This window comes from Indicator indicator, chromosome 1 (genome assembly GCF_027791375.1).
Source record: "Indicator indicator isolate 239-I01 chromosome 1, UM_Iind_1.1, whole genome shotgun sequence".
Classification (NCBI taxonomy): Eukaryota; Metazoa; Chordata; class Aves; order Piciformes; family Indicatoridae; genus Indicator; species Indicator indicator.
Genome location: NC_072010.1, coordinates 37,821,610 through 38,109,967, shown reverse-complemented (window position 1 = coordinate 38,109,967; position 288,358 = coordinate 37,821,610). Strand labels below are relative to the sequence as shown.

At 37.4% G+C, this 288,358-nt stretch overlaps 1 protein-coding gene across 2 annotated transcripts; it reads left to right on the top strand.

Moving 5' to 3' along the window:
* The first annotated feature begins 62,851 nt into the window (after positions 1 to 62,851).
* DIAPH3 (diaphanous related formin 3) lies at positions 62,852 to 265,389 on the top strand. Of its 2 annotated transcripts, XM_054399218.1 has the most exons (26): positions 62,852 to 63,019; positions 67,323 to 67,427; positions 72,203 to 72,333; positions 75,742 to 75,816; positions 75,901 to 75,970; positions 76,349 to 76,485; positions 76,919 to 77,024; positions 90,621 to 90,731; positions 91,113 to 91,231; positions 91,333 to 91,449; positions 92,664 to 92,782; positions 92,909 to 92,973; positions 94,603 to 94,707; positions 96,518 to 96,853; positions 97,791 to 97,905; positions 136,162 to 136,257; positions 137,135 to 137,229; positions 143,104 to 143,205; positions 156,887 to 157,126; positions 161,492 to 161,621; positions 171,791 to 171,915; positions 181,003 to 181,167; positions 186,421 to 186,556; positions 202,828 to 202,923; positions 203,324 to 203,383; positions 265,133 to 265,389. In XM_054399218.1, exons 1-26 carry the CDS (start codon positions 62,909 to 62,911, stop codon positions 265,387 to 265,389), a joined length of 3,324 nt encoding a protein of 1,107 aa, XP_054255193.1. In that variant the 5' UTR covers positions 62,852 to 62,908. The 2 variants fall into 2 exon arrangements, with proteins under 2 accessions (XP_054255193.1, XP_054255201.1); XM_054399226.1 differs by lacking the exon at positions 67,323 to 67,427.
* The last annotated feature ends 22,969 nt before the right edge of the window (positions 265,390 to 288,358 follow it).

Sequence of the window (288,358 nt, the reverse complement as noted above, 5' to 3'; positions counted from 1 at the left end):
GTCAGGACAGGCTGAGGGATCTGGCGTTGTTCAGCCTGGAGAAGAGGAGCCTCTGGGAAGACCTAATAGTGGCCTTCCAGTACCTGAAGGGAACCTACAAGAAGAATGGAGAGAAATTGTTTACAAAGGCCTGTGGTGATAGAACAAGGGACAATGGCTTTGAACTAGAGAAGAGCAAATTTAGATTGGATGTTAGGAACAGGTTTTTTCCTATGAAGGTGGTGGAACACTGGAACAGGTTGCCCAGGGAGGTGGTTAGGGCCGCAGCCCTAGAGATATCTAAAGCAAGGGTTTGGGCTCTGGGCAGCCTGAAGATGCCCCTGCTGACTGCAGAGGGCGTTGGAGTAGATGACCTTTGGAGGTCACTTCCAACCCAGACCATTCTATGATTCTACAATTCTATGTTTTTCTTCTCTCCCTCAAATAGGAATATCATTTTTTATGTCATTTGATTCATGTTTGTGCTTTTCAAGTCCAGGCAGATGCCAAAACTCATAAAAAGTATGAATAACGAGTAAAATAGATGGTATATGAGTTTCTAAAAGCTAGGCCCCTTTCCTTCATAATAATTCTCTACTAATTATCTCATTTTGATATGCTATAATAGCTGAATAAACAAAACTATATTAAAATCTGATCATGTGGACACCACTAGATCACAAGTACATCCTACTGTGAAAGAACAACTCTTTTAAAGAAAAGTATGAAGATTTATTTGATACATACCCCTAACGTCCATACTAAGTAAATACTATCTCTAAATATAAGGTAAATATTTTTACAAAACAGCAAAGATACACATTTAATCACTGACATATAACTGCCTACCTAAGTCCTGGGTAAATCAATTACATTAGATTATTACTAATCTCTCAGTTCCCAAAGTTATTTCTGATATTCCAATTTCTAAGCGTTCTGATGCACTGAAATTCAGAGGATATGCAGATGGCACCTACACTTAGTTCTTATCATTGCATACTGGCATTTGAAGCCAGGCTTTTTTTTGTCACCAGAAGATGGAAAAGCCTATGGAGACCAAAGATTATGAGATAGTGCTAAGATGGAGCCTCTAGATAACTGAGTGAGGGAACAAAAGCAGTGTTAGGATTATGTTGATAATAGATCTCAACCAGATGTTCACTGACTTTTCTGTCTTTTCAAAGCAACGAAGCCTGCCTAAGTGAGACACTTTCAATAGTAGTATTGTACCTTGAGGATTCTAAATAAAACTGATGCTTGCAAATGTTGTGTACATAGTTTGGTTTTTTCTCTACAGAATGACAGATTTAGTAGTTACTTGTTTTTATTTCTAGCCTGCATTTCATGTTTGGTTAGGCTTCTTGTAACTACTTTACATCTAGTACAGCAATCTGCACTACAGATACAGCAAGCTCTCCCTGACCATGAGGCAAATGACATGACTCTTACCCTAGTGGGAGAGAAAATAATTCAGAGACACCATCATCACTTAGGCTTAAGAAGCAGGATCGTGTGAACCTCATGAGGTTCTATAGGGCCAAGGGAAAAGTCCTGCACCTGGATTGGGGAAATCTCTGGTATCAATACAGGCTGGAGAATGAAGTGATTGAAAGCAGCCTCATGGAGAAGGACTTGGGGATTCTGGTGGATGAAAAGATGGGCATGAGCTAACAATGCATGCTCACAGTCCAGAAGGCAAATTGTGCCCTACGCTGTATCAAATGAAGCATGGCCATTAGTTTAATGGAGGTGACTCTTCCTCTCTATTCCACTCTGCTGAGACCCCACTGATGTACTGTGTCCAGGTCTGGAGTCCTGAGCAGAGGAAAGACAGGTATCTGTTGGGAGCCCATCCAAAGGAGGGCCACAAAAATGATGAGAGGGAAGACATACCTTTTATGAAGACAGGCTGTGAGTGTTTGGGGTCTTCAGCCTGGAGAAGGGAAGGCTCTGGGAAGACCTTCTTGCAGCCCATCAGTACATCAAGGGGTCTTACAAGAATCACAGAATGTTAGGGGTTGGAAGGGACCTTTGGAAGAATTCATCTAGTCCAACAACCCTGCCAAAGCAGGATCACCTAAGGCAGGCTGCACAGGAAAGCATCCAGATGGGTTTTGAAAGTCTACAGAGAAGGAGACTCCACAACCTCTCTGGGCAGCTTATTTCAGTTTTCTGTCATCCTCACCATAAAGAAGTTTCTCCTCACATTGAGGTGGAACCTCCTGTGTTCCAGCTTGTATTCGTTATTCCTTGCCTATCACTGGGCACCATCAACAAGAGACTATCACCTTCGTCTTGACACCCACCCCTCAGATATTTATCATAGAATCACAGCATCATAGAATGGTCTGGGTTGGAAGGGACCTCCAAAGATCATCTAGTCCACCCCCTCTGCAGTAAGCAGGGGCATCCTCAACTAGACCAGGTTGCCCAGAGCCCTGTCGAGCCTCACTTTGAATATCTACAGGGATGGGGCCCAGACAACCTGTTCCAGTGTTCCACCACCTTCATAGGAAAGAACCTATTCCTAACATCCAATCTAAATTTGCTCTTCTCTAGTTCAAAGCCATTGTCCCTTGTCCTATCACCACAGGCCTTTGTAAACAATCTCTCTCCACCCTTCCTTCAGATACTGGCTTCCTTCAGATACTGGCAGATTGTTATTAGGTCTCTCCAGAGCTTTATCTTCTCGAGGCTGAACAACCCCAGCTCCATCAGCCTCTCTTTGTAGCAGAGGTGTTCCAACCCCCTGATCCTTTTCATGGCCCTACTCTGGACTCTCTCCATCAGGTCCATGTCTTTCCTGTATTGAGGGCTCAAGCTCTGGACACGGTACTCCAGGTGAGGTCCCACCAGTAAGGTGCCAGAATCACCTCTCTTGATCTGCTGGCCATACATCTTTTGATGCAGCCCAGGAAGTGATTGGCCTTCTAGGCTGCAAGCACACACTGTCTGCTCATGTCCAGCCTCTCATCCATCAGCATCCCCAAGTTCTTCTCCCCAGTGTCCACCTCATCCCCTAGTCTGTATTGATAGCAAGGATTATTCCGGCCCAGGTGCAGAACCCTGCACTTGCTCTTGTTGATCCTCATGAGGTTCACCTGGGCCCACTGTAAGATCCCCTCTCAGCTTTCTCCTCTCAAGACTAAACAGCCTCAGTTCTCTCAGTCTTTCTTCATAGGAGAGATGTTCAAGTCCAGCAATCATCCTTGTAGCTCTCCATTGGACTCTCTCCAGAAAATCCCTGTGTCCCTTGAACTGGGGAGCCCAAAACTGGACACAGCATTCCAGGCTTGGGTTCCCCAAGACAGAATAGAGAGGTGAAGAAAGCCTCATTAGACCTGCTGGACACACTTTTCTTGATGCACCCTAGGATGCCATTGGCTCTCTTGGCCACAAGCACATTGCTGTCCCATGGAGAACTTGCTATCCACTAGGATTTCAAGGTCTTTCTACATGGGGCTGCTTTCCAGAAGGACAATCCCTGGTCTGAAGAGGTGCCTGGTGTCATTCCTCCCCAGATGCAGGACTCTCTACTTGTTCTTATTGAACTTCGTGGGGTTCACCTGCACCCAGCTCTCCAGCCTGTCCAGATGTCATTGGATGGCAGCACAACCTGACGGGATGTCAGCCACCCCTCCCAGTTTTGTATCATCAGCAAATTTACTGAGGGTACACTGTCCTTGGGGACAGACTTTTTAGCAGGGCCTGGTGGGATAGCACTAGGGGTAATGGGTTTAAACTAAAAGAAAGAAGATTCAGGCTAGATAAGAGGAAGAAATGTTTTACACTGAGGGTGGTGAAACACTGAAACAGGTTGCTCAGAAAGGCAGTAGATACCCCATCCCTGAAAATATTCAAGGTCAGGTTGGATGGGGCTCTGAGGTCCAGAAGGTGATGTTAAACTCAGAGGGGTTTACAAGTATAGGCTAAAGTTTTATGAAATTCTATATTGTATACTTTTTAAAAACACAGAAGTGTGACTTAACACAAATATAACCTTTGTGGATATAGGTCTATTACAAATAAAATCATCTAAACTTACGGTAAGAAACCATTTACTATGTAGGTGTCATTATTTTTTGCCAGATATCCTAAATCCTTAAAAAAAAGGGGGGGGGGGTGCTATTAGCAAATAGAAGCAATTTATCTCTTTTGTAAGGGTAGGCAAGTAATCTGTTCAGAATTAACATGCAGCTTCTATCCCCAAGAATATTATATAGGAAACTATTTAAAAATAAGATTCAAATCTTTATAATTAAGAAGGGCAAATATATTAATAAGGATAAAAGGATACATTTCTAATCTCCAAGTTATGCAAATCACTCTGTGATTTTTTGTCATTTACTTCAGGAACAGCAGAACAATGGAGTTTTTTCACATGCATGACAGTCCTCATTTATGTGCTTGACACATTGCAACTCGGTATTTATTTCTACATGGCAAACTTTAATGCCATTGAGACTATAAGGGCATATCTTTTATTTAAATACACTTTTTAACCCACAATATTTATACATATTTTTCTTTACAAAAAAACCTTTATGCAGGTCTCAGATCTCAGCCTGTTGTCCATATTATTTGCTAGGTGCATAATTACAGGCGATTAAGGGGACAGTTTTGCTTCAGACATAATTTTGTGTTTCCTTTTTTGCCTTTTGTTGCCTTTTTTTTGTCCACATGCCAAATGCTGGACTAGCCCAATATCAAATAGGTTTGAACCCTACTGTTAACAGGCACATCAAATACATTTTATGCCTAGAAGAGAGCTATACAAATTCAAACAATTTGCTGTTGCTTCTCTTCCTTTTCACTCAGCTAAAATAACAAGTAAGATTCACTTGATAATACCAGGATTGGGCTAATCGTCACTATTGCACAATGTGTATACAGCACACTGAGTCTATCCCTGTGCTCATTTGAGGGATTAGACAGAGCATGCCTATGTAATACAGAGCAGCAGCACAGAAATTCCTGATGTAGCTCAAAACAAAATCATAGTACAGAATCATAGAATCATTTCAGTTAGAAGAGGCCTTTAAAATTATCGAGTCCAACCGTTATCTAACTCTACCAAGTCTGCTGCTAAATTATGTCGCTTAGCATCATATCTTTTAAACTACTCCAGGGATGGTGAGTCAACCACCTCCCTGGAGAACTTATTCCAGTGTTTAATAACCCTGATGCAAATGTTCAGGATAGACTAGCAAACTCTATAGGTCATCAGGACATGTATTTCTATGTACAGTACACTAAGATTGTATAGTTGAACTGATGACAAGGGCAGCATCTCTTTTGTGAAATAGAATTAATGCTGCATATTACAGAAAACTTAATATATAATATCATTGTCTTAATATTTTCTTTTGTGACATTCACCTGAAAGCCCGTCAGGGTGGAATCTGTGACTGTTTTGCTTGTGAACATAGATGAGATCACAAGGCCTCAGTTCTGCAAGAGGTTCACATAAATAATTGTAATGATGTGAATAAGGCATATGTTAGAGGAGGAACTGTAACGATGTGACTGAAATATATGGGTATTTTTCATGTGCGAAAAAAAACTTACAAGTAGATCTGATCTAGTGTGAGGTGTTCCTGCCCATGGCAGGGGGGTTGGAACTAGATGATCCTTGAGGTCCCTTCCAACCCTAACAATTCTATGATTCTGAGTACATAATCTATAAATAATGTGCCTATGTACTTATATCAAATGATGAGAAACATTTGACAAAGAGATCTGAAAGCTCAGCTTTCGTTTTCTTATGTTAGTTTTTTGAAGAACAGGGGAGTTATTTACTTAAAGTAAATCACTCTAGTTAACAATTTCCAATAAAATCAGGAAAACTATACTTTCAGGCATAACCACCCACCCAGCTTGCCATATTCATCAGACCTTGGCTAATTAGCTGACAAAACAGCTACTGAGATTTCTGGTTGGCTTGCTACTCTGCTCCCTTTTGCATATCTGTTTAGGCTGGTTTTGCATCTGTTGTGCAAAGTTACAGTGTGAGAACTGGAATCCCCCTCCCACGCTGACCATAACCAGGCTAGCTCAGTCTGGAAGCAAATGAAGCTGTATTTACAGGCAAAACTACAATCTATGATGAAATGCAATGAATATGTACAAATACACACTATTCACAACACTTACAAATACGTACAATCAACAAAAAAACCCACAACAAAGCCCCCTGACCCCCCTCGAGAGGCTGTGCTGCCTTTCCCCTCACCAGCCAGAAGGGCTCCCCCCAGATCCCTCTGGCAGAAGGCAGAGAGCCAAGAAGCAGAGAGGCTGTTAGACTTAGCTTGTCAAGGTCAGTATGCAGGTGTATGTTATCTTCAGCCAGAAGAGAGAAGATGCAGGCAGGCAGACTGAGAGAAAATGGACTGCGAGACTGCAAGACTGCCTGACTGCCCAACCTTGGATTGAGTACTGACTCTTAAACATTTCTCTCTCTCCAATGGAAGTGTTTAGAATAATTATTTTGCTTTCTTACACCCAATAGTGATTTGTTTACATTCTTTCACTTTTCTGCTCGAACTTTGTGAAGAAAAATTAAAGACACAGTCTTTAAAACCATCACATGCAGTTAACAAATTTCAAAATGCAAGCATTGCTGCTGAATAGTTTGCTACCACTTGAATCCAGAGGTTTTACTATGTATCTGAGAAAGACTTTGTAGTTGTTGAACAAGAGTTTACAGGAGACACAGAAACCCCAGCACCACTTGCAGAACCATAAAACTACTTGTACTACTCTACCAAGAAAGAGAAAGGGATAAGAAAGAAGGAGAGAGGGAAGGAGGGAAAGAAAAGAGAGAAAGAAAAGAGGGAAAGAAATGATGGAAAGGAAGAGGGAAAGGAAGAGGGAAAGGAAGAGGGAAAGGAAGAGGGAAAGGGGGAAGGAAAAGAAAAGAAAGAGGGAAAAGAAGAGGGAAAGAAAGAGGGAAAGAAAGGAAGGGAGAGAAAGAGTGAAAGAAAAAGAAAGAAAGAAAGAAAGAAAGAAAGAAAGAAAGAAAGAAAGAAAGAAAGAAAGAAAGAAAGAAAGAAAGAAAGAAAGAAAGAAAGAAAGAAAGAAAGAAAGAAAGAAAGAAAGAAAGAAAGAAAGAAAGAAAGAAAGAAAAGGAAAGAAAGAAAGAAAGAAAGAAAGAAAGAAAGAAAGAAAGAAAGAAAGAAAGAAAGAAAGAAAGAAAGAAAGAAAGAAAGAAAGAAAGAAAAGGAAAGAAAGAAAGAAAGAAAGAAAGAAAGAAAGAAAGAAAGAAAGAAAGAAAGAAAGAAAGAAAGAAAGAAAGAAAGAAAGAAAGAAAGAAAAGGAAAGAAAGAAAGAAAGAAAGAAAGAAAGAAAGAAAGAAAGAAAGAAAGAAAAGGAAAGAAAGAAAGAAAGAAAGAAAGAAAGAAAGAAAGAAAGAAAGAAAGAAAGAAAGAAAGAAAGAAAGAAAAGGAAAGAAAGAAAGAAAGAAAGAAAGAGAAAGAAAGAAAGAAAAAGAAAGAAAGAAAGAAAGAAAGAAAGAAAGAAAGAAAGAAAGAAAGAAAGAAAGAAAGAAAGAAAGAAAGAAAGAAAGAAAGAAAGAAAGAAATAAAGAAAGAAAGAAAAAGAAAGAAAGAAAGAAAGAAAGAAAGAAAGAAAGAAAGAAAGAAAGAAAGAAAGAAAGAAAGAAAGAAAGAAAGAAAGAAAGAAAAGGAAAGAAAGAAAGAAAGAAAGAAAGAAAAGAAAGAAAGAAAGAAAGAAAGAAAGAAAGAAAGAAAGAAAGAAAGAAAGAGAAAGAAAAGGAAAGAAAGAAAGAGAAAGAAAAGGAAAGAAAGAAAGAAAGAAAGATAGAGAGAGACAAGGAAAGAAAGAAAGAAAGAAAGAAAGAAAGAAAGAAAGAAAGAAAGAAAGAAAGAAAGAAAGAAAGAAAGGAAAGAAAGAAAGAAAGAAAGAAAGAAAGAAAGAAAGAAAGAAAGAAAGAAAAGGAAAGAAAGAAAGAAAGAAAGAAAGAAAGAAAGAAAGAGAAAGAAAGAAAGAAAAGAAAGAAAGAAAGAAAAGAAAGAAAGAAAGAAAGAAAGAAAGAAAGAAAGAAAGAAAGAAAGAAAGAAAGAAAGAAAGAAAGAAAGAAAGAAAGAAAAAGAAAGAAAGAAAGAAAGAAAGAAAGAAAGAAAGAAGAAAGAAAGAAAGAAAGAAAGAAAGAAAGAAAGAAAGAAAGAAAGAAAGAAAGAAAGAAAGAAAGAAAGAAAGAAAGAAAGAAAGAAAGAAAGAAAGAAAGAAAGAAAGAAAGAAAAGGAAAGAAAGAAAGAAAGAAAGAAAGAAAGAAAGAAAGAAAGAAAGAAAGAAAGAAAGAAAGAAAGAAAGAAAGAAAGAAAGAAAGAAAGAAAGAAAGAAAGAAAGAAAGAAAGAAAGAAAGAAAGAAAGAAAGAAAGAAAGAAAGAAAGAATTGTCCAGTTCTAACAAGAAGCAAATTTGTAAAGGTGAAGATATTTATGTCCCTCAGACATCAGTGTTTGTGGACTTACTTTACTCATATTCTCCAAATCTCCATTGATCTCATGTCATCATCTCAGAAAGTCAATAGGCCATTACTACCCAGAACAAATAGCAATTGCACCTAAATACAATTTATCTTGTGAGCGTCTTGAAGTGCCTTGGAAATAATAGTTAAGTTGATCATTAAAAAGGAAGTGGAATCATCAGAACTGTAACAGCATCATTAATTAGTATCAATATCCAGCATTAATTCTTATTAAGAAAAAAATACTGCTTTTAAGTGGCTAATAATTTTGTCAATATTCAAATAAAAACATTAACCAAGGGGCACATCTTGGCGCTTTTTTACTTGAGATATTTTCTTCCTGAAATTTCTGTTTGTGATAACACTGACTGTTTAACAAAATACATTCAACTCACTATTACACTCACTACAGACTATCTACTCACTGCATAGTTATGGAGTATAATGAAGAGTTATCACTTTACAGACAATAGGTAATGCTTGGTAACAACAACAAAAAAAAAGTATTGTTGTATCTTTTTCACTCAGAGGAAAAATCTACAGTGAGTGAGTCAGTGACAGAACTAGAGACCATGTATCAGAGGGCTGTGGCACGTCTCCTATGAGGACAGACTGAAAGAGTTGGGGCTGTTCAGTCCGGAGAAGAGAAGGCTCTGAGGTGACCTTCTTGTGGCCTTCCAGTATCTGAAGGGGGCCTACAAGAAAGCTGGGGAGGGACTTTTTAGGCTATCAGGTAGTGATAGGACTAGGGGGAATGGAACAAAGCTGGAAGTGGGGAGATTCAGACTGGATGTGAGGAAGAAGTTCTTCACCATGACAGTGGTGAGACCCTGTTCTGGGTTGTCCAGGGAGGTGGTTGAGGCCCCATCCCTGGAAGTATTTAAGGCCAGGCTGGATGAGGCTCTGGCCAGCCTGATGTAGTGTGAGTTGTCCCTGCCCATGGCAGGGGGTTTGGAACTAGATGATCCTTGTGGTCCCTTCCAACCCTGACTGATTCTATGATTCTATGTATAATTCTGTGTTGCAGATGTGGTGGGTTACCTGACACTAAGAACAAAACTAACAGCCACTCATTCACCCTCCTCCTCGGTGGGTTGGGGGGAAAAATATCATGGAAAAGCTCTCGGGTTGAGATAAGGGCAGGGAGATCACTCATATATTACCAACACAGGCAAAACAGACTCGACTTGAGGCAAATTCATTTTACTTGTTAACAATTAAAAAAGAGTAGGATGGTAAGAAAAAAAGACAAAATCTTAAAAAAATCTATCCTCCACTCAATGTTGCCTTTTTCCCAGACTCCACATCACTCCTTCATTCCCAACTCCAGTACCTCATCCCTCCTGAGAGCTGCAGTGACATGGGGAATGAGGGATTTGGGTCAATTCATAACAGACCTCTGCTGCTCCTTTCTCCTTACACCTTTGCCATGCCCCACCATTGTCTCCTCCAAGGGCTGCATGGGAATATCTGCTCCCGCTCATCTCACTTTGGTAACTTCAGGGCTTTTTCTCTCATATTTCCCCCCCAGTCCTCACTGCCTTTGCAATGTTTGCCCTTTCAAATGTTTGTTTTACCTGACATGCCACCACCTTGGTTACTGGTCTCAGCTGTGCCCTGTGGTGGGTCAGATGGATCCAGGTGGAACCATTCAAGTCCATCAGGGGAAAGCCCTGGCTTCTTCTCACAGATGCACTCCTGCAGCCCTTGAATGCCAACAGCTCATTATGGGCACTCAGTACAGAAGGACATCAACATTGGTAAGGAGCACCTATGCTCAAGTAGAAAGGAAAGAATCAGTCTCCCAACATTTCCTGCTACGATTCCTAGTATATAGTTGTACAGGTATGAGAAAAACAGAAGAGAGAGTGCAAATGCAAAGCTTATCCCAGATAGATTCAGAATCTGCTCCTCCAAATAACTTTCTCAGAGGGTCATCCTAGTTCCACCTCTCTTTTCTCAAGCAACCTTCTTGGGAAGGTTGAATTTATCTTTCCATTTCAAAACTTAAAGCTAAACTGAGAAACAAAAGTGCTGGTTCACACAGATTGAGGTGCAACAGCTGCTCTAAGCTGATCCCAGAGGTCTTAATGTGACAAGAGTAAATTTGGAAACATGCACAGACCAGACCGGCTCTATCCTTTGGAAAGCTGCACCACCTCGAATGCTTTCCAGCTGATGCAGATGCCCCTGTCTCCATTGAGAGCCAAGGTACAGGCCTAGACTTATCCCCATGTGGAATTCTCTTCAAACATGATGCATTACCAGGCCTGGTGCTAGCCTGTCTGCTACCATGCTTATTGCAGGAGAAAAATATGACTTGGAAAATTTTTCTTAGTTGCTATAAAATTCTGGCAGAGATGGACCCTAGTACCCCAAAGGTAAGAGCTCTTTCTGATGGAGACCACCTTGCCAAAATGCCCATCTTGTCACATTCCAGTACTGAACCTAAACCGCTTTTCTACTTGGGACTGCAGAAAATAGTCTTTTTCAATCTGTGTGGGTCAGGTCCTTATTCAGGTTCCCCCTCCTTCAAGTAATTCTCCACAATTAGAATTTCCCCATCACCATTCTGCCCCTCACCCCACAACTGATGCTCACCAACTGTTCTGTTTGGATTGCTGCAATTAATTTTACAGAAAGCAGTTCAGAATTAAAGATTTGCAACCACTAACTGTGCTTACTACCTATGGAAATTTAAATGCCCAAAGAAGATAAAATTCTCAGCATAATAATTTTTAAAAAGTGAGAGAATATAAATTTAAAATTCTAGTACTTAGTAACTAAACAATGCAACTGGGGGAATTGAAATTTACATGAAATAATTAGAGATACTAAGTATTCTTGAAACTTTCAAAATACATTTTAAGAGTGAAAAGTTCATGCCTCCCCATACAATATTATGAAAAATTGATTTCAATATTAAAATCCTATCACTGCAATGCATATGTCATTTTTTGTTGCGGTAATATAGGTTTTTACAATGATCAATTCTTAATTATTAGCCTGAAAAGCATCTCAACAGACAGAAATAGAGATGAATACCTCATTGCTATACAGCCAACATCAAGTGCTTTCATCATTTTTTCCTTTTTCTTTCAAAGGAGGAAATTAAACTTCTGCTTATAAGATTTAGTGGTCCTTCAAAAAACAGAGCCATTACAATGAGTGGCACATGATCAGAAAAAGTGTATTCTGAGTGTCTGAGCAGTTAATAAGCTGTTGGACTTCAAGATATTAAAACAATAAATTTAAGATACAAATTCGTGAACAAGAAAAGTTGTAAAGTCTGTAGGCAAGTGATCCATTTATTTGTTTTATGACACTGAGGTCCTGTATATTACAGTTCACATCAAAGAGAAAGAGGGTGGGGGAGCAGGACACTGCTTTAGAGGACAGGCTGGAAGAGGGGCAGATAAAGTGATGAAAAAGTGAAACATTAGAACTGGGGTGTCAGGCTTCACTTTGGTCATTTTGCTTGTATGTCTCACCTCATCTTACTGAACTGTATTAGCTATCAGGACAAGGATTAATCTTTGAGCTACACATAACATCCATCAATTATTCTTATCAGTTGTTCTTGCATGTAAAAAGCATACTTACAGAGCAGGATTAGTCAATGCTTACATTATAAAAATCAGCTACCTGGCACTATGTTTTTCTAACATTATTATTACAGAGAGTCACAGATTATCATGGTATCACACTGGGAAAGGCACTATAGAAAAACATTTAACCGAAAACATTCCTGAAGAAAATTCATCAAAAGCTTTACAAAGAGAGATAGGGGTGGATATGTGCAGTTTGTTACATTAAAACTTTGAAACTAATGAAACAATGTTTATCAACCAAACCAACGGGGTTCTAAAATACCAGCTGTACAACAATTTTCCAACACATGTAAACTTCACAATAAAAGAAATATCTCTGGAGGAATTAAGGAATCACAATAAGGTTAATTTGCAAGTGTTATTCAGAAGGTATGCCTAGATGAGATGACAGCGTGAGAGAAAACACAAAGGTTCTTCTTTGAAAGCTTTTCAAATAAATTAATACATCTACCATTAAAGATTAGAAGAAAACTCTCGGAGAGGATAACTAATGTGACAGAAAAGAAGGTTCAGTAACAAGTTAAATATAAGTTCTGGAAAACAAACAAACAAAAGCCCCCACACATTAAAAAAGACCTTCAAAAACAAACAAACAACCCACCCCAAAAATTCAACCAAAAATAAAAAAAATAAAAGAGTAGTCAAGTCCAAAATCTTATGCAACTACATCCTTCACTCCAGAAATCCTTCCAGCAACACAGTAAGGAGAAGGAGGCTCTGCAAAATTCATATTGACCACGTGAAGTTACTTCTGCTTTTCTGCTGAAGTTACTACTTACTACTTTTAAAAACTTGGGCTAAGAGGAAGACTTATTAATTGGTGACAAATATACCTCAGCAATAAAGATCATGGTATTCACTTGCATAGTACTGCTTCAGTAAAGGGCTTCAAATTTCCTTCTTCATCTACAGGAATAGAATTGCAGACTACTTACAGTCCTTACTCTCTAATCATAATAATAAGTAAAACATCAAACAGAACACAATGAAAAATAAATGGGTCGATTTCTGTGTGAGGGCGAAAAACCTGCTTTACCCTTTGACTTCAATAGTATTGCACTGGGTGCAAATTAGGACTTGGTATTTGAATAATTCTGTACCAGACAGTCAATTTGTATGATGAAAATAGAACTTGCCTACTCAATACTCTATTTACAATTGCAAATGAAGGACAAGATTGATAAATCATCCAATTTCTGCCAACTTCTACACAAAGAAGTTACCTATAGGCCAGAATTAATTTGTTGCAATGACATTGCAAGGTCAGGTGTTCTAAGGAAGCGTTGTGCTAACCCCTCCACAAAGGGATGATGCCAGTGTCATATATTTGTCCTCTTTGGGTTTAGAACTGATGTTTTTAGCAACTTTTTTTCCCTGAAAAGGTGATGGCAGGCCAGAGGAGGAGCTTCTAAACAGGCAGTTTTACAGTGATCTGCATAATGAATGGAGAAGAGCAGTAGTTGCATTCCCAGTATTACTGCTGGTTTGAAGATTCTGGAAATGGACTTCGGTGAACTAATTTGCATCCCCCACATAATCTCATATGCCAGGCTGTTGTGGGGGAATAGGTGAATATAAGATTCTTGTCTGTATTCTTCATATGTAATTTTAACATACACTTCTCACCTGGGAAGTCCAGCTTGTCTCATCTAGACTGGTCTGCCTTAAGGGTTTGATGAAGAAATATGAAAAACTACAAAATCTTTCTGCAAAATGAAAAAGTTAGAGGAAAGAAGTTTTCCCTTAGCTACTGCCAAGTATCAAATTAGTTTCTGTTCATTTGAAGACTTGCTTTGTATTAACTTTTCTTCCGACATTACAGAAAACAGAACTTGCCTGAGGCTTCATCCTTTAAAGACTATTTCTGAGATGTTTTGCCTGTAATTGTTAGTTGTCATGAGGTCACCTTGCTCTTGGATCAAAGTTTGTGAAGAGAGAAATCTGAGCAAACATATTATTTTTAAAACCATGATGATACACGATAGCAAAATGTTATTCATGTTCCGTTTCTGCATTGTGATCTTTTCTCTGCATCCATGCGATATATATAACTGCATGCTTAAAAGGAAAAATATGTATTTGAAAACAAAACAAAACAAACAACCCTCAACCTGTTTAACAGTGTAAAATGCAAAACAAAGCTTATTTACCCAAAAAAGAAACCCATGTAAATCCCAACAGTTCTGCTTGTCTCCAGATTGTGATGGAAAAAGAAGCCAAACCAAGACTTTTTTTAAAAGCCTGCCTGGAGCACTGAGACTGAAGGACACTAGAGTGGTAAGACTTAACAGTAAATCCTGATTCTGTCTCTTACTGGACACACAAGCAAGGAAGTGAGGATCTGTACACATGGCTCTTAACTGAATTTATGACCAGGTAATGAAACTGTTGACCCCAAATGCAGCTTCTTCTAAATACTGCTGAGGAGCCACTGCTAGTAGCCATGATAGTAATTTTAGAAAAACATTTTTCACACTGTGAAAAAAATCAGAGATGGAGATTTACTTTGCACTTGTCATAACTTTAAAATTAGAAGGACCCAATACTGAAGTAAGTGCTCAGGTTCCTTCTATATTCAATGGAGAGAAGTCTGGACTTCAAAACATCTCTAAAGGGAAATTTCTGGCACCTAATTTTGGAGTCTAGGATTATTTCCTTACTATGTGTGGATTACAGTATTATTGAAGGTAGGACCTTGTAACTCATTTTGCATGGTTTGAGAGCTGCAAGAAGAAAAAGGCTGGCTTGCTTTCATTCCTGCTTCTGCAGGAGGACATCCTAAGACAAACTGACTTATATGCAATTTACTGTCTTTCCAGAACATTTTCTCCAGAAACATATTCTCTGGTTGGCACCTATGAAACTGTATGAAAAAATATTAATATATATACACAATCAAATAGTTGTATTTGCAAATACAACCTGGAATGAAACCTTTATCTTCTTCTCACTGACAACCAACTAACCAACTGTGCAAGTACCAGATTAGCCATGTAATTCTCCCAGCTTCAAACCACAGCACACTCACAGCTGTGTGGTTGACTCTTTCTTCAGGCAACTAGAGAACAATACTCATTAGTTTCTAAGTAATGCCAGAGATTCCTCACTGAGAAGATGGTGTAATATTATGCTCCCTGACATAACTGATGAAATATTTAGTTATGGCTTTAGCTACCTTGCACAATTAAGACCAATAGCTGAAAGTAATTCCTTTACGAGAGCTGTTAGGCCAATGAAGATTTTAATTTGTTTCTAAGAAAACCAGACCTCTATGAGTGGAAAAATAGCTACAAGTGTTGTACTTTTTTATCTTAAGTAAGGAATCTGGGAAAGCACATTTGAGAATGCTAGGACTCGTGCAATATCATGTAACTTTTCAAATTACAAGTTATGAATTTATATTGCAAGGTTAAACGTTTTTTGTAGCTCCTCAGTCTGACAGTACAAAGTAGTAGTTATACATGACATAATGAAGTCATACAAGACAGAAATGAATTATTCATGAAACTGCTCATACTTATTCTGAAAAATTTTGCATGTATAATTTTTCACATATTATTCTACATAACTGGAAAGGAAAAAACAGGAACAAAATGGGTGGGAGATCTTCACAGACAAATAATCCAAACCACATGAACTTTTCTGACTGTCATCATTTCTCAGATTGGTGCTGCTCAATCTCACCCTGTTAAATTCAGGTCTAATAATTTGCTGCTCTTTGGGATGGGTACAATGACAAACTCATCTCTTAGCATGCTTGAGATGGATAGAACAGCAAAATAAACTATTAGCATGCTGCAAGAACTTGAAAAAAAAGGACACAATAGATCTTTTTTTTCTCAGAGCTATGGTATTACAGAATATAGAGTATCTACTGAATCTAACCTTCATGCTTTAATCTTGCCATGACACTCTTTTCTCTCTTTGTAATGATGCCTTAATTAGGTGTTCCTCTGTATTTAAATAATTGTAGAACAAAAATAACATGACATAAATTATTCCCAAATTACTTTGCTAGTGAAAGTTGGTGACTTTAAGGTGATCAAAAAATAATGTTATCTTTTTCATACAATGTCGTTTATTAAATCTTATTTCACTATTGAAAGGAAAATAATTTTTTCAGATAGAGGTGGCTCTTTTTGCTATGCACATATTCTTGCTCTGTTCCTGAAGAACATTCCATTTATGAGACAAAAATATAAAGAACTGTTTTATTAATTCAGTTATAACAATGGGGGAAAGAATGAGCAAGGCAGAGCGTTAGAGATGAAAAATTTCCTTGCAGTGGGCAAGGCACTACAAATACACCTAGTACACTTGAAAATATGTTTTTTGTTCTCTCTGATGAACAAAAATGCATAAGGCAGTTCAGTCCTTTAGAGGTCTGAATTTTGTCTGCTTTGATATGAACACTGAGACAACTGTTTGGAGTGCCGTTCCTGATAAGAAATAAAGTGAAGTAGGAGAATGCATTTGAGCAGTATGGGGATAGTCACACTTGTAATGATTAAACACAGTTTCATGCAGAGTAATTTCAAAAGCAAAATCATTACAAAGGGAGCAAAATGTACTTTTACAAGAGCTTTATCTGACATGACAACGGTACTCTAATGTTAGTAACATATGCTCACTTCAGAGTTTCTGTTTTGATTGTTTATACAATCTGCAATCTGTGCCACAGTCCTAGCAACTGCAGATCACATATTTCTGCATTCTTATGCTTTCCCAGTGTCCTCTATATCAGTAATTTTTAAATGTTTTGTCGTTACTATGGTTACTCTTAACTACCAAAGAAAAGAATTATGGATGAGTAGACAGCATGAATGGGAAGGTGGACCTTGGTAGACTGAGATGGAGGTATAGAAAGACAACAAACTTGAGATTTCCAAGGTCCCAAAAAGGCTAAGACACCACTAGGCAATACTTTCAACATGGGCTAGTGATCTGCAAGGTAAGAGGAAAAACTCATTGCAACAGTAGAGGCAGGGCTAGAAAAAAGCTTTGCTGAAAAGGACCAGAGAAGAAACTATCTTGATGGCCATAAGTTCAACATGAATCAGCAATGTGCCCTGTTGTGAAAAAGGTTAACCACATACTGGGCTGCATTAGCAAAAACTTGGTCAGCAGGTCAAAAAAGTCAATTATTTCTCTTTATTCAGCACTATGGAGGCTGCATTTGAAATACAGTCATCAGGTCAGGGCTTTCTAGGATGACAGATGTTGTCAAAACAAACTCTCATTGGACATAAGGAAAAAAATTACTGCCAAAGAGGGGCTAAGAATTGGAATAGGTTACCCACCACCAAAACTTTCAAAACTCAGCTGAGGCAAACCTTGAACAAGTTCATCTACTTTGAAGCAAGCCCTGTTCTGATCAGAAGTTGGGACTTGGTAACTTTCAGAGGTCTTTTCCAACCTAAATTATGCTGTGAACTATGAGGAAATCCATTTTTCTTCTTATCCACAAAGCAATTACAATTCTGCAGCCATTTTTATGCAGCATAGACCAGCTGAATAAAGAGAACCATTCCTATTCCCTTGCTCAGCCATTCATGCCCATCCTTATATTAACTCTCTACTTGTGCCAACAGAAAAGCTTGCGCTTCCAGGTGGTAAACTAGGCAGGGAAACTGATCCAAGTTAAAAATGGAATATTTATTTTGCTTGCCCCTCTGCTATCATCTCCCTTTGTTCAGCACAACTGTTTGTGTGAGCACAGCAGCAGGAAAATAATCTAGGGAAGGCTGAAATGCCTCTTTTGGCAGATTCGGGAGTTTAAAGTGATGGTTAAACTATGGCATAAATTTTGCTAGCTTATTCAAAGCCAATGCCCTTCAGCACTCTTGTAATAAACTGTTTCTGTGGGTATAATCTCTCCTTGTGATTTCTGCTCAGTTAGCTCACCTCAGCTGGTGAGCTGTGGCCTCTGTGGCATGTTACATCTGCTGTGTGATATTAACCATGTCACAAGCCAAGCTTTCAAAAATGTCAAACAATTTTTTATCCCTCATTTTTTTAGATTCCTAATTTACAGGGCACTAGGGGCCTCATGTGCCCTACAGGTGCTCCAGCTTTATCAACTACAACATTCTGAGAGGATTCAAACCCACTGAAAGTGATTTAAAGTGATTTAAGCTGGATATTTTCTTTCTTTCTTTTTTTTTTTTCTTTTTTTTTCTTTCTTTAAGTGGAGAAACCTAAAAGGACTAGTTACTGAAAATACTGCTCTTAATCACTCCATAAGCATAATAGCTTTGTAACTTTAATGGGGATCATATGAGAAGAAAAAATTGTTAGTTTGGGGAAGTACCCAGATAACAGGATGATACAAAAGCATAGTATTAAGAGCTGTTACAAGCAGCCACCACCTCTAGCAGCTCCTGGTGTGGGAGTCTTCCTTCATTGCCCCTGGAGCCTATTGCAATGCTCGAGGTTTCTTCCCAGGCTGAGGGATATGCTACCTGCTGTCTCATTTGCAGGTTCAACCAGCAGTAAAGCTGAGCATGAGACACATGGACACATACATACAGCCACAGACGTGGACACAGACAAAGAGGCCACAGTTATGGCTCGTGACGTGAAGAGCCACAGACAAGGCACTGCCCCCAGCAGCACCCACACCAGACAGAGTCACAAACAGCTCCTTCTCCTCTTGGGCTGGCAGAGGCAGAAGGTCACTAGTGCAGCATGCACACCACACTACAGGTTCAAAAGAATACACACATTTGCAGATTCGCCTAACACTGACAGTCTCTGCTTGGATCTCAGGCACCCCATTACATGCTCCACAGGTTCCCAGCTCACTAGTTGGTCTGACTGGGTGCTCAATGCCTACAGCACTCTCATACTCAACCCACAGGCTCCCCACGCTTACAGTTCTCACTAAACACCAGAATGGACTGTCTGTCCCTACTTGGTGGCTGGTCCAGCTTGGAGTTTGGAATAGGCACACACACAACAAGCACAAAACATATACACCCTGTGCACACCTAGTTTGTGGAAGGGACAGCATATATGAATGGAGTTTTTGCTCAGCTACAGATCCAGTGTGTGACTGCTGAGAAGTCATTAGAATTACTTTAGTTTTCAGTTCCTTTTCCTCTGAGAGTGGTGAGCCCACCCACTTCGCAGTGCTGTTCTAAAGATCAGTGCACTCGAGTTTTGAGGTGGTGAGACATTTGAGTCATAAGGCCTTAAAAATAAAAAAGAATACCTTGATGAAGATACTGAATAAAAGCTCCCTTCAAAGCAAAAGGAAGGAATAAGGAAGACTGAAAAAGGTACACCTCAACTAGGAGGTTCAAAGCACGAAAGAGAAGTGAATTCCTTTTACCCAGCTTCAGTCAGGTGCTCATATTAGCTGACTATCACAGAGGTAAAAGCGAAACAACTTACATAATGTCCAGAAAACAATATATGTTGTGTCATCAATTGTTAGAGGCACTTCTTTGGCCACATCTATGAAAGAAGCCTTCCCTGGTCCATGTATACACTAACTTTCAATTGGGGCTAGACAATGCAAATACCAACCTCACATCTACCACTGGGCAAGCACAGGAAAGGAATACACATTTGGGGAGGACAGCTACAGCACATTTTAATTGTTCCTTTAATTAAAATGAACCATACCAGCACAGCCTTCATGACTAGTTTTTACAGCCTGCACTTGCTTTTGCTGAGCAAAAAAAAGAATTTGGGTCCTAACCCCATTTAGGGCGATTGCTTCCCTCACACAACAGAAAACTTGGAAAGCAAAAAACTTCTAAGAACTTCTGTTCTTAGTCTAGATTGCCTTGGTCTGAAGATTATGATATACACTGTCACTCTCTTAACCCTTCTCTAGCTCCCTTCTCATAAGATTGCTGTTGGCTGTTTAGTCCAGTGTCTGTTTTTCAGTTTGTGAGTTATCTAGGATTTCTCTGCATCTTGAAAGAGATTTAAGGACTGCCTCACTGAGAGCACAGGGGGCCTTGATGATTAGCCTCCTAACTTAGGTAGCATGAATTTCCACGTAGAAAGACAACTGATAAGTTAAGATGTGTAACACTATAGGACTTCCTACTGTGGCTTCTCAGAAGCTTTTAATAAACTCAGAGAAAATTGTTTACAGTGGTTGGTTGCCCAGAAGGCAGTTTTATAAATAACTTCTTCAGACTTTGAACACCTGGGTGTTCATATAGCAGTCAGACATATGCTCATACTGCTTTAGCCTAATTTCCATTAAATCTAACCCTTTATTAAGAAAAAAAATAGAAAATTATTTTCTATCTCAAGAATAAAATAGACAGAAACTTCACATTGCCTTATCATGTAAAATAATTAAATCTTTGCTACTTTATTCTTTATTAAGATAGCTATGGTTAGACACATCCTCCCAGTAGATATCTCTATATAAAGATTTCCTACCTATGGCCAACATTTATCAGCTCTGCTTTTAAAATGTGTCACTTATCTGACATTGAAGGTTTTAAAGGAGAACATAACAACTCTAAGAAACACTCTGTTCTCAATCCTTTGGTAATGATAGGTGTAAAGAGAGATTTAAACTTTTTTTTTTAGGCTTTTAAAACTCTATCCCTAGTCTTCACTTGTTCTTTTATTGTTTTCAGCTAATTTTCTGCTGAACACTGAGAGTAAGCAGGTCTAATAAGAAGAAACATAAGAGAACTCATAAAAACATACGGACTACGTTTTTCAAAATGAGGCATAACATATTGTGTATTTCTAAATTACACATAGATAAACTAATAGCAGGCAACTGACTGTGTGCAACACCAATACCTGACTTGTACTGCACAGTGGGTATTGGATCCATGAATTAACTGCATATTTCATGTTGTATCTAGTTTTGACATTTGAGTCTATATATCCATTTCCTACAAGTAGTAGTAGTAAGTAAACCATTTTTACTCTTGTTGTCTGCTTAAATGGTGCTTACCAAGGAAAATGGACAGACATTTTTAAATGGCTGGTTTAGCCCATTTTGTTCCCATTTATGGCTGTGTATTCCATAAATGTAAGAACAGAGGCTACAAAAAACAGATAACATACTGGAATAAGAAATTTTCTCTGTAGGAAAAAAAACTCACAGACAGCTTGTTTATGACTAGAAGAGTGTAAACACACATCTACTTTATTTAACTCAGTAATCCTCTGACACAACTTGTGATGTGTTTGATCAGCAGGCTTCTTGTTCATCTTCCATCACAGAAGTATCTCAGCTTTCCTCAGGGGTATTGACAGCTGGCAGCAATCAAAGCCATCTAACTGCCAGTACCTCATTTAAAGGGAATGACATTCAGCTACAAAACTCCAAAATGCCTTTAATTCACTGTACTGTACTGTGCATCTCAATGAAAAAAAACACATCCTCACTTAGAAAATGAGACATTTAGATCCTTTTTTTTTTAGGAAGAATTTTGTTCATTTATCAGTACTTTAGAGGTGTGTAGCATGTGGCATCACTTGCTCTTGAGCAGACCTCAGGCATAAGGCAGCATTGTCTCATAATCCACTTTGGCTATGTTGTATTTGAGTTAAACAATATTAAACAATCTTGTTCAAAATTAATGTAATTGGATTTTCAGTGGCCTTTCAAACAGAAGAATCATAATTCAGAAATCACATTTTAAAAACAAATCACTTCACTTCCCTGGCCTTTTCAGCCTGGTCATAACAAGCCAAATGTACCTCACCCCATAATGTGCTGGTGCAGAATCTTGTGTAACATTCTTTCTTACTTCTATCTCATTTTCTAGGATTCTCAAAGAAGAAAGGTTAAACCAACAAGGGTTTTAATGACAGAGATAGAAGGTAGAAGAACTTCTGATGAAAACAGTAAACTGTATCAAACTTTGCCAGCATCTCATTCAGAAAATGTTGGCAGTTTAGTCTCCCAACTTGGCATACATTAAACACCCTGGAACTACAAAGTGGCTTTCCAGCAGTTCCCAGCCTGTCCCAGTGTCACATTTTGATATAGCACAACTCTCTGGAAAAGCGAAAAGGCCAGCCTGAATGCCTCATTACTCTAGAGATTTTTATATATTGCTGTACTGAGGGACTAACCAGGATCAGTGATGGGACTACCACAGTCCTCTTCTGTAACGTATGCACACTGTCATCACTTGCAATTTCTGCAGTGTGCTGGGGTCAGCCGGTTCTGTATCCAAATCTGAAACCATGTGTCTCTTTATCATACACCTATCATCTCTTCTGTCCTTAAGTCTGTGGTATCAGAGCACTGTTGACCCTCCTTTAAGCCTATTTTGCCCCTCCTGAATTCAGTTGCCAGGCAAAGACTAGCTACGTCATCCATTTATGTGCTAGTTCTGCATCTTCAGTTGTGTATTGCAGTTTCCAATTTCAATCTGGACTTTCACTGAATGTCCTTTCTTTCCTAGCATTATACATTTGGTTCTTGTATCACTCAAAGACTTTTATGTATTTTCACATTTTTTAAATGCATTTTTCATGCATTTCACACTTGTGTAGAAGGTCCCATTCTCAGTTAGGCTTCATAGTGTATTATCGTGAGGAAGTAATTTAACAATTAGCTTGAGTTAATTAAAAACTATGAAGCATAACAGGTGACACAGAATTGGTTATAGTCAGAAATAAGGGACCTTCTCATTGTCTTCCTTCTCATTCAGTGTTTAGATGGCAAATTTGTGCTCCTTAGTTTTTTATTTTCCTTTCACAATCCAGGAAAAAGTTCCAGTGATCTTTTATATGCCCTATTTTTCAACTCAGACTATTTCTTCTGCCATTTATTCATTGTACTTCTGTTTAGCAGTCACACTGCAGCAAAGCACTTAGATGAGTCTTTGTTTATTCAGTTACCAGTTGTAAATGATTCTGCATAATAGAATAGAAGCTATTGTAGTTCCTTCTTTGTCTCCATAATTCAAAATCAGCCACTTACAACAACAGCTCTTAATTCCATACATTTTTCTCTCTCTTTTAACACGACATATTTCCTGTAGTCTGAAGTGACTGATTAAAAAAACCAAAAAAACACGAAACCAAACCAAACCAACACCAAAACCTCCAAACAAAACAACAAATGAAACAAACAAACAAAAAAACCCCAACCTGAATTTATAAGTCAGTTCAAAAAGTTGAATATATCCTCTCATTCGTTCATTGCATAACCTACTGGTCAGAATCACCCAGGTGATGAACTGTAAAATTATGAGTCTTTTCTGCTAAAAGTCCACACTGAAAAAAAACACAAAAGACCGTGAAATACCTGAAGCAATAAGTTGTCCAATATCAAAATGGATGAAGGACCAATTGTGGGGACTGTGGTCAAGGGCTACAAAAGTCACACTGATTCAGGATTTTTTCCATGGAATATTCTATGAAAGCATTTATCCAACAAAACCTTGGAACAGGGGAGTGCTCGTACTGCTGTCTACTCAGTCCCAGAAAAAATAACACCATTGATCTAGAAAACTGACTACATTACTTGCAGTTGTAAAAATTAATCAAAATTTTATCTGTATGCTTTTGCAATACTCATTTTAAAACTGTGATTCCTCTGCTATTTTTTTCTTGTATCTGTATGGTTTTCCAAACCTATTTTGCAACTACAAACTTTGCACACGGGATTAGAAGATGGGCATAGAGCAGCTAATTTTTTTCCAGTTCCATTTCTGATCCCCTTGTGGATTTTTATACCTCAGTATTGTAGAAGTTCTATGCCTTTCCACAGTTATCCTAAGCTGACTATTGCATCAGTCAAAGCCTAGGTAAATCAAGAGCATAGAGATTAAAAAATGTCATTAGTGCAGCTGTTTATTATTTTTCCCTTGAGGTGACATCAGATATCCAACCCTTGTAGCTTAAAACTGAGCCAAGGTATATACTGCAGCAGATTGCCCATCTGGTGTGACTTTAGAATATTAAAAGCTCCTGCAGGCTATCAGTACAATGACTAGTCAAAAGATCTGCAATCATCCAGACATCTTATTTCACAGTACACAGAGTTGTGTGATCTCCAATTAAGATGTTACAAATCATCATTATTAGCTTGTGATGAATGTTGATCGTATCACCCAACCACAAAAAATTCTGCATTTCATCTGTAACTGTCCAGATAATATGTAGTTACTGAAACAAGGTTTTGCCTGTGATCCAAAATACTCCAGGAAATCAAGAACTGTCATTTACAAAGTGTAAAATCAAACAGCTTTCCAGACTCTGTTGAACATTGTCACTGTAGATTAATGTGATGCAACTCCTAAGTGATTGCAAAGACATAATTTACATAAGAATGAATCTGAATGCATATAACTTGTATAATCTCTCAATTTAAAAGAAATGGTTGTACAATGGTATACCAATTTTTTCTGTTTCCACCTAAAACACAAATGAATAATTATATCCATGCCCAACTTTTCTCACAAGCCATAAGAATGGACATGGGGATAAACCAGTCAGTTCTGAGACTGTGCAAAAGTCTGAAAGCTTTCTTGAACAATGTCAGTTATAAAACATGTATTATTTAGTATATATTTGGTGAATATCGAGAAATTACAACAGGTACTTAGTGATTTTTTATCCTCCTTGAAGAGCAGAACAGTAAGTTTGGAAAGCATGTATTCTTTTCCTGATACATGTATTCTGGTGAAATTTCCCATATAAATGCAGGGAGAACTCAAAGAGAAAAGTCTAGAAATCGAATAGAGTTCAGGCACCCTAGTTTTACATGTAATTCAAGGATCAAGATCTGTGTATCAATCAAGAGACAAAGTGCCTAGATCCTAGAACAGAAATGTTTTGAATGAAACAGGGCAATGACCCCAAACCTTGGCATCTCTTTGTAGGAGACAGGAGATAAGAGACCAAATCAGAGGCAGCACCTAACAGTGACAGAGGCTGTAATTAAAATCTACATTTCTGTGTCAAAAGGAGAATTCTAAAGAAAGATTTAAAAAAGAAATAATCAAGTTGCCCATGGATGTTTACAGATGACTTCTTCATAAAGTGAATGCTATCTGGGGAGAATGCACAAAGGTATGTGTTTAGAAATCTAACAAATCAATGATGGGACTTCTGTCATGCAGTGTAGCAAAGAGTTTATTTCTTCATATTCCAAAGATTTCCAAAGTTGAAGGGCAAGTTTTGCAAGTGAAAAACACCCCAATACATTGTAACAGAAAAGGCGATGGGAGTGAGGGGAAAGATGATACAAATGTAGTAAATTTTGTCAACAAACTCTGCTAGAACATTTAGGTTGTTAGCAGCATCAATCCTTTTAACCATTGACCAACTAAGTTTGTACAACAGGAGGGTTTGCCTGCAACTTAACACTTCCCACAGTTTTGGAAGTAGTTTAATATCCATAATTATAATAGACTGCAGCAAAAGGAGTAAGGGAAGTAGACATTAATCCTTTTAGGAAAAAATACCATCTTCAGTTTTCAGCCTATCAAAAACTGGTGTCAAAGATTATCTTGGAAGTATGATTGTTTAACATTTTATTCTCTGAAGATCACATGAGAATTTTCTTCTTAATTCCAATAAGTTATTAACACTGCTATTTAAATATTTCTACATTTTCTGAATTAATATTAATATGTCTAATAAAATCTAGTGAAAGGGAGTGAATTTATCGACTGCAAATTGCTAAAGTCCCCAGAATAGTTTGAGAAAATGAGATTTAACTCCCCTACCTTCAGCATATGAAAGGTACTCATCTAGTCTAAATCAGATATTGAAGTGTTTTCTGTAGATGGTGAAGAGAGAGAAGGATCTCCATGGGTTCTTCCTTCCACTTGTTTTAGATTCATATTTTAAGAGTGGTTGAACTGACTTTTATTGATGCTAGTTTCTCTTCACTAACTAAAGTAAGAGCTTCAGTTAAGTGTTAGGTCATTAGTCATAGAAAGAAGTTAGCTTAGTTTTTTACCTTTTGGATTTCCCAAAGCTGGAGAATATTCATAAATGACACAAACCCCTCCTATATTTTATTTGGTTTATGGAATTTGGAAATACTCTCTCTTTTCAGGTATACTGACACTCATGACCAATATCCTTACTGACTTGCCACATGTACGGCCACAAGGAAATGACATCAAATACACAGAACCAGCAGTAACCATTACAGTGACCAACAGTCTTACAGGGAATGACTGCAAGGGTGGAGGGTAGGTGAGTTAACTCATGATATGCATAAGAAGTGTAGCTTTATTTGGGATCAGTATCATTCAGTGCTCAGCTTTCAGTACCATTCCATACATCAGCCTGCCTGCTGCTGTTATTGCTGAGCTCCTTGCCCTGCACACTGCTTTTGCTCTGTGCATGCTGTTCTTCAGAGAATCATGCATCTTGGTGCTCTATTATTAATAACCAGCAAATATCTCCAGCATTCTAAAAAATCCACTGACCACGGGAGATCAATATCAGACCAAATCTCATCATCAAAGAAAGTAAAATTCCCTTTTAACGAGGCACTCACAAAATACTTATATAACCGCCCTGGCAAAGCCTTGAACCAGTCTCCCACTGGATACCACGCAATCCAGAATATGTGATAAGACACAAAACATACCAACCAACAATAAATTAACTTTGAAAAAGGCTGAAGCACTAGGGCCAAAAGTGTCCAGAATGCCCTTTCAATTTCCAATCATATATTTTCCAGTCCAAGAAACATTAATTTTGAATTTGCTCCATGTTGGGCACCAATTATTTTCTGTCCTGGTTTAGAGCCACGAGCTGCTCAGGCCAAAGGGAAAGAAAAGATATTTCACTCCGTTTTGGGGAGTAAAAATAAAAATACTACACACTGATTGGAAGTTTAAATGGGAGTTCTGTTTACAAGTATATATGAAGAAGGCATTCAGGTAGAATGAACACATTCACAAATAGGCTGAGCCTACTAGGCCAAAACCTTCCAGGAACCTCCACCTCACCCAGCCTCAACCAGCCCCAGAGCAGGCCAAACCTGCATATCCACCTCAGGCCTACCAGGCGTCACCAGGCCTTGTGGCATAGCTCAAATTCCCCTGCCAGCCAAAGCCATCTCCCCCCAACAAACCATGAGATAAGATGCGTGTGCTCTTTTTGAGGAGGAGAGAGAAGAGAAAGATATCAGCTAGACACCTTCCTTAAATAAGGAGATACTGGAAAATGGAACAGAATAACACATTACAATATCCTGGGATGACCTGTCCATTTCCATTAGACTTTCTATCTTTTGGAGGACTTTTTTCTTTGCGGTTATCTTAAAGGCACTTGAGCCTCAAAACCACCACACCAGTAAAGAATGCAAAATAGTTGATTAGTGTAGTACTCTTAATTGTGCATATTTTGAACCACTTTTGGGACAACATTCTTCATTTTTCCATGTTGTATTCCAAATAAAGAGAGTTGTTTTGTAAGTATGTATCATCCATTCAAATTATGCATCTGTATTTTCACATCTTGGCTGCCTTTATTAAGCCCCCAATATGGTCAAGCATTCTACAAACCTGTGCAGGTCTTCACAGTCCCTCTCTTTTAAAGGGATTAAAAAAGGTCTTTGTTGACACTTTCCTAGATGGAAAACATGCACCTATCTAATGTCCAGATTTGAAACTCACACAACAGTAAATACCAACTCTGAGCACTTAGTAGGGTACAGTGATTGACTTCCTGATGACTCCCTACTTAAGTGTTATTCTTGTCAAAGCTTATCTTAACTTCCTTGAGGAGATTTCCTCTTCATTGGTATCAGCATGGTTGTTCAAAACAAGGGGAAATGAACTCATGAATGAATGCAGTTTTGTAAGCAGATTGGGATAAGGAACTACATCAATTTTCAGAGACTGATCGACAGATAATCATGGATTTTTTTCTTTCTGATTAATGGTGCCTGTAGAAGTAACAAATGAAGATCTTGATCCTCCTGACACCACACAAGGGATACACAAACAGGATGGATTCTAGTGCATTTCATACCACATCACTGAAAAGAGGATGGACATTTCCTCTGGCAGATAGGAATACTGTTGATGCTGATCTCCAGTGTGACTTCCAAACTTCACCTATCTCATCACTGTGGACACATCTGTTCACCACTAGACTGTGTCTGACCCTCATTACCTTCACTGGACCTGTTCCTGACCTTTGGCCTGCCTTCCTGCTTGACCTCAGACGTACCCTATCATCACAAAGTTGCTTGATGTTCTGGACTATTGGATTGAACCTGACTACCATCCCTGGGCTGCTCTAGCTTGCCTCACTTGGGAGTGGTAGGATGGGCTCTGGAGAGCGAGACCCCTTGCCCTTCCAGCCACAGTATCTCCCTCAGCTCCCTATCCCTTAGGGGAAGCTGGCTCTCACCATGCCCTGACACTGACACATGGGCTGAGATTTTTCTCTCTCTAGATTTTTTTTTTTATAGGGTAACAGATACCATGTCAACTAGCCTGTGTTTTTCTTGGCAAATACATTTTGGTTTCAGAAATTTTCATTCTATCAGGTCATGAACAATGAACCAAAAACATCCCAAGAGGCTGTTGTCAACTACTGCTATCTGAGAGGCACTCCTGTAATGATTACAATATAATTCTCTCACCTGCATCTCACCCGAACAAATACCTGTTAGCCACATCTCTAAGTCATATGGGGTAACCTCTATATCATAATTCAACATAATCATCTCCCCTGTTTCTGCAGAAATATTTTGTAAAAATAAGTGAAAGCATTCATTTTCCTTAACCGTCAGCTTTGATGTATTATAACATAGGTGAATGAAAATGGAAAGTCATGAAGTCTATTCTGATTCATACCTGTCATAAAACTGCTGTTCAAGAAACTTGTCAGATGAAACTTAGCTTAGTAGCTATGCTGCACTGGAGGAGTACTCCTGATACAAAAGACAACCTCCAGTTCCACTCTTTGTCTTCCTATGACATGAGATGAAGCTTCTATATAGTGTAAAAAAGGTAGCACATTGTACTCTGTTTGTAGAAGCATGAGATTACCTGTGATAAAGAGCCATTAAAAATGAGAGTCTGAAACATGCCAAGGAACAGCAGATCAAAAAGTAATACACAGATTGTATAACCATTGTATCATTATACACATTATTATTGCAAGAGGAAAAACTAGAATGAGAAACTCAAAAGCTGGATTAGAATAAGAAAATCACAGAATCACAGACTATTAGGGGTTGGAAGGGACCTCCAGAGGTCATCTAGTCCAACCCCCAAAATTAGTCAGATATAAAAGCTATATAAACAAATTACAGTCAATTTTGAGACTTCCTCAACACATAACTAACTCATAATAATCATACATATATGTGTTTATCTTTCTCTCTCTCTCAGATATGATACATCTGCCAAAGGAAAATAAGGAATTTTTGAAAGCAGACAGTATCATGCCCTATTAGAAAATACTATAAATTATCACAAATGAAAACGAAAGACAGAATCTTAGAAGGAAAACTGGGAAGTGAATAACAAAAAAAGACTGAAGCATATTAAAAAGGAAAGCTATGAAGAATTCAGAGAGTTATCAAGAAGTAATGGAAGATAATTACATCCCAGTATTCTGATATAAGCCTTAAAAATTTTATAGTAAATGCCCTGAAAAAATGTCTATGCTTGATCACACTACTATGGACCCTTCATTACAATTTTTTCCTCTGGAAACATTTATTTTCTTTTAGGAAGAATTAACTATTTGCAATAACATTACTAGGAACATTTAATAGCATAATGGTAGAACAGACAAGGTTTCAGCAGCTCATTTAATTCTTTAGGCAACTCTGAAAGTCCCATACAAAGTATAAAATTATGTAACGCAGCCTTTACTGCATCCCATGACACCCAGACCACTTACAATTTATAATTTATATCAGCTGTCAGGCTTGGCCTAGTCACCGCGACTAAACTTAGAACTGAAGATAATTTGGTCCATAATTAAATTACAAACCTGAACTTTATAATAATGTGGTATGCAATGTATCCTAAATAGCACCACAAATCACCTCTCCAGTATCCTCATAAAGATCCATTTGATGAACGGTATAATAGACTTCCTCACTGATTTTTCCCCATCTAGGCAGTATCTTCAAGGAGGTATATTAAATTTCTTCAGTTGAATGAGAGGCTGGCCTAAAATATTTTGTGAGAAATTATTAGCAACATGTAATCCACAATAAATCGATGAAGCAAACTACTTTCCTACTTCTTAAATGCTCATCTTTAGCACAGTGACTTTGAAATCTTCATAAAGGAGAATGAGGCTCTTCAGACTGTAACTACTTCTGAAAATCCTTAATTTAAATTCTAGCTAGAAAAGAGAGAAAATAAATCCATTGCATGTAAAATGTTGTTTGGCATTTCAAAAAGCTGTGACTGATATAAAATCAGTAACAGGATTGTGACATATGCTGTCTTCAGGGATGCTCTTCTCATCTCTACATTCTTGAGTAAAGACAGCTATACAGCTATATCTTCAGAATCTGCTAAACCCATTTGCTTTGTTGTTTTCTTCAGTAATAATGCCCATACAGTAATAATGCCCATACTGTAATAAAAAAACGCATAAATCCATTTTAGAGACAAACCTCAGTGAAAGTTTCATTTCACTTGAGTCCTTTAATTACATTAATTCTGTTTTCCAACAAATATGGTTGCAACAAATATGACCATAATATTGCATTCTCTCTCCCTATTTTTTAAAATTTATTTTTAAATAAGAAAGGGAAGTAAACAACTGTTTTCAGAGATTTTTTGAGACAAATGTATGTGCCAAGAGATCTGAATAGTTCACCTTTACCAAGTCTGTGATCCAAATGGTTCAAAGCTGCTTTTCTCCACTGACAATTCAACAGCCAGTTACGACATCATTTTCTTTAATTGCCTGTCCTGTTGTAGGTCCCTGCTTCCACCTAAAACGTTCTGAAATATGACAAATACTAACTAGGGGACACACAGTTGTCTGCTAGGGTGCCAGTTAATGATGGTAAACAAGTGCTTCAGGCACTTGCAACTGTACATAGTGCACTAGGCAGCCAGATAGATGAGAGTTAAGAGGAGGATTTCAAAATTTGAAGCATTGTAAGACAAGCAGCACCATATATTCTTAAAGCATTGCATGAGTAAAACTGTCTTGTTAAAAAAACCCAAATCAAACACAAACAAACAAACCAACAAAAAAAACCCACAAAACCAAAAAAAACCCAAAGACTCTCAAAGAAAATTACTATTTTTAAAGTGTTAACCTAAACTCACTTTGCAAATTCCCTTTAAGCACATTCATAACAGAAGTCTTCTTGTTGACAAGTTTAAGCACAGGAACTCAATCCTTTATGAAAAGAGTATTAAATCTTTTGTTACATTTTAGCAGACAGAACTCTGTAACTGTCCATAACTAACTCCATAAATATAACTGTACATCAGAAAACATTTTGTAGCTTTTTTTCCTCGTAAGAACTTCAGGATAGTGCCACGTTAGGCTGCAAATTTCTAGTTGCTTTGTTTTTCTGAATGATAACCATGATCTTCCAGCACAGAGTTCCAGTTGTGGACTTTTATTTTTCCCAGTCTATGCTCCAGACAGGGGGCATGGCATATATTAGTATAGGGGCAGTGACACTCAACTATATGACAATCAAATGATGTCCAAAAAGGAACAAGAATTCTACGTGTTTGTTTCACAGGGAAAAAAAATCACATAGTAAATTTTCTTCAGTAAAACTTTATTTTTTCAACAAAGTATGGATTTTCTCATAATTGTAACATATACATGTTCATTTATTGGTATGATAAACTTGTTAAGAGCCAAGGCTCCTTGGGAGAGTTAATAGACTAGACCAGATGAGCAATTTGAGGTTTTATCTATCCATTATCTTAATAATGGAATGGTATGCTTCACAAGCCATCCAAACTCTGAAAATTAAGTAACATCTTATCCATAGGTTATGTTTAAGGATATTATATTGTAATATCTTTAATAATGATAGCTGTTAGAATATGAAAAAGCAGCTGTTAAAAGAGTTCTTTAGATAAATCAGTATTGGCTGCCTCTGTAAGACACGAAGATAGGCTATGTTTTTCCACCGTCGTTTTTATGGACATTGTAAGTTAACAATTGGTGTAACTACTTTATTAACTGTTCAAACAAGATGATAGGAAAGGTGCATATTCAATTGGTATGACTTACAAACACCTATGCCAATTTGAAGGATCGGGGTTAGAACGGCCTGCTTGGTGCTAATCATGAGAGAAAGGCGATACATCTATCTGCCATTTGCCTTGCCACAGGACCTGTGTCTGGAAGATTTTGCTTGTTAGAATACTTAAATAGTGTTAGCAATAAAGACGGTTAAACATTTATGCTTGCTGTATAAAAACAACAACAATACTGCTCACAAAATCGTTCATAACTTTTATGTGACAGTTTAAGAGGATGAACCTAATTAAAGAACTGTTAATTAACTGTTTTATCTTCTTATAGGAAAGAACTGGGCGTCTCCAAATGAAATGCGGAGAACTGCTTACAGTCAGTCAAAAGCCATCTTGCAAAACACTTTGCACAGGGATTTATTTGAAAAACTCTCACCCTGGAACAGTGAATATTCAGAGGATATTCTTTTTTATTGTTTGTTTTGGGGGGTTTTGTGTGTTTATGACCTGAGTCACAGTGTATAGATATATAAAAAAAAAAAAAAGGAGATGGAGAAAAATGAAAAGAGCCTAATTAAATGAATCTAAATGATCAGTTTTACAGATCTTAACTTCACACCATTACTTTGTTTCAGACTTCTGTAACTGAAAAACTCTCATTTCAGAACAAAAATAATGCAAAATTACTAAGCTACATACATGCTCCAGACAATATGCATACTAGGACTAAGAATAGCCTCTGCATAATTATAGTATTATTGATTATTTTTCCACATTTTTTTCTTCAGTCAGGATTAATCTTGGCCAACTAAGCTATTGGAAGACTGTATTTGTTCTGTGAAGCACCTAATAAGCACAAGAGGGTTAGTATAAAATAATTGATCAAAACTACTAACATTTACTTTTGGCTTAAAAACCTGTCTGATAAATTATTCCCTTCAGGGTTTCTCTGCTACTGCAGTACAGTACCTTGAAAGTGATATATTGGCACAAGCCATTGTGTTCTACCACAGTGCAATTAGGAGGTCCATTTAAACAGCTTCATCATATGCATACATAGACTGATTAATTTCCTAATCAAATGTTCCAGGAAATCATTAACCATGACATTAAAGTGTTGTGCTAATTATACTCTCCACAAAGAATTCCAATATAAATTCACAAAACATCGGTAGAAATGCACCGAAGGACAAACAGTTTACTGTATATAAATGGGTGCAGAATCTACTCTACACAGACCCACAGCTCCCTGGGTTAAATCCCAGTCCTACAAAGGTCCATTCTGGGGATGAATTCTGCTAGATTTCACCAGAGCTCCATGAGTGGCAGACATTACATTTTGTAGGTCAATGGCCATGGAAGTCATGCTGAAGGATTGCAATCTTTATACCTTTGATGTCATTGCACTGGAACAAAAACCCCTCAAATCATTTGGAACAAGTGAATGCAATTGTCAGAGGGCGTATTTTATTTTCACTGCATCCAAGACAACACAAAATGATTGAAACAATATGGAAACCTCAGCCTTTTTCTTACTCGATGACAGGGGATAAAAAAGGAAACCTGTTCTGGCTCAGAAAATACTCTAAAGATACTAATGCTGAATGGACTTTTGTTTTCCCTTCATGACACCTAACATTGAGATTTGGAAACAGATTTCCCCCTTGTGGAGTCTTCAGTTTGCATCATTATTCTAACTACTGCTAATTTAAGATAAAGATAAAGTTAAGGTATTAATTATTGTAATGAGCATTTAATCACTTTGTAAACCATATGCATTTTGCTAGTCTATAGCATAATGAAATCTCTCTGTATTTCCCCCAAAATTGCAGAGTATTGGAGGTCTTGCTGTGACAGAAAACAAATACAGAATGTAGGTACACCAGTACAGTTAACAGCACCACCACAAATGCTGTACTGGTCACAAACAGAAATCCTTGCCTGAAGAGGTTGATGGAAACACTGCCATGGTTTTGAACAGGGCCTGTGTTTTGCCAGTGTTAACTCTTCTCTCTTAATCCAGTATCAGCAAAATGACAAAAAATTATGGAACTATTAAAAATATAAAAAGAAAATGTGTATTTTCATATAAAAATCAGTATTCTAAATACATAGAAATCATGGAATGGTTTGGGCTGGAAAAGACCTTGAAGTTCATTTAGTTCCAACCCCCTGCCATGGGCTGGGGCACCTTCCACTGATCAGGTGGCTCAAAGCTCTGCCCAGCCTGGCCTTGAACACTTCCAGGGAGGGGGCACCCACAACTTCCCCAGGCAACCTGTTACGCAGAAATAGATGGGCCAGTTTTTGCCTGTCAAACAGTGGCTCTATTTATGAAACGGGAATTTTAAGAAAAGCCAGACCTTGGAAATCAGCATCCTAGGCCAAACAAGTGAAGGAACCATCCCTTCCTTCCAACACTAGGTGATCAGATCCTTTAGAAGGCAGTTGAGAAGCAATAAAATAAAACCCTCCTCACGGCGTGAAGGTGTGTCTTAACCTCTTAAGAGGGAAGCGGTTGGGCCTCAGAACACAGGGATTTGCCCAATCTTCTGCCGGTATTTTCAGAGAGCTGATAGGAAATGGGGTGGGTGGAGCACCTGGACTCTGCCAGGGGTAAATAATATGCCCAACACCTAAAAGACAGTAACTTGGCTGAGCACCCGCAGCTCGTTAAGGTAAAGCTTTTCCAAAACGGAGCGCCCCGAACCCTTAAGACAGCTCATGTGAGCTCATAGAGGCCACAGACACGCCTCGCCTCGCCTCACCCCGCCTCCGCCACAGTTCGTCCCTCTTCTCCCGCGCGGGACGACGGCGCTGCGCGAGCCGTGCCGCTCTCTGGGGCACGGAGTCCGACGGGAACCAGGGTTGAGGGTAGAACGCAAGTAAACAGATGCGGCCACGGAGCCTCCTTGACGGCCCTCTGAGGCGAATTCATCGGAGATTGGCAGTAGGCCAGCCAACTGGAAAACGACAGTTCCATCCTGCCGCCGCGGATTGGCTAGCGCAGGGAGCCCGGGGGCGGGACAGGCAGTGGCGGGATGATTCGTACGGCGGCACATTCCTGGGCTCTGACAGGTCCGGAGAACGGCCGTTAAGAGCGCGCGCTGCTGCCCTCTTCTTCGCCCCGTGCTCCGACGTGGCTGTATGGTTTTCGGGGGCAGCCGCTGCCGGGATTACGCTCCTCGGTAAATCCTTTGCTGCACTGAGGCGGCTGGCGGCTTTAGCTCTGAGCTTCCCTTCCACCCCCCGCGGTGTCCTGCCCGCCGAGCCCAGCTAAGCCGCGCTAATCGCAGGCGCCCAGCTCGGCCGGGGCCGCCGGGCCTGGGCCCGATCGCGGCCAGTGGTCTCTCTCCGTCTCCTCTCTCCAGGGTGCAGCCATGGAGCAGCGACGGGCGCGGCCGCGCTACTGCGCCCCGTCTTCGCCACCAGGTCGCAACGGGCGGGAGAATAAGGGGCTCCGTCGGAAAGGCCCGCTGGGGACCGGGAGCGCTGGCGGCTTTGAGGAGGCGGCGGCGGACGGCAGGAAGCCCAAATTCGTAAGTACGAGTCAGTCGCAAAAGCAGCAGTCCCCTCTGGGGCCGGCCGCAGCAGACTGCCTGAAGTGTGGGCCTGTCGGCGACTGACGCGATCCAGCAGGCCGCCTCCTTGCCGGGCCTATGCCAAAGGGCCCGACTCTGCAGCGGGCTTGTCCAACATCCCGCGGGGGGCGGTCAGTGATCTAGAGCCCAGTGAGAGAGCTTGGGGGACGGGTAGGAACATACGGGCTACGAAGCGGCGCCGTCGACTTCAACTGGGCTTCAAAGAATGAACCTGAATATCCCAGCACCCCATTTCCTTGCCGAAATGGAAGGACATGGCTTTATTTTCTGGTCTCTCCAGCTTTATTTTCACACTCGCTGTTTGACAGCTGTAGGCGTAAGTGAAACGCAACGGTTTTATAGCTGTTAAATGATGTTACTGTTAATAGAACTAGATTTTTTTAGAATTAATTTTTATTTTGGTGTAGACTGTATGATGAAAAATTGAGTCTTAAATGTCAAAGAACCAGAACAAAGTCTTCTCCCTAGCCCTGCGTTTACAGGCCTAGCACACCAAGAAACCGGAAAACTTGAAATGGCTAATAACTGTCCACAAGATAAATGTGTCTGTGAGGTGTGCTCAAACTGAAAAAAAACACCCCCAAATAGATGTTTTTTGATTTGACTTAATGAAATGAAAACCTATAGGTTTTGTACCTACCACATGCAGAGTAGCTGCACCCCATTTTTAGGTGATACACAGGTTAGTCTTCATCCATCTGCTCTAAGCTGCATTATGTGCTTATGAAATCGATAATATGATATATAATATGCAGTGGACTCTTGTTTCTAAGGCACCTCTGTGCAATATTCACTATTTGAGTGTTTGGCACTTGAACGGAAGTTCAAAGAAGTTTGCCATAAAGTGATAGCAAACAGACTGTCCAAATCAGTTTTTCAAGGTCACGACTTCCTCCTGGCATTCCTATTTCCTTGAATCCTTTTCATATTGTGGCTGCACAGACCGTTGTTTGAAGCAAAACCTTGTGCCTGGTTTTGCATGTTAGAATGGCCACATATGAAACTGACCAAGAGATATTTGCTTGTCTTTATAAATGGCTATGTATCTACTGGGGGTGCATGCATTTTAATTGTTCCGATGCCATGGCTTGATATACTTTGATATAGGATCTCTGAGTAAAAACCTATACAGTCTACTCAGTCTGAAAGCATGGCTAGTATTACTGGTGTATGACTTCAGGGTTGGGTTATTTCTATGGTGAATGGGAGACGGAGTTGTATGTGTTTGAGACCAACAAGAGCACTGAATCAAGAGGGTTTACTTTACAGCTAAGTTCTTACACAATAAGGATTTTGCAACAATTTTCACTTTTTCCCATGTGTGTTAAAACAGAAACAGGGTGTTGCCATCGTGTTCATCTTTTAATTCCCAGCCCTGTGTTAAAATAGAAATAATTTATAGGGAGTATAAGACAGCCAAATATGTGATACAAACCACTGAGTCTTTTTCTTAGATGATGTCTGATTGGCTTTTCAATGAAAGAAGGCCATCTTTTTGGTGCAGGTGAGCTTATTTGATGCATGTCTATGCTTTCCAGGCTAGGCAAGAGTGTTGATCTGCTTGACAGCAGAGAGGTTCTACAGCGGGATCTGGACAGGCTCAATCAATGGGCTTAGCCCAGTGGTAGGCTCAACAAGGCCAAGTGCCAGGCCAGTCACAGCAACCCCATGTCACACTAGAGGCTTGGGGAAGAAAGGCTAGAAGGCTGAGTGGTGGAAAAGGCTCTGTGGGTGTTGGTTGACAGCCAGCTGAACATGAGACAGCCCGCACTTGCTCAGGTGGCCAAGGACAAAGCTTATGTTGGTAATAGTGTGACCAGCAGGAGTAAGTAGGTAGGTGATTGTGCCCCTGTACTTGGCACTGGTGAAGCTGCACTTCAAACACCATGTTCAGTTTTGGGCCCTGTGCTATAGGAAGGACATTGAGTTGCTAGAATGTGTCCAAAGATGAGCACAAAGCTGGTAGAGGGTATAGAGAACAAGTCTTATGAGAGCAGCTGAGAAGACTGGGGTTGCTTAGCTGGAGGAAAAAAATAGGAGATTATAGCAAGATGAGTGTTGGTCTTTTCTCCCAAGTAACAAGTGACAGGATGATAGGAAATGGCCTCAAGTTTTTCCAGGGAAGGTTTAGATCAGATTTTAGGGAAATTCACCAGTTGTTGTCAAGCACTGGGACAGACTGCGTAGGGAAGTGGTTGAGCCATCATCCCTGAAGATGTTTAAAAGATGTGTAGACTTGGTGCTTAGGAACGTGGTTTAGTAGTGGAGTTGGCAGTGTTAACAATTGGACAGTGTTATCTGTATTATGTTTCTGATCTTTCGTACATTTGTCAAATGTGGATGAAATTGGTTGTTATATTCAGTGAATGCAAGTCATCCAGATTGTATTAGTCTAATTTGCCTCAGTGTTAAAGGCATGATAGTAGGTTTCAGGTTGGGCCCTTCCAATCAATGCAGCATATTGATCTATTACAGCAGATATGCTAATCTGAAGAACAATTTGATTACCTGACAATTCTTGAGGTGAAACTGGATTGCTGGTTGACAAACTTGACATCATTAGCATGTACTCATGTGCTACCTATTTTTTTTTTCTCTGTCCTTCCAAACAAAATTCATTTATCAGGAAGAAAACCTCTTTTTAAAACCCACTTCATTTGGAGGGGGAGTAAGAGTCTTTGGACTAAACAGTTACAGCAGTTGATTCCAATCAAATGTCATCTTTAAATACTGCCTGTCTGAATAAACTGGCTTCTCAGAAGTGAATGAGTGGTAAACCTCAGTTCTCTCTGTTCTTTAATAAATAATTTAAAACAATTGTTTTTTTAGGAAGTGATGGTTAATTTTGAAGCACACACCAGCTTGGCTTTGTTAGCAGGTCCAAGGATTTGGAAGAGGGAGACTCTTGAAAGGGCAAAAGATACTCTGATACGTCATCTTACTGAAAGCTCTTGCATTCACCTTTGAGGTGTAGATGCTTGGTAAAAACAGAAAATAAGCTGAAAATAAAATGGCGCATATTATACCCGTCTTCTATGTATACGTTGAGCAGGAAAGTTTTAAAATTTGCTGCAAGGTGGGTAAAAAACAATTGCTTGACACTTCTCTCCTTGATCTGCCTCCCCTTCCCTCCTCTCCTACCTCCCTTCCCCCCAAAAGTTAGGAAATCATAAAAGTACTAGATTACATGACTTCCAGTTGCACTTTGCTGGACCTACATCTTGTGCACAACAGCCTTCAAAAGGTCAACTTCCATTTCTGTCTTGAGTTAGAGGTGTTTCTATTAATTTCAGTATACCATGGACCTGTCTTCAGTAACTTTCAAGTTATGTTTTCAATAGGATTTTTTTATGAAATTTATGAGTCAAGACAGCTTTCTTGTTTGCACCTATCTGTTAAAAATAGAAAAATTAACATTTGCATTTAACGGTGTCTGTAAATCAAAGAAAGATGTAGTTAAGAGCAAAAGCATTCCATTTCTCTGGTACAGAGTAGAAAGGTGAGACCAATTTGTGTCAATATCTTTAATTATGAAGTGACTGAATTATTGCTGCAGTTATATTGCAATGTAAGACCTTGAATCTAAATTAGTCTTTTAAAGAAATGATTGCTCGACAGATGTTACCTAAACTACTTTACTGCAGCTTTGTAAAATTGTAAATTCCTCATGCTGTTATTTTTGTTGGCATGAATTAACACTGTGGGTTATGATATTAAATTTTAGTGCTGTGTTCTAGCACTTTATTATATAATCTTACCTGTAAGCACCAATTTTGAGTTTAACTCATCGATGTCTAAAGAATGTCACTGTGTAGAAACTGTCATGTTAAGATAATTTTGCCCTGATTGCTTTTCAAACTGCTTGCCAAGCAACAGAGAGAGTGTATGATAAAACCATTAAATAAATGCTGAACTAGTGTATTGGAAATTAAAAGTAAGAAATGCTGTGGGATTATACAGCAGTTTATAAATTCCCCTAGCAGACTGAGGTAGCAAAATTACTGAGGGAATACTGTGACAAAGGAGTAGTATTCACTGTAATCATGCAATTTACATCTCTCTGAATCTACTTTTCTGGTTGTGTTTCTCCTGAAAAATAGCCGTTGGGAAAAAGGCAGCTAATGTTGAATCTTTTTGGTGATAGAATTAATAGCAGTGTGTGATGAGTTCTTTCTCAGTTTCTAATTTAAAAAGGTACAGAGGGGATTATGTGATTACATGTACATCCTTAGTCTTCATTTATCTAGTTTCAGCATTCAGGCTTAATTTAACTTCTAAAACTCTTTGCATCTTGCTTAAACCCTCTCATTTTAAAATTTTCTTTATTTTTTTTCTTCATAATTATATGGAGGCTCTAATCTCTTAATGTATTGAAGAAGATATACATGTGTGGTGGTTTTAGAGGAGGTATAACATGTGTTTGTTTTCTTTTGCAAGGAAGGCAAAACTGAAGATCCGAAAAGAATTTGTTACTAAGTTGTGGGATTTTTAGTGTTTGGTTTTTTTTTTTTTTTTTTTTTAATTGAAGTACTGCAGTGTGGTGGAGGGCATATGTGTTAAAATTCTTGTTGCATGCCTGAAACTCCTCTTGCATTTTCAGTGGTGTATGGTTGGCTGCTTGTCTGTCTTCTAATTCTATTTATGATCAGCAAATCAGACTGTGTCTGCCTTTGTGGCATAGAAACAATGTCCATCTCTGCCAGGCATAATCTGAGTTCAAGTACCAAACATTCTGGTTTTATACATGATTTTTTAATTCAAGAAGTCAGATGGTCATTTAGATGGAATTTTGTTAGTAAATGTGTGTGCAAAGATGGAGAATTAAGTGTAATCACAGAATAGAACTGCTGATCCAATTAAATGGCATTGATAATTTCTTCACTGTCTTCAGCAGGGGTAATCCTGTGTCAGATTGCTTACTTTCTTCAGCAATGACACATCTATACACTTCTTAATTATGGTTTAGCTTTAACTAAACTGCTTGTACTCAACTGCCAAACAAAATGACCTCATACGTCATGTACCAGGCTAATGACTAAGTTACCTCGAGAAATGGGATTTCAAAATGGTAGTTGTATATAAATGTGTTTGTATAGCTGGAAACTAAGCAATGGTGATACTTCTTTTCTAACTGTAGGTACTACTGATAAATCTGGAATTTGGAAGTATCCTAACCAACTCCTTAATCTCTTTATGGTTTTGTAACCTCTGACTAGAAAACAGGATGAGGGAGCTGGGGGTGTTCAGCCTGGAGAAGAGAAAGCTCCAGGGACACCTTAGAGCAGCCTTCGAGTAACTGAAGGGAGCTACAGGAAGGAGGGAGAGAGACTGTTTGTGAAGGCCTGCAGTGACAGGATGAGAGGCAATGGCTCCACCACTGCCCTGGGCAGACCATTCCAGTGTTTAATAACCCTTTCAGTGAAGAATTATTTCCTAATATCCATCCTAAACTTCCCCTGGCACAGCTTGTAACCATTTTCTCTAGTCCTGTTGCTTGTCCTTGAGGAGAAGGGACAGGATCCCTCCTAGCTCCAGCCTCCCTTCAGGTAGTTGAGGGGAGACCTCATCAGTGTCTACAGCCTCCTCTTTGCTAGACTGAACCACCCCAGCTCCCTCAGGCACTCCTCACTGGTCATGTGCTCCAGGCCCTTCATGAGCCTTGTTGCCCTTCTCTGGCATGGTCCAGCACCTCAACATCCCTCCTACAGTGAGGGGCCCAGAACTGGACACAGTACTCAAGTTGTGGCCTCACCAGTGCTGAGTACAGGGGGATTTCATGCTGGCCACAGTATTTCTAATGCAAACCAGGATGCCATTGGCTCTTGGCCATCTGGGCACACTGCTGGCTTGTATTCAGTCAACTATCGACCAATACCCTCAGTTCCCTCTCTAAGTCGCAGCTTTGCAACCACACATCCTCAGGTCTTACCATGGGGTTGTTGCAACCCAAGTGCAGAACCTGGCACTTGGTCTTGTTGAACTTCATACAATTAGCTGTGGCCCATAAGTCTAACCTGTCCAGATCCCACTGTAAAGCTTCCCTACACTCTAGCAGATTGACACAGCCACCCAGCTTGGTGCCATCTGCAAACTTCCTGAGAGTGCACTCGAGACAGACTAGAAGGATGCTTACTACTTTTGAGAATGTAGGAGTTATGTATAATATTCTGGAGTAGTTCATGGAAGGCGCAGAATAGTATATTAGTATTTTCATCCATTCCAGAGCAGTATTCTCTAATCCTGTGTCTTGTTCTAGAGCAGTAACTGGATATTAGAGGAATATTACTTAAGCTATTACTTAAGCCAGATTTATTTACTTTCAGGCCTATATTTAACGCAACCTATTCACAAAAGCCGAACATGTCTAACTTCTGTGAACCAGTATGTCCAGGTCTGGAAATGAGTTCTTATCGTAGTAAAGCTCTACAATCTCTACCTAACTGTGCTCTAGTTTTTTCCCCTTATTAGGGATATAGTTGTGTTTGGCCTAGCAAGAATAAAAATGCATTCCTTTTCCTGAGTCACAACACTTCTTTAAATGTAATGCTATTAAAAGGTCAAATCTAGTAAGATTTGTACTTCTTTTTTTCTTTTTTTTTTTTCAAGATCACGTATAGTCTTCCACATTTCTGCATCCTTGAATGCTACAGATTACCAGGAAAATTGGCAACTCTTTTTACTTTGTACAGCTTTGCCAGAACAACTTGGTGAGGGAGAGAGGAGGACATCACCCCAGTTCTTGTATTTTAACTGCCCCTTCTGACTGAGAACTCTTGTAACAAAAAAATAACAGAATAAGTTTTTTGAGATATCTAACTTAGTCATTCAGCTTTTTAATGTCAGGATGCTAAAAGATCTGAAAATTAGGTTCTAGTTTTGCATGGTGTTTGTCCTCCTTTATAAAAAAAAATCTCCAAATACAGTGCCACCAGTGTTGACATGAGTGCTGGTTAACCAAGGTCACTTCATTGTGTTTGCTTATGAAACTGACCCCACAACATTGCCTGAAAAGGTCTTATGCAGGTATGTTTACACTCCTGTATTGCAGGTAGCCATTAAGACAGAGACATAGGCGTTCAAATCTCTTTCTTAAACCAAATTGATTTAATTGGTTGTGTGGTAGTCCTTTTTCACTTATTAGTCAAATAATCTGGGTGAGTGAGATGTTCTGATACACAAAATGAACTTTTTTACCCTTTACTGTGATAAATTCTGTTGCTGAATTTCATGGTTTATTGAAAGGTACAACACTGGCTTGAATTATCCATTAACTTTTGCCTTTTTCAAACAACAGAACCTGAATCTGGAAAATACTTTCTTGATTCCATAGTTGATGATGGTCTTTTGTACAGAGCAGTTGCACAATATCCAACATCTGTTCCTAAGTGGAAGTGAACTTGATGTTGTGCTTCCTGTGTCTGTTTAGTGGAATGTACATAAGTTGGACATGAATCTTGAATTTCCACCTCAAAACGTATAACGGAGAAGATTTTCATTCTAATATGACTCAATCTCCTGCCATGTTACAGGAGCTTCACAATGGAATATGTGCATTACTTAAGGCATAGTGATTTAAATTGTGTGTTTGAAAAAGGAGTAAATTTTAAATGTTCTTTCCTACCAAGCTGCTGTGTAATAACACATGTTAATGTTTTTTCTAGCAGTTTTGACCAGTTAAGGGTGGAAGTATTATACCAGCAACTTGTTAAATGTAAAGTTGTGAGCTCTTGCAAATGAAGAAAATAATGTTCGTGCTGTCTTTGTAGGTCTTTAGCAGACTGGAAAGAGCAAGTCATAAAACGGAGCTCTATTGCAGTCTCCTGACTGGACTGAAGTATTTTTATTTAGTTGTTTTCATTTTTTAGGAACCCTTATCTATTAGAACATGAAGTGGGGTTGTTTAAGTTCCATACTGACCTAGTTCCACTTTTTTTTTTTCTTCTGATGGCAGAACTTACACTATGTAACTGAGTACTGAGCGTGTCCTCAAAGTTCATTTGCTTTTTGCTTTTAACTTCATAGTCATTCATAAAATGCTTCTTTCTTGGTTTCTTGACAGTGTTCAGAGTTGAGCTATCATAGGGTAGTATTTGAGGGAAGAGCAAGGGATAAGTACTGATGCGTAAGTGTTGTTGACTTGGTGATGACAAAGCAACAAGTTCCAAATCTGAATAATTTGGATTTAACAATTGACAGTTGCTTAGCGAGGGCCAAGCTTCATACACTGGTCAGTGAGGAGTCTAAGAATAGGGTAAGAATTATCTCACAAAGTATGTGACTTCACATTCTTCCCATTTTCCTGCCAAGTCTGTTCTCAGCCTCTATGAAACTCTAAATGGGATTCCTGCAACACTGACTTATCAGTCACCAATGTTCTTCAGTGCTGCTCTTCGGTTTTGTGCAAGGGCTGTTGTTTCATCCAGCAGTGACTGATATATAGATTTTTGGATGTCACCACTAATTAATGCTTACGTTGGTTTTTACTCATAACTTTGTGCTCTGCTCACATAGGCATTGCTTGATAGTACTCATCAGTCTTACTTCTTTCAGTGTTGCAACTTGGCAGATAGTTTTGAACTGTTGAGGAACTGTATGTTCTTCTCTTGAGTTTAAAATGTGTGGTCTAATTCCTTGGTGGTGTCCCCAAAGCCATTCAGAGAAGACATAATTCTAGTAGCTGAATTACAAGAAAATATTCTACTATATCTAGCTATAAAATATAATAAAAGACAATGTGTTTCAAGATGTGCTTAGCTTATATTCTTCTGGTACTCATCTAAAGATCAGTTTACAGTTTGTTGCCTTTTTTTTTTAATCTACACTATTATTAATAATTTGCTCTGCACTGTAAGCCAACATTGTACAACTTCCCAAGAAATTACTACTTCAGCTGCCGTGATTCAGTATTATTTAACTTGCATCTTATTTTGAGTAACAGTAATGGAGACTTGCTGCTTTTTTTTTTTTTGGGGGGGGTTTTTTGCTGCTTTTTTTACTGCACAGTGGTAACACGAATGGTTTTCTGTTTGATTTACAGCACTTAAGTATCAAGACACTGACAGATGATGTGGTAAGAAAAGTTTTGCTTTGGCTGTGCTAAGCTAATAACCTTACTGTTAATATCCTTACTGATACAAGAAACTGCCTTATTTTAAGATTAGTTAATTGGCAAAGCCTCAGCAAACTGTTAATTGTAACCTATGCAGTGTGGGTAGCAAAAATCTATGGATGGCTTTGAAGCATGCTCTAATCATGGTTAAATGAGCTTGACACAGGTAATTATGCCAGTTTACGTGCAATATAGTTAAGATACGTGATTACATGCTTAATAATGAAGGCTGCATGGCTCGCTTAAAATACCATGTTTAACAAACTAATGGTTGCTTGCAGTACTCTTTAATGCTTGTTTTGAACACTTTAGGTGTATTCAGTATCATGCTAACACTGTTTCTCAAACTTTGTTGCCTCATCTCAGCAGGTGAGGTTCTGTATCACAACTCTGCTTTTTTTGTTTTTAATTATTTTTTTCCTATTTGAATTACCAGTTTCATTGTCTGCACTACTCTTTTGTAGGTAAGAGTAGTTTTTCTTTTAAGTGGATCATTTTACAAAGTCTTTGAATTTACCTGGAAAGTAATGTTCTGTAGGCATCTGAAGATCGGCTGTTACGACTTCAGTGCTATATAGACTTATTGCTAAAGAACTCCTGTGCATAACAGAGAGCTTAAGTGTAGAGAGTTGTATGTTGGACAATGTGCAACATGCTTCTGCTGAGAAACTGCCACTTCCTAGCTTAAACCACCCATAGTTACTACTTTAATGGGGTTTCATGTGCTGGATATGGTTATTAAGAACTTCTAGTCTGATGAGTTTATAATACAATTTGGATTTTATAAACTTGTGCTTTATCTGGGAGAGCTAAGAATCATTCCCAGTTTTGTCAAGCCAAAAGTATTTTTTGGTAACCAGAACTTAATTTTGGTAGCATCATGTAAAGTTTGGATGCACAAGGTTTTGTCTTGTGTGGTGGTTTTGGGTTGTTTCTTTCGTTGTGTGTGCTTTTCTTCTCCCAGACTCCTTAAATTTCTCAGAACATACCAAAGGTCCTTTCACAGGCTAAAGAAACATCACTTGCAAAATAGCACCATATATTTATTTAAGGGAAATCAGAGCTGTATAGTAAAAGGCTAACAGTGAAAAATACAAAAACAAACTCAGATGTTGCAGTGGCTTATGCTTTTGAGGGTGGGTATTTTGTTCATTTGCAACCTGTCTGATATTGGTGCCAGGGAAGGTCATGGAGCAGATCATCTTGAGTGCCATTGTGCAGCATACGCAACCAGGTGATCAGGGCCAGCATAGGTTCATGAAGGGCAGGTCCTGCTTGATGAGCCTGATCTTGTAAACAAGGTGACCTGTTTAGTGGGTGCGGGGAAGGCTGTGCATGTTGTTTACCTGGACTTTAGTAAAGCCTTTGATACTGTCTCCCACATCATCCTCCTGGAGAAAATGCCTGCTCATGGCTCAGATGGATGAATGCTTTACTGGGTTAAAAAGTGGCTGGATGGCAGGTCCTAAAGAGTGGAGGTGAATGGACTTAAATCCAGTTGGTGATTGGGCAGTAGTGGTGTTCCCCAGGGCTCAGTTTTGGGGGAGGTTCTCCTGAGATCACACCTGGAATACTGGGTCCAGTTTTGGGCTCCCCAAATGGGGAGAGAAAGGGATCTGCTGGAGAGAGTGTAACAGACGGCTATGAGGGCAATTGCACGACTTGAAGATTTCTCCTGTGACAAAAGACTGAGAGAATTGGGGTTGTTTAATCCAGAGAAGAGAAGGCTGAGAGCGGATCTTAACAATATCTATAAATAGCTGAGGGATGGGCGTCAAGATGAAGGTGATAGTCTCTTTTTGGTGGTGCCCAGTGACAGAATAAGGAATAACAGGTACAAGCTAGAACATGGGAGGTTTCACCTCAACCTGAGGAGACACTTCGTTATGGTGAGGGTGATAGAGACTGGAACAGGCTGCCCAGAAAGGTTGTGGAATCTCCTTCTCTGGAGACTTTAAAAACCCACCTGGATGCATTTCTGTGCAGCCTGTCCTAGGTGATCCTACTTTCACAGGGAGGTTGGACTCGATCTCTGGAGGTCCCTTCCAATCCCTAACATTCTGTGGATGATGGAATTGAGTGCACCCTCAGTAAGCTTGCAGATGTTGCTCTGCTCAAAGGTAGGAAAGCCCTACAGAGAGATCTGGACAGGCTGGATTTAGGGGCTGAGGTCAGTTGTATAAGGTTTAACAAGGCCAAGTGGCAGGTCTTTCACTTGGGTCACAGCAGCCCTATGTAATGTTACAAGCTTGGAGCAGAGTGACTGGAAAGCTGCCTTATGGAAAAGGACTGGTGCTGGTACTTAGGACTGGTGAGGCCATACTTCCCACTGGAGTAGGGAAGTGATTGTGCTTCCGTACTCAGCACTGGGGAGGCCACACCTCAAGCACTGTCTTCAGTTTTGGGCCCCTACAGGAAAGACAGAGTTGATGGAGCATGTCCAGATAATGGCAGCAAAGTCTGTGAAGGGTCTAGAGAACAAGTCTTATGAGGAGCTGCTGAGAGAACTGGGATATAATCTGGAGAAGAGGAGTCTGAAGGGAGACGTCATTACTCTCTACAGCTACCTGAAAGCTGTATCAATGATAGAAATCCCATGGGACAGGTACTAGAAGGTAAAGGGGCCCAAGATAATTGGTTATTAATTCAAGGACCACTTCTTCCAAGCTCAAGATACATCATTTGAATGAATGGGAAATCAAGAAAGGGAGCCAGGAGACCCACATGGTTAAGTAGGGAACTATTGAGCAAACTCAAGTGGAAGAAGAGAGTCTCAAGATCATGCAAGGAGGGCCCAGCCTCTTGGTAGGAGTATAAGACTGTTAGAAGGTGTACGGAGACAACTAGGAAAGCTAGGCCTCCTTGGAACTCAACCTTGCAAGGGAAGTCAAGGACAACAGAAAGGGTTTCTTCAAGAAACACTAGAGTCAATGTAGGCCTACTGAGTGAGGTGGGTGCCTTGGTAACAGAGAATACAAAGAAGGCACATTTACTAAATGCCTTCTTTTTCTCTGTCTGTATTGCTGGAGACTGTCGTTAGAAGCCCCAGACCCCTGAGGTCCCAGAGGAAGATGTGGCAAAGGAGGAGTTTTCCTTAGTTGATGAGGATTAGATTAGGGAACAGTGAAATAATCTGGATATCCGTAAATCCATGGGTCCTGATGGGATGCACCCAGGGGTGCTGAGGGAGCTGGCAGAGGTCATTGCCAGACCACTCTCCACCATCTCTGGTAAGTGCTGGCAGACAGGAGAGGTGCCTGGGGACTGGAGGAAGGCAAATGTCACTCCAATCTTCAAAAAGGGTAAGAAGGAGGACCCAGGTAACTATAGACCAGCCAGCCTCACTTCCATCCCTGGAAAGGTAATGGAACAACTTATCCTTGATGCTGTCCTTAGGCATATCAAGAACAAGAGGGTCATTAGGAGCAGTCAGCATGGTTTTACCAAAGGGAAGTCATATTTGACCAACCTGATAGCCTCTTATGAGGACATAACCAAATGGATAGATGCTGGTAGAGCAGTGGATGTGGTTTATCTTGATTTCAATAAAGCATTTGACACCATATCCCATCGCAACCTTGCAGCTAAACTGAGGCAGTGTGGTCTGGATGATTGGGTAGTGAGGTGGATTGTGAATTGTTTGAAGGAAAGAAGTCAGAAAGTTGTGGTCAATGGGATGGGGCCTAGTTGGAGGCCTGCACCTAGTGGAGTCCCTCAGGGATCAGTGCTGGGGCCAGTACTATTCAATGTATTCATCAATAACCTGGATGAAGCAACAGAGAGCACTGTCAGCAAGTTTGCTGATGATACCAAACTGGCTGGAGTGGCTGACACACCGGAAGGTTTTGCTGCCATTCAGCCAGACTTAGACAGGCTGGAGAATTGGGCAGGGAGAAATTTAATGAAATTTCACAAGGGCAAATGTAGCATCTTGCACCTGGGAAAGAACAACCCCATGTATCAATATAGGTTGGGGACTGACCTGTTGGCGAACAGTGAGGGGAACAGAGCCCTGGGGGTCCTAGTGGGTGGAAGGTTGATCATGAGCCAGCAATGTGCTCTGGTGGCCAAGAAGGCAAATGCGATTCTGGGATATCTTAGGAGGGGTGTGGTCAGTAGGTCGAGAGAGGTTCTCCTCCCCCTCTACTCTGCTCTGGTGAGGCTGCATCTCAAATATTGCGTCCAGTTGTGGGCTCTTCAGTTCAAGAACAGGGAACTGCTTGAAAGAGTCCATTGCAGAGCTTCAAAGATGATTAAGGGAGTGGAACATCTTCCTTACAAGGAGCGACTGAGTGAGCTGGGTCTCTTTAGCTTGGAGAAGAGGAGACTAAGGTGTGACCTCATTCGTGTTTATAAATACATAAAGGGTGAGTGCCAAGAGGATGGAGCCAGGCTCTTCTTGGTGATGCCCAATGACAGGACAAGGGGCAATGGGTGGAAGTTGAGGCATAGGAAGTTCCATGTAAACATGAGGAATAATTTTTTCACTGTGAGGGTGATGGAACACTGGAACAGGCTGCCCAGGGAGGTTGTGCAGTCTCCCTCTCTGGAGATACTCAAAATTTGCCTGGATGTGTTCCTGTGTGATCTGGTATAGGTGATCCTGCTGTGGCAGTGGGATTGGACTAGGTGATCTCTCGAAGTCCCTTTCAACCCCTAACATTTTGTAATTCTGTGAAATGGCCTCATGTTGCATCACAGCGGGGGTTTAGATTGGATACTAGGAAAAATCTCTTTCCTGAAAGAGTGGTCAAATATTGGAACAAGCTGCCCATGGAGGTGGTGGAGTCACTGTCCCTGTAGGTGTTTAAAAAAAACATGGTTTAATGGTGATGGTGTTAGGTTGACAGCTGGACTTATGATCTTCAAGTCTTTTCCAGCCAAAATGATTCTGATTCATTTTGGAGCAAGGATGTGCTTTCCAACTGACATTTTTTCCCCCTGTCTCTGAGTTTTCTCTGTGTTTATTCTTTTTGTGTTTGATTCTGGGAAACAGCTAATAATCTTAAATATCTGAGTCCTAGTGAGTTTAAATGTGGCTCAGGGCAGAGGAATTTGCATGTTTTGTATGAATCACAAGAAATGGCAAAGGTATTGTCTACAAATTCCTTTTGTGAAAAGGGGGAAAAGTTTAGTAAGAAGAGATTAAGAAACTGAAAATTTAAGATTACTTTGTTTTTAGCTTTCAATGAAAAAATGTTTTATTTCATCATTTGGATGTTAACTTGCTCTCTGTTATGTTAGGTTGTATAGAACATTTGTATTTTATTGCTCCCAGTCTATTTCTTACAAATACAGTATTGCATAATGCTTCTTTGTTTTAATGTTTAAGTAATTTAACAACATTTTGAGTCTAAAATGCAGACTACTTTTGAATATTGGAATTGTATAGGATTATTCCTGGGATGCTAATGAATTTTCTACTGTTAGTAACAAATCCCTATTATATTCAGAAATACCTTGCTTTTTATATAGTCTTTAAGATTGCCATCTTCATAGTTTGTAAACAATCTTCAACAGAGCAGGGACAAGTAGGTATCTAAGGAATTACTTACCTGCAAGATATTTGTGGAAGCAAGCTTGTTTTCTGTATTAGGTGTTCCACTTTCAATTAATAGTTTGTAAGGCTCAAAAAGATAAGAAACCCTGCATATTAATAGAACTTTGTTAAAGACATCTTATGCAGGCAAAAGTGAAATGTGTATTAAAATTCCTTATAATGTTAGGTGGACTACTTTTATAGCAATTGCTGTAAATATATAATTTTGGGTATATAAAGAAACAAGGTTCAGAGTGAAATGTTTTACACATAGCAAATTTGACTGTGTACACGCCTAAACTCTAACTTTTAATTTTCTAGCATTAGTGAAATGATTTGCTCTCAAAAAAAAAAAGGTGAAATCATCTTTAGAAGATTGAGTTTCTTAGAAATAAGAAGTCTAATCAAAGAGATTCTTCTCTATCCTGGTTTATTCAAGGCTTCCTCTTAACTAAAAACTCTATGCTACTGGTGGAATTTCTTATATGGTAAGAAGTTAATCTTATTGAGCAATTTGACTGTCAAAGAATAGATTTGTTTAATCTTTTGGAGATTCAAGGCGGAAAAAGATGTTAAGAGGTCTTTGACTCAGAATCAATGCAAGTAAGTTCTTTTGATCTTAAGTGAAGTGCTTTTTCTGGTAAGGGAAAACAGTGGTTTGTTTTTACTTCCAAAGATGCTGAAATAAGTTGCAAACTATGTTCTGTATCTTCTCCATTTTCTAAGAATAATCATTCAAAATAATTAAGACATAGGATTCTTTGTGTCACAGCGTACTTTCAAGACTGACCTGCTGTCTTCTGTGACTAAAATTACTGGTAGAATGTCTGGTAGATTGAGTTATGCTGTAGTACTTGAGCAAATTTTCCAGATTTGAAATTGTAAATGGCAGGCAGTCAAAAACATGTGAGTTTGAAAATTGGAAATGGCAGTACTTTTTGTCCTACAGCCCTACGAAAGAGTGAGGACATCTAGAGAAAGAGCAATACTCTTGTCTTTTATGCTGTCAGCCGAGAAATGAAGATTTTATACCTGTATATTTCACATCGTAACTCTCCTAACAAATTGTGCTTAGTGATTGCTGTTCTCGGTGTCTTGATAGTCCACATACATATGCGTGTGTGTTTCATCACTGAAGGGAAGGTGGGGAAGGAAAGAAAGAAAACTACTTGGTACTTCTAGTAATGCAGTTTAGGCTGATTCATAACAATTCTGTAATCCTGTGTTTTCATAACATAATATCAGAATTAGTGACACCTCATTTGTGGCAAACAACATATTTCACAATCAGGGCTTTTCTTTCATGCTGTGTTGCCTACTCTTACAATAAAAGTGCAGTGATGTTTGGGTTGAAGTTTTGCTGTTCCTTGTGAAGAAAGTGAAGTTCCAAGCCAATTATTCCTTTATAGTGTTTTGATCTGGATCCTTCAGGTTAATTTTTTTCTCTAGGAGCATCCCAGAGCTTTGCACAGGAATTTGGTGTGGAAATACAGGATAGTATTTTACCAGTTGGCTCAAAAAGTTGTTGTAGATTGATGTGCTTTGTATAGCTGGAGAGGGTATGATATGAATAGAAACAGTAGTGGATCTTGATTCAAGGGCATCAAAGCTGTTTGCCTTAACCCTAATGTGAGAGGATTTTGCATAACTTGATTGATATGCTTTACCTGCTCCGGGTATCACTGTTCTTTATGCTAAACCAGGAATCACAGAGCTAGTGCCAGAAATGTCAAATCCACATAGTATGGCAGCTGTTGATCTGATATATTAGTTTGCATCCAGGCTCATGTACTTCATGTCTAATCTGGTAAGCCCTGTCTCCAAGAGTGAGAAAGAAGGGACAAATCAAGGAAGAAAAGGCTGTGGTGGATGAAGAAACTTTAATTCTTTGCATCTTTTTCTGATATTGTCATGTGCATCTTCCATGGCAAAGCCACTTGTGAATTCTAAGATTTTTCTTATTGTTTTTTTCTAATTACTTCACATAACGTTTCAGCTATAAACTCTTCTTGCTGTTGGTCATGACAGACCAACTTTCATAACTTTCATATGCTGTATAGCCATAGCTATTTGTTCCATCTGTTACCTGATAATTTGGTACAGCTGCTAGTTTTTCTAAATGCTGATGTCCAATAACTGCAGTAAATACTATCTAAGACGTTTATAAAAAATAGAATTTATGCTCATGGTGTTTGTGTACATAACAAAATTTAAGTTGCTAAGCCAATGATGGAGATACTTGATTAAGCCCACTACTTAAGTTATGGTTAGAATCTGAAATAACTGTTCTGCCTTAATGAATTCACACCTTAAGTATTCTGTCCAGTTCTGGGCACCCCAGTTCAAGAGAAGCAGGGAACTACTGGAGAGAGTCCAATGAAGGGCCACAAAGAAGATTAGGGGGCTGGAGTATCTGTTATGAGCAGGGGCTGAGAGACCTCAAGCTATTTAGCCAGAAGACTGAGGAGAGATCTTATTAGTGCTTATAAATACCTGAAGGTTGAGTCAAGACAGTTGGGCCAGACTATTTTTCAGTGATGGCCAGTGATAGTGCAGAGGGCCATGGGCACAAACTGGAACACAGGAAGTTCCACTTTTAAAATAAGGAAAAAATGTCCTGTGAGGGTGATGGAGGACTGGGACAGGCTGCCCAGAGAGGTTGGGGAGTCTCCTTTTCTGGAGCAACTTGATCTAGGCAAATGTGCTTTAACAGTGGGGTTGGACTACACAGGTCTCTTTCATCTCCTACCATTTTGTGGTTCTGTGATCCCTTTTTAGAAAAAGATGATCCTTGGGGTCCCTTCCAAACTGGCATTCTATGATTCTGTGATATGATTTTATGATATGTGGACAGTGTGCCTAGTAACTTTTAACTCTGGAGACCTACATGCAGACTTTTTGCTACAGATATGGACAACAGGAAACATGTAAAGTCAAAAGTCAAGTTTTAGTTTCATTTGATGAAGCTAATCTGTATGTAATAAACAGCCATTGTTAGTCAAGTTGCATAGACACCAACATTCACTGTCCAAATTAGCTCAGTAAAAATCTCATTATACACCATAGGAAGTTGTTCTACAAAAGCCACCTGATATTTTCTGACATTGTACTTGTACTGTTTCATTGCCTGTTTGGTTCTGAGGGCTTCTGTCTGGACATGGAGAAGAAAAGTAAGACCTGGATGATGTAATATTCACTCCTCAGTGTAGGAGACCTGCTAAATAATTTTCCCTACTGACCTTCTGTAACTAAACAAGACCAACCATGCTAGTAGATTCAGTGTCACTTGTTTGTTCCCAGAACATGTACAAAGCATTCCTCAGAAAATATCTATTTTCTGTTGTGGTTTTCTAGGAGTTACCATCTTAAAATGATTAATCACTGTCCTGGTTCAGTTAGGATAGGATAATTTTCTTACAGGAAGTTAGGAGGAGCTTCACCTAGGATAGCCAGTTGAACTAGCTAGGGGGGTATTTGATACCATAAATATCATGCCTGCTATATGAGGGGAGGGCTGGCCTGGGCAGATGTGGTTTTGCATAGCATCAAGTGGGTTGCTTTTTATATCACTTGGTTTTTATATAACTTCATTAGTATTTTTGTTATTGCTGTTGGTTCTTTGCTCTTTATATTCTTCTATTAAGCTCTTATCTCAGTCCATGGTTGTATTTTATTCCTGATTTTTTCCTTCCCATCCCACTGGTGGCTCAGGAGGGGACCTTGTGAAGCAGCTGCATGGGGCTTGGCTGTTGACTAGGTGTAAACCATGACAGTCACCTTCAACCAAACTTTGTTTGGTTAACTAGAAACGGAGTATAAGTAAGCACCACCATTTTGAGAGTTACAATAATAACTTGAAGTAAAATATGATTGAGAATCTATTGTGATGTTTGTTTTTCACATTTAGTTCAAATTCAGCAATATAAAGCAATTTAAAATCTGCTTTTAAATAGGGCTTAAATGAAACTGAATTTATTGGCTGACAAGGCATCCTGCATATGTCAGTTTGTGTTAAACACGATCTCCAGTTGTTAACAGCCTCAGAGATGAATGGCCCTATGAGAATTCCCTTAGCAAGTCCTGTTCCCTCAGTAGTTGATGCCATGGGGTTTTTCCATGAATGTCTCCTTCTCATCTGACTGGCTGTCCTCACTTAGAGAAAGGCATTGAATGAAGGCAGGAGTGAAGCACAACTAGGAAATCCTTTTAGTGATCATGAATGTGGTTACTGCATGCATAGCAGCTCTGTTAGGAGGTGATGTCTTAATAAGCTGTCAAGCCAGCAATAACTAACCCATTGATTCCTGCATTATCAAGTGTGTAAGTTCAGTAGCACTGTTGTCTTTGAAAGAATGGTATAAGTCTCATTTTGTACTGAGTGAAGAACACAAACCCATGTGCTTTCTAGGGACCTGATCAGAAAGTAAGATGAGCCATAAGGTTTGTATTGTGAATCTTTGTATCTTTGATTTTTCAGGTCCATGTGTGCATAAAATCACTTTCTTATTTAATAGGCTCTCAGTAGAATAACAGCCTATGAGAGAAGAACCTAATAAAACTTCACTGTTCATCCTATGATGGTTACTTCATTGGGCTCTTATTGATTCAAAATCTGATAACAAATTTGTAGTTGATCTGAAATCAACTCTGAGGGTGAATGCTGGGTATGTACACTTGTCATTTTATCTCCTTAGTACTATGTATTGTGACTTTCTATATACCTTGAGAATGTCTAGAATACTGTAGTAGTTTCATACAGTCTGGAGATCATTGTGTAATGTTTGATGGAAAGTTTATGGGCTTTGAGCCCATTTGTGACTCTGTGATCTTAACTGTCTTTTCCAGCATGAATGATTCTAGTATTTTAAGTAGCAAAAGTTGTTTCTGTGCTAAGAATACTGGCAAGATGGCTATGAGTGTGTGAGCCCTTTTGGGTAAAATAAATCTTATTTTCTGTATAGGGAAAGAAAATGTAAGGCGGAAAAATGAATCCTGTTATCCAACACAGGCAAAGGCTATAGTAGCTCCATGCAGGTCCAATCAGTAGTGGAGTCTGAGTCTATTCCTGATAGGCACCCACAGAAACACATGCATGCAAAATGTATGTATATACATGGCAGGCCACACAGAGTCACAGCACAACAGGTGCCTTTCTGTTACCTTCTTTGGCTGATAAGGATGAAGATCCAGTAATGGGAATCATACAATGTGAATCTCTCCAGTAGGTGGGTTCACAAGCTCGCTACCTTGTTCCTGATTCCCAGATCCCAGGCTTTCCTGTGGTTGATACCTGGGTCACATGAAACCGTGGGGCTGCGGATTCACTCCAGTTCCTGATAAAGACTTCCTTAGTCATGGAGATACTTGTGTGTATGTGTACAGCTCTTTGGCAGCTGATAGGGCTTCCCTCTGTTAGGCAACTCCCCTTGTAGCCTTGTCATTGGAAACAGACATGCAAACACAGACAAAGATCTTTATCAGTTGTCCAGGATTACCCTCACCCTTGTGGAAGCAAAGTCCCTTGGTGGTCATCCCTTAAACTCTAGTGCACAGACATTTCCCAGTTTACACCTGCTCCACCCCTAAGCCTGTGCTCTCCTTGGCAGCTGTCCAGAACTTCTATATCCCTCCTTTAGACAGCTCTTCCCATGTTCTTGCCCTGACTAGATATCAAGTCCCCTGCTCCCAGGCCACTTCATCTTCTCACTGTCCAACCTGAAACTTGCTAGTGGTCATTCACTCACCACCCTCCCTCATGTGCTGGCACCATGTATGCAACTGAGGTCTAGCTCAAGTTGCTGGTACTTTGTTCACATTGTTCTCTCCAGTTCCTGGTCTGTGGTCCCTCAGACTCATGGTCTGATCCTCTTGCTGACAGGTGGCCCTGCATACACACATGTGCACACAAAATGGAGTGTCACAGAAAAATAGTGTGGGGAAAAAGATTTGATAAGGTAGGGCAGATTGTGCTGATTTGGTACAGGGCATGGCCAGTCGAGTGTACAAACAGGTGAACTGTTTGCATAGAATAGAATCATTAAGGTTGGAAGATACCTCTTAGGTCAAGAAGTCTAGCTGCCAACCCAACATTGCAGTGGCCACTGAACTGTGTCCTGAAGTGCCATGTCTACACGTTTTTGAACGCTCCCAGGGACAGTCACTCTACCACTTCTGTGGGCAGCCTCTTCCAATGCTTGACCATTCTTTCAGTAAATAGATTTTCCTGATACCTAATCTAAACCTCCCCTGGTGCTACTTGAAACTGTTTCCTCTCATTCTATTGCTAAATAATTGGGAAAAGAGACTGACCCCCCCCCCCCCCCCCCCCATCACTACAATCTCCTTTCAGGTAGTTGCATAGAGCAGTGAGGTGTCTCCACTCAACCTCCTCTCCTCCAGAAGAAACAATCCCAGTTCCCTCAGCTGCACCTTATAAGACTTTTCCTGTAGACCCTTCACCAGCTTTGTTGCCCTTCTTTGAACATGCTTGAGCACCATAACGTCTCACACACAACTGTCCTTATTTGTCCCCTTATGCTGTATTGTTTTTTTTTCCCCCATGCTTGTTCCTCTAATCTCTGAGATCCTTCCTTTTCTCAACCTTTTGCTCTTCCCTTAAACATTCCAAATTAAGTCTTACATAGTCCAAAACTCTTTTTTCCCATTATGTCTTACATTCTTAAGGTCTAACACTCTTCTGCCTGAAAGGTGCTCTAGAGAGCTGATTGTGTTGACTCATGGCATGAGTGTCAGACCTGAACTATAGGACAGAGACTTTGCTGGGGTAGCCTTTGGTAGGAGCCTAGATAACACCTTCCCTTTCTGTGAATCAATAATTTGGGTTTCTCACACCTATTGTACCTTTGTTTCATCTGGGCTGGTGGAGATAAGCCTTTGATTGGCTAATAGTTCCTGTGATGAGTCTGGGAGGAGACAGGTGAAACTATTATTAGGGTTTCACCACACTATTGTTTTCCTTTGCTCTTCTGTCTGTGTGCAGATGGTCTTCTCAGCACACAGCCTTTAAGAGACATCCCTTTCCTTTCCTCTCAATCCCACTGCGTGAATCTCCTTTCCTGTTAGCCTTCATACATACAACAGCCCTTGAAGAAAACTTTTGGTGTGCCCTACCTGTGTCACTTGCTTGCTTTCAAGTAATTTCAGTTGCTGTTGTTACTTAAAATATTCATAATAAATTAAATCTGTAGGGAGTTTGAGTATTGTTCTCATGATATCACCTTTGAAATAAGATGGCATTTTCTTGTACTATTAGCTAAAAAAAAAAAGGTGCAGCTTTGACCTTTTTGGCACTGCATGCACTATATTTTTCTACTTGAGGTCATATGAGAACTCCATCATTCTTTTATATTTCTTGTCTGCCTAATGATTATTGAGACAACTTTTTCCTATGTAGATGCTGTAGGCACTGTTGCTGTGTATATACAATAACTTGCTGTGCACCTCAGACCCTGTCAGTAGGGCTTGACTGCCATGCATTTGAAGCTGTAGTTTCACAGTGCTGTGAAACTGCTGTTTTTCATAGAGCTTTGTGATGGAGAAAAGCAGTGGAAGAAATACTACTGTAATTTTTAAACACTATTAGAGTATAAGGGGGCCATATAGAGGTTCTCAGGCTGCTAAGTGTAAAATGCTGATGAAAGCAGTCTTATGCTAACTCGTGTTTACATGTTGATCACGGTTTACTTTTCACTGTGTTCTAGTTCTAACCTTAAGATTTTTGTTTCAGTAGCCTTGCTGGTTTTATCTAGTGGAGAATGCAAAATGGCAGAATAAAGTACCTGGGTTTTTTTCCCTTCCAGAGTTAACCTTTCCATTTAGTTACATTATTGTGCAAATACTTTATATCAAGACCATGAAACAAATTGTTTATTCTTTGGTAAATTTTAATGTTGGCCTTAAAAAGGGAAATATTTGTGCCTTTCAGAAAATTATTGTCCTAAAGCTCTGTTCCTGTGTGGTTCTCTATGTATTTATTGGTAAAATAAATACAAAAAGAAGGCAGACACCTTCAGAAAAGGTCAAAACTGCCTTAAACTGTAGTGATACTTTGTATCAAAGCTAACCAGGTATTTCCCATTGGTTACTAGGATTAAAAATGTTTTTGATTTAACATGGAAGATTACTGAACTATATTTTGCCATTTCCTCCTCTATGCACTTGGATTACCAACAGCGTCAGTGGTGGTTTTCATTACAACCAAGCAATGAAATTTCTATTCTTTCTGTGTAGTGCTTCCTGTGGACCATGAAATTATTTGACTGTATGGAATATTGAGAGGTATTAACTTTTTTTAAGCACTATCAATGTATAATTCAAAAGAAGAATGCGTGTAAAATACCCACACTGTACTGCTGTGCAGGTCTTTTGAATTTCTTTTTTTAATGTATGGACGTATTTTTTTTTTTTTTTTTAGACTGTGTTGTTTTAAATTATTTGAAGTAATTTGTTTGACACATGTTTAAATGTGCTTATTGACCTGGTATCACACTTTATCTTGCATGTTGTGCCTGATCAAATATATTCCTTGAGCGTGCTTCTCTGCTCTGGGACAAATGGTATAGGATTTGATGAATATAAGGAATATGAATGTTATGGCCTAATCTGTAATGTTGCAAAACATCTACCATACAGTGTAACATTCAAGAGGATCTTAAAAACAAAGCATAAACTAAAAATATGGACAAGTGAAATAGCCCTTTTCATGGATGAATGGTGTCTTATCACTGAATTGGTGCTGCCTGTTTGTAGTGGAGCGAGAGTAGCTTCAGGACTGCATGGTGCATTTCACTACAGAGACTGGAGTGGTTTTGCCTGGCCAGAACTGCTGTCACAGCTGCCATGTGGAGCAGGGGAAAGTGAAGGGGGTGCTTTGGGAATATGGACTGTAAGGAAGAGACTGAGATCTTTAGGGAGAGATAGGATAAAGAAAGGAGCATAGAGCACACCTGTCTTAAACCTAATTCAGTAAATTCACTATTGACTGAACCATTGACTGAAATATGTTATTTCAGTTGAAGTGTTTTGTATCTCTTGCTTTAAGTCAGTGTGCAAAAAATCTTCGAATATAATCATAGAATTATAGAATAGTTTTGGTTAGAAAAGATCTCTTAAGATTATTGAGTCTGTCTGTTAACTGAAGAACACCATGGCCATGAAACCATGTCCTGGTGCACCATCTCTACACCTTTCTTGAACACCTACAGGGGTGATGCTCTACCTGGGCAACCTATTCCATGCCTGGCTACTCTTTCAGGAAAGAATTTTTTCCTAATATAAAATCTAAACCTCCCCTGGCACAATTTTTGATAATTTCCTCTCATTCTATAACCTGATACTAGGGAGAAGAAACTTACCCCCACCTCACTACAGCCTCCTTTCAGGTAGCTGTAAAGAGCAATAGACCCTTTACTGTGTTTGTTTCCCCTTTTCTGGACACACTTCAGCAACTCCATGCCTTTCTTGTAGTGAAGGGCCCAAAACTGAACACAGTATTTGAGGTGTGGCCTCATCAGTGCCAAGTACAGAGGCACAATCACTTCCCTACTCCTGCTCACCACACTGTTTCTGATACAGGCCAGAACGTTGTTGGCTTTCTTGAACATGCTGCTGGTTTGTGTTCAGCCAGCTGTCAATAAGCCCTCACAGGTCGCTCTCTGCCAGACAATCCTCCAGCCACTCTGCTGCAAGCCTATATCATTGCTTGGGATTGTGTCACCCAAGTGCAAGATCCGGCACTTGGCCTTGTGAAACCACACGCAATTGATCTTGGCCCTGCTTTGACATCCAATTGACCTGGTTTGCTTCTTGGGCTGCACACTCGATAGTGAGCAGTGGGGCACAGAAAAGCAACTGGTTAATTCATTCTTTGAGATGGTATGCTGCCTTTCATCAGTGCTCTGTGTAAGCCATCGTTTGGGAAGAAAAATCTTGTGTAATAAGATTTTTTTTTTTAAGATTCCAGCTTAGTCATTGCGTTTGCAATCTGCTTTCATCCCTCCCTTTCCCTGCCATGCTTACCATAGCCTTTTGATTAAAAGACAGGAAGGGAGACTGCTGTCTGTTAGAACGTTTTATTTTGCCAATGACTCAATACTTACACTTGTAATGATATTACTCCCTCTTTTGCTTTTGTTGCATTCACTTTGTGTCTTGCCTGTGCAATTATTCCTGTAGAGTGTGCTTTCCTCTTTGCCTGCTGGTGACACTGAAGGGCCCCATCATCCATGCTGAGCTCTTTTATGTTTATGCTGTATTAATTTTCTGCTTTTGCATGTTCTACAACCATCTGTGAGCAGCTTACAATCTACTTCTATGTTCCAAAAAGTGTTCCTTTTCAATTTTGAACAGGAAAAATTAAAGTCTTTTTGTTTTACATCTAAGCCGCTCTTTGTGAATATCTAATAGTCAATTCTTGCTCTGACTCTCTAGTTGTGGAACACTTGTATCCAGGTTTTGCTACTATTTTTCTTTGTTCTCTCTGATCTTAATTCTGCAGATGCTACAATAACTTTACTTGTTATTTAGTTTGGTAACTTTGATGTACAAATTATGTGATATCTCAAGATACTTATCTTCAAGATATATTGAAGCCTCAGAATATTTTTGCATAGCATTTCAAAGATGCAAGTCTATTGATATGGTTGAAATCTTGTCCAAAATCTTTCATGCATCCAGTGCTACCATGACGGTTTTCTGTGCTGACAAGTGTTAATGATTCTGTTCACATCTGTCCAAAACGATCCTACAAAGATAATAAAAATTTAGCATGTCTCATGAGTATGTCATCTGCTGTTGTGTTCTATCAGTCCTTGTGCATACACACAAAATCCAACAAATGAAAGGTCCTGCATCTGAGTCGGGGCAATCCCAAGCACCGATATAGGCTGTGCAGTGACTGGCTTGAGAGCAGCCCTGAAGAAAGGGACTTGGGGGTGCTGGTGGATGAGAAGCTCAATGTGAGGAACCAGTGTACACTTGCAGCTCAGAAAGCCAATCACATCCTGTGCTGCATCAAGAGGTCAAGGGAGGTGATTCTCCCCCTCTAGTCCGCTCTAGTGAGACCCAACTTGGAGTAATGCATCCAGTTCTGGAGCTCCTATTACAAGAAGGATCTAGACGTGCTGGAATGTGTCGAGAGAAGGGCCAGGAGGATGATCAGAGGGCTGGAGCACCTCTCCTATGAGGACTGACTGTGAGAGTTGGGGCTGTTCAGTCTGGAGAAGAGTGGGTTCTGAGGAGACTTTATTGTGACCTTCCAGTATCTTAAGGGGAGCTACAAGAAAGCTGATGAGGGACTTTTTAGGGTGTCAGGTAACGATAGGACTAAGGGGAATGGAACAAAACTAGAAACAGGTAGATTCAGATTGGATGTTAGGAAGAGATTTTTTGCCATGAGGGTGGTGAGACACTGGAACAGGTTGTCCAGGGAGGTGGTAGAAGCCCCATCCCTGGCAGTTTTTAAGGCCAGGCTGGATGTAGCTCTGAGCAACCTGATGTAGTGTGAGGCATCCCTGCTCATGGCAAGGGGGTTGGAACTAGATGATCCTTGAGATCCCTTCCAACCCTAACTATTCTATAGTTCTATAATTTTCATTGTTAGAGCTTTGTTTCATGTTTCACTTAGTATGTCTTTAATGAAAAGTTGATAATTATCTAACCAATGAAAATACCCCACCACCCAGAGTACTTTTCTAAAGAATTTTTTTGGCTCTTAAAAAGTTAAAGTCAGAGGAATTGTCTCAATTTGGTGCTAAGTCCTAAGTTTTACAATAAGTGTATCCTACTTAACTTTAATAAAGAGGGTGATAGTTTTTTGTGGTTCCCTCAAATGAATTTTTATATATTTGGAGCACAAAAAGGCACTAAATTTTGGGTAATGTAATGCAAATAAAAAATAAATACACAAATGTTTTAGTTATGCTAACTCATCTTCTATTAAAACGTAGTTTCTTTATGTATCTCTGTATTTTTATGATATCACAGCTGTTTCAGTGAGGGGGAAAAAGCTTTTAAAATGGTGTCTTTTGGAAAATATACCTGCTTTTTTTAATTTTCTGTGTGTAATGGTTGGAAAGAACTCTTTGGAAACTGGTTTTGTAGGTATCTTTTCCTTCAGACTTTCTGTAAAATTCTCATAGTCTGCATGAGTTCTGTGTAGTGTAATGGGACTTCGATCTGTTGACTCAAGTGCTAAGGCAACTGACCGTTATATGTATCTTTAGGAAAAACCTTTAACGTAAGACAGTAAAATATTAGGCAAGTTACCACAGAAAAACAAGGATGTTCAGGTTCTAAGAACACCCATCTTAATGAGGAATTGGACAGAATTGAAACAGTATATGAAATGTTATACCCTTTCTGTTTTCAGCTGGATAGATTTGCCAGTATAAGAATACCAGGAAGTAAAAAGGAAAGACCTCCTCTGCCACATATGAAGCACTCGCATTCTACAGACTGGTCATCTGCACCTGTGGATGCAGAGGATTTTGCTCCAAAACCTCTGTCGGAAAGAGAAATCATAGCATTGTTTGAAAAAATGATGGTAAGAGTCTTATGCTGATTTCTTTTACTTGAAAAATGACAACATGACTAATTGACAGGTGGAGCCTTCCTTTGTTCCTGTGTTCTGATCTTTACTTGAATTCTCAATATTACTGTTGTGATTTGTAGTTACAAGGGTTTTAAGGTGTTTCTCATGATACGAAGTCTTTGAATTATTTTGACAAGATTTTGCTTCAAATATATTTAAAGTGGAATCTAAACGTTTCTGATTATTAGAATTGACATTATGTAACAGGTTTTGAAGAACAATAAATGGGGAATGCTGCTTGCTTTTGAGATGACCTGAAACTTCTACAAAGGGATTTTATGCCTTCGAATGTCACAGCAGGGTTTGTTCTGAACACTTGCACAATGAAGACTTAACATTCTTGTCTCCAAAGCAGCATTTGTTTGCATATGCAGTCTCGAATTTGCTTCCTTCTTTAGCTGTTGTTATTACTGTGCTACAAAAGAGCAGCCACTTGCTGGAAAGATTGTGTGTCATTGGTAGCACCTCAACAAGTTGAGGATTTTTGTCATGATGATGATGACATTTTGGGCAACTGAAAACTAAACGTGAAATGACCTTGAGAGAAGAGAGTGACTGCCATCTGAAGAGCACAAGAGGGCATTAACAAGGAGCGCGATGCCGAGATTATTTCTTTTTCTGCCTAACAGCAAGTAATGAATAACTCTTGAAACACAAAGGGGCTACCAGTGTCTGAGATGTGGAATAAATTAAATGTACTATGAGTAAATATACCTTTATGGAATTTTTAATTCCTTGTACTCAGTGTTGGTTTAGTTTTGGAGATGCTTTTTTAGAACTGTTTGAGAGCTATGACTGAGAGATAGGATTCAAGATTTTCATAGTTAAGATTATGAAGGGGAAAATTAATTTACTATGTTACCAACTTTTGTATTTGTACTTGTTCTCAGGTACATGGCCTATTTTTCTCACTATACCTTGATGTTTAGCATATGTCTGTTAATACCTTTCACTATGAATGATAGTGAGTTTGTTTTGTTTTGCTTTTTAAGAAAAATTTGAAAGTATACCTCCCTGTCTACACACTCTGCTACATAAATGTAGGTTGCATTTCTCTACCATCCCACAGAGATTCTGATATAGGATAGTATGTGATGGTGAGACTACGTCATAAAAAATGGAAAGCTGTAATAAATGCTCAGAAATGTATTGCTGCATGTGTAAGTAAATAGAAATGTTTATATTCATGCATGCTGAAGAAATTGATTCTGATTTTACAACTATTTTGCAAAAGTATGTAGCAGTGATGATGACATCCTGGCTAATTTGGATGGTATCATAATTTTGTTTGATTACAAAGCACTTAAACTGTCTTTGATAAACTACTTTATCGTTGTTATTTTAGCTATAACATGTAATACAGAAAGGACTGGAATAAATCTAGTTTAGTCACAGTAGATTACATAGCTAATTGTATATTGTCGCCTCTAGTTTGCTGTTCTAATCAAATTAAGTGATTTGGGCTGATGGTGTGATAGACAATTTGAAGTTTGTAGACAGGCTTTTAGAGCTAGTTTTGCATGAAACAAAAACAGTTGATTGCTTAGTAGTAGTGAAGGGGGCAGTTTCTAAACTGAAGTCTCACTGAATGTGTTGTATGACACCTTGGGTTTCCTAGACACAGAGTGCTTCCTTTTCCCAGTCTTTTATGCAGTATTTTTTACTTCATCACAGACACAGTATTTCCTATAAATAAACCTGCCATTGCACCTAGGATTGTGGAATATAGTTTGTACTCATAGTTTTCTTTCCTGCTTAATTACTTTTTAAAAAAAAACCCTGTGATTAGAAGTTTGATATTTTCTGCAGGAAAAACAAACCCTTTTTCTGTGATATATTGCATGCAAGCTACTGAAGATGTGATAACTCCGAGAAGACACTGAGAAAGACCTAGATGTATGTTTTGTGAAACTGAAAATTGAATGTATTGTTTTCAGCATTCTTACATTTCTGTTTATGTATGTTTTAAATACCATTTAAGTATTAAATAAAATACTTGTATTAAATATACATGTATAGTCTATTTTCATTTGAAGTCTGCATCACTATACAATCCTAACTCTGTGGAAAGGAGTCCTGAGCAACAGTGTTCCAAAGATATTTATTGAAATTTGAAGAAAAAAAGAATAATTATGTACTAATGTCAAGCTGGACTTGATTTTAGTCATTTATCATATGGGTTGTTATGTGCATATCTCAATATAGGTATCGCTGGCAATAAGAACAGTCATAAATATGTTGTGTATTTAATAGATGGTAATTCAATTGAATTATTACATAAAATGAGAAATGCCTCTAACAAGGTAAGATAATGAATGAAAGTCTGGAGGGAATACTAATGCTGTAGTATTTTTGGCAATCTGACTTTATTTCAGTCCCCCCACGTTCTTAAGCTAAGGAAATGTGTGTGATAAAGCATAAAGATTTTTGAGGAGTAGTTGGGAATTTAAAGTTGTAGTGTTTTTGTATTCAAAAGAATTTGTAATTGAAAAAGTTATTTAAATTGAAAAAGAGCTTCCTTATCTGTTCTTATTTTAAATGCTTTTTAGTACTTCCCAAATCTTTATGTCCAAAATCATATATTAATGTTAGACTTCGTTGATGAATTGTAAAAGTCTTGGCTATTTATGTAATTGACTGCAGAATGTTTGGCTAGTAAATTATTTAGGTTGAATTGTTGTCTAACTGGTCTAAATTTTTAGATTTCCACCTGACCATTTATTAAGCTTGATTTTGTGATTTTTGGAATACTAAGGATACTTTAAAAATATTTTGATTTTTAAATCTTTGGGGTTTTTTTTTTCAATTTAGTATAGATATTTTAGTCCATGGAACTTTTTTTTTATTATACTAGGTTTCCCATCATTAAATAAATCTTAGTAGTTTTTGGTTTGCTTTCATACAAGAGAAGCTAGAAAATGCAGTAGGCCCTTTCAAGATAGCATTTCCAACATTTGATGTATGAGGCAAGTTCTAAAATATTCAGGAATACGTATGCCCTTATGTACTGCTAGAATTTTGGCTTGGGCATAAGCAAATAATTTCTTTATGATTTTTTTTGATCAAAGCAATGCAGTATTTTGAAGAACAGAACTATGAGAAAAGATTGAAGTATGTGGCCTCATTTCAGCTTGTTTAGACAAAGTAATTTTGCTTTTACCTTCAGATGTAGAAAGTGACACGGATGTGCTAGCTAGCTGCCAAAGACTATCTTGCTATTGCTTGAATGAAAGAACTTTTTTCAACATGCATCCTGTATTTATTTGATACTAAATATCAAATAATAGTGTATATATGCATAGTGTCAAATACACAAATCTGATGCTGTAAATACGCTATATAGTCTAAAATAAATAAAAATACCGATTTAATACTAATTCAACAGATAATAAGTAATAAATTAAATGCATCCTAAACTTTTCCTAGGGAAAGTGAACAGTAACATTTGTCAGGAAAAAAATCTGGACTTAACACAAAATTGCCCTAATTGTACTTTGAAGCAGTTCTTCTTAAAGGGATCAAGCACATTCTGCAATGTCTTGTCACAGCTTGGGTATATTCGAAACTTGGAACGCTTCTAGGAACTGTGCTTGATCCTATCCAGTATGAAAACTAGCGAAGGGCAAGGTAACTTTTAAGTTTTGGTGTAGTATAAGGCTTTGATCTTCAGGGTTCTTTTTCTTAAAATTCTAAGGCCGTGAGTTTGCTTGTTTTTTGTCTTTGATATGACAGATGAAATAGTTTTGATATCAAGATGATTACCTACTGATTTTGTAGCATTTCTCCTGAGAAAGCTGGTGGGGATTCACCTCATGACTCTGAAAATAACTGCAGTAATTCTTGCTAAGCCTAAATGGTTTCTTAATTTTTAAAAAAAACTTACTTTTTAAAAAACGTAATTTTTTTTAGCTCCAGTGTGATGGGAAGTGTCATTTTGGACAGATGTGGAACTGATTGCAATGATCATAGCATTTCTAGCCTTGAACAGTAGAAGCCCTATGTCAGAAATGTCAATGAATAGCTGCTGTGTGGTTCGGAATGTAGCTGATTTTTTTTTTTTTTTCAGTGTGAGTTCCTAGGGAAGTTGGATAAGGATTTTTACAGTTTTGAGTAACTTATGAAAAGTTGTTTGTATAATATATTTCAATTGCTCAAGCTGATATTTTTGTGTTCCTATAATTAAAAGTCAGTCTCTTACAGTTAAACAATTCTGTTACCGGATGATAGTTAACACTTTCTTTTCCTTCCATTGTAGGAAGATATGAATTTAAATGAAGACAAGAAGATGCCATTGAGAGAAAAAGATTTTAATACCAAGAAAGAAATGGTGATGCAATATATTAGTACTGCTTCGAAGTCTGTAAGTAAATTTCTCAGAAGAGCACCAGAAATGACTTAATGTTTAGCTTATTTCCTGTTGGAGAACAAAAATTGGTGCATATATGTTACATTTTTCTTGCTAACTTTCATTTCTCATAAACGCTGCCCTTTAGAAGTGCTTATCTCATTATTTTACAAGCTTCAATGCAAGATAATCACTTGTGCTTGGGGTGCATCTTCTGTATATATTACAAGATTTCTTTTTGGTAAAGGTATGGCTATTGGTGGAGATGGAAAGAATCTGCAGAAAAACTTCTTGGAAAAGCTTCATGTTTTTCTTTTTCTTTGAGGTTTTTCTTGTCGAGCAGAGTTTAAAAAGAATTCCTGAACTGATTAGTGTTCTTCATATTTGTAGTACAGAATTCATGCTGTGCTGTTATTTCATTAGTTAACAACAAAAGCATTGCATATAAACCTAGTTAATGTCCATTTTTTGCTTATAGGGATAATTACTGGGCAGTTTAAGAATGAGAAAAGCTACTTGGTTTTTGCAAAGTGGAGACTGATGCCAGAGCTACATGCTAGGGTGTTCATAGTGTCCTCAAACCTTTTGATGGTTTTACAATTAATATACTTCATTCTTTGACTGTCACTGCTCTGTGTGTGTAGAGGTATCAGTAAAATATGATAACTAAATAGTGAGAAAAGATCTTAAATATTGTAATTTAAATCTTGTTGTCTGCTTTAAATGCTGTACCTCATAAGTGTAGTGCTCCAGCACATCTCATAAGGTGGATGAACTGTCTGGAGATTATTTATCAAAGCTACTAGTCATTCTATAGTATGAAAGTTTCTTAATACTGGAAGAGTAGGAGGCAGTTACATCTTTTGATAGTTCATACTTCTCAAACTTAAAAGAGATAGGTACTAAGCTATATTGTGTTGAGAGAAATATTCTCATTTCCAACTGCTCTGCAGAGTACCAAGCAGGTTTCATTTAAAACAGTTATCAGGATAAAAACTTAAAATGCAGAACCAAAGCTGTGGCTCTAATGAATCACTGAAAATGATCAAAGTGGACTCCACTATAGTTAAAACTTCATCACTGACCTCAGTATCAGGGTTTCTGTTTCATAGAAATGCATAACTCTTTTCTAATATTCACGAAGCACATCTCTTGCTGATACGTCTAGAAAGTGCTCTGGATTTGGTGGGGCTTTACTCAGGTACATGTATATGTGTAAAATACTGTGACTTACCTCTGTATGTCAGAGGTGTTTAGAAGGAATCTATCACTGAACTACTCGAAGTTATTTAAAAGTAACCACAGTACTACTAACATATCTAATAATACTCTTTCATTCACTCACTTTGCTTAAAGACTTCTAAAACAGCTGGCTGAAAGCAGGCTTCTCTATGAGAGTCTATATATGTTTGTAAGTGTGCTGTTACCATCACTCTTTATAATGTGTTCAGGAGCTCCTTGTAGAATAATTGCTAAGAATAAACAGTCTTGGGGTTAGGGATACTGGTAGTACTTAATAAAAATTTGCACATTAGCAAACCCAGTATGTTTGGAAGAATTCTGTTGAAGTTCTTCATTATTCTGCTAGTACTTTCACATTTTCTTGCAATGTGTAAGGTTTAGAGGAAGCCTTATTTCTTCCCTTAAAAACATTACCTTAGGGATGTATTTTGCATTGTTTAAACAGTCATGACTTGGAAATTCTGAATGAAAAATTCGGTCTGCTGTAGTATCATAGCTTATTTATCAAGAAACAGTTGGAAAAGTGAACAGTAGTTTAAAGGCTATTAAGTGAGTGAATTCTCATCTACCAAAAGTGGTGTGGTTCTTTTTGTTTGTTGTCACAGGTTATGTTCAATGTATTTTCCATGGTTTTGTAGGCTTTTGCTTGCATTATGCTTATTTGAGGTTAGAAATGTCATCATCTTATTAAGTGCTATAATGACACATAGAAAGATGTTCCATACTAGGAAAAAAGAAAAATTCCTTGTGGCATTAATACTCAAGTGGAAATAAAAGCAGCATTGCTGTAGTGTTACTTTACCATAGGTTTTGCTGTTCTGTGTGTTGAACGTACACAAACTGGGTTTTTAAAGTGAGTTTTCTTCACAAGATTTTGTTTTTGTTGTGCAGCTTACTCCCTTGTAATATTATAACTGAGTTAATTAATGCTGACTTCATACTGCATCTGCTTACAGACCAGTTGTTCTTCAGTTGAGCAATTAAATTTCTAGAGGCACTGATGCCTCAAGATATTTCCTGTTTCTCAGTTAACTCAAGCATTTTGAACTTAAGCAGTTTTTATCATGCTGAAATATAGCTAATATAATTGGTGTCACAATTGGTACCAAATGTAGCTTTCGTTTTATTTAAGCGCTGCCAGATGTATCGTACTTTTATTATGCTGCAGAACCTTAGTGTGACTGTGTATAAGTGGTACTTGGTACTGTGGGTGTGTTGTGCAGTCATTCACAGTTTATTGGCATCTTTTGCTAAGTGTTATGTTCAGATGGGGAACCTAGTCAGAAATGGGATGGCTGGTTACTGTCTGAATGTTGATGTGAGTCTGCATTGCTTATGATGCTGTCTTCAAATGGGTCAGATGAGACTCTTGAAATGTCATTCTCATTAATTCTTATAGGCTGGCTGGGCTCTTGTCCTGTGTGACCTTTGCACTGCACACATTGCTATTGATAATACTAAATTACATCCAAAACATCTTCTGGCTATCCTACCTATATCTCTGTCTGTATGACTGTCCTATATGGCTCTTTCTGTATCAAAAGAAAGCAGTTTTAATGACTTGGTATCCTAGTTATATCCAGCTTTGTCAATATTGCAGCAGGGACTGCTGGGGGAAATCACTGGAAATGACAGATTCTCCACCCAGGATATTAATCCATATGCTTAGGCATACATGTAGTGCTTATCAACTAGTCTGTGCATAGCAGGAACTGACAGGAGAATTTTGGGGCCTTGTCGAAATTTTCAACTGGAGAACTCCTGTAACATTTAGTTAAACACTTTGCCTTGAAGGGTTCTTAGAATTTTTTTTTCCTCTACAAATACACGTTCCAGCTGGTAATTCCAAACACATGCATGAGGTTATTCTCCAGGTTTAGGATTTAGTGTTTCCTGTTTTGGAATTCCCTGAAATTCTTCTGCCCGTTTTTCCTGTCTCTTGAGGTCCTTCTGAAAGGCAGCAAAGCAGTCTGGTTTTTAACATCACCTCCCTGGTTTTAACATCACCTCTCTACTAAAAACTAGTTGCTCATCCTCTGCTTCTTGGGGAAAATCTATCAAAGTGAGAAAACATCTATATGAAGCTCTGTAAAATATGAGACTGCCTCTGTTTACAGTGGATAATTTGAAGGTGTTCTCTTCAACCCCTGACTAAATAATAGAGTGTTATTTAGTAACTGTCTTTATTGCTACATGACAGAAAAGTGATTCTGCTCTCAAGAAAAAGAGTCTTTCCAATGAACTAAGTAAAATACAGGTTGTATGCCTTATTGTGTGCCTTCTAGAATTTAGTTATGTCCTATAGAAAATACATCTATCCTTTTTCGTGTCATAAAAAGGTTATTAGGTGGAGTAGACTTTTCATTTTCCATTTTGTTCAAATTTTATCTTTGCTGCTACATAAAGAGAAGGGGATATTCTTAAGTGTAGTACATACTCTATTTGCTGTTTCAATTGCAAGTTGTAGAGCTTCAATAGTTAAGTATAAGGATTTATTTAAAACAGTGGAAACTATGTATCCTTCAGAAGGGACATGAACATTTTGAATTTATTTTAAGCAACATTTAACAGCACAGGTACAATGACCAGTCAAAGCCAGTGTATTTTCAGCCTATATTGCTTGGAACAGAAAATACTTTGTTTGCATGTAACTACTTGTGCAGTGCTGCATTAATTTGCCTTTGCATTTTGCTTTTTTGTCTTGCTGTTCTCCATGTCCCCATTTGCCTCCCTACCTGCCAAAAAGAGCAAAATTGAAAAAAGCAAGGCAAAATCCAAACCTGAAGTTTGACTAAGTGTCCTTGTGTTATTACATCCATAGTTGCCATATTTGGGTCACACTGCAATCTTACAGATAGCAAAGGAGGAGCTGAGATTTATGTTAGAACTTCAGTGATTTTATAGAAGTCTTTTTTCCTTTTCCCTTTTTTCCATTTTTTAAAATTATTGTTAAAGTTCTTTTGCTTTAGAGCTGAAGGTAATTTGTTTTGATAATCCCAGCTTCTTATACTTCTTATCTGAAGGACCTTTAAGGGAAAGGCATTTTACATTATCTGCAAGAACTCTTACTGCAGTAACATACTGAGTATTCTTCTGGTGCCCTGCTTTTCCCCTCTCTGTTCTCCTATTACTGCAAGTCATCCTTTAGGACAAATGCCCTGTGATCTCTTCAGAGCACTTCACAACTGTGGGTTTTTTGTTTGGTTTTGTTTTTTTTCTGTTGGGTATTTAAAATTAAGGTGTTTGCAGTACTTAAACTGAATCTATTCATTACAAAAAATTTATTTTGCTGAGTGTGCATGATACATTTGTATGTTTGAGGTCTGCTGCTTTTGACTACTGATTATAAATGTGTTCATAAACTCAGTAAAATTTAGTCAGCATTTAGCATACGTAGCTATCTACGTAGATAGATAGCAGATTTAAGACTAAATTATATTGTTCTCCCCCTATCTTTTCAAGAAACAGGGAAGAAGGTTAGCCATGAACAATCTGTATAAGTTCTGTATGCGCCAAATAAAAATATGAATGTGTTTTCTGTGTTTCAGGGAAGTCTCAAGAACAGTCGGAAGATTTCACCCCAAGAGTTTATTCAGGAATTAAAATCTGGGTCAATAGATGAAAGGCTAGTCACCTGCTTAGAATCTCTCCGTGTGTCCTTGACTAGTAATCCTGTCAGGTAATGTTATTAACACATATTGCAAAGATTAATAAAATTCTTATTTCTTAATGGATTAAAATTAATGATCTGTAGATATGCTTGTTTCAAGGTTTTCCAGTAAATAAATGTGTATGCATTAGTCAATGTACTTTTTTTTTTATTGATTATGTATCTTCTATAGATCATTTTTTCAATAGAGTTCATTGATCTGTACAAGGTAATGCTAAGAGAAGGTAAAACAAATGTAGTGCAGAGCAGTTCACTTTGTTTTTTAGTTCCAAACAGTATTTTTTTTGCCATTTTAATTTTTGAAATATTCTAACTCCTTCATCTTTTATATTATTTTCTTAGAGTAATCAACAATGGCAAATAGGTACCTTGCTGTAAGTTTATTAGCTAGAAAACATATATTTTTATGTGTTCCTCCTTCTGTCCAGTGTTACTCAGGCTTTCTTCCTTGCTGCCTTACAGTAATATTTGCTGTATCTGTGAAGTTCATCTATACAGAAGAAAGCACATTAGTTTACCTGTGCTTTTTTTCTAAAAATGCTAACCCTTCAGCAGTCATGATTCTAACACTGGTATCAATCTTTGCATTTAATTTTGTTTTGATCCATGCAGCTTGATTTGTGAATGCTGGCTTTATCAAATTATATTTTTTCCTATTCTAATCTATTCACAATCTTTTGTTTTAGCGTTCCTATTTAAACCAATGGTTGAACACATAATTTTGGAAAACTAGGAAAACTACTTTGGGTTTAGTTCAAAATAATGCAGATGAAATGTTGGTGCTGTTTATAATGGGATGTGATTAAAAAGGGATTAGACAATTTTCTGCATCTGGCTTGGCAGAATTTTTGATATAAGTCTTCTGTATGAGTGTTTGCTTCTTTCCTTCTATTAATTTGTTTTGAATTGGATTGTCTTATTTAGAATATGTAAGGATACACACGGGAAGAAAAGTTTGCATTAACCTGAGTTCTTCTGGCAGGGTTTTACAGAAGACATACTCTGTGAATGTGAAGCTACTTTTTGATTGCTTCCCCTTAGTTAGAACAAACAAACAAGCAAAACCCAAAAAAGAACAAAGCAACAAACCAAAACCCCAGAGATTTTTTTTTATTTGCACTTCAATTAAGTGAAGAAAACTTTGCCTTTTAGCATGCATCTGGAAACAGAAACAACTCACATTTAGAGCAATTTTTCCTCTGTTCTTTATATAACTGGGTAATTTTGTATTTTTGTGTGTGATCCACTTTGCTGCCCCTTTCCCACAGACTAAGATAAAAGTTACTCTCACTCCTTCAAAAAAACCCACAAAAACCCAAACCACAGCAGAAACAAAACCTACCAACCCCTCCCCGCCCCGAAAAAAAAACAAACCCAAAGAACAACAACAAAAAATCCCAAACCAAGGCCAATGTCTTAGTGAGGTGCTATTTCTGTCTGACATCACAGTACAATATGATAGGACATTAAGGTGTAAGGAAGATGGAGAAAATTTCAGAATAAGGAATATGGTGCCCAGCTGGGAGAGAACAGTGTTGGTCTATACCTGAGATTTTTGAATGCAAGTTAAATTGGTCTATGTTGTTGTAAAGAACATTTGATCAATACCAAGAACAGCAAGATATGTCTCCTGAGTGAAATACTTCTTTTTTACAGCAGGTAAATAGTGTGAAATATTGGAATAAGTAGGTTTTCCACAACTGTTTCACTTAAAGTAAGGAAAGGGTTAGAAATCTGTAGATATATAGTACAGGGAAAAGAGCAAGTGGTGCATGGGGAAATAGAAAAATGAATGTTATAATTTTCATAAGCTTAGTGCATTTTATGTCTGTCCTTCAAAAGATGCTAGAAGGGTATGATGCATTGTTGATATTGAAGTAGTGCACTGATAATTTTGAGGGATTAGTTTCTTTAATTTACTGGTACAAATAGTTCTAGATTACAATACTTTAAATTTGTTTACTCTTATAAAGTATGGTAGGTACAGCATTTGACAGTGGAATCTAAGTCTTAACTTGAAGTTAAAATTTAATCAGTTATAGTCAATTTGAAACATTAGGCATAAAAATAAATCTTAAATTAACTGTAATGTTTGGATTAGAGTGAAACTCATTAGGATAATGGATATATGGCCTATGAATAGGTTTGAATTTGAGAGATTTTGAACTGGAAGAATAATAACTGCATCTTGCAAAAACAGCAAAGAAGAGATATTTAAATAGGCAGCAGTTTCATAAAACCAGCAGCTTTACTGTTGTCCATGCATTTTTAGTCTACGAATCCAAAGAAGGATCAGAACCAATAGAACATATGGGTTCTGAAACAGTGGTGTTATGAGTGGTGCTGAATAAAGACTGTTAAGATAGACTCCACTAGACTTAAACAGATAATTTTAAAAATAAATTTAAGTCCTTCTGTAGGGCTTATATACAAAAATTGCAAAAAATTAATGGTGGCATGGTGTTCTTCATACTTAACATCTGTGGAGTCAACATTTTTAAACCACTTCCTCTTATTTTTAATGAATAATGATGATGTTCATTTGAAGCAGATACAGGTGACCTTCATTTTTCCTATCATCAGCCAGATCTTTGAGTAAGAACTCTAATCCAGATGCTACAAATCCATGAATATTTTTAATTGCAACTTCATATGATATGGGCAACAGGAAATAACTGATGAATATTTGATATTTTATTTTGTGCGTGTTTAATACTTAAGAGTAAATTCATGCTTTTTTCAAAAGGATGAGAATAAAATTTAGATTCAACCTAACAATGTTCACATTTGTGGGCTGTGATCTTTTTGACAATATGCAATATATTTTCCCCGTTTTTTTTTTTCTATTACTGTACTTTAATTGACATAACTTGTTAGTCTTGTTGACAGTTTTGAGTTTCTAATGCAAGAAATGGTTCTCCAGCATTACTTTCAATTAGTCATTTTTGCAAAATACACTTTGAGTTTACAGAGAAAATCTCAATCAAGTGATACTGAGTGTATTGAATGTATTGAACCCTTGTGTGTAGCATTTATTTTCCATCAGTATTAAAAAAAGCCACAAAAGGCAAATGTATCCATTGATCTTGATCACTGATATTCAGGTAAATAAAGAAATAAGATGTTTTCACCTCACAGTTGCCAAGGCAGTCATAAGTGGTTCAGTAGTCTAGCTGTACATAGTATTGCAGATAACTGATTATCTACAACTATTTCCTCTCTTTGCAATTAGATTAAGATAGTATTTTTAATTGAAAATAGGGACACTTGATAGCTTGGTGCTTTGTCAGACTGACAAAAAGCTGGATGTTTGCTCTGAATAGTGTAAGTGATCTTTGTTCTTCTGTAGAAGCAGAGGAAAGGGCAGTCTTTGAAATATCAATTTTTTAAATTACTTACTTTTTTCTTTCTCCCTAGCTGGGTTGAAAACTTTGGCCGAGAAGGTCTGGGGCTGCTGTTGGATGTTTTGGAAAGATTGGTCGAGACAAAAAAGTAAGGATGTTTTCATGTAAAGTTGCCAGCTTTCTTAATATGGAAACAGCATTTAATTGCACTCCACCTTTTTTATTCATTAAGCCAGGACAAAGTTGTGAAGAGGAGTCAGCATAAGGTTATACAATGTTTGAGAGCCTTCATGAATAATAAGGTATGGGATTTTATTTAATCTGGAAATCTCAATTTCTACAGTCCAGTCAGATAATGTACATGATCACTGAGTATAAGCCTGTGCAATTTGGGGAAGCGGTCTATTGATCAGCTGTAGTTAGAATTTCTTTCTGCTGGCACTTCCTTTCTGCAGAAATAGATAAAATTGTGAACTTCTGAAAGTGCTGTATGCCTTTATTACAGAATAAGTGATTGAATTTGGACTCTTCTCTCATTAATTTTTTAAATTATTTGGTGGGCTTAAATGTCATGGGAAATTATTTAGTGGAGGGAACTGTTGCTGTCTTTCACTAGACATTTGATACAGTCATTTAGATTCCCTCCAACTCTTCTTAACAATTGTTCTTCTGTTGTTTAGTATGGATTGGAAAGAATTATGGGAGAAGAGAGGAGCCTTTTGTTGCTGATCAAAGCAATTGATCCCAAGCAAACTAACATGATGACAGATATAGTTAAGCTCCTTTCTGCAGTGTGCATTGTTGGAGAGGAAAACATGTAAGTACTGTATGTAGCCAGAAATAATAAGATAATTTTATGATATCTAAAATTATATTTACAAATGAATGAAACTAAAATGTTCAACTCAGTACAGATACTACTTTCAAATCTCTCTTGTCAACTTCCAAAATACCTTTGTCTGTGATTTATTTATGTCTGTGTCTTTTTATAAGAGCTTTCTTTTATACTGGTGGGATGGAAATAATTAGGCAGTCATTCTTTTGCTTAAAATTTTAAGGTATTTTAAACATTGTAATCCAGCAATTAATTTTTTGGCTATGAAAGTCTCCAAAGGAAACAAGTACTGCCTTAATCTCCTAAATTGTACACAGGAAACTGAGGCAAGTGAATTCTTTGGTAAGATGACTCTTCAAAAGAGAAATAAACAGCAAGATATGTCTCCTGAGTGAAATACTTCTTTTTCTTGCAGTCTTGAAAAAATTTTGGAAGCTATAACAGCAGCAGCAGAGGAAAGGAACGTTGATAGGTTCTCTCCTATTGTAGAAGGTCTTCAGGATAACTCAGTTCAGCTGCAAGTAAGCATTTTTCCCCCCCAAACTTCTTAAGTGAAAATATATACTTATTGTTCTGTATTGAAGAAGTCATTGCAGTAAAAAAGAGGAGCAATACTGTTGCAAATGAGGGTCAGATTTTGGAATGTTTATAATACTTTGTTATCTTTTAAACTGTGTCGTGGAAAACTTGGTGTTGAGAAACGAAGGGATGTTGCAGGATAATTAGTTGATTTCTATTCACCCAAATCTTATGGACTTTGGGAATCTCATTCTATCTTATAATGGTTTGGGTTGGAAAAGACCTTTAAAGATCATCTAGTTCCAACCCCTCTATCATGATTCGTTGGAATGTCTTCATGTCTTTCAATGTGACCCTGAATACTTCTAGGGATGTAGGGTCTACAGCTTCTCAAGATACAATTTGCTGTCTGGGAGACAAGTGCACATGGCTGGCCTGTATCTAATTTTTTGTCTATGAATATCCCCAAGTCCATCTCTGAAGGGATGCTCTTAGTCCATTCTTCATCCAGCCTGCACTGATACCGGTGATGCACCAGCCTAGAAGCAGGATGTTGCACTTGGCCTTGTTGAAGTTCATGAGGGTCACATGGGCCTACTTTTCCAGCTTGTCAGGATTCCTTTGGATGGAATCTCCTTATGCTCCCATCTTCAGTTTCTTATTATGTGATTTCATTCCTCTTCATTCTAGCACAAAGCTTTTCACGGTTACAATTACTTATTTACCTTTTTTATTTGTAGTCTGTAAGTCACTGTGATGGAGAGGTTAGTAATTTATTAATTATGAAATATTAAGTATGAAAATACTTTATTATTATTAAAGTTTATTAATAACTGATTAATCACTTTTTATATATTGATTCTAATGAAAACATACTCCATAACTGGTTTAGTATATATAATTTGACCCAATTTGAATATTTACAGAATTAATTCCTAATTAAGGGAACAAAGGCTGCAGTTCCACAGATTGTCCACCAGATGGCGACTCGACAAGACGCCTGGCAGCTTTAACTATATACAGAGAAAGATTTACGATGCTATCAAGAGGCAATTCAAGCTGGAATGACACACGGCTAGGCGTGGGTGCTTTGAACTGAAAGTTAGCGAGTGTTGCACACGTGAAAAGACTCACTGTGTCTTTGTTTGTAGCGAAGCAAGCTGCTAGGTTGCGCTGGCTGCTCGCTGTCTGCCTGGGGCTGGTCCGGGGCTAGTCCAGGGCTTGGGGGAAGGGGAAGGCTTCCCTCTGGACGGTGACTTTCTTTCTTCTCCCACCTCCATGGGAGAGGCGAGGCTTTCCACCGATCGGCAGCTTCCCTTGGCAGGGTGATCCCACGACGCAACTGCGACGACTGGGGGCTGATAGGATCAGTGCGGCTCCATGAACAGGGTTGGCTCGGCAGGGCCGCTCCTTTGGGGTCGGCCTTTACAGTGGGGTGGCGACGGGCTTCGGGGCCAGTGGAGTGGGCTGTCTCAAATTCCAGAGACGGTCTTCGTTATGGGGATGCAGCCGCGCAGAGGGGTGGTTCCCCTTGGCTCGAAATGAGCTAACGACATCGATTCTCGGTGACTGCTTCTCATTTAAGGTTACAATGCAGTGCTTGGCTTGACTCAAAGGAGAGGGTGTGTCTCTCCGGAAATCCCGGGTTACGTCACCGTGAGGACACAGGGCTCCATTTATCTCCTGCGAACAGCGGGGTCACGCAGGGCACGTGGCTGCTTGGTCAGCTGCTTGTACCTGTAGCAGGTGTTGGACTGCCGGGCTTGGGCTAGTCCCTTTCCCTCTGGGCTAAAGCTTACCCTGGGGGTTCAAGTCCTCCTTAAGACATGAGTGGGCTTGTGACGCTGGCTTTTTTAGCTTCAGTGAAGGGATCTCCTTTGCTGGTTCCTCGGGCAGCTCAGGGTGCTGGCTTCTTCTCCATGTTGCAGAGGCTGCTAGTATGCTTGCATGTGGGAGTGAGAAGATTACAGACAATGAGCTTAAGCACTATGAGCTTACAAGGCTCAAGCAAAGTGAGGGAGCAAAAGGAGAGAGCAACTAGTAAACAAGCAGGGTAATACTTATAAATTTCTTGAGGCTGGATCTGGCCAACGAGCATTCTTGTCAACAACCTGCTTTAGCCTATAGAAAGCGTGAAACTAGAATTATGCCCTTAAATGGAAGAAGCATGAGCATGCCATGTGATGGGTACATGTAGTTGTTTATCCCTTAGGAGACAGGTTAGTGTATGGGCCTTTGTTCCCCACTCTGGGAAGGAGAGTGGAAGAGGGGACTTGCCCAAACATGTTGGGACGAGTTTTCCAGTATTTGGGGGCATAATTCTGGGCATAGGATGCCTTCACCACAGTCACCTTCTAACCTTTTTTAGTAATTTGGGTATTAATTTGTAGTATAACTTGAATGAACAAACTATCATTCTTTTTTTACCCAGTATTGTGAAAATCACTACTAAAATACCTTATTTTCTCAAGTGCATTCTAGAGTACACGTTCTAGAAGTGCAAAAAACAGATCAATGGAATGTCATATAAAAGTTGAAGTAGACAGACAATTGCTGTCCAACATAAACTCAGTTCAAAGTAACTAACTTTATCTGACAAAGGGTTTCCTTCTGTTTCTATTATTTGATTGGTTGGTTTCTGTTACAGTTTGCATAGATATCTCTCTGTCTTCCATCCTGAGCAATAGATCCGATAGCAAGATTATTATCTGGTTTTTCTTTTCTTTAAATTTTACTGTCATAGACATAACAACAATCAGTGACTGTGATAGGATAAATTCAGCTTTGAATGACTCAGTTATCTGACAGTATGAACACATAGCCATGGTGCCATTTAATTTATTTATTCATTGTTAAATAAATATAATCATATAATCTAGCACAGGTTGCACAGGAATGCCTCCAGATGGGTCTTGAGAGTCTCCAGAAAGGAGACTCCATGTCTCTGGGGAGCCCATCCCAGTGCTCTGTGACCCTTATAATAAAGAAGTTCTTCCTTGTGTTGAGGTGGAACTTCCTGTACTGTGGTTTACATCCATTGCCTCTTGTCCTATCACAGGGTGCAACTGAGAAGAGGCTGTTCCTTCCTTCTTGACACCCAGCCCTCATATATTTATATACATTTATTAGATCCTCTCTCAGTCTTCTCTGAAGACTAAAAAGCCTTTCCTCATAGGGCATGTGCTCCAGTCCCTTAAGCATCCTTGTAGCCCTCCGTTGGACTGTCTCAAGTAGATACCTGTCTCCCTTGAACTGGGGTGCCCAGAACTGGATACAGTTTTCCAGGGGGGCTTCACTAGGGCAGAGTAGAGGGGAAGGAGTACCTCCCTTGATCTGCTGGACACACTCTTCTTAATGCATCCCAGGATACCATTGGCCTTCTTGCCACAAGGGCACATTGCTGACCACTGGATAACTTGTTATCCACCAGGACCCCCAGGTCCTTCTCCATGGGGCTGCTCTCTAGCAGATCACCTCCTAACCTGCACTGCTGCAGTTTATTATTCCTTCCCAGGTGCAGGACTCTGCACTTATCCTTGTTGAACCTCATTAGATTTCTCTCTGCCCAGCTCTCCAGTCTGTCCTGTTAACATTCACATGTCATCAAACAGTCAAACAACACTTGTTATCAAAGAGAAGAGGCTGGGTCCCCCCTTGCTCCAACCTCTCTTCAGGTAGTTGTGGAGAGCGATGAGGTCTCCCCTCAGCCTCCGCTTCTCTAGAGTGAACAACCCCAGCTCCCTCAGGCACTCCTCACTGGTCATGTGCTCCACACCCTTCATGAGCCTTGTTGGCCTTCTCTGGCATGATCCAGTACCTCAACATCCCTCCTATAGTGAGGGGCCCAGAACTGGACACAATACTCAAGGTGTGGCCTCACCAGTGCTGAGTACAGGGGGACTTCGTGCTGGCCACAGTATTTCTACTGCAAGCCAGGATGCCATTGGCTCTTGGCCATATGGGCACACTGCTGGCTTGTATTCAAGTCAACTATTGACCAATACCCTCAGGTCCCTCTCCAAGTTGAAGCTTACCGTGAGGTTGTTGTGACCCAAGTGCAGGATCTGGCACTTGGCCTTGTTGAACTTCATACAATTAGTCAGGTCATATGATAATTAAGGGGAGGGTAATTCTTTAAGTATTTTTTTTTAAACTTTAATCTTGTAAATATGTATCTCAACATGGATTTATTACACTGAGTTGAAGTTTTGAATAACAACCACGTCAAAGAAGTTATGGATTCTCTAGTTCCTTTGTTTCAACACTAACGACTTTTAAATGCCTATAAGGTGTATCGTACCATTACCACTGATGGTAGTCAGAATATAGAAGTTCAGACACCTGAAATTTATGGCATTTTTGCTTTGCTAGTCTTTCAAATATGAGCATGAATTTAAGGAACTGCAATATATTTGCATGTATGTAGATTTAATAAGGGAAAAATGCTTTCTCTAAGTTGCTTTTCTATATAGTTCAAAAAGCACATGAAAACTACCTCAAAAGCAGGGCAATTACGCCAGCTGCTTCAAATCTCCGTTTATCCATAATGGGTAACTGATTTGGTGTTTTGCTCATTTCCTGCTTTTTAAAAATTAAAATAAAAATTGTAAGGGCCTGTCTAAGTCTATAAATACACCTTGCAGATTAAACTGAAGGTGAACAGATAGTAGCTTTTTTGATCAACATTTGGTAACGAGTTTCAGAAATTATAATCCCTTGTAAATAGTTTAGACTGGGTGCCCCCTGCCACTCTAAGCAACCCCTTTAAGAAATAGGTAGATACCAGTATATTAATGGCAATTGACACAATTGAGATACAGGGGAAAAATGTCATAGAGATGAGAATCTCTAACCACTTAGAGCTTTCTTATAAACATGAGCACTTTCATACTCTCTGTTAACAGTGATGCTCAGCTCCATCAGTGAGATACCACTGGTGCTTAACCGAATCAATGCAGACAACCTTCAGCTTAGTTGTTAACTGTGGAGTAAGAACTTTCATTTTTCTAGGACTAGTCTTCAGATATTAAACAAGTACTTTATCACTTAAGCTGTCTGATAATTTTGCTATATCTCCATTTGGTATTTTGTTATCCTCTGATACAGAAGAGAAAAGCATTGTTAAAACTGAAAATTTAAATGTTACAGCTGAAATATTAAGCTAAACATATTAATTGTTAAAATTGAAAATTTGAATGTTACAGCTGAAATACTTAATAAGCTAAATATATTAATTTGACTTTACTGAGAGTATTATCCTAAACTTCCTGAAAAAAGGTAACATTTTGCTCTTTGATTTGTTGTATCTTATATAGACATGGAAACTTCTAATGAAAGGTCTTGTCTCTTTTTTTTTTTTTTTGAGATAAACTTCCATTGGAGCATATTCTTTCCACTAAAACTTTTTCTTTTTCAGACTACACAAATGTTTGTTAGATTTCTATTTTAAGAACAGAAAAATCAAGCTTCTTCATGTGAATCAGTTGTAATCTTTCATAACAATGACATTGACTTTGTGGTTAATTTGATAGTGTCTTAATGAGATAAAAGTTTGCTGTTGTCAGTTACTTGGCACATGTGCCTTGATTATCTACTTGATATATGTAGGCTTGCTTTGTGGCAGCTCATTTTGACACTAACAACTGACCTTTTCTATTTTGAATTGAGTAACATTTCTGCTACTTGAAGGCTGAATATATAAAAGGCCTCACTAGGATGATTTTTGTTGTTTTGTTTTTTTCTTTTGTGTGCGAAAGCTCTATGTATCTACTTTTTGCAATTGCTGGAAGCAGATGATATTTGCCCTTTTATGTTTTTGTTTAATCCAAAATTATGGAAATCATAGTTAAATATTTTTGGTTAAAGACAAAGTTGGTGATTTTAGTTTGAGGATATAACTACAGGCAGGAGTAATACTCCGTTTCTGGTTTTGTTAATGTCTTAAGCCTTTGGTTACAAAAATGCATATAAGGCAATCATGTAGCTTTGTAGATTATGAGGGTAACACAAAAGGTCATGGATGCAGGTAGTACAGCTCTTCTGACACAATCCATTTTGCTGTATTTAAAATAGTGATAAAAACAACAACAAATTCAGTGTTGTCCTGTTCTTCTCATTCTTATAGAATCAAATGAATGCTTCTGTGCTCTAATCATCGTATTTCATTGTTCCTCAAGCATATGGTTTAACTAATGGGAGAGTACTGTTAGTTTTTTGTGCAGTTCTAGTTGCAGTTCCTTCTAATTTTCCACTTATAATTGAGAAGAAGCATGATGTTGAAGCAACATTGCAGTTCTTCCTTTTCCAATTAAGTTTCTGAAAAGTAAGCACTGGGTATCCCTGTGAAAATCTGCAGGTATTTCATGCCTATCCTAGGGGAAGCGTTTTTGTGACAAAGAAAAAGGTCTTATTCTATTCATCAGCAGCATTACCCTATCAATATTTATAGTTGCCAGGGAATACCATTTATCATTCTTTTTCATCTAGGAGATAGTATCAGTCTATGTTTGACTGAAATTTTTGATGATTCTAACAAGATTCTTTGCATAACTGTGTATGTGATGGGTTGAATTGGAACAAAGCTACCTTATCTAAATGTAGAGACTGATAATAAGTATTTAAGATGCATGTAAGTGTATATTCATGTGGATGGTACATCTCAAAGTTGTTACTCTAAACTTTTTGTTATTAGGGAGGGTAGATAATTGATGAATAACAGTATGATGTCTGTATCAGACCAAATCTACAGCCAGCTTAATAGTGGTAAACAGAATTTAATTACATATACATCCTCGTTATAGTGTTTTCTACAAACTAATGCTTGCAGTGATAGTGAGAAAAGTGAAGTGGAAAATCTTAGTGTAGTTTCTTTTAATTCAAATGATCAAGATATGTCATAAGATTACCATATAGTAGTGATTGTCTTTGCCTATGCAAGGAAAAAGATTCTCTGAGCTACTGAGATATACCTATGTATTTCACCAGAAGAGGAACACATATATTGCAATGTGTCTTCAGCTTAGCAAAATGCAAGTTTAAAGTTCAGGATGTGGAATCCTCAGAAAATGCACCCTGTAACTTGATAGACATCCCTGGTTAGAATTGCAGAGGATTAGAATTTCAAGCTGTAACTTCTAATTTAGTAGAATCTATATCATCTCTCTGTTCTAGTTTCATGGAGGAAACAATTCAAAATTTTCACATTCCAGATGAACTGTATTACCCGTGCAAAGTTTTTCTCCCCTACCAAAAATAATGTGTGTGCATCCATCAATATATGCCCATCTCTGAGATAAAGTCAAGAACTATAGATTTCTGTACCATGTGGCAGCAAGGTGTTAAAAGTGTTCCCAATGGAATATACTTGCAGATCCAAAAGCCTTCAGAAAACAAACATGGTGGACAATATTTAGCTGCAGCTCTTCAGGGTTCAAGAAGGGAAGGAAGCATCTAACTAGAGTGCCAAGTAAAGTGAAAGATTAGTTCTTGGCTTTTCCCTGAAGAAAATGCCTACAGTGGGATGTAATTACCATCTGGGTTAGATGTGACTCTCAGGAAAGAGTATTTAAATGTTGCAGTTCTCATCACCATTACAAAATTTCAGAAGGTACACCACAGAGCTGTGTATTACCATATGCCTTTCACTGTTAGAGTCTGAAATAATTTCACTTCTTCAGGTATCTTCTCCAGGGCAGACTGCCAGAATACCTCCATCTACAGAATCTATAACTCTTCCTGAATTGGTTTTAGATATAGACCATTTGCCCAAAATGTCTCCTGGCTTCCTAGGAAGCTAATTTACCCGGTCTTCACTGAACTTCATACTACCTCAGCAGACATACCTTTTCATTTATTGAAGATGAGACATCTTTGTTGATATGTATGTATCTTTCCCATCTTGTGTGTTCAAAAGGCTGTCAGTCTTTTTACAGAGTCTTACCTGAAGTAATTGAGTGTAAAAGAATGTAGTTAGGACCCACTCATGTGGAGTGCAAGCAGTGATTGATAATTCTGTCCCAAGAGTTGACATTTATAGAGCTGTCAAATGGAGTGCTACAGGCATTTTCGATGAGTGTTGCATACTTTGAGAGTTGTAAAGGAATGACATTAAATTTGGGATAATTGTTAATTTTTTTCTTAATTAGATTGAAGACAAGTTATTATGAGTGGATGCTCCTTGGAATTGTGTGTAGTGAAGTAATTGCTTATCTGTAGGTTCCTTTTTCCCTTAAGAAGTTCTTTCAGCTGTTTGGACTGTTTTCTCTCTGATCCTACCCTTTATTAGCAGGATTAGAGACTGGATGGTCTCTTTTTGTGGAAGAAATTACCCTATCTGTTATTTCTACTGCTTTTTTTTTTATTAGTAGTTACATTCTAGAAGCAGGAAGCATACTCGTTGTTTGACTATTGTTAGATCTGAAATCAGTAGTACTTTCTAGTAATTTAATAATTATAAATAACAATCTTTATATGAATGCTCAGAATTTTTTAAGCATATTGTTAGGCAGATTTAACATTACTTTATGATGAGAAAGTAATAATCTGGTATTTCAAAACAAAAGTCACTTGCTTCTATCTTTGTAATTTTAAGAAATCATCATGACAGACTTGACTTTTTTTTTTCCCTAGGCATTTTTGTGGTTGAGACTTTCTTTCTAAATAGACATAGATAAAGGTAAAATATCAGATTTACTTAAAACATTGTAGATTGGGAACAAAGTAAGTAAGTGGTAAATCTTTATCTTTAGCAATGCAAGACAGTGAACAGGATTTAGTTTGCAAGTAAGCCAACCCATCAAGCATTGGAGCTAGATGTCTAAACTCTCATGTAAACAATGGAAATCCAAGACTCAGTTTGGTTGCCCACACATGAACTTAAAAACTAATGTCTATAAAGGCATCGGAAATGACATGGTTCCTTTAGGAGATTCCCGCCCTTCTGGATTGGTGTTTGTAAGCCAGATGGGACACACTGCAGCACCTGTAATGGTGCTCTGTATACTATGTTCACGTTTAGGCTGAATTAGGTCCCCTAGTCAGTGAAGACAATAGGTCCTAGAGTGCCCTAGTCACTCCATGTGTGTAAGGAAGATCTTTTTGGAATCTAGAATCTTAAAGATGCACTTCAAAGAAGAATCCAGTAGGCTGCTGATTAACAAGAATGGGAATTTGGCTCTGTCTACAGACATACGTAGATATTTGTCTGCGTATAGGCATCTAAATGCAGGTATCTGAAGCCTGAATTGTGTTGTCTGGGAAAACTCTTGAGAATTCTGCTTGAGTTTATTCTTGTGCCTTAGACAGACACTAATTGGACTAAGCTTGCTCCTTCTTGAGTTGGCTTACTGTCAAATACAGGGTAATTTTAATATATTGTTTTTCCAACTGCAGAATTTAGGATAGGAAAAAAATTCTTTGCTTTTAGATTTTCCCTGGTTGAAATTGCCTTTAAATAAGTTACTCGGAAGATGCTCATCAAGTTTGAGCGGCATTTCTCTCTCTCTCTCGTTTTTGGCATGTTCCCTCAAAATCTAACTTTCCAGACTGCATCATTGCTGAAATGTTCACAAGCTTGTTTTTCCTTCTTGATAGAATTTAATACGTTTTTTCCTTACGGGTTTTAGGTTCATTAAATGGATCTGTTTTGTTGCATTCTAGTCCTAGGTGAATGAACTAATTAAAAATTATCATGATCACATGTGATTTAAGTGTTATATGCCTACTGCTAGATATTGAAATATACTTTCATTTAGTGCATGTTTTAAATGATTGTGATCTGGTAACAGGTTCTTGCTGTTGTCATTTAGTCTTTTAGAAATGTTTAAAAAGTTTTCATGAAACAGATTAAGGTAGGTGTCTAATCAGTGTCTTGCTTCCTCTTGTATAACCGTTTCTTATTCTCTTGTGGACCTCTGAGTGGAACTTTCACTATTGCTTTGTCCTTGTATTTCCATGGAAATAGTTTGTTAACATAACTGGGTCTTATTTATTCCAGGAAAGCTAAAGTATGTTCTTGCTATGAACTGCAATTAAATTCCCAATTGATCAAATTTGACTGAAGTACTAAAATAACAGTACTTATTACTGATGCATTTCTTGTTTTTCATTGTTGTGTCTTGTCTCTGTTCTATTTGAATAGCATATGTGCTCATGTACCTTGTTGATCTGGCAAATTAAAAGAAAATACCTTTTCTTCTTTTGGCTGCAATTACATCTGTAGATATCCTTTCATCTCAATTGTATTGCTCTCTCAAAGATCAGGGTTTTTACAATAGTGCACTTTGTTCAGTCTCTGATTGCCTCTTCATTGATAGTTTAAGTCAAGTGTGATAAAATGCTGATTTCCTGCTTAGCAGTCCATTCACATTAAGGTTTGCATGAAAACATACTGTGTTTTAAACAATGACAAGGTTCCAATTGTGATGTAATCAAACAACATGGAGTTTGCCTTTATTTGAAATGTACATGTAGCCTTGCAGTACATTATTATTGACTGCATGGTAGTGTTGCCCAGTGAAGTCTGCAATCATTGAAATGCGTCACTGATGTTAACAGAAGTACAGGCGTTGGTGGCATCTGTCACTGCACTGAATTAATAGCTTTGAATAGCAGAGCTAATTGAATCAAGAAAACGCAACTGAGTGAAAGAATCAGTATTCCAGAGAGAGACATTGCTGATTGTATAACAGGTTTCAACTAAACTTTAGGGGAAGTAAAAAATTTCGGTCACAGCTGCTGAAGAAAAATAAAAATACTGATAAAGAGGATGGTTACTGATAAAGTAAGCCCATACCAAAACAAATACAAAAATGTCTGAGAAGGAAAAATACTTAGATAATAAGAGAGTATATTTTGTGGTGGCATACTAAATATGAACTGTTTTGTTTGCCTGCTTCTTTTGTACCGTTTGTTGTGTCCTCATAAGATTCTTCACCACATGGTGGCGTTGGATATCCAAAGCCAAGAATTTGTTTTGAGTCTAGATGAAGTCTTAATGGTTTAATCAAATTACTCTCAGTAGTGCTAAGACATCTCTGCTTGCATTCCATGCCTTTACTTTTGTATGCTGCATTTTATTCTTATTATTTCTGCCTGAAAGGAGGCTGTAGCCAGATGGGGGTTGGTCTCTTCTCCCAGGCAGCCAGTGACAGAACAAGAGGACACAGTCTCAGGCTGCACCAGGGGAGGTTTAGGCTGGATATTAGGAAGAAATTCTTCACAGAAAGAGCAATTGGCCATGGGAATGGGCTTCCTCCTCAACCGGTTGATGGGGTCAGGGAGCAGTACAGTCCACCTGAAAACCATGAGGAAGCACTTAGAGACTTGATGAGCCACTTGGATATTCACAAGTCCATGGGACCAGATGGGATCCATCCTAGGGTACTGAGAGAACTGGCAGATGAGCTCGTTAAGCCACTGTCCATCATTTACCACCAGTCCTGGCTCACTGGAGAGATCCCAGATGACTGGAAGCTGGCCAATGTGATGCCCATCTACAAGAAGGGCTGGATGGAAGATACTGGAAACTACAGGCCTGTCAGCCTGACCTCAGTGCCAGGCAAGATTATGGAGCAGATCATCTTGAGGGCAATCGCAGGATGGCCAAGGGATCAGACCAAGCCAACACGGATTTAGGAGGAGCAACCTGATCTCCTTTTATGCCCAGGTGACCCACCTGGTGGATGAGGGGAAGGCTGTGGATGTAGTCTACCTGGACTTCAACAAGGCCTTTTACACCATCCCCCATAGCAAACTCCTGGCCAAGCTGTCAGCCTGTGGCTTGGACAGCAGCGCTCTGTGCTGGGTTAAGAACTGGCTGGAGGGCTGGGCCCAGAGAGTGGTGGTGAATGGTGCCACTGCCAGTTGGCAGCCTGTCACTAGTGGTGTCCTCCAGGGATCAGTGTTGGGCCCCATCCTGTTTAATATCTTTATTGATGATCTGGATGAAGGGATAGAGTCCACCATTAGTAAGTTTGCAGATGACACCAAGTTGAGGGCAGGTGTTGATCTGTTGAGGGGTAGAAGGGCTCTGTAGAGGGACCTTGACAGGCAGAGTCCAACAGATGGGCAGAGTCCAACAGGATGGCATTCAACAACTCCAAGTGCCGGGTTCTGCACTTTGGCCAGAACAACCCCATGCAGAGCTACAGGCTGGGGTCAGAGTGGCTGGAGAGCAGCCAGGCAGAAAGGGATCTGGGGGTACTGGTTGAGAGTAGGCTGAACATGAGCCAGCAGTGTGCCCAGATGGCAAAGAAGGCCAATGGCATCCTGGCCTCTATCAGGAATAGTGTGGCCAGAAGGAGCAGGGAAGTCATTCTTCCCGTGTACTCAACATCTTGAGTACTGTGTCGAGTTCTGGGCTCTTCAGTTTAAGAAGGACATTGAGATACTTGAATATGTCCAGAAAAGGGCAACCAGCCTGGTGAGGGGTCTCGAGCACAAGCCCCATGAGGAGAGGTTGAGGGCGCTGGGGTTGTTTAGCCTGGAGAAGAGGATGCTCAGAGGAGACCTTATTGCTCTCTACAACTATCTGAGACAGGTAGGGGTTGGTCTCTTCTCCCAGGCAACTGGTGGCAGAACAAGAGGACAGAGTCTCAGGCTGCACCAGGGAAAGTTTAGGCTTGAGATGAGGAGAAAGTTCTTCACAGAAAGAGTAATGGGCCAGTGGAATGGGCTGGCCAGGGAGGTGGTGGAGTCACTGTCCCTGGAAGCGTTAAAAAAAAAGATTGGATGTGGCACTTGGAGCCATGCTTTAGTTGTCAGGAGGTGTTAAGTATTAGGTAATAGGTTGGACTTGATGATTTCTGAGGTCTTTTCTAACCTGGTTGATTCTGTGATGCTGTGATTCTGTGAATACATGAATAATGTTTCTTGTACATGGGGTCTTGATGTACAAACAACAAAGAGGGTAAAAAAAAAAAGTAATTGCTGTTGTCATCCTTATTTATGATTAAAAGGTTACTGTTATTCTAAAGGATTATGAATTTAGACAGTGAATTCCTGATGTTTCTGGCTATGGATTTTCAACAGGAATCTCTTGATTCTTTAGAAGAGATTCGCTAATTGACCTGATTCTTGCATTTGAGCTGAAGTACCAGCTGCCATGAAGTATTCTGTGACACTCAGTATATTTAAAGAGAGAAGATTAAAAAAAACAAAAGGGGGAAAAAGCCCTTTGTGTTCTTCAGCTCAGGGTAATCAGCATTATGTCTTCTAATATGTTTTCCACAGTTCACATAGACTTTAGCCTTTGCTACTTCTATTATATCACTAACTTTTAATACATATTTTTATAAGTTGAAAACTATGCTTGTCAAGGTGTTTACTGTCTGCCAAAGTTAATTTACTAAAGAAACTTGCTACTTTAATAAAATAAAAAAATTAAATGGAGTTTAATTAAGTTTTATTTTAATGAAAATTTCTGAACTAGTATTTGATAGCTTATGTGGCTGATAAGAAACTTAAGTATCTTAATTATAAGAGTACGGTAAATTGATAATTAGACATGACATAATGTCTAATAGTTCATTATGTCTTTTTGACTGTGATGCATATTAAAATTTAAGAAATAAAATGGTTTAATATTTCCTCTGTTACAGGTAGCTTGCATGCAGCTCATCAATGCTCTCGTTACATCTCCTGATGACTTGGATTTTAGACTTCACATCAGAAATGAGTTTATGCGCAGTGGATTGAAAGAGATATTGCCAGTAAGCATCTTGTAGTTTCTCTTTGCGTTGCTATTTAAATTACTGGACTATTTGAGCTTGAGAGGGGGAGTAGGAGAAGAAATTCTAATATTTTATTAAGGCTGGGCATGAACACAATCTTAAAAAAAGAAGGAAAAGGTAAAGTGTGGTCTCTAATTACACAGCTTTTTTAGCACTTTGATTTAGAATATATGACAGACTGTTGTGCAGACACTTGTTAAGCCAGGCTGAAGCCATGTTTAGCTTTTGAATATTTAACTTGTGTTCTTTTAAACTTCAAAATAACATAAACTCATGGAAGTTATAGAGAAGTAAGTTTTTTTTTTTTTTTTTACATATAGAAAAGCTAATTTTGCAAACCTTTGTACTGTTTCTTTACAGCAATTGAGATGTATAAAGAATGAAGCACTAGATATTCAGCTGAAAGTGTTCAATGAGCATAAGGAAGAAGACATGATCGAATTCTCTCATCGTTTAGAAGATATTAGGTCTGAACTCGAATATCCTTTTCTTATCAGCAGGAGCAACATGAATAAATTGACAGTCAACATATAACTGAAATATTTTTTTTTCTTGCTATTACTTTCCTTAACACTTTTACTGAAGTAAATGATGTTTACAACATGGTGTGGAATACAGTTAAGGATACTAGTGCTGAAGGATATTTTCTTTCTATACTCCAACATCTTCTGCTGATAAGAAATGATTATTTTATACGGTATGTTAAGTGTTAATTATATATTTTATTTTCATTTAGTCATTAATAAAATATATGTTCCATAAATTTAATGACAGTCTTTTTTCTCTGTGGATTGCTATTTGTAAGTATTCATTTGTAAACTCCTTCAAATGTTTCAGTTTTCAATAGGAATGTCACCTCTGTCTCTTCTGCTTAAGATGTAATGTAATATATAAATAGAGAAAAGTGGTTTTATTGAGATCTGAATCTTACTGTCTGCAAGTGTATGAGAGCAGGACAAGTCTTTTAATTGGTTATAAGTCATGATAGTAGCATTGTCATTTTGTGATGTTTGAGTCAAAGGACAAAACCAAGTACTCACAGATGTGCACTTTATGCAGAAATGTGAACATACGCTTAATTTAGAGTAACTTTTGGGAATTGAGTATTCTGATTATACATTATAGGTTGATGTGAACGTACTAATGTCTCTTGGAAAAACTGTCAGATAAATTACAGGGAAATGGTTAATAAAATTCGAGATGTTGGAAATTGTCAAATAGTTTCCTTTCTAAAATCTGCTTGTGTTGTATTCGAGGAAACTGTAGGAATGAGATATGAACTGAATAAGGAGGGAAAGCCATCATTGCTGTATAGCATTCTCCTTAACCCTGCATTTCAGACAAGGTCTAGCACAGGTTTACCCATGTCAGGCTAGCACCCTTAACCTTTAATGGTACATCTCTGCTAGACCTCTTTGACCTAAAAAAGGTTAAATTCATGGCTTGCTCTTTTGGACAAGTGACCCAGCTATCATACCCCAGCCCAGCATTTTAGGACAAGATGTTTTACATCCCTTTTACTGAAGTAGGGCTTCAGTGCATCAGTAGTTAAAAAAAAGCCACAAAACCAAAGGGATCAAGCAGAAGGATGACCCTTCTTTATACTGAGAGGAAGCAAGAGGGAGTCTGAATAGAAATATACTCCTCCTTATTTTCGTAAAGGAAAATATTCAAAGTTCATAATGTAAGAATCATTTAAGTCCACTATTTTTTTTTAATGATTTGAGTAAACTGTTCTTGTGTAATAAACTACCAGATGTATTTGGCCTTTAAGATTTTTGGGGTTTGCATCGGCCCTTCTATGAAAGTAAGTTTGTCCAAATCTTTTGACCTTACGCTGTTTCTAGACAAGATTTTAAATATATACTAATAAATAAACAATGCTGTTAAAGAATTTATCTCTGTCTTTAGTCCACAGTATTTCAAATTAATTGAAGAGTGTGTGTCCCAGATAGTGCTACATAGAAGTGGAACAGACCCTGATTTTACCTATCGTAAGAGATTAGATATAGATTTCAGCCATTTACTGGGTAAGTACTACATTTGGAAATGATTACAGTCTCATATATTCCAAAAACCATGTTAAAGTTATATATGTGATTAAGAATCTTTTGTTCCCTGTGTATGTGCAAATGTGTTCGTTTATTTTTTCCAAGATATTTGTGTAGATAAAGCAAGGTTAGAAGAATGTGAAGAGAGGGCTTCTGAACTTTCCAGAAAAGTAAGTAATTTTAAAGTTATGTTATCATAATATATACAAAGAAGATTACTTGATAACTTCATGAATGGTATAACTCAACATGGCATAGTTCTGTGTTTAAGAGTGAATTTGATTGTTTCTTGTGGACTAGGAAGGAGAGAAAAGGGGTGTAAAGTAGTAAACCTTAATTGAGAGTTTTTTTGCTATTTTTTTGAGGTTTTATGTACAATATCTCCCCAGAATCAACCAAACACTTTATTTGAAGTTGCTGGTTTCTTCAACAAGATAAACAGTGGAAGAATGGGAATAGACTAATTTGTATCTACAGATTCTGTATTACTGTACATATTTTTTTTTTAATCTAATCTAATTCCATCGTAAAATACTAAGTACTTTGCCATTTCATATAGTAAAGACTTGTAGTGGTAAGAGAGGTGGTACTTCATCTTGGTGGATACATGGAAATTAGAATAGCAGATATTTTGTGTATGTCTTCATAGGAACTGGCTGGAGGGCCGAGCCCAGAGAGTGGTGGTGAATGGTGCCACATCCAGCTGGCAGCCTGTCACTAGTGGTGTCCTGGAGGGATCAGTGCTGGGCCCCATCCTGTTCAATATCTTTATTGATGATCTGGATGAGGGGATTGAGTCCATCATCAGTAAATTTGCAGATGACACCAAGCTGGGAGCAGGTGTTGATCTGTTAGAAGGTAGAAGGGCTCTGCAGAGGGACCTTGACAGGCTGGACAGATGGGCAGAGTCCAACATGATGGCATTCAACAAGTCCAAGTGCCGGGTGCGGCACTTCGGCCACAACAACCCCGTGCAGAGCTACAGGCTGGGGTCAGAGTGGCTGGAGAGCAGCCAGACAGAAAGGGACCTGGGGGTACTGGTTGACAGGCACCTGAACATGAGCCAGCAGTGTGCCCAGGTGGCCAAGAGAGCCAATGGCATCCTGGCCTGCATCAGGCATAGTGTGGCCAGCAGGAGCAGGGAGGTCATTGTACCCCTGTACACAGCACTGGTTAGGCCACACCTTGAGTACTGTGTCCAGTTCTGGGCCCCTCAGTTTAGGAAAGATGTTGAATTGCTGGAGCATGTCCAGAGAAGGGCAACGAGGCTGGTGAGAGGCCTTGAGCACAAGCCCTATGAGGAGAGGCTGAGGGAGCTGGGACTGTTTGGCCTGGAGAAGAGGAGGCTCAGGGGAGACCTCATTGCTGTCTACAACTACCTGAAGGGAGGTTGTAGCCAGGAGGGGGTTGGTCTCTTCTCCCAGGCAACCAGCACCAGAACAAGAAGACACAGTCTCAAGCTGCGCCAGGGGAGGTTTAGGCTGGAGGTGAGGAGAAAGTTCTTCACAGAGAGAGTGGTTGGCCATTGGAATGTGCTGCCCAGGGAGGTGGTGGAGTCACCATCCCTGGAGGTGTTCAAGAGGGGATTGGATGTGGCACTTGGTGCCATGGTTTAGATAGGCATGAGGTGTAGGGTGACAGGTTGGACTCAATGATCCTTGAGGTCTCTTCCAACCTTCTTGATTCTTGATATTTTTAACATGTAAGTTTTAACAAACACAAACCAAAAAGTTGAAGTCTATGAAAAACTATGCAGAGCTAGCATCAACAATTGTCTTTTTTTTTCTTTTTTTTCTTAGTTTGAAAAAGATTTTATAGTTCATCAGGAGGCTCAGGCACTACTGCAAAAGAAAGAAGAAAGAATCAATGAACTTGAAGCAGAATTACAGGCTTTTAAATCACAGGTATAAGATAGTTTATGCAATTGAACACAGTGTTGTTTTTTGAAAGGGATTCCATTTTGCATCTTTTGTAGATTCTGATAGTGCAGTTGAGGATTTTTTCGAAGAATCATTGTTATTGATTATTACTGACTGTTAGTTTCCTTTATTTCTGTTTAATACAAAGAATTTTAGTGTGACGTTAATTAGCTGTTTGAATTCCCAGATTCTGCTTTTGCCTGATCTCTGTTAATTAAACTACCTTCTTAGATATCATTTGGATTTTGCTTTCAGTGTCATGTATTGCTGAAGTAATTAAACCACATAGGTAATAAGTCTCATGCTTTTAAATTAGCATTCATCACTGTGATCTTTATCCCTGCACAGGAAATTACTCATTACACAGTTTGCTTTGCCAAAGCCAACCTGTGGCCGGCTAAGAACTTTTCCTGATAATTTTTTGCTTTTCAAGCATAAACAGATATTTTAAAATGTGATGGAGAGGAATAGTGGACATTTTTGAGAGTAGTACTTAATTTAACTTATAACTACTTCAGCTCTAAAATTTGTATAAGGAGACTGTGTGACCAACTGATTTTTCCTGTGTCTTATTTTCTGGAGTAAGAAGCACAGTCTGAAAATGGCTAAAGAAAGACAGCATTGGGAAAGCATGCATATAGGAAGGTGATAAAATACATATTTTGATTATAGGGACTGCTTTCTAAATTTGATTTTGCTTAATTTTCTTGGTGAGGAAAATTAGTTTAGCTCTGCTGTTGTCTGTATAAACAAGTCATTCTAGTTCAGGTTTCTGGTGAGAATTAACTATAATGGTTTGCTGCAACTTAGTACTCTTAAATCCATCTTAAGAGGGATCTTTTGTTTCCAAATGGCATCAGTTGCTACTTAGCATGGCTGCTTCCACCTCCTATGACTGTTTTTCTCCTGTTCTTTTGTTGTATTTGGTACACATATATTAAGAAATTCAGGACAATAATGTTGTGCATTTAGTCATTAATTATCAGCCACTTCCTTTTAAAAAAAATTTGTTTGTTGTGTTTTCCTTCATTTTAAAAAAGAAGAAAATGGACTGGTTTAGCTCAAAATTATGAGTTGAAAAGATGATTAATATTATCATTAAAATATAAATATTTCTTATTTATTCTTTTGTGGTTTTGTCAGGTACATAGTTATTAATGCTCGAATGATAGAATTTCTTCAAATAGTAGAAATGTATATTTTTTCAGACTTACTGAAGTGCTAATAAGATTACCTTGATACAGTATAGATGTCCTTACTGTATAGAATAAGCGATTAATGTGTAAGGCAGTTGTGCTTTGGGAAGGAATTACTTTCATCAGTACTTTGTGCTTTCAATTCTGTAGAATGAAAATACCTGTATTTAAAAAGAATATTCATCTCTTCAGTATTTGTTTTTTATATCCTTGAACTGTTTCCCTATGCTAGAGAGTAGCATGTTATTTTATTTATTTTTTAAAATTTTAGCTAACCTATGGTAGTCTAGATAAATTTTATCAAGATACCTATCAGATGCACCTTAGATTGCGATCAGTGAAATGTGACAAATGGGATACAGCATTTCAGTTTATTTTTGGTGTGCACCCCCATATGAATGTCTGCCTTGAATGTTGAGACTTCCAGTTATGAAATCAAAATCATGTTGGCCTCATTATAATTCATAATTGATTGACCTATACAAGAAAAATGGCACTGACTTTCAATTGCCTTGTTGGATTTAATCTATAAACTATGATTGCCATGGCATTTTGTTGACGAAAAATGTAAAACTTAATAAGAATTCTTTCTTTATCAGTATGGCTCCATGCCACCTGGTTTTCTACCATCAGCACACGGAGATACATCTGTTGCTCCACTGGAAGCTGCAGGACCACATCGACTTCCACCGCCTCCTCCTCCACCACCATTGCCTTCTAATGGAGCAATTCCACCACCACCACCGCCTCCTCCGCCACCACCTCTGAATGGATTTGGAGTTCCTGTGGTGTTTGGAGGTGCTCCTCCACCACCACCTCTACCAGGCCTGCCTGGAGCCCAGTGGTCTCCACCTTCATGTACTTTGCCATTTGGAATGAAGCCTAAAAAAGAATTCAGACCTGAGGTTACCATGAAACGACTCAACTGGTCCAAGGTAGTACTGATTAATGGCAAATACTTGATGTAAAATCTTACACAGAGTTTAGGGTAAACAGGCTGTCAGGAGTAAGACTATGCAGGTCAATTGATATATTAGTTAAAATTATGCAAGATATGAATACTTTCTACCTTTAGTTTTCACTGTTTTCTGAAAACTGTTTCATTGGTGGGTGAATCATCTGGACAGATATCTGCTGACTTTCTGAGATGCCTTGAAAAATCAGTTGTGGTCTAAAATAATACAGCCTTGTTACTAGTATGCTTTCTGGTCCTGCTGTGCCTTGTCTTTTAGCAAACTGTTTACTCTGGATCAATGGCTGCACTGTACTGATAGATACACAGTTTCCAAACAAGTGTTTTTCATCTTTCTAGTCTGGACTGTGGATAGAAGCATTGCAGGTCTCTCCATTTGTCCTTAGGGCACATGTATATGTGTAAATTTAAAGGTGAAAAAAGTATGGAGACTGTTTATGTTTTTTCTTCTATATTGTGATCAAATATGCCAACATTACCAGTCTACTGAGTGTTGGAAACTATAATTATTTAGACCAAATTAGTCAGTAAAAAGATTTTTGTAGTGTTATGAAGCAATCAAAGCTATGGTCTAAAAAATAAGGTACTTAATATCTAGTTAAATCAGCTGTGTTCAGAGACTATTTAAAGTTAATTCGTGTTTTAAATCTAGGTCAAAGATAATTTGCTACATTTAGACCCTGGATAATAGAGTGTGCTGTCTGTATTGCTTTGCATTGTTAGAATGAGTTTGTCCAAAAGCACTTTGTGTAAGCGTGATTGTGTTTGATCAGAAATATACCAAAAGTTCATGTCTTGCAGAGCACTTAAGCATCTAATTTTCTGTAGACTCTAGAGAGCACTATCTCTGCATCAAAATAATTTAATTAATAATGTTTTGGTTTGTCTCTTGTGTGTAGATTAGGCCTCAGGAAATGACAGAATCCTGTTTTTGGGTTAAAGCAGAAGAGGACAAGTACGAGAATGCTGACATGCTTTGCAAATTGGAACTGAAGTTTTGTTGTCAAAAAAGGGGTAAGTGATCGGTTCAATTCTCAGCTTTTAGAGGTATTTTAAAAATTCTTGGGGCTTAAGTACATATGTGAAAAATTCAGAATGTAGCATTAATGTTCTGCTTTTTCCTTCATACGTTTAATTTAAAAAGCTTGAGAAATCCTAGACTGCTTAAAGCCATGATATTGCAAAAAGGTATCTCAGAGGCACCCCCAAAACAGACAGCAACAGCCACCTGAAAACTGTGGATTTGTTGTAATTACTCTGCACTCCTTCTGACAATGAAGTTACAGGTTCTGATGTCAGTTGGGAATATATTGCTGCTCAACCAGTGAAGCTATCTTAGAGAGAGATGACTCAAAATGTACACGTACCCAAAATATATACACTCAGCAAAAAGGAGGTGAGGGCTCCTTAGACAAGGTTGCAGTCTATGGGAAGAAGATCCGACTGCAAGGCTGCTTCCTGTGTGGAGAGCCCACTCTCTCCATAGCAGCGCTCCATTTATATCATTGAGTGATCCAGGAAACTACAGCCCAGTGAGGCTCACCTCTATCCCTGGAAAAATGACGGAGTGGCTCATTCTGGAGGTCATCTCTAGGCACTTGGAAGGGAAAATGATGATCAGAAGTAGTCAGCATGGATTTACCAAGGGGAAATAATTCTTGACTAATCAGATACCCATCTATGATGCTGTAACTGAATGGGTAAATGCAGTGGATGTAGTCTACCTTGACACTGTCTCTCATAACATCCTTGTGTGCAAGCTCAGGAAATGTGGGATAGAAGAACAGACAGTGAGATGGATTAGGAACTGGTTACAAAATAGAGTGCAAAGAGTCATGGTCAATGGTGCCAAGTCCAGCTGGAGAACTGTAACTTAGTGGAGTCCCCCAGGGATCAGTGCTGGGTCCAGTCCTGTTCAACATCTTCATAAATGACATTGTTGAGGGCACAGGGTGTCTGCTCAACAAGTTTGCTGATGATACCAAACTGGGAGACTTGGCTGAAACACCTGAAGGCTGCATGGCCATTCAGCGAGACTTGGACAGACTGGAGTGCTGGGCAGAGAGGAACCTAATGAGGTTCAACAAGGATAAGTGCAGAGTCCTGCACCTGGGAAGGAATAATAAACTGCAGCAGTGCAGGTTAGGAGGTGATCTGCTCGAGAGCAGCCCCATGGAGAAAGACCTGGGAGTCCTGGTGGATAACAAGTTATCCATGGGACAGCAGTGTGCCCTCATTGCCAAGAGGGCCAATGGTACCCTGGGGTGCATTAAGAAGAGTGTGTCCAGCAGATTGAGGGGTGTCCTAGTGAGACCTCACCTGGAATATTTCATCCAGTTTTGGGCTCCCCAGTTCAAGAGGGACAGGGATCTATTTGAGAGAGTCCAATGGAGGGCTATGAGGATGCTTAAGGGACTGTATCACTCAATGGCTGAGACACCTGGGGCTGTTTAGTCTGGTGAAGACTGAGATGGGATTTAATAAATGTTTATAAATATCTGAGGGCTGGGTGTCAAGAGGGGGAGGGGACGGGCTCTTTTCAGGTGCACCCTGTGATAGGACAAGGGGCAATGGATGTAAATCCAGCACAGGAGGTTCCACCTCAACATGAAGAGGAACTTCTTCACTATGAGGGTTGCAGAGCACTGCAACAGGCTCCCCAGAGAGGTTGTGGATTCTCGTTCTCTGGAGACTTTTCAAGACCTGTCTGGATGCATTCCTGTGCAACCTGTGCTAGGTTCTACAGTCCTGCTCTGGCAGGGGGGTTGGACTCGATGATCTGAGGTACCTTCCAACCCCTAACACCCTGTGATTGTGAGTTGTGGTCAATTTCTTAATTGGAGAGCTGAGTCCTCCCAGCAACACAACAGCTTCTGGGCCCCGAAGTGCCACTGAATATGTGGAGGTATCAAGCTCATCTTTATCAGCTCCTACCTTGTTGCCCAGTGTCTGTCAGGACCTTTGTGTTTGTGAGGGTGGTTGTACCCGCCACAAAAGGGTTACAAAAAAAAGCAGGCTTTATGTACTCTATCAGTGTTTATATTGAGTTTTAGAGTTTATTACTGTTGAAACTCAGTATTAAGAATGTTGTCTGCATAAAAAGGCAAGAAAGCCTCACAGACCAGAGACGGTTTTGCTTTCATCTGTTAGAATAAGTCTCAAAGATAACTGTGATCCCTTTATAATGTTAGGAGAATTCCCAAGAATGTTCCCTGAATTAATAGGTTGGAAGGTTTAAAAGCCCCTGGAGGAAATACTGCTTCCTATGTGTAATTAAACAGTAACATTTGGGAGACATGATGATGTTCAGGCCAAACATGTTAATGGCTCAGGAAAGGATTGTGAATCTCCACAGACAGTGAGAACATTAGAGTTAACAAGATTAACTTCCCTTCAGAGGTTGCCTGAATGGACCGTTTTGACAAAACCTAATAGAAGAGAGTTATTGGATCTACAGCTGAAGTATACTGTTACACCAAATGCAGAGGGAGGACAATTAAAAGGCTATAGCCTGCAGGGACAACTTCAGGTTTTTTACAGGTGGAGCTTACTGCTTAATTTTTTTTTTTAAAGTTCTGAAATATTTCATCTTGCAAGAGTGATATGCATGCCATCATCTTTAAGTTTTCAAAGGAAATGGAGACAGTAAGATTTTATTTAGAACAATAAAGTTTCTAAAGGGTACCATGAGATTAAATCTCATCTTTGTTCAAGTGAGTGGTTTGCAGAAATTTGCATGAATACTTAAACACAAAAGTAGGTAGCACCAGGCATCTCAGTGTCTCTTACTAAAAACATAAATTCTAGTACAAAGGACAACGAAGTAACTACTTTTGTTCTCATGACCATGGACAGAGGGGATGCTTTTTTGTAGGTTCTACATAATTTACAGATTATAACAAAACTCACCAAAGAAATTGGAGGCATGCAGTTTTCTTCAGAATCTTAAAGAGATTTGACACCATGCTTTCTAAAGTAGAATCAGAAAGCTATTCACTAGACTTAATCTTGGAAACAGTCTTTGACTATTTCTAAAGTTTGTCTTTAAAACCAAAAGTCAAAAATATTTCTGTAGCCGAATGACGGCATGCAAAGAATGAGCTGATTTCCACTCTGTTGAAGGGTCTGCTTGTCCATGTGTGGCAGTTTAGGCTGGGTGCCCCCTGCCACTGCTACATGAGATACACCTCTGGTGTCCTGGGTGCTCACCCACAGGGGTGGACACAGGAAACGACGTATTTCTACCCATAAATCCTGCGCCCTATTAGGCCATCTGCAGAGTCATTCTCTTCCTCTTTCTTCCCTCTCTGCTCCCCTGGGAGATGTCCTCTCTTATCGGGTAATGCCGGGGGAGTATCCTCAAGGCCTCTTAGGCCTGTCTAGGCCTAATGCCAGGAGGAGAATGGAGGGGGGGGGCAGTCTCAGACCTGGCCAGCCTGAGACTTGCCTAGCAGCGGGAGGGGGAAGAAAGAGCCCTGGGGGGTTTGGGTTTACCCTCAGGTGGGAAAAAGGGAAGGATTGGGAAGCTTTGGGAATTATGTAACGGGCTCTGTATGCTTTGGGATGTTCTCTGCCACTATGCTGTGTAGTTTGTAGTTTTCTGTAGCTTCACCAATCGTTTTTCCATTTAAACTTTCCATCGCTCTCCAATCCGTTTGTGTGAGTCTCATTCTTTTGTCCCTTTCGGGGCAAGAGACGATCTGTCTGGCCCCAAACCAGCACACCATGCTTTTCATTGAAGTAATTGTTAAGAAGAGCTATCTAGTAGTGAAAGCAAAGACCAGAATATTCAATGATACTCTAAATGATATTTTATTTTAAGTACAATCTGATCAAAGTACTCAACTATTCAGTTGGTGCATCTTGCCAGCTGGTGTGCCAATAGCATTTCAGTGTTGATCCAGAAGAGGAAGTTTTATGTCTATGTAAATGCACTGAGGATTTTCTACTAGATAAAGGAATACAGAACAGAATAGATTTAAAGCTTTAGCAGATGTTTGTCTAGAAGTTATAAGTAATGTTGATGGTATTAAGGCAGTTGAAGTAACTGAAGATGTTACAGAGATACAAAAGAACCATTACTGCAAGAACAAAAGTGAAAAAGGGTCTAGCTTCATAATGTAGGGAAAAATAGCGAGTAGTAACATAGAGCAAAAGATTACTTGGAGAAAAAAACCTGCTTGTTATGGATGTCGAGACACGTCAGAGACTTGTGCTTGAATCGTGGAATTATTTAGTTTAGAAGGGACTTCTGAAGGTCATCTGTTCCAATCATCTTTAGAAAAGGACCAGTCTAGTTGCTTGTGGCGTTGTCCAGCTGAGTTTGTGATAGCCTTAAAAGTGGAGATGTGTGGATGAGGAAGTCTGTTCCCAGGTTTGTCACCGTTGTGTAGTTTTCTTCATGACATCTTCTGAGAAGATCTCTTGTTCCAACTTGTGTCTGTTGCCTCTGTTTGTTGTGCACATATAAGAAGGATCTGATTCCCACTTATTTGTAGCCTTCTGTTAGGTAGTTTGAGACAGCAGTAAAAATTCCCTTCCCCCTTTATCTTACTTAAAACTGTCAGCTTTTCTGTCTGCATCTTATGTTTCAGCCCTCTGATCATCTTGATTTTTCTGCTGTGCTCATTCCAATATATCTGTTTTTTGTGAAATAGTAAATTCTAGCTGAAAGAGCACTCAAGATACTTCTCTCTGAGAGAAGCGTAATAGAGGAAAATAACTTCTTTAACCTGCTGACAACAGTCTTGGTCACTTACTGGAGGAAATGTTTTCACTGTGCTGCTTATTGAGTGATAATGATGAGTCCATATAAAGCCTGTGGATGACATAGGGTTATCTCTTATCATTCTGTTACATTTTTATAAAGCTATTTTTGTCACTTCAGAAACAGAACCATTTTGTGAAAGCAAGGTTTTATAAAAATTATAATTTTGAGCTGGAACAATTAGAACTGTCAAAGCATCATTTGCTGATGGTATTCTTGTGGCAGCTTACTAAAGACAAAATGATCTATGTAATTTATTTATTGACTTAGAATTGATTCTTGTCTTACAATGATGTAATCTTAAAAATGTCTAAGGTTATATATATAAAAGAAGTAGGCAAGGGCATAACGGAAAACTAGCTCCTGTGTCACAAAACCACATTAACTTACTGCTACACAGGGATTGTAGAAGGAGAATATTACTTCAGAATCTGGAAATACGGATTAGTGTGTAAATGGAATATTTTTAGTGTAAATACTTCAGAAAATACTTGATTGTCTGAGAAGTGCACATATATTTAAAATAATTGCAAGAAAACATCAGAGTTTGTGAGATGCCTCAAGAAACAAAAAAATGATTCTGGAACCCTCAAATCATTAACTGTGTCAGCAGGCAAAACAAAAGTAAGGAGTGTCTGGGGTTAGGGTATGTGTATAGGGCTGGAGGGGGAGTGTGGAAAAAAAAATAAGAAATTAGAAGTTCTGAAGATAAGATCATGAATGTGAATTATTTACATGAATGATCTTTGGTTTTCTGGTAACTTTTTAAAGGCAGAAAGAAGGGTTGATATGAAGAGTAATTAGAGAATTGAAATAGAAATAATAGGAAATATCAAGTGTTTAGGATTTATCAGGAATATACTCATGGTTACAGATAAATGAAAAAAATCTGGCCATAGTGGTATCAAAGGAATCTTTTATTATAATTCTTGGAAAATATATGACTTAACTGGTATGTGAAATGCTGAGTAGCAGAGCTGGAGCAAACATAGATGCTTTTATTTTATCTAAAAGCTCATTATCAAATGACAACTGCTTTATAATAGATGTGTTGGAAGCCTGATGGAAGGAGACTAGGCAGAGAGGCAGGGGAGTGGCACTTTGCATGAAAAGCAACATGAAAATCTTGTGAGGGGGAAAGAAGCCTGCGATGCAAAGCTTTGTGAATAGAAATTTCCTTTGAGTAATACAATACTATACTGTATTAACAGCTCTTGGATCAGTTGATGTTTGTGATGAGAAAATGGTGAGAGGAGAGAAGCTGCAAATTTTGTGGCAAAGTGGAAGATACAACTACCTGTATATGGGTTTAACTGATTCCTCATCAGGATGTTATGAAAAGATAAAAGCTTTCAATGCAACAATGGCTGTTTCCGATATTTCTGTAACCAACATGAGCAGGAACAGTTCTGGGAATAGGCTTGAGTCACACATGGGACCTAGGTGATCAGAGTAGGAAAGGAAGAGAGAATGATGGCTATATAAAGGTTGTACCAGGAGAGAATAATTCAAATCTATCTATTGTACAAGTATTCAACTTCAGGGCAGGAAACTAAATGAAAGACACATATCGTCAAGCAAGCAAAACAGGCACACCTACTAGCAACCCAGAGGCTGCTCTGAAAATGCTATTTTAAAGATTTAAGTTAACTTTCTGATTCAGAAAAGCCCAACAAAAACTTTGGGATAAAAAAGTGTGTATGACTTGATAGGAAAGTTAAAGACAGTATCAAAAGGAAAAGTATGGCAGTAAAAAAATGGAAGGCCTGCACAAATGAAGATAACAGAAAAACAAATTAAATGTAGACATATAAATGTAAACAGGACATTCTTGTGAAGGATGCTTCAGATGATATTGAAAAGCGTATTTAATTTTTTGAAAGTTAGCTAGGGAACTGATGGGACTTTGATAACTTTGTAAGTTGAGCACTTTCAAAGAACATTATAGAATCATAGAATTGTTAGGGTTGGAAGGGACCTCAAGGATCATCCAGTTCCAATCCCCCTGCCATGGGCCGGGACACCTCACAGTAGATCAGGTTGCCCAGAACCACATCCAGCTTGGCCTTAAAAACATCCAGTGATGGGGTTTCAACCACCTCCTGGGCAACCTGTTCCAATGTCTCACCACCCTCATGGTGAAAATCTTTTTCCTAACATCCAATTTGAATCTACCCATTTCTATTTTATTTCCATTCCCCCTAGTCCTATCATTACCTGACACCCTAAAAAGTCCCTCAACAGTAATAAGCCCACAAGAAGTAGGCAAGGGATGGATTTGTAGGAAGAGGAGTCTTTTAGTAAGTGAGGAGCATTAGAAGTAGTGATAACGCTGAGTTTAGTGCCTTTTAAGTAACAGCTCTCTGCAGCTGTTGGAGAGACAGTGCTGCATTCACTAGTCAGACCCAATAGGCATATATATTAGTTTCTGAATTGTGGATATATAAGTGCCTGTTTTATTGGAATAGCTTCAGGCTGCTATGTATGAGACATACAACGCTGAAGTAGGATAATTTTTTATATGCAAATACTTGCTTGGTTGGTCTCACTTGTAGAAGGGAGAAGATTAATGAAACACCTCTAAGAAACGTATTTAGTTTATGGAGTTACTCTGAAGAGTGTGTGAAGAAGATACAGCAATAGAGGAAGTAAGTAAGAGTAATTAATGTAGTGAGACTGTAGGCCTAATGTGGGATGTGTGTTCAGGACAGCTTGAGAGAGCCAGCTACATGTTGCTTAAAGTCATCCTTCAGATGCTTGAAATGTTTTGCCAAATGTGATTCTGAGACTTAGTAGACTTTACCCAAAAGGAAATATTTGTGAGCATTTAAATACAAAATGGCAATTTGTATCTTGTGTGTATGACATAAGAAAGGTAGTAGTTTTCTGAAACACATGCTTTATAGTGTGTTGCATTTATAAATATCCTATTAATAAGTCCATTTGACTAGATTCAACAGGCTTGATTTTTTTACATAACTTATTTTTGAAGTCCAAATGAGGATTAGAAATTGCAGATCAAAAGAGAAACTGCTTCTTAATTCTTAATAATTTTTAGAAATGTGCATATGAGTTAATGGATGAGTTAATGATGAGTGCAGATGAGTTAATGAGCAATGTGTTAATGGGAGGTGGCATAAAAAAAATAGAAATTTATTCTTCTTTATTGTCTAGATATCAGAAGGAACTGATCTAGTAAACTCAAGAGAGAAAGACTTCATGATATCTCCCTTTTTTTTTTTTTTATCAACTGGGACAGATTTTCATCCTAATCTTATTGGAGATGGCAGGCTGATCTCATCACACCAGAGCTCCTGCCAGACTTGATTATTCAGAAGTAAAACACTTCTGTGGGAGTGCTATCTCTGTTGGCACTTCTCTCGAAAAGGTCAATATAGTTCTCTCTCTTTTTTTTTTTTTTCTTTTCTTTCCCCTCCTCTGTAAACTCTAAGAAAAACCATCAAGGCCTAAACTGCTATAGTGCCAATAAAGTTTCAAACACTTGAAACCAGAAAAGAGCGTTAAGTGCTAGGAAGAAGGTCAGAGCAGCAATATAGATTAATTTAGTGCTGTATTTGACATGCCATGGCTTATGCAGCATAAGCAACAGAGCTTATGGTCAGCCACCTGAAGGATATTCTGAAGCCCAGTGTCCTCATACTTTCTTCCTCTGAAGGAGGATTTACAAAGGAGTTGCTCCAAATTGTGCTTCCTGTAAAATGTTATTATTACAAACATCTAAGACTGCCAACGATATAACCTAGTAATATCTGCTGATAATTACAGATTGTAGGAGTTTTTCAGTTGGAAAAGATCTCTAAGATCAAGACCAGCCTACAACCACAATGGCCATTAGACCATGTCTGCAAGTGTCATGTCCACATGTTTCTTGAACATCTGAGAGACGGTGACTCCACCACCTCCCTGGAAAACCTGTTTCAATGCTTGACCACTCTGTAAAGACATTTGTCCTAATATCCAACCTAAACCTCACCTGCTGCAACTTGAGGCCATTTTGCTTTATTCTGTCACTTGATATTAGGGAGAAGAGACCAACTCCCACCTCACTGCAACCTCCTTTCAGGGAGTTGTAGAGAGCAATGTGTTCTCCCCTCAGCCTTCTCTTCTTCAGACTAAACAATCCCAGTTCCCTCAGCCACTCCTCATAAGACCTGTTCTCCAGACTCTTCACCATCTTTATTGTCATTCTCTGGACATGCTCCAGCAACTCAATGTAGTAGCTACTCATTGAGTAACTTGAGTTACCTTTTAATGTAACTGTACAAGCAGAAGTAAAGCCTGCTATGTGTGTAAATTTGGCTGCCTTGTAGGATCATCCTACCTACTGAAACTGTAAACCAAAATTATTGTAAAAGATTTTGTCACGTGAAATGAAAAAGGAGAACAGGTTTCTTTCTGAGCAATTCAGGAGTAGTTTATAGGCATTTGTAACGGACAGCAACGAATCACGTCTGTAAAGCGCTGAAATGTCAGTGGTGTCTTTCAATGTCAGCATGTCATCTTTTCAGGGAGGGAAGAGATGGTATATTTACTGTTACACAGCAGTAACTGTATCAGTTTTTTTCTGTTTGAACAATTAGAATGATCTCTGCTCTTACCTTATTTAGATGTTTATGTCAAAAATATTTGTTATGTATAGATCAATAAATAAGAATCAGTGAATGAATGTAGCTCTGTGGTGGCTTGAAACTGGCTGGCTGACATGCTCAGCCAACTGCTCTCTAATAATGAAAAACCTTGTACATTGAGTTTAAGACAAGGAAATCATTTAGCGATTACTATCACAGGCAAGCTAGACACGATTTGGGGAAAGTTAGTTTAACTTAATTTACGTTTTCTCTGGTGTGCTATCACAGATAGGATAAACCTTCAGTTGGTCTGACTGTTAAATGTATTTGAATAGAATGTGAATAACTCCTAAAACCTGACTTTTGCATCTAGATAACTCCATGACTACATGGCAAACAAAAATGGAAAACCCAGATAGGACATTAACATACCAATGGTTGAAACAGTCTGAGAATAGTATTTGTTTTGTAGTTTGATTCTATTTGAAGCTATTAATTGTGGCATCTTCCTGTGGCAATTTCTTAGGATAAATTAATTATTCATTATTGAATGGCCATGTCATCAGTAGCCTAATCTGAATAAGTCAGAATCATCAATAACATCAGATCATTCTGGTAGGGCTGTAGAGAAGAGTCAGTCTGTCAGGAGATGTTATGAAAAGTTTTTCTAAAATTTTTGTTCTACAAAAGGGTATTGTGACTTGTATTTGGAATTAGGAAAGGCTTTGTCAGATAGTTAAGGGGTGATGGTGAAGAGTTTGCTACAGCACTTGTAAATAACTACCAAGCCACAGTATTAATATTAGCTTAATTTTAATTTAATGTTTTTTTCTTTGCAACAGTGCTGGAGTAAGTGTTATTATTAAGTGATTGGTTCTTACCTTCTTCACACAGACTATTTCTTACTTCCTGTGAGCTTCAAAAGAGATTGAATGCTTTCCTTTTTTTCTCAGCAAAGTGCTTGAATGAATAGTTCCTATAGTTTTACCTCTTTATTTCAAACAAGTTTTTATTTTTTTATAGTTGTCTTTTTTACCCAGAATGCAATATTAATCTTCAGTCAACTAGCATTTGATGAAAATATTCAGGCTAACAAGAGCACTCCAGTCCCATTTTACAGTACTGTGGTAGGAAGCCTTCAAGGACTTGATGTTTTAGAAGCTGCAAGACTGTTCATTTATTGATTTCTAGTAAAGAATGTTTTTACAGTGTGAATAAGAAAAGTCTTAGAAGAGATAGATACTATTTTCATGTATCTGGAGAGGGAAGAAAAAGTAAAATCCTTAATATCATAAGCTCTAAACGACAAATACCAACAGAATGGAAAAACAGGTTTGGAACTTAAAGCACAAGTTAAAGGAGGTCTTCATCACAGTGCTCCTGCTCAAACTAATAATTTTGTTTGTTTAATGGAAAATGCTCACTTTAAGAACTTTTGTTTCTCCCTATACCAGCAAGGACTTTGCAACTGTTAATTAGCCAGTATTTGTATCACTCACCTAGATATAAAGCTCTATACATCTACTACAAACCTGTTTTCATGAGTTTTGCCTCCTTTTTAGTTTTGTTACATGTTTGTGCGCTAAGAACTTTTGATGAATTTCTAGTTTAATGTTACAAGCATTTATATCTTACTAGAGGTAACACTGTCTAAAATCTTCATTACCACAGTGCTTTTATTGTAGCCTTATTTTTCATCCTAAATGAAGAAAAATAGTTTAAATGCGAGAAAAGAAATACTTAACAAATCTTATTTGGCAGACTTTCAAAGTCACTGTGGATGAAAATTCTTAGCATTTAAATTTCCATGAGTGCTACTTTTCATCCTTTAGAAAATCTGCCATTTAGTTTCTCAGTGAATTGTGTGATTCAGAGAAAATTCATTTCAAGGACAATCCATTTTAAAAAATAAATTAAATACCAACCCCCAAAAAACAAACACGAAGATTGTTTTAGTGTTGCAGTTAATTAGAATCAGGCAGCTCTTAGACAGTTCTTGGGTAGACATTGGTGTGCCACACAGATTATAGCAGTATATTTGGCAGAGCCTTTGGTTCATTTAGCATTTCATCTGGTTCTGATGGAACAGTATTTGAATTCATTCATATACGAAAAATGATTATAGACATTTTCTTGCCCACTAAGATTATGTATTCCTCTTTATGTACTAGCTCCATGTAAATATGATCTGGCCTTACCTCATATGTAACTTTTCTTCATTGAAGTGTCATCTTATTTGGAAAATAATAAATTGATTACTTCATGTGAACATTTGAGAAACACTTCTGTTGTAGGCTGCTGTTCTTCCCTTCAGGATCTCTATGTGATAAATTTTGCATAGTTGCTTCATTCTAAATAGGCATCTTCCCCTGGTAGTTTCCTGTCAGAATTTTTAACAAGGCTCTTTCAATACCTTTTATCAAACAAACATCACCATAAAATTTAAATGTATATTTTATTAATGGGGTGCTCCCCATTAATAGCAGTCAGGTTCTGAAGGCAATGTAAGAATGGAGAGAACTTACTTAAACCAAAATGGTAGTATTTTTTGGGATGTTAAATTGGAATTCTAACAAAATATTCCTTTACACAGGATATAATCTAGTTCGTCATTCTGTCAACATTCCTAATAGACAGGATATTTTTGCTTGATTTATTATTGTTATTATTAACAATTCTCTCTCACAGTAGTTAAATATTTACAGCGAAACAGTAAGAGTGTTTTCAGTTACATTCTTCTTCTGGATCGGTGTGATTCTTTCACTTAATGTAAATTAAGAGAAAGGCCAACATGTTCTGTAGCTTTTAACAACTTCGTATTTCTGTTTTGTTGCTTTATTTCCCCACTCTTCCTGTTTTTACGAGTTAGTGGCGCTCTACTTTTTAACTCGCAAGGTAGTTCTACAACCTTACTCACTTCTAACAGCACTTGAGTAATGAGACTTAAAAACCTTATCTGCTCTGTTACTCATCTTAACAGTTTTAAAGACTAAATGTTTCCTGCTGTGCAATCTGACTTGTCCTTCGATATAGAAATGCCTCTTTCTAGAACTGTAAATGTATATGTTTAGCTGGCAAGGGTGACATGCTAGAGAGAGCCTACTGGAGGTGACTGCTTATCTTTGCAGTTCCTAGATTGTGTGATGCAATGCCTTGTAGCACATACATTTGACTGCAATATATTTTATACATATGCATCAGAATGTTGGTTTTTTTTGTTGATACTAGCATTTCAGTGTAAGATCACAAAGCATTGACTCATCTATTAGAAATACTAGGAAGATGGAAAAAGCAACTAAAGGATCTATGAGATCGTCTGGATAGAAGTTGCTATCAAAGCTGAAAAAATGGAGGGTAGATGTAACTGGAATGAAGAGAAATTTGGATTCAAGTCTTAGTTGCACATTGCATGAAAAATCTTGGCGTGTGAAGTTCAACAGCTCTATAGTGCTACTGTAAAATGAAACGAACCTGGCTGTATATAACTAAAAGCAAACTGGATTAGCTCATTCTAACTGCAGAAAGCCAAGAGAGAAAGTTTGTTGTCAGTACTAATCTAGTAGTATGAATAAAATTGTTTTACTGCTCTATAGAGGAGAAACAGTAACGATAAATGGAGGATTTGACTTGGTAAAACTTGAAAAAGGGGAAGGTAGCATTAATTCGCTGCTACCAGTTAACGCTCAGAATGCACCTGGGAGTCTTCTGTAATTGGAAAAATAATGGAAGTGGTAGTGAACAAGTAGGGAGAAATGGTGAGTCATGTTGTGCAATGCTGTATGCTTTATAAGAAATACAAAGGATCTGTACCACTTGAACATACAAAATGTCTTGATGCACCAGAAGCAGGCAGTTCTGATTTTAGGATTAGCGTTGCTGAGAGAATCTGGGAGTATGAACTAAAACTCAAGGTATGAAGCATGTTTGGGACTAAATCAAAACTTTCCTGGGACAGCAGTGTTTCTTCTGGACTATGGATCCAACTCTTGATACTGTTGAGACTCCAGTATCTGAAGATAAGGCTTATTCTTTGATCACCGTTGGGTTCTTCTGTTTAGTCAGGGAAATATTTCTATTCAAACCCTGGGCAGGGAAAACAAGTGAAAGTATAATTGAAGTATAATACTGCTGCAAGATCCACATTTACTTGTAATGATACTTCCAGTAGCTTAATATTAAGGTCAGTTGGAATTAATATTTTGTTACTGTTTACAAGTAGAATTAATAAATAATTTTGATACAGATAATATTAGACTAATTCTTCAGAAATCAGTGAATTCTAGGAACTAGGTAGTTGACTGTGGGACATGTGTGAATGTAATGAGAAGTGAGGGATAAAATGCTATTGTACAGAATTTAGAGATGCTAATATAATTGATACGGAAAGGGCTAAAACTGATACAAAGCAGACCTATTTTTCCCTTCTTTCTCCAGCATTTACATATTTGAGGCTAATACAAATATGTGTGATGAGATAGTGAAGAAATACTATTTATTGTAGCTATATTATTTTCCTATATAATACATCTGTGTACATTACACTTTTACAAAGAAAAATAAAAAATAACTGAATCTGTGTACTGGAATGATTATGCAGAATCTCTATGATAGAGTCTATGTCATCTTCAGTCTCACAAAATTCTGGCACAGACTTAGAAGAGCAGGAATTCTGGAAGCTTTAGTAATATGACTTTCGTTTGCCTGAGTTGCTGAAGGAATGAAGTTTTCAGGACAAAGATTTGAATGCATGCTGATTAGAAAATCATTTAGTATTTAGCCTAAAACTGTATTTACAGTATTTGTCTGATATGCCAGCTTTGGATAGGTGTATTAGGTTTTCTATTACCTCTTTTTAATGTAAAAATACATATCCTTTTTTAATATACAAAAGTAATTTGCAATGAAGTTACACTCAGTTTTATAGTATGGCGTGGTATTTATATGTTCTGTAGCTAATATAGATGAGAATTCACTAGCAATTCCATCATCACCATTACTTAATAGTATGTGAGGGACAGCAGCAATTTAGTGAGAATGAATGCTACAGTTCTCTCCACTTGCTTTTTAATATAACCTTCTGAAGTGCTGTACCTTAAAGCTTTCTTGTAATGGATGCTTTTTCAGTTAGAATCTCTTCTCCTTTTATGATTGGCTGATCACTTCATTCCTTAATGTACCACAAGAGTGTGTCATAGTACAGTAAATGATCTGTATTACTGAACATCCATTAGACATTTGGTGAAAAATGAGGGGAAAACATGAAATAAAGACTTTGGAAGCAACATCTCTTGTACTTCTGTAACAATGCTAAAAAAATGTGGTTCTGTAATTGAAAGATATATAGGTAGACTTTCCACTAAAAGACATTTTGCCCTGCTTTTGGAATAAGTGAGGTCATTGGGTTTTTTTCTGCAAGTTTGTATTTTCAGTGAAACCAGCAATCTAATTCTTGTAACCCCGAACCTAGGTTCCTAGTTGAAGCCTGCTTGTGTCAGCTTTTTGTGGGTTTTTGTTTGTTTTTAATTAGAGAAAGCGTTTAACAGAATATTTTTATTTAAAAGAAAGTGTCACATTTTGTTAGTCGTATATGTAGAGTAGTACATTGAATAATAAATATTTGAGTATATTTAAATATTTCTAAATACTTCAGCTGTGAATGAATGGATTAAGTTCTTCTATGCATTCTGTTTGTTGGCTTACATAAGTTGGAACTTTTTTGTCTTATTAAGTCTGTATTCACTAAACAGTTTTGGTACTACAGTATATTAGACTTGTAGTAATCAAGGAAGTTTTACTGCTTTTAGTATAAACCCAAGTTTTTATACTAATTTAATCAGAGAAAAAGGATCTAAGCTACTAGTATCTTTCAGTAAGTTGGGAAGGTGTACTATGCTGTATGTTGCTTTTCCTTTTAAGTTGTTTTTCGTTAAATCTGAAGAGATACTGCTGTTTTCTGTAGTTAATCATATCAACCTGAGACCCTGTCTCTGTTAACATTTGGATATACGTTGCTAAATGTATAATCATAGAATCATTTTGGTTGTTCTAATGGCATGTTTCCCTTAGACTATTATTGAAAAATACTGTTTTCTAGTATTTAGTTAGTCTTTAATAAGAAGCTATATCCATTTATGTACTAAGCGTTGTACATGGGTGTCCTCGTATCCCAAAGAAAACAAAACAATTTGGTGCCTGAATAATCTGGTGTCTAGAGGTATGTGATGAAAGTGCCTACAGTATGAAGAAATTGCATGTGTATATTACAGAGAAATTTTAGCTGTTGTAGTTTGTAGCTTAATTATTTTTCTGATAAATGAACTTGTGGCTAGAGTTGCTAGATGGTACTTGCTTTCTTTTTTCCTTAGTTTTCTTCTCTTTCAAGGCTTTCTTCAAGAGAAGCAGAACTTTAATAGGCATTCTGTAAGGTCATTAAATAAATGATCATTGACTCATTTGTATGTTTTTCTCAGTACTTCTTATTAGTTGTTTTTTTCTTTTTTTCCTGTATTCAACCTGTCCAAAATCAATAGTTAAAATGGGCACTCTGCTGAACAGCCTTGAATAATTATTTTATTACAGGGTATGTTAAAGCATATAATCTGAATGAAGGCATGCTCCATTTACCGTTACTTGCAGTCTCATTATGGCTTGAGACTACGAGAGTTTAGTGTTTAATATGATGAGCATACGGATTCTTAACAGTATAACTCACATGCTTAGACAGTATACCCTATAATAGTGCAATCTTTTGCTTGACACACAATGCATTTAAACTTCTAAAATCTCATTAAGTATCCTTAATGTCCTATTTCAACCACTGTTAATGGACTAGGCAACCTTTAAATGTGTCTAAAGTGATCTTACAATTTGATGTAAACTGTAGTGTGTTAAGTAGAAGCTACCTAAACTAGAATATGTTGCTAAATGGCAGTTGTTTCCAGCCTGACTGTATGAATAGTATAGGAATTCAGGCTTTTAGACTACAGAAGGCTCATAGTAATACCTGTTATTTCTGAACTGTTTAACACCCTAAATCCTCCAAGGAAAAAAAACACCACCTCACCAGAAAAAAAAACCCAAAACCCTGAGCAAAACAAGCCTGCCTCCCCCAATAAAACAATCTGCCTACTCTCTGGAATATTTAATCTTTTTCACTAGCTAACTTTCTAACGCTATTTTAAAAAGTACTTTGGAAGTAAGCTGAAATTATTTTTCAGACAGTCTATAAAAAGTTAAGATAGAAGTCTTTAAAATCAGTTTCTGATGTTTACAAACGTAAACCAGCCTAAATTGTGTGAACTGGCACCTAATTTTAACAGCATTTGTTTATTTAAGTGTTTTTGGCAATATTACTCTCAACACATGAGGAAGAGTGAGAAGGTCAAGGTGGGAATCAGGTTTGGGTGACTGAATTACCTCCTTGTTTTCTACTGAAATTCAGTGTACTTTCCAGGTCTTTAAGACAGTCTTGGTCATGCCAAACAGATTATACTTAGAACTGAACACATTCAGGAAACTGAGTCAAGAGTACAATTTTGGTGATAAAGTTAGGCCCCAAAGTTGTTGCACCTCTTTGAAGTGTGAATCATCAAATCTGAAATTCATTCTATATTTTAGATCATGGACTTGTTCCACTTGGTTTTGAAGTACAGGCCCTTCTGGAGTGAATATCTATTTAACATCTTTTGCCAAATGCTGTAATACACTTTAATTGAAAGCTAAGTAATGCGCCCAACTCTCCTCCCCCAGTAACTGCTTAAGTAGTTATTAAAGTGCTAATTATTGTTTTTAGCTAGTAGATTATTTTAAATAGCTGAGTAATCATTAAGCATGCTTAAATCCTACTATATAAATAACTGGTAAATCAAGAAGAGGTTTTTTGGTAGATACTAAGGCCAAGAATGTTCTTGCTCTTTTTCTGAGCATCTTGTACATATTGTGATTGACCTTTTCATGTAAATAGTCTAAATTTATACTCTCCCTTTATTACTTTTACATTTTTCTGTTTTAGCTTTTGTTTTCATGTATGAATTGTTATAGGAATTGTTTTAATTTTTGCTGCTGGATCCTATTCTGATGTCAAGACACTGTGGTTTGAGATCAGACTGAAATGCCCTCTTCAGTGGTCTCTTGTTTCTTAATTTGATTTGGCTTTTGGTGTCAGTGTAATGTTACTATGCTGTTTGAAAGAGAATAGAGGCTCTGTTTCTCCATACAGGTACCAAAATATAGTTTCAAAAAGGTAGTACTTAAATTTGGGAGAAAAAGATCAGTATTATAAAGAACAACCAAAAAAAGTAAATAATTAAATACAGAATTGGATGAGCGATCCCATCAATTTAAAGAACATCTCAGAAACTACTTCTTAGTGTTTGGTCAGAAGTCCTCAATCATTTGTCAGAAAGTTGTGGGGTGTATTTTTTTTTTTATATGCAGTATATGACTGAAAGCCTATATTTGATAGTTAATAAATTCCCACTGCAAAATATGTAAGGCTATTAATCTGTCCTATTGAGGAGTTACAGTAGAGACCTGTGCAAGCAAGTTCTTAATCCTTAATTAACTTTCTTCTACAGAACCTCTACCATGTTGTTTATATTTACCTATCAAGTCAATGCAATTGATAGTAACTGGATTTATTTCTTAATTATGGCAACTATATCCACATGACCTTGTTTGACACTGGCTTTAGTTAGAGCTATATAATATGTTTATCCTACAAATACTCTATTGTGCTCTAGAGATATGATGCTCATTAAGATTTATTACAGTTAAAAATGAGTTGATTTGTTATTTGTTGATTTCTAGCTTGTTTGAAAGATATATTAATGCTGCTTTCAATAAGTACATATTCTAGTTTGTTCAACCTGTTGAAACTACTTCAACAGATTTTTATCAAGTGTACTGTTCCCTTGTGTAACTGGGAGCTCGTCTGTAGTGTGATTACTGCATATATAGTTTCCTATACCTGATCAAGGTTCTTCACAGATAGTTATCTTAAAAACCATGTATGCATTCAAATAGAATCTGGGTTTTAGAGAGAAAAGATACTCACTTCTTTCTTGGACATTCAAGACTAAATTTGTAAACTGCTCATGGTACAATAGCTATACACTTAGTGTGTTCCTATTGCAAGCTGTTTGCTTTCTCCAGTTTGTATGCTTATATACTTGCACAGTGCTAAGTAATATAGTTTAATTAAGGTGGTATATAGCTTTCTTCTAGGGAGGCAAATATGTGAAACATGACCATTCCCTTAATAGAGGAAACCATACTTTTTTTTTTTGCTTTTAAGTTTGCCTTAATCATACTTGCATTTTTCTCTGATACTTTCAATTCATATTGGGAGCTGGGGGGGCATTTCCTGAAGCTGAATTTGTTTTATGAAACCATGTTCTGTATGCTAGAATAAATCTCAGTACTTACGTACTTATTAAATTTGAACTATTGTAATTATAACTTCTATTGTTCATCTCTCTTTTCTTAATTCTAGTTTGTTTTAAGCCTCAGTCTCTTACTCTGAGGAGTTTATATATTCTTGTAAGAGTAATTATAACTATTGCTATTACTGCTAGTATTAAATTTGAAAATAATATGTAAATATGATAGTTAATTTTTTAAAATCTAAGATGGTAAATTTTCTGCATTTTAGCATTTGTTTGCAGCTGCCCAGTCATTTGATGGCTGAGATCATTTAAGTTACATTCTGAAATAAAACAATAAAAACATTTTTGTCACCTTACATCTTATGAGATTCAAAATAAGTGAAATGCCTAACTATTTATTAGTGATTATGCCATATCAATGTAAATGATTTTGCAACTTTTATATAAGGAGTCCTTTTGTAATCAACAAGATTACTTAACTAACAAAAACTTAATGAAAATCAGGAATTATAGTTTACACTGTAACTTTCTATTAGAGATAGTAGTGGTCAGTTAAATGTCACTACTTCAGATTTCTCAGTAAATTTTCAATGTATATTGCTGTCTTTGTATAAATTACTCTTTTAGTTCACAGGTATTATGTGAAATCAGACGAATGTCTTGTGTTGCGTTCTTCCATCACATCTTCTTGTTCTGTATCCAAATACTTATTTTAAACACATTATACACACTGTTTTGACTTTCTGCTTCCTTCTGTCTTCACCATAGCAACAAGATTCTTGGATCTTTTTTTGGCCTGTATTATGTCTTACGTTACTTTGACCTTTGTATATTTAAAAAAGATTTCAAACTTTATTCATCTTACATTCTTGCTAGAATCAGATCTTAACGTCATATTCAATAACTCACTAATTTGTACTTCTCTATAAACTTTGAAACCTCTGCTTTTTGATATATAGGTATGTGTGCTATGGTTTTAGAGACTAGGCAGCTAGGAATATATGTATTTTTTCTCTCTCTTTTTGTATTTCAATTTAGAACTGTGATTTCAGTCCTGTTTCAAATATTTGGGAAAAAAATAGTGTTCAAAATTTTTTGAGTTGAAAGTAATGTCTATGCAGCTTTAGATATAGTTTTTTTTTTTCCCCAAGTCTGAAGTAGTATTTTTTAAAAAAAAATATTTTCTATTATAGTTAACTTGTGGTTTTAAATACAGTCATAGAGAATTACAAAAATACTACCATTATGCATTCTCATAAGGCAGTGTCATCTTAAACCAAAGCATCTGTTCTCAGAAAATGCTTTTATTATAGTAGTTCTCAGAATAAAATTATAAGTTAATATTTTGTAGACTTCTCTAATACATATATTTTTTTATCCAACCTTCTGATAAAATACAGATCATCATAATTCGGAAATTATTATACTTCTATATAAATATAGTATTTGGTGGATTACATTTACACTAACAGCTTTGAATATCCATTAACAAAAGCATAAATTATGTCTAAGCGCCATGTTTAGTCAGTCTAGATCTATATGTTGGTTTGAAGTTAACTGGACAAAAAGAAAAGTCTAAGCATTGAACAGATGTGTTGTTATTTAGTAGTAGTAGCTTATGTTCTTATATTTTCAGAAAGTTGCAAGAAGGCAACTCTGTGGGTTATTTTGCTTTGGTGAGAAACGTTATATAAAAGGAAATGAAAACCAGAACATTTTCTTCAGAGGCTTGTGTCTGAACTATGAGCATCCCCATACTGCTTAATGATGGCAGCCCAGTGTATTTGGCTGGGGGCAGAGCCCAGGCCGTTTTGTTTCCTGGAGCTATTCTGTTCCACTGTTTCCTAGTGGAACAGGAAAGAATGGCAGAAGAGAAGTTAGAAAAGAACCTTCAGTGGTGATTGCATAATGTTTAGAAGCCTTGATTCCTGAAGGCAGAAACCAGAAAATTCTCCAGTTTAATACATAGTATTTTCCCATATGTGCACATAAGTAACCTTCCGATTTCCTAATTTGAGAGGATGAAAGTAAAGATCAAGAACCACATTTGCATAGCAACATGCCTAGCTTTAGAGAAGTACATGTAGAAAGGAACATGGTGATTTACTGTGTACTTTGAGAAATGGCAGTGGCAAAAATACTAGTGCTCTTACGCTAGAAACTAAGGCTTCACATGTACATCTGGATAACAGATCTCAAACAATTTGAGTTACTGACAAATAACTTTTTTTTTCTGAAAATAATACTGATATCTGAATATCAATGTGCCTTTTTACTTGATGCTGCCTTTCAGAGGTGGATGCTACAGAAAACAATGAATTAATAAGCAACTTGTTTTAAACTGTACCTAAGATCCTTTCTGCCTCCTGAAGGATGCTTACTACTGGTTGATGCAGAGAAGAAAACCAGGTCTTGTGTCCTCTCTTATTATTTTTGTTTGTTTTAATGATACTTGTTCAATATTCTGTTTGGAAGAGACGTATTGCTGTGTCTACCATACTGTCATGTATGTTTTTTTCCAATGGCAGTAGGAAACTGTCATTTAAATCTCTTGTGGGTTTTTTTTTTTTTCAAGTTATTACCTTTATTTTTCTTCTTAGATAATTATCTTCTGTATAAATTGAAATCACCAGCTATTGCTGGAATCCCATGCATTAAGTTCCCCCAAAGTGAAGAATTTGGGCAGTATTTAATTTTCTAATGGAGCTTCAGCTATCATTTTTCTGCATCTGAGGCTAGACTTGCTATTGAAAATCTGCTTTCCATTTAATAGCTCTTCTTTCATTACCAACATTCTTTTTTTTAATCATAGTAAAAACCAAAGTCTTGTAATTACTGCAGATATCTGTCACTTAACAATAAAAATGAAAAAAAACAACCATTTTTTTACTATGAAAGCAGCTTTCTAACTATGAATAATTTTATAGAAATATTTCTCTAGATATGGAGATTTTTCTGTATTTGAAATGGAGCACTTACATTTAACATCTTCCTCAGAAACAAGAGATAAATGTAGAGAAGACTATCTTGACTTTCAAAAGGTTGAGTTTTAGGACAGTAAAAGCAAGAGATAAAGCAGCACTGATGTGATTCTTGTAGAAGAGGCAGGGAACATTATCAGCACACAACAGTTTGTTAACAGATAGAAACCTGAAAAATTTTCTTTTTATTAGTAATCTTGTTACGATTTTTTTTAGTCTCAGTATGTTATAATATCTATAATCTGGACTAGGTGGATATATTGTTTTGCCACAGAAAGGCAGATATATGTTGGATTGTTTTTTACTGATGTGGTAGTTTCAGATTGTGCCTAGAAAATTTTCCCCACATGTTGAACAGAAAGTAGTAGAATGTAAATGAATCACCATTGGATATGAAAAGGAAAATAATGATAATTTCTAAATAATCCCATTGGACAGACATCTTCCATAAAAGTTAGTTTGGTAAACTTACTTGCTGGTTTTTTTTTTTTTGCTTCCTCCACTCTGGCTGGTGCTTCTCCTGGCTTTGCTGACCTTGGCTGTTTTCTTTGTTGTAGCTAAGTACTAATAAACAACTCTTTGCTCTTTCTCTTGTCCCTTGTGTACAGGGGAGTAGAGGGAAGGGGTCAGGGAGTGGGGAAGCTATTGTTAGCCCCCTACTTTTGTCCGGGGGGATTCTTGTGCTGTTTATATATTGTAAACACCTGTAAGTATTGTGTATGTTGTACATATTCGTTGCATTTCATTTTGGATTGTAGTTTTGCTTGTAAATACAGCCTTACTTGCTTCCAACTGAACTGGTCTGGCAAATTTTATGTTGGGGGGTAATTTCATCCTACCACAACTGATATTTCAGGTTTTTTAATTATAGCAAATTATATTTGGAAGTTTGGGGAAGACCAGAAGATTGGAGAATAGCTTTTTGCTTACCCCAGACAAAGAACAATATTAAGAAAATGAAGTGTTTTATCTTCCTTTAGGTTATTATATAATGCAACTATGGAACTACATATACAGTTGCTTTCTTTTGTGGTTTCTTATAGCATTTTGTACTTGATCTGAATTCTTCTATTATACTTCTAAATATGACACTATTTCCTTTCAAAGGAGTACAGAAAAGTTATCAGAGAGTTTTGCAAAGATGATTTGTAATTTGGGAGTTGTATAAATGGTTCCTGTTTTGTTACTAGCTTTTAAACTAGATAATAATGAATGGCAAGCTAAGCTTTGGTTCATATCATGTGACAATTTCTTAAATGCTGTGTCCTCTACTGAGCTGTGAGCTCACAGATTTCAACATTTGCCATATGATCTGGAGAAATTCCTATCTTAGAAAATATGTAGTTGAGTCATTAAAGCCTAAAATATGTTAGGATTTCTTTAGCTGCTAATGAAATGTCTTCTTGTCAAAGCTGCTGAACAGGACAGATAACTTTTAAAACTAATTGTAATTCACTGAGGCACCCTATAATCTATAAGAAAGTTCACCTCTGCACTGTTCCTGTCCAGCTGTTGTCTTGAACAATTACCAGCAAGTTATTGCTCTGGTATGAACGATGTCATGCTTTAAAGCGAGATGAAAAAAATTAATGAGGGTGCATGAATGCTGGTTGATGAAGGTTAAGTAGATACAGTTATGCTTGCTGCATTCTTTACTATGACTGTTGAGATGAGGCAATGTGCTCTAATGAGACTGCACACACAAATATGCGGATTGACAGCTCTTGATTTAGAAATGAAAAATGTTGGCTGAAGCTGCGTTTTGTTTCAGCCTAATACTCATGTTGCCTGTGGCATTATTGGTTTGTATTCAATTATCTGAATTAATTTAATGGCTTTTATTAGGAATAGTGTATGTATTTTTTAATGATGATTGCAAGGGAATCATTCATCCTTTAGTTGTTATAGCAAGGGAATACTGAATTTTGTATTTATTTTTGCTGGGGTAAAAAGGTGTAATGGTTTAAAGCAAAACCAACAGGTTCACCTGCCTGCTCCCCTGACACAGAAGTGAGGGAGAAATAAGACACAAAAAAACTTTGGGTTGAAACAAGAAAGAGTTAAATAAGAGTTTACTGAATAAATGAGAATACCTTAGCACAATTAGTTTAGCCTATTTGCAGAAAAAGCATGGTGGAAAGCAGCAGCAAGCAGAAGCAAGTAAGCTAAAAGCCCAAGCCAGGCAGCTACATCCCTCCCTGTCCCACTTTCCTCTCAGCAGAAGAGAGCCGACACCCAAGAAAACTCAGAACTCAAAAGCAGCAACTGGAAACAGGAAGCCTCCCTTGTTGCAATCTGAACTTCAAGCCCCTTAATACTTTGCTCCAGACAGCACTTTCATTTTGGAGCTGGCATGAGGCAGAATGATTTTGAGTAACAGCAGCAGATTAAAAGGCAGCCTATGACAAAAGGCTTAGTACATTTCTGTAAGTTAATTTCCAAGATCACAGAGGACTGTTCATTTAGAAATTACTAATGAGATGCAGAAATACTGAACAGTTTTTCTACAAAATTAAGATTAAAGATACACAGAGCTACATTTAAAGCAAAACAGAAAAAGGAAAAAACGTGTGTGTGCATGTCAGGTTCAGCATATGAAAAGTAAATTATGCCACACAGTTGATAAAATTTGGTTTCTTTTCAGAGGATAGTATTTTTTTCTAATCAAAGTAAACTTGATAGATTTAACCTTTGAACTGCAGCAGGGTTGCTGCTGTCCCAGTATTAAGGAAAAATGGAATTAGCTGCAGATTTGTAAAACATCTAAGTTCAAGAGGAGGTGTGGAATAATTGAAAAAGGATGCCTTAGACTATGAGGCTGTTAGAATTTCTGAAGGATTAGTTTGGGGAATAAGTATTTATTAAACAGTCTCAATTATTTGTTGTGTATGTAAAGGCTGAACTTTGGCAGTGTTTGGAGGCATTATCAAGTGGGAAGTTAGGATGTCACAGATAGGAAGCTGGATAAGTAGTAGAAACAAGTTAAAATTAGGAACAAACCCAAATACTTAGATATGGTCGGCAAATTCTGGTAGAACTCATTAAGTGTATTTCAAGCCATCTCAAGATATTTATACTTCATATGATTGACGAAGTAAGAACTATAGGACTTTTTTTGCACAAAACTTAATTTGAAACTTCACTTGCAGGTATTTAAACAGTGCTTTTGTCACGTAACAAAGACATTTCAATATGTTAAATTACTTGTTCACATTACTAATTTCTACTGTATTTGCCTAGCTGGTGTTTTAATAGCATGATACTTAGTCCACAGTGTCAGTGTCTGATGTCAGGAAGAAGTAGAGAGAAGAGGTGGGGAAATACAAAGACCCATATAGGAAGAACAATTAGTAACCTTTATGTTAAAGTTTAGTAGCAGTCATTAAAATGTTTCTTGCTATCTTTACTAGTATCCATCTGCTAATACTTTATTATGGAGACCTATAGCAGCTGCCTGACTACTTAGAAAGTGGCAGAGTACAGGTGGATGGAGAAGGAGTGTACCAGTGTCACAAGAAAGCAAAAAAAACCCTGGTAATAAACCATCTTAGAAAGCAGTTGTCTGAAATAAAGTGACACTTCTGTGGTCCTTTCATATGTATTTGATATTGTATAAATGCATAGCATAGAATTTACCTTTCCTTGTGGTCACAGTATCAGAGCCTAAACTAAGAGGTGCATATGCCGTGAAATTTAACATTGTGAACACAAACTTTAGTTTCATGTTAGAAATTGTGAATTAATTTTTAAAATTTTTCTTTTTCTTTTTTTTTTTTTTTTTTACTTGGGTTTAGGTGCATGTATGTATGTACCATTTCTTTAGGGGGAAAAAAAAAAGAAGAAAGGTAAGGGAAGAGGAGCAGAACGAATTCTGGATTTCACAGAATTGTTTCCAGTAGGGAAGCATTGTCATTAATGTGTTTACAAGTCACGCTTTGTAATGTGGCTTTTGGTTCTACTGTCCCAGGCTCAAGACAGATTAAATTACAGATGCATAGAAGCTGCTGGTATCATCAGGTGAAGAGATTAAATGGATTTGAAATCTTTAATTAAGAAAAAGCAAAGATCATGCTGTAGCACTAAGATGTTTTCCTATTCTTTTAGAAGAGCATTAGGAAGGAAAAAAAAATCTGTTTAAACAAAGAGAAACAGACATAAACCAGTCATGAATAAATTTAAACTGCAGATTGGTTCCAGTCAACTAGATCAAAGAGGTTCAGGCACACTTATCTTGTGAATGCATCTTTAAGAAAAAGGCTCAATATTTTGAAAGCAGACTTAACAAAAATACAAAAAAAATATGTTGTGCTTTTATACAGCAATGACTCAATCCCTTGGACTATTTCACATTTATTAGGTGACGCTATTTAAGTGTTACTGTTGCAAAAATTCACAAGTAAGGTATAGGTTTGCTTTTCTTCATTTCCTTTCTTCTGTCCTCATATACTACATTAAGTAAATGTTTATAATCTGCAGGTGCAGCAGTTGTGCCTGAGAGAGGGGTTGGGCTGCAGATTGCAGGATGGGAAATCAGCTGTTTCTTGACTTGTCTCCCAGGTTTTCCAGCTTCCAGGGATTGTAACAATGAGCAAGCAGTCTTGCCCTTTTACCTCCAAGTCCATTACTACTTTCAGGTTGTCATTCAGCATAGTGCAATCATGTTGGAGAACCAGAGATACTGCACTGCCTGGTTGTGTACTGGTGTTTAATGTCTTATGTTTGTAGAAGTGATCCATCCAGATTTCCAGGCATACTTTAGGGGTACTTCAGGCACTTCAAGGTACTTCAGGGACTGATGTGAGTAGGTGCTATTTATTATTTCTGATGTACTTGGTTCCCTGCTGCCTGTGTAACTTGACAGTTTGCTGCTGACAGTATCTTCCTCAGTCAGTTTCATTCAGTATATGCCAGCTCTTCCCTAGTAATCCCAGTTTGTTGTTCTCTCCTCTCTGCCTTTTCAGTTTGGAGTCCTATGTGTTGCTGTTTCTTCCCACAAATTAATGATCTGTCCTTTGTCAGGTTAGCACTACCCTTGCCTTTTTGGTATGTGAGATGCTGACAGTGCTATGAGGTGATAATGGTACCTTAGGAAGCTTTTTGTCCCTTTTACGTCAGGTTGTTCATTCTTGCCTTGGTGCTCCCTTATCTCTGTTGCTGCCATGTCCTGGTTTTTTTTTGTGCACTCACTTGATCAATCATATTGAAAGCGTGATCCAGTGTTTCCCTGCTGAAAAGATCTAAAATTGTTTTGAGATCAGAGGTTAATTCAAGACTTAAAAATAACATATTTGAACCTTAAGGTATTGTTCATCTATAAGGGTATGTAGTAAAACACTGATTTTGAGATCTGAGTGCTGTACAGCCCTGCATGAATTTATGAAGTGAAATTAAAAACATAGTTTAAAGGAAACATCAGATGAGATTTTAATGGAATAATTTTTCTGTCAGAACTATGTCTTCAATTTGGCTGTATATATAGGAGGTAATAGTTAATGTTAAATCTTAAAATAACAAATAGCAAATACAATACAAAAAATGTTTGTTATTGAAGTGTTACAGTGTACTGTTCTGAGAGACTCCTCCTGGAATACTGTGTCCAGTTCTAGGGCATGGACCTGTTGAAGCTGCAACACCTCTTTTATGAAGAAAAGCTGAGAGAGTTGGGTTTTTTCAGCCTGTAGAAGAGATGGCTCCAGGGAAACCTTATTGCAGCCTTTTAATATCTAAAGAACTGTTTTAAGGAAGATGGGGACAAACTTTTAATATAGCCTGTTTTGACAGGACCTGGGGTAATGGTTTTAAACTAAAAGAGGTGTGGGAAGAGAGACTGGCAGTGAAAACAGACAAAAAGGTTGAGTACCTCAGCCTTCTCATCATCTATGTTACCATCTTGCCAGTCTTGCTCATCAGAGAAGGTACACGTTCTCTGACCTTCCTTTTCTGGCTGATATACCTGTAGAAGACTTCATTATGCTTTGCAGCCCTTGTCAGGTGCAGTTACAGTTGCACCTTGGTATTCCTCACTACATCCCTACACAACTGTTCAGTTCCTTCTTGCCCTTTAGTTTGACCAGCAGGTCTCAACTCAGCCTTGCTGATCTCTTCCCTTCCTTGTCTGATTTCTTTCATTTGGGGATAGAGAATTGTGCTCTGTGGAAAGTGTCCTTAACATTCTGCCACCTCTGTTCCCTTGTTTGCAAGGGCAGTTTCCCAGGGGGCTCTATTGACTAACTTCTTGAAGAGCTGGAAGTTTGTTTTCCCAAATTTTAGGTCCTAACTTTACCCTTCCTGTATCGCTTAGGACTGTGGACTTCACCAGGGCGTGATCACTGCAGCCCAGACTGCCTCCAATTTTGACATTACTGATTAGCTCATTTGCATTGGTGACCATCATGTCCAGTAAAAATTTTGCATTTTTTTAACCAAAGGATTTTTTAGTTGAAGTATTCTGATATACTCTTTGCTAGCCAAATCTTAAATTTCAAAACAGATGCTTTCTTTCAGCCTTATATGTCAGAGATTGCTACCTGAACAAGAAATATTTGCTAAAAGGTATTTCAGCTGTATGTATATATATATGTGTGTGTGTGTATATTTATACTCAGGTACTTCCTGAGTACCTTGATTGAACTCACCCTAGAGTTATAGTCCTGGAAATTTTTTTCGTCTTCGGCATGGAATAGCATATCAATTTAAAGATTGACAGTAGTACCAAGAAGTGAATTATTGTATGTCCTGCATATACGTTGGACATACAAATACACGTGTCATGCCTTCAGTGGTGAGCATGCTGTATGTGCTATAATAGAAATATATAAGACAAGCTCTATCTAAACCTCTGAGGGCAATTAGATTATTTGAAAATAATAGAATCAATGGTCATTGCTTGTTCTTATTAGTTGTATCTGAAGCCAGTCTATTCTTTTCTTCAGTTTTAAGAAGTATTCTGACTAGTCTTTCCTTTGTGAAGCAAAACTTTTCTTGCTAGTTAAATCTGTTTAGAGGATAATTAAGATTTTTTTTTTTTTTGGTCAGTGATAGTTTTGAAGACTAGTTGATTTTTTTTTTAATTATTTTTAATTGAAAAAAAACCAAATGTGGTGGTGTTCAATATTTAAACAGGAAATGTAGGACATTTCTCAGAGAAGACCTTGTTGTAGCCTTTCAGTACTTAAAGGGGGCCTGTAAGAAAGATGGGGACAGTCTTTTTAAACTGAAAGAGGATGAATTTGCAGTAGATAAAAGGAAGAAATTTTTTACAATCAGGATAGTGAAACACTAGAATGGGTTGCCCAGAGATGTGGGAGATGCCCCATCCCTGGAAATATTTGAATATTTGGCCAGTTTGGGCAGGGCTCTGATCAAAGTGATCACTGCAGGGGGGTTGGACTAGATGACCTTCTAGAGGTCACTTCCAATCCAAAACATTCTATGATTCTTCTGTGATTCTATGATATTACACTATGTGTCTTTGTTTTTATATTGAGGAATTGTTTTCTGGCCATAGGAAGTGCCTGGGAAATTCTGGTTTCAAAATCCTGTTTGACTGGAGAAAATAACCTCAAGGATCAGGCAGTCATAAAGTAATAAAGACAGCGATTTGTCCAATGAGTCCACGTGTATGCTCTTGCTTTTCTCTCATGAAATTGGTTTTACAGACTGTTTCCTATTGAAGTGTTAACAGAATGGATAATAATAGTGATATTCCAAAAACATGCCCTACTTCACATCAGTTTTTGTGCTTTTAAGAATCTACAATGCATAAACTTACACTTCAGTCTGTATGATACTGCAAGTTATTTCGTTAAGTGCAAATCCAGAGGTCTGCTTCAAAGGGAACTGTTGAAGTGTGTGTGTTTTCGAAGTAAAAGCCTGACTTAAATGAAGGTGGTGGTTGTATGAGGAACTGAAGGTGAAAAAAAAAAAACACTTTAATTGCTTTATGTGTGGTTCAGACTGAGTTTTTGAAACTCAGGGCCCGGGAACATATGTATTAAATTGAGAGTGAAGATTCTGATGAAACAGTTTTGACAGTGTAGTGAATTAAGGTATAATTGGGGAACCCCCACATCTTTACTTATTCTTGTAAATAAAAATGAATATGAACTGTCTGAAAAGTTGCACAGTAAAATCTAAAATTAGCTTATACCTTGGAATTTGATCTAGAAATGAGTAATTGTTCAACTTTCAGAACCTATTCAGTGAAGTTGAAAGTTTTGATATCAAGCAAAATAAGGACTTGTTCATTAGAGAAATAAGAAAAAGTTTAACTAGTAGCCTTACTTGTAAACAACAACATAGGGAAATACAAGTACAGCAGCATATTAATGATATTAACATATACTATATAAAATCTACAGGCAGGAAAAGCCATGTCTTGGAGTGTCTTTTTCACTCAGATTTTACTCAAAGAATATGCTTCTATTTAAATTCCAGGGATTTCAGTATGTTTCAAATACTGTTCTTATTGCTTTGCTGAGTTAGTGCTAAGGCATTAAAACGTTCATACCAATGAAATTTGAATATGGATAAAGACTTAATAAAAATGCAATACAAAAGTATGATTTAGTGCTGCATATTTGTCTGCCAAAGGAAAAAAAAAAAGGAATTTTTTTTTTAAGTAACATCACTCTTTTCTACTTTAGAATTGTACTGTTTGTCCCATAGTGAAGCTGGTTCCAAACCGATCTTTTGGGGGAGCGAGCACTGTGTTGCAGAATGAATTGCAACTTATATGGCCGGGAGAGAAGATTTTAGAATAGGTCAATAAAATGGACAGTAACAGATTGCTAAGCCCAGCTGGTATTCACCCCAGACTTCTAAGGGAACTGGAGGATGAAATAACTGTGCTGTGTAAACTATTATTTGAACCTATGCCAACGTCAGAGGAAAGGAAGCAAGGTGACAAATGTGATGATAGCTTTTAAAAAGATTTCTGGGGTTTGAGAGTCTATAATTAGTAAAGCTGATACCCATGTTGGACATGTAGCAGATAATGATTAATAAAAGTTAGAATTAGTTAAACGTTTAATATTTTACTTGACACACTGTCAGAATTTCTCAGTCTTGCTACTATTTGAGAGCAAATAAGATTTTAGGAACCATTAGAAAGGAAAAAAAGTTAAAAAATAAAAGCGTCATTGTACAAGTTCAAGCTGTGACTGCATAATACATACTTTGTGTTTGCTCTTGCTGATCAAAGTTATATTGAAAGTACAGCAAAACTGATCAAGATTATCAAAACAAATAAAACAAAGTCTTTGTACAATGTATAATTAAGAATGGGAACTCTGGATGGAACTTCATCAAAGTTTAAAATTTACTAGGTGTAAAATGCAATTACACAAATGCATGGAAGCATAATCTGTTGAGAATTGTTAAATGAAGAGATTTTACTTGGAAATCGGACAACCTCTGAAAATCCAATATGCAGAGACTTGCAAAGAAGGGTATGCCTGACTTTTTCTTGTACTTTTCTACACATTATATTGATCCCTGGATGAGGATGACTTTTGATCTTGGTTTCTGGAAGCAGCAGTGTAGCTATGATTCTAACAGCTTTTTTTTAAACTGCATCTTGCTCATTGTGTTGCCTTGACCCACTTACTCTGACCTATACAAATAAGCATCTTATATGTCCATCTGAAGTACCTTTTGGTTTTGTGTGTGGTGTTTTTTTGTTTTCTGTTTGTTTGTTTTTTTTTTTTAAATCTTAGTCCACCTAGTCATGCCATGATTTTTACAGATGCATCTGCTGACAACTAAAGATTCTAAGATGAAGTACTTTTTTTGTGTGTGCAGGAATTATGATGTACGTTTAGCAAATTAAAGCCTATATTAATTAATGTAAAAGGCATTAGGAAATGGCCCAAAATTGTGCCGGGGAGCGTTAGATTAGATATTAGGAAAAATTTCTTTACAGAATGTGTGGTCAGGCATTGGAATAGGTTGCCCAGGAATGTGGTGGAGTCACTGTCCCTGTAGGTGTTCAAGAAACATGTGGACATTTCACTTCAAGATATGGTTTAATGGCCATGGTGGTGTTAGGTTGACAGCTGGGACTCGATCTTAGAGGTCTTTTTCAACTGAAACGATTCTGTGATTCTATGAAAAGATGTTCAAATTTTTGTTTTGTTTTTTTTTTTTTTTTTTTTTTTTACAGAGCTGTAAGAAATTATTATCCAGCTCTCATACATATTATATCTGCTTCAGCTGTTTTCTCAGCCAGACAATATAATTATACAAGTTTAATAGGATAGATATTTTGTGGTAAATTAAAATATTTTAAAAATAGGCTGATTCATAGAGAAGCTTTGTGCGAAAGTATCTATAAAGTCAGTCATTGGATGTATTTAATAGCTGATCATAGAGGCATCTTCTTCTGAATTAGCTTGCAATAACTTGTCAGAGATAAAATGCTTGATTACATTTATATCTTTGCTATTACCAGTGATGCTAGTTATTATATACCCTTGAGAAATTTTGTGATAAAATCCTCCATTTTGAATGAGTTATGATGCATGAGTTTAAGTTATCATGAAGCATGACTGAGTTGTAATGATGTATGCATGAATTGTGCCAATTCAACAGCAGCGTTGTCGGTATAGGAACAACAGTGCATATGTGCACGACTAGACATGTTTGAGGGAGGTAAGAAGTGACAGTCTGTTACAGACTGCTCAGAAAACAAACAGTAGAACTTTAGAAATACTCAATATTGCAGCAACTTCAGTTCCAAAGAGGTGAGTTATAGATGAACAGAAATTGTCAAAAAGGACAGAGACCTGAACAAGCAGGAATTTGGAATACATTGGCACCTTTTATGGTTTTCCATATATCTGTTGTAGTGAACATGAACAGCAAGTATCCGTACTTTCTAGGAGTTTTCCATTGCATTAAGATGAATTGTAGTGATTTTACTTTCAAAGCTGACAGATAAAACTGTGAAACATTTATATTCCTACCATATTTCATAGTTTTGTACAGATTTTTCAAATTTCAGATATGTGTAAATGTAAACCAAGATAGAGATACTTGAAATGTATTCTGAGCCTGAAAAAAGTGCTGGATTAGACTACTGGGGGTGATAAACAGTCCCTGAAACTGACATTTGTTTAGATACAACCTTAGGTTTCTGTGTTTGGAAAGAAGAACATTTATGAGCTTTGTGGTCTCTCAGCATTCAGGCATTCTTCCTACTGCTGTGGACTGTGTGCAGTATCCTCATTTTATCCTTGATTTTGTAAAAAAAAAAAAAAAAAAGCAAATGTGTGTCTTTGATGATATTGCAGAATGATTCAGATATAATTCATTTCTTTGATATTTTGAAGAAGATTGTCATAAATAACTTTGCTGGTGAGCCCTACCAACTCAATATGGAAAATGCAGATGGAGCTGGCAGCACCTGTGTAGCATCACAGTCTAGGAAATGGGTTTGTGTCCTTTTTTGGAGAGTAAACTTTTCTTTGCTTCATTGCATGTCCTATTTTGGGACAGTAGTTGTGGAGCTGTTAAAACAATCCAAGTCTCCAAAAGGCCTATGTTCTGTCAGCCAAGAGGCATATATTCCTTGTCAGGCCTTTGATTTCAACACTGGTGAGGTCACACCTGGAGTACTGCGTCCAGATTGAAGCTCCCCAGTAAAAGACATGGACATACTGGGTGAAGTACAACAGAGGGTCACAAAGATGAATGAAGGAACTGGAGTCTCTCTCCTATGAAGAAAGGCTGAGAGAGCTGGGTCTGTTTAACATGGAGAGAAGAGAAGGTTCAGTAGGATCTACTCAATACAAATAGTTGAAGGAAAGGTGTGAGAGGGATGGAGCCAGGCACTTTTCAGTGGTGTCTGGTAACAGGACAAGAGGCAACAGGCACAAACTGAAGCACATGAGTTCCTCATGAAAATCAGAAAATGCCTTTTTTTTTAGTGAGCGTACCCGTGCACAGGTTGTAGACTCTCCCTCTATCCTTGGACATATTCAAAAAGCTTCCTGAACACTGTTCAGAGCATGTGGCTGTAGGTGGCTCCACTTGAGTAGGAGGGGTTGGACCCGATGACGTTCAGAAGTTCCTTCTAACCTCAATCGTTCTGTGATTTATAGCAAGTTATTCCACATTTTTGCTTTGAATAACCAGAACTTCTGCAGCATTTGTTATTTAGCTGCAAACTCTTCTGTTAAAGATCTATTAGATTCCAGATAACTTTTTGGAGATAAGGAATTCAAATCTTTCAGCTGAATATCCTTACTATATAGGGCTCAAGCTAGTCTAAGAGTTAGACTTTTAAAGAAATGAAATAGACATCTACTTTTGTAATGAGACTTGTTATGGCTACATCCTTTGAGCCCCTGACACCAGCCTCGTTCTTTCATATTCCAGGAAAACAGACAGCAAGATGACCCTTAGCTTAGCTTAGAGGGTAGGGAAAGTGCAAGGTCTTGTATAATTTTCTGTATGCTCTGTTACTTAGTGACAAACTAACTCCATTCAAGGTTCTGTAGATCTCGGTGTAATGCAGTTTCCAAGCTGCATCTCAAGTAGGAATTCAGGCTCTTTAAAATAAATGTTCAGATCTGCATGTTCCTTTTGAAGCCTGTATTTCAAGGGTATTTTGTTTTTAGTTAGTAGGTTGATGTATTTCAGAAGATTGGGTGTTTTTTTTAATCAATTGGATGCACAAACATGATTTTTCTTACACAAAGATTGCGGGTAGCAGATTATATCAATACTTGTGACAGAAATGTAAGTGTAGATAGCAGTTCATGAATGCAGATTATTTCAGTAGCACTTACCAAGAATATAATTATTTCAGAGATAGGTAGAGTACCTATATAGGATTCAGTTCACATTTTTATGAAATGCTGTTGTGTAGGCTTCCAACTGTGATGCTATATTTGCAAAACAGTCCTGTCAACACTCTCTTCAGGACTCTAATTTCAGTCAGGTCATTGCCACAGATGGAGGTAGTTGACTAGGGTTGAATGTGTATATGGACAAATGTTTGAAGGAGACAGTAATAGCAATCTTTCCTGTAGTTAGAAATCCTTTGAGGTATTTATCCATCTGCACACTGGCAACCACGTCTGTTAATTTTGGAGTCATGTCAATAAGGATGTGGAATTGGGGAGATAAGAGGAACTGTGAAAGGTTGGAGATGAATTCTATGTTTCAAAGTGCTCTAGCACTTTATTTTTCAGCTTGAGAGGGTAAAGCGTTTGGGGTATCAAATGAGGTACTACTGCCTAAAAATTGCCCCGTTTATATGCTGGGGCCCTTTGTTACGCCCCTCAGCATGATAAATGTAGCATACAGACAGAACTTGAAAGGATGTGTGGTTCTTGATATGTTACATCCCTTTTTTATTTGTATAATACCTGATATATAATGTGATATTGAAAAAGTTAATGGTTGAATTTGATGGTCCAACTTCTGGAGCCGTGAGAGCTGTCTGTGCATTTTGAGATTCCACAATTTGATTCTTCTTTCATTAACATGACAATGTCTTACATTTTCCTCTGTAGTCGTGTCCTTTCCAAAGCAGCTACCCACTGTCACTGAGCTGCTTTCTCTTTACCCAGTGTAAACAGATGTTTCCCATTTTCTATCTTCTGTATAATTTCCTCCATGCTCCAGTGCCCTCCCCAAATAAAAATCTGATTTACTTCACTGGTTCAGATATTATTTTTTTTTCTGTTTTTCCCCCTACTGGGCTTTTCCCCTTTTTTCTTGTTGGAAAGAGATAATAGTTTTGTGTGTTTGTTTGTGGTTGGTTTTTTGTGGGGTTTTTTTCCCCCTCTCCCTTATATGTTAATAAGCAAGCGAGGTAAAAATCTTCTCGAGGCAGTAGGAGGTATTGGTTTTCATTGGAAATATGCAAGATTTCCAAAGGGCAGACAAGTAATGTATATCCTGTGCTTTTTATTGCTGCCAACCACATAAGGATGTGACCTGAACTGTCCTGAGGAAGTATCACGTAAGTTTCTGGTAATTTATTGTGTTGCATAATTGTATAACTCTGTATATAATTCCTGCATGAGTTCCTTCAGTGAGTATGATCTATGTTTATACATTCTTCCTAAGGGTTGCTGTACCTTAAGTATTGCTTTAATGTTGTACATAACCCCTCCTGGGTGAAAATTCCAGAGTGAAATAGCCAGTTCATTTGCAGCAATGTTTCTTGATTTGAAAGGTGAGAGTTAAAATAGTGCATGTTTAACTGCTGGTTTTATTTTTAGATTTTTAGATTTTTTTTTTGTATGTTTGTTTATCTGTGTATTATTTCTGTTATAAAACTTGTAATGCATGAGTATTGTTTTCTAGTGCTGGAAAAAGCAAACATATCTGAATTTTTGTATTTCATCCCCTATTAGTATCCTTGCTGTGAGAGCAAGTTTACGTAGATTTCACTTTTGGTTTTATTGTGACTATTAGGGAAATTATTTTCTTTCCTATAAAACAACTGTTACAGTGTAAGAGCTGAAATCCCCCTCCCACACTGATAATAACCAGGCTAGCTCAGTCTGGAAGCAAATGAAGCTGTATTCACAGGCAAAACTCCAGTCAATGTAAAATGCAATGAATATGCACAAGTATACACTATTCACAACATTTACAAATATGTACAGTCAACAGAAAAACACAACAAAGCCCCTTGGGCCCCCCAAAAGAGAGGGGCCGTGCTTCTTTTCCTCCCCCTCCCAGAGCAGGCAAAAGGGAAGAAAGCCAAAAAGCAGAGAGAGTTTTGTTAGACTTATCTTGTCAAGGTAGTATGCAGGTATATGTTATCTTCAGCCAGGAGAGAGAAAAGAAGCAGGCAGACAGACTGAGAGTGACTGCGAGACTGCCCAACTGTCCCGTATCTTGTTTTGAGTACTGGTTCTTAAACATTTCTATCACTCCAATGGAAATGTTTAAAATAATCATTATTTTGTTTTCTTACACCCAGCCGTGATTTATTTACAGTCTTCGATTTTTCTGCACAAAGTTCGAGCAGAAAAATGAAAGATATAGTCATAAAACCATCACAATAATGATTTTCGAAATTCCAAGGTAGCTATAAAGCATGATTATGTTTTCATTATGATTTGGAAGAGTAAGGCATGAAGATAGCATGGAACCTGTGCTATGGAGGTGTCCAGGTCTTCTAGTGAAATCTGCACTTCTAGCATTGATAAGACAGGCAACTCAAAATGATGCTTTTAAGAATGATTGTTTTCAGTGTGTAGCTAATAAGAAATTTGAGATGTCTTCTAAGATGTGTAACTGCACGGGAAAACAGTTGCATGATCTTGAGATCTGTAGCCCCCGACACCCCCTTCTGTGTTCAGTAAGGGCTCTTCTTAAAGCATAACCAGACAAAAGTGAAGCTTTTGTGGTAACCTTTGTTATCAAATAGCTCAAATGTCATTCTGTTCCTTTTTGCACAATGGGTTATTGAGTTCTCAGACTGGTGGTTAAAACTTACTGCTTTTGCTTTCACACACCTAATAAGCAGAGGGTGTTGTTTTCCCTGAGGCAGGTGAATGCTAACCTTTCTGTTAAATCTCTGCTAAAGTTCAAGGCCTGCTGGTTCTTGTGGGTAGGGTGGGGAGAGACAGAAGAGGAGGATTGTGTCTTTGTGACTCATCTACTAGGGCCCCAGATAAGTCTTCCTTCAAGGACTGCTTTATGTCATAGCTCAGTAATTTCATTTTTCAGAATAGCAGGTTCTGCTCTGCACGGTGCATGTCCTCAAGAGGAGCATCATGCTGCCTAGGAGGTGTAGAGTATTAAAAGTGATTTAAGAGGTGGTTCAAAATTATATCTCCACCACCTCAGAAGTGACTAGAATCTAGTTCTTTCAGTGACTGTGTGAGGTCTTAAAGTTCTTATTTCTTTGGTGGTATCTTACACAACAAACTGAAAGGCCACATGAGGACATTTAGTCTGGTCCTCATCCTAGGCAAAATTTATTGTGCTTAGAAAAATAATTTTTAAGACAAGCATAGCTTTGAAATATCTCTCTTAAAATTTACAGAAGTAATTTCAGCTTATGGAAATCCTCTTGATAATATATGTTACATCTCATTTTGTCAAGAATCAGGTAGAAATTTTAAGTCATCTTACAAGACTTTTCATATATATCCATCCCCTTCTGAAGTCAGTAGCATATACTTTTATTACAACATATTTTCTATTCTCAAACATTTTAAGCATCTTCTTTAAGATTTGTCGTTGTTTAAATCCAATTCAGGCTAACTGATAGAGCATGGTGTTTTAAATGTAACTTTCATGATTCAAATCATTTGTGCAATCAACATTAACATCATTACTCAGTTTCAGTATATTAAAAATAAAATCTTGTTTGAGAAGGCTAAGATGCTGACAAATTTGACTGAAGAGCAATAAATGCAACAGCTTTGTTTTGTTTTATATTTTGGTTTGTATGTTTTACGATATTTTTTTTGTGAATTGACCACATTTGATAGCAAATATGTTTACTGAATTCATTATTTTTTTCTCTAAATACTAAGAGTATACAGTGAGTGTGTTTGTGTTTACTTTGGCAGTGAAAAAAGATGAGGAGGATTTTGAAGAGAAGAAATCCATTAAGAAACGAATCAAAGAATTGAAAGTTTTGGACCCAAAGATTGCACAGAATCTATGTAAGTAGATTATGGTTTCATAACAAAGCAATGTATGAATGTTGCATTGAGATGTCCTTCTTGTCTGACTGCCTGGTAACCACTTTTACTTTAAAGCATGTGAAAATATGTGCAAATTGCTGTTAAATACAAGAGTGTGAGTTGTCACAACTGAAACATGTTTAAAAAGACCCAGAAAACAGTTAATAATTTAACTATAAAAGGTTTCCTTGTTTGAGACTGATTAGTCTGTTTGCCTATACAGAAGTTCAAACATACAGCTATACATCTAATTAGCTATGTATATTTTCAGTCTATTCATCAAGGAATACTGCTTGTCCACCTACCCTCCCATCCCAACCATGACAAAAAAAAAAGACAGTAATAGCTGCCAGAGTCTGACCATCTCCCATGCACTTTATACAAAGAACGCAGTACTTGGCATTTTGCCGTAAGAAAGTTTTGATAGAGAGGAGTGCCATAAAGAACAGATTTCTAACTGCTAGCAGAGATAAAATAGTAAATGACTGGATTATGGTGAATGAATAAACAGTGTTTAAAAGAGTATTTCTTTTATAACTGTTTATATGGTTTTTGGCTTCTCATGGTGCTGTTGTAAGAGAAAGCTCTGACAAGACCATTGAAGAAAAAAGTGTAATTGTCACCTCAGCACAAAATACTGTGACAGCAATGATTTACCTGCAGAGTAGGCTTGTCACTGGCTGCTTATAGAGGTCTTCTGTAATACTGGATATTGTGCAAATGAATGGAAAAGACTGGAATTGTAGGAAAACAGTAATTATCTATAATACTTTGCATAGTGTTTGTTGAACCTGGGTTTGATTGGTATTTTGTAAGTAGAAAAAAAAAGATGGTTGTCTTGCTTGCTTTGTTTTAGCAATTTTCCTTGGCTCTTTCCGAGTGCCTTATGAGGAAATAAAAACAATGATATTGGAAGTAGATGAAACACAGTTGTCAGAATCCATGATTCAGGTAAGGAAAATGGCACTTTACATCCCAGTATTTCAGGGGAAGCTTCTCATTAAAGAGAGACCTGAGCTAAAAAGCTTGTTAACATAAACTTTTGGCTATGAAATCACTGCAAGAATTATTATTGTTCTTTTTTTTAAATTAAAGTAGCTGAATTTATATTCTGTTTTCTGCATTCGTATTGTCCACACCCAGAGTGAGATTTTTTCTTTGATGCATACTCAAACAGCATATGATATTCTGTCTCTTTCCTAGTTACTATTTTTTTTGTTTGTCTCTCTGTTTCATCTATATACGCATGTTGTTCTGGTTAAATAGAAGATGGATAAAAACCTTGAGTTCGCTTTTTTGTGATGTATGTTTCTTTCTGGGGTTGGAGTTTTTTTGTGTGTCTCTCTTCTGGGAACTTTTTATTTTTTTCCGCTGCCCTGTTAGAGCTGGTAGATCTGAGATCTTGCCTTGGGGTGACCACTTTTCTTCCATAGAGTTTATTTGGATAGTTTTTTTCCCTTTTTGCATTACTTTATTCAAAGCACAAAATCAGTATGATTCTCCATGGAGACAAGAGAGACTAAAAGTTCCTTATGGTTTTCTATGCACAGTGATATTTAAACGCTGATAGAAGAATTTCATAAAATACTTTAAATACAAATAATTATAGAGCCGTAGGAAAAAATAATTTGGAAGGAATGTCTGGAGGTGATTTACTCCGAGCCGCTGCTCAGAGCCACATCAACTAGAGCAGGCTGCTCAGGAACTTCCTCAATTAACTTTTTGATATCTCTGTGGCTTGAGACTCTATGGTGTTTCTGGACACTTTTTCCAATATTGAGTTATTCTTGTGGTGAAAAATTACTTTCTTGTTTATCTAACTGTAATGTTCCTTTTTGCAAATTGTGACCTTGGCTTTCTGCCGCACACCTCCAAAAGGAACATGACTGCATCTTCTCTCTACCCTTCAGCAGACCACACTGAGTTCCTATGAGGCTTGATTTCTTACTGTTTAACAAACTCACTTCATTCAACCTCTCATTGTCTGCTGTGTGCTATGTTTCCTAGATACCTTGATGGGCATCCATTAGATTTGTGAAGATATGTCTTTAGACCAGCATTTTCTGTCTTTTGGACAATACTTATACATACTGTGATGAACTTAAAATTATTGCTGTTATGGCTTGTAGATGTCAAATCATATTATCAATCTACTAGTAGTGTAGCATAGGTTTCAGTTAGAGAGGATTTAGAGAGCTGACCTCTGAAAATGTGTTAAGGCATGAATACCAGATCCTATACATCCAACATCCATTAAAAACAAAGTTAGATTCTTTAGAAACCTTCTTTTTGCAGGAATGTTGATTAGTGGAGAAATAAACATAGGTAATAAGAGTCATAAAATGGGTCATAACATTATGGCTGTTTGAGATTCACATGTGTGACTTGCACTGCACCATGTAAGAATTTGTATTCAATGGTCAAGACAAGGCAAATTCGTATTTGTGTGTGTTGCTTGTAGAATAAGTTTCCACCATATTGTTATGTCAAAATAAGCTCTTGCTTCACTTTCCTCACTGAAGAATGAGATGTTTTTCTGAAAAAATATTTGAAGGAACAAACATGAGCTGTCATCTCCGGTGACAGTATATATATGTGTATATATATATATATAATCATTGTACAATTCTGCTTATTTCATTCAATGATGCAGTGAATATTGGCACTCAAACCATTTAAGTTATTGGGAACAACAGAGCAGTTTACATCTCTAAGCTCTTTGTTTATGCTAATTTGCACTTACAGCACTTTTCTTTTTCAAAGTTCTCTTCATGCTGAAAAGAAGTATGATGTGTATCTTTATTTTATTCTGAATAATAGTGGAAATTCTCTAATATAGCATGAAAAGCTGAGAGATGGAATATACTGTGCTGGTACTTTCAGCTTAAACTGTATCAGTTAGTCCATGCTTGCTCTGAGACTCTCTCATGCTATTTGATAGTAGCACTGTCTTTCAAAAATAAAAATGTAGCTTTTTAACAAAATTAGGTCCTCAACAATATCACAAAGCAACTTGTATGTACTAGATAAATAATATATAGAGAAATTATGAAAAACTGTCATCTTAATAATTTCTATCTGTATTATTTAAAGACGATAAAACAGTTTTTTTGCAGCTAGAATCTGGGGAAAAAGATCATCAAACCATTAATGGGTAGTTAATTAATGGCATACTTTTTTGTGAGCATGTGGTAAGTATTCCATCAGTTGCAATAAGCGAGGAAGAAAAAATTTTACTTGCATTGAGAATTTTTTTTTTTTTTTTTTTAATCTGTGGACTATTATTTCCATTTCGGTGCCATATACTCTGCGATAAAAGAACCCTACTTTTCTGCATAGATAAAAGGCTTTTTAGGATGTCGGGTAGTGATAGGGATAGAGGGAATGGATCCAAGCTAGAGGAGGGTAGATTTAGGTTAGACGTTAGGAAGAAGTTCTTCACCGTAAGGGGGGTGAGACACTGGAACAGGTTGCGCAAAGAGAAGCCTGTGGTGGGTTGAAATTACCTGCCAACATAAAATTGCCAGTCCAGCTCAGTGGAAGTGAGTGAAGCTGCATTTACAAGCAAAACTACAATCTAGAAATGAAATGCAATGTACAAAATATTTACATATATGTACTGTTTATAAACAGCACAAGAACCCCCGGGACAAAGCAGGGGGCTACTAATAGCTTCCCCCTCCCTGCTCTCTTCCCCCCTGTACATGGTAAAGGAGAGAGAAGAGCAGAAAATTGTTGTTAATACTCAGCCACAACAAAGCAATGCAGCCAAGGTCAGCAAAGCCAGCAGAAGCCAGAGCTAGTATCTGCTGGAATGAAGGACACAAAAAGAGAGAAAGTTAGTATACACTGCTAGCTTTATGGTAGATAGCTGTCCAATGAGATTATTTAGAACATATCATTATTTTCCTTTTCACATCCAATCATGATTTATTTACATTCTACCACTTTGTGTTCAAGATCTGTGGAAAATTTTTCTAGGCACAGCCTGAAACTACCACAAAGCCCCATCCCTGGATGTTTTTAAGGCTGGGCTGGATGTGGCTCTGGGCAACCTGATCTAGTGGAAAGTGTCCCTGCCCATGGCATAGGGGTTGAAACTAGATCATCCTTCAGGTCCCTTCCAACCCTGACAATTCTATGATTCTATAACAATGTGGCTCTTTTAATCAGTATTAACAGCACAGTATGTTGAAAGGCAGTGTATCCAGTAATTTCTCTATATAGTTCTTGACATCAGAATTGGATCTAAAGTATTTTTGACAGCTCTTGAGTCTTTTTAAGTGGTGGAAACAATTTGATTTAAGAAGAATTGAAGAGCCAAACATCATGTTAGGGCCTGCTGTGACTGAGTCAAAGTCAGTAATGTTAATGCTCGCAATATTCTGTAGGAAGACAGTCATATCAGTCATATGTAGAACATGATATACTATTGGAGGATGACATATTGGGGTATTTTTAAGCATATAAATGATGCAAGACTGCAAAGTGATTAAACACTCGCAGGCCTAAATCAAATGGAAAATTCAGTAGAACTTAAGCTCAAAATTTATTTTGCAAATATGGATTTCATAATTTGGTCAAGTGATTTCATCAAAGTTTCTTGTTTCTGAATAAAACAACCCAATAATAACTTTGAAAAGGGACGGTCTGAGTTAAAAACTCAAAACCACTTAAGACACCCATGTTCCTTTGGAAGTGGTAGAATCATGTGCCTTAATAATTTGGTATTGATCTTCATGTATGTTTAGGTTACTAAACAGATGGTAACTGTTCAGCTGTATGTCTCTGTTTCTACCTTCACAAGCATGGGTTATGGCAGTGCTATGAAAATGTAGTTCTGTGTATTTAATGTTTTTGAGAAGAGTTTGCAAGAGTATGGCTATTTTTATTTATAAAATACCTTAGATGATTTAATACTTCTCCTTTCTAGGAATTTCTCACCCTCATTAATTTTTTTTTTTTTTTTGGTCAGGCTTCAAGTATTCATAGAATGTTTTGGGTTGGAAGGGATCTTAAAGAGCATCTAGTTCCAAGCCCGCTGCCGTGGCATGGATGCCTTACACTAGACCAGATTGCTCAAGGCCTTGTCGAACCTAGCCTTGAACACCTCCAGGGAGGAGTCATTTACAGCCTCCCTGGGCAACCTATTCCATTGTCTCACCATCCTCACTGTAACAAATTTCTTCCTAGTATATCTAGTCTGAATCTGCTCTCCTCAAGCTTCAATACATTCCCTCTCATCCTGTCACTACAAGCCTTTGTAAAAAGTCCTGTCCTAACTTTCTTGTAGGACCCTTTCAGTGTTCTTCAGTGTATTGTAGCATTGCAGTTTCTGAAGCTGGAAACTTAATCCTGCTCCTTTTATGCTTAGGTAGTAAAACATGTCTCTGCTTACTCTCTCATGCTTTCCTGAGCTTGTGACTGCGCTTTCTTGCTCTTGCGTGATCTCTGACTTGGCTTCTCTCTTAGACCTAGTCAAAATTATTTCTGCTGCTTATTGTCTGATATTGAAAATGTGTTCCATCTCTAGTAGCTCAAATTTATCTGAACACTATAAAGCTGCTCTGATATCAGCTGCTCCCTCAGATATTGTTTGTAGTTTGGTTTTCTCATTCTCAATATTGAAAGCATTCATATAGTGCTTGACTTTTTTTTGAAATATTTGTAAGTTTTTTTTCCCCATGAAAATTATTTTAGCATCAGACAATTACATTTTAATCTCAATAAATATTAAGGGATTACATATATTTAGAAGTGGTTATATGGATGTATATCAAGACAAGAAATAAGTGCATTATTTATTTGTACTTGAAAGTGTATCTTTTTAATCTCCCTGCCTTTCCATTTTTTTCCTATATGTTACTGCTTTAATAAAAACATCACCATCCATAACTAATAAATCTAATCTTTTTAACAAGAAAAAGTATTTATCCTTACCGTTACTACCTTGGGAAAATATGACTACTGTAAAAAATTCTTCATGATGAAAGTCAGTCTTGACCATGTGTAAATCAAACTCCATAAAATTCAAGTTCACATTATTTTACATTATTGTCTTAAGTATCATCATTTGTTCATTCATTTAAAGCAATAACACAAATTCCGGAACTTCAGAACAGCCATTTCTAACCAACCTAGCTGATTGTAATTAGTGGAATTCAGGTGCTTAAATATGTCTACACATAAATGTACACATTGAAGTGTTCAGGAAGCCCCAAAGAGTTTGAGGATTCTTAAGATGATCAGATACATTAATACATTTGGATTCCCTTTCCTTTGTTTGCAAGACACTCACTTGTGTCAGTGTCCACGTTCTCCATATGGATTTCTGAATTCAGCTGAAACTGAGTCCCACCTCTCAACTCCTACTTCTTCCAAGTTGTCAGGCTAAGTAGTTTGTAATTGGTTTAAGCTTTTGTTTTGAAATGCTAGAAAATAAATTATCTATTTCAAAATACATTTTTATTTAGCATTAATAATCCTTGTCATCCTTGAAATAGGTACATTACACCTGAAGTTCTTGTTTTATTTGCTTCTTAGAGTTCTGTCTGCATAGTGTTATCAAAAAATGATATTAGTGTCTTTAAAAATGATATTTAAAATAAGAATTGGCAAAATATGGTAGTTAACAGTATGGAATCAATTGCTTTTTACGCTCTCAGTTACGTTAATTGGTGTGTTTCCTGTTTACATTTTACTGTCTTAAGGGAGGATTGTTGGTTTTGGATTGTATGGTAATTATGCATTATGTAATACCATTTTGTTATGATAATACAAGCAACATAGAATCTGATATTAAGCCTGTTTTGTTTTTCTTGATAGAATTTAATAAAACACCTTCCTGAACAAGAACAACTGAATGCATTGTCCAAGTTCAAGAATGAGTATAATAATTTGTCTGAGCCAGAGCAGTTTGGAGTTGTGGTGAGTTCTGTTTTGTTATCACTTCTTTTTTTGCCCTTTCCTGAAATACAGCTTTAATATAATATTGTAGAAAAATACCAGGTTCCAGGCTGGGAGAAGAGAACAAATACTGCCTTTTTAATTGGGCATTTAGTGGACATATCCATGGATATGGCAAGCCTGATTGTTTGGACATTACTGTTGGAATGATTTGGGATTCTTTTACTTTTTAAGTCATTTAGTTTAGGGAAAAACGAAACAAAAAGGCAAAAAAATCTGATGTATTTTCTGTGTCAAAGTTTCACTGGGAGGTACAGAGCCGTTTTTGAATTTCCATAGCTAAAATAGTTTGGCTTTACTTCTGATTAATAAATCTTAACCTTTTCAGTGAAAATTTCTACACTGATGTTTCTCTTACTATTCTTCATGTAAATGAGAAGAAAATGCTGTAATTACCATTCTGCCTCCTTCCTCCCATGTGTATTCTGTCAATGGTACTTGTAGTCAATTTTTCCATTCCTAGTAGAAACGTATCTTCCTGCTATCTCCTAGGTTGAATTAACAAAGTCTGGAAAACACTGCTAGTTCAGTGTAGGCAGTTGATTGTTTTCTGTGGAAATTAGTTTTGTGTATCATTTCCGAATTGTTAATGATTTAATCCAGACAATACAGAATAAAGCTATTTCTTTTTGCCAGTGCATATATCTAAAAAAGTCTATGATTTTTCTTGTCCACACCTAGCGTTTCAAGCTAATAAGGTTGTTAGCTTTTTCTGGGAGAACTTCCCTGGGAGAAAATAATTCTTATAGTTGTGTCTGTGGAGTTTAGGAAAATGAGTGTCATGTCTTTGTAATAGTGGATAGCTACCTGTATGAATCAAATAGCTGTACTTAAATATTGGAACAGATGGAGTGTAGGTAAGGGATATGAGAGCAGCAATCACTGTTCTGAATCAGCTGGAGATCATTAATGTGAATAGGAAACACCATTACATTGAGTTGCTGCCAGTTCAGATGTGGCACAGCCAGTCTTTCAGTATGGGTTGTTAATAAACAAAACTAGTTCTGAAGTGGTGCTTTTGCTGAAAACTGTTGCTGCTGTTCATTTTCAAACCATCTTTAACAAGAGTAATAGTTACTGTACGTCTATTGTAATGCTGGTTTCTTGGTTCTTGTGAGTCTTCTAGCTGCACTCTGGAAGGACAGAAAAACCTGTCACCACTGGCTTTATTTATTCCCCAAGACTTTCTTATATAGTTATCTGATTGAAAACAAATTATCAATTTCTCTTGCTCCAGATCTTTAGTTGCAAAAGTTAATGAAGCCTTTTCCTTTTTATTTCTTGTTGAGGTTTTATCAAACGTTGAAGGAATCTGTTTGTAGTTCACCCCTATCTCAACTTTATTTGATTATAACCATTTATCTCAAAAGGTCACCAAAAAGTCTCTGAGATCTCTTAAATGAATTATCCTCCCTCAACAACAAGAATCCAATCAAAACACATTTTGGTGTTTTATGAGATGTGAAACTAATGCTTTCAGCTCCTCTGTGGCTTGCAAGAATCACAAAAGGTCTAAAGTCAGAAATGATTACCTTGTCACTTGTTTCATTCTAATGTTTGTTTATTCAATTAAGAAAATAGCAGTAGTTTCACAAAGGTAGATTTCACAGTAATAACTTTTAGGTTTCTTTTCAACCTACTTTATATTACAGAGCTTTAGAGAGAAACAGGTAAGCAGTTAAATCTACCTTGACCACTTTTTGGATGAGAATTGTCATGAGGCTGTGATATTGATTCTGCTGTGTTTGAATTGGTTTCCCAGGTGGAAATTTTGGTTTAAAACAGTAGTATTCTATGGTCTAACTCTGAAAGTATTGTTATGAGTAATAAAGCGTCTGATCACCCTCTTACACACATTTGTGTTACTTAGTTCAGTCACATTAATCCTGTAATTACTCTCCCTTCAGCACTACCTATATGTTATTTTGTGAGGATGTGTTTTGAAGCATCTCTCCAAGCTAATTCACAATTTTCTTAACTTTCAAGCAATAATTTATTTTGTTCTACTGACCTTTTTACTGTGTTTTTTTTTTTAAATCTGTTAATACTCAAATATAAATAAATTTGGACCTTTCCTTAAGATATTGATTGACTTGTATTGATTGACAAGATGCAACATTATTGGTAGACATTTTGAACTGTTAAAGAAATAGCTAAGATGTATCTATTCACTTAGATGTAACTGTCAGGCTGATGGTCAAGTTTTGCTGGATGTGACCCAACAGATTTGATAAATTTGTCTTAAACTTAAAAAACAGTGAGATGACTCTGAAATTTTTTTCATTAAACAACAGGCTGCCATGGGGGGTTGTGGAGTCTCCTTCTCTGTAGACTTTCAAAACCCACCTGGATGCGTTCCTGTGTGGTCTACCCTAAGTGATCCTGCTCTGCCAGGGGGGTTGGACCTGGTGATGTCTTGAGGTCCCTTCCAACCTCTGATACACTGTGTTACTGTGATAAGAGTTCTTTATTTAAAAAGTTGGAGTTTCTTCTCTGAAGGAAAAAACAGATTCTCACTAAAAAGTGCAAGTGGGAGCTTCTCCTATTTTTCTGTGAAAAACCCAGAAAGAAAACCAAACCCCATTGTTAGGGATAGTTTTTCTTGTCACATCTTCTGTGCATCTAGTAGAGTTGACTTCAGAGAGCAAGCTACAATCAGTTTTTAACAAGAAACATTTTTCATTCCTTGTGGAGCAGAGCAAGTTTTAAGTAAATAACTTTTTCACTCTTTGAATATGGTATCCTGTGCATTTCCTTTTTTATGAAGTTCTTCAACATTCATCAGGCTTTCTTGTATATTTTGTTCTATTTTGGCTAGGCAGTGAGCTTAGAACTTCTCTTTAAGAACTGCTGTTGATACAAATATGAATCATAGAATCACTGAATTGTTAGAGTTGCCCAGGGAGGTGGTGGGGTCAATGTCCCTGGAGGTGTTTAAGACTGGATGAGGCACTTAGTGCCATGGTTTAGTTGATTAGTTAGGGTTGGGTGATCGGTTGGACTTGATGATCGTGAGGTCTCTTCCAACCTGGTTGATTCTGTGATAATATAGGAAGGAAGGGACCTCAAAGATCATCTTATTCCAAACCCCCTGCCATGGGCAGGGACACCTCATACTTGATCAGATTGCTCTGAGCCTCTCAATACAGTTTGTTGTTTTTGGGGGATTTTGTTATTGTTCTTGTTTTTTAAATTGCTATTTTACACCTTGCTTTTTTGCTGTTTTTTTCAAATATGGAGAATCAAACCTGTGCCATACAAGATTTTCAGGTTTGTCTTTCATGCAAGTAGTGTTTTGTAGTTATGGCATATCAGAGAATTTGGTGATTTCATGTTAATTTGCTTTAAAATTGTGATTAATGGAAGAACTAAACTGTTTGACTCCCAAGGAAGAGACTGTGTGGTGAATAAACTGAAAATTACTACTTGTAAGATAATAACAAAAAGAAAAAAAATAATGGAAACCTTCTTTTATCCTTCTGGCTTTCAATTCAAAGTCAAGATTTGATTTTCTGAAAGAAACAGCTACGCACTGAGATACTGGCATGCTGTGACTGTTACAGTATTGTGTATTTTACTCCATCCAAAGTTAATTAACTTCTGTTACTGGCTTAAAGACATTGAAGCATGACTCTGAACAGTTCAAGTTCTCTTCATAAATGTGGCCTGTGGTGCTTTTTTGTTTTTGGTAACCCAACTCTATGGGTTGCTTTTGTGGTTTTTGTAATTACCCTTCACTTTTTAAGTTATTTTTCACTTTTATGTTTTCTTTTCATTCAGCATTAAGTATAAAATAAATCCTTTATTACCCTTATCTTCCCTTCCAGACTTTAGGTTTTCCTTAGATAAACTACTTTATTTTCCTGTATATTCTTTCTTTCACTTACTCCAGGCTGCTGTTTCAGAACACAGATATTATCACCTATAACAATGGATTTAGGGTTTTGTTTTGTTTTTCACTTGTGTACATCCATGAACTACTTTATGAAAACTATATGAAATCTGCTCATCTTACTAAGCGTTTTAACTGAGCTTTGTTATTATGCCAAGTTGATGTTGTTCTGAATGTCTGTATTTTGTTGCTCAGATCCATGATGAAGTATGCTTGTGCTTGCTGAAATGTAAGCATTCAATTGCATTTTGTTTTACTATACTTCTTGATTTGTACTTGCATTTACTCAGCACGGTAAAACTTCTTCCTAAAATAATTTAAATTTAAAGCCTTCTCAGAAATTTCATTGATTATGACTGATACTGGGTGATACGTTGTATGAAACTTGTTAATGATGGACATTATCACAGCGTTTAGAAATGAGCAGTCATATGACAGCACACTTGCCATCTGAGACACACATCTCGGGTGAATGGGGCTACTGCTAGTTGATATCTTGGTAGGTTATTGTTGGCAGAAAGTTCTGGGTTTTTTTTTTTCTTTTTTTTTTGGTGCAGTTTTTTTTTTTTTCCCCTGTTGTTTTCTCCAGTGTGCAGTGTAAGTTATATTGACAGATTCACAGATTGCGTTGGCTTGGAAGGGACCCTCACAGGTCATCTTGTCCAACCCCCCTTCAGTGAGCAGGGACACCTCCAACTAGATCAGGTTCACCAGGGACACATTAAGTCTGATCTTGAATGTATATGTTGCTTTAGAACGTAAAATACTTAGGAATGGTGATTTTCAGGTAGCTCTTTTCTATTGGGGGAAAAAAAATTACTGCTTTACAGGCTATATTTTGGTTTTGTTGCATCACCCCTCCTCCAATTTTGGGTGTAGTTGCTATTATTGTATTAAATAAGATATTTAGGATGAGATAATTTAGGTATGCCAATCTCATTTGCTCAAATTTATTAGGCAAAGAAACTGAGTTTTTGAAGTATACTAATTAAATATCTTTCTACCATGCAAAAAGATGACAAAACACTGGAGAACTGTCTTTGAATTTGTCTGTGAGTCATCCTTTTTTTTTAAATTTTATTCTGTGTATGTGTGTATCTTTTGGGTCCTCACAGTCTAAGAGTGAATTGGAAAACACAGGTTGAATATTCTAAGAATGTGATAGTTAAACTCATGTTGTGTATTGTAAATGCTTTTTGAATAGTCTAGTGAAAAAGTTGGAATCACAGAAATAATAAATAAGAAATAAATGTTGGTAGATCAAGCAATCGTTTAGAATTTTTAAAAAAGAAAAAAGTATTAACGAATTGTAATTTATCCCAGTTTAATAAGGCCTTATTTACTAAATAAGAATTGAGATTTCTGAAATAAATAACTGGAAATCATTGTTACAGTAAAACGTTTTTCTAACCACACGTTTTTTTGTTTCACATTTCTGAATTGGATCTGACCAATTGAATGTTAGCTACAAAAGTAATATTTACCTGACTGTACTTTCTGTGCTGAACTATGCTATATGCTGTTATCTGTATAAAGGTTTGTCTCTTCTGAAGACAGGCTGATAAAATTGAGTTTCTTCAGACTAGAGAAGTAAAGTCTCTGTGGAGATCTTCTAGCAGCAGGTATCTACAGGTATCTAGAATCACAGAATCAACCAGGTTGGAAGAGACCTCCAAGATCATCCAGTCCAACCAATCAACTAGACCATGGCACTAAGTGCCTCATCCAGTCTTCTCTTGAATGTCTCCAGTGATGGCAACTCCACCACCTCCCTGGGCAGCCCATTTCAATGGGCAATCACTCTCTCTGTGAAGAACTTCCTCCTAATATCCAGCCTATACCTCCCCTGGTATAGGGGATGTTGCTGGTTGCCTGGGAGAAGAGACCGACCTCCACCTGGCTACAACCTCCCCTCAGGTAGTTGTAGACAGCAACGAGGTCACCCCTGAGCCTCCTCTTCTCCAGGCTAAACAACCCCAGCTCCCTCAGCCTCTCCTTATAGGGTTTGTGTTCCAGGTCCCTCACCAGCTTTGTTGCCCTTCTCTGGACATGTTCCAGTACCTCAACATCTTTCTTGAATTGAGGAGCCCAGAACTGGACACAGTACTCAAAGTGTGGCCTAACCAGTGCTGAATACAGGGGAGGAATAACCTCCCTTGTCCTGCTGGTTACACTGTTGCTGATGCAGGCCAGGATGCCATTGGCTCTCCTGGGTGCCTGGGCACACTGCTGGCTCATGTTCAGCCTACTGTCAAGCAGCACCCTGAGGTCCCTTTCTGTCTGGCTGCTTTGCAGCCACTCTGTCCCCATCCTGTAGCGCTGCATGAGGTTGTTGTGGTTGTGGCCAAAGTGTAGAACCCTGCACTTAGCCTTATTAAATTTCATCCCATTGGCCTCTACCCACCCATCCATCCTGTCAAGGTCCCTCTGCAGGGCCCTCCTAGCCTCCAACAGATCAACACCTGCTCCTAACTTGGTGTCATCTGCAAACTTAAGGATGATGGACTGAATTCCCTCATCCAGATCATCAATAAAGATATTGAATAGGATGGGGCCTAGCAGTGATCCCACTAGTGACACCACTAGTGACTGGCTGCCAACTGGATATGGCATCATTCACCACCATTCTCTGGGCCCAGCCCTCTAGCCAGTTCAGAGTGAATCTGTCCATCTACAAGAAAGCTGGAGAAAAACTTTTTACACGGGCCTTTAGTGATGTTTAGAAGGGCTTGTAGTGATAGGATATAGGGCAATACTTTTAAACTGGAGCAGGGTAGATGAAGGTTGGGCATAAGGAGGGAGCTCTTTACAATGAGTGCAAATTACTGGAAAGGATTGCCTAGGTATGTGGTTGAGGTCCCCCCCTAAAGACATTCAAGAACAGACTTGCTGTGACCCTGGACAATCTGATCTAGTTGGAGGTGCTTTGAACTGAAAGACAAGGCAGATTTAGGTTAGATAGAAATCAAAAAGACATTTTTCACTATGAAGGTGATGAAGCACTAGATCAGGTTGCCCAGAGAAGTTGTGGATGCCCCACTTCCTCATTGGAGTGTTTGCAATTGCTTTGGATTGGATTATGTTACTTCTGCTGTACCACTGAAAGATTGTGGTGCTGAATCATAAAGGAATGTTCCTGTATAAGATTCCATACCAGCAGATCTCACTCTTATCCCTGTTCAGTTCTGATAAAGCTATTTTGGGTAGCTAATCTAAAGAATGGGTTAAAAAATGTGTTGTCTGATGTTAATTCAGATGGCTGGAAGTGGTGTTTTTTCCTTCTAGCACACACATGGGCTATCTCTTTAATTTTTCTTCTTGGAAGATATCTCTACAAATTTAGATCAGTATAGCTGTTTTTCTGAAGAGTTCTCATCTTTTGCCTCCAGCCGTTCACTTTGAAGATTCCTCTAAAAATCTGAAGAACCTGTCTGGAATCTGATTTGATGCTTTTGCTTCACTAGAAATGTTAAGCAATGCTCTGATGCTCATGTTGTGGTTTGAACAGTTTAAGAAAAACACTTCTGTTTTTAGTAAGGACCATGATCAGTACATGATCCTGCCATTTTGTTTCTTGGTAACTTCAAGGGTTTATTGGAATTTAGCCACCTAAATTGAGCAAGGCATCCAAATGACTGGCTAATCTGGAGTACTCATCTGGAGTGCTGGAGACCTCATTTGAAGTACTGTCTCCAGTTCTGGGCTCCCTAATTCAAGGACAGGGAAGTGCTTGAAGAGGGTACAGAAAAGGGCTACAAACATAATTAGGGGACTAGAATTTCACTCTTGCCAAGAAAGTCTGAGGGACTGGGAGCTTTTTAGCCTAGAGAAGAAAAGACTGAGGGGTAATATTACCAATGCTTATAAACACACGGTGGGTGTCAGGAGGATGGGGCCAGTCATTTTTCAGTGGTGCCTAGTGACAGGATAAAAGGTAATGGGTGCAAACTAGAACATAGGAAGTTCCATCTAAATGTGGGGAGGAACTTCTTTACTTTGAATATGGTTGAGCACTGAAACAGACTGCCCAGAGAGGTAGTGGAGTCTATGTCTCTAGAATCGTTAAGTATCCACCTGGATGTTGTGCTGTGCAACCTGCTCTAGGTGAACCTGCTCTGGTGGAGGGGTTGAACTTGATCTCCAGACGTCCCTTCCAACCACTACCATTCTGTAATTCTGTGCAATGTGGGAATCTTGAGGCTAGTCAATAACCTCTTGGCTCCCTAAAGCTTGAAATTACTATGCAGATATTGCATGTGTTCCAGCTTCAGAGTTCAGAGCTCAGGGGAGCTCCTGTGGAACCCAGGTGCCTTAAGATTTACTTTCCTTCTGACTGTTTTGTAAAACCGGGGAACTTTCTCCAACACAGGCAAGCTGTCTTCCACAACATTTGGTTGTGTGACACTTCACATCAGACTGGTTTTGACACAGATTAACTGTGATTCCAAATGTATTAAATAACCATATGGATACAACTTCCACAGTCATTATTATACTGTCTGGTGACAGGACTATTGAAGACATAGAATAGAATGGTTTTGCTCTACTGTACTATCATCATTATAGACATGTAGCTTCCTGCTTAGAAAATTAACTTGGACACCTTAGTGGGTCCGTAGAGAAGATTATACTAAATATGAACGTGCTATAGATCTATGTGGTTTTGACACATCATATCTGTCACATCAAAGACATCATAGTCAGTCGCTATTATCATCCATTACCGCTGTATGTTGCTTAATTTCATTGCGTCAAATTCCACTTTTAAAGTTGAGTTACTGTGGTTCGGACTAATGGAAAGTACTAAGCCTGCTATCAGTTTTCAGATATTCCATCTAGACCTCAATTATCTTTCTGTACCTGCATGATCTGTATGTTGGGAGACCCAAACTAATATTGTAGACTACTTTTTGTTAGGAAGTTGATGCCTAGTAGTAGCCAGACAGAAGATGAGACATTTATTTTAATGCTAAGCAGATCAGATTTCCTATCTGGAATACAACTGGACCTGTTCTACTTCTTTAGAAATTTTTCTTCTTTTGCTTTGGTATCATATTACTGTATTTTAAATCCTTCAGTGACCTCTGCCCTTGACTTCTGATGTAGACGTTTTACAAAGGATTTTTACCTATATTAGCTTCTTGACTTAGTTTCCCATGAGGAAAGCCTTTCAGTCTAGTGGTATCAGCTCCATATGTACCTTTTAATGAAAATAGCTTTTCTGACATGTGTTAGGTCTGCTAAAAATAGAAGAATTGGGGAAAACAGACTCTCACACTCTTGGATGATTCCTTTTTAGGAAAATATCATCTAAATTAAACTTGGAGCAATAAAAACTGTCTCTGTGTTCCATTCTGAAGAGGATGTCATTAAAACTGATTTGGATAAAACAAATCACCTTCACAGTAGAATATGCATATCTGTGAATTTCAGCATGAAGACTGTAACTTACTTTGACAGTTGTGTTGTAGCCCCCTTTGGCAATTTGGCTGTGTTTCATAAGACAGGTGATCTCTGGAGCATTCAAAAAGAATATCCCAATTCCTGAGATCTGCAGACTGGCCTTGCTGGTCCATCTTTGTTGAACATAACGCCATCAAAACCAGTACCAGGGATTTTCTGCTCTGTACCTCAGTGCAATGTCATCTCAAGACGACAGAAGGCTACCTGTGTGCAGCTAGGAGATAACGAATAATTTTTGTCCTTCTGTCGTTTAGAGTATGCTCATTTCTATTCTGTCCTGAATCAGGGGTGGAAATTCAAGCTGGAGAAATAGAATAGGAGGATGTGTCCTTCATCAGTGGTAGTAAGGCTGAAAGTCATTATTTCAGTTGTTTTTATGTACATGTATCCATATTTTAAGTACAAAGACTTTCTGATTTTTTGTAACTAATTTAAATTTTGAATTGACATTTCTTGACTTAGTTATCATTTGTTTGGGAAAAAGGGCCTGTTAATGGTGAAGAAAGATGTTCTGTTTCAATATAGCCGTAAAAATGTCTCAACAAAAATACTGGTCCCTTATCATGGATTGCCTTCTCATACCCTCAAATAATGTTCACTAATATTTGGGCAGGGTGTTCTTTTGTTTTTTTTCCTTTAAATGTGCTAAAAGGTCTCTTAAAGTATTAGGTCTTTCTTACTGCAGATTTTTCCCCCCTTGCTTTTCATGTGGTTCAGTCTAAAGAGAAGTATTAGGAATGCACGCTTTTTACCTATGCACTCCTCACAGTTTACTGATGCTGCAGTGATGAAAAACATATATTTTTCTGCTGGTGATGCCCTTCCACTTTAGTCTTATAGTCATCTGTAGTCACCCGTAACAAATACTTTACTTTTTGGATGAGAATACTTGCAGTGGTCTGACAGCCTTGGCACTGTTGATCCTTTAAGGAAGGTGTACTGTGAAACTGCAGCCTTTGCAGTGTTTTGCTTTATGAGCTTATAGTAAGAATGACTCACATTCAGAGATCAAAATGTAATGTCAGTGTAACTTCTGAGTTATGTTCCTTTTCATGATGTCAACAAAGCAGTCGGTGAAAGTACATGTTTAGAGGATGGCACACGTTTGCAGGTGCCTTCTGCTTTGTGGTGTATTTATGAGGAAAAAAAACCCTCTCTTTGCTGTTGGATAAAGGGCTATGAGCTGCATAGCTCAAGTCATCTGTCAGTTCCTGTTTGGGCTTGCACATAGTGAGAATATTGTTGTGGACTACTACTTGAAAAATAGAATAATACAATGACTTCTCTGCTATGTGTAGTCCACTCACTCTTTATCTGTCTATTTCAATTTTCCTTTTTTTTGTTATCTGATTTATCTGTTTTCAAGATTACACTGTAAGGATATGAGTAACTCCTTGATGAAGCTGGGAGAAAGACTTTGACACTTGCCTCTGTCCAGTACCTTAATGTTCTTCTAGATAGTTATTCTTAAATAAGATGTAAAATTGTTAGAGGACTAAATTAATTTTAAGTGATTTTTAGGTACTTCTTATTTCACTGAGAAAACATAAAGGAAAACTTCTTTACAGTGAGGGTGATAGAGCACTGCAACAGGCTGCCCAGAGAGGTTCTGGAGTCTCCTTCTTTGGAGACTTTCAAAACCCTTCTGCATACGTTCCTGTGCAGCCTGATCTAGGTGAACAAGCTTTAGCAAGGGTGTTGGACTAGATGATATCTGGGGGTCCCTTCAAACCTGGGACCGTTCTGTGATTCTGTGAAATGCCCTATTTTAAGTTCCTATCCTTGCTTACCTATTCTTAAGTAAGAATTTTACCATATTGTTATGCTATTTAGTGTACGATGAGTACAAAATATTTGCCAGCAGTTGATACTGAGCTCGTGTTCGAACTATATACTTTTTCGGTGTTTTACTTTAGGATGAAGCTGGAGGCAGTCTGTAGACTACAGTTCAGTAGTGATGTTGATTTTCAGCGTAGCTGCATCTGAAGGACATCCTGTTTGTGCTCTGCTCTGTGATGAAAACCAAAGTGGTGTTGTGTAAAGGACTGCTTATTTTCAAGATTTCTCATTAGAAGTGGAATGCAAATGGTATCTCTACTTCAATGGGACAACATCAGGTGGTTGCACTGCTAGGCAAACATTACAGAAATGGCTTAGTAGCATAAAATTTTATCTCTATTTGATTTTATTTTGTACTACTGTCACAGGAAAACAATAAATTGACTATGATCCATCCTGTTCTGCTTCTATATCAAACCTTTTGGATTAGACAGCCTTTAGCATCAGTTTAAGGTAACTTGTTTGACTTCACAGTGAAATGGATGAAGTGTGTCACCATTAACCTTTTCACTGAGTCTATTGTGGGATAATCAGCACTAAACAACTTGTGAACGTTGCACTGTCAAACTATTTTTACATTGATAGACTAGGTATGTATTGGGAAATTCTGTAAAACCTTAGGTATTGCTGTGCTTTGGACGGGGATATTTCCAGTTGAAAGACAAATTTGAAGGCTACTATATGAAACTGTAGGAGAAGTGCCAATATTATTGCTTCTTACATTAAGAAGTGCTGGTAGCTGGAAATTGTAACGTTTTTTGTTTAACAAAATTAAACCTAGTTTAGGGTTTCAGGAATTGTCAAGATTTGATTGGCTTGAAGCTTGCCTTGAGAAGGTAAAATCCAAGTATGGGGAAGAAAGTCCTACCAAATTCATTCAACTGGAGAGAAAACAGGGATAGGGAAAAATGAGGGAAGAAGCTCATAGAAGCTTCGAGACCAGTATTCCTAATGAGTGAACAGAATCAGAGATGGGAGGGAAAAAAGCACAATTTCTGCTGTGGAAGAATAAAAAAGGAAGCAACATATAATGCCTGGTAGGGAGGAAGAATAGAAAACAGAAAGCTTCTGGAATTGTATGTGATGCTAACCCTAATGATGATTTCTGTGATGGAATTGTAAGGAATCATGTTGTTCCAAAAATGGATTCTCTACCTGGTATGCAAATTCTGATCCACAGCCAGAGGTGAGATAGCAGGTTTGTTGCCATCCTGTGCAGGATCAGGTGCAAGCAAGGTGATGTCCAGAATCTAACACACCTTCTAGAACTGCATCTTACATACAAAATAGTAACAAAGCAAGGAAGTCACTTGGCCACTCCAAACTTTACATGTGAAGACAGAAATCCACCACTCCCCTATGTCGATGCTTCTATTTTTTTTTTTTGTGATCACCTCCTGCTTACCCAGGTATGATATCACCTCCCACTACCCACCTGGCTTTAAAATCTGAAACATTTGTTGACAATACATAGGATCTGTCAGACACAGGGGTATTCACAACATAATTAGCAAGAGAAAAGGGTGTAGGTTTATGTTCTCTCTCCTGTTCACAAGACTACCCCCTTTAAGTTTCATGTCTTTAAGGCTTTATCTTGTGAAGCATTTTAGTCAATCATCTAACAAGAGTACTACATTGGTAACTTGAGAGATGCAAGAATTTAATTTGTTGAATGCATTGGTTTAAAGAAGCAGTGGAATTTGGAATCTTCTTGTTGGGATGTAGTAAATAGTTTGCCAAGTGTGTCTGGGGTGTGTCCTAAGGTATATGGGAAGATGGAAATTTCTGTTGAAACTACCTGACCAGTAACTATAGAAGAAGCCAAGTCTTTTGCATTTGAAGTGCAGAAGCTACTGTTTTCCTGGAAGCTTTCTGCTTTACCCAATTAAATGTATGAAGTTAGTATACAGGAGTATAGTGGGGTATGAATAGCAGTATACATTGATGCATGCTATATTGTGTTCTGCAACTGAGATTTTTCAGAACTGTTATTTTCCTGCAAGGTTGTAGTAAGCTCTTATTGAAACCAGCTTTTAAATATTTGTACCATAAAATGAGATTTGCCTTGTTTCGGTACATCCTGAGTTAAACGAAATGTGTGAACTACTTTTATTACTTTGCAACTACTGGGTCATAAACTTGGATTAGTTATGTAGGGTTTGGTATATGAGTTGACAGATGTGATATATGATGACACTTTATCTTTTATTGCTTACACATACTAGTTATTGGGAAAAGATGGGAGCCGTTTGCATGAACCACAAGATGGGATTTCAGTTGCTTACCCAAATGTCTCTCATTCATTCATTCATTTGCTATCAGTTATAGCAGATACATTGCTTCTTCAAACCTGTCATGCCAATAAATCATTTCAGATGGTATGCATTTGTACAGTGCCAAAGTGTACCATGAATTTTAAAGGAAATCTCCTATTTTCTTTTCAATCAGATGAGCAATGTGAAGAGACTACGGCCACGGCTCAGTGCTATTCTTTTTAAGCTTCAGTTTGAGGAGCAGGTGAACAACATCAAACCTGACATCATGGCTGTCAGTGCTGCCTGTGAAGAGATAAAGAAGAGTAAAAGCTTTAGCAAGCTTCTGGAACTAGTATTGTTAATGGGAAACTACATGAATGCAGGTTCTCGGAATGCACAGACCTTTGGATACAATCTCAGCTCCCTATGTAAAGTGAGTTTTGAAATGTCCATGTTAAGTATTACCTGCACTTCTTCATTTGTTTTTGTTACGTTTTTGAAATTGTTTATTAAGGTGCTTCTCCTGCAGTTAATATTATTATTTTTTCCCCAAATTCTTGGCATTAGTTAATTATTTGAGCAATATAACTAATTTTTGTACCATTTTCTTGAAACTGGCTTTCATTTAAACTTTTAAAAGACTTCATTTTGAGGGAGTAATTAAAAAAAAAAATCAAACTAAAGGTTATGGAAGGACCATATCACTATGATTGTAGTAGTGCTATGTGTACAAGCATTTCTAAGGCTGTCACATTTTAATCTTCTTTAATATAGTTAGGTTTTCTTTTTCTACATAATTTTTCTCCTTACGTAATTTTTTTAATTGTTGCTTAGTTTCATTAGTTCCTGGTTTCTTCTAATTTTCCTTGTATTTTCACTCTCTCAATTTTTGCATGAGGTATATACAAGAACTATACTTTCTATGCTTTCCAGAGTGGTAATTTACTATCGACTCTAATCCTAATTACCTTCCTCTTATTTAGTGTTGCTATTTTTTGCCTGTGTCCTCTGGGAGATCACTCCAGAATCTGCAGAGTACACATGTATGTTATAATCCCTATGAGACAGGACGTATTTGGAAGTTTGTCTGTACTTTTTGTCTTCTCCTGGCTTCTTTATCTTTTTACACAAGAGAAAATACAGTATGTTAACTTCTGCATTCTTTAAAATAATCATGCTTACCCTGCCATGTTTCAGAAGAATTCTTTCACTGTGATTCTCAAGTGTTGAATGTGAGCCTGTAACTTAAATATTCTTAGCGAATAATTTCTATACCTTGCCTTGTCTTAAGTAAATGTTTCAGCGTGCATCAGACACCTAAACAGATACAGCATAGTTTGCATCATTAAATTAAAAGTGCAATTTGTAAAGAAACATTTAGAAGGAAGATAATAAAAGGTCTCTCTCCAGTTAGGTGCATTGATTTCTTAGGTACAAGGATCTGTGCTAGGTCTGGTTATATTCTCTGTATTTTTGATGCACAAGGCAACAAAAAAAGAAACATGAAAACAGTGTGAACGTAATTGTTATAGGTGCTGCTGCAGAGCAGGGTCAAAATCAAAAAAGAAATCTTGAAACATAATTGAAGATCTAGAAGGTGAAAATTTTGAAGATTACCATGAAGGAAAGGAAACTGATATGTGCAGATAAATTAAGGATTGAATTCCAGAAAGTGGGCCTTAAATCCTGGCTAACTCTACAGTGCTCTGTATTTAAATGCACTGGATAATCTAGGATCTCATAGTTGCTTAGATTTACGCACTTAGAGGTTATTTAGCTTTACAGGATGTAACCAACATTCTGTAGGAGAGGAAAAAAAAAATTCTTAGTGGGCCATCTGTGTATTATAAAGATGGTAGCTATCTACTACTTAACTAGGTGCTCATATATATTTGATTTGGCATCTCTTCATGCTAGTGTATAAATACCAGACTGTGGTGCTTAAAACCATTTCTAGAGGAAAGATAATACAACCTTGAATGTTGTGTGCTAGATGATCTTTAAAGGTCCCTTCCAAGTCAAACCAATCTATGACTGGGAAAGAAATTCCAACTATTACAGATTTTGTTGGGAGGTGGAGCAACTATGGCCACTTCAGAGACAATCTGTAAAATTTCAGATTTCTGTGGCTAGACCTAGTGCCAGGAGAAGTGTAACCTACAGTCATCTACTTGTTCTTTGGAAGGTTAACATATTTTCAGAGACAGAACCACTAGGAGTTTGCATTTATTATCCTCTGTATATCAGGGTACTAGATGCCAATTCCTAATTTACCGCATCCAATTGTGGCCTCATTTAGGAAGTCCGTGAGTGCCAAGCCTTCACTGGTTATGACTTTGTGTCTTACACAGACCGATCACTTTGTCTGGAAACACAGAGGTAAAACTATGTATGTGTAATTTGGGGGATTTTTCTTAACTCTGTGTAATGTCTTGGTTAATGATTTGTCTCCTCTGTTCTGAGAATAATTAACTGGTTCAATACTGGGAATATTAATATTAAAATGGAAAAAAACCTGACCCAAACCAGTATTTCTTCAAGGCCCAGAACTAGAAAGCTGCAAATTGCAGACAGCAGTTTTCTGCAGAGGTTCTGAGAACTTAAAGAAATTTTCAGTGGCATCAGTCCTTCAAAGATCCTCATTTCTGTAATATATAAAGAATATGCAATTTATCCGTTGTTCTTCATTGGTGCCCAAAGATGCATGGGGAGCTCTATGGACAGTCTGCTTTGTGGAAGACAATTCCATATCTTGCCTTTTCCCTGCATCATGTAGAATTGAACTGTAATAGTTCTGCATCGGAGAGCATGTGTGCATATTCTCAGAAGAGAGATATGATGTTGGTATGCCAATACTCAGTTATTTATGAAATACTGATCTCTTAAAATTCTGTGCATGTTTATAACAATGTTTTATTTTTCAAACTAACTTTAGTTAACTACATGTATTTTTAAGTCATGCCATAGTCATTTTGTGTGATCCTTCAATTATGGACATTTCTCACTGAGGCTCCTAGTACAATAGAAGTAACTTACATTATAGCACCTCATATAGAAATAACCTTGGAGTATTATTTTTTAATTTTGATGTATATTTATTCCATTTTCTGTTTCCCCTCAACAGAAAGAAACATATACATCCTGGAACAGTATATCTTATTATTAAGATAGTATCACTTTGATCTTTGAAAGTAATAGCTAACTTTTTACAGTAGAGTATGAAATATCAATCTCAGTGATAAGCACCATCCAATATTCTCCATTTTATTTTACATACCATGTCAAAAAACGCCAAACTATATAGTATAATTTGTTTTTTAAGTCAGATCAATAAAGTGCCCTTTAAATGATCTCTGTGGAGAAGCATAAAAACTGTGGAAAAAAAATCTCTTCATAAGAAATTTGCAACCATGGGAAAACTGCAGTAATATATTTTTTAAATAAATAAATGTGTATGATTTAAATTGATCTCCTTCTCCATGCCTTATTCAGGAGTGATCTGTATAGCTGTGTCTGGTTTTCATCCCTCTTTGGAAAGGAAGGTAGATTTTCCTTTCTGCCTTGCTGCTATAGTCACTCTTACTGCATTGCTGATTACACAGATTTTTCATGATAATCAAACTGAAGAACAGTCTTGAATCTGAAACAAATTAACTTGAGTTTTCTACTAGTTTAGTGCTGGCTGTAATATTGCACTGATGCCTTTTCCCCTGATACTCAAATGTCCAAGTCTGTGTGCAGTTGTGTCAGCCCTATAGCGTGTGTGCGTACTTTATATGTGTCCACGTACATGTATGCTTTTCCTGTTAAATTGTTTTATGCAGAAAGTTTTTAAGTAGTGAAGAAACACATGAGATGTCATTTTCTATTTCCAAAACTCAGGTGGTCTAAAAGACTACCAGAACCACAGAGAAACACGTAACTTCATGTTTGCCAGTTGTCAAGTGTTTTTACACAAGTTGCTGCAAGTTTTAAAAATGTGCAGGCTTAAAATAATTTTATAATCCATAAATGGTTCAGAAACAAAAGTTTATGCATAAGAATTTTTGAAGTCAAAAGTTTTTAAACAGTGAAATCTATGAACTAATTTGTCCTACTGAGAGCTGATAACAAGAACCTATGCAAGTTAAGATTCTAGCTTCCACTGCATAAATATTTCTAGGCTAGAGTTAGCTTCACACATACGGAGATCATATCATGGAGTGAACACGTGCATCATGTATTTTTAGATTTTACTTCTTTAGCTCATGATTTTTATTTTCTGTGCACTTTCATGAATCTGTTCCCAGTTCTGCACATAGAATCATAGAACCATTTAGGTCGGCAAAGATTTTCATGATCATCACTTCCAATCTTTAACCCCAGGCTACCAAGTTCACCACTAAGGCATATCCCCAGGCACCAGAACTACACAGCTTTTAAACACATCCAGGGATGTTGACCACTTTTCTGGGCAGTCTGTTTCAATGCCAGACAACACTTTCAGTTAGATTTTCCTAATATCCTTATTCCTATGTAACTTAAGTAACTGCATTTTAAAAAGAGAAATGTGTACTATTTTTGAGTAGAGAACTCAAATATTGCATACAGCTTAAAAATATTTGATGTGATCTTTCTAGGATTTTAGCAAGGAGAACAATGAAACAGCTCATTACTTAAATTTTTTAAAAGAGCTGTGCCAGTTCAACAGTTTGTTCTTGCATTTCTTAGGTTCACAATTAGTAATACACATTAACTTCTGGTTTCTTTGATAATTACTTTATTCTCAGTCTTTTAACATCTCTTTTTTTCTCTTTAGCTGAAGGACACGAAGTCAGCAGATCAAAAGACAACATTGCTCCATTTTCTTGTAGAAGTGTGTGAAGAAAGATATTCAGATGTCCTGAATTTCGTTGAGGATTTTCAGCATTTAGATAAAGCAAGTAAAGGTTTGTATACAAGTTTGGATTAAGTTTATTTCAGTGTCTTTTATGTGAGATGATGCTTATTTAGTGACTGTTTTAAAAATAGATATTAATAGTCTTGTATCATAGATCAGTGATTCGAGCTGCTGCATGTGGTCTTGAAGATATTTGTTGTTCAGTCCTCTTAATATTTGCTTCAGGACTTCCCATTGCATTTCTGCTGACATATCTTCTAGGATCATTGTCCAAAACAGGTTCCTTTTAAAAGTTCTTTTCTATCGACAGACCTTAATCTATTTCCAGTTTTCAATCTGTTATTTGGTAAGTACAGTACAGTCACTTTTAATTCAGAAAGGCTATCATACTGTCACTTAGTTTTTGGTTTTTTTTTTAATTTTTTTCCCTAAACATAATCAGAACATTTTTGTCTTCCCTGTATGTATGTTTTTGTGCAACAGTAGCATTATAATAAATATTAAAGGAAATATTAAGGGGAATAATTAATTCCCCTTTTTTACTGCTTCATCATGCAGCATATAATTTGTATATCTCAGTATAAGCAGCAAGGATTTTTTTCAGTTAATTTCTTAATTAATAGTGCCTTTTTCATAGTTTATCATGGCTTAAGTAATTTAAACTCACTGAGCATGGAGTTGGAAATTGATGCCACCTCAGTACTGTCCTGCTTTTGCAGGAAAAGAAGATTGGATGGGCTGGCTCAGTTAATAATTTTTTTTAGTTTATGTCAGTTTGGAGAATATCACTATTTATCTGTACTTTGTACAGCATCACTTTTATGCCTCAGTCAGATTCCCTGCCACAGACCACAGCTTTGCAAAACCTGCTCCTGAACTTGAGATGGTGGTCACTCGCATACACTTCACTGTTCATTGTCATGGTTCTTGAAGCTTCCAATCTTAGTTGGTGCATTATAAAGACTGGGAAGTTTAAGTATTTTTAAATAACTGTCCAATGCTGCAAGGCCTTCATCTCACTCATATTTTACTTTTGTAGTAGGAGTTTCTGCTGCATACAAATTTAGTATTTTATGCATTATTTTCAGTGTTAACTGGCCACTGATTTTCATATTTGTTTTTCATTACTAGGAGTTTATTTGCTGCATTGTAGTTGAATTTTGTTTATCAGCCAGAAAAACTAAAATCTGTTATCAACAGTCATATGCTGCTGATTGTCTTCTGGAAAGCTTTGAATTATGAAACATGATTCAAAGAGCAGACAGTAAAATAATCAGTGATTCTAAACTTCTGTTCTTTTTTAAGTGTCTGCTATTGACTAGATGAATCTTTGATCTCAGTATGTTGTAGGATGGAAATCAATGATCATGTTTTCAAGTTTATATATTGAATTTACTTCAGTGCATGATGAGGTGCATTTTACATTTAAGTTTTAGTGTATGAAAAACACAAAGGCTGAGGATGTTTTTAACGGATTAGCATGTCAGAGTACTTGTTTATAATTGTTTCAATACCTGCAAAACCCTGGTTTATTTTGAATGACTCCTTCTGCACTGGAATTTTGGAAAATCCAGCAGATCCCAAAGATTGCATCTTGTGGGGGTTTTGTGTTTTTTTTCAAACCTTTTAGTACTTTTTCGGAAGTATGTATTTATGAAGCATGTTGACTTGTTACGCACCAACTTTTGCAGTGTAAATTTTTAATAAAATGGTTGTTTTTGCTTTGGCTTACCAAAAAAGTCCGTTCAAAGATATCAGTAAATCTGTGGTTGTGATCAGCCATATCCAACATAATGAACTTACCTCGTCTGATGTAACTTACTGATGTGCTGATAATGGCTAACAAGTTGACCAAGAATAATTAACATTGAGGCTTCTGCTGTGAGCTGGGAAAAATACAGCAGGTATCACAAGGCATCTTTGTGGCTTCCAGGGAGTGTAATAGAGGGGAAGTCAACGAAAATCTCTTATCTTGCTGATCATCTAGTCAAATATGCTTATTCACAAAGAAATACTGATTGTGTAGAAAGGAATTTGGGTTCCGAGGTCTTAAGAGCATCACCTCCATTCCAAGATACTGTATTAAGCACTTAACAAGAATAATCTGTCCTGAACTGTATTTATTTGAGGCAGCTCAGACTTGCAGTAAACTGGGAAAACTACTGGATCCAAAGGTTACATCTAAGGATTAAAAGATGCTGACATTACAGAAGGGAATATATCAACCTGTTTTTTTTCCTATCATCCAGTAGGAATGTTCTGTTTACATACATTCAGATTTGTAGGTAAAAGTTGTTGGGTGGGGACGTAATATCATTCTTTTCTGGTTTTGTATCATGCTAGTATAATATTCAACATTCTTGCTTCTTTAATTTAATTAAATATTGTCCAGTAATTGTTATGCAGTAAGCTGTTAACTTAGCTTGCAAGACTTTAAGAGCAGTGACAGGGTCTGTTAGTTGTGAAGCTTGCATGTATTTTATAAATGGCAAAACATTCACAATATGTAAATTATTACAATTGTTTTATACTTTGGAGTATTTGATTTTTTTTTTTTCTATTATGTGCTAAAGTTTTAATTTCTACTTCTGTAATACTAGAACTAGGCTTAATTCACTGTTACAGTACATGAATTAAAGATACCTTTTTGCTTTGAAGTATAACAAATGCTGTTTTTTAAGTACTCTTAGATCAGCAGGAGGAGCTTTCATTGCTGCTAATGAGCTTACTGATATGACAGTTCCTGAAGATTCGTATAATTAAAGCTGTCTCTTCTTTTAAAAATAATGAGTTTTCTGCTTTACTATTAGTATTCTGGGTGAAGAAATATTTTGGTAATTTAGTGCACTTCACTAATTTATTATTTTATGATATTCTGAAGATTTATGTTGCATTTATTGAAGCTGCTGTTTTCATTTGAGTCTAACTTATGCAGACCTTACAGGTAAGTTGGTATAGTCTCCTTTTCATATTGCTTTAACAGGATAAAACTGTAGGTTTTCTTTGCTCTAAAAGTCATTAACTCACTGTCACTCTACAAGTAACTTAGCAATTTTCTCAATTTTGAAACTCAGGTTTTTTTTTTCATAGATAAGTAATGTCACTTTAAAAAAAAGCTAGGAATCAAACTGTAAATGTGAAGTTTAGTCTATATTCATTAAAAAACCCCCACAGAACAGCCCCAACTACAATATCCAGAATCATTAATACAGCATGGGAGAAAAATCTTAATATATATGCTATAAGCAAGCTACAATTCATCAGGGTTTTATTTCTATTACAGGATTTATAAGTTTATAGCAAATTTCTCAGTAGTACTGAACAACATGCTTCGTGCTATAGAAAGCGTGTAATGTTTTTAATAATTAATGTTACCATATTGTAGGATACTAAGCAATAGAGGAAGTTCACAAATAAATATTTGTCCATTAATTTGAGTTACTTACATTAGAAGACTATTTCAAGCTCTAAATTTTGTGAAAGACTTTCTTATAAAACACTAGAAAAGCATGTTATTTTATGGCTGTTGTTTTTTTGAAATTATTTGATGATAACTTGGATTTTTAATCTTGAAAATTTTAGGCACATACATATATAGACATATACATAGGCACATATATATTGTCTAGTAATGTACCTTTCAAGACATAAAAACATGCTGCTCTAGCAATTTAGTTGCTGTATCAGGGCATTAAATATTTTCAAAGCAAAATGTGTGGTGTTCTGGTTTCAGTACACCTTTAAATATTTCTCCTGTTTTGTGGGAATTTGTTTGTTTTTTTTGCACCCCTGGTCTGTATGAGCTCTTGCTTTATTGGGGCACCTATATTCCTCTCTGAAATATTTTTAAATTAATTCAATGCATTGAAAAATCAATAATTAAACACTCTTTCTTGTGGTGTTCTTTTGTGTTGGTTTTTTGTTTTGTTTTCCTTCCCATTGTACTCACAGTGAAAAAAAATACACTTAAATGCAGATGGAACATATGCAGTACTGTTACCTATATATTGCAAATATTCTGATATTTCTTCTGATGTTTATGGCTTTAAGTTTTGCACAGTGGTCTTCCCCTGCCAGTAATTGTAAGATACAGTTATGCAATGAACTACTAAAATGCAAGTGGAATATTCTTTTTTTAGAGCTTAGAAATATATGCATTTCTTGCAAGTATGACTCTGCAAATACTAAGCTAGAGACTATTTGCACATTTTAACCAAAACAACGCTTCAATTTCTAGTATGATATTAAAGTATTATGATATTAAAATATGTTGATAGTTCATGCAAGTAGCTTGCTTTCTTGCAGTGATCCAACAGCTAAGTATCATGGCAAATTCCTAGCGCAGTCCTTGAGCCCCCAGTTATTTAAACATGTAGACAGTTTGATCTGTAGACAAATCAGGATTCCGGTGAAACTGCTCAATACTTTCAACTTCATATTTATTCAACTGTTTATAAATATATGGATGTATGGATAATGGAGTTTTTGTTGCTGTGTAGTGTTTTGAGTGATTGTGAGATTAAGACAAAATAATATTGATACTCTTGGGGAAAAATTCAGATACCTGCTGAAAGAAAGTTATTCAAAAATAATTTGCAACAGGAACCTTGAAATGATGGAAAGGGCAATGGAATAGACAAGCTGAATACATTGTGCAGATGTATAGACTCTTGAAGGTGAGAAAGCTCAATTTTAATGAGTAGGGGGGTGTTGTAAGTGCATATATATGTATGTACTACAGAACTGGGTACAAAAATTCTTCTTCATTGTCTACCAGCTACATTAGTGTGCTCATATTCGAATTCAAAATAAGAGAAAATGAATTAAGTTGTGAGAGCTTTGAGGAAAAAGGATTTTAACAAGAGTACTGTACATGAACACAGAGAAAGAAAAGGTAAAAAAAAAAAAAGGGGGCAAGAAAGCCAGAAAATGGCTGTGGAAGACAAGAAAAAAATGTCATCTTGGGAGAAAAAGATCATAAATATTGTATTTTCAGTCTTCTGTAACACTGAGTGAGTATATCCAGCTAGATTGGTTTTTTACCATTATGGATATTTCAAGCCTTTGCTGATATTTTCAGAAACCTTCTAATATTTTGCCTCTGGAATATTTCTTTCTTAGCACTCTAAATCCATCTGACAATACAAGAGTTTATTTAGTTGAGTTTGAGCTGTGTTTTTAGGCTATATTTTGTTCTTTAATTTTAGTTTTAAATGCTGCATCAATAATATGTTGCTAGTTTTAAAGAACTATGTAGCAGGCTCTATCCCCCAGTCCAGCATTAAGTTCAAATGACAAAAGTAATAATATATTTTCAGATTTATTTTTGTATGATAATATGGTATTGTTTTCTGCGTCAGGCTAGATATCAGCTTGTCACCATCATTTTCTCCCTTCAGAATATAGGGGCAGGAATAGTACAAAGGAAGCAAAAGACAAGGGAAGCAAGAGGAAAACTTTCTTGATTTGGGGATTGTGACCATCCAAGAAAATTGTCATATGAGATGGGCACTTCTGACATATCTGTTGCAAAAAATAGCATCAAGATAAATGAGAACGCACACAAACAGTATTGTTTTTCTTTGGAGAATTATTTCTGAGATTTAAGATAAAACAGGTACAGCTTTAATTTTAAGCAAGAATAATGATCTGGAGGTGAAGGAGAGAGAAACGAAGTATGTCCATGGAAATTTGTTGAAAGAAAAACAATCATAGAACTGTATTCTTATTTTGTAAATGCTGGGTTCTATTTCTACAAGCTGAGATATCTGAGATATGTAACTAAACGTTTAGTTAGTACATTTTTTTACCAAGTTTTTCTGTGGGTATGCTAATGTTTTGTGGCTACAGAATATTTAAAAAACTGAGGAATAAAGAAATATTTTGGCAATTACTAATCTCTATCTTACCTTGTGGAGATAAAAGTTTACTGTGGCGAGAATAATAAAACAGAGGTGGATGAGAGTAGCATAAAATGAAGTTTAATTTATTGGTACTAGACCAATCTATTAGCTTTGACTACTATTATTTTTATTTTTAATCAACCCATTAAATCTGTGTTGACTTCAGGAAAATATTTGATGTTATGTAAAATGGAAGAATGGAGAATATTCAGAATAGAAAGTGGAAGAAACAAAGTACTGTCTAAAAAGGAATATGGCAAAAAAGTTAAATTGTATTCAACCAATGAGCATATCTGACAAAGGGTTAGCTTTGCCACTTAAAAGGGGGGTTCAGCTGTCATCACTGACTGAATCCTGAGAAAGCAGAGCAAAAGAAGTGAAAATCAATAGTATGAAGTACAAGATCATACATCTTGATACAGTAATAAGGGCTTTGGTAAAGAAAAAAAGGATATTTTATCATAAGATAATCAGATAAGGTATTTCCAGTAGAACTGTGGAAACAGTAATGCAAACATAAAAGGGGCTGGTGAGTCGTCACCTGAAATACTGTGCAGAAAGGTTTTAAAACAAGCAGGTGAAGAGACTTCTGGAGTTAGATTCTAATTCTCGTGTTAAGAAACCTGAATCAGCTGGTGAGTCATCACCTGAAATACTGTGCAGAAAGGTTTTAAAACAAACAGGTGAAGAGACTTCTGGAGTTAGATTCTAATTCTGGTATTAAGAAACGTGAATCAAGAGAGGAAATGAAGAACAAAGGTGTTTGAAAAGTAGAAGATGAGGAAATTTAATTATTGCCTATAAAAATAATGGGAGCCTTTTTTAAAAAAGGGTGTGGGAATTCAGAGTGTGTAGGTAAGAGAGTGTTCAGATACACATGTATTGTATTCAATGACCAATGTGGTTTTGTGGGCTTACTAACATTCAAAACCCCAGTCTTGGACTGTGTTTCCAAACCGAAAATCATATGACTTGCTAACTTTGGTTTAGTTGGGGTTTTATATATGAATCCTCACAGCATTAGGGGTCAAAGTTATGGATTTTTAATTTTTAAAAAAATTTAAAATTTTATATTCTGTCATTCTTCTGTATCCCTTCAGATTTTATATTGTGTATTCTAGAGGGGCAATATGGAAGGTATGGCAGGTATTTTATGTGATCTTTTTATTGGAGAGATGCTTATATTTACCAAATTGATTTTTTTCATCTGCTTTCATTGAACTGTAAGTCAAGGAGACAGTAGTACCAAGCGAATACCAGCATCCTGTGAGCTAGCCTCTGCCTGAGGCTGTCCCAGAAAAACAGTGTTAAAGGAAAATATATCTAATAGTTGTTTACTGCTGAAATTGAAGGGATATTGAATTTTTAAATTCAGGAGAAACTTAGGACCATGACAGAGGGTCCATGACAGAGCCTTTGGAGCAAGAACATGTAACTGTTTTTTTGCTTCAGTAGAACTGAAGCAAAAACCCTAAAATTGGTTTTGCTGGAAACAAGAATTTGAAAATCTTTTGTTTACATCCTGTTGATCAACTGTAGTGTGAAGGGTCCTATTGATAGTTATATTAAACACAAGATTATATGTTCTGTGTTTCTTAGCATTTTTCTAAGTAAACCAGTGTCTGAGAATTGCGTGTATGACTTTCTATTAAAATGAGGTTTGTTTCTGGAACCTATGAAGATTGGAACATGTATGTAGTCGACATTCTCAGCTTCTAATTTTCACCCTGCTTTCTTTGCTAACTGAAGCCAGATGACCTACCTGGTAATGATTTGGGCCTACCAATCACTGCAAATATACCAAATGATGAGTTATAAATTGTAATATGAACTTTTATTTATACACACACACATACATATGTGTATATATATACATATATATATATCTCCTTATTCTTTTTAGAAAGTTGACTGTCTCTAAATTGTTTGGGATCTTTTTTTTTTAGGTTACATTAGCACTTTTACTTGTTACCATTGATCATTTTATAGTCATGTTAACCTGTGTGCTATGAATGGGATTGTAGTTGCTATGCAACATTTTACTTTAGTTGTTTGGGAACTCTGCCAGGTTTTTGTGAGATAAAGACATCCTCAGTGTGTGCCTCTTACGTTTTTTGATCACGTAACTTTGCTCAATGAATGACGTCGTGGATCCATTACAAATCTGAGTACCATCATAGGGCCACAGGCTTCCTCCAAGTATATTTTTAGATGTAGTGTAAGGTAGTGTGGTGGGTTGAGACTACCCCCCAACAAATTTTGGAGAATTACCCCCAAAATAAATGACCAGATTAGATCAGTTGGTTTGAAAAGCAGAATGAAGCTATATTTACAAAGCAAGCAAAACTTAGAAGTATAAAATGCAATGATTATGTACAAAATATATATGCATATATTTAAAATTTAGAAACAACAGAAGGATCCCCTTGAATTGTTCCCAGACCCCTCTGGACAGTCCAGGGAGGCTGCTCACAACCTCCCCTCCCCCCTTTCCCTTTCAGTACCTCACTGTGGCAGTTCAGGCTGGATGCCTCCTGTTACTGCCACATAAGTTACACCTCCAGCGTCCCGAGTGTCCAACCCAATAAGGTGGACACAGGAAGCGGCGTATTTCTACACGTAAATCCTGTGCCCTATAAATCCGTCTGCAAAGTCATTCTCTTCCTCTTTCTTCCCTCTCTGCTCCTGTGGGAGATGCTCTCTATTGGGTAACAGTGGGGGAGTATCTCAAAGCCTCTTAGGCCTCTCTAAGCCTAATGCCAGGAGGAGAAAGGGGAGGGGGGAGCAGTCTCAGACCTGGCCAGCCTGAGACTTGCCTAGCAGTGGGAGGGGGCAAGAAAGAGCCCTGGGGTTTTTTTGGGTAGACCTTCAGGTGGGGAGAATTGAAGAGTTGGGAGGTCTTTGGGTGTGCTGTAAGGGACTCTGTACGCTTTGGGATATCTTTGCCACTGTGCTTTGTAGGTTTTTGTAGTTTCACCAATTGCTTTTCCATTTAAACTTTCCATCACTCTCCAATCCGTTTGTGAGTGTCATTCTTTTGTCCCTCTCGGGGCAAGAGAGGATCTGTCTGGACCCAAACCAGCACACTCACAGACACAGTATACACCAGCTGAAGGTCAGGAAAGAGATGAGGGAGTAAGCCATGCAAGCTGTAAAGCGAATGAAGTGAAAAGAGATAGAAATGTTTATGCAGCTAACGTTTATCCTTATTAGCCAATGGAGTGATGTAGACAAACCAGTTGTTATTACTTTGCATCCAATGGTAATTTATTTACCTTTTTAATCAAAGATGCTCAGAAAGTTCCTATTTTAGTTTATAATTAAGCTACCAGCTCCAAACCCTAACAGGTAGCTTTTGTCTTTATAAGTACAGCATATTTTGAATTAAATAGTAATTGAGAAAAAAAATCAAGCCATTAAGACTAAAGTTCAGAGTATGTTCTTATTTATATATGTTGTTCATGTGGAACATATTTAAATGTTGTTTACTTCATAACCAATCAGGAAATAATATAAATCCAAGACACAATACATGCTAACCAGAGTTATCCTCAGGTTGCTCTTACAGTCTTATATTTTAATCAGCTATTTACGGATCGAGTGTTCACCTTCCATGCATTGCCTCAAATGCTTTCTCATTTTCTGATCAAGAAAATGTGTACTTATTCTACTTTCTTCTTCAAATCTCTGATGTTTCATCTCTACTCTTTTCCCCAAGTCCCTGTTTTGCTATGCCATGCCCTCTCAAGTGCTTGCATTTCCTTCCAGCTTGACAAACATTGTTGCTCTGACAATTTTTTTTACCAGGTATTGGATTTCAAATTAGGGAACAAGTAGGTGTCTAATAACCCTATTTTATCTATCACAGAGTCACAGAATGTTTTGAGGGTCTTATTTTCTTCATGATCTTCCATACAAGTGTTCATATTTTCTGTTTTAACAGAATGTGATTGAAGAAAGCATTGTGGTTCTTGGAATAGCTTCAAAACTTCGGTTAATCGGAGGAGACAGACTGGCATATGTGTATCTCAGGTTATTTAAAACAGGCTGTTAATTGCAGTGCAAAGCATTAGGCATAAAAAGAGACAAAATGCAGTGTTTAAATAGCATACATCTAATCAGAATTAGACAGCTGCCTGAGTGAGAGGAACTGCACATCGTAGAGTGATCCCCTCATCTTGTATTTTAATTTGTTCAGTGTGCTTTTATTTCAGAGTTTAAAATGTAGTATGCTGAGGTGGGCAAGCTTTTAATATGTTTTTTACAAGCAGTTTCTCGTTTAAGGTGTTAACAGAATGCATGTTCTGTATTTTAGTCTCAGCAGAAAACCTGGAGAAGAGCTTGAAGCATATGGAGCAGCAACTCCAACAGCTTGAGAAGGATTTGCAGACTTTTCCAGTTCCTGAAGATAAGCACGATAAGTTTGTGGCAAAAATGTCAATATCCTTTGGAACAATCTTTTTAAAAAAATCTACAATCAAAAGTTAACTGCATTGCCATCAATTTTTAAATTCTTTGCTTAAATTCTGTCTAATCTGTAGCATTTATTTGTGAAAAATGCAACTCATTCTTTCCATCAAGAACCAAATGCATGAACAGTTATAAAAGAATCATTGGTACTGGTAGAACGAGGAGAAAAATGCTTACTGTCAGGCTTGACACTGTGTATAAGTTTATTAATGTAGTGAAAAAGTATTTATGATAAGAATATTAAGCACTTCACTTCAGTGTTAAAGAATTTTTTATGTGAGAATATCTTAGAGAAAGATGTCTTGCCCTGTGTTTATTTGTTCTCTAATGCATGCATTATCACTGTGAATGTTTTTGTAGATGCATTCACAAACCCAAAAACTTCCTTTATTTCAGAAATGAGATTCATAGCATGGGAAAACTGGTTTCTGGTCTTATTTCTGCCAAATTTTCTTTTGTCTTTTTTCTTACTATTTCTTATTTATTCCAAATCCTGCATCTAGCTTCACTGCCTGTCCCTCTCGTAAGAAAGCCTTGTGACATGAAGATACTTAATTAAAGCAGAAAAACCCCAGCCTTTCGCCTAAACCTCCCTACCAGGTGATGGTCATATATGCTTGACACTGAGACTAATCTGGAAGCTGAAGCAGCAGATACAGAGACAGGTTGAAATTTTCTCTGCAGGCACAGTTAGGTTGTTACCTAGCTGGAAGACTGCTTTGTTATGTACAAAGGCAGGGGGACATTTCCCTTGATTAATCTCATACTGTTAAATAAAAGATGGCAAGGAACCCTGAGGCCAAGTGGATATACTGGTTCTTAGTACATTAGGGCCAGTTTTCTCTTTGGTAGACTAGCTGCTACCAAAGTGTTTACAACTTACCTTTAGGCCTTCTCTGGACTCTGGGGGTTATCTGTAACCTTTCAATATTGTTGGTGAGGTGGTTGTGTTGTTGTTGTTGCTGACTTTTTCATTCCAGCACAGTGTGTTTTTGAGAGATATGTTTGAGCCTACCAGCATGGTGTGTCTCTTCAGTATAAAAAGCAAGTTTTGTCCCTGAAGAAGCCAATAGCATAATAAGAGAACTAAGAGAGAGTCCTGAAGGCAAAAAAGAAAACATTATATAGGAAGTTAAAGGAAAACATGTCCATGAAAACATTCTTAGAAATATTGCTAGCACTATACGAAGTCTGTGTTTGGTTAAGAAAATGGTGTGTAGTCTAAGAAGTTAGGAATGGGAAGCACTTGTTAGGAAATTGAGCCTATGAAAAAGTACAGACTATTAATGCAGAATAGTTACGCTGCTGGCACTTAAAATACCTTATTAATTTTTACATTTTTAAGCTGATGACTGGGGTTTGAAGTCACAGGTAATTTAGTGCACAGCTTTCTTTGGAGGTGTGGTTATAAAACTTCCATACCTATAAAACAGCTATGAGAGTAATTAGCAAAATTCAGTTGAGAATGAGCAAAGAACACCCTGGAAAAAATGGCTTCACTTAAGAAGGAGAGCACAGAAAAAATAAACTGAGGAATAAATATGTACTTCTGTGCTAATGTTAAACATCTAAAATAAAATAATGGTTACATGGGCTATCCAGTTTCTTTTTGTACTACTGACTTACTGGACATTTCTGAAACTTGATGGCAGGAAGGTTATAAATTATATTTAAGACTATAAGTCACAGTTGTTGTGAAAAGTTAAAATCTAATCAAAGTCAGTGTATAGGTGGACTTTGTTGATATATGCAGTAACATTTCTAAGGTTTCAAATTCTATCCCTACATATGAAAAGCATTAAATCAGTTTACTGATTGCTTAAAAAGGATAACGATCATCTTAAGAAATGCAAAGCAGGATGTACCCATTGTCTTTTTCAAGCATTTCCAGAGCTGTAACCCTGCCAGAGAAGAAGTAGATTCTCAGTGTACGCCAAGAAGATAAGCCATAGCTGTAAAGCAGAATTTGTACTTTGCTTTCTCTAGGGAGAACTTCAGTTGATGTTGCTGTGCGATATTTTGAGTTTCAAATGAAGGAATAGGTAGATGTTCGTTTTTAAAAGGAACATACAAAATAAATAGCAATAAATTTCTATGAGTAGCCAGTAGTCATAAAAGACTCGGGGAAAAAAAAATTAACTCAAATATAAACCTCTTGGACTACAGATTCTTATGTGAACTAAGATAGCCCGATTCACTAGAGGCATCAAGGTTAAAAAGAAGCAACTGAGTTTTTCCAAAAGGGTTGAAAGGAAGATATGCAAGTCATTCCTTCTCTACTAAGGAAACCGATGAAGACTAAAGAAAAACAGAACAAATATGTGTATGTGGGTGATAGAATATGATGGGGGAGAGTCAGTGAGGATTTTGTAAAGAGAAACTGCCCTTCACAGATCTATATTACAGCATGCAGATAAAGGTAGCACAGTGAGTAGAGCATAACTGATTTTCCATGCACTTTTCAACAAAGTATATTAAGACTTCCAAAGAAAGACATTTCTGAGGTCAAAAGTGGAATGATGATTTTTTCTGGATTAATATCTGGTGAAAAAAAACACACCAAACAAGAGAAAAACCAAAACAAAACTAAATAACAAGACAAAACCCCTCATGTCAAAAGAGAGATAGATACTGGTAGCTGACCAAAAAAGCAGATGAAATTCCATGATTATAGAGTAATAAATCTGGAGGAAGAGTGTTCTGTTAGAACATCTGAGAAGAATTGCAGTGAAGAGCAAACAGAAAACATAATTTATTTGCTTTGAAAGACTGTAGCACTCATATCTCTAAAAGCATACGGTATACCTACAGATTTGGCAGAGAATGGTTACAATGATCAGCAATAGACAACTCTTTCTGCATAAGGCATGTTTTAATACATGAGGACTCTGAAGGTGGAAAATCAGAAGTTAGGAAAATACTGGAAAAAAACCCCAAACCTGTAATTTTGCATGCCATATAGGTATAAAGTTAGGAACATAATTACTGTGTCTTATAAATAACCAGGGTTCATCCCATGTAAAATACTGTCCAGCAGTTTAAAATATACTTACAGAAATGTTTTTTTTGCACTACAGACAATTAAACTGTAGCATTTACTTTTGGGATGCAGTAAAAGCTGAAAATGTAATAAATTTCATATAAGTCTTGGACAGTTAGCTAAGGATAGTCTATCTGGAGCTATTAAAGAGTAATCCAGAGGTTCTTTTAGCTCAGAAAAATCACTAACACACAGACTATTAGAAACTAAATGCTGCATCCATTGAATTACCATGCTATACTTGCCCAGTTCCCGTTTTGTTTTCCCTAATCATTGGGTATTGACTGCTGTCAGAAACAAGTGAGGTGAATATCACTCTGAATAAATCAGTACTGGTAAAACCAGCCATGCCATATATTTTGTTGTGTTAGATTATTCAAATACAATATTCTGAACTGCAAATATTATGAAGAGGAATAGTTTGCCCTCACCTACTACCTCCCCCAGCAGATAGCAATTTCAGAACAGTAAAGTTGCATGTGGTTTCTGTAGTCTGTGAACACACTAATTAAAGAAGCTCACTTTTAGAAGAACAGAGACTTCAATAAATTACAAAGTAAAAAAAAGGTTTGATGTAAAGGTTAGATAATCCTGCACAGTGTGATGAAGCCTGGACCTGTCTTTACTTCTGTTCCTATGACAAGGAAAGCTGGATGATGCTGATGTCTTGAAAAGCATGCAGCTCATAAAAAGAAACCAGCAGGAAATCTGAAAAAGGAAGGATGGTGCTTTGTGGAAATAATTTTTCATCCTGAGTACAATTAGACTCCATGGACAAGCAGGCTATTAAATTCTGTCGCTAAATATCACAACCCAAAGGCCCCTAATGACCTGATTAGCATTTTTGTTTCTTTAGGAAGTCAGATACATGCACAGTTGGTGCACTCCTTTATTGACAAAGTCTATAATTATGAATATTTCTCCTATATATTAAATCGTGCTGGTTTGTCAGCCATCTTATGTATGCTAGATGAAAAGAAATTGTCATTATTTTTACTGTTCTTCTGATTGCTTGAACTGATATTGATCCAGAGTGTTACGTTCATGGGGAGAAATGTTTGATAAAAAGCATAGGGAACAAAATACTTTGGTATACTCAAAAGAGAAGGTTAGTGAGTTTATGTAGAGTATTTAAATTGTGTATTAAAAGCTTAATTAAGTAATTGAGTCAGTATGTTATCAGTACAGCTCACATCTCATTATTTTGTAAGCAGTAGCTGAGAAACTCTTGACAAGTTTCATCCTACCACTGAACACAATTATTGATGGCGATTTTTACAGAAGCTTACGGAACTAGTACTTGCTGCCTTTCAGCTAGGAGTAGAGTCCTTTTCTTTTTCTTTTCTTTTTGATGAGTTCTCTTATTTCTATTTCCTTGTCATTTAAGTTGATTTGTTGACATTGCAAAAAAGAAAAAAAAAGGAAGGAACAGCACTTACCCAAGTCAGAGCCTGTTTTAAGTCAGGTAGAAGAAACCCATTTCAAGTGCAAGGAAGAGACTCTGTGCAATAACTGTCAGTTACTTAATCAGCCTTATAGTTTGAACTTCCCTCTGTGCAACATGAACTGAAGTCTTTAGGATGTCCTTGCCTCCTAAGGACTTCTGAAAGTTACAGTACCTGAGCTTGTTAGGTGAAAAAAGATTTTGTGTTGCTTTTTGGGAGAGAGTCCAAATGTTGACTTGAGATAGGGCTTTGGCAAACAATGTAAATTGCATTGTAAGTGCATAATTTCTTTATAAAGGTCTGGACTTCAGGCATGTATTACAACTAGCACTGGTTTTGTTCGTAATACATGACATAAGCACACTGGATGCAGCAGCTCTGCATGATACAAATACATGTCTATTTGTTTCAGTATTATAGAGATAAGTAGGAGTGAGGGAGTCAGAGAAAAGGTATTATTTGACAAATACTCTTCAGAAGGTACTAATTTAAAAATCTAAACATTTCTGTGTGTTTCTTGAACTATTGCATTCAGAGACAGAATTTTTCTGTTGAACCTTACTTATATATATAAAAAGAATTCTGTATTTTGGAGACAATTGTAGCTATTTTCCCAAGAACCTAAATGTACAAAATGCTCAACAGAGCCCTACAGTATTCAAACCCTTTGGCTTTAGTAGAAAATCATTTGCTGAAATGCTGTTTTGAAGTGACCTCCAAGTCTTTTTGCACCAGTTCCCAAAACCGGTTCCTGTGTTTTTATACACACTGTTGCTGGCTGCTGTACTGGCAGTCTCAGTTCAGTTTTGAAGATTCTGCTAAAATATATGTAGTGTCTATGTACCTGTTAATATTTTGTTCTTGTGGAGAATAATACTACTTTTTCAAGTTTCTCCACTTATAGAATAGAACCATAGAATGGTCCAGGTTGGAAGGGACCTCTGAAGGTCTAGTCCAACCCTCTCTGCAGTAAGCAGGGGCATCCTCAACTAGCTCAGGCTACCCAGAGCAGCCTGCACTTACTACATAGGTTAGTTTTTGAAAAAGTCATGGAACGACGAATATGGAGGTCTTTCAAAGGAATATTTGGTACAGATTAACATCATTCATTATCTGTTCTAGTGTAAACAGCTGCTTTTACTTGGCTTGAAACTTTGCACTGTGTTTGTATTTTATATGCCACAATAAATTAAAATAAATGTAAACGTCAGACAAGCAATTCACTGTTGAAAGAGCTGCCATAAATATGCAAGACCAAACGTTACAGCCGTTAGAAATTTTTGCCACAGGTATTACTTATCTCAGCCTTACATTGCTTTCCTTTTCCTTTAATGAGCAGAATGATGATCTCTAGTCCCATGAGTCCAGAAGGGCAGTCTGTCAAGTGAAACCACTTCAGAAAAAGTTAACGAATACATAATTTCTTGATTTCCTTTTCCTCCCACCTGTGTTCCAGCTCTGCTGTACTTCTGCCTTCATCCATCCAAAGCCCATGAATTGTGTAGCTGTATAATGCATACACATCAACCTGTTCATGGTAATTACAGTTGGGATTGCAGTATTCAGTAGTATTCCCACTTGTATCCAGCTTAGCTAGTGCTGGCTAACAAAAGATGTATTTAAGGAAAAAAGGAAGAGGACTTATTAAAAATGCCTAAATTGAAGCACAGTCTCAGTAGAATGCCAAGAGCATAGAGGTATGCCACAATACACCAGAAGGAAAACAAAAATCTTAGGATTCATCATGTCTGAAATACTGGATTGTAAAGCATCTTTTCAATACTGTATTTTGAGTTTAAAATTGTGCATAGACAAGGGGAGTAATTTTTAATACTACCGACTAAAGAGCCTGTATGAACTCTATTAGCATAGCTGTAACTTTAGCTATATCTTGCAGAGTAACACAGAAATTTTGTCTCTCTCACCTCCTTACCTCCCCAAATTTCCTTTTTAGGGTATTCTTGGTCATATTATTCATTTATGAGATGAATTATACTTTTTATTGGTAATTTTAACTTTTTTTTTCAGATTTTTTTCCTTCTTAGAAAGCTAAAGGAAGATACTGGAATGTTTGATGTATGGTGTTTATACATAATGACCACAACCCAAATTTATATTGTTTTCCCTCACCTGTCCAATCTGTGGAAATTAATAGCCTTGTAATTGCAAAACAAGAGTGCCATTTTCCATAAGTTCTATTAAAGAAATAAAAATCACAGATAATAAGTATCCTAATTTGTAGGATAAAAAATCCTACAATGTACAAGTGCTTGCTTCTAGTTTCACTCAGCATTAATTTTACTGTTTTCTTTACAGTTGCTTGTTGTTTTGGTTTGGGGTTTCTGGTGTTTGGTTTGTTTTTAAAACTGCTGATATTGGTCTCAACTTGCATTTTGTCATATGTTCTTTCTCAGAATCCATTTTCATTTAAATATTTAGGCAGTTGCTGCATACTAATCTCTCGTCAACTTTCCTTGCTATTCCACCAATAAGTTTTTGACATCTTTAATAATTTTTAAAAAAAATCAAATCCGAAGGGTAGATTTCTCCAAGCTTTGTGGATCTTGGAAGCTAAATAAAGGAGAGAGATTCAAATTGATTTGAATAGAAAAGTGGATCAGCAACATCAGTTCTCTCTGAGCTGTTGCTAGCTTGTCAGCACAGGCAGTCTGAAGCTGCTCACCAGCTGCATCTTGTGAAGTCAGTAGAAAAAAAGAAAGAAGCTCATGCTGCCTATGGAGCCTTGTCAGAAGAAAAGAAAGTCTTGAAATCAAGTAGTAGGGAAGATGTACCATTTAAAATAATCAAAACCTAGGCTTTAGTTAATCCTTTTCTACAAGACTGTCCCAGTGGAGACTGTTCTGCTCTTGCAGATCCAGCTAACTGCCACCATAGTGACTAATTTGAATATTGTGGTAGTGCATTGTTTCTCCTTTCCTGCATGTGTCCCAGAATAGTATTGTATGCCTTTCTGAAATGCATTGTGCATCACAAAAAGAAAACCATTAACTGCTCACTTGATATTTTAAAAGCAATGTTAACAAAACATTGTTAACATCTCAAGACATTTAGTCTTGAGAAGATTGTGAGGGGATCTGATCAATGTCTATAAATATCTGAGGGGTGCAGGGGGCCAAGCTCTTTTTGGTGGCACACTGTAGTAAGACAAGAAACAATGGGTTCAAACTTGTACATAGAAAATTTCACCTCACCTCAACATGAGGAGAAGATTCTTTACAGTGGAATGGTCTGTCGAGGGAGGTTGTGGAGTCTCCTCTGGAGACTTTCAAAACCCACCTGGATGCATTCCTGTGCAGACTACCCTAAGTGATCCTGTTTTGGCAGGGTGGTTGTACCTGATGATCTCTTGAGGTCCCTTCCAACCTCTAATATACTGTAATACTGTGAAAACATAATGACATTGAATAATGAAACTGAAACAGGATTTACCCTCTAAACAAAACTGAAATAAGAGTGCATCAGAAAAAAAACCTGAAGAGTGAAAGCAGTCATCCAGCAATACGTTTTTACTGTGTGTTTTAAACATCATGGTGGACAAAAATTCTGTTTGTCTAGATTTTCAGGTACTTAATTAAAAATCTTGTGCTTTATAAAATGAAGTGGCCATGGTGTGTGTATCTGTAGTATAAGGTATACAAATACAATAAATTATCTTTTGCAATAGTTGGAGTAAGCAATTGAGAGCAAAGGTAAAACTGCCCTTTCTTTTCCTTTGTAGTCATTCCTGCAGCAGGAGAATAATGAAAGGTGAATAATTGTTTAGCAGCCGTTCCAGTGAAGTAAACACTTTATGAAGTTGTCCTACATAAATGACTACACACAATATTTCTTCTTTGAGTTTCTTTGACAAACTATACTATCAAAAGTAGAGAGTTTATTTCCTTTTATTTTAATGCAGTATTTTGCCGCTGTTTATAAATCTTCTGTCTTTTGTAGATATAATTCTATTGTTTTCACCCCTAACTTAATTAAATTGTATTAACATTGCAGATACCCTTAGAAAAAGCATAAATACCTGATGCAGCTACCAGGAAGAGAAAAAAAAAAGCACTACTCTTGCTACAGCAGCATTAAAAGAAAAGTTTTTAAGATAAAGTTTTTACTTACAGTATTTCTTTATTTTACTCTAATTTCACTAGGAACAGTACTAATTCTTGATATACTATTCAAGTTAGTTATTGGTATCTGCTCCTGAATTCCATGTAAATTGTAATTTATATACCTAAACATGTAGTTTCAATAAGAAGACAACAATACTAAATAAAACACCTCAGTGTTTGAAGTTAGATTAGTCCCATACATTTAATTTTGTAGAATATTATATGGCAATAGAATAATCTTTAAAAGCGTTAAGAAAATTTGGTGAGAGAAACCTGATTTATTCATAGACTTAATGTACACAGTAAATACTAGAAAGCGTATATGACACTCAGGGAATTCTTTTGGTACTTCATTTGATGCAAATGAAAAATACACGTGAAATACAGATCAATTTTAAGTAAACTTTGACTGGATTCACTGAACATTTTTGCAACCTTAACAGCAGCATACAGCTTTCTACTTCATGCCAGAGAAGATTTTCAGAAACTTTCACGGATGCATGAGAACATGGAAAAGCTCTATCAGAATGTGATGGGATATTATGCCATTGATCTGAAGAAAGTTTCAGTGGAGGAGTTTTTAACAGACTTAAACAACTTCAGGACAATGTTCATGGTACAATCTGTTTATTTTATGTCTAGTGTTTCTTAGGAATTATTTTTGTAATCCTTCATTTTCTTCAGGTATTTTGGAACAAACAGAAAATAATTTTCTCCCTTCTCAAATAATATTCTGTTCTCGGTATCAGAAATTTTACTTTGCACATCCTAAATTGATAGAGTATCTCAAGGATAATGCAGTCTTGAATTATTATTTTTAGATTATTTCTTTCTGAATGAATTGGAAATAACAATTAATCTAATTTTAAACCAAGCCTCTTATGTACATTTATAACCTTAAGGGGAAAAACCTGAAACTATACCTTTTATAAATACAGCTGTATTTTCTGTTTAAAGGATGCTTGTTATTTACTTATAAATATTTTAACAAGTATTCTCTGTTTATAATGCAAATTCTTCCCATACAAAACCCAAGCCCAAAATTTGTTTAATTTTTCATTTGCCTGCAGCACTTGATCAGTATCAAGGTTTGTGTTTGTAAGTAGGTTCCCTCCTATGGAAACTCAGAGCTCCTTACTCTGACTTAAGAAAAAAACTTATGTTTCCCTCAAACTTGGTCTGTTTCTAAAGGTCTTTAATTCTCTAGGAATTTAGGTTTTGTGCATTTTTAAAATGCTTAGTTTCCTCTTTTCTTTTAAAAAGAGATTTAAAAAGAGATGATCTTTGGTGGGAGAGGCCAAGAAATATTGTTTTATTATGATTTTAAATATTTAAATTAAATTTGAGAAACAAATGTTAGGCTGATCGAAGTTGTTATAGAATAGCTGGTTTTGTATAGTGCTCAGAACAGACATAACTATAATTATCACTCTTAAACTCATTGTTAGTTAGCAGAGCTTTGCCTTAGAGTAGAGTAAGGCAGACATCTAGACATATTTGCAAAACTATTTTTTTCTTCTGTTCTGAACAACTTGGCTGGCAAGCAACTTTTTCTCAATGAGGAAATGGAAGAATAAAAAAGCAAGTTCCCAACTCATATCGCATCTTAATTTCTGTGTCTGTAAAATTAGCACTAATATTAATCCCTACTTCACAGCAGTGTTATAAAGATAAATTAGTCAATGCTTTGAAACAGTTAGATGTTATTGATAAGCATGACAGAAGACACTTTGAGGAAAATTAACAATTATATTTTGTGGACCACAGTTTGCAGGCTGTATGAAAAAGGTGTGTAGGTAAGGCATGAAGCGCCTCATTATTCAATGACACTAAAAAATATTGAGTAGCTGCTAAATTTTGAGAGGTTTTGGTAAAGATTTTTGGAACGCTTAATGTGATACACCTGAGGTCTGTTTTTCAGAATTGTTTAGCATTGGTCTTGATTACTGACAGAAACTGAAGCTGACTGATATCCTAGGAAACTGTATCATTTTTAGCTGGCTGGTCCCACTGGAAAGCATGGGGACAGGACAGGATACCTCTGCCCCCCTCACATGCACATAGTGGCTCAGTGAAAGCTGGGAAGATAGACAGGTATTCAACACCATGTTGGCATCATGCTCACTGCAAAAGCAAACAGCCAGCTGGGACTGGGGATGAATTGTGTTCTACATCTTGTAAAGTTTCCTGTTCTGTGTTTTTGTGGCTTTTTCCCCACTTCCAGTTGGGGGGCAGCCCTTTTGTGCTTTGGTTCTCAGGTGTGTGTTTCTCATGTTTTGTCTGTTCCCCTGCTGCTACCTACACCAGTATTTTTGTTTACTTTCCTGTTATCTGCTACAGTCAGTGTTCCTTATCTTAACTTCTCTTGGGTGCTTTCCTCTTTGCCCACCTGGAAGGGATGACATGGAAACGTATCTGTTGTGAGGGGACTGCCAGGGCTCAGCTGCTGGCTGAGTCAAAACCAAGACAGAAACTTAACTCAAAATACTTAAATTTAGTGCTGAAAAAAAGAAATTAGATTGTTAGGATCTAAAACTAAAAGACAGCTTAAGTCACCAGTAGGTGTGGGACAGTGAAGTTCAGCTATATTTGTTGTCAAGCAAAGCTGATAATTTATGTACGGTACTTTTCTACTTATAAGACTATTTTGTTGTTGTTCTGAAACAATAAAAATGTTTAAAATATTTTTTTTTAAAGTGTTTAAATCTGGAGCCATAAACTTCAGATTAATAGCTGACTTTGGACTGCACTTTGTGCTTTGGTGTTACTCAGCAACTGTGACAGTTGTTATTCACACTCTGTGAACACCAAATCCAGAGCACAGTTAGCCAAATCCAAAAAATGATTGAAGCATGTTACCTTCAGTGCTTTATCTCCTGAGCTAAATTACTGTTGCAGTCAGTGGAACATCTTAAGTATCAGACATCTCTGTTAAACTCCTGTGCTTTCACAGCACCAGAGGTACCACTAACAGGTTTACTCCTTTCCTTGGAAGTTTAGCTTTCTGAAATAAGATAAAAGAATTGTAGTATGACCTCTTCTTGTGTTTGTTCAATGGTTAGATTTTTTTCTTGTGCACTGAAGGAGAACAAGGGAAAGAGGCCTTGAGTCAAGAACTCTTAAGCCTGAGACAGTATGGTATTCCTGTTCCTGCACCCTTATCCTCTGCTGCAGGTGGCTCTGCAGATGGCTCTGCAGCAGAAACGTGTTGTGGGTTTAAGTTGTGAGTCCTCCAAGTACCAGAGAGGTGGAGGAAGGTGGACACTGGAAAAATGTAATCTTTTGTTATTTCTTTCCATAATGCCTGTATCCCCTCTGTATAAACTGACTGTGGAGTTAATTCTGCCCTTTTTCCTCCTTCTCTCTGCTCCCAGCTGCACGCGGAGAGTTATTTCTGGTTTGTGGGGGAGGCTTGCTGCCTGGCTTGGCCTTGGCAAGGTTAATTTTTAGCTGCTCCATTCGGCCTGGTTGGGGGAAGGCAGGGTGGTATGGAGGAAGACATTTGAGACCTGTTTTTTGGCCTGGTTTGGGTGGAGGCTTTAGAAAGTTCTGGCCTAAGGAGGTTCTGTGGTAAGCTCAGATAACAGAACTGGGTTGAGGTTGAATATGAATTTGTGTATTGTGTTGTGGAGTATATTTAGGAATAGTACTTCCATTTAAATTTCCAATTCTTTCCAATCCTGTGTGGAGCATTTTCTTTTACTCCTTTGGGCATGCATAAAGAGCATCTGTCTCGCTCCCTAAACCTAAGACAACATGACTTAAAGAACCAGAGAAAAGCAACCTAGAAAGAGTTTGTTTCATAGTCTCTGGAGTACTTTTATATTCTGTAAATTCCTGAATGGAACTCAGAAACAATCAAAACACAAGAATGCCTCCATCTGAGAAACTGTAGGCCTTGATACCATATGCAAAAGGCAGGTACTTTGGTAATTCGTCTGAAAGTTGACTTTGCATACTGTGCCTCCAAACATTGGTATCTATATGTGAGTTTGTGTCTAATCTTGTGTTCTAGTCAAGGGAGATGCATACTCAGCAAGTTTTCAGATGGTTTAAAACAGAGTTAGTTTGGTGACAAATACAGTTAGTGGAATTTGGAGAGTCGTCTACCTGATGTCTCAAAGGAGACCTAGCAGCAGAAGTGCCTAGTATCTGGAGAAGCGTCTTAAATGGTATACATGGCATCATCAGCCTGAAATTCTAAGTTGTGGCACACGACTTGTAGAAGACCAGTTGTCCTGCTAGAGAAAAGATGAGGGCAAAGTGTGATACTCGAAAGCATCCAGTTTTCACTGAACATGAAGGTGTGAGCTACTAAATCAAGTCCAGTTGATCAGTGTGATTAGAAAGGGACAGTCAGTTACATTTGGATGACTGCAGCCTGAGACTGAATCCTGCTGATCTTTTGGAGGGTAAAGTAGATACAAAGTAGAAATTTCCTTGGTCACTTTGTTAGGAAAGTGTGTTATTTCTGCTGAAACTGTACTTGTCATTGAATCACAATTTAGTTTTGCCCTTCAGTTTAGTTTACAGAATGCCCAGTCTGAAAATCAGAAAATAATATATTAAAATTAATTGAATCCAGAATTTTGGCATTTTGTAATAGGCTTCTTACCTCCTCCCACAGCATGAAAAAAATTAACAGAGGTGACTCTGGAGGAGATACTGTGGAAGTACAATTTTGCTTTGTTTAAAAAGCCCATTTCATTATTGTCATTTTTCATGATTGAAAGCTTGTTCATCTTCAGTTATCAAAGGCAGGTATTTCCTCACAAGATTTATGTGATTGTTTTTTCCTGCCTTTGGTCACTATTTATTGCAGTGATGCTACAAATGGTGCCCATGGAATGCGCTGTAATCCGCATTCATCTGTGCCTTGTAGTACTCTTCAGTCCATTCTCATTTTTTCTTTTCTGAGTGCAGGCTGGACATTTTTCTACTTAAAACAACATGAGACATTAATTATCCCTGCAAACGTGCAGACTCTGCCTCAGACCTTGTGAAGATGTTAGCTGTTTTGTAGGAGGTGACACTTTCATCTATTGTGAAAGATGAGATTTTGTGTGTAACTGCATTCTGAAAAGAGAAACTTTCCATGATGAAGAATAGGTGCATGACACTTTACATTTAATGCAAGCCACAGGAGAGCACTGCGAATTTACCAGTGTACACAGCTAATTCTAAAAAAATAAAAAGATAATCCTCAAATAGTTTTGTTTAAAAAACTGTTGAATATGACACTATTTTGTTTTTTACTTAATGTATGAATACACAAAATAATAATTTTAAAAACTCTGAACCTCATAGTTCTTGTTTGGCTTTGTTAAAAGCTTTGAAGTATTTATGTATTTTTTAAAAATTTATAATTCAAAATCAACAATGTTGTACAGTTATTAACCAGAAGACAAGAACTCAAACCCAGTGAATTAATGCCTATGTGGATAGGAATAATGCATAGCTAAGTCATCTGAGCAGCCTTGTTTTGCCTGGTACAGAAACAGCATGAGAAAGAAAAAATGTTGATGCTATTCTAGAAATGCAAATAGTAACATACTTACCATTTTATAAAGCCGGGTGGTTTAGATATTTTGAGTTCTTCCTACATTAATGTGTGTATTCTTAAGAGGTATTTCTCGCTGAATTTATAATCCCCACGTGGGGGACAATTAGTATGCTTTTAATGTATTATATCCTGAATTTGCTTATTCTTCTGAATAAAATATTCTAAATATGGAATGTAAAATACCTCTTTGGCTTGATAAATTAAGGTTAGTTAGGAGATGTGATTTTAAAGCTTTTTTCTTATTTTTTAGGGCTTAACTTTGTTTTTGATGAGACTTCACTTTTAATAGAGGTTTTTTTTTCATAGCAAGCAGTAAAGGAGAATATGAGAAGAAGGGAAGCAGAAGAAAAACAGAAGCGTGCTAAAATAGCTAAGGAGAAAGCAGAAAAAGAAAAGCAAGAAAGGCAACAAAAGAAAAAGCGCTTGTTAGAAATGAAAACAGGTGAGTAAAGTAGGAAATGTACTTTACCTAAGGTTTTGCTGGAAACTAAGCTGCAATTTTTTCATTATCTGAATGTGCTATGAGAAAAGATAGAAGAAATTAATGCTTTTCACAGACTAATGTTTACAGCAAAGAAGTTCTTAAATTTTGTTAATGATCCTCTAATTACCAGTTTTCCTGAAGCAATTTTAGAGGTTGTGATGATGCTTTGTGTTTTTTCCATTAGAATGTATTCAACCTTGTACAAGTTCAGTTCTGTTTAGAACTCCTTACATTACCTGCAAACAGACATTTTTCCAAATCACAGAGCCATTTTCTTTCTTGTAACTAAGGTTACATATTAATTTTACTTATTGATGCACTCCAGATTTTTCTTTGACTGTGTCCATTGTTCTTTCAGTGGGTCCTCATTTGAAATGCCTTAAAAGAAACCTCAGCCATTCATTTTAAAGTTATTCATTTATGTTGTGTTGTCTTTTGTGCCAAGAGAGACAGCAGAAACAAGATCTTGAGTTCTTTATTACTAAAAAAGAAGTCTGATGATCCTCTATACTATTATGTTTTATACCATACTGACCTTCTGGAATCCTTTTCTGAATAATACATGAATGAATGACTTGGTAAATTGTTGTGGGTTACTCTCATTTTCTTTCTGAGCAGATCTTGTTAAACACTTCTCCACTCAAACCCCAGTTGGCACCTTCGGTGTAAATGATTATCTGTCTCTTCCACATTTCACTAATTGCCAGAGTGTGTTTTGCTCTGAGGAAACTCTGAAACTAAAGTCTTTGATTTATTTTTGTAAGAATGTGTGTATCTTGAGCTGTGTGACAAAAGCTTTCTCTTAAGATAGGAAACTAGATGGCTGCCCCCTGAACACAGAATTTCTAATTCTTCAGAATTAATTCAAGAACCAATCGGAAGACTACCAGTGACAAACTTTTAAAGCTCACAGACGATACATGAGGTTGCAGAAAACTACGAAAGGGCATGCATTGTTAGAAGTGTTTCAAAAGAAGTTAGATAGTCTTCTCTCAGACACGTATGTATGATTGATAGCACTTTGAATGGAAAATTGATAGTTCTTCAGGCAAAATTAAAGCTCCTCTCAAGTCCTGTTATTCATAATGTTCAGGCTTTCCAGAATGAAAGTGCCAATGTTACAGATTTCTGAGTCGTATACCATGTCTTTGTAGGCCTCTTGTAGATTAACCTGCTACTTCAATTCATGTAGCAGGGAACTATGTACTTGTTATCTATAGATCAGCTAAGTCATTGAGTAAATAACTGCTCTGTCTCTTAGTAGCTTGGCTTTTCACTGAATCATGTAAGTGTACAGATTTCTTGCTCATGTTAACAGCCTCTTAAGGCAGAATGACTGAGCAGATGTTGTAGGGAAAGATGGTGTTAGGATCGCTTGAAGCTAGAAATGTCTTTAGTCTGATGGTCACTAAACTGGCCACTGGTGAGTTGATTTTTGTTCTGCAGAGCTCTTTGTGAGGTTTCTTTTGCTTGTTTGCAATGTCATTTTAAAAATCTATTACAAACCCCACATTCTGACACTGGAAAACACATGCTGTAGATTTGTTTGTCAGGTAGGAAAAACAACAACAATATGAGAAGTAGAAGGTTTGTTTGTTTTTAGGGTTTTATTGGGCAGTCTTATCAAAACTGTATTCACTAACTGAAGAGTCATAATGTTGCTCTGATTCTGATGGAAGAGTAATGTAGAAGTTCACTTTTTTCCCTCAATTTTTTCTCTTAGTCATAACTAGTTCATTTAAATGATGTCTTTTCATTAAGAATCTGTATATCAGTCACAAAATCTTTCTATCTGACTTGCTGAGAAATTTCTAACCAGGTCCTCCTCCTGTCATAATACCAAAACACTCTTACCCTGGAGTGTGACTGTGGAGCAACTGATTTTTTTTTCTGTATATAATTTCTTTATTTGGTGACTGGATCAGCTTTGAATTTGCAGAAACATTATTTCAATTATTGCTTGAATAAAATAGCTGAAAACTCACCATTCTAGGAAATATTTTCTGGGATTCAAATAAGTGCATACTTGAAGAAGATTAGAGTGTATATACTAACTGTTTTTTCAAGATTCTTTTTTTTTTTCCCCTCTGAATGAACACATCATAGTTTGCACTCTTTATTTTTTGGTATCATTGTTTTTTCTCTGAAAATGACCTGAAGGTTAGGAATGCCTGTGATCACTCTGCTGTATGCCATTTCAGAATTTCACAGGATCACAGGATGTTAGGGGTTGGAAGGGACCCAAGGAGGTAGTCGAGTTCAACCCCCCTGCCAGAGTAGGACCATACAATCTAGCTCAGGTCACAGAGGAACGCATCCAGATGGACCTTGAAAGCCTCCAGAGACGGAGACTCCTCAACTCCTCTGGGGAGCCTGTTGCAGTGGTCTGTGACCCTTACAGTAAAGAACTTCCCCCTTGTGCTGAGATGAAACCTCCTGTGCTGCAGCTTACATCCATTGCTTCTTCTCCCATCACAGGGAGCAAGTGAGAAGAGCCTGTCCCCTATCTCCTGACTCCCAGCCATCAGATATTTATAAACATTTATTAAATCCCCTCTCAGTCTTTTCCAGACTAAGAAGCCCCAGGTCCCTCAGTCTCTCCTCATAAGGCACATGCTCCAGTCCCCTAATCATCCTCGTAGCCCTCCACTGGACCCTCTCCAGCAGGACGCTGTCCCTCCCAAACTGGGGAGCCCAAAACTGAACACAGTACTCAAGATGAGGTCTCAGCAGGGCAGAGTAGAGGGGGAGGAGAACCTCCCTCGATCTGCTGGGCACACTCTAATACACCCCAGGATCCCACTGGCCTTCTTGGCCACGAGGGCACACTGCTGTCCCATGGATAACTTGTTATCCACCACAACTCTCACCTCCCTCTCCACAGGGCTGCTCTCCAGCAGATCACCTCCCAACCTGTACTGATGCAGTTTATTATTCTTCCGCAGATGCAGGACTCTGCACTTGTCCTTGTTGAACCTCATTAGGTTCCTCTTTGCCCAGCTCTCCAGTCTGTCCAAGTCACGCTGGATGGCTGCCCAGCCTTCAGCTGTATCAGCCAAGCCTCCCAGCTTGGTGTCATCAGCAAACTTGCTGAGCAGACACTCTGTTCCCTCATCAATGTCATTGATGAAGATGTTGAAAAGCACCGAACCCAGCACTGATCCCTGGGGGATCCCACTAGTTACAGCTCTCCAGCTGGACCTGGCACCACTGACCACCACTCTGCACTAATCCCTATCACTGTCTGCTCTTCCATCCCACACTTCCTGAGCTTACTCACTAGGATGTCATGGGAGACAGTGTCAAAGGCCTTGCTAAGGTCCAGGTAGACTACATCTACTGGTCTCCCTGAATCTACCCATTCAGTTATAGCATCATAGAATGCTATCAGATTAGTCAAGCATGATTTCCCCTTGGTAAATCCATGCTGACTACTCCTGATAACCTTCTTCTCCTCCATTTTTCTTAAACTTTTATTTATTAAAAAGAAAAGAAAAAAAGTAACACAATCACAAAACCACAACCCAAAACAAAAGCAAACCAACCCCCCTACACTCTGCAAGGAACAAGAACAAAGCACAAACACACAGTAAAAAAAAAAAAAAAAGAAAAAAGTCCACAAAACAAACTCAAACCATCTACAGACATGCACAAAAAGCCCCACAAAAACACAACCCTGCTTTACTATACTACCAATCATTAGCAGCACTGGTTATTCCAATAACTGAATCTTAGAATTATTTGTCATTATCACTATGAATTAGTTCTTGCTATCAGTAACTACCAACACCTATTCAAAGCAGTTAATCCTTAACATCTGTGTCCTAAATTTAATGTGAATGTAAAACTCCACTGAGCTGGTACTGTAGTATTGTCAGTGGTGGCTACCAGCGATGGTCTTGGTTGACATGTCGGAACTTGAGAGGTTTTCTTCAAGTGAGACTAGAACTGCAGTGGTTTGTTGTTTGGGATTTTTCCCTCCTCTGCCATCTTATTTTTCCTTCACCACACCCAGTTTGGGATCATATCTTTTTATAAAAGGATTTAGTACCTGGGTCGTTCCTGACCTTTTTGTCAGTCCTTCTATTACAGGATGTAGAATTCTTCAAAGGTTATTAATTCCCCAGGTCACAGCAATGCCTTCAGCTGGATGTTTTTCCCTTGCTTAGCTGCTGCTTCTTTTTTTTCATGTAAAAGCAGGCTTTTCCCAGTACTTGAAGTTGTGCTTTTTTTTTTTCCAGTGACTGTTAATTGACCATTAGTGACCAGTTTATGGTTTTGGAGCTTCAACTTTCAGCCTGTGCCCTTTCCTTTCAGGGCCTCAGTGCCATCTAGTTCCTAAACAGGATTTATATCATTCACAGTTTCACAGATTTCATCAGGTTGGAAGGGACCTTCAAAGGTCATGTCGTCCAACGCCCTGCAAAGAGCAGAGGCACCTCCAACTAGATCAGGCTGCCCAGGGCCACATAAAATTCTGATCTTAAATGTCTCCAGGGACAAGGTCTCAACAATATCTCGGGAAACCTGTTGAAGTATTTTACCACTCTCATTGTAAAGCACTTCCTCCTTGTGTCCAATCTAAATCTACCCTGTTCCAGTTTAAAACCATTGCCTCCTATTCTATCACTACAAGACCTTCTAAACAATCTTTCCCCAGCTTTCCTGTAGGTCCCCTTCAAATATTGAAATGTAGTTAGAAGGTCTTGTTGGCTAAGTGAACGGCCCCAATTCTTTCAGTCTGTCTTTGTAGGGGAGGTGCTCTGATCATCTTTGTGGCCCTCCTCTGGACCCGATCCATCAGATCCATGTCTGTCTTGTGTTGGAGGCCTCAGAGCTGGACACAGTACTCTAGGTGAGGTCTCATCAGAGCAGAGTGCAGTGGCAGAATAACCTCTCTTGACCACGCTGCTTTAGATGCATTTGCAATGCAGACATTTAGCTTCTCCTAGATTCTCCTATATACTTAAAGTTCTTTGCATTTCTTCAGCTTATATCTGATTTTGGAAGTTTTGACAGTGTAAGGTGGAGGAAGGAGTGATCATTTCTTTGCATAAAAGTGCCTTACATAATACTGAAGAAGTTGTTACCTATTTGGAAGGTATTGCTGGCATTTTAATTTTTATTTACAAAATGATCAATTCCATCCTAACTTGAAAAGTATGTGAAATTCCATATTTTTTTTTTACTGTCTAAGCAGTGAATGATATTTGGTATTTTGGAACTTAATGATAGATTCTGTCCTCTTAATACTGTCTGGACTACAAAGTGATATTCATCATGAGGTGCTTTGTCAATAAGATTGCTGTGAATCAAGCCAGTTCAAACTACCACATACTATCATTCCAAAGGTAAATAGCCAGTGGAAGGGCATCTTTATGTAAATGCCACTTGTCTGCATACTATTAACATTCAGATACATGCTTTCTCATGCTGTTCTGATTCTCAGTAGAAAGCACACCAATCAATTATTTTGATTCTATCACAGTGTAAAGAATTCTATAACTGTGATAACACCAGCTAAATATATTGTAATATAATTGAGAACTCCATCATTGTGGCATCTTCTTTGTGTCTTACTCTGAATACTATTTAAGGAACAACCCGCTTTAATCAGTAGTTATTTACAAAGGCTGCCCTTTCTTATGCTAAAGCAATGAAGCAATGCCAAAATGATGTCTTAAACATCTGATTTCCAATCTAGAATATTAGTTTGTTTTCCATTGTGTTACTCAGTTTCCCTTTTATGACAACTAACTCATAATCCACGTCATTTAGACAGTTATGACCTTTTTTGTAGTTAATTTTGCAGCATTTATTTTTTCATTATGTTTTGCATTAATTTTTATTGTTTATCTGATTTTGGAAAAAAATTTTCTCACAGACTTGCAAAGAATGTTTTAGGTTTTGATTCTTCAAACATTCGCTACTTTATTACTGTCTGCTAAGTTTTGCAATTTGAATATTTTCATTAGTTCTATAGTGCTCTACAAAGCAGAAGAACACCATAGGTCCTGGCACAGACACTTTCAGCAGTGAAAATGGTGATGTAATTAGGTAATGAAAATTCATGCCTTTGAAATAAATTATAAAATCCACAAACCTAGTTGTATTGGTAGGTAGGTATAACTGCCTTATTTTCCCTGTCTCCATCAAGTTCATAAGGCCTCCATTTTATTAATTTCTTCTCACTGGGAAAGGAAAATCAATGCCTCTTAATACAATTCCTTTCCTCTGAGAAGACTGAAGGACTGCAAATGTCGCAGATTATAAAACCTTGCTGATGTTCCATTATAACTGAGATGACATCAGTAGTTCCTAACACATGTCAATAATTTGTTATTTTAAAGTGTTTGCTGGGCTACTTCCCTGAAAAACACAAGTTTTGGAAAATAGTAGGTTCATTGACAGATTTTGGGCATAAAGGTATGTGTTTTGTCCAACTAAATTTACTGTGAAGAAGTCAAAAGATGTGCTAATGCTATATATGAAGAAATCTCAAGGGTTTAATATTAATAGTCAACAACTGTTTTGTGTAAAGACTCTTACTTCTAGTGGGTTTCCCCTTTGGAATTTCAAGTGCTGTGTTCATCTTGGTTCCTCCCTGGTGCTATCACTCTTTTCAGTTGTGCCATGACTGCCTCCACTTATCCTCAAATTGGATCCTTTTCACCAAGAGGATTTCTGAGGTCACCTTTTATTATTTAAATTTATTTTTAATTATCACACTTACATTATGAAGCCAGTTGGAAATAAATCTGTCCAGTAACTGTGAGGAGTGTAACTTCTTCCTCTTACATTAAAATAACAATGAGCAAAAACAATTGTGGGACCATATAGAGTTGCCTGCTCAGTACTTACTCATGTTAGTACTAACTGGGTAGTTCACAGTAAGCCCATGGCAAGCTTGGAGAATAGATCTAATTTTCCTTTATGCCCATTAAAAGAAAAAAAAAGTCCTATATATGAGGAATGAGTTGTGGCAGACATTAACCACAAATCCATTGGAAAGCATTTGTCACCTGATGTGTCACTAAGTATGGAGGTTGTTTTTCAGCGGCAATTGTATTGTCTTGACAGTGAAATATAAATCTGAGTAATTTGCTGAGAACAGATGGTCCTTCCAGAATAATTGTCACATTTATACTTGAAAATGTTAGAGAGAATGATAAAATAAAGGTATGTTCAATTAAAAAATAAATAAATCTGGCCTGAGAAATGTGTGATGAATCTGTAGAAGCCACAGCAAAAGATTAGATACAGCAAAACCTTAGTAACTCTCACACTGTAGGATGTTGAGGGATATTTTTTGTGCAAAAAAGGTAAAACTGATCTGAATGTTTATTAATTAAAGCACAACCAATAGTCATAAGTCATATTATAACAAGATCTCAAAGGTGCTAAATCTTCTGAAGCATGGAGGTGTAGTGCATGAATTTGTTGGCAACCCATAGGCTCAGAATGCAGCAGCTGCTATTTGTTTTTACTAAGTAGTAGCTCCAAAAGAACAAGAGCTTTAGAAGAAACAATTATTTTCTTTCTGAATTTTTTTTACTGAGAAGTGGAAGCTTTTGAGATAGTAGCTGAAAGGCATTTGTGAAACTGAGGTTTACACAAAGCCTCTGAAAAAATAAATAGCAGCGGTATTCAAGAGAGAGAGAAATAGTCAAAACAAACTGAACTGTTGAAAAAATTAAGGCTTATTAAAGTAATGTCTGTAGATAAATATTCTCATAAGATTTGTCATTTATGTTGGAGCAGTAAAACTTCTAAACAAATGTGAAAAGAATGGTGCAAGCTTAAAATGTTATCATCATTATAAAAAAATTACAGTCTCTGGGGCCATCTTTGGGGTTAAGAGCTCTAACATTTATGCAGTTAGGAGAAGATTTAATTTCATACTCCAAGTACTACCTCACTTCTCCTCCATAAGGAGGCAGACATCAGAGCCTTCTTTAAGCTTTTACTCCTACTATGTGTAAATTCTTTTATGCTTTCTGTTTTTCTGAATCATCAAAAGTTTTCTCTCTCAAGTTGCAGAGGAAGGGAGGAATAAATACCAAAGCATACCCTTTAAAGCATTGGAGGGTATGATTTATTTTTACCTCCCTTAGTCTGAGGTTGTAAAAAAGCCAAGAACCTCCTCCATAATTGTTGGAAAGCTAGCAGAAAAGAAGGTCATGTCTCTGAGTCTTCCTTCAAACTGACTCTACTGCTGCTTCTATTTCTATGCTGTTCACTGTGACACTTATCTTCACTCAGCAATACCTCAATGGTTGTACAGAGGCATAGTCCTGTTACTGCATACCAAAATATTCTTGCTCTGAAGCTTACTGACAGAAATGACTTGATTTCTCTGACAGCTTCTATCCATTGGAAGCTATTAAATGCAAATACAAAGTCTTTGCATCACAAATTGCTAGGTTCAGACAGAGACCATTCTATTCATATTCTATGCCATTGCATATTTGTCTTGTCCTTGCTTGATACTAGCTACTAGTGCACGAAGGGTGCCGGTCTAGGTGGACCTTTCATCTGTCCCTCCTAGGTATCATTGTGCATTTACCGCCACCCTAACAAAAAATGTCCAAATCTGTCCAGAAGCTTGGCTTTGACTAAGGTCAGTCATGTAATACAGTCAGAATTTTATCACTCTACTTCAGCCCCTCATCTCTGTAGCACAATTGTCAGTATGAGTTGTCATTCTGTGTATTTTCTGATTTATAGGTTGTTTATAAATATGAATGGAATAGTAATGTCTTTCCATGTACTCAATGAACTCTTTCAGAAGCATGTTGACCAAGAGATAAGTTGTTCATATACACCCACACCCATATATTATATTCAGCTATATATATTCTTAAAAGAAGCTATGGTACTAGAGTGGCTCTAACTGCTTTCTAAATGAAATTATAATTGATGTCTCAATAATGATTTTTTTCCTTTGTCTATGAAACAACACCAATGAAAACACTATTTTTTACTAGCCTTCTACTAGACTTACATTCTTGTCAGTGTCATCAGAAACAGAAACATTGAGGTTGGAAAAGACCCTCAGGATCACCAAGACCAACTGATAATCCTATTCTACAAGGTTCACCCCTAAACCGTATCTCCAGGCACCACATCCAAATGACCTTTAAACACATCCAGGGTTGGTGACTAAACCACCTCCCTGGGCAGCACATTCCAATGCCTGACCACTCTTTCCATGATTTTTTTTTTTCCTAATGTCCAGTCTAAACCTACCCAGTTGTAGCTTGAGGCCATTTCCTCTTGATCTATCACTAATTACCTGAGAGAAGAGACCAGCACCAACCTTTCTACAATGTGCTTTCAGGTAGTTGTAGAGTGCGATGATGTCTCCCCTCAGCCTCCTCTTTTTCAAACTAAACAGCTCCAGCTACTTCAGTCACTCTTTGTAAGATTTATTCTCCAGGCCCTTCACCAGTTTTGTTGCCCTCCTCTGCACTCACTCCAGCACCTCCACACCTCTCTTGTATTGAGGTACCCAAAACTAAATACAATACTGGAGGATTTCTAATACAAGCCAGGATGCCTTTGGCTTTCTTGGCCACCTGGGCACACTTCTTCATCATTTTCAGCTGCTTCTCAGTTAGAACCCCCAGCTCCCTTTTTGGCACACAGCTTTCCAGCCACACTTCCCCAAGCCTGTAGCATTGCTTGGGGTTGTTGTGACCCAAGTGCAGGACCTGGCATTTGGCCTTATTGAAGCTCACGCTGTTAACATTGGCCCATCGATCCAATCTAGCCAAGTCCCTCTGCAGAGCCTCCCTACCCTCGTGCAGATCAACACTCCCACCTAACTTGGTGTCATCTGCAAATTACTGATGACACACTCTGTCTTCATCAAGGCCATTGATAAAGATGTTAAACAGAAGTGGTCCCAACACTGAGCCCCAAGGAACACCACTTGTGACCGACTGCCAGCTGGATTTATCTCCACTGACCACCACTCTTTGGGCCTGTCTGTCCAGACAGTGCTTTATCCAGCAGAGTGTATGCTCATCCAAGTCATGAGAAGCCAGTTTGTCCTCAAGAAAAAGTGGGAAACAGTGTCAAAGGCTTTTTAAAAGTCTAGGTAGACAATATCCACAGCCTTTCCCTCATCCAATAGTCAGGTCGTCCTGTCATAGAAGGAGATCAGGTTGGTCAGGCAGTACCTGCCCTTCATAAACCCATGCTGACTGGGCCTGATCCCCTGGCTGTTCTCTATGGTGTAATGGTGCTTGAGATGATCTGCTCCATGACCTTCCCTGGTACTGAGGTCAGACTAACAGGTCTATAGTTTCCTGGATCCTCCTGTCTTCCTTTCTTGTAGATATTTGCTACCTTCCAGTCCACTAGGACCTCCCCACTTAGCCAGGACTTCAGATAAATAATGGATAGTGGCTTGGCGAGCACATCTGCCAACTCCCTCAGCACCCCTGGGTGTAGCCCATCCGGCCCTATAAACCTGTGTACATCTAAGTGGTGTAGCAGATCACTGACCGTTTCCTCATTTACTGTGATGACCTCATTCTGATTCTCTTCCCTGACTCCTAGTTCATGAGGCTGGGTGTCCAGGGAACTGATGGACCCACTGCTAAAGGCAAAGTAGGCATTGAGCACCTTAGCCTTCTCCTCATCCTTAGTCACTACATTTCCTTCTGCTTCCAATAAAGGATAGAAATTTTCACTAGTCCTCCTTTTGTTTTTAATGAATTCGTAGGAACTTTTTTTTTATTATCTTTTATGGCTGTATCTAGGTTGAGCTTTATCTGTGCTTGGTCTCTCCTAATTTTCTCCCTGCAGAGCTTCACTATATCTTCACAGTCCTCAGGAGAGACCTGTACCCTCTTCCAAAGGCCATAGACTCTCCTTTTGTTCAGAGTTATAACTGTGACATTGAGAGAAAACAGAAATCATTCATTATCAATAAAGCTATTGACTGACTTCTTCATGTGAAGCTGCTGGTTCTCGCTATTGGCTGCCCTGCCTAATGGATAATAGTGTTTAAGATTGGTCTGTTTTACGTGGTCACCTTCCTGACCCTTAACTGACTTTTCTTGCATATGTTAATGTCTCCTTCCTTCCTTAGGTCCCAAAACAGTGCTGAGAAGAGGGTAAGGATGACCTCTCTTGGCCTACTGGCAATGCTTTTCCTTGGTTGTCTTGGCCACAAAGTCACGTGTTGGACACCAGAATTTGCAACTATTGTTTTTCTTAAAAGATACTTTGCAGCTGGTTGGCCTGTATCTGTGCTGGTGTATGGGGTTACACTGCACCACATGCATGTTTTAGATTGAATTTCATGCAGGTCCCTGTCAGCCCATTTCTCCAACTTGTCAAGTTCCCTCTGAATGGCAGCACAATCATCTTGTGTGTCAACCATTGCTCTGAATTTTGCACCATATGTAAACTTGCTCATGGTGCATTCTGTGCCATCTTCCAGGTTACAAAATACTGGCCCCATTATCAGATTCTGTTGATTATTCTGTAAGTCAAATTTACCTTGAGAAAATTTTTTTTGGATCTCTCTCAGAAAAGCTTACTTTAGCAAACTTTACTGGATCTGAAATCAATATAACTGATGGTGGATAATCTTTGTGGAAAGTGAGTCTGATAAATGATGGTGGATAATCTTTGTGGAAAGTGAGTCTGCCATGCCTTTTTTTTTCATGTTAAAAAGGGGATTTTGTAGACTCAGAACAAACATCAGAAATTTATACATTTTTATTACAAAGTTAAAAATTAAGTGATTTTTACTATCAATCCCATTACCTAAGTGGGAAGCTGTGATCCAGAAATAGATACTTTATGTCGCTGAAGTACTTCAATATCTCTGGTACAGAACCAATTCTAAAACCAGTTTACCTTTTGTTTTGTTATGCTGTGAGTTATCTTATAGAAGTTAAACTGATACAGTTACTGTTAATTTCTTCAACTGATTTGAAAGGGAGAGTTATTTTGCAGGGATTGTGAAGGGTGGATACTTAGTTTGCATTTCACTTGTTTTGAGATCTTGAGCAGTTTGGGATGTACTACTATTCGTGCGCGCAGAGTCAAAATCTATTTCTGTTCCATAAAAGCACTTTATGACAACTTAATGATGGAACAATTTCAGGAAAAGAAAACAAGATGGCTTGAAACCCACTCTCCTCAGCTGTAAGATTTATAGAATAGGTGCATCAGTCATTAGAGGAAATCTTAGCCTTTTATAGTACACTTTGTCTAGGGCTGTGAAGCACTAGCAAAGGCTTATTGCTTTGTATTTTCTGTCAATAAGAAATGTAACTCTCTGATTTACTGTGAGACTGTTTATGTGATTCCTGTGAGGTGTATGCACGTGTTCTGCTTTTGGGAAAGGCTAGTATGTGTCATTCATCTGGAGTCACTGCTGAGGAAGGACAAGTGAATAGTGATATTTCTGGTAAAAGTTGGACTTCGTGCTTTTAAATTCTATAAGAAATTGACCTTTCAGTCAGTGCATCCAAGGCACAGTATTTCTACCTTACATCTGTGCATTGGCAATTTTGTTTTTCTTGCTGTAATCTAGAGAAAAGTATTTCAAGATTTTCAAGGTCAGAGGAACCCCTGTGTTCTGAGTCAGGGTTCTTGTCTGTGCATCATCATAGAAACTCATACTGATGGCCATGTAATACTTCAGTCATGTATAAATGAGGATTATCTGATTTGCGTTACAGCTTTTAACCACAAAAAGTACAAAGTTCAAGCTGAAGTCTGTATATACTGTACATTTTCTGGACAAAGATACCCCTAACATCCACCTACAATTTCTTTGTGACATTGCATCTGAATTTCACTGGAGTGAAGAGTTAAGGAGGTCACACTGTTAAACAATTTGAAAGCTTCCGTTCTCTGGACATTAAGATTGCTTTGTATTTTTATGTCGACAATATAAGAGCCTTCAAAAAGTCTCCTGACCTTTTCATATGAAAGGCTCGGAGGTCTAGAAGTTGTTACATGTCAGTACTATGAATACTTCAGGGAATCTGATTGCCTGAGACTCAGAGACTGAAAAGGTGGGACTGCTTTCAAAACAGACTCTCACTTCTGCACTGATGGCTTAAATTATCTCCCTTTCTGTGATCTAGTGTTCTGCTCCCTGTGCTTAAGTCACTCAACACTAAAGCCTTAGTTTTGTGATGTTGTTCAGAGAATGGTCCTTCAATTTTTACTCAGATGAAGACCTTCAGTCACCTGAGCATTGCTTTGTAGATGATACTGGTCAAAATCAAGCATTATTCAAACAAGCATGTAAGACTTTTTATGATGTCTTGATAGTAAAGCTATGACATTAACGAAGTTAAAATATGTATCTTTTTCTCCTTCTTTCCCATATGTGAGTGGAAAAATCTCTGCTACCACTGTTCCAAGCCTTGCATTCACTTGCCTCAGAAATTTTTGTACCTTAAGGCATAAGACATGATGTAGCTAAATCTGGAAGAAACCCTTGAGGTTTTTCACCCTTTTTCTTCTGTTACACCTATGAAATATTAAAATCCATTTTTAATTTGTCTAATTTGTGCAGATGAGGCTTAGAATCCAGAAGTGAGCTTGTTAGGAGCTGATCCTTTCTATTACTTGGAGCGTAACAAAAAGCTGTATGTAACTGCAAAGCCATAAATGGTTCCCAGTGGAAAATTACAGTCAAAGTCCTTGTAGATGAATCTCTCAAATATACAGACTAAGTAGGCAAATCAACAGAAGCCATGTAACAGAATTCTTGATTTGATTTTTTGAAGTTGATTAGTATTTCCTTTTTTTTTTTTCCTTTTTTTGAGAGAGAGAGTAGTAGCTGAATAAAGCTTTGATTCCTTGAAAGAGGAGATACACAGGTTATTATATATTCACTCCACTGAACTTCTGGAGTCCTAATGTTGAGTGTTTTGGTTTAGTTCGTAGTGGACACACAAAAAGGAACTGTAAAAATGAAACATTGTTCATCCCAAGTAATCCTGTTGCATCAGTCTTATTTTAAAACCATATTCCTAATGATATTTGTGATGTATCATGTCAGTGGATACAGCTCCTGGAATTATGGTATAAATAATTTGTACTTTAATAAGTACATAGAATGCAAGACTCGTTATTAACTGCAATATCTGTTGGTATCACCATAGGACAAAGTTGTAGTGTAAAGGTGATACTCAGAGCACTAAGGGATAAGGTTCTCTACTATTCTTAACATTTTTAAAGGAGCAATTTTGAAAAAAACTTAGCAGCCATTTTGGCAAGTTTACTTCTGCATTAAATGGTGTTTAAGAGACTGTTATATGAGATTTAATTGGATATAATATTAAAAAATACTTAAATCTTCTACTCTGCAGTTGAAGGAAAAGACATAATTTAGATCATAGAAGGGTGTACTTCTCAAAGGAATTATTGTGGTTCATGTAGTTTTCTGCAAGCCAGCTGGACTTACTAGTTCTAGAATGTCAAAAGATTGATATACTTGACTAATTAGGAAGCCAGTTGGGACTGGTGGTGGCAGTCTGCAGCAGATTGTGAAAGCTGATTTAAAGGTCCCATGGGAAGTGTTAATATTGAACAATATTTGCAACTCTTATACTATCACTGTAGCAATGTTGCATGCAGTTCTCCCAGGGCAATTTAAAAGTGTTTTAAAATACTACCTGATGCACCTTCATTTATAAAACTTTCCGTCCAAAAATTGGACACTGCTATAGATGGTATGGGTATTAATAGCTAATTGTGTAATTTCGTAGAAGGTGTCAGAGTCAACTGCTGACATGGGCATCAAAAAAAAAAAAAAAAAAGAAAAAAGAGAATTTGGAGCATAATGGAAGACGTAGGAGTTTGACAAACAGGCCTTCTGTATGTTTTAGGTACATAGAATTTTAATTATGAATGTTTTTGTTTGCAGTGGCTAACTTTATTCAATTCAATGCATACTGGAAAATTACTAGAGGATTTTTTTTAATTCAAGTTTCTGTATAGTCCAGTTTTTCTTCTGTGAGGCTGACAGGTCAGTAATTCCCAGGGTCTTCTTTTCTACCCTTTTAAAAATGGGCACAATATTTCCCTTCTTCTAGTCACTGGGAATTTTACCTGACTGCCATGACTTTTCTGATATTATGCAGAGTGGCTTTGCAACTACATCAAGCCAATTAATTCCGTAGAATTAAAAAAATGAAAGAACAGGGGGAGGAAAGTAGGCAAAAGGAACAAAAGTGCTAACTAAATGCAATTTCACAAAAACAGATTTTTAAATAAACTATTTTGGTCCTTCTGTAAACAATAATGATAATAACAATGTAAGTGAGACAATGACAGAAATATTTATCAAAATGTAATTTAAATTTTAGTCAATGTGAGAGAGCATTTGTTGTGAATTTTATAGATGTTTATATTTGTATTTCTATATAATATTGTAGTGTATAAATGCTTATTATTCTATGAGGAAATTACCATTATGCGACTTTGAGCTATACTTGAAGGAATTTTGTCTTTAATTTGTGGATGTGAAAGCTCAAATTTTGTGACAGTAATTTTAAATTTTTTTTAATGATTTGCATAATCTCAATTCTCCAGGCCTTGTTCCTCTTCTTGGTTTACTTTCTTCTTCTGCTTGCAAATGATACCCAGACTTAGGGATCTCAGAAACTAAATTAGATTAAACTCTTGACTTAGCAGTAAAATAATGAAAATAAAAGAGTTTCTAGAACACGGTATTTGGCCCAGGCTGGTTTCACAGTGCTTTGTCAGATTTTCCACTGCAACTTTGAGCTTTTTTTGTCTGAATTGTTTTTGTTACCCTTGAAACCATTTACCTTAGGAAGATGCTAGAATTCTTTAATGCTTACTGAAGACAGAATTTATTTAATTGAGGGAAACAAGTAGAAATAAAAGGGACAGCTTTTGAAAGCTGATATGAAACTGTTTATTTACAGTTGCAAAAGGGTATTGAAATGAAAATATAAATGAAATGGCATTTCACCTAAAACTATGTTTGACTCTCAGTATAGAGAAAGAGGAACGTGAAATGAATGGAATAAAATTTGGCTGAGTTCAATGTACAGCAGACCAAATCTTTTGAGATTAGTTGCAAAAGAGCAATCTGTGAATGTTAAAACCCTGGCCTGAATTTGAAATTAATAGGTTTAATAATATTAATATCTTTTATTGTCATGTTTTGATATTACTGTGGTAACCTAGAAGGCTTCTTCTCTCTCCTTTTACAGAGGGTGAGGAGACTGGAGTGATGGACAGCTTGTTGGAGGCCTTGCAATCAGGTGCAGCTTTTCGAGATCGAAGGAAAAGGACACCAAGGTCTAAAGGTGAATATTCTATTCACATTTTATTTTCCAGAAAAAGTTAAAAGTGTTGTGGGTTCAGTGCTCCAGAACTTAAGTGCTATCAGACTTAATTCTTTCTTGCAAAGACAACTTTCGGGGATCTTCAAGCTGTCAGTAGCACTTTGGAGATTAATTTATGAAACTTAGCATGCCTGATTATTATGACAACACTCTTCAGTATAGCCAAATGTACTTCATCTTTCTAGGGTTTAGAGTTGAATGGGTGAAGTAAAAGTCATCTTGCCCCATAAGCGAATCCAATTATTGTACTGCAAGATAGCTGTCACTTTACTCTAGAAACATCTAATTTCTAAATAATTCTGCTTCATCTTACTCCAGTAACTTTTGAAGATTTTTTTCCATTGTTCCCTTGCTTTTACAGACACACAACAAAATATCAGTCCAACCACACAATGGCCTGTGCTGAAAGCTTGTAACCATGGTAATGAACTATATTCATGAATTGCATGCTCTCTTTTTGGCATACCTTATGTAATTGTTCTGTGCTTTCAAAACACTACCATGATTTTTCAGTTTTATATATTAATGGAATACTGAAACCTGCTTTTCAATGATCACCAGACTGTTGCATCCTGAAACTCTACTTTATAACTTTACAAAGCTCTTACATATTTTGTGAGGTTTTCATTTATTTAAAATGTCTTTGTGTTTAAATGTAGTACTTTTATAATCCTTAAGAACAGTTATGCAAGAATTTTTTAATGGCTTATGGGGCTGTAATAGAAAGAAAAGTTTGCAGAACACTTTAAGTGTTACTATGTGTTTTTGTTACTAAGTCGGAGAACTTTTTTCATTCATTCTTCTTTCTTTGCTTTATAGCTGGAGTAGTTTAGGATATTCAAAAATGTTGTTGTAGCAGGAAAGTAATATTAAATTAATCAGTTGTTTCATGGCAAAATATTTCTCCAAATTTTGATTGAGTCCTGTACATATGTTTATTCCTAAACTCAGGAGTTTAAAAAGCAGCTGCCATGAAATTGACAATATTAATTATAGCTGAGATAGTTTTAAGACTGTCTTTTTAATTTTTCTTCACAAATTTCAAGTCAAGAAAGTGAAAGAATGTAAATAGATCACTATTGGCTGTAAGAAAGCAAAATAATGATTATTCTAAACAATTCCATTGGAAAGAGAGAAATATTTAAGAACCACTACTCAAAACAAGGTTGGGGAGTTGGGAAGTCTCAGCTTGCTCAGCTTCTGCCTGCCTGCTTCTTATTTTCTGGCTGAAGATAACACACTGACCTTGACAAGCTAAGTCTTAACAGCCTCTCTGCTTCTTGACTCTCTGCCTTCTGCCAGGGGGAGTCTGGGGGGATTCCTTCTGGCTGGGGGGGGAGGCTCCTTGGGGAAGAAGCACAGCCCCTCGAGGAGAGGGGGAGGCCAAGGGGCTTGGTTGTGCTTTTCTGTTGATTGTATATGTTGTGAATAGTGCATATTTGTACATATTCATTGCATTTCATCATAGATTGTAGTTTTGCTTGTAAATACAGCTTTCATTTGCTTCCAGACTGAGCTAGCCTGGTTATTGTCAGTGTGGGAGGGGGATTTTAGCTCTTACACTGTTACAATAGCTCATGTTTAAGTGCTTATTTTTTAAGTGTCTATAGCCAAAAACCCCATCCCACACAAGCAACAAAACAACAAAGAACATACAGAATTTGGCATTTTTAAATGCAAAATTAAAGAACATAGAGCTGGAAGGACAATTTACTTATAGGCATTTGCTCAAAGGAAAATCAAGTATATTTGGCAGGTGCTTGTCTAGCACATAACATATTGATATTTGAATAATGACTTCAGAGTACATCTGAATTTTTCCCATGAGTATTTCTGCTTTTAAGAGCAGTTACGTCGAATTTTGCTTCTTTCCAGCCCATTCACATATCATTAGACAGAAGTGTTGCTTTATTTTTAATTGATTTGCAGTTTTTTAGCATCCTAAAATTTCAAATGGGTGCTATATTTTGTATCGTGGCAAAAAAGCCACTTTTACTCTAAGCTTAAAATGTGTGGAGACTGATAAAAGTCCTCACGGAGCAATTCAGGCACTGCCATTGTTTGTTACCATACTGGTTTTGGCTGTTTGGATTAAATGGTAACTGGTTTGCATAGTGCTTATTCTGCTGAGATTCACTTATGGTAGATATACTTCTTTGACTCATACTTCTTTGACTTCTTTGAACTTCTTTGACTCATCATGCAGTCAGAAAGAATTATAAGCCATGATGTGAAATGTCTGTCCTCTGAATCATTCAGCGTGTAGCAGTATGTTGGGCAAATGCTATCAAATTCTAGCTTATCTCTTCTGTTTCAAGACAAAACAACACCAAGCAAATTAATAATAACTGATTTAATCTGTGTAATTAAATATATTTCTCTAAAAAGTGGAATACAAATCAGACCCAAGTTTTAGAAGGGAGCTAGAGTCTCTATCTCACAGGGGACGGCAAGGAAGAGAATTACAGCCAGAATGCACGCTTTCTCCGTAGCTGTAATACAAAGGGAAGCGAGAATTAAATCTCTCTAACCATTTCCATTGCCATCCTCAGTACAATACTGCTGAACCAAGCCCTATAAAACAAAGTAATACAGAGGAGCAAGCCAACAGTAGTGAGCTCTAGAACATGTACAAAAGTGGCAGTACAGAAGAAGAGTACAGAAGTGGCTTCCTTTAGCTAAACAGACTGCTTAAGAAAAGAAAGAAGGGATAACAAATTTAGTAGAATGCTAGCCACTGGATGACCATTTTTCTTTTCCTGATCCGTTAAGCTGCCCAGAAAGCACTGGTCGTGTTCAGGTGATATTTCTGGTTAAAAAGGAGTATTGGTTCTCATGCTGCATCCCAGGGTAACCTCTTTGTGTTATTTAATTTGCAGTCCAACTACAGTCATATCTTATTTAACAGATTGCCTCTTTCTAACATGGTGTATAGTTTTTGTCAAGTTTAAATCTACTCTGTTTCTGTGATCAGCATTTCTGATTGTATTTCTTCTGCTTGTGACAAGGCCCATCAAGTCAGATAATTTCTTGCTGAGGAAAAGCCTTTCTGCATGACTAATAGAAATGATACTCATTCGGTATTGCTAGATCTTGGAAATGTTCTAACACCTCAAGAATACAAATAATTCTCACAAGATTTTCACTGACATAAATATGATTGGTATATTTATTTCTTTTGTTTCAATTCATGTGGCTTTGTATTTTTAAATTAATGACTGATTGGCATATATGTTCAAAACTACCTGTTAATGTTAGAGTTGGCTTTAACTGCAAAGAGCCATAAACTGCAGTAAATACAGTGGTATACGCTTTTGCTGTAATTCCCATTTGGAGCACTGTGTGACACAAGTGGAATGTTAGTATGGCTTTAGTGATGTACTTCAGTAACATTTTGGTTCAATAGCGTCTAACAGGGGAGCTTTTTTATTTTGTTTAGAGAGCAGACGAAAGCACTTAATTTTCAATGATCAGGATTTTTCACATTAGAAAATCTTTTCAAGCAGCTAATAGCTGTGGCTGATCTGAGTTTATCAATTATTTACAACAACAGTCAAGGCATATTTGCAGCTTGCACATTTATGTCAAGCTAGTTAAGTTCAAATACACATAGCAGCATATCCAAGGCAGCATGGAGCCCACTGCAGTACAGAAAGCTGCATTATTCACTAAGTTTTTGGGTAGGCTTTGCAGTCTGCATCAAATTCTCTGCTGCTATGGCTATGCACTTATTTGCAGTAACATTAGCCAAGGTAATGATCTGGAATGCCTTAGTACAATTTTGAGATGTGGCTTTGATTGCATATATATATACCTCAAATGCAGCAGAAATTGTTTTTCTTTACAAGTAGATTATATTCAAAATGCTGTGAGTCAGGAAAAGCTATGATAAAATGGAAGTCAAGAAATAGGGATTGCTTTTTGTGACTGCAGAAATTTGAAAGAATTCTTCCTGTTGCAATCAGTAATTGGATTATGGACTTTACTTCCAAAGCTATGATAACGTCTTGTTTCTACATTAAGATGAAACTTCCATGGTAAGAGATAGCCGTAATTACTGTAGCTGTTGAGTAAGCCTATAAACAATGGAATGCCACATTTAGTCTGAAACATTAACACTTCTGTTAAATAAAATCCTTGTCAAGCAATGTCATTCTGCCCCCAGTTAAGCAGAATAAGGCCCCTTTTACATCTTTGTTTGTTGTTTGTTTGTTTTTTTTAGTCTCTTAATTGTAATGGAACTGTCATCTGTGGTTCATGTTTGTGTTTCTGCTGCCTTATTTTTGATAATCATCTGACAATGAGCTCAGGCTCGTCGTAATTCTTGAAGCTGTCAGTGCAAGAACTTAGAGGTCATTCTTTATTTCATTGTTGCTGTATATGGCAGCAAACTACAACTGACATTGCACATTAACTTTATTTTTTTTCTTGAATCTGTCTTTGTTGCTGTCTTTCCACAACTTGATGTAGTGAACATTAAGGAGTACCTAATACTGGAGAAACAGTGAAACCTGGGAAGATAACTTTTTACTGAGTACATGTTATTGGTAGCAATGCATTCTTGAGCACTACCAATTCTTCATGGTAGATACTGTTTTAGAGGCACTATGCATTCTTTGTACATGTGGTCTAAAACCACAGTGTTTGTACCTCTGGCAGAGGAAAGTTTTTTATATGGCTTTGTAAAGTTTTACTCATTAGACAAGTTTCCTAAGCAGAAGACTTGGAATATATGTAAGCACTGTTATGAAATGAAAGTATTTAATAGGATTTCTATTTAAAAACCCCCAAAATGTAGTTTTCAGTTGTTCCCATTTTAAGACCAAAGCTTTGCTTCAATATTGACTTCATAGGTCAAGTAAAATTGCTGCTTATTCTAACAGAAATAATTCCCTTGAAACCGTCTGCACTGTTTATAATAGGTTTTTCCTAGAGCAGACAGCAGAGTTTAAAGAAACTGTGACTGTAAGAGTCAGTTTTATATAAGTAAAAAAAAAAAAATCCAATGAAAGTGAATTTACTCATTTTCATTTGTTTGTTTAGAATTATTTCTGTATTGACATAGTTAAGTATACATACAGTCTCTCAAAGATATAGCTCTGAAGAATTCACGTTCCAAATTATCTAAGAATAAGATTAATTTTGATGTGAAGTTTTTAGATTGCTTTTCTAGTGATCTCACTCTCTTGTAATTGGTGTTCGAGTGGAGAAAGTATTCAAGTAAGAAGGGATGACAGTCAGTGAGAAATGACAAATTCTAATATTTTTTTCAGAGCCTTTTCAGCAAAGTTAATAAAGTCAGCCTTTATTATAGAGACCAACATAGACATATAAAACATTTATTTATTTATTTTTAAATGCCAAATATGCTGCAAAATGCATGCAAGCTCTGCTACGAATGGGAAAAGTCCTTCAGACTAGTAGTAAATGCATATTAGTACTATGAAAGTATGGGTATAGACAGAAAAAAAAATTGTTAACTTGCCTTAGACTCAGCTAAACACATACTGTAAGCCTGTATTTAGAAAAGGAAAAGAGGAACTGTAATCCTTCAAAAATGTCTGTTTCTTTTGTTACTACTTTTACAAAGTCTTGTGAGATTTCCCTTATCAATTCTCATGAATAAAGTGACAAGTGTATTCTCCATTCTGTGTCTTATCATAAAGAATTCTATATGCACATAATAGAGGCAAAAATGACAATGAAATCTTTTTAAAAGTAAAAATTTTAGGTGCCACCTTGAGACAAGGTGGACTTTATGATAGAGTTTATTCTCCACAGGTCTGACAACTTTATTTCTAAAGTGAGACCCTTTGAAGATGTCAAATTAGGCACTCAGAAGAGCTAATTGCCTTTGTAAATATCTTGCCAGGGTTCATTGGTACTAGTTGAATAAGACTGCTTCTCTCAAGGGAGGCAAGGACATTTTCTGCAGGGTAAGAACTGTGGCAAATAGGTGACATTTCAAAGCAGTGACACTGTATATTCCATAATTGCACATACAGTAAATGTCAGCTTCATAGTCATCTAGCTAGGTAACCAGTTTTCCAAAAGCTGTAGCAGGCAAGTTATATATTCAAAGCTGTCTTCTGAATACGCATCAGTGGACAATCTTAAATCTGCTAAGGGAGCAGTAAATTCCCAAGAATTTACCCATATTTGTCTTTTCATTGTTTAGTCACGCAGAACTTCCCATTTGAAGCCAATTACTGAGTTGATTTGTATAGCAGAGAGCTTCTGTCATTTCTCAAAGTACTTTTCAAGTCTCTTCCATATTTGTTAAACAAGATTTTAGGTATAAATTTACTAGACTCTTTTACCTCTGTATTCTGAATGTTAAGAGCAAGTGGTATCTAAACTCCTGCCTCTTTCTTCAAAGGCTTTAAGAGCTTTGACTCACATAGAAGAAATTACATATCTATTAACTGAAGAACAAGCATAACATTCTTTATACTATTTGATACATATATGTATATATATGTACACACACTTTTTTTTTAAGGGATTATCTTTCTTTAAAAAAAAATGAAAAGTGAACTATCAGACAGGGAAATTTTATCAACTATACAACATCTGAGATGGAAACAAAAGAATGTATCAGCGCTGCCCTAAGTATGTTTTGTGACACAACTGATCTCTGGTTAATGCAGCATTGTTTACTCAGTAATTAAAAAGATGTTGAAAAAATTACTCATTAAATTCTGTAAGCACACTTCTTAATTCATCTTTCTTTGCCATGGAAGTGAATGCTTTCTCTTACTATTGCAAAATACTTAAACTTTCTTTACCATGTCAGTGAATGTATGCCCTTAATGTTGTGGATTTCTTTTCCTCCTATGGGAGAATTTAGTTTCTTGGGGTTTTTTTTTTTTTTGCAAATTGGTTGTGGCAGCACAGCAGAAATTTACAATTTAAAGGAAATACTGGAGTTATCTTTCTTCTTTATGTTTTCCATTATAAGCCAATGCTCTGCAAAGGTGTAAATAAAAGATGTTAAATAGATGCAGGGAAAACAAGGGCTTATCTTGCAGCTTCTACCCTTTGTTGTGGTAGGAACACATGGAAGCATGTTTTTCAAGAAGTGGAATACTCTAAAGGGAAATTGGCCTTTAAGTTGAACCAGAACTGGTGTTTGTGTCTGTAAGTTGCTTGATAAATGCAGTATCATATTCATTTCATTCCAGAAATAGATGTCTTGTGTATTTCCATTATGCATGCCTAAGGCAAAATCTACATCAATCACCCAGCAAAATAATCAGAAGCCTCAAGAGGCTTTTTCTTGGTGGCTGGAACTTAAGACATAATGATTGGTTGTTGTAGTTTACAAATCCAAGACGAGAAGCTATAGTTTAAATAATTTCAGGAAAGTTTTGATTTTAGAGGATATTTGGCTAATCAAGAATCTCTTCACTTTCAGCATGCACTGTGAAGTAATTTGACCCTTGTTCTTAGTGTGGTAACATGTGTCTAAAAAAAAAAAAAAAAAAAAAAAACCCAAAAAAAACCATATAAAACCCACAGCTTTTAAGCAAACAGAAAAAACTTCTTGAAGTCAATCTGATTTCCTAGCAGATTTTAATTCCTCAAGATGTGCAAAACCCAAGCTTGCTAATATATACTTCCTTTTTTTTTTTTAATTCCCTTTGAAGGACTGCAACAATGCCTTCTTAGTAGGTGTGGTCTTTTTCTTACAATATTTTGCCATGATAGACTTTCTGAAATGGTCAGGGAATTTTATTTTATCAGGGGGAAAAGACTTTCTCATTCTTTATTTTCTCTTGATAATTAACTAACTACCTAAATATAGGGAAATAAAGCAAAACCAGAAGAATAAAAGTCAAACGGCTATCTGACCCTAAAAGTTTGACCATGTTTACCTTAGGTTGTAAAAAATCTAGAACCTGAGGTTTAGAAAACTGAGTGATTTATTCTACACTGTATTCAAACCACCAGTCTTTGTTTTTTTCTCTCCTTGCTGCAAAGCAAAATGATGAAATAAGAAATTGAAAAGATAACATCAAGAATACTTAGTGTCATAAGCAGGGAAATGGGATGAAATCTCAGCAGATTTTCAGCATGGTCAAATAATTATTATAGGGTTCTCTTTTTATCTCTTTTCTTAGACTTTAAGCCTGTTTCTTTGTATTTGAAAATAGATGAGTGTACATGGTAAGTTATGGTACAGTGCACATACAGATACCTGAATTAGATCTGGACAGATTGCTTAGTTTACTTGAAGCAGGAAACCTGTTAGATCAGGAGAAAAATTGTCTAGCACAATCCATTTTTAGGATTTCAAACCAAAATTATTTCTCTCTGTACAGTACCTAAATGGGCTGGGCTAGGCAGTTTCAGGAGCTATGTTTATGAATTTAACAAGACTTGAACCACAGAAAATGGTGGTTCTTTTCATAGGTTTTCTCACTATTTTATAAAATCTGAATTAAGTAATTTAATGTTACATATTTTTATATGTAGACTAACTTTGTAACTTGTATCCTTCCCTGCCATTTGGAAGCCTATACTGGCTATAAAGACAGTATATTCTGATAATCACTTGTCATAAATAGAAAGAGGGAAAACATTTAAAATAAACCTAAAACAGGGTATGTCTCCTATTTTGCTTTATTTACTGACTCTTTTATTTAAACTGTATGATTATCTGCTTCATCAAAAAAAAAATTTAATAGTGGAAAGTGTAAAAGACTTACTTTTATAGATACTGGTCACATGAAATAGAATGAAATAACCACTGCTTTGGTTTAAACATCTTAGATAACAGTTCTTAATGGAACCATGAGTAAAATTGTTGGCAAATGCCTTCCTAATGCTACACAAGTTGATAGGCTAGTATTTTCATGGTTAGGACTTCGAAGGTCATAATATGCATTTTACCTCAGTAACTAGATTTTTGTAGCAGGAATCATCCAAAGCCTTCCCCATTAGTAGGAACATTTGAATCACTAGACTTGGTAGCATTTTTGTCCTATGTTCTAAAATATAAATACTTTATTTGATCCATCTTTTCCATGAGAAAGAAAGAAAACTTGATGATGTCTTTCACTCCACCATCATTAATTCAAGAACTGGGTAGGTCAATGTAATGATTCCAAACCTGCTAATAGCTTATATAAAGAGGATGCCAAATTAGGAAATTAGACTGATGGAGGAGCTTGAGGAGAGGACTCTCTTAAATTTTGGTCAACTAAATGAGAACTACATCAAACTAAATACTGACAGAGTGCCATATCCTTTCCTCTGGTCCTAAACCATTTGAAGCTGGGCAGACAAGGTTGTTGACTTTGGGTTGTTTGGGCTTTTTTCCCCCACTGTACATTGTTTCTTAAGCTGAGATGTACAGGGTCTGCTTTACAGATGTATCAAACATCTGCAACTGCAGTGAAAGTGGTGGGAATCAAAGCACTAAACACAAAGTGCTTTATGATGTTAATTACTCTGGCTTATCAATTAGTAAGCATTTTTAACTGATCTCTCAAACTTAACATATGTATTTAATCCCATAAAGAGAAAAAATGCCTCATAAACATGATACATGATTTATGGACCTTAGGCTTCTTATACTGTCTGGAGAGGCTGACATACTCACCTTACACAGGAGTTAGTTTATATGAATTGTTAACAGTCGCTGAGTTCACGCTTCAGATTTAGAGTGTTGGAGGCTGAGAGACCTGCAGAGGTTTCTCTGTGGTTTAGTTCTGTCTATAATAAAGTTCATAAAACATGGCACAGCACAGCCAATACTGAAAATAAAACAACAGCTTGAATTGCTCCTCTTTAAGTTAGCATATTCTGTCCTAGGCAATGAATGATACTATTTCTTGTGAGGGAACTGAAAAAGAAAAAGTAATTATCTGACAATGCATATATATAAGATAGACATTAAATTTGAATAACTAACATTCTTGTCCTTCCAAATTCTAGTACTTTGATACTCTGCTCTTTTCCTTTCCTACAGGGTGTTTGTGTAATTTATGTTGTACTACTAGCTGCAATGGTAATACTTTTGAGTGCGCAAATGTTTCATTTGACCAGATGGATTAAAAGTAAATTAATCAGTACCGTGGCTTTAAGTTATGTAGCTTTCTTGATATGCAAGATAAGTTTATGATTTCGGCATAAAAAGTAAATCAGGATTGATGCATGAGTCTTTGCAAACTGTTCTGGCTCTTCAGCACAGAATGTACTTTGATATCAGGTAATCCCTAGTTTTATAACTGTACTGTAGATGGTAGTCTTCCCCTTTCCCTAAGAAATATAAAATCGTTTTAATTCTATGTGATCCATCATCAGGCAACTACTCAAAAAAATAACATTCTTAAATGCTCTCAAATGTCCAGTAGCAAAAATAAATGAAGGGCAGAGTGCATTAAGGAATTTCCAGTTGTGTCTCACAGGGCAGAGAAAACTGCTATGAAAGAGCTCTTGGGATATCTCCTACTCCTGCTGCCTTTAGCAATAGCTTCCTGACTAATCAGTCTGCAAGCTTACCCCAGTGCTTTAAATCTGTTCCTTCTCTGTTGCCAGCTGCTGACTGAAAACAGGACACAGCCAATTACTCTCTGCTGAGTTTATTCAGTCTCTGTTTATCCACCTAACAGCAGTTGCTCTGAGATCATTTCATTGAAAACTTGGTATGTAGTAAGATCTCCTATAATAAGATGTTGGATTTGTTTCCATGGGGTCAAAAGTATATGAATGCCACGATCAAAGATTGGATATTATATTATTTGGGATGATTGCTTCCTATGGGATGGAAACAAAGCACGCTGCAGTTGAATTATTTTCTTCATTTTCCAGTGTTCCAATGTCAATCAATGAAAAAAGTTTGTCTTCATCATTTAAAGTAAACAAACTTTTAATAACTGTACCTTTAATTGAGGATACTCCTAGCTATAACCTAATTCTTAGTTTGGGGTGTGATCTTCCTTCATTGATCTTTTTTTTTCTTCCTTTCTAGTTATTTCTGTTCCCAAGCACATCTTGTCAATTCCTTGTTGGAATCCCATCTTTCTTACGCATCTGTCATTGCTTTAGTACATTAATACATTCAACAATACCACTTAACTATAGGATATAAAACATTCTACTCCTAATTCAGCCTAACGAAAAGGACATTTTTGACCTGTACCAATAAAATAGAAAATGCACTGTGGCCCAAATGAGAACTTATTACTTATTAAAGAAATCATCTACACTCAAGTTAGCCATAAAGCTTTGGTGAAATTGTGCATGTTGAAGGCACTAAGCAACCAAAAAGGCTACAAAGGGATCTCCAGCTAATCTTTTCTGGGAAAGCTATACTAACACAAAATACAGTATACTTCTGATTATTATTTTTCTAATAAGTGAAAGTACAAAGGGACACATTAAACAGTTCTGGTTTAGCTACTTAAGAGAAAGCTAAATGAGAGGCAGGTCAGCAATAACTTAATGTACTATCCAAACTTTGTAAATAGTTTAAAATTAAATAGCCATGCAGCTTACATCCTTTTAAAGATCCCGGGGAAGGGTGGCAGCGTGAGATTCAAACATTATGCAGTTCAATCTCCCATCCTACACCATCACTCAGAATCTGGATTTGCTCAGAAATTGCTATATGATGCCCTTTAAGAACTGCTAACTTTGATATTGCACGACATAATCCAACAAGGTTTTCTTCGTCTGTGTCTACATTGAGAAGTTGCAAGGTATCTTCTCTTATACTTAGGACTTGTCTGCTTTTAGTTTAGCACTTTTTTTTTTTTTTTAAATCAGGAGTTACTTCATATTTTGAGTTTGCAAATCTTTATTCCCTTAGCCTGCATTGACATAGTGGAAGTTATTTAAAAGTTTGCAGTAAATAATACATTTATACAAAGATAAGAAAATTTACTTGGTCAAGAATGTTTTTTAACAAGAATACTAGCTGTATTTTATATGGAAATATAGAGTTTGACTAAAATTAATATTCCGAGGTCTGGGGGTTTGTTTGTTTTGGTTTGGTTTTTTGTCAAAGCAGAACTGAACAAGTTAGGGAGAATGACAGGAAAATATGAGACATCGGAAAGCTCTTTTTAAGCTGCTAGAGTGTGTGGTAGTAAAGGGCACACTCCACTGCTTTATGCTCTTGGCTGCATTTGAAGACTTCAGCCTTAGGATTTTTAGTTGTTGATGTGGAATTCTCTTTACATCAAATTGTCCACCTTCAAAAACCAGATGGAGTGCAGTAAAATTTTATAATGTTAGTTTTCTTGGAATATCGTGAGCATGCTATTGAATAAGTCCACTTTGAGGTGCTTTATATTCACAAAACATTGCAACATTGCTGCTCTAAATAAGATTTTCAGATTTTGGAGCTAATGGTACACGTGCATGAGCTATACTGGCAAGAAGTAGAACAACTGAAAACAATATTGTCCTTGAATTGTTCCAGTCTGTTGAAGCGCAGTGCATCTCTGTAGAATCAACTTCTGCTGCATGTCTTCAGGGCAAAAAGAGTTTGTTGAGTCTTACGCCACATAATATTAAAAGTATCGTTGCGTCGGTGTGAGCTGAAATTCCCCCCCCCCCACCAACAAGTAACCAGGCTAGCCCAGTCTGGAAGCAAAATGAAGGCTGTATTTACAAGCAGAGTCTAAAATCTACGATGAAATGCAATGAATATGTACAAATATACAAAATTCACAACATTTACAAATATATACAATCAACAGAAAAAGCACAACCGATCTCCCTTTGCTTCCCCCCAAGGGAACCCTCCCAAAGGGGCCTCCCTCTCCCAGGAGCTTCCTCTCAGAACCCCCTGGACAGAGAAACAGAGTTAGTTAAACAGAAAGTTGTTAACTTAGCTGACAAGGTCAGTACGTGTTATCTTCGGCCAGAAGAGAAGAAGAAACAGCAGCCAGACAGCCCAGCAACTGCCCCCACTGCAGAATGCAGAATGTGCAGAGTGCCTACTTTGTTTTGGGTAATAGTTCTTAAACATTTCTATCTATCCAATGGCAGTATTTAGAACAAGCAGTATTTTGCTTTCTTACACCCAATAGTGACTTACTTACACTCTTTCACTTTCTCTGTTCTGAACTTTGCAAGGAAAAATTAAAAAGACAGTTTCAAACCATCACAATCGTAATTCGTATTTCAAGTTTGTTTAATGTGTTCTTGTTTGCTGCATCAAAGAAATTAAAGTTGAGCTTTGAACCGATGCCATTTTCAGTACATGTACATATTTTAATGAAAGTAACATGTACTTTAACAGATGTTTTACCTGCTGCTTTTGAAGAGTTTCTTATCTTTGAGGTATATGAACTGAGTAGTACAGTGTTGGATTTAATGTTAGTTCTTATACTTGTATAGAAGTGGTGTGTGGAACTGAGCAAATTCTTCCAAAAAAAGTTGAAATGTTTCAGTTTACTCAGTGATTCAGTCCAGGCTTATTAAGTCAGGCTAAGAGCAGAATTTCTATCAGTTAAACTTTCCACTGGGATTTTATGATTGGAGTGCATATAATACCTCTCATTACTGATCAATGCACGAGAGATGTTGTGTTTTAATTTTTATTCATGGGAAGTATCTGCACTAGTTTTCATATTATGTTTTTGTAAATAAAATTCCATTAATTATTAACCAAAAATAGAGTGTACCTTGAAACTCACTGGTTCACTGCTGAACAATCATACAGCAGCAGTGATTTTTCTCAGATACTCTATGACAAAGTTAGGTTTCCAATTAATATTCTTATTTCTTTCCTGTTGACGGGATTACATTTTTGGTGCTTAAGGTAACCAGAAATAACCAATCTTATTTGTCAAACTAAATTAAAGCTTAAAGCAAATTAATAAGACTATCTTCCAAAGCAGCAACAAGATGTTATATAAACTATACAAGTGCCATCACTGGCACTTATGATAAAAATTTGTATATCTCTTTATCAAAATCAGTTTACCTGGGAGTTTGATTTCTAATGGAATAGATGTACTTATCTTATAAGTAGCACTTAGGGCAAAGTAGCTATTAGTTGAAAGAAAAAGTGTTTATAATTTTTTGCATGTCTGTTTTTATAAATTGATTGGTTTGTGTCCATTGCTGCTTTTGACTATGAAAGGAAATAGGAAAATAAATTATGTCACATAAACATTGGTGCTACAGATGAGATTGCATTTTTTGTTTCGATAGGTTTTTTCAGTCTACTCTGGTAGTAGCCATTCTCTATATGTTAATATATGAAGAAAGAAAAGAAAGCATTTATTTTGCAGAAAAACATCACAGCCAAACTTACTCATGGAAACTTCATGTTTACTAGTTTCTTGTGGGGAGTATTTGAGTACTGGCTGGTTCATTGGCCCAGCTGCATTAACATGAGTCAGGTAAAGGGCAATGTATAGCTATTCTTCAGAGCAGAGTTTGCATTTGATAAATTCATGCATACTATTATTTGAAAAAAAAAAGGTAAGTCTAAGTCTATGCTTTAAAAGATTTATAAATGCACAGCAGCTTCCTGACTTAGATGTGTGGCCTAACAAGAAAAAGCAGCATGAAGTTGTCTGGTTTAGGCTAAAAGTTTTGAAGAGTGCTTCTGAAACACTATACATGTTTTATTTTCTGGTACAATATTTCAGTTAATTCAAATTCAGCTCAAATTAACAACTCCATGTTCTTTGAGATAATTAAATTACAGTCTCCTCTTATCTCGGCTCACCATGCAGACTACTGCCCACCCCTATAGCTGCCTTTACTCCACTGCTGTAGCAGTTTGGATATTTAGGAATAAATCTTTTCTTCTCCACATCAGTTGTTGTGAAAGGAATGTAAACCACCTGTGAAAAAAATCAGCATATTTGGACAGATTTCTTGTGTCTGCTTGTCTGGCTGTATTCCAGGCGTTTTTATGGCTCTGTAAGAGAAAGAGTCAAAAAGGTATTTCAGCTGTTCCTGGTTATTAAATTTGACCTGGATGTACCATGGGCTGGGAGGAGGGGGAAAAAAGGACAAAGAAAAACAGATTCTTATGAATTAAGGTGGGAAATACAGGGAGGGATGTGAAGTGCGGATGAATGTGTGTATTAGCCTGATCCGCAGCCACTGCATTGGGGAGTATCAGCTGAGAGATACCCCCGCGTCGTCTGGGCAACCCAGGTTGCCATGGTGATGGTGGCTGCAGGGTGACTACTGATGGCTGCTGCCTGGGCCCTTTTAGGTCTGCGGATGCCAGCCGGGTGTTGGCAACCCTCGAAACGTGTGGCTGGCAAAAGTGATTGGTTGCCGGCGGAAGAGAAGATGAGTTGAAAGGTGCTGCTGGGTTTCAAAAGCTGTTGCATGTTTAACAAAACTTTCTAGTTGTAGGTGTTTTTCTGCCAGTTGGCAAAAAAAAGTGACAGACACAATTTTAAAGGTAAATTTGGAAAACAAACTAACACTGGTACTACTCCAGGGAAACCAGTGATGATGTTGGTTAATTTTTTTTAAGTATTTATGTAGGAATCCACATGGTTACTAGAAGCACAGATACTGTAATTGCCTTGCATGAAATGGCATAAAAATGAAATCATTCCTCTTATTTGTTAATGTGTAGCAATGAGCTTTGATACTAGTAACAGTCACATATTATTTCTTGCACAAGCAAGCATTATCTGCAGCTTGTAATGTGTAGTGTACTAATTCATCTTCAAACAGAGTTTTTAAGCCAGATGTCTTTTCATACCAGAAAGAATCCTTAAAATCCAACTGTATTCAACCTTAAAAATTTCATCAAAGGAGGATGTAATTTATGTTTTTCTGAAAGGTGAAAATTATTTAACAGTTAGGACTGGTGTTACAGTGGAGAGCTGGAATCCTTCTCCCACACTGACAATAACCAGGCTAACTCAGTCCAGAAGCAAATGAAGCTGCATTTACAGGCAAAATTACAATCTATGATGAAATGCAATGAATATGCACAAATATACACTATTTACAACATTTACAAATATATAAAATTAACAGAAAAACATAACAAAGCCCTCTGGCCCCCCAAAAGGGAGGGGCCATGCTTCTTCCCCCCCTGCTTCCTTTTGTTCTCCAACCCTTCCCAGTGCTGGCATGCAAAGGGTAAGAAAAGCCAAGAGGTTTGTTAGACTTGGCTTGTCAAGGTCGGTATGCAGGTGTATGTTATCTTCAGTCAGAGGAGAAAAGAAGCAGGCAGACAAACTGACAGTGACTGTGAGACTGTACCTTGTTTTGAGTACTGACTGTTAAACATTTCTATCTCTCCAATGGAAGTGTTTAGAATTAATAATTATTTTGCTTTCTTATGCCCAACTTTTCTGCTTGAACTTTGCAAAGGAAAATTAAAGACACAGTCTTAAAACCATCACAACTGGTTAGTGTATTTTCAAGTGACTGAGATTTGTACCACATAAACTGGCTTAAAAGGCAGAATGTTTGTCCTTCTTGCTTTTTTTTCCCTGTCTGTGCATGTATATCTATTTATAACATCCAGTATTCTCACTGTATTCTTTCCTTCAGCTTCAGGAATGATTGAAACTGCCTCTACAATGAGGATATTGTTGTTTCAGTATGTGTTGGCTTTTCCTTTTTTCTCTTTTTTTTTTGGGGGGGTGGGGGTAGGAAACAGTTGCTGAAGTTGTAATAGGTTACATAGAAAGATTTAGGAGAAATCCTAGGTTGAAAGGTGTGGTAGCTTTTCCTTACTTGAGTCTGTCATGTACAGCAGGCTGACTGCCATCAGGAAGAAGCTCTTCTGCCACTGCATAGACATATTTGGGGAGAGGGTGGGAGTTATGGGTTACTTGGTGAGGAGTTTGTGAACATATTATCTGAAAGAAATACCTGGAGCAGAGCTGTGCAGACATGTTGTTCTTTTCCTGGTGAGAAGACAAAGAGGAAAGAAAATACATACACCCCTAAAGTACATTTTTCTGCATTTTTATTGAAAACTGAAATTTCTTTCTATTTGATATGAAATCTTTGCATTTCTGACAGACAGGAAGAAAGCAATAGAGAAAGAAGGAGATGGATTTTATTGCCTTTGATCGACACATAGGTTACTTCATCACTGCATTACCATCAGATGGCTGAGTGTTTATGGGAAAGAATTTGGGAGAGGGCCAACAAGGCAGATATCATGGTGGAATTCTCTTATAGATCACCCAACAAGGATGAAGAGACAAATAAAATATTCATTCTTTATGCATCTTGCAGAAGTCTGACAATCGCTGGCCCTTGTTCTTATGGGGCATTTCAGCTTTCCTGATGTGTGCTGGAAATACAACACAGCAGACAGGGAGCAGTCCCAGAGGTTCCTAGAAAGTGTAGAGGGTAACTTCCTGATACGGCTGGTGAGGGAGCCATCTAGAGAAGGTGCCCTGCTGGACCTGCTGTTTGCAAACAGAAGGGCTAGTGGGTGATGTGGTGATTGAGGGTCATCTTGGGCATAATGATGAAGAAATGATAGAGTCCTCAGTTGTTGGAGAAGAGGTCAGCACAACTGCCACATGGGACTTCCAGCAGGCAGACTTTGGCCTGTTTCAGAGAGTTCTCAACAGAGTCCCTTGGGAGGCAGCCCTGAGGGACCAAGGAGTCCAGGAAGGCTGGACATGTTCACATTGTAAATGTGAACTCTTAAAGGCACAGGAACATGCTGTCCCCATGTGCCAAAATACAAGTTGGTGAGGAGGAAGGCAAGCCTAGCTGAATAGAGAAGTTTGGTTGCTGCTTAGGGAGAAAAGGAGAGTTCGTGGTCTTTGGAAGAAGAAGCAGGCCACTTGCGGGGACTACAGAGATGTTGTGAGGCTATGCAGGGGGAAAATTAGAAGGGCCAAAGCCCAGCTGGAAATTAATCTGGCTCCAACTGTTATAGAGAACAGCAAACACTTCTACAAATCTAGTAGCAACAAAAGGAGGACTAAGGAGAATCTGTCATGTGTTAGATTCATGACTGAGGTACTCCATATCTTCTTTGCCTTAGTCTTTAGTGGTAGGACCAGTTATTTGCTGGATACCCAGCCCGCATACTGGAAGATAGGGATAGGGAGCATAATGAAGCCCTCACCATCCAAGATGAGGTGGTTAGTGACCTGCTGCACAGCTTACACATATGTAGGTCTATAAACATGGGTGGCACACACTCAGTGGTTCTGAAGGAGCTGGTGGAAGCCATTTTCTATCATTTATCAGCAGTCTTGGCTAACCAGCGAGGTCCCAGTTGACTGGGGACAGCAAATATGGTGCCCATCTACAAGAAGGGCTGAAAGTAGAATCCAGGGAACTACAGACCTGTAATTCTGACCTCATTGCCAGGGAAGGTCATGGAGCAGATCATCTTGAGTGCCATTATACAGGGCAACCAGTTGAGCAGGTTTTTTCAGCATGGGTTCATGTTTGATGAACCTGATCGCCTCTGTGGCATGGTGACCTGCTTTGCGGATTAGGGAAGGATGTGAATGTTGTTTACCTGGACTTCAGTAACATACTGGGCACGTTGTCCCACAGCATCTTCCTGAATAAACTGGCTGGTCATGGCTTGGATGTATGGATGCCTCCCTGGGTAAATACTGGATGGATGGGCCCAAATAGTGGTGGTGAATGGAGTTCAGTTTAATTGGCAGCCAGTGACAAGTGGATGAAGGCATGAGTGTGCCCTCAGTATGTTTGCAGATGACACCAAACTGGGTGGGACTGTGGATCTGTTTGATTTTTGGAAGGCTCTACAAAGGGATCTGGACAGGCTGGATTGATGGGCTGAGGCCAGTTGTGTGAAGTTCAATAAAACCAAGCACTGAAGTCCTGCACCTGGGTCACAACAACCCAATGCAACTGCTACAGGCTTGGGGAAGAGTGGCTGTAAAGCTGCCTAGTAGAGAAAGACCTGTGTGTGTTGACCAAGAGCCAGCTGAATATGAGCCAGCACTGTGCTCAGGTAGCCAAGAAGGCCAACAGCATCCTGGCCTGTATCAGGAATAGCATGACAATCAGGACTAGGGAAGTGATTGTCCCCCTGTACTCAGCACTGATGAGGCCAGATCTTAAATACTGGGTTCAGTTTTGGCCCTTCACTACAGAAAAGACCATGAGCTACTGGAGTGTGTCCATAGAAGGGCAACAATGCTGGTGAAGGGTCTGGATGACAAATCATATGAGGAGCAGCTGAGGGAACTGGAGCTGTTTAGTCTAGAGAAAATGAGGCCGAGGGGAAACCTAATTGCTCTCTACAACTACCTCAAAGGACGTTGTAGCAAGGTGGGGGGTCAGATGCTTCTCTCTAGTAACAAATCATCAGATGAAATGGCCTGAGGTTGCACCAAGGGGAGTTTTGATTAGATATTAGAAGAAACTGGCTTACTGAAAGGGTTATTAAACACTGCAATAGGTTCCCCAGAGAGGCTGCTGTTGGTGTTTAAAAGACACATAGATGTCGAACTAAGGGACAAACCAGACTTGGTAGAGTTAGATAACAGTTGGACTCAATCTTAAAGGTTTTTTCCAACTGAAGCAATTCTATGATTCTGTGATCATTTAGCCTGGATATGAGAAACACAGATTGAGTTTCTTTCCTTTGCTTGAGAACATTTGTGAATTTATTAGAGATAAAGAAGTCACCTGTTCACCAGCTTTGATACTCTTTCCCAATTGGTACATGCTCTACATATTTATGAGTAGTGGAACAGTCCTGATGGATGGAGTCTAACTTAAATCTCAATGAGAAATGGTTTTGATAGTGTGAATCAAAACACCTAACCGCTGCATTGGATCTTCAAGTAACTTTTTAGGTGAAGTTGCAAGGTTTGTGGCCTCGGTTATTACAATTCGTACAACTCTTAGGTCATAAAATCTAAGATTGAGGTTGATGTGTGGGCCTGTTTTGTGAAGTGCAGGATTTTCTGTGTGGATGCTGTGCTAGTAAAGAAAAGAGAGAACATGCCTGCAGCCTTCTTTACATATCGTTAATACAAGCCTTGTTTTGGTAATAACTCATGAAAACATGCCATGATAAATGACAAACTTTTGTATCTGTCATTGGAGAAACAAAATCCCAAAGCACTTTCCCTGAATAACTTGGGAATAAAAGATACTGTGTTTGACGTAGTTCTGTCAATACTGCTTTTGTTCCTTTCTTTTCTTTATTTTTGCTACAGGATTGAAGTGAACATAGTGGCTTCTGAGGAACGTTACAGTTCTAATTTGACTTCATATTTTTGCAGATCATGTCTCTCATTGCCCTTTTCTGAGTCCTTCATGGGATAATTTTTTTAAAAAGATGCATCAATGTAGGCAGAAGCAAAAAAATTCTTCTACAGTTTCAGGAAAATGTCTCTTTTATTTTTTCAAATAATTCTGGGTATGAATTAAGCTCTGGTATGCAAGTACTAACCAGTCGTTTCCTAGATATTTATTTTCATTTTTTTCATCATGTCCTTTTTTAGCCATTACTTATGATAAAGATAAGCATTGAAAACCACAGCATATATTTCTAATGCTCCTACCATATCCTGCACTGACACGAGGATATAAAGTGGCCTTTCATCTCAAATTAAAATATCCTTCCTGGTTTATAAATGTTATGAAAAAGTGAGTTTGTTCTTTCTTGGATTTTATATTGTAGTGCTAGCATCTTGCATCACCTCATCAGCCTTCTCATTTCTTGAAATGAATTCATAGGATCATAGAATCAGCCAGGCTGGAAGAGACCTCCAAGATCATCCAGTCCAACTGATCACCCAGCCCTAAGCAATCAACTAGACCATGGCACTAAGTGCCTCATCCAGTCTCCTCTTGAACGTCTCCAGTGATGGCAACTCCACCACCTCCCTGGGCAGCCCATTCCAATGGGCAATCACCCTCTCTGTGAAGAACTTCCTCCTAACATCCAGCCTATACCTCCCCTGGCACAGCTTGAGACTGTGTCCCCTTGTTCTGCTGCTGGTTTCCTGGGAGAAGAGACCAACCCTTACCTGGCTACAACCTCCCTTCAGGCAGCTGTAGACAGCAATGAGGTCACCCCTGAGCCTCCTCTTCTCCAGGCTAAACAACCCCAGCTCCCTCAGCCTCTCCTCATAGGGCTTGTGTTCTTAGGTTTTTTATTTGAATTCTTAGGTTTTGATATGTCTATCATAGTGAAACATAAGGAAAAAACCCTACTCTTTTGGACTGGTTGGCAAAGGTAAGATAACACTTTAGGCATAAGTGTCTGTTTAGATAGCATGTGAAGTTTTTTGGGTTTCTGTAGTTTAAGAAACCAGCCTTTTGTTTAATTTACTTGTGGCATTCTAAATTTTTACACCTTTTGTTCCTTTAAAGCCCATGTGTTCTTTGATGTCTTAGTGTACACATTAAATACAAATTATGCAGAAAGGCTCTTAGGGGATATCATTTGTCCTAAGTACCCAGGGAAGGAAACTCAGAGAGATAAGTCATAAAGTCATGTGTAAATTGGTTATAAATAAAAGTGAAAGATCTCAAAATATGTTTAGTTGAAAAAAAAAGAACAAAACACAAAAGTGGTATGACTCAGAAACCTCAGAAAGGGAATTTCAGTCCCCCTGTGCACATGACTTAGTTTTGGTTGTTTTGTTTTTAGAAATTACAGAATCATAAAGTGGTCTGAGTTGGAAAGGACCTCTGAAGGTCATCTAGCCTAACGCCCTCTGCAGTAAGTAGAGGCATCCTCAACTAGACCAGGCTGCCCAGAGCCCTGCCGAGCTCCACTTCGAATATCTCCAGGGGTGGGGCCCCAACCACCTCTCTGGGCAACCTGGTCCAGTGTTCCACCAGTAAAGAACCTGTTCCTAATATCCAATCTAAATCTGCCCTTTTCTAGTTTGAAGCCATTGCCCCTCATCCTGTCACTGCAGGCTTTTGTAAACAGTTTCTCTCCATCCTACTTGTAGGCCCCTTTCAGGTACTGGAAGGCTGCTATTAGGTATCCCTGGTGTGTCCTCTTTTCCAGGCTGAACAACCCCAGCTCCCTTGTAGCTGAGGTGCTCCAACCCCCTGATCATTTTCCTGGCACTCTCCATCAAGTCTATGTGTTTTCTGTATTGAGGGCTCCAGACCTGGACGCAATACTCCAGGTGAGGACTCAGTAGAGCAGAGTAAAGTGGTAGACTCACCACTCTGGATCTGCTGGCACCACGTTTTGAAGCAGCCCAGGATGTGATTGGCCTTCTGGGCTGCAAATACACACTGTCTGCTCTGTCCAGCTTCTCGTCCATCAGCTTGATGTTCCAAAACTGCCAGGAATCAGTCTGAGTTATTTGGACTCATTTGGCTGTGTTCTTTCATAAATCCTGTCTGATAGTGTTAGGGTTTTTTTACAAAAGGAGGAATAGAATTATCTCTTGAGTAATCAATATTCTTCCCCAGAAGAGTACATATCGTAATATTCTCTTGAAGAAGAGCTAGGTGATAATGGAATTATTTTCGGCTGATTTAACTACCTGTTACTAATATTATGGATCAGAAATAAACTAAGTGATTCGAATAAGGGCTTATCGTAGTCAATGCAAATATTACTGATCCAAAGAGTAACATTACCACTGCTGAAGTATCATTGCTATTCCAAGTGGAAATATAACATGGATTGTGTCCCAAAATCATACAGAAACCATTAAAGCAGCATCCTCCCAACATCCAAACAGTGTTTTGCTGGAAAACAATGTGAAAGACCTACATAAACTAACAGATACTGTGGTCCAGATTGTCACACACTGCAATAAATTGGAAACACGCACCAGATGCTTTAAAGAAATAAAGATTACAATTCATTTAGTGATATATTTTTTTTTTTCAGATCAGTCCTGGAAACTGATGTAGAGCACATCCAGTGCTGAGATGTGTACCTTCTCTTTTGCCACAATTGTGCCACTTAGATCAGTAAATTCTGTAATATACTACAAATCTCTATTTGTAACTACCTACACTGTTTTAAAATACAATTATTGTTTTTCTTGTTTCTAGAATGTTGGAAGAGCTACATCTTTCTTTTTACTTTCTTTTTGCCTATTTTTGTATTAGCTGAGCATGGTGGGAAGAATACCGTTCATCTCACCTCGTGCTTGAAAAGTCTGATTCACTCTTCTAGCTTGTACATATAATTAGTGGATGTCCATAATAACAAGTCAGAAAAGGCAACTTCAATTGGGGTGAAATAAAGTATTACCTAATAAAGAGAAGTCCCTGCAGAGATAGGTGTATATACATTGCTAGGATCACAGAGATCCTCCTCCCATCTTTAAAAATGATTGATGCCTTATGTTTTTTTTAAGTGTTGCTGTGGTGCCAAATGTATGGAAGATTCTGAAAGAAACCAGTTTTATACATTAACCTTCCTGAATAGTTTATGCGTTAAAAATTATAACGATAAAGTGAAACCAGAGAGACTGAGCAGAGTTGACAGCACCTTTCTGAGTGATGAAATTGCTATTGATTTATGACAAATGCCAGTAAAAGCAGGCAGGGACTGTTTTGTTGCTGTCAGATGAGAACTGAAAGTAGGCAGGTTTTGTTATCAATCATTTGTTGTCTGTGTAAGACAGTGGCAGGCTGTTATAATTGATTTGATAGCTACATCTGACTTGTGCTCTAGTGGCCACTGCAGATTGTGGCAACGCAGCAGTGCAGAGAATTGACATGAAAAGGAAGTGACATGACTCCTCAGAGGCAAAGTTGTGTGATTTAAAGAGGTATGTTTGTCAAAACATTTTATAAATCAGAATTTTCAGACTCAGATGCAATTTATTGATAGTGTAAAATTTTGAGGTTACTCTGGAAGTGGATTTATTCATATATTGTGGCATTAATTTAAAAGATGATTTATGTCCTAGAAGGGTTTACATGGGTAAAGAGACTTTTTCTTTTCTCTTTTCTTTGCCTTGAACAGTAGGTTACATGATTTCATTCAGCTTACACTTTTGATGAAACTTTTCCCCTGATATAGTATCTGTCCCAGTTATGCCTACTGTGACTGTAGGGTATTACTATGACACTTTTATCCACTGTAATAGGCTGGGGTTTGTGTTTAAAAAAAGAAAAAAAAGATAATGGTAGCTATTGGAGACCTAATGGAACTATTGAATAAGACTTTTGGGACTTAATTCTAAGGTAACTTCAAATTATTCAGTAGTGTAATATCCAGATAACCCTGTTTTTATGTGAATTTTTGATTCCTGAATAATATTGAAGTTTGATAGTCCCGCTGAGTTAATTAACAGAGACAGATTGTCTTTTTCACCCTTCCCTACATAGGTAAGGAGTACAGAATTAGAAAACACTGCAGAGAATTATCTGTAGAAACACTCAAAACATATTTTGGTATAATTGCATGGAAATCATTAAAGTAGTAGTTTCTAAGTTTGAAGTCCACCAGTTAGATGCAGATTTTATTCCCAAGTAGAAATGTGTTCCAGTGATTACTTTATATATGCGAGAACCTGAGAGATGAGAAACCATGTACTGCCTACAAACTGGGGATTCGTGAGCCAGGAAGGACTTGGACAGGTAAGTAGGTAGAAAGATCAGACTTATTTTTTAATTCCACTGTATCTGTAAGAGAAGTCAACAGTTCTCTGATTGGAGTAAGAAAAGTATTTCTGCAGTTAATACAAAAAAGAAATTGAAACATTGATGCTATTCACCAATGTTCAAAACTAAATAATTCAACTAGACTAAATGTAGAGCAGGGCTACAAAGGGTAACACAGGAAAATGCACACTGTTTAAAATGAAGTGATTGAAACAGCCTGGTTTATTTATCCTAAGAGGCAAGGAGAAGGTATATATGTACATACATACATGTGTGTGTGCATAAAATGCACTCACTATTGTATAAAATATAATTATGTAAAATTACAATTCTTTCAATTTTATTACCATCTCTAACTTAAAAAAATAAATTTGTTTTATGCTGATAGTAACATTGCAGGCAGGACAAAGAAAGAAAAGACAACTGATGAAAGTAAAGACTTAGATAATATTTTATACTGCTTCTAAAAAAAAAAATCCAAAATCCAGTTTAAAAAGAGCGTTAGGTGGATAAGAAGTGGAAATCTGCTTCAATTACATGGGTGTTTTGATAAAACACTTGAAGCTAAGATTTAAAGAAGACACAAAAGAAGTATTGAAGTCTGCAAGGAACCTGGAGAGAGCAAATTGAAGCAACTAGGATTAAAGATGTAAGTAAAGGCAGTATTATGGGTGTGATCTTGAAGAACTTGAGTTTCTACAACTGAAAAAAAACATGTCACATCACTCTTCCAGCTTCTAAATATTTTACTTTAGAAACAGATACTCAAAAAACCCTGTGAGAAGAAAAGAATTACTGAAGAATTGGTGTCTAAATTGCTTCAAATTCATATAGTCTATTTATCATCTTACCTTTTACCTAGACACAGCTACAGCAAGGCACAGGTGTAATATGCTAATTTAGATTACTGAGCAACTGCAGTAAATCTAGAAGTACTGTCTGAAAACCCTTCTGAAAACCATCACAGAAAATGGTGCATTTGACTTATCTACTTTTATATCAAGTTTATATTAAAGACTAACACTTTAAATCCAGTCAATTTAAACTATAAAGAAAGACCCTGGAAGGTCTGTCCTACAAGAAGCAGGTCTGGAACTTGCAGAAGACAATCTAGGTTAATTAGCTGCAACCTTTAAGACACCATTCCAACATGCCTAAGTTCATGGGTTTTGACATAGGTGGAGTAATTGAAATATCAAAACTGCTTATGTCAAAGGTGATTGTGCATAACGATGTATCTAAACTAGCTGTGCATCCGTGTCCTTGTCTTGCTATTTTATCTGCTACACTTCATCATTAGTGCTGATCTCTTTATGCTATTTCTACCAGCAGTAGATTTTTATATCCTGTGATTTGTTTAATACGCTAAGCTCCCCAGTTGAGTAGAATGCTTGCTCATTATGTAGCTGGCACTGCACTGAGGACTCTTATTGATACTTAAAGCTAGCATCGGCTGCTCTGCACTCATGGAGTGCTCATTATGCTCTCACTTTCTAACCCTTAGCTCCTGTCTTCCCCCAGAAAAATATTCTGAAAAATCACTTCAGTTATTAAACTTGTATTTCTCTCCACTGCTAGTACACAATTTTTGTTTTTTGCTGCTGTTCTTAGACTCTTGTGTGCTCTTAAGAAAAGTTGATGTGAGTCACTAGAACAACTTCTCTGGGCAACCTGTTCCAGTGCCTCACCTTCTTCATGGTGAAGAATTTCCTCCTAATGTCTAATCTAAATCTAGGTTTTACCAGTTTGAGGCTGTTATCCCCTCAAGGTTCTTTTCTTTGGATACAATTATTTAGTTTAAGCCATAGAAGAGTAATCATTTCCAAGACCAGTATTTATGCTAGATAGATATGAAACCATTAAAAGGTAAAATCTAAATTTATGTATTATACAAACTAAATAAGGTATGGCATTTAAGATTAGTTACAGCTGGATAAAACAAATAGCATGTTTTCATTAATGTAATTTCACTCTTTTGACAACTTGTTAGGAAGCTATAATATATAGCTACCAATTTTTAAGTGTACTCTCCTTCTGGTCACCTGCATTAGGCCATTAACATTTTGGAGAGCATTTCGTTAGCATTTGCATAGTGTCTCATCACACTCTTCTTTGACTTGATATAGCTTGAGACCAAATCACCTCGGAGATTTCCCAAGGTACTTCTTGCTTCTGAAACTGGCATATCAAAAGAACTAGGAACTTGCATGTTTTTCGATTAGAATATAATGATAGGACTGCAATTCAGGCAGAGCTTTGAAGGAAGTACACCAAAAGACACCAAAGGCTCCTTATTTATCTTCTTGTTACATAAGAATATAACAAAGAATAAAATAATTTTGTATGTAGTGAAGAATCAAAACTGGTGGGTGAGCCAGATGACCTCAAAAACTTTAGAACCTATTTGTATCATATCCTCAGTGTCCTCTGAAAAAAGTACATCTCTCCCACGTTCTCTTCCATTCTGCATTGCAAAACTTGGCTAAAGTTGAGCATGATCGCTTCCTCAAGCAAGAAGCAAATTGCCCTATCTCCAGAAGGTTCAAATTCACCTCTGCAATGGTCTGGAGATAGTAAACAGGGCATCCTGTTGGTGTGGTCTTTCACAAAATAGATGTTACTGCACCCATACAGTGAACTGTCAATGAACAAACTTTTACAGCTATTTTCTATATGGGGCTGTTACCTAGCAGTGTGCTGAGATAACTTTCAAACACATTGAAGTGATTTAGTTTATCTAACACCTTGAGGGGGAGGGGAGCAAAAAAAGCTTTTATTGTTTGCCTCTGCAACAGTGTTCAGGAATCTTTAGGTTAAGTTTTAGTACTTTCTGATAAAAAGGCTTTTCTTTTAGATGCTGCTTTATTTTTATTTTTACTCCCCCTTCTCCTAACTTGAAGGAGAAAGGCCATGCCATATTGCATTAATTACATATTACAGCTTAATACTTTGTGTTATGGTAGGGGTTTTCAAAGGGCATGTTTTAGATTGAATTTTAATTGTGTGCGCTTATACTTAATCTCTGCATTCCATTTCTACTTTTTGTGGCTTTATTACTTTATTTTTCCTGATTTTCTGTCTATTATTGCTTTGTGAAAGACCGATACACAAGAAGCAATTAGTAAGCTAAGCAAGTTAAATAATACAGAATGTTCCTCTACAGAAGGGCATTTATTTTCTCTATTTTATTTCTTTGAACTACAGCTGGACAAATGTGATTTCTGAGTTGGCTGTGTCTTTTTTCTAAAGCACTTGAAAACATTTAACCAGATGTCTACGTGTAACTAAATCCTACCAAAGTACTGAACAATCTCCATCGTACTTGATCTTCCCAAAAAGTGACTTTTTGTTTCACCTTTTTTTTTTTTTTGTTTTCTTGAACACAGAGGAGGATAAAAACATTCTCTCTCCATTCTTAGGATGTTATTTAAGATTCTGTGTTCTAAAACTTTGCAGACAGAAAATTAGAACATGGTGATCAACTATCACAGTAGATTTATATTAAGACATTTTACTAGGACAGCAAATGGAGTTTTACCCGTCCTCATTGTTTGTATGCATGCATGCATATGTATGTATGCTTATAATATGTTAAGACCTGTGGCACTTCAAAATACACAAGTACATATATATCTATAAATCTGCTTGATTTTCTGTAGTTTGAGATATCTCTGAAAGAGTACTTCAAGTGTGTGACTATAATATTCATTATTTGCTTCTACATTGGTTTCAGTGTGCTAATGTACTTCGTGTTGTCTCTGTGTGGAGATCTATTCCAAATGAGAAGAACCGAGCTTTAGAAAAGCATTGTATGTTGTGGTATCTACTACTGTTGTGAGGTTAGTGTAGATAATGTGTATTTATGTGTTGCTAGAAAAGGGTCTGAATGTACTTACTGTATGTACAGTAAAAAAGAGAGAAGGGCTGTTCCTTAGTAGGCTAGTGTGAGATGCCTGATCTACAGAAAATTTAAACTTCATAGTCATATCCCAGTTCAGATGATACCAAGCTGCGTGGTGTGGTTGACAAGACTTGAAGGATGGAATGCCATCTAGAGGGACCTGGACAGGCTGAGGTTAAATAAGGCAAAGTGCAAGGTCCTGCACCTAGGTTGGGGCAACCCTTGATATCAATAGAGGCTGGGATGATGAAATTGCAAGCAGCCCTGCAGAAAAGGACTTGGGTGTACTGGTGGATGAGAAGCTGGATATGAGCCAACTGAGCACTTGCAGCCCAGAAGGCCAGTCGTATCCTGAGCTGGATTAAAAGAAGCGTGGCCAGGGGGTGGAGAAAGGTGATTCTGCTCACCCTGCACTGATGAGACTTCACCTGGAGTACCGTGTCCAGCTCTGAAGTCCCCAACACAAGAGAGACATGGACCTAGTGGAGAGGGTCCAGAGGACTGCCACCGAGATGATCAGCAGGATGGAGCAACTGTGAAGGCAGGCTGAAAGAATTGGGGCTGTTCATTCACCCTGGAGAAGAGAAGGCTCCAGGGAGACATAGCATTATTTCAATATCTGAAGGAGACATGCAGGAAGGATGGTGAAGGGCTGTTTAGAAGCTCTTGTAGCAATAGGACAAGGAGCAATGTTTTTAAACTGGAGCAGGGTAGATTTAGGTTGGCCATAAAGAAGTTCTTTACAATGAGAGGAGTAAAATAGTGGAACAGGTTGCCCAGGGATGTGGTTGAGGCCCTGTCACTGGAGAAATTCAAGGTCAGACTTGATACATCCCTGGGCAGCCTGATCTAGTTGGAGGTGTCCCTTCTGACTGCAAGGGGGGTTAGGCAAGATGACCTTTGAAGGTTCCTTCCAACCCAGTGCAATCTGTGAATCTCAATCAGGGAGAAAAGCTACTGGAAAACTTAAGAGGGAGGGGCAATAACTATTCCAAATCATCTTGTTGAGAATGCTGGAGTGTTGAGAATAATAAGCATTTTTATTTGAGACTGGTAATTCTGATCTAGGATGGGTGATCTTAAATTATATATCAGTCTCAGAGGTTTAAAGAATAACTGTTTGGGAAACAATGTATTGCAGTTGGGAATGGAAGTGAGTATGTGGCCTGATCTGTAGATCTAATGGACTGGGTGTTTAACTATCATTCTAATATTAAAGTCTTCACTTCTACCAATCATTAAGTGAATATTTGCTTATTGCATAGCTTACCAGCCCCTTTGCTGAGTTACTTCATCACTATTTCCATATTCATCACTACAGAACTTTACATTTTAGAAATACAATTAAAGAGGTTAAAAATAGTACTTAGAAGGAAATTCAGCAGCCAGCAAGAAAACTGCAGGGAAGAAAGGGCTCTGACAGCACCTGGCTGGCACAGTAGTACATTTTGTATTTGTATGTGAAATGAAAAATATTTTAAGCTTCTAATAAAAATTCTTGCTTGGTTTTTATTTGTTTCCTTGTTTTTAAGCTCATTCAGACTTCTAACATAACTATAGCAATAATTTCTAATATAATTTGTTTCAGGCGTAGCTCATGTTGATTTGGAGAACTTATGAATTCTTAGGATATCACTTGCTTTATCTGTTCTACAATAAGAACATACACAGAGGCACAAAACCCCAGCTTTGGAGGAAGAAATAAATACAAATGCTTCAGTGTAGACTGCGTTGACTATTAGGCTTTAGGAAAGTTCGATCTTGCTTTCACTAGGACATTGCAATATGACTTTGTTCTAATGCCCTTCTTTTATATCTGTCTAACTTCCCAGAAAAAAAGAGTTTTAGGTAAGAGTTATTTGACTATTTTAGATACTTAAGCAATTAAATTTAGCGTTGTCTCTCCAAGCTCTATTGATTCTCACTGTAGAATTTCTGTTAATGAATGCCTTAAGAAGGTTTATTTTTAAATGCTGGTTCACAAACATAATTTTACTGATAGTACATTGTCATGTTCCCATTGATGCTTTAACAAGAATTAAGTGAAGTTTCATGTTCTGTGTGACAGATGAGCCACAGGTCTTTTTCAATAAATCCATACATACCTTATTAGTGATCTCACTGTACTACTGTGTTTTCTTAGATTTTGAGTAAAACAAAATGCAGTTTTATTACTCAGAAGAAATACAAAATCAACTTCTTGTCATGGTGGATAGCTCTTCTTCCTTTCACTATACTATCATAAACTGTGTGGATAGTTAAGAGTTTATTTTCCTTTCCCACAGTCAGTTTGAGGATATGGGTACCATTCTCAGGAGTTTTATAAGAAAAAAATAGGCAAATAAGTAAACATTGGGCAATATTTCTTTCTTTCTTTTCTTTCTTTGTTTCAGTGTATTTATTTCTTTTGGTTTTGTTTTTGGTTTTTGCATATGTGCTGCCTTTTTTACTTCTTTCTATATTTTTTTTTTTTAAAGATTATTGGTTGGAGTATCTCACTGTAGTATTGATCTTGGGAATAAGAAAGAGATTTAGGTGGTCTTTTGAAGTACATTCATTGTCCTGTGTTTTTCTCGGTGTTTTGTTGACTGTAAACAAAACAGCACAACATTTTTTTTTCCCCTGCCTATTCTTATAATTAAGGTTTCCAGACTTTCATGATTTTTGGTAATCTCTTGATATCTGAAAGGAAAAAAAATCAACCTCTTCGTTGTAGTTCAGTGTCTAAAAATGTACAAAGGGTTGAAGCTGGTGAACAGGAGAACTAAAGCATGATTTCACATATCTTAAAGGTTGATGCTTCTGTTTATACTTCCTAGAAGCAGCCTGACATTTCAACTTGTGTTGAATGAGCCTCTGTCACTTCTCTCCTTGGCTATTATTAGAGTCATGACTTCTGTATTCTTCCAGTTTTCTTAAATCTCTTCTAAGAAGTTTTCAAGCCTAGCTGCAATTTCCTTTGAGGTTTCTGGGTACTGGGCCTGATTGTATCTGACTCCAGGTTTTGGAGGTTTTTCATAGAAAATACCAGAGCAAGCTGTGCCTCTGTCAATGGCATTAATTATGTTCAAAATACAACTTTTAATGAACACCAAAGTAAAAAGTCATTAAACATTACAACTTTGGTGGCCTCATCCACTTGAAGCTTTCCTTCCGTTTTGAGTAATGAACTAAGTCTTCATTTGGTCTCCACCTCCTTATCAGTATACCAAAGGGTGGTGGGTTTTTTACTTCCTTTGCTAGTCATATCTCATTCTGTGCGTGGGTGTTATTATTTGGTCTTTACATAATTGCATTATTATTTATATATTCATTCTTACCAATTCTATCAAATTACCATGGTTTGTGCTTTTCTTTTCTGAATGTGAAGTCATAAAAGGTGCTGTGAATTAATCACATTGGTTTTGTACTACCTTTTCTGTACTTTCTCTGCATTGATATAATAGAATTTCATTACTTTTATATCACATTCTTAAAATTTGCCAATATGTTTGAGTCCCATTTTTCTAGTATTTCTTACTAAGGGAATTTCTTCTGTACAAAACATAATGTAGGCTGTGTTTATAATGAATCTAAAACCTGTATTTATTTTTCTAAAGGTTGGGGGGGGGAGTTGTTTTGTTTTTTTAGAATATACAATATTTCTAGCATTAATCTAAATTAAAACGTTGGTGTTTCAAATATTTTTATTAATAATTCACACTAACTAATAATTTCCAGCTTAAAGAATGAGAAGTAGGCTATATCTAATGACTTGAAAATGTTCTTTTTCAAAAAGAAATATATACTTTTCTGGAGAAAACCAGTTTTTATTTCATTGTTTGATTACATCTTAGAAAAGATAATATATATAGGTAATCTGACTCCAGTTCAGGTTTCTGAGGTATTTCAAAATCCAGTTTCTGTTAAGATTTCTGGTTGATTCAGTTTCTGATTTCCCACATTAAGCAGTTAAAATAAGTAGCTGTTCATACTCATCTGTTTGGTCTTGAGCTAGACCAGCATTGAAGATGGCTAATATACTTTTAAATTACTCTAAAAATATTTCAAATAGTCAAAGTGGGGAAAAAATGCAATTCTAGTTGCATTTCAGAAATGCAGAACACTTCAGCTGATTTGAGTTTGAGACCACTTGATACTTAATGATTAATGTGCACACCAAAAGACATTAAGCTCTGCTTGATTCTGACACCTAAGGTCCCTTCCAACCTCAGCCATTCTATGATTCTGTGATATATAAACCTTTCTTTAGCATGTTCTTTGGCATATGAAATTCAACATATTTATTGAAGGTAGTGAAGGCTTACCCATCCATTTTTTTTCCTACCTTTTTATACATCATCCTGAGTATTCTGGAGTATGTGTATTGCATTGATGGAAGGAGGCTGTTTGCCAGTTATTTATCTGAACTATGTGTAACCTATTAGTGATGCCAAATTGGTCTCATTGTTAGTGCAAAGTATTGGAAGTATTGCAGTGATGACACAATAATTTCATTAGACATGAAGAAGTAATATTTTCCATTAATGTCACTGTATGAGAGTTTGATAATCGAGTTAACTATCTTCACAGCTGCAGCAGCTGATGAGCATTATCGCTGTGTTCTTGATCTCCATTGAGTGGAAACTGACTCTAGCATTCAAGAGAAAGTCTGTTGATTGCCTAGAAGTCTAATGTCTGAAAAACATTTCAAACATTTAAAAGAGCATATAAATAGTGCTGACAATGAGTTCTGCCATGAAATGAAGTAGTTATATTGCCAAAGGTTACATAGATGTATTGTAGGTGCTATGCATGTGATGTATGGTTCATAGTCAGTTGCAAAGAGAAAGAAGCCCCTGTGTGTGTTGCCAATGTGTAATTGGAAAGAACATCTAGATGACAAACTAAATATACCAAATATCACATCCATCAAATTAAAATTGGTTTCTACTTGCTGAAAGTTTATTGCCTGGAAAATCATAGTACAAGCTTTTTCTTCAGCAGTGGTGTGGGTCAGGAAATGCTGAATACAGCCTGAATTTGAGGAGATTTATATAAAGTGAGCTAGACAGAGAGGAGCATGCGAAATACAAGAGAATTTGTTTATCTGTTCACTTAATATTTGAACAAAAGAGGTTTAATTCCATCTTTTAGGAAGGTTAAAAATTAATTTTGAAGGTACCGTTGTTCCTGTTTCAAAGGACTCTTATCATCTCTTTTTTCCTGTTTGTTGACTAAGCCTCATTTATAGACGTCTTTTCATGTCTCTGTATTTTTTCCCCATTATATTATGTAAATATTATTTTTGAACCCTTGTAATGCACTTGATAAAACTTTTTTTGGCAGAATAAGTTAGCTAAAATGCCTGTTTGTAACTGAATTTAGATTGCCAGCTAGGATTTTTGTAAAGTCACTGTTTCAAATTATTGGTGTAGATTACTAATAAAATTAAAGCCTGTTAAGTCCAAAGAAGCTGAACATAGTGTACACACACATAGAGTTTGTGTGTGTACAAAAAGTGTGTAGCCAGGATTATTTTTTGTATATATTTACATATCTATTTCTTAGTGTTAGGCCTTCATTTTTCAGTACTACTAAACTCATGGGTTTGAAGAATAGTAGCAGTGACAAATATTCTCTGTAATCAAAATTGTTCAATATAGATATGGGTTTTGTTACTTCTGTTTTTCAGCTTTAGGAAAATAATGAGATAGATTTTATTTATTTATTTTAAAGGGCAATTAGGAAAAAAAATGTGACATTTTTCACTTTTGGGTGCTAAACACACTGACTTTTGTACCTAAATCACTTACTAGAATTCAGAGCAGATCAGTTATATCTAAAATTAATTTACTTTAGACTGACCTGGGTAAAATAATGTAGTTAATAAAAACTTGTTTTACAAAGAATCTTTACCATCAAACCATATTTTAAGTAACAATTGTTGTTAGTTTGTTTTTTTTTTTACCTGCTAATGTGTTGAGAAAAAAAATTGTTTTACTGAAATGCTACTTAAAGTATCTAGAAAATAGTTGTATATTATGAAAACCATCTTCTTACTGATTAATATTTACTATTGTTCATATTTATGAATCATGTTTTTGCTAAGCTCACTTTTATGTGTCTTTATAGTGCAAGTTCATTTTCAAGCAGCAATCAAAATTTAAGCTTTGACTATCAGTTTGAGACAGTTCTACCAGAAGGGAAGCCCAGTTTGTGAAGTTTAATTATGGTAAAATTCTGATTCCTTTAGCCTTGTTATTGGGAAGAATTCTGGCCATGGTGGAATGACAGTTGTAGCAAAGTTGTATCAGAAAAACACAGAAACCCGAACCCTTAAAGATTTGTATTTAGGGTTTATTGAGGTAAAATCATGTGTTGAGCATTACCAGATTATTTTTCAGCAAGTGCAGAAATAGCCTGAATTACTGTAATGTGAAGTTTTAGCTATTTGCAACAAGAATGTAAACAACATGACATGAAGGTGTATTTATAATGACTAATGAAAGCTGGTATACTGCAATCAGAGTGATGCAGAGCAAAAGGGCAAATCATTAGGAGAAAACGTTAACAAATATAAAGCCTGCCAGTTTGCACCTTTTCCTTTCAGCCTCAAAGTATATATTCTGGCTTTGTTTATTATGCTAAATAATTCTTCCTAAGGAAATGTAGGTAGTGAGTGTCACCTGCTGATTTCTGCTAACTCACAAAAACACATAGAGGAGATGTCATTTTTGGCTTTGTTATGGATAGGTAAACATGCTTGCCATGTTATTCTTGTTAAACACACTGCACTTGTGATTTACTACAATTAGATGTTGATTCAGCACAGCTGTAAGTACATGCATAAGTCCCTCCTGACTTCAAGCACTGCTATTTAAATTCAGTGTTCAGCTAAACTAGATCAGTCAGCAATGTAAATCAGTCAATTTGGACTTAAATTACATTCTTCTGAACCACAGCTTGTGTAACGTGTTCAATGTATACCTGAAAAGCAGTGTTATTTGATTTTCTTTTTCCTGGTTTTGTATTGTTAAGACACAATTACAAGATATGTGAATTATAAAAGGTGCAATTCATTTCTTTTTTCTCTTTTGTAGAAGAAAGATATAGAGGGCAAAAGATGACTGTCACAGAACCAAAATTATAAGCTTTATACTTATAAAGATAAGCTTCATCTGATATTTTATTTTGGAAACAGTGAAACAAAAAAAAAATCAATTTTATATCTATCTATATATATATATATATATACTTTAGGAAACTGAGTTAACTGGTATAAAATATTCTCTTGAGAAGCCCCCTTCCTACTAAAAAAGAGATTCAGAGAAATACAATTACTTCCAAAGCAACTTGTTTTATTTCTTCTTGAAAGAGCATTTTGTGCAAAGCAATTTTACCCAGTGCTCATGACAAAACTGTAAATGTCACTAATTTTAAACATTAAAAGTATTGCATACTGAAGTCTTACTGTGACTTTAATTGTATTTGCCCATGCATCATCATTTCCTTTATGCTTTCATTGAATAGCATTTCAGGAAACGTAATTTATTAAAAGCTGAAAGCAATTTAACTATCAAAGCTATGCTATCAAAGCTGAGGTTTTAAATAAGTAGGAAGGTAACAGTTGCATGCTTTGGCTACAAAACATACCGAAGGCAATTCAACTGCTGTGAAAAACAGGCACTTACAGGACATTGCCACTTCTGCTGGATTGCAGCAAAATTTACATTAGGTGCCAGTCTGATTAATTGCATGAGATAATCAGTTTGTTAGTGGTTTATTTTATGTTCTTATTAACATTTTCATGTTAGAATAAAAATATAGGGAGTATACAGCCAAATAAAAATAGTACATTAAAAGAAGGAGGGTAAGTGAGCTTCTGTAGTGTATTACAGGTGCTAGGATAGAGATAGATGTTCAAATTTTGGTGGGTGGCTGTAATTTCAACCTGCAGTTATTCATGCAGCAGAGCAGCAGAGCAAAGATGTAGCATCAGAGTTGGGCTGTCAACAAATGCTATGTCATTCTGTAAAATCTGATCAAGCCTTTACAAAAAATAACTTCTTGTATTGGAATACTGCTTGTATTGATGGACCAAAGTCACTGTTAAAGTCTTAATAGTTTTATGGGACCTTTACATGAAGCCTTTCAGTCATATTTAGGAATAGCTTATTCAGCCAGTGCTATGTGGTAAATATATTATAATACACCAGTAAATATATTATAATACACCAAATGGGACACTCCCTGTATCAACTTTCTCGACTTTGAATAAACAAAGGAGATGTCACTCTCTCTAGGCTAAGGAAGACTATGCTAGTAATCGGAGTTAGTGTCCCAAATAATAAAATTACAAAATATAAACCTACCTTTTAAAGCAAGTGTTTTTTCTGTTCGAATATAGTTTTAAAGGACTGTTTCTGATGTTTAAAATTTTGAAAGCAACATTTTTTAATGCAGTGTTGTAGAGCACAACCTTTACTGAAGTGGCAGACTTGAACATAAATGGCTTTTGTGGTGCTGCTGTGAAAAAGAGCAGTATCTGAAGTAAGAAGGGCTGCTAAACTAGATGACTTTTTGGCTGTATTTCAGAAATAACTACAAGTTGGGATGAGGTGATACTTAATAGCATTTTGAAAATGCCCACTAATTATCCGAAGAAACATTTTTGTTCCTAAGAGGTTGTATTAACTCATCTAATATAGGGAAAAAATATTGGAGAATGACAGGTGTGCAGTGGATTTTCCTTTTCTTAACCCTGCTCAAGCGAAGTAATCACTTTTCTATAGAACCCCTTTGTGTAATATTTCACTTAATTTGGTAGGGGAAGAAATTCTACTGGGACAGCAATCAATACAGTATTTTAAGCAATCAGTGATAGCTTTTATAAGTGATGAGCATTCCCAATACATTTTAAAGCAATTCCAGAAGTACCTTCTCAGGATTCTGTCGTCTTCTGAAATCATTCAGTCTCTATATACCAAGATTTAATTTATTCTTTATGTTGCAGAATCCATAAGACTTATTCAGTAGTACTTAACGTTAATATTCATCTGCATTAGTAAGAATTACAGAATTTAGCTCTTAAACTTTTTATCTTTTGAAAATGGAGAGCAGAAAAAGTGAGCTTTCAGGAAAAGAAGTCACATAGGGGAAAAGAATGTGACAATAAAACGCTCTTTGAGCTTTATTGTTCAACACATATTTGTGTCTCTTCATTGAGAGACTATAAGCAAAGTTCACTTACAGTCTGCACAGAGTAACTGTGCGGTCCTGCACAGAATATGTGACGGGTTTTTTTGTTATGCTTGACTACACAATTCAGGTCATATGATTAAATGTCACCAAAGTTGTGCTGTGAAGTTTGAAACTTACTATCTAACAGTTATGAAAAAATATTATGATCCAGCTTAACAGCTATATCTACTTTGAAGCTGGGTTTGAACTGGATGACCTCAAGAGAGGTCTTCTCCAACCTGAGACATCTATGCCTCTTTATTAAATCTTGTAGAATTAAAGCACATAAGCAAATTTGAAAGTTTCTAGACATGCAAATGTCTTGAATATGAAGAATTTCCCATCAGAAGCCATGTAAAAGTTCAGTTCATTAATTTTTAACAATATTTTCATATTCATATAGCAAATTAGCACTTCCTTGATTAACATAAAAAGACATTTTGTGTTTCATTCCTCAGGTTCAGGTTTTAATGAAATACCAGACATTTCAGAGGCCTGTCAGGAATTTTTTTAGGGCACCTATTCTACAGTCCTTCTTTACTTTTGTTTTGTATCAGCAAAGCCTTGCTATTTCTTTGCACATACTTTAGCAGAGAAATCTGAAGCTTAAAAGGCTTTATATTTTTTGTTTTCCATTCACTTCATTTTCTTAGGGTGGTAAACTAAATAATATTTTTTTTTTGGTGTTACTTCTTTATGCCTGTGATCTCATCAGTTATGTAACTAAACATTGTGTTTACATGTCTCCCTAAAATCCCACTGAATAGTTATTTATTGTCAGGTCATCTCATCCTAACTTTCACTGTGTTATGTTTAAGCAGAATCTGTTTACCACATGGCAAGGTGAGCAGTTCTGTAAGCTGTACTACTGTGTTTTAGCTGCTTGAGAATTCACTTGCATAGCTTCGGCAGATCACAGATTTGATCACAAAATTTCCCGACTCTGGCCCATGCTTTGGCAACAGAGAGATTTTTCCCCAAAATACATATTGTGATAGTAAAAGGTTTTTTGTTTGTAGTTTTAGGGTTTTTCGGGGGAGTGTGGGGGAGATTTGGGGTTTTGGGGTTTTTTTTTTGCAATTAGAGGCATCTCAATTAAAAGATGGAAAAATGCTGTGCATTGATGGAATTAAGCTTACCATAAATTGAGTAGCCTACCTTGTCACATTGAAATTGGAAAAACAAAAAAAAACCACCCCACTGTTGAAAATTCAATTTAGCATTACAGAGATTACTGCAGTATAGCAGCCCTTTATCTGTAGTAGTGTATAAAAGCACTTCAAACAGTGCATCAATTTTCACAGCCATTTAGTAGATTAGAAAGCAATTGTAAACAGAGTAAAACCCACATTAACTCCTGTCAACAGCCTGCCTTTTTCTCAGTTATGGATTTGTTTGAAATAGCAGTGAAGTCTAAAGTGATTGCATCAACATCACAGATTGTTTTATAAATATGAATGAACCCATTGTAATGGACTGCATAGTAATATATGGCAGGCGTTTGTCCTCCCCATCAAAGTAACAGCTTCTGTAAAGGAAGAATAGCTGTGACATGAGGAAACATGTCACTCTACAAGAAATTATTCCTTCCGTGTTGAAACAGTAACGGCAGCAAGTGATGCAGTTAATCTGCCCCTAATTTGATATTACAGTAATGCACCATTAATAAATGTCTGCTATTTCTTTTAACTGAAATTAGCTGAAAACTCTTGTTTGGGGGAGAAAGAAAGCAAGCATGTGTGCATAATTTTGTTTACTTTGAAAAAATTTTTTTTCTTACTACTGCTTGAAAGCAATAAATACGGTGAGAATGAAAAAAATTCTTTTTTTTCTTCAATCATTTGGTACCTTGGTGGTAATTACGATAAATTGATTTCTGACTAGTGTTAAAAGTTGATCTTAAAATAATTAAAGATTTTTCATGTACAGTATCATCCAGAACAGGGCATATTTTCCATTTTTTTTTTTTCATTTCTCTGGTGGGTTATTTTCCACAAGATGTCTAACATCTTTAAGTGTACACTGGACATTTCCCAATGCCTGTTTCTAAAAGGTGTACTAGTGCATATCTTTTTAATAGTTTCTGTCTATTAGAGTATTTCTTATCGTCTTAAATAAAGATATTTTCTCTCCTAATATTCAGTTGTTTTTGTTAGAAAACTGGTTATCAATGAATTGATACAGCTACTACAGTCTTCTTTGCAATAGGATGCATCCTTCTATAAACCAGTGTTTCTCTGTAGTAAAAAGGACATTGTTATATATTTGGGTTTTGAATTATCAAACACTGGATATCAAACACCAAATTTTCAAATAAGCACAAATACAATGTTTTCTATTCATGAGACTAAAACTTGTTGGTAAAGTAGTTACAAAGATAAGTATTATTTCCTTCGAACTGTAAGGGTGAAATGTGAGAATATTTATCTTTAATTAGCTGATGTATTTCATTGTTAAGTTTTTAATTACTATGGCAATTATTGAATGAAACATTTTACATGAGAACTTGAAAAAACTAAGAAAGAGTTTAATTATTTTTCTGAGAAAGCTAGTTTTTTTACCACAGAATTGTTTTGTTTTAGAAGCCATGTGCAATTGTAGCCTCTAACCTTCAAATATTTACATTTAAAGAAAAGCATTTCCAGGAATGGTGATTTCACATTAGTGAACATTCTTCTTTATCTTTCAATAGCTATTTTTTTGTCTATTTTAATAGATATAACAAGGTGTGATACATTTCTGAGAATAAATTACTTAACTGATACTATATCTATATTTGTGTTATTTCAACCCAATTAGAAAAAAAAAAAAAAAATTCATGCTTCAGTAATAATAAATGACATTTAATTAGACATAAAGAGAAGCAATTTAAAACATGAGTCAAAAATATCCAAAATCAAAGAGGTTTATGGTTTCATTTTGTTTGGGGTTTATTTGGTTGGTTTGTTTGTTCGTTTTTGGTTTTTTTAAGTCATTTATTCATCTCTGGGTTTTCTACAATGTCTTTTTCAAACCCATAAAATGGAGGTAATTACTCTCTTAAATTGGACCCAGCATCCTACTTTATTGTAACTTCCTATTGTTTAATGCTCATGTTTAGTGGATTTGATTTCTCAAAGTCAAATATGTTTGCGCAAAATTTAAGTGCTGTTCTGAGCCATAGATTTATATATTTGGATGTCTTGCCTTTCCCTGTCCTCCCTTTCTCTATGCTGTCAGCTGCACCTGAAAATTATTTTTCCAAAGCACTCTCATCCATCATTGAGTGTTTAATTCTTCCCAAGATACTTTATCATCTAATACAGATTCATATGTAGTCAATGTTTTATATAAACATATATAATTAACTGTATCTCACAGTAATTTTATTACCATTAGGTATTTTACTAACTGTTTCTTTAAAGTAGTCTTAAACACCATTTAAACGCAAGTGAAAACTCCAAATGAATGGTTGAAGCTAGATCTAGTGAGGGTGTCAGTGTTTAGAAAGCAAGCTATAATCAGTTGGCTGGAACACCTCTCCTGTGAGGACAGGCTGGGGGAACTGAGATTGTTCAGCCTGGAGAAGAGAAGACTTTGGAGAGACCTAATAGTGGTCTTCCAGTACCTGAAGGGGGGACCTGCAAGAAGACTGGAAAGGGACTGTTTACGAAGGCCTGTACTGATAGGACAATGGTTTTAAATTGGAGAAGGGTAGATTTAGATTGGATGTTAGGAACAAGTTCTTTACCATGAGGGTAGAGGAGCATGGAAACAGGTTGCCCAGGGAGGTGGTTGGGGCCCCGTCCCTGAAGATATTCAAGGTCAGGCTTGATGGGGTTCTGGGCAGTCTGATCTAATGGATTATGTCTCTGCTCACTGCAGGGAAGTCGGACTAAATGACCTTTGGGGGTCCCTTCCAATCCAAACTATTCTATGATTCTATCTTCTTCCTATGACCTGGTTTAGAATTGACTCCTCAAAAGAATTGTAGTTGAAATTAGTCTGTTATTACTGAATTCACACCAGTATGGTCTCATCCTAACGACAATCATGTCACACTTAAAGCAGTCAAGAGTTACTGTTCTCTGAATGAAGGAATGCCTCACCCTGGCACTTTAGGACTTCTAGTCCAAGTCTCTCTGCCTAATAAGTCATGTCAGTGCATCTTCTACAGCCAGCTAATTATCATCCACCACAACACTGCGCTCAGCGGTGTCTGTCAGTTAGGCACTACTCCACTTAGCTACTTTTCTCTGTCTAGCACAGACCATTTTACCTGATAAAAGAGTATCAGGCAGATTTAGATTTGTAAACTGAGTAAATAAAGTTTATGGTCTGCTGTAGTTATATTCTGCTTAATTACATGGGGTCTGACTTGCTCACCCTCATTGCCTATTTGCAACTGATCTAAGATAGGCTTGCTCTCTAAACGAAGGCAACACATACCTGAAGTATATGCATTTACTGCACTCTGAAGATTGCCTTTTTCCCTTGTCTAGTCCCTCAACAATGTGATCTCTTTGCCATTATTGTCCTGTAGAGTCAGGCATCAGGTTCTTCACTAGGGCTGCTGTACTACAATGATTTTATTTTAGTGAAATATAGCACTAGTGGGTGCATAGGATCAGTGTGCAACACCCTACACTGTGTTGCATTCAAAGAATTAGGTGGTTTGTGTAGTTAGTACAGAACAAAAGAACATCAGCCACCTACAAGTAGTTTATGTACTTACCTATAAAAAAGGTGTCTCCTAAATTTGAAATGCAGTCCAGATGGATCTCTGTATCACAGTCATCCATGAAAGAATATGGAGCTGTGCATAATCAGATGAGGGAAATGACATTTCTATTTTAATTTTTATGGGCATAGGTAATTTGGTTTTGTTTGTTTCATACCAAAAATTTTTGTATGTTGTTTTTTAATACTCTTATTGCCTTTCAGTTGTTGAAATCTTAATGCTTTTCTTTACTAATTATTTAGCTTTATGTTTTATGGAATAGTCCAAATTTTACATCATATTTAGTATGTTTCCAAGTGAGAAACAATTAATTTTTAATATATGCATGAAATAGTATTATACAATCTCACGAAAATGCCTTATTTACTGCTTATTTTGAATGGCAGTGAGGCTCTATGAATAACAGGTGTTGAATAACAGGTGCTACTGTCGTTTTTCACTTCATACTATATATATCCTTTTTTTTTAATTATTGCATACTCTGCATAAGCACTGTTACGAGATTTATGTTGTCTTTTTTTTTTTTTTGAGTGTTCATAAAATATTTCCATGTGGCTTAGTTAATTTTTCCTTTAATTCTTTCATCTACTAAGCTGGATATCTTACCTAACAAAAATTCAAACTTATTAGAGTAATATCTAAAAATCATAGAGTTGCTTTACCATACAAAGTGTCACATTTATATTTTCATCCCTAACGACCAAACTTAGACCTCTGTGGTTGTCATATTCTTCAGTTTGAGTGTATACTACTGGAGTTTAAAAGTTTTACGTGGCCAGGACAACATCTCCTTAAAGCAGTGATGATGTTCATATGAAGGGGAGGATTCTTTGTACCAGTACAGAAGTAGGAATCATTTGTTTTATAAACTGATTTTAAACCCACAGTATGTTTTGAAAATTGTCACAACTTGCCAAGCCACATAAAATTATGAGTATCTTGTGTCTGTTAGAGACAGGAAGCCGAACAACAATAATCATAGAATCGTGAATCAGAGAATGCTAGGAGTTGGAAGGGACCTCCAGTGATCATCAAGTCCAATCCCCCTGCAAAGCAGAACTACTTAGGGCAGGTCACACAAGAACATGTCCCGGCAGGTTTTGAAAATCTCTGTAGAAGACTCTCAGCCTCCCTGGACATCCTGTTCCAGTGCTGTTACGCTCACAATAAAAATGTTTTTTCTCATGTTGAGGTGTTCCTGTGATTGAGTTTACATCCATTGCCCCTCATGCTATCACTGTGGATCACTGAAAAGAGACTGGCTCCATCCTGCTGACAGCCACCTTTTGCATATTTGTAGACATTAGTAAGGTCCCTTCTCAGCCTTCTCTTCTCCAGACTAAACAGCCCCCGGTCCCTCAGTCTTTCCTCGTGAGAGAGATTCTCCGGTCCTTTAAGCAGCAAAAGATCTATGTCTACTTAGGAAAAACGTTAGTGAAGGACTTTTTAAAAGGAAGAAATGGTGACAGCTAATAGCTGAGCAACGCACTCAGTAATGGCAACTTTAACATCTAGAGTTCTTGTCAGTAAGTTACGTGCAAATCAGAGTTCTTCTGTTTATATCCAAACTGTTCACTGTAGCAACCAGAATATAATTTATGTCAATGCTATTCTTTATGCAGCCAGAAAAAGCTTTGTGAAATTCTATAGCTAGTGTTAGATAGATAGTGAGATCAATACCCATAATGCAAATGCAAAAATCAGATTGCACCCTGTTCTCCCTCATAGAGGCAGAATTGACATTCCTGAAGTTAAAAACTGGAAGCTTCAGACACAGAAGTTACTGTTAGATGTCTGCAGTGCATTCACATCCATAAGCTCTCTTGACCTGTTTAAAGTATCTACATCAGGGTGAAATAACGCACAGTTTAGAAGTATTAGTTTCTCTTCATTGACTGTGAAGGGAGCCTAAGGCAACCAGCACAAATTCCTTCGGTCCAGTGAATCCCACATGGGGATCAGCAGCCTTTGGTCAGGCACAAGGACACACAGGACTAAGCATTCACTTCTTTCAAATAATTTCATACACCACTGAAGAAAAGAGCTGATTTTATTTCTGTAGCTACAACATGAAGTCAATGAATTATAAGTTTTTTATACTTGTAGTTAGAGTGAGCCAAATTAGATTTGTGTTTTCTGGTTTGAAATTTAACTGAGAATATTTTAAAGTATTAATTATCACGCATACGCCCACCAAAAAAAAAAAGTTTGTTAATTTAAATAAAATGCAAATGCCCCTACGCAGATATAATCACATTTTTGTTTAAGCTGTATACTCTCGGATAATAAAATGGTGACATTTATTCATCCTTTTCAACTTATTGAAACTGTCCTGATTATAAACTTATGGAAAAAAAACATCTATGTAGTTAGTAAGCTCAGAAAAAGCAAGGAGAAGATGTCAGATAAATTGTCAACTGCAAGAGCTGAATTCTTGGTCGAAGAGGATATTCTCCCTTTCCCACTCTTTCCCCATAATTTTCCTCAATTAAGATGAGGAGTTTAACTCTGGAGTTAAAATGATTAAATATCTGGCCTACTCTCTTTTTTTTGTTCCAGAATTTTTACAAGTGTCTTTGAATCTGATGAATTGTTATTCTTAACCCTGCTGTCTTACATTAATAATCTAGATTTGTAAGTGATGTTTTATTACACAAACCTGAAAGTTGTACATCCTCAATAGGATGTTCTTTTGAAATTATTGCTAACATGCTTGGTATTTGTGTTTTTAATAGATTTTACTGAGGCAGTGAACTGCTGGACACTGGGAGATTTTTCAGTAGCATTTGCTTTCCTATTTAGCATTTAAAGCCATTTGGGCATAGCTTTATTCTTTTGAAATGAGCACTTCTGAAGATGCTCCAAAGAGCTGAGAATACAATTTTAGTATATTTAGTATGAGTGAGTAACTTAATTGATGAGCTGGCAATGTGTTTACAGAATATATTTGTTTTAGAAAGAAGTGTCATTATTATAATTATTATATGTAGCATGTTTGCTAGTAGGAGCTTTTAGCATCTCTTTGCAATACCGTGGGAGAAAAAGTGTTTTTTCTTTCAGAACTGTGCAGTGATCATGCCTGTATGCGATGCTAGAGTAACCTATGAACATCCTGGTCTGTTTGAATTCATGTATACATAAACTGTATGATTACCTTGTGGTCCAAAAAATCTTCTCAGGTATTCTCAGTGGTCTTAAATTTTTGAAGAGTATCCACAGTACTTCTCCTAATTGACTGTCTTCCAGTATCTTCAGTTACATAGGGAATAACAGTGAGGGAAGTGAGTAAATTTCTGAGTTTATTACTCTTTCTGAGCAGTCTGGTTTCTATCACAGACTAACTTGATTCTGGAAATAGTTTATGGGGATTTTTTTGTCTATTTTAAGTAAGCATCTATAATCAGTATAGTTGCAAAAAGGTAAACATCAGTGATTTCACACAATTTGCAAAGCTCACCTTAAAAGGAGATTGACAAACATAGCACAAAGAATGTTTCTACCGTGGCCAAGACTCATGATGGCTCGTTAAAAGGCAATTCAAGTGTGTCTGCACATGTAGAAGTGAGAAGGAAATGCAGAATATATTGCAATCGTGGGTGGGGCTGTGCTTAGAGCTAAAGTGTAGGCCTGTAGAGGAGTATATGCCAGTTGAAACTGATACAGTAAAGAACTGAATAAAAGACTAAAGAGAAAAGAAAACTGTAATTGTGTTTAAATCTGCCTTTAAAGTCTTAAAACTGTCACATGAACAGCTTTCATAAAAGTTGGTTGTGCAGTGACATCTGAGTGACTGTTACAGTATCTGCAGTTTTACTGGGTGTGCCTGGGGTAGAGTTAACTTTCCTGATGGCAGAAGAAATGCTGCTGTGCTCTGTGTTAGCGACTAAAGTGATGAGACCCACATCAGTCTTTTGTCTCTTGCTGAACAGTGCTTCTACAGCATCAAAGCTTTCTCTCCTTCCATCCCCAGAACATACACAGCAAGGATGCTGGAGGTGAGCAAGGATGCTGGAGGTGAACGAGGTTTTGGGAGGGGACATAAATGGCACAGCTGACCGAAGCTGATGCTCTATATAATGCAATGTCACTCTGCAGTAAAAACTCAGGGAAAGGAGGAGGAAGGGGGAACATCAATGGTTATAGCTTTTCTCTTCCCAAGCAACTGAGGTGGTGCTTTCCCAGAGGTGGCTCAACTTGTGCCTGCCATTGGAGAACAGTGAATGAGCTCCTTATTTTGATTTGCTAGCACTCACAGCTTTTGCTATCTGCTTTAAACTATTATCTACAAGTCTTCTCGCCTTCCTTCTATTCTCTCCTCATGCCATAGAGAAGGGATATGTGCAAGAGGCCAGATGGATGCTTGGCTGTTGGCCAGAGCCAACCCACCATAACAGTAATTCTTTTTTCACGTATTATGTTACAACCTTAAGCATATTTTGAATGGATTACATGTTTTTCAGACTTCCTTCAGGAAGTCAATTCACAAGTTTTATGCTTTAATGTCTCATAGTAGAAGTAATATTTCATTGCATGCCCAGAGTAACAGAAGAAAGAAACACATTAGTGCTAATTCAGATCAAATTCAGTGGTCTTTGCTGTAGCCTCTTGTCCTCTGAATTCTTGCACTGTTGAAGCATTTACATTTAACTTGTGGATGCATTTGACTGTGCATGCTACAGGGAAATAAGTTAAGCATTTATTTTTCTCTTTCTGACTGACTGGACTTACGTATTATTATTTTAATTACCCTTCAGGCAATCTTCTGATGTGTGAGCGTGTGTATGTCACTGTTCTGCAAGTCCTTCAGCACGACAGTTCATAGAATAATTATCCTGTCATCACACCTTGATTCATTGTTACGTCATTTCTTGGGCTTTTTCTCTTACTCACATTTGCTTAGCAACCAGATCACACATCTCTTATTATTCAAGTAATCACCCTCTGCGGCACATAGATGCATCAATTAAAGCTTTACAATGGAGTATATTGTTCTGTGTGGAATCCTCAAGTGTCAGGAATTAAAAATGGATTTTAAATGGTGCAGGCCTTCTTCAAATGGCTAATCTGTGTTTATAGTAAACAAACAAGTATGTTAACAATCAATAGAAAATTGATTAAAAATTATATTGTTCTCAAAGTGCTTATTCTCTTTTTAAAGATTTAACAATTTGCATGTAGCTCTGAAATATCTGAGTGCTGAACATCTATTTTAGATTTTTTTTAATGCAGATTAGTTTTGTATCTGCTTTATTTACTCTTACCTCTATTCATTGTAAGCCTTTTCTGACTAATATTTAGATTTAAGTAAATTTCACAGCAAATTATTATTAGAATGAAACTCGAGTACCCAGAAGCTGTCAAGATGGTTCAGTGATTTAATGTTGGTGTCCTGCAGCTTTGACTGTAATCAGCAGATGCTCTGGCATTACCATAAATGTTTTCTTAACTGTCTCTGTGAAGAAAAAAGAAGTGTTTTTCCTGTTTGGAGTCTGCTGTTTCTGATTAAATTTGATTGGTCTTTTACATAATTAATATACCATGATGATCTCTAGCCATTAGTTTTAATACCACCTTTAGAGCTAAACATGCTTACAAGGCTGCTTCAGCCTTCAGTCAGAACAGGCAAAGGAACACCAAGTCTGTGTGTAAGAATCCTGTGTTTCAGTGGCTTGGGAGGTTTTCCTGCCTTCTTCCTTCGTGTCTCAGTAAGTGTAAAGGGTTTGGTTTTCCCAGTCTCTCATTTGTTCATATTCTACGTAACATTTTCTCTATAAATTTCTCTTTGAGAGGCTTCTTCTGTAAGTGCAAAGATATGTTGTGTCTTAGATTTCTAGAAAATAAAAACCATCCTTCAATACATAGCAAGATTATTTTCACTTAGCTGGTTATCACTGAACAGTAGTTGCATACAAGTGATTAGGAAAAAAGGGGAAACTGCAAACGCTATAGTTGGCTTCTGATGCTGTGGGGGGGGTTTTGTACCAAAGTGGCTGCTAAGGGTCTAGTTATCAGAATATAGAGCAGTAAATATGTTCAGCACATGAAAAAATGCATTAATGATGTTAAACACAGCATTTTAAATTCACAATGACTGGATTAATTGCCCATGACAATGTGTCTTGAATTTGTCTTGTGATAATTCAGTGATATTTGGAAGAGTCGCTAAAAGCCATCTTTAAAAAAAATTCCTTTTTTACAGTCTTTCGAAATACTAGTCCCTTTTCAAAGCAATTTGTCATGCTTGCAACGTACACTTGTTGGTGTGAAATACGTGTATGGCTGGATCATGTGTAAAGTAGAAACATTTTTTTTGTATCCCATCACTCTTCTCACGTGAGCAGGGCCCAATTACAGTCCATCTCAAAGAGAGGAAATAATTAAGTGAAAGTAATTAAAGCTTCATGTAAAGAGAGAGAAAGGAATTGTCAAAGGAGTATATATGTGATCTTGGAGAGCAAGGGGAAGATGAATCACTTTTCTTCTGCCTTTATTTCTCAATATTTAGTTTTGTGTAAGGATCTTCTTGTAAATGTACTGCTACACAGGTTAGGTCTCTTTGATAGCCTTTGACTGGTTTCTGCAGAGCTTTGTCAGAGGAAAGAAAGAACCATAATAATGCTTGAGCAATTAAAGTTACATGAACTGAGATGATTCAGCTTCATCTCATTTCCAGTGTATTTATGAAGGCAATCAGGTCTGCTTCTCTGCTCTTGAGTAGCACCCATGCTATAAAGAAGCACAGATATCTTTAAGGTTACATCAATGTTGTGTAAATATTTTTTTCAGTCTACTTAGGATTTGGAGTGTTCATAAATACTTTTGCAGATCAGTAAATCACCACACTCTCACCTGTCATTGCAACAACAGCATGCAGCACTCTTTTGCCCTACTTCCCTCCAGTCAGTTGCTTTAAAACATTTTAAAATGAGAGGAGCCTGAGAGCCATATGCTATTCTTGTAATCTTTTGGGTAATAGTGAATGACAGCCTACTGTGACCTCTGTGGGCAAGAACTGCCCCGGGACATTGGTCTGGTACCCATTACAGGAATGTGAGAAAATTACATTTCTATTCAACTGTTAAAACTAACACCCACCTAATTTACTTTCAGCTCTAGTCTTTCATCTTTATGCTGCTCCAAAAAACACTCTCTGGATTCCTTTGGAAGCATATGTAAAAAAATATATAGTAGTAGTAGTAATAGTAATGTTAATATTATTAGTATTATTATTTTTGAAGTGCAACAGGTGATGAGGAAAAGACAATTTTTCCTTCTGGCTTGATTTGACAGTACAGGTTAGGGGCTGCCCTACTGGAAAGGAGCTCCCCGGAGAAAGACCTTGGAGTGCTGGTGGACAGCAAGTTCTCCATGGAACAACAATGTGCTCTTGTGGCCAAGAGAGCCAATGGGATCCTGGGATGTATCAAGAAAGGTGTGTCCAGCAGGTCTAGGGAAGTTCTTCTACCTCTCTACTCTGCACTGGTGAGACCACACCTGGAATACTGTGTCCTGTTTTGGGCTCCCCAGTTTAAGAGAGACAGAGACCTGCTGGAGAGAATCCAACAGAGAGCCATGAGGATGATTAGGGGACTTGAGCATCTCCTCTATGAAGAGACTGAGATCCCTGGGGCTATTTAGTCTTGAGAAGAGAAGACTGAGAGGGGATCTGATCAATGTCTATAAATATCTGAGGGGTGGGTGTCAGGAGGAGGGGGCCAGGATCTTTTCAGTGGTTCACAGTGATAAGACAAGAAACAATGGGTTCAAACTAGAACATAGATGATTTCACCTCAACATGAGGAGAAACTTCTTTACAGTGAGGGGGGACAGAGCTGCCCAGGGAGGCTATGGAGTCTCCTGCTCTGGAGACTTTCAAAACCCACCTGGATGCATTCCTGTGTGGACTACCCTAAATGATCCTGCTCTGGCAGGGGGGTTGGACCTGATGATCTCTTGAAGTCCCTTCCAACCTCTGATATACTGTGATACTGTGATATTTGTGCTCTGCCTTTGTGCAATCCAATCTACCAGTACTCCAACTGCTGATATAAACCTTGGGAACAGAAGTCTGGGCTACTAAAATGGAATACAAATTGGGTTTGTAGCAGTTATTAGAATAGCTAGGGAATAGCTTATAAACATTTAGTATTGTGAACGGTAGATAAGAAATAATTTGGTGTTAAAGTCTTAAAGCAATTACTAGATGTAGTTACATAGGGTTTTTTAAATGTTTATGCTAAATAGTAAATGCGTAGCAGAAATGTTACTCACAGAACTCCAGTGAGTAGAATGTCATAAATATCAGGTCAGTCTTTAAGACTTGCTTTGTTGTTTGGATTTGTTGGGGTTTTTACATTTCAGAGGCTTCCTACTGTGTCTTCTTCTGCAACATTTGCTAAAAAAGACACAAATTGTGTATTTCTCTTCCATTTTGTTTATTTTCATCAGCATATTATATGTCATTACCCTTTTCAGCTGCCAATAGCTTTCCTTTGATGGCAGCACTCTTTATGTATATTCCTGAAATTCTTTATCAAAGTGTACCTTGAAAGCAGTATTCATCTATAGGTAGATGCTATACAGGTAGGTTCGGAGACTAAATATGTCTAATGCTGAGAGGCATCAGTGGCAGTTTATTATGTGGGATCTATGTAAATTATCACTGTCTGAACAGAAGACAGCTTTAGACTATGAACCTCTATGTATCTTGTCACAGATCACTAGCTTATACAGCCACCGTTTTTGACTCTCGGTTAACTCTAAAGAGGATTTGAAATGACAGGCTATGATATACTTGTGAATAAAGTAAAAAAACCACAAGTAACAAACCACATTTCAGGAACTTAAAACAGTCTAAATATGTTAACTTCCAGTTTTATAATTTCCTGACTTAAATAAGAGAAAATGTTGGTACTTACCCTGTTTTTTACCTTCAGAGACATCCCATAAATACCTTGACTGCATAACATGTCTGGCCAGTGCCTGAACCCCACTGCCACTAGGTATTCATGGAGGTTAATATTTACCTTTTTACCCCCCTTGATCCTGACATAAATAAGAAGATGAATTTATTACTTAATAGAACTAAAATCACACTAAATTGTTTATCTGATTTAAAATTAAGAGACTTATATATTTACTGCCCAGGGAGGTAGTGGAGTCGCCATCCCTGGAAGTGTTCAAGAAGCATGTTGATGTGGTGCTTCAGGATATAATCAGTGGTCATGGTAGTTGGGTTATGGTTGGACTCAATCTTAAAGGTCTTTTCAACCTTACTGATGCTATGATTCTATTTTATGATTTAATATCTTAAGAATGATTCAGACTTTGTGCTGTAAAAATCAATAATGACCCCAAAGTAAGTTTCTGTTTTGAAAAGTTCCATATTTCAGTTTTCTAGGAATTCTCAAACGTACCTTCATTTGGGGAAAGATGTATGAGAAGACACAGAAAATTCTGAGTGAAATAGGGAGGATGCCAAGCCTGAAATAGCTTCAGACATCTTCAGAGGTTTCTTCTTTCACATAAAACCTTAGGAGATTTCTATCAGTAGATATACACTTTGGTTCTCTTTTCATCCTGACAGGCAGTCAAGACCTTCCTTTCGGTCACATCAACACAAAGTTGCATTTCTTGTAACAAAAGTCATTGCCAAATTAGAGGTGAGAATATATTAAACAGAGAGATTGGTCCTAACTCAATGCAAATACGAAGTACATTATGGAAAGATAGGATAAGGACTGAATGATCAACAGGAACTTAAAGGAATCTTTGAGAAGATGTAGGTAGGTAAGAGATTAAAAGATTTTTTTAAAGGCTTTGCTTTAGGGCCAAGTAAAATGGAGCTGGCCCAGCATAATTTCTCTCATCACAAATTAGTTTGCTCTCAGTTTGTAATTGAATTTCTTTGAAATTTAGTTTCTATAAATCTATGCTAACCTCACTTTGTGCTGACATACTCTATTCTGGCCTTGGAAATGAACAAAAAAAACCTATATTCACTCTTTCTGAAAACTTTGTCTCAGGAAGGTTGAACTGACTCACTGCTTATTCCTCGTGATTCACACCTTTTTAACACAAGAACAGCAGCAACTGTTAAATGTGCATAGAAATTGGGTTTTTTTAAAAAGTTCAAAAATCAGTAACACAATTATTGTCTGCTTTACATTAATCAAATTGTGAACATTTAGACTGAAATACTGAGGTTATGAGAAGTTACATATCAAGCAAAGATCATCTGAGTACAGCTGTCACTCCTCTAGGTATAGAACTAAAATAAGTCAGCCCACAGCACTCTGACATTTCAGGGACATTCTCCAGTCCTACCCTTGTCAGTCACAGAAATTATTTTTTTAAATATGACACCAATGAAAAGTGGCAATAAAAAGTATTTAAAATAGTTTCCACTATACTGTCCATCAAAGAGCTATCCCACTTTTTATGAATGATGTTATGTAATAGACATGGATGTTTTAGCTACATAAGCCATTTATGTTATGTCTCAATTCCCCTTCTGGGTGGTAATGGGATAATCAGGTATAACTGTGTTCTAATACCAGTGTCAAGGTCTGGAAACAGATTTCGGAAAGCCAGCTTTGGGCTGTATAAATGACATTAAGGAAAGAGGTGTCTGAAAAAAGTCAGGATGCACAACTGTCCAGTATCTTAGGCTCTAGTAGGAATGGGGGTGTAGTGCAGGAAATGAGACCCTCATTTCATTCTTGGGAAGAAAGCAACAATTAATTATTTTCTTGTTGCCATTTCTGGTAGCTAGGAGTTTGGCATCTGGAAGTTCAAAATTACCATTTTCAGAATTGGTGAGGTTTTTAAGTTTGAAAATTTAAAACAGGGAATGCTAAAAGACAATTAGGATTGTCTTATCTCCAGTTTATTGTGATGGGTTGATCTCAGGTGGCAGCCAACCTCCCACCCAGCCACCCATTCAGTCCCCACTTTGATGAGATGGGCTGAGGGAAGAGGAAGAACAGAAAGGCTCACAGGCTAAGATAAGGAAACAAAACCAAAAGAAGAATCAAAACACTTAGGGAAAACACATTCATGCTTTCTCAGGCTCAGCTTCACTCCAGACCCCTCTCCCACCTCTTTATTAATCACTGCAGGTTGCAGTTGGTCCAGTCAGTGAGGCACTAAAAGGTGCCAGGCTCAGCCATGCCCTCTGGTGTGTCCTTTGGAGCCATCTGGAACCAGCTGTGTCTATCATGAGACAGTATCTGCACTCTCCTCACAGAAATCAGCCCTGCAGCTCGCTTGCTACCAAAACTTTGCTACCCACACCCAGTACAGCTGTCTGCTTTAGAGCTGAATATAGATGCATCTGAAGTGGGAATTCATGAAGTCCACTTTGTCCTGAACTTGAAAAGCAAGGGCCTCAAAATGTCTGCTAGCAGTGGTCCTATTTAGCATTTGAAAATAAGGGTCTTAAGTAAACCTAAACTGTATGAAACCGAGCCAGTATTGCTCACTTGATATCACAAAAAGTAGTTCATGCTCAGAAATTATCTTGCTGTTTTCTTCATTTCCTCAGCAAAGCGTTACAGATGCCTTATACTTTGGTATCAGCAAGGGAACCCTTTTAGGAACAAACTTCTCGAGGTCTTCTGTTTATTTAGATGGATCATATGGGCATAGGCACCAATACCCTCACAAGACCCATGGTGTATGACTGCTTTCTGAAAACACTTGGTAAGGTTGCATTGTGTCATGCATGATAATGCAGTCAGTGCAATTTGTGAAAGGTGGACAGGGCTTCCAAACAAAGGATGGACTGCTGCAAGCATTCCAGCTTGTGGAAATGTTGTACAACTTCATCCCGAATCATCACATTGTATTGCTGTCAAAAGCACAAGCTCTTTCTCCTGCCATTTTCCTGGGCCAACATGAGTGCAGCACCAGCATGGTGGTGTAGCTGTTCCCTTATTCAAGTTCTGTGCTTTAGGGACAGGGGACCAGAGACACACTATGCCAGCACATTTGGGAGCCAAGCCATTTGGCATGAGGGCATGCCCTCAGAGTATCTTCTGGCACAGGCAAGTCATGACTTGCAATGTAAAAAGAATTTGCATTTGTGTTAAGGTCAGTGTGTGAAACTCTCAGCATAGAAAATCTCAGCATAGACGTAGCTTGAGAAATAAGACGGAGCATGTGGAGCACAAACCGCAGAGATCAAAAATATTCTAGTGGGGTTTTGAGCATTTTTCCATGTTAACTTGGTAAAAGATGTAATGAGGTTGTAACTGCCATTGTTCTTTCTAATGTTTTGGGTTTGTCATGCTCCACATTGAGAGGCATGGCTATAATATAAAAATATAATGCAGATCTCCTTACATTTGCAACTATTTTTCAATTGGTGTACAAGCGTTTACATAAAAACTAAATATGTCCTTATCACCAAGACTTTTATTGAGAAAATATGCAGTGAAATAAAGTCCTTTGTTATTTTAATTTTTTTTTTTTTAAATCTATGTTGTGGTCGAGGGGAGGAGTATTTATTAATTACTCTCACAACAACAAATAATAAACGATATGGCAAGCTGGTATTAATAAGAATAGTAACCCTTTATTATTTGAAATATGCCAAAACTCGTCGAACGGATCATTGTACGTTTGGAAGATATATTTACAATAGGAATTATGCAGCCTTAGGGCAAAATACAAACTATTCTATGCAAATTAGGAGGCAACAACTTGGAAAGAGAAAGTCAATGAGAGCAGATAGGGCTTGATTACATCAGGGGGAGGCTCAATAAGAACCGTTCAACCCAAAGGGCAATGAATTAGTTACTCACAGGTATTTTCACCCATATAAGGGATGCTGCTGCTGCTGCTGTGTTAGCTTTGGGGCACTCCTGTAAGGCGTACCACAGCAGGTTGCCGGCAAGAAAGCTTTACCACATGGTCCCAGGCTGGTCTGGCTTCAGCGGACGGCGGGCAGTTAACGACGCTCTTGGCGATGGGAGCTGGCATGGTTCCTGGGTAAACTGAGGCACGGCACAATTCTGGTGGCAAGGAGAGCAGGCTAAGGCAGCTCTGGCTTCTAGGCTTGTGGCTTCTCTGGCTTGCACATGTATGACTCGTGGCTTTGTCCCAGCTTTGGACCAGGCACTCGATGCAGGGCAGGGCAACTCGAGACAGCAAGGCTTGAAGCAAGGCTTCAGCAGGCTTGAGCAAGGCAAGGCAAGGCAAGGGTGACTACCTAGTCACTTGTATATATACAAATTGCCAGAGGTCAGTTGGTCCAATGGGGCACTGAAGCTAACGTGTAGCTGCCCAATGGAAGGGTGTTCTGCCAGGCTATAACCATAAAAGGCAGAAGCAAGGACCTTGTATCTGGGGGAGCAGTGGTCAGCTTACGTGCTCTCACCCCAGATAAACATCTTGTTTACCAGACAGGCAGGAGTCCTGTCCCCTTTGTTCCTTTTCCTGCATTGCCCTGTGTTTCTGCAGGAAGAAGGGGAGAGAAAGGGATCCTGTCTAGACATCTTAAGGCCTGTCTGGATTTGTACTGGGCCATGTCATGGTGCTACCAAAACAAAGTGCTCCACTTTGGCCACAACAACCCCATGCAGTGCTACAGGCTGGGGTCAGAGTGGCTGGAGAGCAGCCAGGCAGAAAGGGACCTGGGGGTACTGGTTGACAGCCGCCTGAACATGAGCCAGCAGTGTGCCCAGGTGGCTAAGAGAGCCAATGGCATCCTGGCCTGCATCAGATATAGTGTGGCCAGCAGGAGCAGGGAGGTCATTGTACCCCTGTACACAGCACTGGTTAGGCCACACCTTGAGTACTGTGTCCAGTTCTGGGCCTCTCAGTTTAGGAAAGATGTTGAATTGCTGGAGCATGTCCAGAGAAGGGCAACGAGGCTGGTGAGAGGCCTTGAGCACAAGCCCTATGAGGAGAGGCTGAGGGAGCTAGGACTGTTTAGCCTGGAGAAGAGGAGGATCAGGGGTGACCTCATTGCTGTCTACAACTACCTGAAGGGAGGTTGTAGCCAGGAGGGGGTTGGTCTCTTCTCCCAGGCAACCAGCACCAGAACAAGAGGACACAGTCTCAAGCTGCACCAGGGCTGGAGGTGAGGAGAAAGTTCTTCACAGAGAGAGTGGTTGGCCATTGGAATGGGCTGCCCAGGGAGGTGGTGGAGTCACCATCCCTGGAGGTGTTCAAGAGGAGATTGGACGTGGCACTTGGTTTAGATAGTCATGAGGTTTAGGGTGACAGGTTGGACTCGATGATCTTTGAGGTCTCTTCCAGCCTTCTTGATTCTATGATTCTATGATTCTATGATTCTATATTTCTGCTTTAGTGAGTCCCTTGTAATCATTTTCGTTCTCTGTTAAAAGTAATATGTAGCAGTATTATGCAGGATTTAAAAATCTCAAACTGATCATATTTTACTTCCCCAAGGTCACAGAAGGCGAGTCTTATACTACTGTTTTTGGTTGGTTGGTTGGGTTGGGGCTTTTGGGGGCTTTTGTTGTTCACATGCTAGTACACCATTTCCTTTGTCTGAATGTGTAGCATTTCACAGATTCTAAGCATATCATTATGCATTATTCTGTGCTAGGACACCGTATAAACTATGGAAAGCTGTTAAGCATAATTTTCTGTCAACCGAATTTCCTGAGCATTGCTGTTAATCAAAGTAATTGTACAAGACTGGTATCTAGATGAGAGTAGCTGTTTGGCTCTAGGTTATGTGAATATGATTTTTAAATGTTTCTGATTAACAACAGTGATCAGGAAATTCATATCTGTAAAAACTGAATTTTAATAGGTCTGAAGGACCCACAAGAGTTAGATAGTGAACAAGGGAAAGAAAAAGATTTAAATATGAAATTTGGATGCTGAGACTTGAGTAACATAAAATGCATTCGCTGCCTAACCTGTGCCTGGAAGCATTCAATAGCAGTAAAGTCACTACTGTTAGGGGGAAATGTCTTCTAACCCCAGGATTTAGAAAATGTAAATATGTATTTAAAGTGGTTTTTTTTTCATCTGCATGGTGTTATGATAAAGGTGAATTGTCATTCACGTTTGGAGTACTAGAAGTGACCAAACATTACAAATTTTTCTCAACTATGTCCAGTATATACAGCAAATGAGTAAGCTCCATCTTTATCCAGTGATTTTTAATGTCTGATTTCTTTATACCTTGTGTCAGGAATATGTGATTTGTGTCAAAAGGTGAGTTAGGAGTAAAGTTCAAGGAGCCGGTTCTACTACCAGAATGTACAACTTGCTACATTAGGTGGACAAATAGTGCATCTCCAGACAGTGCTTTCTTAACAAGACTTCATGTAGAAGTGCCTTTCCATGAGTAGTTTGCTTTAACCTTTAATAACGTATTTGAAATAAAGTGCGCAGCTGTCAAAACTAATTTTTTTATTCTGTAGTTTACTGCCAAAAGCACAAACTAAACGTAGGTATAGAATGATGTGATGGCTCAGAGTAGCTTGGGGAAAAGTCTGTTAATTTTTCTATGGTTTGTGGGTTTTCCATGGATACTCTTGTTCTAGGATCATTAAAATGGTGGCCAATATCACTGAGCCATCTCCTTGCTGTTGCAGGCAGCCATATCAAATGCTGTCTTCAGAAAACCATCAAATTCCTGCTTTAATAACTTATCTGTGTTTTGCTTTCACTTCTATATACGTGCATTCCAAAACTTCATTACTTCGGTGGTTCAAAAAGGTTTTTAATTTGTAATAGAAATGCATTAATGGCTGTTTATCCTGCTTTGGTATGGGGGTTGGACTCGATGATCTCTGGAGGTCCCTTCCAACCTCTAATGTTCTATGATTCTGTGATTATTCTTGTGCTTGCTATGTCAGTTAGTTGTGACCTGGGGCGTTTCTTGAACATAAGTAACTACATGCTTTGTACCCTTTATCACATTGAACTAAGGAAGTCCAGGTCTTCTACTGTTGATCAAAGTCACGTGGTAACGTGCAGCAGCTTGCAGCCCTGTAGTTTTAAATTCATATGCAAGGTGCATTTAACTACAAAACTCAACAGTTAGAGGTTGAAAATGCACTTCTTCGGTTTTACCACTGGAAGCATAGAGTTTGAGGGAGTGTGATGGTTTGAAACTGTCTTTTTAATTTTTCCTTGCAAAGTTCAAAACAGAGAAAGTGAAAGAATGTAAATAAGTCACTATTGGGTGTAAGAAAGCAAAATAACGATTGTTCTAAACACTTCCATTGGATAGATAGAAATGTTTAAGAACTATTACCCAAAACAAAGTAGGCATTCTGCACATTCTGCGTTCTGCAGTGGGGGCAGTTGCTGGGCTGTCTGGCTGCTGTTTCTTCTTCTCTTCTGGCTGAAGATAACACACTGACCTTGGCAGCTAAGTTAACAACTTTCTGCTCTAACTAAACTCTGCTTCTCTGTCCAGGGGGGTCGGGGGGGGGAAGCTCCTGGGAGAGGGAGGCCCCCTTTGGGAGGGTCCCCTTGGGGGGAAGCAAAGGGAGATCGATTGTGCTTTTTCTGTTGATTGTATATATTTGTAAATGTTGTGAATTTTGTATATTTGTACATATTCATTGCATTTCATCTGCTTGTAAATACAGCTTTTCATTTGCTTCCAGACTGAGCTAGCCTGGTTATTGTCGGTGGGGGGGGGGAATTTCAGCTCACACCGATACAGGGAGTGTAGTAACAATTCCAAGTCATGACAGTGGAATGGGTGGGGTACTAAATCACCAATGCACGCAAGTTTTGAAGCAGTATGTGAAGCAGTACAGGGTGTGGAAGAGCTTGGGGTTAACACAAGTCAATTCTTGTTTGACTAAAACAAAAGATTGGCAGAGATAAGTGTTTCTGAGGAATTAATGACGCTTCACCTTGCTTGTATCTAGCTAATTTTAAACTTGGAGTTAAATGGAAATGATCTTTCACTGTGACAAGAAGAAAGCCACCAGCAGCATATATACCTCAACTACTACATCAATTAATTCTTTAGGTGCATATTTACCAAAGTGAAATCTGGGACTGGAAGTAAATATGTATGCTTTCTGAGCCGAGCTTAACAAAGTTCAGTCTCTCTGAATGAGATTCACAACCAGTTTACTAAACAGGGAAACCCCCTACCTGCACATCTGTTAATAATATTGGACTTACACTTAAGCACAGAAATGTTATATGAGAAGCTCCTCCTCGACTGACAGAACATACACAGTAAAGACACCACTTGATTTGGGAAGCAGCTGAAATGGCAACTTTGAGATGATAAAACTGAGTTTAGATAAAAAGTGTCCAAATACTTTTCTTTTTTCATATTGACACTAAGTGTTCAATATTTTTTGTAGTATGGCTGAGAGCAAAGCATTCTCATTATTTAGGAAGTGCTGCTAACCACTAGCATGGTGTGTTGTGTATTGAGAACATGACACTGTGATTTTTTCAGTGTCATCTTCACTTCCTCCCTGAACAGGAATTACAAAAGATAATACAAGGGCTCCTCACAGAAACTGGCCAGTGATTAAGGAACTTTCCTAATCCCATTTCTTATTGCTGCAGGACCAGTTAGACTGAAGGGAAAAGCACTGAATGCTCCACTCAGTAATCTATGCTGAGAAAGTCACAAATACCAAAATGATTGCTGCTCTTTTAAGGGGAGAAAAAAGACACAGCTTTACCCATTTATACTCAGTCACTATCCCCACACAGCAGTTCCAGGGCGTAGGCAGCAAGTTGTGGGCTGTGCCTTTCTGCAAGACTAAATCAGTTACTGAGTATCAAAGCAGAGCAGGAGTTTCGATAGATCCTAACATCTACTACTGCTTCATAGCTAACTCACAGCCGTTCCCTGCTTAGACAATTTCCTATTCACTCTAAGGCAACTTACTCTGCCCCTCACAAACTGTGAGAAACTGGGGATAATATTGCTGGATTTTACTTTGGGGTCTCAGTTCCTAAGTGTTCACTGCCTCTGTTATGCAGTCTAGTTCACCACACCTAATTGGAGTAGTGAAGTAGTGAAGTGAACTGCAACATAATTAAAATTTGCTTGGTACACTTTCCTTCAGTACCTAATTTATTTTTGCCCTTTTAAAACTCAACACCTCTACTTTACGTCTGATTAGATGGCAATATGTCTTTTACTATAAATAAAGTATTGATTTTCAAAACAAATAGTTTTCCTCTGCCCCTAAACTGAATGTAAACAAAAGGGCCATGGTGCTGCTAGGATTTTGTATATTGCTACAGGTGGCATGCTTTCATCAGCCTGCAAATGTGTGTTCAGAGTCAATAAATATAAACATGTAAGTAGAACAGGATATTTAAGAGTGTATATGCCAGACATATTTTAATTATATATTGTGGATTTATTACATATAATTATTAAGATATGTTCATAACCAATCTCTGGCCTCCTGTGATTCAGAAAATGTGAAATGAGTGCTGCTTTCTCTTCAGGGTCAGATTATTTTCCATAGTATGAAATAGGAATTACATTTTTCAGCTAAGTGCAAAATGTGGTTGTTATCAAATTTTAATTAAGAATTGTTTATCTAATTTAGAAGGTAATGGAAAAAATATTTATTTTCTTCTACTTGCCAAAAGGTGATCCTACTTACAAAATTCACTGAGATTGTCCGAGAAAGTGTGTAAAATCCTCATCCATCATGGAGAGCCCCTGGTCAGGGAATGACAGTGCAGTAAATATCTTCAGCAGCTGCCTTTTAATGTACAAGCTGTTTTCAGTAGGAATTTTCAGCACTCACATAAAACACACTGTCATGAGTGACTGCCTGTGCTCCAAAGTCATTACTATTGGGATGATGGAACATCTCTCAGCGAATAACCAAAAAACTTTAAATGTCATGTCAAGTTTGTTGAAGCCGTTTTCAAGCCTTGCTCAAGGTTACATGAATATTGAGTATGCCTGGTTTTAAAAAGTTTGAGATCTATGAGAGGGAGCACTCATGTGCTGGTTCTGAGAACAGTCACTTGATTTGGTGAGGAGAACAGAAAAAGAAATCCCTCTATTAGTGTGTCTCAACCCAGCAATACTCCTGGATATTAATTTGTACAGAGTACAACTTCTGACAGTCAAAACCAATGATGTTTAGCATAAAGTAGCAAGTTATGCAAATCTTAAAAATCACTTAGCTGCCTAAAAAGATCACCAAGGAAAGAAAAATTGTTACTGTGGATGATTAAATTGAAATAGGTTTTTTAAATACATTATAAAACTTGAACAATCAAAAAAGTATGTAGGAAATGTAATTAACCAGATAAAACTTTGGAAGACACCGAGAGGTGCTGAGTACTCTGTTTCTCTTTGACTCCAGTAAGAAAGGAGGATCTTGTCAGGCTCAATCTGTGATTTTGTAGGAAATATGGATGCTAATCTAATGACATCATGTGAAGCCTGTATCATTTCCAAGAGATCAAGCCCATGGCTTTTGGAGTGACATTTTCTGTGTGGTGTCCTTGGCAATCATTGCTACTTCTTGTATGTCATCTGCATGGAAAATATTAATAGAATCATAGAATGGTCTTGGTTGGAAGGGATCTCTAAATGTCACCTAGTCAAACCCCCTCTGCAGTAAGCAGAGACATCCTCAACTAGATCAAATTGCCCAGGGCCCTGTCAAGCCTCACCTTGAATATCTTCAGGGACGGGGCCTCAACCACCTCCCTGGGCAACCTGTTCCAGTGTTCCACCACCCTCATGGTAAAGAATTTGTTCCTAAATTTGTCTGATTAAGAGGTCTTTTTGTATTATGAAATACTGAAACTCAGTATTTTAATAGTGAAACAAGGTTTGTTTGGTTTATCTTCTGCAGAGAACCAGAAAGGACAACTCGAGAAGTCATGTTCACACCACAATATCAGTTTAAACTTGACAAGAAGCCCAGTCACCAAAGAGGTTCCTTACGATGTGGAAACAAGTTCTACAGCATGGAATAAAGCTGTTGGGAGAAAGGAAGCCTGTCATGGAGAAGGCAACAAAGAAAAGAAAATAGATCGTGTTGGGTCTCCTTCTAAGGGAGAAGCTATTCCAGAAGTAGAAGCTCTCCTGGCAAGACTGCGAGCACTATAGAATAATTATATAGAGGATTAAATCAGAGCTCCAAACAAGCTATAATAGTCTACATTTCCAGTTTTCTGTTACTGACATCACATACTTCTGAGTTCCCAACTTCTCTGTGGGTGAATGATTGAGTTTTAAACTGTTTGTGTGCAAGACTGTGCAAAATGATGCCACAATTCTGCATAATTGCAAGGTTATTTTTATTACATGTTTTTAGCTACTGAGCATACAAAAATATCAGAAGAAAACAGATTCTAAATTATTCCAAGACGCAATTCTTTTAGTAGACAAACTGCTGACCATGTGTTTTGAGAGCTTTTCCAAATAGGAATACCTTTTAAATATTGTCAGGTCATCGTGCCTGGGAATAAGGGTCAGTAAATAACAGAAATATTTTCTACTGCAGTTTCTATTTGTAAGAGATTTTAGCACCTAAAAGGTATTACAGCAGCACCCTTTGCAATTGTAGTAATAGGAAAAATGCATCATGCAAATCATCCATATTCCACTTTGACTTCACCAAAGAGCACCTAAGCTCACTGAATTTTATATATATACAAGATGGAAATCCATGGCAGTAAACAAGAAATCTATGCAAATTATATACTTCATGTGTGGTTAATCTATCACCCATGTTAAGCTTAGTTATGATTATTATATCAAAATAATATATATATCATTTCTGTGATTGCAAGGCTTTGCAATTGTGTCCATAGAGGGGGGGGAAATGTCCTCAGAGTTATTTACCAGAGTAATATTGTATCTTTTCACGTGAGTCAATATGTTTCTATAAACGGAACATGTAATGGAAACTCTTTTTACAACTGGTTTTGCACAAACTCATTTCCCAGTAGCCTCTGAAGTCTTATTTGCTAGCACAGTAAGAATCTTGCACCGAATTGCACCTCTTGTACCACGCTGTCGTTGTACATTGTTACGTCTTCGCTATCTTATTTATTAATTGCACATCATAAAGGATTGCTACCTGTTACCAGGAAGCTACTATCAGAATCTTCATTCCATTATTTAAATCTTCATTATTGTAAGAGTGTATTAAGTATCTAATATCTTTCTTCTGATTTACTCTATTTTTCTTTACGAAATGCTCAAAAGTACATCTTTCAGTAAGAGTCAGTTACATGAAACCACTGTTTCAATGCTCCAGTGCTTTTTATATCCCTGTTTAAGTTGCCTTCCTACTTCCTGCACTACACATTAATAAAGTTAATTAGAACTCTGAAACTGGGCCTGTTTTTACCTGCTGCATGGAGGGGTTTTCAGCCATCATGGGAGTCAATCTCATGTTTCTGGGGCTGCTGTTACTGTCATTAAACTCTAATTACATTTCAACTTAGCTGAAAAAAAATAAGAGGTATAAACAGAAGTTATGGAAAGATACTGAGAAAGCTCATCAGTCATTTCTCCAGCTCTCCTTACAAACAGTGGGCAAAGCTGTCATACAAGGCTACCTTTTGTAACTTGGAATTGCATAGCGGAACCATCGAGTTGGGGGTTAATGCATCTTTAGTGGATAACTACAAATACAACTACGACTGGCTGTTCCACCTAAAGTCTTCTGTGCCTCGACTCTTTTAAGACTTACAACCTCTGTTTACAGGGTACAGTAAAAATTACTGTCTGCAAAGTGCAATATGTTTGACTAAATAAAATGGTGTTTCAAACACGAAATATGTGTTAAAAGAGGAAAAATGTAGCTATTCACTGGATGTCTTCACTTTCTGAGGACATGCTAAAATAAAATGATAAGGTGTAGAGAACTGTCTCTGAAATACTAGCAGGATGACCAAGTGAAGAAGGAAGCATAAATTTATTTTCCTGAACACAGTAAAGTTGTTCATTTAAATTAGTGGGTAGCAGTGCACAAGATAAAACTGACAGTTCCGGACACTTCTGAGTAGTTTATCAGGCAAAGAAAAGTTACAAAACTATCTATCCACTGACATTTTCAATGAACAAAATACTGCTAACAGCTGATCATCTTCTAATTTTAAAATAAATATTTACATTTAAAATTATAGGCCCTCAGATGCCTTTTCTTACAGTCAAACAAGCTTTTAGAGGTATATTGCAGGTATCCTAAGATACTGTGTTTCTGAATTAATCCTTTCAAGCAGCCATCAAGGTAATTCACAGTTTCTTTTGTACAACTAGAAGAAAAAAAAAAAGCTATACAGCTTCTTAGAATCCTTGTAAATACAGTATGTAGTTCTTTTCCCCTGCAGTATTTCTCTGTACCTTCATAGTGTGATGTATTCAGAGTTCAAGTACACAGTCCAGTAGACAGTAAGTTTGCTTTCTACATTTCATCTTTCTTTAATTTCCCTTAGAAGCAAACAAATTCACAGGATTTTTTTGGTAGGAAAAAAAGTTTGTATTGCCTAATGAATTCAGGCAAAAATAAAGTGTTATGTGTATATTATTTTTCTATGCTTTGATGTTTTTGTTAAAGTATAAAACTCAACTCCTAAATTATAGGGAGTTAATTGCTTTAATTAAGTTTTTTAAATAATTCATTTATTCAATTTAAAATTTAAAGCTAATTCAATCAAAAAATTACTTAGAGTAGACCTTGAATGCTCTGTGCTAGTTCTTTTTAGTAAGTATCAAGTCTATTTCTTGCACTACAGGTTTGAGCTATATAGCACTTGTGCGAGGCACTGACTGAAGAAGGTTTCACAGACCGTGTAAAATCCTCTCTGTAATTCACACCTAAAAATTAAATCCTTCTAAGAAGAGCTTCCTGATTTCTTCGAATATGACTGTTGAGATAAAGGCATTTGGAGTAATCTTGTCAGGTACATTCCACTGCTCCTTCTTTGCCTGAGCAGCAGACAGAAGGCACAAACACCCATGGCTTTTTCTTACCAGTAAAACTGTAAAGGTCTAACAACATCTTTTTGATTCTTCACATTCATTTTGAGTGACTTGTCATTTCACTCAGTAGAAGAATTTTGATTACTACATCAATTTTTACTTTATGTGCCATATAATTCATGGCAGTGGTCTAAATTCATACGTAATATTCTAAAGCTTTGACCTTATCAAGATAAGAATGTTTGTGATCAGTCTCTTCAAGCTGCACGCAACCAAGCTTAACACCTAGCTTATGGATCGTAGATGATATACTACTGTGTGTAAACCCAGAAGGAAAAATAATGGTAGCAACTTCCTTGCAATATATTACAACAGCATCAAGAGGTTGTGGCTGCCATGAGATGTGATACTGCTCTGGATCAGACATTTCATTAAAGGAGAATGGACCAGCAACATGGAAAAAATTGTATTTACTTCTGGTTCCCCACTAACTGCACAATGCTGCTGCTAGCGTGACTGAAAAGACCACACATTGGAAAAAAAAGACAAATATATATGCAGTTATAAACACCTTTCCTCTAACACAGTTTTCCTTGGTTTACCTCATGGCCAGTCCTCTGCCTGGCCTATCCAAAGACACACCTTCCAGAACTGAAGGAGTTAATTCTGAGCAGCTTGAGGTACTGCAGCCCTTTAGGCTTTTATAATAAAAGGTGAAAAAAAGAAGACATTTTCTGCTGACACTTTTTCCACATCCATTTCTAATGAACAGGACCAAATTACAATTTTTACACTAATCTTTCCAAGCCTTGCAATACTCAGTAACTATAAATCAAATGGGTACGAGGAGGGGTTGATAAACACTAAGCTGTAGCACCTAAAATGTTATAATAAGCAACCAGGGTCAAGTAAAAGCTCAGAAAAATTGCAATTACATGACAACATTTTTTCTACACAAGGAAATAAAGCATTTTTATACTGTTTTTACACAACTGAACTGCAGCAGAAAAATCACAAAGTCTGAGGAACTGTTTGTCTAGTTTATACAATAAAAAGTATTAGATTCTATCAATTTTCAGTATAATTTTATGACAACAGTCCTATATGTAAGAAGTTCTAATATTACCACCTGCTGTTAAATTTACTGTGCCACTAACTTATCCATTTGATTTTGGTTTCTTTGGCAAGTGAAGCAAGCACATTTTCTTCTTTTCCAAGTACACTTTCCACATCACACTACTGTGTGTTCTGCTTGGAGCACAGTATGAAGATCGGGACTCCATATCTCACTGTAGAACCATGCTGATAAAGCATTCTGGTCACTCTCTCAACAGTGAAGAATAAGCAAGACGTGGTCCAGAAACAATTTTTCTCTCCCAGTTAGAGACAGACACTAAGTTTCATACATAAGCTGAGTACGTTTTAAACTCTTCTGTATTTTTGTTTCAGTAATGCAGCTTTCCATTTTTGTGATCTATGCAGTGGCATGCACTGAAGAATTATTAAGGGAAATATTTTCCAGCAGCATACCAAGAATACACTGAGCTGATGACCTGCATTCAACATCAGTCCTATATCCTGCAGGAGGCATAGCACTTGAATATAGGCCAAATAGAGGCAGATAAGATATTTCACTCCACCAAAAGAAAATAGTTCCTTTCATCCCAATGAGCTTATTTCACTGCTGATACCAGAGCTATATGTATTTTGAAAGGGTAATATACCCCTGTTTTTAAATCTTTGTTATATTAGCCAGAAAAATAAACTATGGAATGACAGAAGTGCAGAGACTGGGAAGCAGAGTTGATTAATGTGCTGCCTGATTTCGCTTCTGGGACCTGAAATTGCATCTAGTGCAGAGTGAAGCAACTAGGGAAAGTGGGGGGTGGGGGGGAGAAAAAAAAGTCTCATCTGACATCTTTAAAAGTCATGAAGGAAATGATGGTGGGTGATCCAGAGCTGGTGTGGCCACAGGTGTCTTGTGTGTTTGAAGCCATATATCAGAATATCTTCAGAATAGCAATGCTGTTGGGCTGTTAGTTCTGGAAGCCCTCAAATGAATAAAGGAAGGAAAAGTCTGACGGAGATAAATGAGAACCCCCATACAACCCAGGAATATTTTTGTTTTCAATCCAAATGTCAGTCCTGTTCCTATTCACTTTGACAGCTAAAGGAAGTGCAAGAGGAAAGAGAGGAGTCCACATAAAGGTCATACCTCTCTACTGCTGTGCTGGACAGCATTACTTTTGGTAACTAGAGTGGCTGGTACAGAGAAGATAATGCAGATGGCTGGCTGCTCCTCTGGTGTTTCAGACTGTGGAGAAAGCTACAAAGGTCATAGCCAGCAAACGTGGGCTCAAATCATGGGATCACCACAGAAAACCCCACACATTAAGCATAAGTGTTCTAAATATTCAGGTGTCAAAACGGCAGCAGAGTGCCTTTGTACTCCTGCTGTCTACTAAACAGCTTTTACATCCGCTCTCCGAGTCTGATGAGTCCATGCAAGCTACACATTCAGAAGGCACTTTAATTCTCAATTATTTGGGTTTCTTTGTTATATATAGTTCAACCTCTAATTGAAATTATCAGTCCAAAGCAAACCATATAAACCTTTACAGTCTATAATTGTCAGTTAAAAAAAAAAAAAGAAAAAAGGGTTTTGTAAAAGCTCTGCTTAATTTGTTGCAGTTTAATGTGAAGAGTGTTGCACGTAGTTGAAAACATGCAGTGCAACAAGACTCTTTCCATTAAGTAAGACAGAAATGGTAATTATGCAGTTTGCTGATTGAATTTTTTACTAATGAAGGGTACTTTCTGCTAATGGATAGGAAAGCAAAACAGTCCAGTCAAACAAGTCACCTTGACAGCGTAATGCAAGACCCATCAATTTTGCACACAACTTCTTCAGTAATGAATCTTGGAGCACAACCCATCAGCATTGCTCCTGAAAGACAACCACTGAGATAGAGGAACCAAAAAAAAAAGTGATTTGAAATGAAAAATGGGATGAGAGCTTTCCACCCCTTTAAAAGTGGAATTGATTATGATGAATTTATCTCCAAGGTGCCTGGACACTCTATTAAAAATTCTCAGGCAGAAAAAATATGATCCCACAGTATAGTTGGTGGGACCTCACCATTTCATGCTGCAGCATCACAGTAAGATAGCTGGAGTCCTATCTTCACATCTAAACATAAATCCACAGACATTGTGGAGAATCAGAAGGAATAGTAACTGAAGCAGTAAGAGAATTTTTTTTCACTTGCAACAGGTTCCAACCTGTAAACGCACACTACAAATTAACCACTGAAGTCTCAGGATGACAAGGGAAGAAAAGACAGCTTTCTCCCTACACTATGCAGGGAACATGGGACATTCAGGTCTAGAAAACCCAGAATGAGATTTTCTGTTCCTTGATTACCAAATCCCCAAAGAAGTATGAGAAGCATTTTTTTTTTTTTGTCGGAAGAACTGCACTACAGTAATTCTTTCCACAAACAGTTAAAATTTGATAGCACCTAGGTAGAGCATCAAAAGCAGCAGGCAAGAACAAATTAAGCTCTTCCTAAGGCTGTGTGCGATCCTTCCCTTTCCCTCTCCAGTGTCTTTAATATGAAATACAGAAATATGTATAAAAATAAAGCTAGAATTGCTTATAATTAGCCAGGAAGATTCAGTACTGATCCTACACCTTTTACAGTTTCAGCAGCTCGTCTCAAAGAATTAACCTGTCTCATTTTCCAACTCAGCACAGAAGTCCAGTATATGAACACAGATGGCCAAAATAAGGACCCCTGCATGTCCTCGCAAGTACTCATCATCCTCAGGCTGCACAAAATCATTCTGAGCAGAGGGATACAATAGCCTTTCAGGATCATGCCCTAATGAATAAAATATACAAAGGTGACTTGAGTAAAATCCTCTCCAATGTGCTGACAAAGGTAAAATAAAATATTCCTCTTAGGACATTTTCCTGGCAGAACAATCTGACCCCTGTGTGACTGGCCTTGAGAAAGGAACGGGTAATGCCCTAAGTAACCAATTCATCCAGCTGAACTTTTGGGCAATTTTTTGCCACATGATTGGCATGAGCACAGGGCACCAGTACAAAACTGTCCATATATAGAGCAGATACATCTCATGCCACTCTGCAGTTTTAGATGAATGTATAATAACATTTTTAACTTCAGGCACCTTGCCTGCAGTCTGCACTGTTAAGTGCTTTGTTTTTATTTGTAAGTGCTGTCCATTTTCCAGCCATGGATTTGTGTTTTTAACAAATCTCTCCCAAGCTGCACATCAAGCATTACCCCAGAAATTCAGCTTTGTCCTTGTTCGCTGATGAAATTTTACTATTATGTAGTAATTGCAGTGCCCTGAACTTTTACCCGCCTGCAGATTTAATGTTTCTCCAAAGGCAATGGCTCTTCTTAAAGTGATATTATTTTATCCATACAATGTAGTTCACTAAACTGGCCTTTGGCCCCCTTGTTCTTAGACTTTAAAAGGAGACTACAGCAATCTGATCCAGCACCTACTGAGAAGAAATCAAAGGCTCCTGTCGACTTCAGTGACTGCTGGAGACAGCTCCTAAATGGGATGACTCAAAGTGCAGCTCTAGCCCGGAGGCAGCTAGCTGGCATTGTGGGGCTTTATTATCTCATTGCTACCAGCTCCAATCTGTGCAGTTTTTAAAGTATAATTATTATTTTCTAGTTGCCAGCTCAACAAATATGTTGAGGATTAGGTGAGTTAAATTTGTCTCTGAAACTTTACCAGTAAAAAAACGATCCTGTGATCAGACTTCATGTAACAATTATATGCTACCATTGTTTCTCAAGGAAAGAAAAGAAAGGCTGTCAAGCAGCAGAGTCAGGATGGGTGCTGTGTGCAGTTGTCATTTTCCTTAAATGAGGCGCAGCCATGAAGTCCACTCAACAGAAGACACATGGTTTACAAGGCAGCATTCCAGTTAGTGGCTGAACCAACTGAGAGACAAAACAAGGGGAAAGCAGTTTTGAAGGCAGGTCCTAGAACATGTTGTCACCATGTTGCCTGTTTCGTCACCCCACAAACTGTTCATGGGCATCTTGACAGGGGACAAACTTGTTTCAGGGGCAGTTTAACAATTACATAGTATGGGTGATCGTGGGTCAATGCCTCAGCCCATGCCATGACCCTTTGTAGAGTACTCTTACATAAGTCAGAGTCTTTGTGAACTTGAAATCCATGTTCCAGCTGTCTTACAAAAACAAAGTATGTTAGTACACATCTTCTGTGCATCCAACCCTAACTCAGACATGTTACTGACTTAGGAGTAAAAAATCTGCAAGTGAAAATTTCTCTGTATCACTGAGACTGGTCATGCTGGACAGAATTAACTCCTACCTTTAACATAGGTTTAACATAGTTGTTAGTGCACATGTTAAGTGCTAGTGCCAAGAAACCTGCCAAGTTTGTTTACAGGCAATAGTCACCACCAGTAGTGTGTGTGTATGGTCACAACTAACAAGTGGAAGAGAGTTAGTCACAGTAAAGTTAAATTAACGTGAAATGTCTGTCATCTCATTCACATTCTTTTGACAGTGGCATATGCTCCTGCTTTACACATGAAAGCTTAATTACAACATTTCAGGTGGGAAACTAGTTAATTATATAAAAAAGAGGCCCAGAAATCTGTGATATGACACCTCCATATACTCCCTGGGAGATGTCGTGCACGAAAGAAGATGCTCATTGTTAGCAACATCAGACTGAGGGCTGCAGGAGAACACTGCCACTGAAAGCTAGGGTCCCTGCACACAATCCAGCTACAACAGAGAGCAAATGCATTTCATACAAATTGCTCTTGATAATAAAAAAAGTGAAAGGAAAGCTCTTTTTTGCCTGGAACAATACACAATCTCTTGTGAAGGCTTCATATCACCTAACTTCAGATGCTGCTAATGTAAAAATCCCCAACAGCGATCATCATTCATCTTGGCTCTTCTTTGTCACCCATTCTGGCTTTCCTCCTATATAGAGCAGGCCAATTTGAACTCTTGACTGCATACATTGGAAAGAGAGAAACCAGTCTGCATCCATGCCTATTCCCTCCTTTGACTAGAAAGAGAGCCTGAGGGAACCAGCTCAGATGTGGGCAGATGAATCTGAACATTTTCAAATGATCAGAGAAACCACTGTGCTACCTAAATCAAGAATAAAGGGATGATAGAGCTCCTGCTCGGCATCATGTCATGAACTTTATGTGCTTTGTTCTTTCTTGCCAGGCTTGAAATGGCAGCTGTCTCTCTTGCTCTCAAAAGGAGGAGGTAAACCAAGTTCTCCTGCCAGAAATTCTGCCCTTGAACGGTATTTGCACTACTTTTTTCTTCTTTGAGAATCTAAAAAAAAAAAAAAAAAAAAGATACCTGGACAATTCTCTTCCCCAGAGCCCTTCCATCTGCCTTGCAATTGATGATATGTTAGATATACAACCCACAGGCTGAAGCCCTATCCATGACCCAATAGAGCATCCATTTTAATCTGGACCTTAATGCTATGGTGTTGTCTATTGTCTCAGAGATTTTCTGCTCAGTTTAGCCCTTGAAATTAAATTCCCACCTTTGACCCATCCACCAACTTTCACTTGTTAAGCTTATGACAAAACAACAATGCATTTAAAGCCAATCTATTGACAAAGCAACAGGCACTGCAGGTTGAAGAAAACAGCAGCATATTCTTTGCAGCAATCATATGGCAAAGAAGTTTCTTTTGCTTTTCGTCCTGTGTATTTATATTCCTTGAATCAGCCTTTGTCTGGTACAACAGCTATTCACAGCAACTTCTGCAAATGTCAGCTTTGCACCTGCATGCTGTCACAGATAAAACTTGTTTGCTGTCTCATATTCTATGTAAATTCTCCCTTAAAAATAATATATATAAAATGTACAATGTGAGCCTGTATTTTCACCTTAGGCTTTTGGTGACACGAACAACTCCTTGAACTTCATCTTACAGGTTTATAATACGATGCTAGTTCTTTGCAAAAATAATACAAAAAAAAAGAAGATACAGCTTAAGTGTTACACAGCAAAGAACTCGCTATCTGTGTTTTTTAGAGGCTTTATCTCAGAAAAACCTGTGAACATAACAGGATAAATTACTTTAAGCTTGCAAAAACAAGGACATCTCAGGATGCTGACCTCCCAGTTTCCCCTTTATCTCACCTAATTATATCGACATGCAGAACTGCATAATCCCCTGCCACAGTATTCCAAGATGCTTTGTAGATTATAGGTGCAGCAGCACATCAAAAGCCTCTGGCTTTGTGGCAGATTTACACCATCTCAGGGAATCGTCTAGTGTCATGTTCCAAAAGCACGAAGAGTGCCATTTTTGCACAGAGGGCTTCTGAAAGGAACAGCTGCTATCAAATAGCAAAATACCTAGTGTAGTCATGATTTATTTTTTCTTAGTAATGGGAAAAGTAAAACACACAGTTCTCCAAGGTTACTGCAGACACATGGCATCAAGAAAAAAAAAGCAATGAGATTTTATTCCAGAGCAAAGATCTTTGTATGATCAAAGGCAGAGAAACCTTTATGCCAGCAGCTCACAAAAAAGGGCATGAAATTTTCCAAAGGTACAGGAATATTATTAAGGGAACATAGCAACAACAGCAAGCAATCCATGATCCCTAAAGTGGGTATGCAGAGACTTAACTGTGTCTACCAGGCTACGTACTCCACTGTGGGAAGTTATGTACTGTGGAAAAAATTCAGTTCTGTAAACAGGTCTAGCACACAGCTGATCTCTCTTTCCGCTGTTTATCCAGCAAACATCTCTTGTACATGGCATTCTTTGGCAAGGAACTCAGCCCTTTCACTCCCCTTCTGTGTCTCCTTTTGTTTGTTCTGAACCTGACTTCTACCAACACCGTGTGCTGGCCCCAGTTCTTGCATTGCAGGTATAGTGCCAGCATCAGTGGCACTTCAGGAATAGCCACAGACTCCAAAGGCTCATCAATTCATCACCATTTCCAGAAAGAAGCAAAAGTGATTGCTGCCTGTTTCCTAAGGGCAACAGAAGCATGTATCTGTCAACTAGGCATGGCATCCAGTGAAAGTTGACACCAACTGCTACCCTATGCTGCTCAGCTGTATGGTATTAATAATGCTGACAGAAATTACCACAATAGACCAAAAGTGACTACAAGGAAATAGACCATGAGTGGAATAAGTTGAATGTGCCAACTGTCTCTAACAAGAAACATATTTTGGGTAAAAACAGCACAGACTTTTGGAGATTGCACTGGAGTACTGGCTTTCTTGTCTTGTCTTGTGCCTGGTAAGATCATGGAGCAGATCCTCCTGGAGGCACTGCTGAGACAGAAGAATAAGGAAGAGGTGATTGGGTACAATCAACATGGCTTCATCAAGGGCAAATCCTGCCTGACAAACCTAGTGGCTTTCTATGACAAGGTCACAACATCAACAGATGAGGGATGAGCAACTGACATCATTTACCTGGACCTGAGTAAAGCCTTTGACACTGTCCCACACAACATCCTGGTCTCCAAGCTGGTAAAATATGGGTTTGACGGATGGACAACTCAGTGGATAAAGAACAAAACTGGAAGTGGGTAGATTCAGATTGGATGTTAGGACGAAGTTCTTCACCGTGAGGGTGGTGATATACTGGAACAAGTTGCCCAGTAGAAGCCCCATCCCTGGAGGTTTTTAAGGCCAGGCTGGATGTGGCTCTGAGCAACCTGATCTAGTGTGAGGTGTCCCTGCCCATGGCAGAGGGGTTGGATCTGGATGATCTTTGAGATCCCTTCCAACCCTGCTAATTCTATGATTCTGTGAAAATATGGATACATAATCAAGTCTGTATAACAATTAGGTATTAGATAATGCTTACCTGTGTAATGATAGTAACAAACCAAAATATTAGATTTATGGAAGGGAGAGTTCAATGAATTCAGATATTTGCATGGTGAAATAATCTGTGGATCTTATTCAAATTAAATAAGACTTAAACATGGCATTTCCTGAAATAATATCCTACCAAACCAAAATCAAACAAACCAAATAAACCATGTGGGATAGACACATATCTCTAGAGGAAAAGATTGTCAGATACAAATATAAGTAAGTTGGATTTGAGGCCAGAAAGATTTTGCAAAAAGACAAATACAAGTCAGGTTTCCAAGGACAAGAAGAAAAATACTGAATATAGAAAAAAAAAGGGAAAGTAAAAAAGAAAAGCAACATGAGATTTAACTGGCAAGAAATCGGTTTGTAAGAGTGTACTTGCCTTAACACAAAGATTAAGAGAAGTATTAGTCTGATATTCAGCAGAGAAGGAGAGCTATCAAGAGACAGCTTCAGGAAAGCTCTTTAACTTTCTTGCATGCCTTCACTTTAAAGGGAAACTGTAATCGCATGGCTGTCAGTTCATAGGTGCGAGAAAGGGACAAGACCTCATTTTTGAAAGGGAAATACAGGGTAGGGAGCTTTAAAGGCATAAAGAACTTTAAAACTTTCACATCAGCTGGGTCTCAGGAGTTTTACTTCAGTTCATTCAGTTACCACCCTTGAGAGCTCTGAAGGGTTCAGGAGGTGAGAAAAGGATAGGAAACAGTGAATGTGGTGCCTAACAGAATAAAAGGAGAAGTCATAGAGTAATACCTTAGAATGTCACCCTGGCATCCACGTGGTATTTCACACTATGCTCTGCAGCTTTCTCACAGGAAAACACAGACTACACAAAACCAGAAGTGGTTACAAAGCTGGCTAGAAGAACAAATTCTGTGTAGGCAAAAATAATCTGTTATGCAAATAGAAAAAAACCCCCAAACCACACAAAACCACACCCCCACCCCCACCCTAAGTATCTATATCAAAGAAAAAAAAAAGTATAGACAAAGCAAGCACAATTGAACAAAACCATAATGTCTCAAAAAAGAGATAATCATCCTAGCAGGGCTAAGAGGTACTTGTACAGTATGACAATCCTTAAGCTGTGACTAGCTCTCTAGCACTGCATTTCAATATTAAATTCTGGTACAAATTCTGAGACAAGGAAGGGAGAATAATCATGAGATCTAACAAACATGACCTAAAAGGAAATATTGAAAGATTTGGGATAATTTACCTAAAGGAAGAGGAAGATGGATACAAAATACAGAAAAGAATCACAAAAGAAAGAGGAATACTTCGCTCTTGATGCCTTTGATGGTCAGGATGGAAGTCACAGACAAATTGAAGTGACAGCGATTCAGACAGACAATAAAGAACACTTCCTAGCCATATGGAGGGCAGTGATTCCTCTGTACATCCTGCTCCCATTGCATATGCCCCTTGTTGGCAGAGGATGTGCAGTCCCCACACATCTTTTAACTCCTTAGTTAAGATTCTATCAGGATTTCCATAATTAGAGTTGAACCTGCCGTATGGCAGGGTGATGGATTAAGTAAGCAATCTCTTAAGATCCCTTCTTGCCCTTTAATTTTTTTGTCCACTTGAGAATACAGGACTTTTATCCTCCTCCTTCATGATATGGTAGTCAGAGTACTCCCCTGACACCTAAGCCAATCTGCCAGTGCTGACACTGAGATGCATGGCCCACATGCCACTCTTTCATTGGAACCAAACCACAATATTTGACCTTAATGCTCTGAGCAGAGGTAATGCTAATGCAGAGTCCTGCCCATAGTATGTGAGTTTGAGGTGGATACAGAAACAGAGAGGTCTGTTTCTGTCAGGTGAGGCACCACGTGGTCTTGCACCCCAACTATGGCAAAGGCTTTTGCTGAATTCAGTTCAAATATCTGAAGGTGAGGGTGGAAATTTCAATATCTGTACCTAACTTTTGCATGCTAGAATTCCCTTCCTTTTCTTTGCAAAGCCCAGTATGAGCAGAAGGCTTCAAGAAAAAAGGGTTTATGTGAAACAAAAGAGACAAAAGATAAGACAGCAACTGAGCTCTGAACACCAGATAATCCTGCTCAAACAAATCTGTTATTTTGGATATTTAAAGAAAAAACCTGTCTACTTGACAAACCAGAGTGGTTCCCTGGAAATGATTGCAATCTTTCATATCAGGTCAGCCTGAAAAGAGTTTCCATACAGCCAATGATTCTATAAATTACATTTACAGTCACTTCATTTCCCAGCCTGAAGCAGCACAGACCAGGGCAAAATGAACAGTGACAAAAATGTGCAGGTTTTACACAGTAGCATTCTAAAGAATAATATGGAGATGGGAATGAACTTGATTGAATTGCAATGAAAGATTAATTGTGTGACGTGTGAGTAATTGGTTAATGGGACTAGGTCAGCACCTGGTGTCTGATGGTTTGAAAAGAAGATGAGAATGCAGCTTCAGCTATTTGAAAAGGGTTTTACAGGCCAAAATGTTCCCAGCTCTGTAACTTGCAGAGTCCAAGAAACTAAATAAATCTAAATGTAAATTACAGAGTTGTCTGATAGGTAGAGATATTTTTTGCTTTGAGACTGATATTCATATTGTCTATGTCTGAGGCACAGAGAGGCCAGAATGGGCATCCAGAAGGGAAAAATGTGGCCTGGGCAAATGAACCTGTATGGACCATGATGCATTAACCTGGAAATAATTAAAAAGAAAGGGCATGGGGCAGCCTTGTTAGCAACCACTCAGCGTATAAAAGAGAGTCATTATGATAATATGGGACTGTAAAAAATGAGGCCTTGTCTGGTCTGCAAGGACATTAAAAAATGAGTGACACTTTTCTCATGAAAAGAAGGATTGCCCCATTGTCCTTCACCAACATTTTCTCTGCCTTGTCAACAGCCTGCCTAGCTATTGCCCTTCGCTGCAGAATTGGCTGCATTTCAGTTGTGCTATACCTGTATGCTTTGGAAATTGTTGTATAAACTCACAGCAACACTAAGAAAATTATAAAGTAAAGATTACTCCATTGTATATTTAATAGCTTTCCATAGTGAACTCAGGAAGCTCCTTTCTTTATTAACTTTTTGTTTGTTTTGTTTGTTTGTTTGTTTTTCTTCTTTTTAACTGCAATGTGTTAAGTCCACACCGTATCTGTAGGAAATAAAAAAAAAAAATCCAGGTGATGCAAACCAATTTTCTTTAAGCACTAAAGATCACACTCACCATGACATTCGGTTCATCTTGAGGAAAGGTTGAGGCTGATGACTTCCAATCACAACGTCTTGCAGAGATGGAATTTTAGATCTGACCTCCCACATTTGCCTACGGTAATAAGAAGTAACACCCCAGGTTCTATTACTGCAGGCAAGGACCTACTGCTTTATTTGTTCTGTAAAGAAGCAATGAGGCATGCAGGGATAAAGTCAGAAAAAGTTGTGTCCAGAACAGTTTACAAGTAGCAAAGGACATAGAAAGAAACTAGATAAGATTTGACAAATAAAATTGAAGCGTGAAAAAGACAAAGGAAAACACAGAGTGGTTATTCAAAATAGGGGAGTGCAACAAGTGATGGTGTAGAGACGTCTGAAAAATTTAATCTCTTCTTTGCATCAGTCTTCATAAAAATGAGTATGGTGATCAGCTAGTTAGAGCAATAGTTTTACAGGGAGATAGAAACAGGCTAGAAAAGGGATAGAATGAAGCAATAATGATTAAATAGTTTAGATAAATTCTTGTCCTCATTCCTCAAAGAAATGCCTCCTAAGGTACAGAAGAAGTGAGTCAAAGCAGAGTCTGAACTTATAAGTTCTGGAGTCTTCATGGTCAAGAACTGGTGAATACAGGGAAGGTCTAAGTGATCAAAAGGAAGGTAAAAGACACCTGCTCCCTGTTCAAATAAAGAGAGCCTGGGGAACCAAGATTAATTAGTTTAATTTTTATACATGGTAACAAATTATTACATGGCAACTTGCAAGCACTGAAAACCTCACTCCTGGCTCTTGTTATCTCTTTAGACATATTCATGCAGCAAATGTGTCTGAGGTGACACCTGGCAGACTCTGTGGTGGGGAAGAGCACTACAAACTAATGTGGCCTCTTTAGAAGCAGATGCAAATCACATGTAGCACCAGGCCAATGGAAACTTCCTCCTGGACCACTGACAGTTTGACAGACACTGGCCAGAGGGTTGATGCCAAGATGGACATCCAACATAAAGCTGTGAATAATGAACTGTGGCAAACCTATCTTCTTTCTTTGATATGATCAGAGAGTGGATTGAATGGATTGGGAGTGGTAGCCAGATTTCTGTCTTAACTAGGGCTTTTGACATTAATCCAAATGACTCTTTATTTTACCAAACCCCACGTAACTTTATCAAAATGCAATTGACATGGGATAGCTACCTCATGGTATAGAAAGGCCTCATCCAGTGAGTAGCTGCAAGTAATTCACTGATAAAGTAGGAAGAACACTTTGTGTCACATCTTGAGAGATGGCTTGTAGGTCCACTTCTGCTGCAGATTTAGTCTGAACTCACTGGATTACAGAAAAAGATTACATTTGGAAAATGTGCAGGTGGTACCTGTCAATGAAGTCTTGCAAGCACTTGGGATAATAGGATTAAAGTCTTAAATTACTCTGCAAATTCAAGACATAGTATGAAATAAGTATGATGCCATTCAATAAATGAGGGGTAATACTTAGAAGGATTTAATGTAATAATAAAAATGTGAAGAGTTTTTTTAATCCAGTAGAGTACTGTCTAACAATCCTAATATAAGGCAACAAATTACCATTTTTTTTAAATGTATTTAGGGATGTATTCACAGTAGCCTTCATGCAACTGTACACAAACTACTGTACCATGTGATGGCACTCCACCTATGTGGCTGTGTCCAGCTTCATGCAGCTCACTTCAGCAGAGATTTAGAAAGAGAACGCAGAACAGGGGAAAACAGGTGGTTGAAACAACAGGAACAACACACAGATATGAGAGGAATGGTTAGGGGATTCTCTGTCCTAGAGAACAGATTGAAAGAAAACGTGTGTGTGAGTGTATATATATATATGCGTGCGTGTGTACAGTCTGTGTGTGTATAAACACACATACTTGTTATGTATGTATATAGTTTATGCTTCCTTATACACAGACACATGCACAGATACAAAGGGAGAAATGCCAGTCATTGTCTAAATCCACTAAAAGGAAAGTCAGGGTGCAAACCCCTGAGTTCATAACACAGAACATGTGGATTTGAGTTTCAGTGAATTATTAGGTTATGATGAAAGTGGTAGAGTTCCCACTGTGTCCCCACAGAGTAGGTGAGGAAACAGCTTGCCTTTAGAGTCAAGTCAAGAGAGAATATCTGCTCCTGTGGTTTCTTTTTAATAATAAAATCCCGAGAATATGCTGCAGGGCACTGACACAACTGAACTTATGTACAGCAAACGCTTTGGCAATGTACCATACATGGAGTGCTGTAAATCTAAGAGATTTTAAAGACAGATATTACTCTGCTGAACAGAGAAGCAGCTAATCCTGAAACATAGCAATCTTCTGCTAAAAAGACAGAAAACAGGAGGCAGTCTGCATCCCAGAGCAGTAGTGCAGCAAGGGACATATCCCATTGTTAAGATGAATTTTACGTCACTTGTGATCTTTTTTCCTTTCAGCCTTTGTATCTATTCCTTTGACATATGAAGCCTGGCTAATTACACTTGTAATTTGTTTCATTAAAAAGACAGCCTAATTTCATGGAGCAAGCTGAGTGTCATGGGATAAACCAGGGTGCTGATGATAAACTGCGATGAGCTGCCTCTGTGGAAATGATAGACCAGTCTAAGGCAGTTTTCAGAGATCTGAATCCTGAAGAGGTTCAGAGGCTGATGAATACACATTACTGGGCAGAGGATGCTTGTCCTGCAAACTATCACCCTTGGAGACAAAGAATATCCAACAATGGGTGGGCACAGCTGCACCGTCACCCCCAGACGTGACATCAATCATCAGGGATTCTCAAGGAAAAGGTTAAATGAACATTAGTGCAAGATAATGTAGGTGTGGTGGACCCTTCCTTAGAGTAAGAGGATAAACACACTTCCTGACATATTTATCGCACTAATTTATCATGAGACTAACAATAACACAACCAGGAGCTTATACTAGTCCTAACTTCCTTTGTGGTCTTGCTCAGCCAATTTATTACATTTTGTATCCCTAGAGGGCCCTTGTTAACTGAAAGAACTCATGGCCATTAACAATACACACATTTTTATATCAATGTGTCATCCATCAAACCACATAAGGGAAGTGATATCCTGTTCCCCAAAGTGGAGCTGGTGCATCTGTAGTGATAGCTTACATGATGGAGGAGGATCCCACATTTTATTTGATGGAAGAAATTATCTCACTGAAATTCATTGAATGCTACAGACAGCATAATTCAGAAACTATCACAACCTAGTAGTTTTTCTGTATTTTCTTAGTCTCACTGGGTGCTCCTTTGATGCTGTTAGCAGTGCAGCCCCACCTTTCCTTCCTCATAGTCTTCACAGCATCTCCAGCCCATTATCTCTATTGCCTGCTATGGAGTGCCAGGACAGAGGCAGGAAGAGGAGGCTCAGGGGTGACCTCATTGCTGTCTACAACTACCTGAAGGGAGGTTGTAGCCAGGAGGCGGTTGGTCTCTTCTCCCAGGCAACCAGCACCAGAACAAGAGGACACAGTCTCAAGCTGCACCAGGGGAGGTTTAGGCTGGAGGTGAGGAGAAAGTTCTTCACAGAGAGAGTGGTTGGCCATTGGAATGGGCTGCCCAGGGAGGTGGTGGAGTCACCATCCCTGGAGGTGTTCAAGAGGGGATTGGACGTGGCACTTGGTGCCATGGTTTAGATAGTCATGAGGTTTAGGGTGACAGGTTGGACTCAATGATCTTTGAGGTCTCTTCCAGCCTTCTTGATTCTATGATTGATTTTATGATTCTATGAAAAGAAAGGACAGAGTGCTGTTGCCAGCTTCTCAGACCACAGCAACTACAGGCAAAAGCAGAGTAGGGATGGGAAAGAAAAGAGGGGATAGCAATGAGAAACTGCATTTGTTAGTCTGGTGCAGAACAATTTGTTAGTCTGGTGCAGAACACTCTCCTAGTCCAATCAGCAGCTGTCTCTCCAGGAAGAGCAGAGCATTGTGAGTGGAGTAGAAAGCTTCTGCCCTTCCAAGGAGATGAGGTCCTCAGACTCTAAACGCAATTCAACATGAAGAAGTGCAATTTCCCCCCAGAAGTTTAGTCACTAGTGGGATTTCTCAGCACCTGTTGTACTCAGACTTCTGTTCAGTCAGGATTGCAAAAGGCAGGAGTGGACACAAAAAGGCAATCTTGTGTTAACTTAGGGCACTCCACTAGATAGGGAAATGTTGGGGTCTGTTTTCTGTTTCATTTTATATAGCTGTGGTCTAACATAAGTGTAACACGCAAACACCTGAGAAGATTTTTGACACTTCAAGCTAGTTGTCCTAGACACAAGGCTAAAGATGCTTTTGCCTTTTTGTTGTTGTTGTTGATTTGGTTTCTGTTTTGTTTTGGTTTGTTTCATTTTGTTTTGCTTTTGGGGGTTTTGTGTGTTTGTGTGGGTTTTGTTTGTTTGTTTGTTGGTTTTTTTTGTTAGTTTGCTTTGGTTTTGGTTTCGTTTGGTTTATATTGTTACTGTTGTTGTCTTGGCACTTTATTTTGGTTAGCTGGGTTTGGGGTTTTTTTTCTGCTAGCTATCCACAGAACTTTGGCATGCCTGACTATATAGCTGCTCACATTCAAAGGAGCACTTTTAAGTCTTCTTCCCCAAAATGCTTCCACGGTTTCGATGGTAGAGCATTCTCACTGTTGATTACAGACAGGTGTTCATGACATTTTAGGTTGAATGAATGTTACAGGTATGTCATACTTGTTGATTTCTCAAAGTATAAATTTTGCACTGCCTCCTCCAATGAAGTTAGCTGTAAGATTAATCATGTCTAACTTTTTGAGGCTTTTTAGAGGTGAGTGGTTGAGGTTCTTACCAATCTTCCCCTGAATTTGTGTCAATAAAAAAAATGACAACTTCAGACTTCTTTTCCCAGAAAAGGTAATTCTGGGAATTTACATCACATAGGGCAGCATTTTATGACTCTGGTCTGTACAGGGCTAACAGTCCTGAATCATTTTTAGTGATTTTTCAGTGCTTCAACTCTAACTTTTAGTAGAGAACAGGTTCACAGTCTGTATGTGTGAAGACAAGATTGAATCATGTACTAAACACAGTCCAAAGTCTGGGAAAAGTTCTAAATACAGAGAAACATAGAATGATACTATAGAATCAGAGAATGCTGGGTTGGAAGGGGTGTCAAGGATCATCTGGTCCAACCTTTTTAGGTAGTAGCATAGTTTAAATGAGATGGCCCAGTACCCTGTCAAGCTGAGTCTTAAAACTATCCATTGCTTCCTTTGGGGCATTATTCCAATGTCTAACTGTTCTCATAGTGAAAAATTTTCTTCTGGAGTCCAATTGGAATCTACCCAGGAGTAACCTGGACTCATTACTCCTTGTCTTTTCCATGTGACTCCTTGTAAAAAGGGAGTCTCCATCTCCTTGGTGGGCACCTTTTGCACACTGGTACATGGTAATAAGGTCTCCCCTAAGATTTCTCTTCTCGGAGCTGAACAAACTCAAGTTCTCTCAGCCTTTCTTCATACAGCAGGTCCTCCAGTACTCTGATCATTTTCATGGCCTTTCCCTTGACACTTTCCTCCTGTCTGCATCTTATAATTTTATTTTTAAGATAACTTAAAAATAATATTGTATTTTATTTATGACTTGTATCAGTACAGCTACACAGTTCTGCTTCAGTACTGTAGCTGTGCTAACACTTTTGTAAACCAGATTAGCTTCGGCAAATTTTGAATACCTCCATCTCCTTCATTGATTCTGCTTATGTGGTCAGTGAACTACAGCTGGCTTGTGGTGGAACAGATGATCTGCACAATTATTGTTGGTCATTTCGTGATTCCTAATCCTTTTATTTAGTCCTTTGTTTTTATGTGTGGACGAAGCCTCAATGCAGAGGACTGTTAGTAGCAGCACTTCATTCTCTCAGCTGTGATCCACCCCCAGGCTGTGGCCTCTGCAGCCATAATCCACCTACCTTAAAACAGCTGCTCAGCACACATGCTGCAAAACAATTCATGGAAGAGTTTCTATCAGTTAAGCTTTAACATCCTTTCAAACCACAGATAATCCATTGACACCAATTCCCTGGAGTACCACTGGGATTTGGAAGCAGACACGAATCTTGTGAGTAAAGCCAGGTTTACCACTTTAAGCAGGTCAGTGAAGTTCTTGGGAAAACAAATCCTAGGACCAGGTCTGCATAAAAAATTGCAGCCTTTTCATCCTTCTGAATTCTGAACTCAGATGGAAGTTACTCAATTTTCCAGAGTAATATACCCATCAGCTTGCCAGGGCTCCTAATGTAATCCCAGCCTTTCTATCCAACTCTACAATTGCCAGATTTCAAAGGGACAGTTTGATATACAACACATTTTGGTGTTTTGTTTTTTTTTTTTTTGTTTGTTTTTTTTTTTTTTTGTTTTTCCCGTTAAAAATCTTACCAACTGTTACAAAGCCAAACTTGGGGGCATTTTTGAAGGCTTTGAAGGCAGATTCTATTCAAAACCACTGTAGTTCAGAAAATTCAGATAAAAATTTAAATTAATTTTGCTCTACTATAACTCTACTTTTCATTGCAGGAATGCCACTCCTTCAAAGGGTGTTACAGGCAGAACTGAGCTCTACAATATAGATATTTCTTAAGAGAGGAAAAGATGTAAAGTAATTCCAAATCTAAGGTCTAGAGACTGTGAAATCAAGCATTTACTTCAATCCTGGATCAACCACAGTTCACACAATTGCAAATGTTCTACTCTGTGTGAGTCTAATTAGATGCTCAAATAGGACAAGGGATAATGGCTTTAAAATGAAAAAGGGTAGATTTAGGTCAGATATAAGGAAGAAATTCTTCATTGTGAGTGTTGCAAGGCACTGGAACATGTTATTCAGAAAAGTAATGGCTCCTCCATCCCTGGAAGTGTTCAAGGCCAGGTAGATGGGGCTTTAAGGAACCTGGTCTAGTGGTAGATGTCCCTGTTTATGGCAGGGGATTTGGAACTAGATGACCTTTCAGGTCTTTTTTCAACTAAAACTATTCTATTATTCTATGATTTAGTGCAAAATAATTTCTCCAAGAATGTTTTTTTAAGATGAATCAATTCTCACCTTCCTTGTACACAGAAAAACCCATGAGCACAATGAAGTAAGGTGTTGCTATTATAAAACAGAACGCTAGCTAGGTGCGTTTCCAGGGGTATTCTTAACTATGTATTTTTAAAATTATGCAAAGAACTTTGAGACACTGCAATCAAACCTGCTGGCATTTTCTGAGGCACAGAGAGCATTGGACAGAACTGGCACACAGGAGCTTTCCATGTTGACAATAATGGAAAGAAAACAAGGAAATCAATGACTACAACCTACATGGGGGAAGCGAAATAACTGTCTGGACTGAAAGTAAATCTGAGATTTCATCCTTCTGGAGAACCCAACACACAATGCCACACAATTGCACAGTGAAGCACACGGACTACTGATCTGAATTTGGCAGTAAGGACGGTGCTACAAATGACCTAATTTATCTCAATTCATATCAGCTTAGCAAATTTGGAAGAGGTTATATGAAAATATGTAACAAGGGAGTCACAAAAGCATGGATTTTAAAGTCTTTAAGCAGTAATGACTTTTCATAATGCCTGATCTTTTTAATTGATGTCTCTCTGGTAAACAGCAAGGAAATCTCAAAGAGCAGAATGGGATTTTTGCTTAGGAAAGGTAAGAAATAATAATAATGACAAACAAAGAAAAGCAGGCAAACAGTTTTTGTATTTCTTTAACAGCAGGAAAATTACCCCCAATTTCATTGTCGAGATGAAAAACAGAGAGAGATACCTGTGTGCATGCTTACAGCAGAACAGTAATCAATCAATCACCAGGCATAAGTGATTATATACTTTGATATGCATTAAGGATAAAGCCCCCCAAAAATGTTTCTCCTGACATCATTTGCAAAAACAAAGCATTTATGGAAACAAAAATGATTCATACAGGGAAAAAAATCAAAAAGAGAATAGGATTTTTCATG

Coding starts and splice junctions, on each gene's coding strand:
- DIAPH3 (XM_054399218.1), top strand. CDS start 62,909: ATGAAGCACTCGCATTCTACAGACTGGTCATCTGCACCTGTGGATGCA. Junction 157,127..161,491: donor ATCTCAGCTCCCTATGTAAA/GTGAGTTTTGAA, acceptor TTTTCTCTTTAG/CTGAAGGACACGAAGTCAGC. Junction 171,916..181,002: donor AGTTTGTGGCAAAAATGTCA/ATATCCTTTGGA, acceptor ACAGCAGCATAC/AGCTTTCTACTTCATGCCAG.